Source organism: Megascapheus bottae, chromosome 2 (genome assembly GCF_031878675.1).
Source record: "Megascapheus bottae isolate mThoBot1 chromosome 2, mThoBot2.hap1, whole genome shotgun sequence".
NCBI lineage: Eukaryota > Metazoa > Chordata > Mammalia > Rodentia > Geomyidae > Megascapheus > Megascapheus bottae.
The window spans coordinates 91,531,860-91,792,982 of record NC_143510.1 but is presented as its reverse complement, the minus strand read 5'-3'; the positions used below and the strand labels follow the sequence as shown (position 1 = coordinate 91,792,982).

Here is a 261,123-nt window from a genome sequence, read left to right as displayed (position 1 = left end):
GTTTTTTGCCAGTCCTGGGTCTTGAACTCAGGACCTGAGCACTATCATTGGGCTTTCTCAAGGCCAGTGCTCTATCACTTGAGCTACAGAACCATTTCTGGCTTTTTTCTATGTATGTGGTACCGAGGAATCGAACCCCAATCTTTATTGCATGCTAGGCAAGCATTCTACCACTAGGCCAAACTCCTGGCCCCCTGAGTGATGAAATGCAGGCAGAGTTGTGAAAGTGGCTATAAGTTATTTAGCAGGACTTAGGAATTTATTTATTTATTTATTTATTTATTTATTGTTTTATTGTGGGTCATGGTGCTTGAACTCTGGGCCTGGGCACTGTCCCTGAGCTACTCAGCGCAAGACTACTGCCCTACCCCTTGAGCCACTTCTGGTTTTCTAGTGGTTAATTAGAGATAAAAGTCTCACGGTCTGGGCCGGGACTGGCAAAAAAAAAAAAAAAAAAAAAAAAAAGAGTCTCATGGTCTTTATTGATGGGGCTGACTTTGAACCATGATCCTCAGATCTCAGCTTCCAGAGTAGCTAGGATTACAGGGGTGAGCCACCAGGCCTACCTAGGACTTAACAGTTTCTATACTTTTACAAAATGGTGTCACTATCAACAAGAATGTGTTCTTATGCTCAGCTGAAATTGTTTTCCAATAAGGGGGAGTGAAATGGGCACCAATGGCTCACCAGTTACTCTTAGGCATCAGGGATTTGAATCCAGCCTGGAAACATCATGACACTCCTATTTCCACTTCATCTCCCAAAAGCCAAAAGTAGAGCTGTGGCCCAAGTGATACAACACTTGAGTCTTGAGCAAGAAAGATGCTGGGGGTCTGGGATGTGGCTTAGTGATAAAGTGCTTACCTAGACCTGAATTCAATTTCTCAGTACTACTTAAACAGGAAAAGGGGTGGGAAGAAATGTGATAAAGTACTAGCACTGAGCAAAAGAAGCTCAGGGACAGTGTTCAGGTCCTAGGTTCAAGCTCCAAAACTGGAATTAAGAAAGAAAGAAAGAAAGAAAGAAAGAAAGAAAGAAAGAAAGAAGAAAGGTTAGTTGTTTGGAGCTGATAGTGTGGCCTATCCATACAGTGTCTGCCTAACATGTCGTGCGTAGCATGCACGAAGGCCCGGGTTTGATTCCTTGGTACCACATACATAAAAAAAAGCCGGAAGTGGTGCTGAGGCTCAAGTGGTAGAGCTCTAACGTTGAGAAAGTCCAAGGACAGTGCTCAGGCCCTGAGCTCAAGCCCAGGACTGGCAAAAAAAAAAAAATGTTAAAGTGAGAACTTGAGGTATCGTTCAAGTGGGAGAGTGCCAGCTTTGAACATAAAATGCAAGCAAGAATGAGAGGCCTGCCGGGCACCAGTGCTCACACCTGTAACCCTAGCTACTCAGGTGGCTAAGATCTGAGGATTGAGGTTTAAAGCCAGCTCTGGCAGGAAAGTCCATGAGACTCTTATCTCCAACTAACCACTAAGAAACCAGAAGTGGTGCTGTGGCTCCTGGGGTAGAGGTCAGGAACAGTGCCCAGACCTAGAGTTCAACCCCATGACAAAATAAATGAATAAATGAATAAATAAATAAATAAATAAATAAATAAAATGGAATGAGAGGCCCAGAGTTCAAGCCCAATACTAGCACAAAAGAGAGGAAGGAAGGGACAGGAAAAAGAAAGAAAAATGGCCTAAAATTGCTCCATTTTATTCAAAAAAGATTGCTCAAAGGAATGGTAAAAGATTGATATGCAAATAAGAAGTTTAATCTTAGCCTATGGGCCTGGGCTGAGGCCACAGTCAGTAACTCTTGCTTCTCACTGTCTGGACCATAGAACTGGGAATTTACCTAAATTATCTCAAAATAGTACCTCTGCTCTCTGCAACCAGCAAGCATTTCTCTATTTGGCATTAATGCAGTCTATTATTGTTGCTATGTGACAAACTGCCTGAGATAAAGACTAGGCAGAGAGCTGTGAGTTTCTTTTCTTCTTCCTTCTTCTCCTTCTCCACCTCCTCCTCCTCTTCTTCTTCTTTTTGATGTTGTTGTTGGTTGTAGTGTTTGAACTCAAAACCTGGGCGCTTTCCCAGACTTCTTTTGCTCAAGACCTAGTCCTGGACCACTTAGAGCTACAGCTCCACTTCTGGTTTTTGCCTTGTTAATTGGAGACAAGATTCTCATGGGGATTTTATTTTTACTTGGTGGGCCATGTGGCTTGATCTCTGGGCCTAGATGCTGTCCCTGAGCTCTTCAGCTCAAGGCTAATGCTCTAGCCCTTTGAAGAGCCTGTGGCACTATGAGAACAAAAAGTACCATGATGGGCTATGTATTATCTGCCACATGTGATGACTGTGTCCTCGTGTGTGCACACACGCTCATGTCCTGGGGCTTGAACACAGCCTAGGCACCTGTCCCAGAGCATTTTTTTTGCCAGTCCTGGGGCTTGAACTCAGGGCCTGGACACTGTCCGTGGACACTTTTTTTGCTCAAGGCTAATGCTCTGCCATCTGAGCCAACTGTGCTACCAGTGGTAGAGCACAAGTCTTGAGTGAATAAGTTAAAGGATAGCACGTAGGCCCTGAGTTCAGAGCCAGCACCAAAAACAAACAAAACAAAACAAAAACAAAAACACCCTATGCACAATGTGCACGTGTGTGTGTATAAGATAGGTATTTATTGTTATAATAAAATACCTTGGGAAAACACTAAAGTCTGGGCTGGGAATGTGGCTCAGTGGTAGGATGCTTGCCTAGAATGCATGAAGCCCTAGGTGTGATTCCTCAGTATCACATACCCAGAAAAAGCCGAAGTGGAGCTATGACCCAAATGATAATGTGATACTCTTAAGCAAAAGAAGCTCAGGAACAGTCCCCAGGCCTTGAGTGCCACCCCCAGGACTGGCAAAACACACACACACACACACACACACACACACACACACACACGTGCGTGCACACGTGGAAGAAAGATTGATTTTGGCTCATTTTACAGGGTTTCAGTGTGTGGGTTCTTGGCTCCATGTTTCTGGGCCTGTCCTAAGGGAAGCATCCTGATGGAGAGGGCGTTGGAGTAGAGCTGCTTACCTCATGGCCGCCAGGAAGCAGCGGGAGAAGCAATTCAAATCCATTGCTTAAGCATGACTTGTTTTCAAGAACTTAGCTACACTGCAGCCTTATCTATCTCGTGCTTCTCTCCACAGGTACTCATTGCCCATGCTGGACCCATTCATATGCACTGAATGTTGTTTCTGCCTTTATTTATACAAAGCCCTTAGTGATCTCTCCATGTCCTATGCTTTACTCACCAGATCTTCCCACTTGTTCTCTGTCTACTAAGGACTCAGCACCTCTCATCGGATGAGATCTCTTCTCCCTTCTCTGGGCTTACATTGTACTTAGTGTTGAGGAATTTTTTTTTTTTTTTGCCAGTCCTGGGCTTGAGCTCAGGGCCTGAGCACTGTCCTTGGACTTTCTCAAGGTTAGAGCTCTACCACTTGAATTTCAGCACCACTTTCGGCTTTTTTCTATGTAGGTGGTTCCGAGGAATCGAACCCGGGTCTTTTTTTTTTTTTTTTTAAATATCTGTCCTGAGGTTTAAACTCAGGGCCTCTTGTTCTCAAATCTGGTGCTTTACCACTTAGAGACATAATTGTTTTTTTGGTCAAGGGGCTTGAACTTACTACCTGGGCACACTATCCCTGCGCTCTTTTGCTCAATGCTAGTGCTCTACCACCACTCTGAGCCACCGAGCCACTTCCTGTTTCTGCTGGTTAATTGGAGATAAGAGTTTCACGGACTTTCCTGTCTGGGCAGGTTTCCAACTGCGATCCTTAGAACCTTAGCCTCCTGAGTAGCTAGGATGACAGGTAGGAGCCACCAGTGCCTGGCTGCATCTAACAGTCTGGAGGCTGAGGGGCAGCCTCAGGCATATGTGGGGAGCAGAAACAGAGGAAGCTATGTCTTCCTGCTGTGTATGAAGCTTTTAGTTCAAATCTCAGTACTACCAGAGGAAAGGAAGGTGTGGGGAGGGGAGGGAAGGAGTGAGAGAGAGAAGAGGGCAGGGAAACAGTATAAGGAGTGGCTGAAGGAGCCCAGCACCCAAGAGGAAGCAACATAGGTGGAGGGGTACAAGAGCTTTGTCCCTTTGAGAAGCTGAAAGAAATTAAGCTCAGCCAGAATCTGACATGAGTCAAGCTGGTTTCCAGAAGGAGCCATGATAGAAGTGTGGATAAAAGACCAAAAGGACAAGATAGAATTCACAAAGATGAGACAGCAGACTGGGGGCGTGGCTCACCCCGTAGACAATAATCACGAAGGTAGAGTTCAGTCCCGATTAACATCGTCATCATCATTCACCAGGAATTGGTGGCTAATGCCTGTAATTCTAGCTAATCAACAGGCTGAGACCTGAGAATCATGACTCCAAGTCCACCTGAGTAGAGAAGTCTATGAGAATTTTATCTCCAATTCATTATCAAAGAAACAGAAGTGGCCAGGAGTTTGGCTCCGTGGTAGACTGCTTGCTTAGGATGCATTTCTCAGTACCACATACACAGAAAAGGCTGGAAGTGGTGCTGTGGCTCAAGTGGTAGAGCTCTAGCTTTGAGAGAACCCAAGGACAGTGCTCAGGCCCTGAGCTCAAGCCCCAGGACAGGCAAAAACAGAAACAAAAACAAAACAACAGAAAAACAGAAGAGTAGGTATGGTTAAAAGTTGTAGCACACCATATTTGAGCAGGAAAAAAAAAAACAATCAAAAGCTTAAAATCCAGGACTAGGGATTTTGTGGGAGAGTGCTTGCTTAGTATGCTTGAGGTCCTGGGTTCGATTCTTTGGTACCACATAATAAATAAATAAATAAAATTAAAAGAAACAACAACAAAAGACCTTGAGGCCCAGGACAGGCACTAAAAAAAAAAAAAAAAAAAAAGGCGAGGCCCTAGTGGCTCACTCCTATAATCCTAGCTACCCATGAGGCTGAGATCTGAGGATCAAGGTTCAAAGCCAGCCCAAGCAGGAAAGTCCATGAGACTCTTATCACCAATTAATCCCAGAAAACCAGAAGTAGTGCTGTGGCTCAAAGTGGTAGAGTGTTATCCTTGAGTTTAGGGACAGCATCAAGATGCTGAGTTCAAGCTCCATGACAGACAAAAAGAAAAAAAAAATGTAGGCTGGACATAGGTGGACAGACAGGAGATCTCATCCAATGGGGTGCAGATTTGTTAGTAGCTAGAGAACAGGCAGGAGCTAAGCACAGGACATTGAGGGAATCACACAGGATTCCAGTGAGATCCAGAGAATGAGGCACGCTTATATAACGAATTTGCATTTGCTCCTGAAAATAGTAGTAAGATTTTGGTTTTAACCAGCAAAGGCATAGGATCACATTTGCCCCTGGCAAAGATCCACATGCCTACTGTTCTGGAGGATGGGCTGGTAAGAGCCAGGGAGGAAGAAATGATAAGGACCTGAACTAAAATGTGTGGCTGACTCAGCTTCCTTTACCTCCTGTGGCAGAACAAACCCCTGACAGTTCCCCTGCCATAAGGCAAGGAAGACTGATGCTTTGTTCACTGTAAAGATCTGCTGACTCAGTACATACTATCTTTCTCATTCTGAAGCTGAATCTGAAGTGTAGCCACCGCCCAAGAGATGTCCACCAGGGGAGAAAGTTCTAGAGCCTGCGAGCCCTAGTAGAGTGGATTGAATCTCATCTGTTAAATATTTCTCTTCCCCTCTCCCTCTCCCTCCACCCCCTCTCCTTTTTCCTCTTCCTTCCCCTTCTTCCTCCTACACTCCCGGCCCCATGTATTTTTTTCTTTAAATTTCCACTATGAGGCTGCGAGTTTGGCCTAGTGGTACAGTGCTTGCCTAGCATGCACGAAAACCCAAGTTCGATTCCTCAGTACCACATACATAGAAAAAAGCCGGAAGTGGAGCTGAGGCTCCAGTGGTAGAGCTCTAGCCTTGAGAAAGTCCAAGGACAGGGCTCAGGCCCTGAGCTCTAGCCCAGGACTGGCAAAAAAAAAAAAATTCCACTATGAGAACACATCCAAGTTGGTGGCTGTCCTTATATATTTGCATATCTTATGTACATTATACATCTATTATGATATATGAAATATATATGCATAGACACAAATATATTGAGACAAGATCTTAATGTGTAGGACAGGCTGGAACTTACTGTATAGCTCAGATACACTGCAATCCCTTGGTTTGTTGCCTGCCTCTATTTATCTATCTCCTTAATGCTAGGATTATAGGCTTGTGCTACCAGTTTAGCCCACTTATGCTCCTTTGCTTTGTTTTGGTATTTGGGTTTGTTTTGTTTTCTTGTGGGTTTTGTTGTTGTTGTTGTTTGCCAGTTTTGAGCCTTGAACTCAAGGCCTGGGAGCTGTCCTTAAGCTTTTTGCTCAAAACTAGCACTTTAGCCAGGCATGGTGGCTCACCCTGTAATCCTAGTTACTCAAGACACTGAGATCTGATGATGGAGGTTCAAAGCCCCAGGGGGAGGGTGATAGTCTTGATCTGAAGAGCTAAGAGACAGCACCCAGGCCCAGAGTTCAAGCCCCAGGACCCACAAAAAAAGGGGGGGCCGCGAGTTTGGCCTAGTGGTGGAGTGCTTGCCTAGCGTGCACAAAGACCCGGGTTCGATTCTTTGATACCACATACTTAGAAAAAGCCAGAAGTGGTGCTGAGGCTCAAGTGGTAGAGTTCTAGCCTTGAGAAAAATCCAAGGACAGTGCTCAGGCCCTGAGCTCAAGCCCAGGACTGGCAAAAAAAAAACAAAACAAAAAAAACCAAAAAACCAAACTAGCACCTTGTCACTTGAGCCATAGCTCTACTTCTAGCTTTTAGTTGATTAATTGGAGGTAAGAGTGGGTTAGCTGAGATCCTCTCAGCCTCCAGAGTAGCTAGGATTACTGGCATGAGTCCATCACTCCGGGCTCACTCTATACTGTATTTAATTTTTTTGCCAGGCAAGCACTCTACCACTAGGCCAAACTCCCACCTCACTCTATACTCTGGATCACAGTGCTCATGACATATCTGGTCACTTTTACCATTGGGTCCAAATTCAGATTACTTATTTATTTATTTATACCAGTCCTGGGGCTTGAACTTAGGCCTTGGGCACTGTCCCTGAGCTTCTTTTGCTCAAGGCCAATACTCTACCTCTTGAGCTACATTCCCAGCCTCAGATATTTTAATTTTCTGACTTGAATGAGACATAGTGTGGATGTGGCAGGAGAAGAAGTAGGATTTAGGAGTGTGGGGAAGAAGTTAGCAGATGCCAGTGGGGAGAGTGCGGCCAGTTCTCATGACAGCTCCTGAACTGTGATCTAGCATTTGAGGGACCAATCCCAGGAAACAGAAATTCAGAGCACCAAGAAGGTTGAGAAAAAGTTTCAAGGTGAGAATAGTCCAAGCCAGAGATTGATGGTGAGAGTAAAATAATCAAGTAGCTCTAGAAATGGTTAGAAAGGCCAAAAGAGGGGGTGGAGATGTGGCTTAGTGGTAGAGTGCTTGAAGGTACAGCATGAAGCCCTGGATTCCATTCCTCAGTACCACATAAACAGAAAAGGCGGTAGCTTACAGTATAGAACGGATAGTGGGGATGGTAGTTTTGTCTAGTGGTAGAGTGTATGCCTAGCATTCATAGGGAACCCAGGTCTTAATGCATGCTAGGCAAGCACTCTACCACTAGGCCAAACTCTTGGCCCTGGGCCTCACACTCTTGTTCTTTTTTTTTTTTTTTTTGGTTGGTTCATGGGGCTTGAACTTGGCCTGGGCACTCTCCCTGAGCTCTTCAGCTTAAGGCCAGTGCCCTACCCTTGAGCAAAACCCCACTTCCCATTTTCTACAGGTTAATTGGAGATAAGATAGGATTACAGGAGTGAGCCACCGTGCAGGGCTGGTTCGTTCTTTTTTTTTGTACTCACAGCTGGTATTCTATTATTTGAGCCATACTCTACCACTTGACCCACACCTCTAGTTTAGCTTTGTGTTGGTTTCAATTTTCATTGATTTATGTATTTTTAATCTTTTTCCTGGGCTCTGTCCCTGAGCTTCTTTTTGCTCAAGGCTAACACTCTCTCACTTGAGCCATAGTGCCACTTTTCCTGCATGCATGCGAGGCAAACACTGACCACTAAGCCATTTTCCCTATCACAACAGGCTGAGAGTTGAGGATTGCAATTCAAAGTCAACCAGAGCTGGGGGCTGAAGCCTGTAATCCTACCTACTGGGGAGATCTGAGGATCAGGGTTCAATGCCAGCCAGGGGCTGGGAATGTGGCTTAGTGGTAGTGCTTGCTTAGAATGCATGAAGCCCTGGGTTTGATCCCTCAGTACACAGAAAAAGCTGGAAGGGGCTCTGTGGCTCAAGTGGTAAAGCTCTACCCTTGAGTGAAAAAAAAAAAAACAAACCTCAAGGACAGTGCCTAGGCCCTGATTTCAAGACACACACACACACACACACACACACACACACACACACACACACATGCACGCGCACGCGCGCGCCACCCAAGACAGAATTAGAACTCAGGCCCTGAATTCAAGCCCTAGGACTAGCACAAAACAAAAACTAAATGAAACCTCTTTTTTTTTTTTTTTTTTTTTGTGGGTCATGGGACTTGAATTCTGCCTGGGTGCTGTTCTTGAGCTCTTCAGCTCAAGGCTACAACCCTACCTTAGAGCTTAAGCCCCACTTCCCATTTTCTAGAAGTTAATTGGAGATAAGAGTCTCAGGTTCGGGCCGGGAGATTGGCCTAGTGGTTAAAGTGCTTGCCTAGCATGCACGAAGACCCGGGTTCGATTCCTTGGTACCACATACATAGAAAAAAGGCAGAACTGGTGCTGAGGCTCAAGTTGTAGAGTTCTAGCCTTGAGAAAGTCCAAGGACAGTGCTCAGGCCCTGAGTCCAGGCCAGGACTGGCCAAAAAAAAAAAAAAAAAAAAAAGAGTCTCAGGTTCTTTTGTGCCCGGGCTGGCTTTGAACCGTGGTTCTCAGATCTCAGCCTCCTGAGTAGCTAGGGTTACAGACGTGAGCCACTGCGCCTGGCCGCTTCTTTTTTTTTTTTTTTGCCAGTCCTAGGGCTTGAAGTCAGGGCCTGGACACTGTCCTTGGGTTTTCTCAAGGCTAGAGATCTACCACTTGAGCCACAGCACCACTTCCAACATGTTCCATGTAGGTGGTATGAAGGAATCAAACCCAGGGCTTTGTGTATGCTAGGCAAGCCCACACTCCCCGCCCCCAACTCCTTCTTCTTGAACTCCCAACCTCCAGAACAGTAATAACAATAAACTTCTTTTTTTTTTAATTTACCTGCATAATCTGTGGTGTTTTGTTATAACAACACAAGGAGGCTGGGAGTTTGGCCTAGTGGCAGAGTGCTTGCCTAGCATGCACGAAGACCTGGGTTCGATTCCTCGGTACCACATACATAGAAAAAAGCCGGAAGTGGTCCTGAGGCTCAAGTGGTAGAGTTCTAGCCTTGAGAAAGTCCAAGGACAGTGCTCAGGCCCTGAGCTCAAGCCCAGGACTGGCAAAAAAAAAAAACCAAAAAAACAAAGAAAACCCAAGGACAGCCACCCTTCCTAGGTAACCCAGAGAGAGCAATTGTTTTCATTTAATAGCTTTTACAAAGTAAAATAAAAACCAGTAGGAAAGTAAATGTCTTTTTGGTGGGCAAAAGTCCAGGTAAACTTTGTTATTTCTCTGAGAACAGGAAAACTTCCTATCAGTGAAAGGAATGTGTATATATATATATATATATATATATATATGACTATAGAGTTACAGGAAAATTCTTTGGTGATAAGGTGAGCTTGCCCTTTGGTAACTCAGAAGTGAAACAGCTACAACTTGTGCTGTTAGAAAGACCTGAACTATGTCTAGCAACAGAGCAGCTAGATTATTCCAGAATGCGTGATCCAAGAGAAAGTGGGAGGCTGCATCCAAGACCAAAGACCAAAACCATTATCATTCATAACCCACTCGTGTGTGTGTATGTGTGTATGTGTGTATGTGTGTGTGTGTGTGCTCGCATGAGCTTGCATGTGTGTGTGCTACTTACAGGGCTTGAACTCAGGCCCTGGGTGCTATCTATCCTGAGCTTTTCTCCTCGAGGCTAGAGTTCTACCATTTGAACCACACTCCATTTCCAGCTTTTGGTGAATAATTACACGTAAGAATCTCTCAGACTTTCCTACTCAGGCTAACTTTGAACCATGATCCTCAGATCTTAGCCTCCTGAATTGCTAGGATTACACGTGTGGTCAGTTGGCTAAAACATACTTGGAGGCACCATCCAATCATTATCCTGCTTTCTGTCCCTGGAAAGTGAATCGTAAATTGAGTAAGGCTTCAAGAGCTGGACAGAGATATTCATACAGAGAGGCAGAATCACTTGGTGCCATCCCAGAGTTGTTCAGGCCTAGTGCCACAGGCTCACTCCTGTAATCCTAGCTACTCAAGAGGCTGAGATTTGAGGATCAAGGTTGAAAGCCAGCCCAAGCAGGACACTCTATGAAACTCTTGTCTCCAAGTAACCAGCAAAAAGCTGGAATTGGAACTCAAGTAGTAGAGGAATAGAATTGAGGAAAAACTCAAGGGATGGTGTCCAGGCCCTAACTTAAGCCCCAAGAATAGGAAAGAAAGGAAAAGAGAGAAAGAAAGAAAGGAAGATGAGAGAGAGAGAGAGAGAGAGAGAGAGAGAGAGAGAGAGAGAGAGAGAGAAAGAGCACGGCGCTCCTGTGGCTCAAGTCGGTAATCCTAGCTACTCAGAGGTTGAGATCTGAGAATGGTGGTTCAAAGCCTCAAAGGCAACTCAAGGAAAGTCTGTGAGATTCCTTTTTTTTTCTTTATTTCTTTATATATATATATATATTTTTTTTTTATTATTATTTTTTTTTTTTTGCCAGTCTGGGGACTCAAACTCAGGGCCTGAGCCCTGTCCTTGAGCTTTCCTCAACACTAGAGCTCTAGGGCCAGGAGTTTGGCCTAGGGGTAGAATGCTTGCCTAGTATGCACCAGGACCAGGGTTCAATTCCTAGGTACCATATACATAGAAAAAAAAAAACAAACCAGAAATGGTGCTGAGGCTCAAGTGGTAGAGCTCTAGCCTTGAGAAAGTCTGCCAGCATTCAGGCCATGAGCTCAAGCCCAGAACTGGCAAAAAAAAAAAAAAAGAAAGAAAGAAAAAAGACTAGAGCTCTACCACTTGAGCCACAGCACCACTTCTGGCTTTTTTCTATGTATGTGTTACCGTGGAATCAAACTCGGGTCTTCCGTGCATGCTAGGCAAGCACTCTACCACTAGGCCAAACTCCCACCAAGTCTGTGAGATTCTTATCTCCAATTAACTTTGAAAAAACCAGAGTGCGACTGTTGCTGAAACTGGCAGAGCACTAGCCTTGAGCAAAAAGAGCTCAGGGACAACACCCAGGCCCTGAGATCAAGCCTCAAGGCTGAAGAAAAGAAAAATAAAAGTTGGGCTGGAGGCATAGTTATAAAGTGGTAGATCACCAGCTGAGCAAGCTTGAGACACTGAATTCAAAGGAAAGCAAAAGCGAAAGGAAGGAAGAAAAAAAGACAAAGGAAGAAAGACCATGCCTGGGGGCAAGCTCAAGTGGTCTAGCACTAGCCACCAGCCTGTCAAATATAACCCTAGATTCAATACCCAGACCCCCAAAACGAACAAGCAAAAAGGGTGGCTCACGCCTGTAATCCTAGCTACTCAAGAGGCTGAGATCTGAGGATCAAAGTTCAAAGCCAGTTCAGTAAAGACTCTGAGAATTTTATCTCTAATTAATCACCAGAAAACAAGGAGTGGCCCTGTGGCTCCAGGTGGTAGGGCGGCAGCCTTGACCTGAAGAACTCAGGGACAGCATCCAGGCCCAGAGTTCAAGCCCCCTGACCTACAAAAAAAAAAAAAAAAAAAAAAAAAAAAACCTTCCCACAATATCCAGCCCAACCCCACTGTCAAATGTAACCAGGTTCCATACCTCGGTACTGCATACATAGAAAAAGCTGGAATGGTGCTGGGGCTCAAGTGGTAGACCTCTAATCTTGAGAAAGCCCAAGAACACTACCCAGGCCCTGAGTTCAAGCCCCAAGACTGGCAAATAATAATAACAAAATAAGAATTATTTAAAAACCAAACCCAAAAAAACACAAACCAAAAAGAATCTATATATCCTAATCCACAGAGCTGATGAGTATTCATTTACTCTGGCAAAGGGATTTAGCAAATGTGATTAAGTTAAGAACATCAATATGGGAAGATTATCCTGGATGATGTGGGTGGGCTTCTTATAATTACCTGGTCCTTCTAAGTGGGCAGGAAGATGTGGCCTTAGGCTATAGGAAGAAAGAAACAGAAAACCAAAGAAAGGAAATCGCTGGCTTTGGAAATGGGGAAAGGAGCAGGGCACCAGAGTTTGTGCCTGTAATCCTAGCTACTCAGTGAGTGGGCTGAGATCTGAAGACTGATGTTGAAAGTCAGTCTAGGTAGGACAGTCCATGAGACTAATCTCCAATTAACCACCAAAATGCTGAAGTGGAGCTGTTGCTCAAGTGGTCGAGTGCCAGCCTTGAGCACAAAAAGCTCATGGGAAGTACCCATACCCTGAGTTCAAGCCCTAGTATTAACACAAAAAACAAAATGAGGGGGCTGGGATCATGTTCTAGTGGTAGAGTGCTCTCTAGCATGCATGAGGCCCTGGGTCCGATTCCTCAGTATCACATATACCCCCCCACCCCCGCAAAAAAAAAAAAAGCTGGAAGTGGTACTGTGGCTCAAATGGGGTAGAGCTCTGGCCTTGAGAAAGGACAGTGCCCAGGCCCTGAGTTCAAGCCCAGGACTGGCAAAACAATTATCTGTCTTTGGGGGACACAGAAATGGAGGGACAAGGGACAGGAGTTTGGCCTAGTGGTAGAGTGCTTGCCTAGCATGCACAAAGACCAGAGTTCGATTCCTCAGTACCACATACATAGAAAAAAGCTGGAAATGGTGCTGAGGCTCAAGTGGTAGAGTTCTAGCCTTGAGAAAGTCCAAAGACAGTGCTCAGGCCCTGAGTCCAAGCCCAGGACTGCCAAAAAAAAAAAAAGAAATGGAGGGACAAAGGGGAAACAAATGCAGCACTTCTACTCACCAGACACTATGTGGAAAATGCACTATACAACTTGTTGGTGAGGACAGGAGAGACGAACTAGGAGAGATCAAGAGAAGAAGGGGTAACACTGTCAAAAAAGAAATGTACTTATTCGGTGGTGCTGTATTCAAGTGGTAGTGCAGTAGCCTTGAACTGAAGAGCTCAGGGACAACACCCAGGCCCGGATTTCAAGCCCCATGACTGACAGAAAAGAAAATTATTACAGGACACCTGTCATACTAAAATAGGACTGGGAGTTTGGCCTAGTGGTAGAGTGCTTGCCTAGCATGCACTAAGGCCCAGGTTCGATTCTACCACATACATAGATAAAAAGCTGGAAGTGGTGCTGTGGCTCAAGTGGTAGACCTCTAGCCTTGAGAAAGTCCAAGGACAGTGCTCAGACCTTGAGTTCAGGCTCCACAACTGGCAAAAAATAGAAATTAAAATTAAAAATAAAAAAGAAATGTACTTATTATCCGACTTATATAACGGTGACCGCTCTGTGTAATACTGTTCTAACAACCCACAAAAAGAAGATGAAGCTGGGCGCAGTGGCTCATGCCTGTAATCCTAGCTACTCAGGAGGCTGAGATCTGAGGATCAAGGTTCAAAGCCAGCCTGGGCACAAAAGGATCTGAGACTCTAATTAACCAAATTAACCTCTAGAAAGGAGAAGTGGAGTGTAGCTCCAGGGTAGGGCAGTAGCCTTGATTTGAAGAGCTCAAGGATAGCACCCAGGTTGAGTTCAAAGCCCATGACCCACAGAAGAAGAAGGAGGAGGAGGAGGAGGAGGAGGAGGAGGAGGAGGAGAAGAGTGCAGGGGCTAAGAATGTGACTTAGTGGTAGAGTGTTTACTAGCATACATGAAGTCCTGAGATTGATTCCTCAGTACCACATAAACAGGAAAGGCTGTTGTTAAAGTGATAGAGTGCTAGCCTTGAGCAAAAGAAGCTCAGGGACAGAGCCCAGGCCCTGAGTTCAAACCCCAGGACTGGCGAAAATGAAAAAAGAAAAAAAAGTCTTATTGCCTTTCCTGTCCAGGTTGACTTTGATGTCAGCCTCTTGAGGAGCTGGGATTAGAGGCCTGCCTGAGCCACTATCATCTGGCTCTCTCTCTCTCTTTTTTTTTGTCTGTCTTGACCTCTAGGCCTGGGTGTTTCCCCTGATCTATTCAGCTCAGGGCTACCACCCTACTTGTGGATTCACTGAGCCACTTTTGTTTCTGGTGATTAATTGGAGATAAGAGTCTCAAGGACTTTTTAGTGCCTTGCCTGGCTTTGAACCAGGATCCTCAGATCTCAGCCTCCTGAGTAGCAAGGATTACAGGTGTGAGCCACCACGCCTGGCTGCTTTTTACATCTTTAAAAAGATATTTCTTTTTTTTTTTTTTTTTGCCAGTCCTGGGCTTGAGCTCAGGGCCTGAGCACTGTCCTTGGACTTTCTCAAGGATAGAGCTCTACCACTTGAGCCTCAGCACCACTTCCGACTTTTTTCTATGTATGTGGTACCGAGGAATCGAACCCGGGTCTTCATGCATGCTAGGCAAGCACTTTAACCACTAGGCCAAATTCCCGGCCCTAAAGAGATATTTCTTTATACTTTTTATAGCTCACTGGGCAACCAGCAGGCCCAGGGCTCTCAGTGTCTCCCACATTCACCTCATCCTCACTGGGGAAACAGAGGGAACAGGTTGGGACTAATCCAGGGCGCATGTTCCCAGCCCAGCCTACCCACTGGCCAGCCACATCCAGACATCTTTAGCCACTAGGCCAAAGCCAGGGAAATCTGAGCCAAGAGGAAAAGGAAATACTGCCAGAGGGGACATTCCCTACAGGACAGCAGAGAAAAACACTAGAATTTTCTCTTATCTGATGAGAGGACATTCCAGGCCGTTCATCCATGTGTTTACTTTGCTCCTATGTGATTCATCCAGAAAATGTCCATAAAACCATTTTAACCTGTAATACATGGTATATCAGAAACTAGAAGAGTATTAACTACTATTTTGCCAATAGAGTCATAAACAGCAAGTAAAAATCAGTAATTGGGCATGGGTCCCTCACACCTGTAATCCAAGCTACTCAGGAGACAGATATCTGAGGATTATGGTTCAAAACCAGCCTGGGAAGTAAAGTAAATGAGACGTTTCTTTTTTGGTCAGTCCTGGGTTTTGAATTCAGGGTCTGGGCACAGTCCTTGGGCTTTCTCTAGGCTAGCATTCTACCACTTAAGCCACAGTACCACTGCCAGCTTTTTCTGTGTAGGTGGTACTGAATAATCAACCCCAGGGCTTCGTGCATGCCAGGGAAGAACTCTCCCACTAGGCCACACTCCCTGCCCTGGAAATCATCTTGAGAAACAAGTCAGACTAATAAGGACAGGCACAGAGTGCTTTCTCTCATATACACAATCGAAATTTAAAGAGAAATAAAAAGATATGAAAGTAGAGGGAGGAAGAGAGAGAGGGGACCAGCAAGAATGGGCAGAGAGGATAAGAGAGGAGAAGGCATTGGCAGGGTGATATTATCAAATACACATATAAGCACCAAAGAAAACAACAAAACAAAACAACCTGGCACCCATGACTCATACCTGTAATCCTAACTATTCAGGAGACTGAGATCTGAGTTTCAAAGTTCAAAGCCAGCCCTGGTAAGAAAGTCTGTGAGATTCTTATCTTCAGTTAAGCACAAAACAAGCCTGAAGTGAGCTAGGCATGGGTAGCTCTTATCCTCACTGTATTCCTAATTACTCAGGAGGCTGAGAACTAACGATGGCAGTTTCAAAAAGTAGGAAAGTTCTTGAGACTCCTATCTCTAATGAACCACCAATTTTGGAAGTAGAGCTGTAACCCAAAGTGGTAGAATGTTAGCCTTGAGCACAAAAGTTCAGGGACAGTGCCCAGGCCCTGAGTTGGAGCCTGACAACTGACAATAAAATAAACAAATAAATAATAACAATAACAATAAAAAAACTATGTTGTAAATGTTTAATATTTAAAATATAATTTATAAAGTGTTCTGCATAACTAATTATAAATTATACACACCACTTATAGAATATTTCCTAAGGACCAAGCATTACACTAAATAATCACAGGGATTGTGAAACTTTTAGTTCTGCTTGTACACAGTGTCATAGTGGGGTTTCATGTTGGAATGCAGTCTGGATGATTCTGGTTCTCACTGGCTGCTCAACATTCTGTAAAGATACCATAAATACCATCAGGTAATTAGCTGTTTTCTAATGGTTAGCTTCCAGTTGTTTTGATTGCTTTGTAATTTCTTCCCTTTGCTATTGTTGTAGTTTTTTTTTGGGGGGGTGCTGAACTCAGGGTTTGAGGCTAGCTAGGCAGACGCTGTATCACTTGAACTATGCCTCCAGTCCTTTCTGCTGGAGTTATTTTTCCTATAGGGTCTGTATTTATTTATTTGTTTGTTTGTTTGTTTGTTTTATTTTATTTTTGTGGGTCCTGGGGCTTGAACTTGGCCTGGGAGCTGTCCCTGAGCTCTTCAGCTCAAGGATACCACCCTATGCAGGGTCTTCTTGTATTTAAGTCCTAGCTGGCTTTGAATCTCAGTCCTCCCACTTCTACTTAACAAAAACAGATTACAAGGTGGTGGGGTGACTCACACCTATAATCCTAGCTACTCAGGAAGCTGAGATCTGAGGATCACAGTTCAAAGCCAATGTGGACAGGAAAGTATGTAAGGTTCGTTTCTCCAAATTAACCACCAAAATTCTAGAAGTACAGGTATAGGTCAAGTGGTAGAGTGCTAGACATAAGTAGTTAAGGGACAACCCTAAGACCTTGAGTTTCTGCACCAGAATGGCACAAACAAAGTCTTTGTTTTATGATAGGACAATAAGAGGAAAAGTGCCCCACTGTGGCATAGGTGGCATAGGCCTATAATCCTAGCTACTCAGGAAGCCTAGATCTGAGGATCTCTGTTCAAAGCTAGCCTGAGCACTAAAAAGTCTGAGAGACTCTTATCTCCAATTCATCACCAGAAAACCGGAAATGGGTTGTGGCTCAAGGGGTAGAACAGTAGTCTTGAGCTGAAGTGGCTCACACCTGTAATTCCAACCACTCAGGAGGTTGAGATCGGAGGATCTCAGCTCAAAGCCAGGTAAGAAAATCTATGAGATTCTTCAATAAATCATCAAAATGCTAGAGGTGTTGCTGTGCCTCCAGTGGGAGAATGCCAGTCTTGAGCAAAAAAGCTAAGTAAGCAAATAGCACAAAGCCTTTGAGTTTAAGCCTCAGTATTTGTACACAGAAGAAAAAGACTAAAAGAAACTGGGATGTAGCTCAGTGGCAAAGTGCTTGCCTAGCAAGTGCAACATACTGGGGTGATCCCCAGTACCAGAAAAAATTAAAAAGGGGTAAAAGGAACCCAGGCTTGATAGCTAGCTACTCAGTAATCCTAGCTACTCAGAAGGCTGAGACTTGAGAATCATGGTTCAAAGCCAGCCCAGGCACTAAAGTCTGTGAGACACTTATCTCCAATTAACCACTAGAAAAGTGAAAGTGGTGCTTGGGTCCAGGGCTAGGGCAGTAGCCTTGAGCTGAAGTGCTATCCCAGAGCACTATCAAAGCCCCAGGACTGACATGGCAGGGTTGGTGGGGAGGGGAGAGCAGGGTTAAAAGGAGCCAGACATGGTGGGACACATCTGGAATCTCAGCATTTTGCTGGCTGAAATGAGACAAAGGTTAGAGCTAAGGGCTGGGAATGTGGCTTAATGAAAGAGTGCTTGCTTAGTATATATGAAGTCCTGGGTTCCACTCCTCAGTACCATCTGAACAGAAAAGGGAAGTGGTGCTGTTACCCAAATGGTAAGGTGCTAGCCTTGAGCAAAAAGTATCCAAGGACAGTGCCCAGGCCCTGATTTCAAACCTCGGGACTGGCAAAAATAAAAAATAAAAATAAAGCCCAAGCGGGGTACCAGTGGCTCATGTTTGTAATCCTAACTACTCCAGTGACTGAGAGCTAAGGATCATATTTTGAAACCAACCTGGGCAGGAATCATAGTTTCCAGGAAATACACTAGAAATCTAATGCATAGCATTCTGATTTGGGGCTGGAATGTTTTCAGAAGAATTTCAGGGATGTGATATCTACATCTACAGATACAGAAACACATTCACATATTCATCTAAACCACATCCGTTTGGGTAATTCTTAGCAGCTGATCAACATCACCCGGGAAGAGCCAACATCAGAAATCAATCCAGGGGCCGGGAGTTTGGCCTAGTGGTAGAGTGCTTGCCTAGCATGCACGAAGACCCCAGGTTCGATTCCTCGGTACCACATACATAGAAAAAAAGTTGGAAGTGGTGCTGATGCTCAAGTGGTAGAGCTCTAGCCTTGAGAAAGTCCAAGGACAGTGCTCAGGCCCTGAGCTGTCCTACCCCTTGAGCCACAGGGCCACTGCCCCTATCCTAGTGGCTAATTGGAGATAAGAGTCTCACCTTCTTTAATACCCAGGCTGGCTATGAACCATGACCCTCAGGTCTCAGCCTCCTGAGTAGCTAGAATTACAGGCGTGAGCCACCTTGACCAGCTCAGGAGAAAGACATCTGAGGACAAAACTAAGAAAAATACAAACAAACCACCAGACAAGGATGATTCTTCTTATCATTATGACATAGGGGGTCCCCAGGGTATGTTGGACTGGGTTTTAGTGAAGGAGGGTCTCAGCTTTTCTTTGCATGCTGGCATGAATCCAGCCAAGGACAGGCAAAACCCTGTAAGTCAGGCCATCATTGAGCTGAGCTGTGCCTCTGAGCAGGGGCCCACCAGTCACGAGGGTGATGCCTTTGCTGTCCCAGCAAAGCAATGCTCAATGCCCCCGGGATTAAAGGGAGTCACCTAGCTTCCTCCCAGAATCCTTTCTCAAACACTTAGGGCTTTGCTTAACTAGATAAATCCAAGCACAGACTGTTGGTTTCAGCTCTCTCTTCCTTTCTTTCTCCTGATATTTCTAAGGTTCTCTCTCCTCCATCCTTCTCTCTTTCTCTCTCTTTCAGTTCTGAAGTCTGATCATTAACAAATTTGGTTGCCATAGCAACCCTGTCACAGTCTCCTAACTTCCATTCAGTGGAGGAGTTTGGAGTTGTATTTGGTATTTTTGTAAATTCTGTGCCATTGAGTTCCCTTACCTTTAGGGAAAAAATTATCTATCTATCTATCTATATCATTTTATTTATTTATTTTTTGCCAGTCCTGGGCTTGAGCTCAGGGCCTGAGCACTGTCCTTGGACTTTCTCAAGGCTAGAGCTCTACCACTTTGAGCCTCAGCACCATTTCTGGCTTTTTTCTATGTATGTGGTACGGAGGAATCGAACCTGGGTTTTCATGCATTCTAGGCAAGCACTTTAACCACTAGGCCAAACTCCCGGGCCCTATCTATATATATCTACATAGCTCAGAATACATAGCAGAATGTTCGAGGTCCTAGGTTTGATCCCAGCATTAGGAACACACACACACACACACACACACACACACACACACACACACATACACAGCTTGGTACATGCAGGTAACCTGAACTACTCAGGAGGCTGAGATCACAAAGCCAACCCAGGCAGGAAAATCTTATCTCCAGTTAACCACCAAAAAGCTAGAATGGAGCCTTGGATTCAGTGGGGCTTAAGTAGTAGTGTTACCCTTGAGCAAAAAACCTAAGAGATGATGCTCAGGGCTTGAATTTAAACCCTAGAACCAGCAACAGCTAGTCAGACTCAGGGAGCACTGCCTGAAGGGCACAGACGGCATCCAGCACAACTTCAGCCAGCCTCTCACTTTCCCTTCAGATACCTGTAGGATAACAAGTTTATTCCCTTTCTCTGGGCCATAGACTCGTGTGTGTGTGTGTGTGTGTGTGTGTGTGTGTGTGTGTATGTGTCTATGCATGCTGGTCTTGGGTCTTAAACTCAAGGCTTGGAAACTGTTTCTGAGCTCTTTAGCTCAAGGTTAGTGCTCTATCATTTGAACCACAGCTCCACACTTTATGCTTTTCTGCAGTAGTTCATTGGAAACAAGATTCTCATAAGGCCAAGAACATGGCCTAGAGGTACAGTTCTTGCCTAGCATGTACAAAGCCCTGGGTTCAAGGACTCCCTATCACATACACAGAAAAAACTGGAAGTAATGCTGTGGCTCAAATAGCAGAGAACTAGCCTTGAGCAAAAACTGTCCAAGGGCAGTACCCAGGCCCTGAGTTAAAGCCCCAGGACTGGCAAGAAGAGGAAGAGGAGGAGGGGGAGGAGGAGGAAGAAGCTCTCTAGGCGTGGTGGCTCAATGCCTATAATCCTAGCTACTCAGGAGGCTGAGATCTGAGAATAGTGGTTGAAAGCCAGCTCTGGTATTAAAGCCCAAGACTTTTTTTAATCTCCAATTAACCACTAGAAGACCGGAAGTGGTGCTGTGGCTCAAGGGGTAGGGTGGTAGCCTTGGGCTGAAGAGTTCAGGAACAGCGCCCAGGCCCAGAGTTCACGCCCCAAGACTGACAAAAAAAAAAAAAAAGAATAAGAATTTCATAGACTTTACTTCTCAGGCTGTCTTTGAACCCTGATCTTCAGATCTCAGACTCCTGACTAGCTGGGATTACAAAAGTGAGCCAGTAATACCCATCATTATAAGCATTTGCTTTGCAGATCTGTGTTCTCCAGAGGCCTCACTGGGGATATTTACCCTCTATGGGTCAAACAGCAATGCACCAGACTTAGAGTTATCTACAGAGAAGATAAAACATCATTTCTGGTGCGTCTGTAAAGGGGTTTCAGATGTATCAGTTGGACAGAGTAGGCAAGAATCCCACTCCCCCACCCCATCAGCTGGGGAACAGAAATGGGAGAAGATAAACAGCCTCTTTCCAGGCAAACATGGTGGTGCACAGCTGAGATCCCAGCACTCAAGAGGCTGAGGCAGCAGGATCACAAGTTGGTGGACAGTATTTTCTTTAAAAATTTTTTATTTTCTTTTATTTATTTACTGATTGATTTTTGTAGGTCATGGGGCTTGAACTCAGCCTGGGCATTGTCTCTGAGCTCTTCAGCTCAAGGCTACCACCCTATGATTGAGCCAAGCTCCACTTCCCATTTTCTAGAGGTTAACTAAAGAGTCTCAGGTCCTTTTGTGCCGGGCTGACATTGAACCCTGGTCCTCAGATCTCAGCCTCCTGAGTAGCTAGGATTACTGGCGTGAGCCATGGGCCCAGCAAGGACAGCCTTTTCTACATAGTGAGACCTCTTCTTAAAAACATACAACAAAATCCCCTTTTAGTCCCTGGGACAGCAGTAGTATGCTGGCCTTCCCCTCTAGGACAGAGCATTAAAGGCTTTCTGCCCTTAGGACTCTGGGACTTGCTGCTACAGCCCCTGGGGATTTAGGCCTTCAGTTTCAGAAAGAGAATTACTCCATTAGCTTCTCAGGTTCTACAGAGGCCTTTGGACTTGGACTGAATCACCCAAGGTCTTTATTTATTTATTTGGTCCTGGTCCTGGGAGTTGAATTCAGGGCTTGGGTATTATCCTTGACCCCCCCCTTTCTTTTCCCTCTTTTTTCTTTTCTTTCTATCTTCCTTTCTTTTTCTTTTTTTCCCCTCAAGACTAGTATTCTACCACTTAAGTTGTTTCCTCCTGCCCCAGTTCTAAGATTTGAACCCAGGGCCTAGGCACTGTCCTTGAGCTTTTTGCTCAGGCTAGTGCTCTAACATTTTGAGCCACAGCTCCACATACAGTTTTTAGGTGGTTAATTGGAAATAAAATCTTCAAGAACTTTTCTGGCTTGGGCCACAAAGACCCAGGTTCAATTCCTCAGTACCACATACATAGAAAAAGCCCGGAGTGGTGCTGTGGCTCAAGTAATAGAGTGCTAGCCTTGAGGAAAGCCCAAGGACAGTGCTCAGCTCCTGAGTTCAAGCCCCAAGGCTGATAGAAAGAAAAAAAAAAAGAAAGAAAAGAAAACCTTTCCTGGCTAGATCCTCAAATCTTACCTTCCTAAGTAGCTAGGAATTACAAACCTGAGTCACCAGCTCCTAGCCACTTCCCAGTTTTGTTTTTTTTTTGTAAACTAGAGATAAGAGACTCAGTGGGCTGGGAATGTGGCCTGCTGGTAGATTGCTTTCCTAGATCAAAGCCCTGGGTTTTGTTCCTTACTACCATATAAACAGAAAAGGCCATGAGTGGCTGAAGTGGTAAAATGCTAGCCTTGAGCAAAAGAATCTCAGGGACTGTGCCTAGGCCCTGAGTTCAAGCCCCAATACTGGCAATAGGGAAGGGGAAAAGGAGTCTCACAGATTCCTGCCCTGCCTAGCTTTGCACTGTGGTCCTCAGGTCTCAGCGTCCGGAGTATCTAGGGTTATGGGTTTAAGCTGCTGTGTCCACCTGTTTTCTTTCTTTCTTTCTTTTTTGTGGCACCTGGCCAAAGTGTCCATCTTGCAGGGAGCATTTCATGGAACTTTGCAACTTCTGTAATTGTCAGTTTCTTTGAAGTCTTTTCTTAGATATCTTTGCATTTCCAATGAGTTCCATCTCTCAGGGGAAGCCTAAGAGTTTCTCCAAAATACTTAAAGACTAGAGAAGGGGTCAAGTAGCAGATACAGACATAGAGACTGAAATGAATGAGGGAAGCTCTGAGCCAAGGCAGGGGAGGAGATCTCCTCCACTGGCTGTGTGCCAGTATGGTATGGTTCTTGGAAGATATCCAAGAAAAAAGGACATTCTCTGTTATTTTTGCCCTTCCTGGGGGTTGAACTCAGGGTCTGAGCTTCTTTTTGCCCAAGGCTAGCACTCGACCATTTGAGCCATAGTATCACTTCAGACCTTTTCTGTTTATATGGTACTGAGGATTAATGAAACAGGTAGTTGGTGGCGATTGCCTATAATCCTCGCTACTTACGAGGCTGAGATATGAGGACTGCATTTGAAGCCAGCCTGACAGAAAAGTCATCTTCAATCAAACACCAAAACAAAACAAAACAAAATAAGCACAAAAAAGCTGGACATTGAGGGGCCGGGAGTTTGGCCTAGTGGTTAAAGTGCTTGCCTAGCATGCATGAAGACCCGGGTTCGATTCCTCGGTACCACATACATAGAAAAAAGCCAGAAATGGTGCTGAGGCTCAAGTGGTAGAGCTCTAGCCTTGAGAAAGTCCAAGGACAGTGCTCAGGCCCTGAGCTCAAGCCCAGGACTGACAAAAAACAAACAAACAAACAACAACAACAAAACCCTCAGGGACATTGCCTAGGTCCTGAGCTCAACTCCCACTACCAGGGTGTGTGCGTGCGCGTGCACACACAATATATATATAGTGGTACTAGACAAGACCAGAAGCAGAACACTTTAGCTTTGCAAGTAGTGCTATGGCTCAAGAAGGAGGGTGGTAGCCTTGAGCTGAAGAGCTTATGGACAGCGCCCAAGCCCAGAGTTCAAGCCCCACGACCAACCAAAAATAAATAAATTAAATTAAAAAATGAAAAAAATGAGAACACTTGAGCTTTGTAAGACTTTGTCAACATTGAAAAATCGGGATGTTCCCTGGTGGCACATGTCTGTAATCCTCACTTTTCAAAAGGCTGAAATCTGAGTTGGTTTCTAGCCAGTCCACGCCTCCAATTACCCAAAAACTGGAAGTGAATGAGGCTCAAGGCCACTAGCTGCACAAAAAATGCAAAAGCACAGCAAGAACGATGCCCAGGCCCTATGTTCAAGCCCTTTGGTACTGAAACAAAACAAAACCAAACAAACAAAAAACAACAACAAAAAAGGAATTTCACATTAAAGTCTACGTTTTCCCTGGACTATAAGATTTGCAGGAGCTGGGAATGTGGCTTCGTGGCGAAGTGTTTGCCTAGCATGTGTGAAGCTGTGGGTTCAATTCCTCGGTCCCATATAAACAGAAAAAAGCCAGAAATGGTGATGTGGCTCAAGTGGCAGAGTGCTAGCTTTGAGAAAATGAAGCTCAGGGACAGAGCCTTGACCCTGAGTTCTAATACTCAGTCTACAGCCTTTCCAGGGGATCTTTTTGTATGCATGTGCTGATTCACAGTAGATCCCTAAAAATATGAGCTAGGGGCCAGGAGCTAGGGGGCAGAGTGGCCTTAGTGCTAGAGTGCTTGCCTAGCATGCATGAAGACCTGGTTTTGATTCCTCAGTACCACATTCAGAGAAAAATCTGGAAGTGGTGCTGTGGCTTCAGTGGTAGCACTCTAGCATTGAGAAAGCCCAAGGACAGTGCTCAGGAAGCCCTGGGACTGGGGTGGGGGTGGGAAGAGCTATCTTCTCCTCCCACAGCATCTCTCATTTATATTTTGTTTCTTTTGCTCAAACATAGGGAATCATCATCTCAGGCCTTTTCACTTATGAAGGACATTTCACCACTTGAGCTTTAGCTCTACTTCTGGTTTTTGCTCTTTAATTGGAAAAAAAAAAGTGTCTCACCAAGTTTTTGGTCTAGGCTGGCTTTGAACAGTAATCCACAAATATAGCCTTCTGAGTAGCTAGGACAACAGGTGCTCAGCTCTAAGTAGACTCTGACCTTGAGCCTCCCTCTTCAGAATTCTCATTACTCTTTATTTAGAAAGCTTCTGTTAGGTGCCATGGCTCAGGCCTGTAATTCTAGCTACTCAGGAGCGTGAGATCTGAAGATCACAGTTTGAAACCAGCCTGAACAGAAAAGCCCACGAGATCAATAATTATTCCCAATTAGAAAGCTTCTACTTGTAGAATTGAAGGAAGGACATATGCTCCTAGAGATATTTCAAATCAGTTCTGTAAACTGGAAGGGTTCGAACACAGCAACTGCCTCGGGTCCTTCCTCCCCTGGGTCCCCCACACCCGCCCCCGCCCCCCGGCTGCATCCCTCATACCGAAGTGTGGGGTTTCAATCTTTCCCTCTCTCTCCCCCCTTCCTTCCTCTTCCTCCCTCTCTCCCCCCACTTCTCTCTCTCTCACTCTCTGTCAGTCATGGGGCTTGAACTCAGGGAACTGTCCCTGAGCTTCTTTGGCTCCACCACTTCAGCCACAGTGCCATTTGAAGTGTGGGATTTCAAACTACCAAGTTCCCCTAATCCACAATGAAGATGTGTAGACACTTTCCTCTCGCTCGCCACAGTCCTACCTCCTCCTCTGAAATCATCACTAGTTTGTAACCTAGCAACCCAGCACTCGTGGGGTAACAACCTCTCACCATCCATTAATCCTCCAACAGACATTGACTGAGCTTCTCCTACGCCCGAAATAGGCAGAATGCACTCAAAAGATTCATTGACTGACTAAATGAATGAATAAAGATACAGGGATGAATCAGGTCTCAAAAAAAAAAAGTCAAGGAAAGCCAGGTTCTGGTGCATAATTATGCCTGTGACCCGTGATCCTAGCTACTCAGGAGGCTGAGACCTGAGGATCAAGGTTAGAAGTCAACCCAGGCAAAAATGTCTGTGAGACTCTTATCTCCAGTTTATCTGCAAAAACCTTAGTGGAGTAATGGAGAAATGGCTCAAGTGGTAGAACCCCAGCCTTGAGAAGAGAAAAAAAAAAAATCAAAACAAGAGCAACAGGCTATGAAGTCCTGTCCCAGTACTGGCCCAAAGCAAGGGAAGGAGGGAGGGAGGGAGGGAGGAAAGGAAGGGGGGAGGGAGAGAGGGAGAAAAGAAAAAAGAAAGGGATAGCAAGTAAAAAACTAGGACTCCCTCCGAAAGAGCTGTAATAAAAAAGCATAATAGATGTTAGGATGCATGTATAAACTACAGAGAAGACACTTTGGAAAGCTTGTCAGGCAAAGGAGAATTGGTTCCGTTAAGTGATGAGAGAAGAGCAAGTGTTTGTAACCATAAGAAACAGGAACCGGGCCGGGAGTTTGGCCTAGGGGTTAAAGTGCTTGCCTAGCATGCATGAAGACCCAGGTTCGATTCCTCGGTACCACATATATAGAAAAAAGCCGGAAGTGGTGCTGAGGCTCAAGTGGTAGAGCTCTAGCCTTGAGAAAGTCCAAGGACAGTGCTCAGGCCCTGAGCTCAAGCCCAGGACCGGCAAAAAAAAAAAAAAAAAAAAAAAAAAAAAGAAACAGGAACCGCATGCCAGTAGTTTATGCCTGTAATTCTAGCTACTCGGGAGGATGAGATCTGAGGATTACTCTTCAAAGCCAACCACAGGCAGGAAAATCTATGGGACTTTCATCTCCAATGAGCCACCAGAAAACAGGAAGCAGTACTGTGGTTCAAAATGGTAGAACACTAGACAAGTACTCTACCAGTAGGCCACATTCCCTGCTCTATTTGAGATTCTTATCTACACTTAAGCATGAAAAATCCGGAAGCAGAATAGTGAATCAAGTGGTGGTAGTACCCTAGCCTTGTATAGTAAAGGCTAAGGGACAACATCCATGCCCAGAGTCCAAGCCCCAGTACCTGCATGAAAGAAAAAATTCCTTCAAACTCCAGGGTATGGATGGGATTGAAAAAGATGGGAAAGAACCATGGAAAGAGTGACCTTCACCAAGAGGCTTTATATTCATAATGTGATCTGAGTTAAAACTTATTTATAGGACAGGTGATTACTAGCTCATTCCTGTAATTGTTAGCAACTCAGAATGCTGACACCTGAGAAAAGTGGTTCAAAGCTACAAGCAGCAAAATCTGAGATTCTTGTCTCTAATTAACCACTGGAGATATAGTTCAAGTAGTAGAGCAAAGCCCGGAGTAAGAACAACTAAGGGACAGCATAAAGGTCCTGAGTTCAAGCCCCCAAAGTCCCCAAAAAACAAACATTCATTTGTACAACTAAAGATAATTTTGAAGGTTTTTTTTTTTTTTTTTTTGCCAGTCCTAGGCTTGAGCTCAGGGCCTGAGCACTGTCCTTGGACTTTCTCAAGGCTAGAGCTCTACCACTTGAGCCTCAGCACCACTTCCGGCTTTCTTCTATGTGTGTGGTACCAAGGAATCAAACCCAGGTCTTTGTGCATGCTAGGCAAGCACTCAACCACTAGGTCAAACTCTTGGCCCTTAAAAATAATTTTTAAAGTAAACTAGTATTTTCAAATTTTTCTTTCAAAAGTTGACTGCTCTCTCACCTCATTGCACTTTGGCTGTTAGCTGTAATTCCTTTGAAACTGTTCTACCCAAGGTCATCCCACGTGTCCGTAAATCCAGCGGTCACCTTTTTATCCTCTTCCTTGCCCTTGTGGAGGCATTTTCTCATGGTTGGTCCTACTTCTTTCTTGCAACATTTTCTTCCCTGGCTTTCTGAGAGACTACATTCTCCCAGGTTCCCTCTGGGCTCATTGGCTCCATGTCTAGTGCCATAAATTTGGATACACTAAGTGTTCTCCGGGCCTGCTATCTTTGCTAAGTTCTAAGTGAAAGCACAAAGAAGTAAAAGAAGTTCTTGTCTTATTCAAGATTGAATACCGCTGGGGAGTTACTAGCTGAGGTCTATGAGAACGCAGAGAAATTTGCCTTCAAATAACCAAGGAGAAGAACACACACACACACACACACACACACACACACGAAGACGAAGTAGAAGAAAGTGAACCACACAGGAAAAAGCAAGATGCGTAGAGATGGCTGCGGCTGGCGAAGGCTGGTGCGCTGGGTTCTTCTGCCCAGTGGCCCGGCCATCCTCCCCTCTCCTTTCTGGTGGAACACAGGGCCTCTCTAGGTTCTCCTCCCCGGGCCCAGGGCCTCAGCCCCTCTGGTCACCTCTGCCTCTGAGTGCCTTGGGCTCGCCCCCCCATTCCTGTCCTTCTGCGGGTCACCCCTCTCCACTCCTAATCTCCAGCTCTGCTGGGATGCAATCTTTATCTGTCTCCTCGTGGACATTTTTATCTTCCCGAGTGCACACACAAAGGGCCTTTCATCAGCACGCAGGGGCCCGAGCAGAGACCGCTTTCGCAATAACCGGGAGGGGCCGTGGCGGGGCCGGGCGCATCGGATCGCCGCGTCCCGGCGACGAGGCCGGGGGCTCGCCGGGCGCGGGGAGCGAGCCCCGAGTTCCAACCCCAGCCCCGCGGGCGGGACGAGCAGCCGCTCAGCCCCGGCTCGCCGGCCGGCCACGGGGACGATTCAGTGGGAACGCACGGTTCCTCCCGGCGACAGCGCAGGGACGCCGGAGCGCGGCCGGGCAGGGCCGGGGGAATCCCAGGCTCGCAGCTCCGCCGCCCGGCCGGGGCCCGCGGGAGGCCGCCTTTGTGGACGGCGGGGGCGGGGGCGCGGGCCGGGGCCCAGGCCGGGCCGGGCAGCCCAGGCCGGGCCTCCGCGCAGGCCCCGCCTCGCCCCGGCGCGGCACGTGCAGCCCGGGGCGCCGCCGAGCGCCCTCCCTGCGCCCCCCGCGCCGCGGGCAGTGGCCCCCCGCCCGGCCCCCGCCCCGCCGAGGGGCCCGGCCGCCTCGCGGGACGGGCTGGGGTGCGCGGGCTGGAGAGGAGGCGACCGCCACCATGGTTTAGCCCCTCTCCCGGCCAGCCCGGGGCCCTCCCGCCCGCGGGCTGCGAGCGCGGTCCCGGCCGGGCGCCGCTCCCCACCCCCTCTCCCGGAAGGAGCGGGGGCGCGCGCCCAGGTGTTGGGGTGTGGCCGGCCGCAGCCGGCCCCGGCCGCCCGGCTTCCCCGGCTCCGCGGAAGTGGCCCGGCACCGCCGCCGAGCCCCGCGCCCGCCGCCTTTGTGTCCGCCGCGCTCAGCGGATCGCCGCCGGGGCTCGGCCGGCCCCTCCCCGGCCTCCCTCCGCGGCCCCTCCGGGTTCCTCCTCGGCCTGGCGCTCCGAAGGGACCCGGGGCGCATCGGGCCCTCTCCGGAAATGGCGCCGGTGTCCCGTCTCCGGGCCGGGCTCGGTCTCGAGGCAGGTGTGACGGCCGGGGCGCCACCGACGAGCCCAGGGGCTGGGAGTGGGTGCGGGAGCCCCGGGGCCACGCCGCCCGCGGGGCCGAGGCCGGGCCGGGCGTGGGGCGCCTGGCGCGGAGGCCGCGGGTGGAGTAACTGCCCTCGCCTCCCCACGCGCCCACGCCCGCGGGCCGCTCCCCGGACGCCGCCCCCGGCGCTTCCCGGCCTCCGCGCCTGGCCCGAGCCCCGCTTCCCGGTGCGTCACGGCAGCGGCTGGCCGCGCGCCGCCGCCTTTCCTGGGCTGTTTGCGCCTCCGCCGGACCAGCGCGGTCACCGGGGGCCAGGGCCTCCGTTCGGAGCCGGGATTCCCAGGAGCTCCGCCGCCTCGGCCTCCCGTGCCTCCGCTGCTCGTCTCGTCACGTTTGTGGGTCGTGAGGGTTGAACTCCGGGCCTGGGCGCTGCTCCACGGAGGGCCCGGAGTCTGGCCTAGTGGTTAAAGTGCTTGCGTAGCATGCACAAGACCCGGGTTCGATCCCCCGGTACCACATACATAGAAAAAAGCCGGAAGCGGAGCTGTGGCTCAAGTGGTAGAGAACTAATCTTGATAAGAAAAAAAAAAATATACAAGGACACTGCTCAGGCCCTGCGTTCAAACTCCAACGACTGGCAAAAAAGAAAAAAAAAAAAGCCAGGAGCCAGGCACAGTAGCTCACATCTATAGTCCTAATCACTCAGGAGGCTGAGATCTGAGGATCCCAGTTCAAAGCCAAGCCCGTGCACCAAAGAGCTAGCTTGAGACTCTTTATCTGCAATTAATCACTAGTAAACAGAAAGTGGGGCTGTGGCTCAAGGGACAGGACAGGCCCCAGATTGACAGGCCCCAGATTCAGGTCAAGCCCCATGACCCACCAAGAAGGAAAAAAAAAAGCCAAAGATACCTGTGACCATAACAAGTGACCTCACAGGCTTGGGCCTGAGAGGCTGCAGCAACCTGAGGTGACCTCACCTGCTGCAATTCCATGGAGCTGAGTTGGGCTGAGTAGACAGGTCTTGTACAAGGGGGTTCTTTAGACTTATCTCTATCCAGTCAGCGTTTGAGGTGCAGATTCCATCAAAATACAAAGTTTGCAGAACTGTGCCCATCACAGATGTTCCTCTGCTTTCAGGACTCCAGATAATCTGCTCTGTAGAGTGAAACACATCTTACTATAATTTTTTTCCCATTAAAAATAAATGTTATGGGGTGGGAGGATGACCTAGTGGTAGAGTGCTTGCCTACCATGCATGAAGACCCAGATTCAATTCCTCAGTACTACATATTTAGAAAAAGCCGGAAGTGGTGCTAAGGCTCAAGTGGTAGAGCTCTAGCCTTGAGAAAAATCTAAGGACAGTGCTCAGGCCCTGAATTCAAGCTCTAGTACTGACAAAATAAATGTTATGCCAGGCGCTGGTGGTTTATGCCTGTATTCCTAGCTACTCGGGAGGCTGAGACCTGAGGGATCATGATTCAAAGCCAGCAGGAAAGATGTGAGACTCTTAATCTCCAATGAATCACCAGAAAACCAGAAGTGGTGCTGTGGCTCAAAGTGGCAGAGTGTTAGCCTTGAGCTGAAGAGCTCAGGGACAGCAATCAGGCTGAGTTCAAGCTTCATGACCAACAAAAAATAAACTTCATGTTTATAAACATACTCGGGAGGCAGAACTCTGAAAATTCAGTTTGAAGCTAGCTAGCACGAAAGTTCCTAAGAGACTGTTCTCCAATTAACCATCAAAAAGCTATTAGTGGAGTTGTGGCTCTAGTAGTAGAGCTCTACCCTTGAGTGCAAAAATGCACAGCAATTTTGACTAAGCCCTGAGTTCAAAGCCCCCCAAGCCTACACACAAAGAATAACATCTGAGAGCCAGCACTGGCGAATAATGCCTGTAATCCTAGTTGCTGGGAAGGCTGAGATCTGAGGATCCCAGTTCAAAGGCAGCCTGCATGAGAAAGTCCCTGGGAGACTCACCTCTAACACCATAAAACCAGAAGTGGCATTGTAACTCAATGTGGTAGAGTATTAGCATTGAGCAAAAGAGTTTAGGAGCAGAAAGAAAAGGAAGAGGAGGAGGAAAAGGAGGAGGAGGAGGCAATAGTTCTACTAGGAACTTGGCCATACAGGTGCTTCAGGTGTGCCTTCCAGGACACACAAAAGAGTCTTAACAAAACCCAACAGAAGAGTGTTAACAAAACCCAGCAAATGAGGTGGCTCCAGCTGGGCATTAAAGTCATTGAGACTCCTCGCCAATTAATCACTAGAAAAGGGAAGTGGGACTGCGTCCAGGGATAGGGTGGTAGCCTTGAGCTGAAGAGCTCAAGGACACAGCCCAGGCCCCCAGGCCTAGAGTTCTAGCCCCAGGACAATCAAAACAAAAACCAAAGACTGATAGTAAACTGGGAGCATTCTGATGACCCCAAAAGAAGGGGCTTGAGTGAGGGAACTGTGGAGACAGAGACAGAGGAGGGAGGGAAACAGCTTGATCCCTGGGTTGAGTCACATATTAGCTGGAAGTCAGGGAAGGGCCCCTCTGGGTTACATGTAGAAAAGTCTTCCACTTTCTATCCTGGTCACACTACCATAGGGGCAACTGTAAGAGCTCTCTAGCTTAAAACTCTCTTCTTTCATCTCTTTTTTTTTTTTTTTTTTGCCAGTCCTGGGCTTAAGCTTAGGGCCTGAGCACTGTCCTTGGACTTTCTCAAGGCTAGAGCTCTACCACTTGAGCCTCAGCACCACTTCTGGCTTTTATCTATGTATGTGGTACCGAGGAATCGAACCCGGGTCTTCATGCATGCTAGGCAAGCACTTTAACCACTAGGCCAAACTCCCGGCCCCCTTTCATCTCTTTTGTAAGCAAGTAAAGATTGAATGTTTTAAGCTTATGAGCAATTTTTCTTTTTCTTTTTTTTTTTTTTGTCTGTCATAGGACTTGAACTCTGGGCCTGGGTGCTGTCTCTGAGCTCTTCAGCTACAGGCTACCAGCCTACTCCTTGAACCATGGGGCCACTTCTGGTTTTCTGGTGTTTAATTGGAGATAAGAGACTCAGGGACTTTAGTGCTCAGGCTGGCTTTGAACTGTGATCTCAGATCACAATCTCCTGAGTAGCTAGGATTACAGATGTGAGCCACCTGCACCTGGCTTTCTTTTTTCTATTTTGACAGTCCTGGGGCTTAACTCAGGACCCTGGTGCTATCCTTGGACTTTCTCATGACATTTTCTCACAACACCACTTTCGGTTTTTTCTTGTGTATGTGGTGCCAAGGAATCAAACCCAAGATTTCCTACATACTAGGCAGGCATTCTACCACTAGGCCAAATTCCTGTCCCCACCCTTCCTTCTCTTGAGCTTAATTAGTAAGTAGAAAAGAATAATGGAAAATGTGAAAAAATGGCCAGTATGGGGCCAGGAGTTTGGCCTAGTGGTAGAGTTCTTGTCTAGCAGGCATGAAGACCCAGGTTCGATTCCTCGGTACCACAAACATAGAAAAGCCAGAAGTGGTGCTGTGGCTCAAGTGGTAGAGTTCTAGCCTTGAGGAAGCCCAAGGACAGTGCTCCTGAGCTAAAAGCCCAGGACTGGCAAAAAAAAAAAAAAAAAAAAAAAAGCCGGTGGTAGAGCATTTGCCTTGTGCCTCATGTGGATGAAGGGTTCCACCTCAACCCTGGAAGTAGGACAAAGCATTGAATAGAGCTTTTCATTGTTTTTTGCAAGTGGTCCTGGGCCTTGAAGTCAAGGTCTGAACATATACCTGAAATTCTTTTGCTCAAGGCTAGCATTCTACCACTTAAGCCACAGGGCTACTTTTTAGCTTTGTTTTGTAATTTATTGTAGATCGGAGTCTCATGGACTTTCCTGCCTGGGCTGGCTGCCTTTGGAGCCTGATCCTCAGATCTCAGCCTTCTGAGTAGCTGGCACCTAGCTTAGAATAGAGCTTTAAAACAACTGGGTAGCCAGGCACTGGTAACGAAGGCCTGCAATCCTGAGATCTGAAGTTCCTAGTCATGCCGGCAGGAAAGTTCACGAGAAACTTAGTTCCAGTTCGCCAGCCAAAAAATAGGAAAAGAGCTGGGCGTGGTGGCTCAGGCTTGTAGTCCTAGCTACTCTGGATGCTGAGATCTGAGGATCAAGGTTCAAAGCCAGCCCTGGAACAAAAGAACTTGAGCTAACCTCTAGAAAACAGGAAACGGGGCTTGGCTCAAGGGTAGGGCGGTAGCCTTGAGCTGAAGAGCTCAGGGACAGCGCCCAGGCAGAGTTCAAGCTCCTTGACTGCCCCCCACCCCCCGCCAAAAAAAAAAAATAAGAGAGAGGCAGGAGTGGTGCCTTATGCCTGTAAATCCTAGCTACTCAGGAGGCTGAGATCTGAGGATCCCAGTTCAAAGCCAACCCAGGTACTAAAGAACTTGAGACTCATTTCCAATTAACCACTAGAAAAGTGGAAGTGGGGCTGTGGCTCCAGGGGCTGGGTGATAGCCTGGAGCTGAAGAGCTCAGGTCAATGCCCAGGCCCAGAGGTTAAGTCCCATGACCAAAAAAGGAGTTGTGGTTCAGGTGGCAGAGAGCCAGCTTTGAGCAAGAAAGAGTGTGAGGGTAAGGCCTTCCATTAAGTCAATACACGTGTGGGCCAGTACACACACATACAAACACACACACACACACATACACACACACACAATTTTCCAAACTAGGAACACTCCTAAGAAGGTATAATGATAACTTATGACAAATGCAAAGAATAAAAATACAATGGTTTGGAAGGATGAGGGAGGAGGTCAATCTGGGAAGACTGGGGTTTGGGCAGAGTGGGGAGCCTCCAATTTAGCCAAGGTCATTGAGTAATCTAGGAGGAGAAGCAGTGATCACGCTGGAGGGCAAAAGGTTTTTGAAAGGATGGAGAATGTGCCTTTGCTGGCTCCAGCCCTTTAAGAAAGCTTGGTTGGTATGATCCTCTGAGTGCATATTCTATCTTTTCTTTGAACCTTAAAAACTGTCAACAAATCTTTCTTTCAAGGACTCCAGTCCTGTGTCCTGGGGCTAGAGACCAAATTCCATTGTCTCCTGCAAAATCTGTTCCTCACCCTACTTTTGGCCCTGTCTGCCTTCTCTCACCTCTGGCAGGCTGAGGGCTTGCACTGCTAGTGGGCCTGGAGCGCAAACCCCACCCATCCTGCACTCTACACTCACCTTAAGGCCTCGGGCACCAAGACACTGGCATTCAGTATAAGGCCAGCAGAGGAAACATTAAGACTACATCTGAAAAGTCGAAATTGTGAACAAGAGTCACCAAAGGCATGCCAAGCTTGATGAATAAAAAGTTAGAAAAGAGTTCTGTCCCTGAGCTTCTTTTGCTCAAGGATAGCACTTGAGCAACAGCAACTTCTGGCTTTTTCTGTGTATGTGGTACTGAGGACTGCAACCCAGGGCTTTGTGCATTCCAGGTAAGCACTCTACCAATAAGCCATATCCCCAACCTCCAAGGTAATTATTATTAAAGAAAGACATAGCCAGTCATAGCAGGCGGTGGCAAACTCAGGAGGCTGAGATCTGAGGATCAAGTTTCAAAGCCAGTCCAGGAACAAAAGGACTTGAGACTCTCTTATCTCCAATTAACCTCTAGGAAACCGGAAGTGGGGCTTGGCTCAAGGTTAGTGTGGTAGCCTTGAGCTGAGGAGCTCAATGCCCAGGCCCAGGGGTGGGGTGGTAGCCTGAGTTAAAGATTTCAGAGACAGAGCCCAGGTTTAGTTCAGGCCCCATAGCCCACCAAAAAATAAATAAATAAAATAATAAAAAAGCAACACACTAGTGAAATGGCCCAGTCTCAGGACGACCACCAAGGAGACCACTGAGAGCCAGACGTTCCGAAATGCAAAAGCAAGGCTTTATTCAGGCGGGCTAGCTCTGGGCTGGTGCATGATAGCATCTGGCATCTTGTCTTCTCAGTTGTGTGTGGGGAGGGAGGGAAGGTGAGGTCCCACCTCTCAGGTGAGGGGCATGCCTGAATCCCTGGAGAAAGAGCAAAGACTGGCTGATACGGTACTGAACTTGTCAGTCTAGTGCCTGGCTCTGGAAGTTCCTGAGACTGTCCCCTGGCCTGGCCCTGGTTAGGCCCAGAGCAGCTCAGGTGCCACTAAGCCAAGCTTTGTATGTTCCTGTCCTGTTTCTTGGATCTTTCCAGTCACCGTGGTGTCCCACTACTGCTTCCCCTTAGAGCTTCACTGATTTGCTTGTATAGTTTTTGCTCTTTCTTTCCTCTCAGGCTTTCATGGCTCAGTTTCCTAACTGTATTTGCTGGCTACTGGTCTTTGAGGCAGGAGTCCACCATGCATTCACCTTTTAATGAGGTCTCACTATCTGACCTCTCAAAACGTGGCTGCTCTCTTTTCTCTATCTTGCTACTGAATTCACCTTATATCAGCCTCACAACTGACCTCCCCCACAAACAAAGCCAAATTGGTGAAACTGGAAACATTATGTTGCTCTGGTAACAGTAGTCCATCAAAGGCAATTTCTTGGTTTGATACCTGTATTAGTGTCATGAAAGATACTATCCTTAGAAATTGGGTATGAGGGGGCCGGGAGTTTGGCCTAGTGGTAGAGTGCTTGCCTAGCATGCATGAAGACCCGGGTTCGATTCCTCGGTACCACATACATAGAAAAAAGCCGGAAATGGTGCTGAGGCTCAAGTGGTAGAGCTCTAGCCTTGAAGTCCAAGGACAGTGCTCAGGCCCTGAGCTCAAGCCCAGGAATGGCAAAAAAAAAATTGATTATGAGCATATACAGGAAATCATTATTATTATTATTTGTCATTTGTAGTGCTTAAACTCTGAGCCTGGGTCACATCCCTGAGTTCTTCAGCTCAAGGCTACTGCCCTACTCCTGGAGCCACAGCCCCACGTCTGGTTTTCTCGTGGTTAATTGGAGATAAAAGTCTTGGTCTTTAGTGCCCAGGCTGGCTTTGAGCTGCAATCCTCAGATGTCAGCCTCCTGAGTAGCTAGGATTACAGGGGTGACCACTGGCCCCCAGCTTCTCCGTCAGCTTTCTCAACACCAGTACTGTCTACCATTTGAGCCACAGCCCCCCTTCCAACTTTTTTCTATGTGGTACTGAAATAAGGGGGCTGCGCCTAAATAAGGAAACTGAGTCACAGCTATGCCAACACCTGCCTAGGTACTGGAGGCTGGGGGCTTCTCAGCCACCTGGGCGCCTCTGGCTAGGAGAGGGAATTCTCCATTCAGCGCTGGCTGGAAAGCCTAGTGGTGGAAAGAGGCTATCCATTCAATGCAGATGCCTAGGTCCAGGTTAGCTAGGAGGGCTCTGCTCGTGAGAAAACAAAGCCTTACAAATGGAGATTTGGGGTCTGGCGCTTGTCTAGCTGCTGTGTGTGTGTGTGTGTGTGTGTGTGTGTGTGTGTGTGTGTGTGTGTAAGGTAACACCCCCTTCCCCCAGGTGGTGGGTGGTGGGTGGTGCCTGCATCCCTGGGAACAGGGGTGGGCACTTGGTTGGTAGGTTTCTAGGCCTGTCAATCCAGTACCAGGGACTGGGAGGATCTGTGACCTGCTCCTGGCCCTGAGCCTTTCTTTTTGTGGGTCATGGAGCTAGAAGTAGGCATGGACAGATACTGTCCCTGAGCTCTTCCACTCAAGGCTACCCTTTACTTCCGGTTTTCTAGAGGTTAATTGGAGATGAGTCTCTGGTCCTTTTGTGCCTTTTAAGCCTGAACCAGCTTAGGTGCCTGGACTCCATTGCCATGTGTCTCTAAATTTTGGTCTTGTGTCCAGTCTCCAAGCTGTTTTCTCTTCACCGCGTGGTATGGTAATTCAGCTCTCCATTGGAGCTGAATTGGTTTATTGGTATTGTGTGTGTTGTTTCTGTCTTCTCTGGCCTGTTTCCTGACTGTATTGAGTGTGTTTTCTGGCTCCTGGCCTTGGAGAAATGAGTCTGCCATGCAGTCACTGGTCTTTTAATAAAGACTCTTGAACTGGCAAGGAGTAGCTTCTGTATATTCTTTTTTTTTTTTTTTTGTCAGTCCTGGGCCTTGAGCTCAGGGCCTGAGCACTGTCCTGGGGCTTTCTCAAGGCTAGAACGCTACCACTTGGGCTATAGCACCATTTCTGGCTTTTTTCTATGTATGTGGTACCGAGGAATCAAACCCAGGTCTTCCTGCATGCTAGGCAAGCACTCTACCACTAGGCCAAACTCCCAGCCCCTGTATATTCTGTAAGTTCTCTTTTTTATTTTTCCCACTCTGGGGCTTGAACTCAGGGCCTGAGCACTGTCCTTGGGCTTTTTCCTCAAGGCTAGAGTTCTGCCACTTGAGCCACAGCATCACTTCTGCTTTCTATGTATGTGGTACAGAGGAATCGAACCAGAGTCTTTGTGCAAGCTAGTCAAGCACTCCACCACTAGGCCACTATTCTTTAAATTCTTGTCTTACATCAGTACTTTACACAAAACTATCAATTTCCAGAAAATAAAAAGAACAGAGACGACCAGGTTCAATTCCTCAGTACCACATACTCAGAAAAAGTTGGATGTGGCACTGTGGCTCACGTGGTAGAGTGCTAGCCTTGAGGACGCTTAAGGACAGTGCCTAGGCCCTGAGTTCAAGCCCTAGGACTGGCCAAACAAACAGCTTGCCAGGTGTACTGGCGACTCATGCACGTAATTGTAGTTACTTAGAAGAGTGAGATCTGAGGATCACAGGATCTGAGGTAGGAAAGTCCAGGAGTCTCTTATCTTCAATTAAACACACACACACACACACACACACACACACACACACACACACACACACACACACACACACACACACACACACACACACACACACAGAGCCTGGTTAGCAGAGCTCAAGTAGTAGAGTACTACCCTTAAGTGAAAAAGCCTAGGGGCACAGGCCCTGAGTTCAATTCCTATGACTAGCATTTAAAAAAAAAAAAAGACTGGATTCAATCCTCAGCAGGGAAGAGAAGAAGAGAGAGGAAAGGGAGAGAGAGAGAAAAGACAGAAAGAAAGCGAGAAAAAGAGGGAGTGAGGGTAAGTTGGGCATGGTAATTAATGCTTCATATTTGAAGAGTTTCAAAGCAGCCCTAGCTATATCCTAAGTCAACACCAGGCTAGAGGGAGAGAGGAGGAGTGAAAGGGGGAAAAGCAAACCCTCTAGGAAGGACCTAGTGTGGGCTCCGAGCCCCAGCACTATCAGCTCCCACTGCTGGTGGACTTGAGCCTGTCTCTCTGGGACAGGGCCAGCTTTTCCAGGCTCCGGCCCTGGAAGCAGGTGAGCCCAGGGGAGTGAAGGGACTTATCCTCTGCTAGGTCAGTTGAGGGCAACTCCAGACTCCCAAACTCCAAACCAGGAAATCTGGTCTGACAAGGATGGGGGTTCCTGGCTGACATCAGCCCTGCCCAGGAAAACCTGTGTGTAGAGGGGTAGGAGGATGGGGGAGTGCCCTGAGAGAACTTGTACTCCAGGTCTGTTCCGGAAGGAAGAGCCTCAGATTCCACATTTAACCCTTCAGGGCCCAAGGCCTCCAGATTTGCAAGGGGCTTTTTGTTGTTACTTGAACTCAGGCCTCATCTGGCTTTTTCTGCTCAAGGCTGGTGCTCAACCACTTAAGCCACACCTCTACTTCTGACTTTTTGCTGGTTAGAGGTAAGAGTCTCAGGATTTTCTTGCCTGAGTTGACTTCAAAGCATAATCCTCAGATCTCAGCCTCCTGAGTAGATAGGATTATAGGCATGGTTTTTGTGACAGTCTAACTCTTCTTAGGGTGGGTTCAGCTCTCCAGCCTTAGCCTCTAGAATAGTGGGGATTAGAAGTGTGCCTACCAGGCCTCTAAAGTTATGTAGGATCTAACTGCTTTCTGATCCACCCCCTTCTTCTACCTCCCCAGTATCTGGCAACCTTTCCCCTCCAGTTTCTTCTCAAATACTAAGGCTCCCAACTCCAGCCCCTCCTCTACTCCCTCCCCTTGCCCTCTGGTTTCTTTTCTATTTTTCTTTTCTTTCTTTCTTTCTTTTTTTTTTGCCAGTCCTGGGCTTGGGCTCAGGGCCTGAACATTGTCCTTGGCTTTTCTCAAGGCTAGAGCTCTACCACTTGAGTCACAGCACCACTTCTGGCTTTTTTCTATTTATGTGTGTACTGAGGAATTGAGCCCAGGTCTTCTTACATGCTAGGCAAGCACTCTACTACTAGGCCAAACTCCTGCCCTGGTTTCTTTTCTTTTGCAGAAGTGTGTGTGTTGGAGGGGTGGGTGAGGGGGATACTGTAATTTGAACTTGGGGTCTTCAGTTCCCTAGCTGGAACTCTCCTGCTATTTTTATTCACATAAACCCACAGCACCTGACCCCCAAGTTTTCTTGCCCATTTTAGGATATACCTCTTTCCACTGGAGCAAGTTATCTGGAGGACCCCTACATGTCACCTTTCTGCAGCTTAGGTCCTACCCTTCAAACCACTCCTAGGGGCATTTGATGCATGTTAGTCTAAAAGATTTACTACAGAAGGCCGTTTCATATCAGCCTCTAGAGCTCACTCTGGAAAACCAAAGTTGAATGAAAACATTCCTGCTCCAGCAATCCTAACCCTCCCCAGGCAAGGAATCCTGCTATGAGGCTGGAGGCAGCAGCTGCAAGGAATAGCCAGCCCATGAGTGAGGTTTTTTTGTTTGCTGATAGCAGGTCTTGTTTCTTAGCTAATAACAGATGGATGTGGCAGGTCATCTTTCTGCTTCCCCTGTCTTGGCTTCTGTCGTCCCTGACCAGGGGAATGATGCAGGCTTGGACAGCCACCTGCCCCTTGCTATTTTATCATCTAGAGGCTGGGAGTTTTGTTTTGACAGTTTTGGGGCCTGGGCATTGTCCTTGGAAATTTTCAAAGCTAGTGTTCTGAAACTTGAGCTACATCACCACTTCCAGCTTTTTTTTTTTTTTTTTTGCTAGTCCTGTCCTTGGGTTTTCTCAAGGCTAGAGCTCTACCGCCTGAGCCACAGCAGCACTTCTGGCTTTTTTCTATGTATGTGGTACTGAGGAATCGAATCCAGGTCTTCATGCATGCTAGGCAAGCACTGTACCACTAGGCCAAACTCCCAGCCCCCTTTCTCCCTGGCCCCTCCCCCATGTACATGGTACCATGGAATTTAACCCGGGTCTCGGGTCTTTGTGCATGCTAGACAAGCACTCTACCACTAGGCCAAATTCCTGACCCCAAGAAAATATATCTTAAGGAAGTGAGCTTTCAAAGGAGCACTCACGCCAGGTTATGGTGGCTCACACCTGTAATCCTAGTTACTCAGGAGGCTGAGATCTCAGGATTACAGTTCAAAGCCAGCGTGGGCACCAAAGTCCCTGAGACCCATCTTCAATTAACCACCAGAAAACTGGAAGTGGTGCTGTAGCTCAAAGTGGCAAAGTACTAGCCTTGAGCTGAGGAGCTCAGGGACAGAGTTAAAGCCCTATGACCGACAAAGAAAGAAAGAAAAAAAAACGAAGAAGAAAGAAAGAGAAAAAGGCTATGAATGTTGTTCAATGGTAAAACTTATTCCAAGTTCAGGGACCTGAACTCAAGAGCTGGGCACTGTTCCTAAGCTTCTTTGCTCAAGGATTTTTTTTTTTTTTTTTTGCGAGTCCTGGGGCTTGAACTCAGGGCCTGGACACTGTCATTGGACACTTTATGTTCAAGGCTAGTGCTCTGCCACTTGAGCCACAGTGCCACTTCTGGCTTTTTCTGTGTATGTGGTACCAAGGAATTGAACCCAGGGCTTTGTGCATTCTAGGTGAGGACTCAACCACTAGGCCACACTCCCGGCCCTCAAGGTTAGTTCTCTACAACTTGGGCTTTTTGGTGGTTGATTGGATATAATAATCTCACAGTGCTGGGAATGTGATTTAGTGGTTGCCTCGCACGCATGAAGCCCTGGGTTTGATTCTTCAGTACCACGAAAACAACAACAAAAAAAACCAGAATGGAAGTGGTGCTATGGATCAAGTGGTAGAACGCTAGCTCTGAGAAAAAAAATCGACACGTGCCCAGATAATGCCACTTAGTTCTTGGATGCCTATATGAGAGGAGGAAAGTCAACACAGCTGGCTTGCCCAAGGCTGCTGAGTATGGTTGTGGAACCAGGGACGGATTATATGAGATAACCCAGTTCCAGGGTCTTCCTCATCCAGCTGTGCAATGCTCTCTTGATCAGGAGCACAAGGCTGACCAGTGTCCTGGATGCCTGTGATGAATATTTAGGATTCTCTATATTTTTTACTCAAGGTTGGTGTTCTACCACTTTAGCCACAGCTCCACACCTGGGTTTTTGCCAGTTAACTGGAGATAAGATTGTCAGGGAAGCTAGGCACCAGTGGCTCATGCCTATAATCCCAGCTATTCAGGAGGCTGAGGTCCAAGGATTGTGGTTCAAAGCCAGCCTGAACAGGAAAATTCCTGAGACTCTTTATCTCCACCTAAGACCAGAAAACCAGAAGTAGTACTGTGGCTCAAAGTGGTAGTGTTAGCTTGGAGCTAAAGAGTTTAGGACAGCACCCAGGCCCAAAGATCAAGCCCTAGGATTGACCAGAAAAAAAAAACAAAGACTTAGGCTGGGCACTGGTGGCTTATGCCTGACAGCATAGCCACTGAGGAGGCTGAGATCTGAGGATCCCAGTTCAAAGCCAGCCCAGGCATGACAATCCCTGAGACTCTTATCTCCAATTAACTACTAGAAAACCGGGAGTGGCACTCAAGGCCCAGAGTTCAAGCCCCACAACGAATTAAAAAAAAAAAAAAAAAAAAAAGTCAGGGACTTTCTGCCTTGGATGGCTTTGAACCACAATCTTCAGATTCCTCCTAGTAGCTAGGATTATAGGCATGGACTGCTGGTGCTTGGCCACCTACTTTCAAAACTAGCTTTCCAGCTTGGGAAGATGAACTGCTTCAGGGATGCTCCTTTTTCCCACACACAAGAGACGCATATCTACTCTAGAATTCAACTGGGCTTTATTTGACACAGAATACAATGCTGCTGCAGGAACAGCAAACTGAAAAGACAGAGGAGAAAAGACACCGTTCTAGCTAATGTATAATTAAGTAAAGAGGGGCTAGTCATTAAATGAATAACAAAACAGTTCAACTTGATGGAAGAATTCTTGTTCTAGTGGCCATACCTGAAAAACAATGTAAATGACTTCATTAATTTTATCATAATTTTCTACTTCAGACTATAAATACATGCTTAAGATTACAAATACATACAGACAACTTCAGTTAGAACTTCAGAAGTAAATCATCACAAGGGTTCACATGTGTGGCAAAGGGGGTGACTGTCCATCCCGCCCCCCCCCCCACCTCATACTTCACCTTTTCCTGAGCCTAACCAACCACCACTCTACCTGACCACTACGACAGATGCTGGCTGATGTCAGGCAGTGACTGGGAAAGTTGTTTCGTACCATTTGAGTCACAGCACCACTTCTGCCTTTTATTTTTTGGTGGGTCACGGGGCTTGAACTCTGGGCCTGGATAATGTCCCTACGCTCTTCAGCTCAATGCTACTGCCCTACGCCCTGAGCCTTAGCCCTACTTCCTATTTTCTAGAGGTTAACTGGAGATAGTCTCACATTCTTTTTTTTTTTTTTTTTTTTGCCAGTCCTGGGCTTGAGCTCAGGGCCTGAGCACTGTCCTTGGACTTTCTCAAGGCTAGAGCTCTACCACTTGAGCCACAGCACCACTTCTAGCTTTTTTTTCTATGTATGTGGTGCCGAGGAAGCGAACCCAGGTCTTCGTGCATGCTAGGCAAGCACACTACCACTAGGCCAAACTCCCGGCCCCTAGTCTCACATTCTTTAGTGCCCAGGCTGGCTTTGAACTGTGATCCTCAGATCTCAGCCTCCTGAGTAGCTAGGATTACAGGCGAGAGGTACTGTGCCTGACCATTTCTGGCTTTTTCTGTGTATGTGGTACTGAGGAATTGAACCCAGGGCTTCATGCATGCTACGCAATTTTTCTACCACCAGGCTGCACTCCACGCTTCTAAAAAAAGTTTCGTCTACTGGTTCCAATTAGTGATCCAGCTGCTGGGACCAGCCCTTGACCTATGATAGCCTCTTTCACCCCACCCCAGTTATTAGGTAGGTTTGGGGTAAGGAAAATGCTGAGGATAGCAAGCACACAGCTTTCAGTTTCAAAATCTATCAATCTGTCACCATATCCAAGTATAGCTCTGATTCCATTCAGCATTCCAGAGAGAGCTGTAGCAAAGTTAGGAATGCATTTCAGGTGGTTCTGATTGCCTCAGAGCTAAAAGTTGGTCCTGACAAGATTATAAAAGTTGCTAAGGCTGGGCGCTGGTGGCTCATGCCTGTAATCCCAGCGACTCAGGAGGCTGAGATTGAGGCTCTGAGGATTATGGTTGGAAGTCAACCGAAGTAGGAAAGCCTATGAGATTCATTTCCAATGAACCAGCAAAAAAGGAGCTGTGGCAGGGGCCAGGAGTTTGGCCTAGTGGTAGAGTGCTTGCCTAGCATGCACGATCACCCGGGTTCGATTCCTGGGTACCACATACATAGGAAAGCCGGAAATGGTGCTGTGGTCCAGGTGGTAGAGCACTAGCCTTGAGGAAGGCCCAAGGACGGTGCTCATGCCCTAAGTTCAGCCCCAGGACTGGCAAAAAAAAAAAAGAGGAGTACTAGTCTTGAGCAAAATAGCTTAGGAACTACATCCAGGTTGAGTCCAAGCCCAAAAAAGCAAAAAAACAAAACAAACAAAAAAAACCAAGAAGCTGGCTGCCAGTGGCTCAAGCCTGCAATAGTCAGGAGGCCCCGAGCTGTGGATCACGGTTGAAGGCAACCCAGGCAGGAAGTTTGTGCTCCTTCACCTTGAAGCAGGGACGGGAGGAGACAATGAAGGAAAATGATGGCACGGGGCTCTGCTCATAGCCTGGCTTAGGGAACTGTCCTTTTTGTACAAATATCAATACAAAAGAAGAAGGAAAGAAAGAAAAAGCAAAAGCTAGGCTCTAGTAGCCCAGCCTATAATCTTAGTAGCTGAGGTCTGAGGACTGCAATTTGGGCAGAAAAACCTGTGTCTGTGAGACACTAATCTCCAATTAATGACGGAAAAAAGTTGGAAGTACAGCCATGGCTACAAAAGTAGAGCCACATCCCTCCTGTCTTGCTAGCTTTGAGCAAAACTGTAGGGACAGCACCAAAGCTGTAAGTCCAGAGCCAGGACCAGCACACACACGAAAATGTAGTTCATTATGCATGAATATGGAATGTCTCCAAAACAAGCAAGGTGAACAGTTATACAGGATTCATATTAAGAGAAAAAATATGGGGCTGGGAATGCAGCTTAATGGTAGAGTGCTTGCCTAGCCTTCATGAAGACCTAGGTTCGACTCCTCAGTACCACATATACAGAACAAGTTGGAAGTGGTGCTAGGGCTTAAGTGGTAGAGCAGTAGCCTTGTGCCCAAAAAAAAAAAAGAACTTCAGGGATGGTGCCCAGGCCCTGAGTTCAAGCCCCAGGACTAGCCAAAACAAAACAAACACAAAGCACAAAACTCAAGATAACATAAAGGCTCAGTTACAACAAGAGATACACCCAGGGCTGGGAGTTTGGCCTAGTGGTAGAGTGCTTGCCTAGCATGCATGAAGACCTGGGTTCCTTTCCTCAATACCACATACACAGAAAAAGCCAGAAGTGGTGCTATGGCTCAAGTGGTAGAGTGCTATCGTTGAGGAAAGCCCAAGGATCAGTCTTCAGACCCTGAGTTCGTGCCCCAGGACAGGCAAAGAAAAAAAAAAATACACCCAAAAGCAAAGACAGCCTCAAGGAGCCCGTCCTTATTAGCATTGTGGTGTTAGAAATATTTAATGGTTTGTTGATCCCATATTTCCTATTTTCATAAATCCTAGAAGGAGGGAAATCTCCGTGTGTCAGCTTTGAACTGGCTGATCCCGTGTCCATCAGCAGAACTCATCTGAAGCATCAAGGCACAAATGCACCTTCTTTTCAGCTGGGGGCAGGTCAAAGGGTGGCGCTGACCTCAAAGCCTAGACTTACAACACAGAGACAGGTAGACACGTACTTTTGGAATTCCCACTCTCTGTTGTCCAAAGGGCACACCTGCCTCGTTTTGAGCCAGCGAGAGATGCAATGGAAATGAAAGGCATGCTGAAAGAAAAGACATATTTGTTAAGAGTAAGTCTGTGGGGACCTATCATCAAGACACCTCTTACAGCCAGCGCAGTGGACACAAGGTACTGGGGGAGGGGAAGGGCAGCAGATGAGAGGCAGGATCCCTCAGTTGACTTACCTGAGACCCACCCTCCCTAGAGGTAAGAATACTGCCAATGAAAATATGATAGAAATGTTTTTCTACAAAGGAAAGAGATGGTTTCAGAAGCACAGGAGAACATTCTAGTACAAGCGATTTTTTTCTCCTTAGAGAATAAGGGACTTGGCTTCTGTTCTCATTTACCTAAGTAATAGGATGCTTCTATTTATCCCGAGAAAGAGGTCCTGATCACATGCAGATTTCAGGGTTTGCCATCTCCATTAGCAGCCTCGTTTATACCTCGTCCTGTTTTTGAAGGAAGAGGACTCCCAGAATAGGGTCTCTCACTCATCCAGGGATAAAATGGACACCCCCAGCCTCTTTACACTCAGCTAAACTCTCATCAATGGACTTTACTTTCCACTTCATAGTTACATTTCTTTCTTTCTTTCTTTCTTTTTTTTTTTTTTTTGCCAGTTATGGGTCTTGAACTCAGGACTGAGAGTAGTCCTTGGGCTTTCTCAAAGCTAGAATGTTACCACTTGAGCCACAGCCCATTTCCAGCTTTTTCTATGTACGTGGTACCACAGAATCGAACCCAGGTTTTCGTGCATGCTAGGCAAGCACTCTACCACTAGGTCAAACTCCTGGCCCTCTAAGAGCACAGTACTTAATGACCCTTTAATGGTTGAGAGATTTTTGTAAAAAGTGTTTATTTTAAAAGAATAAAAGGAAGTATCCTGAGAGACATCAATATTTTTTATTTTTTCCAATTTTTCCTTTTTTTTGCCAGTCCTGGGCTTGGGCTCAGGGCCTGAGCACTGTCCTTGGACTTTCTCAAGTCTAGAGCTCTACCACTTGAGCCTCAGCACCACTTCTGGCTTTTTTTTTTTTTTGCCAGTCCTGGGCTTGGGCTCAGGGCCTGAGCACTGTCCTTGGACTTTCTCAAGGCTAGAGCTCTACCCCTTGAGCCTCAGCACCATTTCCGGCTTTTTTTTTCTATGTATGTGGTACCAAGGAATTGAACCCGTGCCTCCGTGCATGCTAGGCAAGCACTCTACCACTAGGCCAAACTCCCGGCCCCGAGACACATCAATATTTATAGGATCAATAAGGAATTAAAAAGACTAGGGGAGCAGGGCACAGTGGTTCATGCCTGTAATCCATCAGGAGGTTGAGATCTGAGGATCACGGTTCAAAGCCAGCCCAGGCACTAAAGTCCAATTAACCACCAGAAAACTGGAAAAGGGACTGTGACTCCAAGGGTAGGGTGGTAGCCTTAAGCTGAAGAGCTCAGGGACAAATGCCCAGGCCCAGAATTCAAGTCCTACATCCCCATTCCTCCCCTGCCACCCCCCACCAATACATAAAAAGACTAGGAGGCCAAGAACACTGACAGGAAGCTAAGGACTAGTTTAGAACTAGTTTAGGAAAAGGCATATGTCTTCAGTATTTTGGGGTGCACTGATCTCATGTGCACATTAATCCCAGCTGCAATGGACCCTTACTTTGCTTTACTTCCCCCCCCCCGCCACACACTTACTGGGGGACTAGAGAGAAGCAACAGGGTCCTGCTTCACTTAATCTGTGATTGTGGCTACAGCGGGGCAAGGGAGGGATGCTTGGTTTAGTAAGATTTGACATCTAGTTAGCACTCTCAAAATAGACACAGAACTTAGCAATCATACTATATAGATTTTTATGTGAACTATTTTTTTCATTAAAAAAAATTTGTTTGGGGGGGCAGGAGTGTGGCCTAGTGATAGAGTGCTTGCCTAGCATGCATGAAGACCCCATACATAGAAAAAAGTCAGAAGTGGTGCTATGGCCCATGTGGTAGAGCTCTAGCCTTGAGAAAACTCATGGACAGTGCTCAGGCCCTGAGCCCAAGCCCAGGACTGGCAGGATTGACCTACATGAACAATACAAGAGGGCTGCAGCAACCAATGCCTTGTAAGAATAACTCAGGAGTAAGAATGGATGGAGTCCACGGCTAGTACACAATGGATTCTCGTTGCGATGACTATTCCCCCAGAGTGACAGCTTTCTGCAACATCCCGTTCCTGCAGCAAGTGGTGCTCACTAGGCACTATATTAAAAATGAATTTCACAGGGAGAGTGTGAGTGGAGAGGTGACAATGATCAAAAAGCAATGTATTTTTTTTTTTTTTTGTCAGTCATGGTTGTGGAGCTTGAACTCAGGACCTGGGCGCTGTCTCTAAACTCTTTTGCTCAAGGCTGGCCTCTACAATTTAAGCCACAGCTCCACGTCCAGTTTTCTAATGACTAACTGTAGATAGGAGTCTTACGGTCTTTCCTGCCTGGACTGCCTTTGAACCATGACCTTCAGATCCAGAGTAGCTAGGATTACAGGCATGAGCCACTGTACCTGGCTAGGAAATGTACTCGGGCTGGGAGCGTAGCCTAGTAGTGGAGTGCTGGCCTTTCATACACAAAGCCCTGGGTTCGGTTCCTCAGTACCTAGAAGTAGTACTGTGGCTTAAGTGGCAGGCGCTAGCCTTGAGCAAAAAGGATAGGGCCTAGGCCTACACAACTGGCAAAAGAAAAAAAAAAGAAAAAAAGAAATGTACTATCTGACTTAGGTAACTATAACCACTCTGTATATTACTTTCATAATAACAAAAATTAAAAAAAAAAAAAGAACCAAATGTATTTGCAAGAAAAAAAAAAAGGACCGTACTTCTGCGGCTGCTGAGTCACAGGCACCCCCAAAGTTATGCAAGACACTCACCTTCACCTCCCACCTCTACTGTGCCCCCAGACCCACTTCTCAGAAGGTAGCAGTGCTCAAGGGCAAATGCAAGGGCAATGAAAGAGGTTTCAGGGCAGGGGACAGCATTTCTCACCCCAGCTTTCTCCCTGCTAGTCATCTAAGCTCTGACATTGTGTGTACAGCGAGCAACGTTCTGTGTACAGAAGATACATTTACAGTAGCCTGTGGTTTTCAGACCATGTTCACATGTTTGACTTCAACTGAGCCTCCCAGCAACACTGAAGAGCAGCCTAGATAGATACTATTATCTGCACTTTACAGACAGGAAACTGTAACCAGACAAGTGACTTGCCTAACTCAGAGAGGCAGAATTAGCACTCAGGTCTAGTTCAGGGCTGCTGACACACTCCGCCTACTTTCCTTCATGGCAGGCTCATCCTGTAAGGTGCTGCTTAGCCACATTTGGAAGCAGAGCCTATCCTTTTTTTCCTTCTCACACAGGGACGTGGGTCTTGGCATGTGCTCCCATATCAGGGATGGCAAAATACCCAGTGGTAAAGTGCTTGGCTACCATGCATGGAGTCCTGGGTTCAATTCCTTGGTACCACATACACAAAGACCTGGAAGTGGTGCTGTGGCTCAAGTGGCAGAGCACTAGCCTTGAGCAAAAAATGTCCAAGGACAGTGCCCTGGCCCTGAGTTCAAGCCCTTGACTGGCAAAAAAAAATAAAGAAAAAATAAAGTTTAAGATGGACAAAGAATTAGCAGCAATGTGTTTACAAACTATACTGATAATTGAAGACATGTCCTTACATTACAGACTCCCCACGCAACCGTACACTCTTCGGAAGTCGCAGACGCCTGGTTAGCCTGACATTCTATGCCTGTGGGAACAAGAACAGCGGCATCAATGATCGTAGCAGAACTTCACACTCTGCGGCAGCTTCAAGCACCCTCAATTACACACTATTTTTTGGTTTGTTTTTAGCCAGCCTGGGCAGACAAATCTGAGATTATTGTCTCCAACTAATCAGCAAAATGCCAGAACTGGATGAATGCCTGAAGTTGTCAAGCTTGTCATGAATGAAAAGCAAGGAAAAGAAGCCCTGAATTCAGGTTCCAGTGTTGGTATATTTCATATTTTCACATACCCGCCCCCCGCCATGGCACTGAGGTTTGAACTGAAGGTCTTAGGTAGATCAACTCCGCCCCCTCTCTCTTGTCAGTCCTGGGACCTGAATTGGAGCCTGGGCTCTCTCCCCTGAGCTCTTCAGCTCAAGGCTACCACCCTACCCCTTGGATAGGCCCTAACTCCTAACAGGGTTAAGTGTTTTTGCCAAAGTTGGATGGACTGGAATCGCTTTTTTTTTTTTTGTGGGTCATGGGGCTTGAACTCCGGGCCTGGGTGCCGTCCCTGAGCTCTTCAGCTCAAGGCTACCACCATACCCCCGAGCCTGGGCAGTGTCTCTGAGGTCTTAAGCTCAAGACTACCAACTCTACCCTTGAGCCCCAGCCCCAATTTTTCTAGAGATCTGAGGATCAAGGTTCAAAGCCAATCCCGGTACAAAAGGACCAGAGATTCTTACCTCCAATTAACTACTAGAAAAGGGGAAGTGGAGCTTGGCTCAAGGGTAGGGCTATAGCCTTGAGCTGAAGAGCTCGGGGACAGCACCAGGCCCAGAGTTCAAATCCCATGACCCAACCAAAAAAAAAAAGTCTCATGGCCTTTGGTGACCAAGCTGGCTTTAAACTGCAATCCTGAGATCTCAGCTTTCTGCCCAGCGAATCACCCTATTTTTGTTTTCTGCGTAGCTGAGAGGCATAAGCTGCCATGCCCAGCTGTTGGGGGAGATGAATTCTTGATAACTTTTTGTTTTGCCTGCACTGTCTCAAAAATGTGTTCTTCTAGATCTACTTTCTTAATAGCTGAGATTACATTGTGAGCCATTATATATAGCAAAAAGGCATGCTTGTTACGGGATTTGAACTCAAGGCCTCATGTGTGCCAGGCAGAAAAATTTTTGAGTATATTGCAAAAATAACCAGCAAAAAAAAAATGGGCTGGAAATCTCACTCAGGTGGCAAAGTACAAGGCTAACAAGTACAAAGCCTTGAGTTCAAACCCTAGTACTACTACTAAAAAAAAAGTGCCAGTGGCTCATGCCTATAATCCTAGCTAGTCAGGAGGCTAAGATCTGAGAACTGTGATTCAAAGGCAATTGGGTAATAAAATCTATGAGAACCTTATCTCCAGTTAATGTGCAAAAAGCTGTGTGTGTGAATAAGTGGTAGTATGCCAGCTGTGAACAGAAAAAGCCAGGGGCCAAAAGTTTATCCTAGTGGTAGAGTGCTCACCTAGCATCTATGAAGACCGGGGTTCAATTCCTCAGTACCACATACATAGAAAAAAGTCAGAAGTGGTGCTGAGGCTCAAATGGTTGAGCCTTGAGAAAGTCTATGGGCAGCGCTCAGGCTATGAGCTCAAGCCCAGGACTGGCAAAAAAAAAAGAGAAAAAGCCAAGTAAGAATGAAAGACCTTGAATTCAAGCTTCATATATGACAATACACACATCAAGATGAATTAAGAAGAAAATACTAAGCCAGTGCCAGTAGCTCATGCTTGTAATCATAACTAGTCAGGAGGCTTAGATCTGAGGTCTGTTTAAAGCCAGCCTGGGCAGGAAAGTCTGTGACTCTTATCTCTAAACTACCCCAGATGCCTGAAGTACAGTTGTGGTACAGGCACTACTCTTGAGGAAAAAGAAACTCAGGGACAGTGCCCAGGTCCGGAGTTCAAACCCTAGTATTGGCACATGCATGCACAAGCACACCAAAAGAAAAAAAAAGGAGAAAATATTAGTAATGTTAAAATATTTTAACATAGGGGTTCAATATTAAGACTTTAGTTAACCTTTATGGCATATTATGAAACCAAATAGTTATCTAAGTGAAATTCTACACAGATCTTTCAAGAATCCAAATGTAAGGCAACAAAGCTTATAGAAGATTTTTACTTTTTGTGGGACTTTCAAAAAGTGTTTCTTTTGGGCTGGGAATGTGGGTTAGTGGTAGAGTGCTTGCCTAGTATGCATGAAGCCCTGGGTTTGATTCCTCATAAATAACAGAGGATGGAAGTGGCACTGTGCCTCAAGTGGCAGAATGCAATCACTAAGCAAAAGAAGCTTGGGGACAGTGACCAAGCCCTAAGCTCAAGCCCCAGGACTGGCAAAAAAACCCAAAACTTTTGAATTCTTAAAAATACACAATGATATTTTATATATATATAAAATATGCATGCATGCTAGGCAAGCACTTTAACCACTAGGCCAAACTCCCAGCCCCACAATGATATATTTTTAAAAATCAGAATTATATAGGAGCTGGGAGTTTGGCCTAGTGGTAGAGTGCTTGCCTAGCATGCACGAAGACCCGGGTTCGATTCCTCGGTACCACATATATAGCAAAAAGCCAGAAGTGGTGCTGTGACTCAAGTGGTAGAGTGCTAGCCTTGAGAAAATCCAGGGACAGTGCTGAAGCCCTGAGCCCAAGCCCAGGACTGGAAAAAAAAAAAACAAAAAAAAATCAGAATTATATAAAATTATTAACTACTTTCAGATGAGAGAAAGAAATTTTATATAGCCACAACTTGTAAAAGTTCTAGGCATAGATAGAAAGGGATAAGCTCATAATCAAAGACTCCACCCAAACACATTTACAACTGTCCTCATGTTTTTCTTTGATGGGTCTCTTCTAGCCCTCTGAAACACTGTGGTGGCTGCTAATCTTTGAAACATAAAAAGGAAAACAGAGTTAAAGCTTAAAGACACAGACACAGAAAGATCAACTAGAGGCAAGTGCCATGATTGCCTTTTTTTTTTTTGCCAGTCCTGGGGCTTGAACTCAGGGCCTCTGCACTGTCCCTGAGCTTCTTTTGCTCAAGGCTAGCACTCTATCACTTACGCCACATCACCACTTCTGGCTGTTTATGTAGTAGGTAGGAATGGAATCCAAGGCTTCGTGCATGCTCAGCAAACACTCTACCACTAAGCCATATTCCCAGACCCCCATGATTGCTTTCCAACTTGCAATAATCACCCTCGATTCCTCTATTTGGGTTTGTTACTTATCTAGCAAATATTTAATGAAATTATTATATATTGAACATTATGCTAGACATATATTAGTAAATAGGAGAGTACCACTTAGTGAAATGAGTAGTACAAACGGAAATGACAGGAATTCGTAAGAGAACTGCTATAGCCTATGTGTGTGTGAGTATGGTCACTGAACAAGTTTAAGTGGAAAGGTGAGGATTAACTAAGGCTTAGTCTTACATTGTACAATGATGTAGCCATTAGCCACATGTAATTCTTTTTTTTGTGTATGTTGGTTGTGGGACTTGAACTTTGGGCTCGGGCGCTGTTCTGGAGTTTTTCGCCTCAAGGCTATTGCCCTATCTCGTGAGCCACAGTGACACTTCTGGTTTTCTGGTGGTTAATTGGAGATAAGAGTCTCATGACATTTTAGTGCTTGGTCTGGCTTTAAACCATGATCTTCAGATCTTAGCCTCCAGAGGATTACAGGTGTGAGCTATTAAGCCAGGCCACCTGTGATTCTTTTTATTTATTTTTTCAGTCCTGGGGCTTGAATTCAGGGTCTTGGCGCTGTTCCCAAGCTTCTTTTGCATTGTCCTTGAGCTTTCTCAAGGCTTGGATCTTCCACTTGAGCCACACCCACATCACCACTTCCAGGTTTTTCTGTATATGTGGTATCAAGGAATCAAACAGAGGCTTTGTGCATGCTAGGCAAGCACTCTACCACTATGTCACACTCCTGGCCCCTTACTTGTGGTTCTTGAACATTTACAATGTCACTAGTCTTGAGTTTAGATCCTGGATTGTAAGAACTAATACAAAAGGAATGTAAACACTGCATTTCTTTTGGCACTGAGAATCAAACCCAGATCTTGTACATGCAAGATGTACGGCAAGCGCTCCATCATTATACTTCCAGCCATGTTTACACTGATTTACATTGGTTATATGTTGAAAGTATTTTCGAGCTAAAAAGTTAAAGCCAGATCCCGAGCACTAGAATAACTATTGTAGGCTAAATATTAAAATCAACATCACTTGTTTTTTACTTTAATAATGTGATATTAGAAAATTTTAAATTCTGTATGTGCTCACATTTGTAGCACTTATCTGTCTATCTAGTGTATTTATGTGCTGTTCCTGAGGCTAGGACTTAGGTGCTACCCTAGAACTTTTGCTTATGGATAGTGTTTATTGTCGATAAGAGAATCTTACAAGTTTTCTTGCTAGAGCCGGCTTTGAACCCTGACTCTCAGATCTGAGCATCTTGAATAGTTAGGATTACAGATGTGGGATATCAGTGCCAGACCCAAAATATTGTACTTTAAACTGGCCAATGGTCTAGATGCATTAGAGCCCAACTGCTTATGATGAAAATTTACTGTATCAGGACAATAACAGTCTCTGTTACCTTCTCACTTTGCTCTCATCCTCCTCCAGTTACTTACAAAGATCCATAATATGGTTCCTGCAGATGGCACAGTTATCAACCACAATATCCCAGGCCCACAGAGCTACTGCATTCCACTGCAAAGAGAAAAAGGAGGAACAATACACTTAAAAAATATATTTATTTTCTTTTCTGTGGGTCATGGGGCTTGATCTCAGCCTGGGTGATGTCCCTGAGCTCTTCAACTCAAGGCTACAGCCCTACCCCTGGGTCTGGGTATTGTCTCTGAACTCTTCAGCTCAAGACTACTGCCCTACCCTTGAGGCAAGCCCCCCTTCCCATTTTCTAGAGGTTAATTGGAGATAAGTCTCAGGTCCTTTTGTGCCCAGGCTGGCTTTGAACCTTGATCCTCAGATCTCAGCCTCCTGAGTAGCTAGGATTACAGGCGTGAGCTACTGCGCCCAGCAACTATTTTTTAAAAAGTATACTCAGTGTAATATCTCCTGCTTGTTTGGCCACAGAGACCGCCAAACAAAAGTATTTCTTGAATGTAATATTATTTCAGAGGACAACAATAGGCTACATTTATGCTCTCTCATTTATCACTCAAAGGTTGCAGATATGAACACAGAAATTAATGAGTCATCTTTGAACTTTTTGCCTATACTAAGCAAACTTTGGCTTTCTAGGCAGTTTTAAAATAGATAAATATCCCAATAAATGAGTATCTGCTCTTCAAGGCAGCCCTGGAAGCTTGTTTGGAAAGGTGAAAGCTTGGAACAGAATGGATTACAGTGAAGATTAGACCATAAAGTGGGTAATCCTGGACTAAGCTGGATAACTAGTTACAGAGCTCAGTAAACTGAACAAGGTCATCTCTTAGATCATACAAGAGCACTTCATTACAAACAATTCACTAGAATAGTTCCTATCATAAAAGTGGATGCTCTCGACACAGATTTTTTAAACTTTGTTAAATCTATCGTCAAATTCCTAAGAATATATACAGTTTTAGCCCAGCGTGGTGGCTCACGTCTGTAATGGAGGCTGAGATGAGGACCCCGGTTCAAGTGGGGACTAAAGAAGTGAGACTCTTATCTCCAATTAATCACTAGAACACAGGGAGTAGGGCTATGGCTCAAGGGTAGGGCGGTAGCCCTGAGCTGAAGAGCTCAGGGACTGCGCCAAGGCCCAGAATTTAAGCCCCACAGACCTTTTTTTTAATTATTATTTTTTAATTTTTTAAAACAGGTGTGAGCTAACACCCCTGGATGAATATACACACTATTTTTTAGGTCCGAGCCCAGGACTTAGAACTCAGTATGTGCTTTCACTCAATGGCTTGTGTTCTACCAACTGAGTCACGCCTCCAATTCCCATGTTAAAAACAGTTTTTGGAGTGATGGGGTGGGGGTGTGAGTATTGGGGCTTGTGTTCTACCACATGAGCCAGCCCTCAACTCCGGGCTTTTTGCTGGGTATCTGGCTGTATGAATCTCATGGATCTTCCTGCCAGGGCTGGCTTTGAAGCTTCGTCATCAGATCTCAACCTGTTGAGTAGCTGGGATTGAGTGCGGATGCTTGGCACAGATATGCCAGTCCTGGGGCTTAGACTCAGGGCCTAGCCCCTGTCCTTGTGGTTTCTCAAAGCTAGCACTTGACCTACAGCTATATACTTTTCTTTTGCCATTCCTGGGTCTTGAACTCGGGGCCTGGGCACTGGTCCTGGACACTTTTTGCTCCAGGTAAGCGCTCTGCCACTTGAGCTTTTTCTGTGTCTGTGGTACCCAGGAACTGAACTCAGGGCTTCGTGTATGCTAGACGAGCATTCTACCACTAAGCCACACTCCGGGGCCCAACCGGCTCAATTCTTAGCGTCCAGGTAACTTCTTCAGCACGTTTCATGCTGCAGCTGCCACTTGGGATAGAAATCCCTCACTTCTGTTTTTCTTCAATATGGCTGCTTGGTTTTTACTGAGCAGCAGCAGTCACAAGACGACAAAATAAAACAAGACAAAAAAACCCCAAGTAAATAAGAGACAAGAGGCAAGCGCTCCGGGAGGTTCCAGGATTACCACCTTGCCTATCTCAGGGCCCTCATTTCGGGTAACGGATTGATTTCACCTTAGGTGGCAGCCCACGTTTTCCTCACGAATTTGGTAAACCACCGAGAGCCATGTCAGGAGAAAAGACCCCTTCCACACACTGCTGGCTCCCCATCCGTTAACCGGCTGACTCGTCCTCACACCCTCCCTAGATGCCAACCAGACTCGAGTTTCCAATACTCTTTTAACCAAGTCTGCCAAGCATTAAAAAAAAAAATGTCCGTGGTCGAGGGCCATCTAGATGTGACAGAGCCAGGGGACGGGGAAGGCCGTGGGGCCGTCACGAGACCCACGCTGTGCCCTGTCGACGAGGCCTCCGCCCGGCGGGGCCCAAGGCGGGGCCCGGCCCGGCCCGGCTCGGAGAGGGGCGGGGAGGGAGATGGCGGGCCGCCTCCGCCCAGGCCTCCACTGCGGCAGAACCTCGGGCCCCCGGCTGTCTCCGCACCGCCCCACCCTCCCCACGCCGCAGTCCCTGCGACCCCACCCCCCTACTCCGCCCCGTCCTCCTCAGCCCCGCAGTCTCTCCAGTGACAGATCAGCCGCTCGGCTCCGGCGGCCAAATCGCGACCGGGCGCCTCTCAATAAGCCCCGCCGTGATTGGCTACTCAGCCTCACGGGGAACCCAGCCAGGGCCTGGGAAGTGGGCCGTGGTCCCGCCGATCAAGCCTAAGGCCCGCCCCCCGACTTCCTGCCGTGATCGCAGGTCCCAGAAACGCCCTGGAATGAAGCCCTTTCCTAGGCGCCTCGGGTTTCCCTCGGGGCTGCCAGCCAGATATGAACCGCTCTAGCTTTCCCCTAGAAAGGCGCTGACAAGACCCAACCTTTTTCACTTCAAAGCGCTTCTTGCCCGCGCCGCTGTTGGTGCCGCTCGGGGTGTCCACATCCATCGCCGCCGCCATTTTGGAAACACACGGTCCGTCGTTCGGTCACCGCGCCTGCGCAGCAGCGCACGCCTCGCTTTTTTTTCTTCCCCGCCCCACGCCTGGGCCCCTCCTCCCGGTGCTGGAGCGTACGGGGGCGGAGACTGTAGCCACGCCCCTTAAAGGCGCTGGGGCAGGTTTTCCGCCCCCCCTGGGGCCGGCTGGGGAGGAGGCGGCCTGAGTGACTGGGGCGGGGCCGGGCGGGGCCGGGCGGGGCCGGGCGACGCTCCACCGTGCTCGAGCCCGGGGAAACGTTCGACGGGGCTCGCGCTCGTTCCCCTCCCCGGGAAGCCCCCGTGTTACTCCCGTTTCTCTTGGGGCGGTGGCTGCATCCTCCTTGTTCAGATCTTACCCAGGTCCGGTCCCCAGTTTGTCTGTCTGTCTGGTGGGCGCCCGTCTCCCTCTGCCGAGACCCGACTTGGGCCTTGCGCAGACCTGGCCTGGCGTAGAAGCCGGGCCGGGAACGGTCAGTCCGGGAGGCCGGAGGCCGCGGCCAGCCGGACCCAGCCACCATGCGGTTTCTAGGGGTCCGTTCGGGAGATGTTCTCCCCCCCCCCCCCCCCCCGGGAAGAGGCCCGGAACGTCCACCCCAAGGCCCCCGGAGGTCTCCAGCCCTGCCTTGGTCTTGCCACTAGACACAGATCCCGCAACCCCATTTGGTCTTAAACTGCTTGAGAAACTAAATATCTCTCCTCCACTGGCCACCCATAAAGCCCATGCTCTCTCATTTCTGTCCTATTTCCAAACTGCACCCCAATGTGAGCCTTTGTTACACTTCTTTCTCACTGGGGATCGAACACAGGGCCTTGCTAGCTAAGTACTGAATTGTGGTGGTACTAGCGCTGGCCCTTCGTTTTTTATCTGAGGCTAGTAGTGCTCTACCACCTGAGCCATAGCTCCAATTTTAGCTTTTTGCTACTGAAGTGGAAAGAAGTCTTAAGGAATTTCCTTCCCTGACTGGCTGTTCCTGTCAGGGTATCATATTTTAAATATTAGGTACAGGGGTCCTTTGACTTTGTCAATAGTAGATAGATAATGGCCAATCAGGGGCCAGGAGCCAGGCCTAGTAGTAAGAGTGCTTGCCTAGTATGCACGCAGACCCGGGTTCGATTTCTTGGTGTCACATACTCAGAAAAAACTGTAAGTGGTGCTGTGGTTCAAATAGTAGGGCTCTAGTCTTGAGAAAGCCCAAGGACAGTGCCCAGGCCCGGAGTTCAAGGCCCAGGGCTGGCAAATAAATAATGACCAATCATCATTCAAATGAATTTTAGGAGAGGGGAAGTACAGGGTTTCTGAAGCAGACGGAGCCTTGTCTAGGGGTGCAAAGGAAGTTCTTTGAGAGGAAATGGTTTCAGGATTGAAGGACAAGCCAGTGAGAAGTGGGTACAGTGGTATGCAGATAAACGCTGCAAAACTATAGAGTCCTGATTTACAGCCCTAACAGCCAGAATGTAAAATTACTGAAAATTTAACGATTGTTCTAAACTTTATTATCATTCATTACTTATAGGGATTATTTGGTAACATTCTCATATACACAATGTATTCCAATCTTTTTTTTTTTTTTTTTTTTTTGCTCCCCCTGCCATTCCTGGGGCTTGAACACAGGGCCTGGGTCCTGTCCTTGAGCTTTCTGAAGGCTAGTGTTCTAACACTTGAGCCATCGTGCATTTCCTGCTTTCCCTATGTATGTGGTACTGAGAATGGAACGCAGAGCTTCATGATAGCTAGGGAAGCACTCTACCACTAGGCCACATTCCTGGCCCCAGTTTTTCTGTTTTTGTTCCTTCCTGGAGCTTGAACTCTGGGCCTGAGCGCCGTCCCTGAGCTCTTCAGATAAGGGGCTCAAGTCTGTAAAGAGGCTGGTTGTAAAGCTGGATGCTGATGGCTCACTCCTGCATTCCTAGCTACTGAGGAGGCTGAGATGTGAGGATGGTAGTTCAAAGCCAGCTCGAGGGAAAGTCCATGAGACTCATCTCCAATTAATCACCAGAAAACATGAAGCGACACTGTGGCTCAAGCTGAAGAGCTTAGGGACAGTAGGACAGCGCCCAAGCCCCAGAGTTCAGGCCCCATGATAGAACAAAAAATAAAAAAATAAGTAAGGATCATAGTTGAAAGCCAGTCTGTGCAGAGACTCCAAATAACCACCAAAAACTCAGAAGTGAAGATATGCCTCAATCATACAATACCAGCTTTGGGTGGAAAAAAAAAACAAGAGGCAGTGTACAGGCCTTATTTATTCACAAGCATGATGCCACTGGCATCCAGTTCTATGATTCAATCCTGAGAAAAACCCATCTTTCAGTAGTATGGATCAAAGCCATTCTCAACTGGTAAGCTCACTTCTAGTTTACTATCATTATGTTGTGACACTAGTTAATGAATACTTTGTAAAATTTTTTTTGTAAAAATGTTCACATTTAGGGGCCGGGAGTTTGGCCTAGTGGTTAAAGTGCTTGCCTAGCATGCATGAAGACCCGGGTTCGATTCCTCGGTACCACATATAGAAAAAAAGCCAGAAGTGGCGCTGAGGCTCAAGTGGTAGAGTGCTAGCCTTGAGAAAGTCCAAGGACAGTGCTCAGGCCCTGAGCTCAAGCCCAGGACTGGCAAAAAAAAAAAAAAAAAAAAAAAAAGTTCACATTTAAAGCTTATAGATTTGAAAAGAACACACACACAAGTATTAACACCAATTTATAATATATTTAAAAAATAACAGTAACAAATGTTTTTCCCTTATTGGGGAATGGTATCTATTTTCAGTGACTAGGGCCCTAAAAAGTAACAGCATTTTGTCCAAATTGAACTTACATAATTGCACAGAAAGTATACAAAGCATCAAGAAATAATAATAAAAACTGCAACTTCCTAAGATTTTGGGGGATCATGCATAGAAGGGCCTTGAGTTCAGTGGAGACCCTTGACCCAAACAATACTGATGTTCATGTAACATTCCTCAGAGATACATAAGGAAAAGACAAGAACAAGCAGAAACCCTGTGTCTGTGGTGTTCTGTAGTGTGAGAGATGTAGTCCACTTCTCATTCCTCCAGGAACATTAAAGACCACTGCAGTTTGCAGCACATTTGCCCAGGCTTAAAACTTATCCTACCTGCAGAAGTTGTGGCTCTGGATCTTTAAGGAAACAAAAAAAAAAAGCATGGCTCAGGATGGTAGAGCACCAGCCAGTAAGTGAAAGTGTTAGATACTGAGTTCCAGTCCTAGTCTGGATAGAGGGGCGACCACACTGTAAAAACTTCTCACATACAGGGCTCTTTCTGGTGCCCCCACCATGGCTCTTACTTCATTTCTCACACAAAGTTACACTATCATCTATCATATGAACCTGGCATGGACTAGAGCACTGGGCTTTACTTGAGATCTGGTAACACAGGAGAGGGGAAACACCTGTCCCATTTCCTTGGGGGGGGGAAGACAAGAGAAAGCAGAAAGGGGAGAAGAAGGAAGGAGGAAGGACAGCAGCGAGGACGGGTCTACCTACAAATGATCTGTAAAGAGATTCTTTTTGTTTTGCTGAGACAGTCTTGCTGTGTAAGCTCTGGCTGGCTTACAAGATCCTCTTGCCTGTCTGTGAGTGCTGGGATTATAGATGTGCACCACTCACCATGCCCAGCTATCCACAGAGTATTTTATAGCACCATCCTAACTGGAAGAATAAAACTACAAGAAGGGGTAAATTCTTACTATTGTGTTCACTAAAAAACACATTCTCAGTTTCCTGAATGGAAGGGAAATAGCAATTTATGAAATAAATACATAAGGGTACATGACACAGGCAAGACAGATAAGCTTCCTTCATTCAATCCCAGATCTTAGAATCCTAAGGCAAGCCTGGACTACCTGTCGTAATAAAAACAACCAAATTCTGCATTTATCAGGCAGCTGTGAAATACTAATGTCATCTAGATGGTTCTAATAATCTGGCTCAAATGCTTAGCTAATCAGCTACTGAAAGGACAACAAACTGGCCCCTGGACTAAAATGACCAGAATTATATCACAGCCATTCTAATTTGACTGGAACTATCCAGAAACCTGTTTCATGTCTTGGTATACTGCTGTATGTAATGGCAATCTAGGTGTTTAGCTAGAAAGTTGATGACAACAGAAGATGACTTCTAGGAAGAAAAGGAGAGTCCTTATTCTAGGACTAAAATAGAACAAAGGAAACCAATGCTGTAGGATCACTGAGGCACACAGACCAGGAAGTGAGAGCAGGGTTGTGGATTATTTATCTATCCTTTTCTTTCTTTCCTTTTTTTTTTTTCCCAGTCCTGGGCTTGAGCTCAGGGCCTGAGCACTGTCCTTGGACTTTCTCAAGGCTAGCACTCTACCACTTGAGTCTCAGCACCACTTCCGTTTTTTTGCTATGTATGTGGGGTACTGAGGAATTGAACCTGGGTCTTCGTGCATGCTAGGCAAGCACTCTACCACTAGGCCAAACTCCTGGCCCTATCCTTTTCTTTTTAAATGGTACTAAGGATTGAATCTGGAGCATTGTACCTGCTAGGTAAGCACTGTGTCACTGGGCTATAACCCCCCAGTCCCCAATTTGTCTTCTTTTAGAAAGTAGCACATAGCCGGTTACAATGGCTCACGCCTGTAATTCTAACTACTCAGAAGGCTGAGATCTGAGGATCAAGGCTCTAAGCCAGCCCAGACAGTAAAGTCCCTGAGACTCTCAATCCCCAATTAACCATCAGGAAACCCGAAGTGATGCTGTGGCTCAAAGGTTAGCGCAGTAAGTAGCCTTAAGCTGAAGAGCTCAGGGACAACACCTAGGAGAAGAGTTCAAGCCCCATGACCACTGCCTCCCCCTGCATAAAAAAAAAAAAAGAAAAAAGAAAAAAAGAAAAACGAAAAGAAAGTACCACAGAACTGAGAATTGCAGAGACATGCAGGGTAGACAGAGGAGTAGAGCCAGGAAGGCTCTATTCCTGCAGCCCTTAAATAAAGTCAGTAAAGCCAGTCCCCTTAGTATGAGAAGACAGGTTGCTACATCCCTCGTTTTAACATTATCTTTGTTTCTTGCTTGCTTTCAGACCTGTACTGTAGGTTTTCTGAGACTCCTGTCCCTGTAGAGATTTCTTATCTTCTAGTTTGTGCTTCTCTAACACAAATATGGGGAAAACCCTACCAAAACCTTCTAACTTATTTACTGTTAAACAATCAGCATTTTTGTGCACCTTGGTTCCACATTCAATTTGAACGGAGGTAAAACACATTGATCTTATGGATTCTCCCCACATAAAAGCTTCTGAATAAACTACTGTAATCTAGCTGCCGGCCATGCAAATTAAGCTTTACATACTTCCCCCGATGCAGTGCTTACAGAAATATGACTACCTCTGCCCTTCCAGAGCTAACGTCAGAGAAAGGGTACGATGTTCATAGGTTGTTGGGAAGTCACAGAGTTGGGGCTGGTGGCTTAGGCCTCTAATCCTAACTACTTAAGAGGCTGAGATCTGAGGAGTATATTTTGAATCTAGCTGAACAGACAAATTCAAGAGAAATGGAGGTGTGGCTCAAGTGGTACATCACCAATGAGCGTGTGAGCTTTGAGCTGTGCCTCAGCACTGGCACACAATTAAAACAAGTAAATAAATCACAGAATAATGGCTTTTTTTTTCTCTGAAAATAGAGCGTTACTTCTCTGTTCTAGTGTCCCCCTCCCCTCCCCCCCCAGTCATAGGGCTTGAACTCTGGGCCTGGGCATTGTCCCTGAGCTCTTCAGCTCAAGGCTACCTCCCCACCCATGGAGCCATAGCCCCACTTACTACTGCTATGCTCTATAACAAGGTAAACAGAAGATCTGCCAACTTCAAGGATGATCTGCAAGTGTCAGCGCATTAAAGAACCTCTGGAGGAACCTGGCATGGAAATAAACACCTGTAGTTCCAGTTGGTCAGGTGGGAGGATCAATTTAACTCATGAGTTCAAGACTAGCCTGGGCAACATAGCAAGACTGTGTCTCAAACAACAGAAGAAAAGTAGGAAGAAGAAAGTCAAACATCAACATAGTAACCTCAGCATTTGGGAAGTAGAGGCAGGAGGAATGAGTTTGAAGCTAGCCTGGGAGACAGAGAGTTCAAAGCTAGCCTGAGCCACATAGCAAGACTCTCAAAAAAATTCAAGGGCTGTGAATCTAGCTCAATGGTGATGAAGGCCCAGAGTTCTACCACTGCAAAAACCAAAACCAAATGAAAACAGATAACACTCCTTGAATCTAGCTCAATGGTGATGAAGGCCCAGAGTTCTACCACTGCAAAAACCAAAACCAAATGAAAACAGATAACACTCCTTCCCCGCAAGCCAAACAATTAACAAAACCATGAAGGAAGCATGGGTATCTTGGACAGGCATTATCTTTAAACCAAAGAGAACATGACTAGAGGTCTAGACTTACAGTAGATAAAAATCTTTCATTTCTTCCTTATGAAGAATCTTAATATTTCTAGGTCCACCAATGGCAAGAAATGCTCAATTCTAGCTGGGCTCAGAGGCTCACGCATATAATCCTAGCTACTCAGGAGGCTGAGATCTGAGGGTCAAGGTTCAAAACCAGCTCTGGCACTAAAGTCTGTGAGATACATATCTCCAATTAATCATTAGAAAAGGGGAAGAGTGGGGCTGTGGCTCAGGGGAAGGGGGTAGCCTTGAGTGGAAGAGCTTAGTGAAAGCACTCAAGCCCAGAGTTCAAGCCCCATGACCCCCCTCCCCCCAAAAAATGCTCAGGTGGTGTGGTGCTTATGACTGTAATCCTAGCTACTCCGGAGGCTGAGATCTGAGGATCAAGGTTCAAAGCCAGCCTGGGCACAAAAGGACCTGAGACTCTTCTCTCCAATTAACCTCTAGAATACAGGAAGTGGGGCTTGGCTCAAGGGTAACGTGGTAGCCTTGAGCTGAAGAGCTCAGGGACAGCACTCAAGCCGAGATTAAGCTCCATGACCCACCAAAAAAAAAAAAAAAAGAAAGAAAAAGAAATGCTTAACTCTGCTGGCTAGCTAATGTTACTGTGATTTGGACTGTGGCTGAATAAAAAGACTGAGTGATTTCAGCTTTCTAGATGACTAAGTGGTTCTGCTAGATATGTAGAATCTTATAGAGGCAAGCAGAAGTTAAGGAAGGTATATAAAGGAAAATCCACTGACAGATAGCTTTCAGCATAGCAGAGACCCTGGTGATTAATTACAAAATAGGCATTAAACAAACATGGTACGAAGCAGATTTTAGAAAAGTGATATTAAATACAAAAAAAAAAAGAATCTAAAGAGAACTTTCCATGTTTAAAGTGTTAGTTGGAATGCACGGACAAATGAAACCAAGACCTTATTTTCTGCTTAAAAATTAAACTCAGATCATTAATTCTATAAAATTTGCTTTCTCAGATTTCTATCTGCTAATTTGCTGCTGCCTTCCAACAGGGGAGCACGTGTAGACACACACAGCAATTCAACGCACATGCAGGGGGGCAGGACACCTCTCTTGAACCTGAGATGTTTTCAGGCTGCTGTGGGAGTCAAGAGGATCTGCTGAAGAGCTGTTCAATGTCACTAATCTCTTTGGGACAATCTGCAGAAAGGATAAGAGGTGAGTCCTCTGTCACCACTACATCATCTTCAATTCGTACACCAAGCCCCCGAAACTTCTCTGGTGCATCTCTGTCATCCTCTGGAATATAAATACCTAAGCAGAGAAGAGAGGGTGGATTAGCAGTGACAGTACACATGATGTGGCTGGGGATCTGACGCATGTTAACCTCTCCACGTCATAATTCCTTTACCTGCGAATTGGGTCCTCAATATGTCTATCTGACAGAATTGCTAGGTTTAAACAATGTGCTTCTTCTTTCTCTTCTTATTTTTTTGGTCTGTTGTGGGGCTTGAACTCTGGGCCCGGGTGCTGTACCTATGCTTTTCAGCTCAATGCTAGTGCTCTACCATTTTGACCCATTCCGAACTACAGATAAGAGTCTCATGGACTTCCTTGCCTGAAACTGGCTTTGAAGTACAATCCTCAGATCTTATTCTCCTGAGTAACTAGGACTGCAGCTGTGAACCACTGGTACCTGGCCCAAATGACAGACTTCTAACAAAGCCTGATACATAATGGTCAATAAAGTTGGCTATGATTAATATAATTAATACTATTATAGTCATTTAATATATTAAACTACTGGCTCCATGCAACAACACATACCATTAATAATGATTAACATATTCTAGTGTTCAAGCTGCTACTAAAGTTACTGAATTTATAGCTATGTCTGTGCAGGGAAGCAAGTCACAATAAGCCTGACTTCTTGGTAGACTTATTATAGTCTTGACTGGTCAAAAATCAAATATGTAGAGTTGTTGGTGCAGCACCAGCCAAGGAGCAAAAGCATCAGGTATTGAGTTCAAGTTCTGCTCGCAAATGGGAAAAAAAAAACTGGCTACAGAACAATCTTTGCATAAAACATCGGTGTAAAAGTCCTCAATAAAATACCTGATGAGTGCTGGGTGAGGTGGTTCATGTATATAATCCTAGCTACTCAGGAGACTGAGACCTGAGGATCACAGTTCAAAGCCAGACGGGGCACTAAAGTCCTCGAGACTCTTACCTCCAATTAACCACTAGAAAACCAATAGTGGCTCCATGGGTAGGGCAGTAGTCTTGAGCTGAAGAGCTCAGGGACAGTAAGTACCCAGGCCCAGAGTTCAAGTCCAAAGATTGACAAAACAACATAACAAAAAACCTGATAAACTAATTCTTTTTTTTTTTTTTCCTCCTTAGTCCTGGGGCTTGAATTCAGGGCCTGAGTATTGCCCTTGGGCTTTCTCAAGGCTAGTACTCTACCAAGGGCTTTTCAAATCTAAAGCTGAGATATACTTTTGAAGATGAAAACATCAGTTTTTTTTTTTTTTTTTTTAAATCCCATCCTGGGGCTTGAACTCTGGGACTGGACATTGTCCCTGAGCTCTTTAGCTCAAGGCTACCACCCTACCCCTTGAGCCACAATGCCACTTCCAGTTTTCTCCTGGATAATTGGAGATAAGAGTCTCATGGAATTTAGTGCCTAGGCTGGCTTTGAACTGTGATCCTCAGATCTCAGCCTCCTGAGTAGCTAAGATTAGAGGCATGAGTGCCCAGCTCAACTTTAGGTTTTTATTCCACCCCCCACAACTGAATACCAACTCAGGGCCTTGCCAGGCAAGTGCTCTTCCACTGAGCTATAGCTCCAACCCCAACATTAGCTTCTTTTTTGTTGTTGGTTGTAGGGCTTGAACTCTGAGCCTGCCCATTGTGCCTAAGCTTCTTCGGCTCAAGGCTAGTGCTTGATCTTCAGATCTCAGTCTCCTGAGTAGTTAGGATTACAGGCTTAAGCCACCTGTGCCCCGTCCCAACATTAGTTTTTAAAAATTGGGGCCAGAGGACCAGGAATGTGGCCTAATGGTAGTGGGCTCACCTAGCATAAATGAAGTCCTGGGTTTGATTCCCTGGAACCACATACAGAGAAAAAGCCGGACATGGAGCTGTGGCTTGAGCAAAACGTGTCCAAGGACACTGTCCAGGCCCTGAGTTCAAGTTCCAGGGCTGGCAAGAAAGAAATCAGGACCAGGAGTGTGGCGTAGTGGCAGAGTGCTTGCCTAGCATGCACGAAGCCCTGGGTTCGATTCCTCAGTACCAAATACACAGAAAAAAAGCTATAAGTGGTCCTGTGGTTCAGGTGGCAGAGCAGTAACCTTGAGCAAAAAGTTTGCCTAGGCAGTGCTCAGGCTCTGAGTTCAAGCTCCAGGATTGTCAACAAAACAACAACAAAAAACCCCACCCCCCCAAAAAAAACAAACAAAAAACCCCAACTCCTATGGCATCTATCTTTGCAGCTCACTGTGGCTACCAAATGGGTTTGCCATTCTTTCCCAAAGCTAGTTTTTATTCAATGAGCCGTTGTTTCTGATGTTTCTGAGAAAGGACTTGGTAGCGATGGGTGTGGTGGTGTGTAGCTATAATCTCAGCACTCAGGAGGCTGAGCAGGAGGCTGGAAGTTTCATGGGCAGCCTGGCTACACAAGGAACTCCCTATCTCAAGAAAAAAAAAAAAAGGCACCATGATGGGTAATCTCCTTGAGGTTGGCAGTGGTGTTGCAACTGAACATGCAGTTTTTTTTTTTTTTTGTGTGCCAGTCCTGGGCTTGAGCTCAGGGCCTGAGCACTGTCCTTGGACTTTCGCAAGGCTAGAGCTCTACCACTTGAGCTTCAGCACCATTTCTGGCTTTTTTTTTTCTATGTATGTGGTGCCGAGGAATCAAACCTGGGTCTTCGTGCATACTAGGCAAGCACTCTACCACTAGGCCAAACTCCCGTCCCCTGAACATGCAGTTTTGATTGCCTCTTGTCTACATTTACTGGCCTCTGGAAGCTGCGGAAACCTGCTACTACTAATCGGGAAACTAACACAAATGGGTCTTGGCAAAGGCAGGATTTAAAAAGACTTACTGTTTAATAACTACTTAATAGAAAGTATTCATCCTCTGTTGTTTATTGGAGGAGTCAATAAAAACAAACGGTCTGATGTTAAATCCAAAACAAAGTTATCTTCTAACACTGAAGAGACTTTTCTTGTGCTTGTTTAATTGAATTACGTTGGTTCTGGCTAATAGTGGATGTCTGCTTTCCAGTATTCCCTGCACCAGGTCAGGTCTGCTTAGCCCTCTCCTTACCTGGCTCCACTGTGATCACCATCCCAGGTTTCAGGGGAAGTGAGCGGGGCATACTGGGAGTGTCATGTACATCCATCCCAAGGTAATGGCCAACATGGTGAGGGCAGTATTTTCGAGCAACCTGGAAGAAGTATACAGTATTATTAGAACAAGGAGGTATTAAGGGAAAGTTTCGCATTCAGTGAGAAATGTGTTAATCTCCCCCCACCCCCCTGCCACCATAGTCCTGCCACTTTTGTTCAACTAATGCTTGAGCTGGATAAACCCTTACCTCTTTTTTTTTTTTTGCCAGTCCTAGCTTGAACTCAGCACCTGAGCACAAACCTAGAGCTCTACCACTTGAGCCATAGCACTACTCCCAGCTTTTTCTTTTCTTTTCTTCTTTTTTTTTTTTTTTGCAGTCCTGGACTTGAGCTCAGGGCCTGAGCACTGTCCATGGACTTTTCTCAAGGCTAGAGATCTACCACTTGAGCCTCAGCACCACTTCCAGCACTTTTTTTTGTTTTTCCATGTATGTGGTACCAAGGAATTGAACCCGGGTCTTCGTGCATGCTAGGCAAGCACTCTACCACTAGGCCAAACTCCCGGCCCCTAATCCCAGCTTTTTCTATGTGTGTGGTACCGAAGAATTGAAGCTGGGTCTTCATACAGGCTAGACAAGCACTCTAACACTCAGCCAAACTTCTGGCCCATCTTACCTCTTATATATAATTCTGTAATTATTAATTCTGAAATTACTCCATCCTAAGCAATCTGCATTTCCATTCACTATTAAATGTACTAGACAAATGCTGACCTTGGAAACTAATCACAGCAATAACTATGACAAGTGAACATCTCTTCTTGGGAAAAGAAGAATGGTTATGTTCTCTTTTATTTCACACATCCCACTGGGCACTGTTGGCTCATGCTGTAATGCTGGCCACTTGAAAGGCAATCTGAGGATCCAGCCCCAGCAGGTAAGTCTAAGACTTTCTTTTCTTTTTTCTCTCCATTATGGGGCTTAAACACTGTCCCTGAACTCTAGTTCAAGACTACTGCTCTATCACTGAACCATAATTCCATTCCCAACTTTTTGGTTAATTAGAGATAAGAGTTTCATGGACTTCCTTGCATGGGGATGGCTTTGAAGTGCAATCCTCAGATCTCAGCTTCCTGAGTAGCTAGGAATTCAAGTGTGAGCCACTGGCGCCAGGCTAGTCAGAGACTCTTATCTCTAATTAACTGCCAAAAAAGTTGCAAGTAAAGCTGTGGTTCAAGTGATACAGTGCTAGCCTTGAGCAAAAAAGCTCAGAGCCAGCATACACAGATATACAAATTCATAGATATATTTCAGGACATCTACTCTAAAGACTTGCTAAGTATTCCACAGCAAATTATGAGGAAAATTATTGGTCAAATACTTGTCAGGGCTAGGAGTTTGACCTGGTGGTAAGAGTGCTTGCCTAGTAGGCATGAAGACCCAGGTTCGCTTCTTCGGTACCACATACATAAGAAAAGCCAGAAGTGGTGCTGGTGCTGTGGCTCAAGTGGTAGAGCAGTAGCCTTAAGGAAAGTCCAAGAACAGTACTCAGGCCCTGAGTTCAGTCCCCAGGACTGGCAGAAAAAAAGAAAGAAAGAAAGAAAGAAAATGCTTCTACCAGTTAGAGTATTTTTTTTTTTTTTTTGGTTTAAGCAACAGGGAATTTTTAGCCTTTTATTTATTTATTTTTGCCAGTCCTGGGGCTTGAATTCAGGACCTGAGCACTGTCCTTGGGCATTCTCAAGGCTGGTGCTGTACCACTTGAGCCACAGCACCACTTCTGGCTTTCTATGTGTGTGTGGTACCAAGGAATCAAACCCAGGGCTTTGTGCATGCTAGGCAAGCACTCTACCACATTCCTGGCCCTTAGCTTTTTTTCTATTGCTAGTAAGTCCTTGCAGACTGAGCTTGAATGTAGAAGGAATGGATTGTCTGGCTAGTGTTTGGCTTTTTTTTTTTGGTTGAGGAACTTGAATTCTGGGCCTGGGCATTGTCCCTGAGCAGCGCCACTTCCAATTTTTCTGGTGGTCAATTGGATAAGAGGCTCATAGACTTTAGTGCCCAGGCTGGCTTTGAACCATGATCCTTATGTCTCATCCTCCTAAGTAGCTAGGATTACAGGCATGAGCAACCCTGCCTGGCTAGTGCTTGGCATTTTATTGTGATTATTATTTTGGTGCCAGTTTAGGGGCTTGAGTGCAGAGCCTGGTTGCTTTTGTGCTCAAATAGTGCTCCACCACTTGAGCCACAGATCCACATCTAGCTTTCTGGTGTTAAACTGGATATGAGTCTTATGGAGCCAGGCGCCAGTAGCTCACTCTGTAGTCCTTAGCTACGCAGGAGGTTCAGATCTGAGTATCATGGCTCAAGGCCAGGCCAGGCATGTAAGTCTGTGAGCTTCTTATTTCCACTACAAAAAGCCAGAAGTGGAGCTCAGGGATAGCACTTAGACCCAGAGTTAAGCCCTAAGACTGGGGAAAAGTCTTATGGTCTGTCCTTTCCAAGATCTGAGAGATCCTCAGATCTTAGCTCCAAGTAGTATTACTGGTGTGAGCCAACAACCTCTGACCATTATACTTAGAATGCAGACAAAATTCACTGATCTTTGATCATACTGTTAAAGTCTAAGCACTGTTACTAAAACAATAACCACATCTTCGCGTTATCTCTGGAATCACATAAGGATTGTTAACCTTTCTTTTTTGTGTCCTTAGTACCCTATCCTGTTTGTACCAAACTTCACTTCATGTTTTCTGAATATGGAGCTGATTATGCTGTAGGTAAGAATCAGAATGTGCTGCCATCTTCTGGAAAAAATAAGTAACTGCTCCCTTCGTGATAAATCGCGTTAAACCAAATCTGTCATAAAGAACTGAAGACTATTTTAAATCTAAATAGGTTTGGGGGGGAGGGGAGGGAAATGGGTACCAAGACATGTGAAAGGGTATCAATGTATGTGAATTAATGCACCTTCTATCTGGCAAATATCATGTAACCCTTTTACTAATTACAATAAAAAAAAAGAAAAAAAAATCTAAGTAGGTTTGTTATACATTGTAAAAACAAAGTAGTATACTAAGGTGTTCTTGAGAACTGTGTTCAAGGAAAGTAAAGCACCTTGAAAGCATTTTCCTTACTGTTCTTCACAATGCCCAGCTCTCTTAGTTTCTGACCCATCAATGTCAGCATCACGCTGTTGATGTTCTCCAAGCTTGTCCCAGGCACGCAGAGACTAAGACAGCCTTGCTGGATCTCTAGAACAGCTTCATAGAGTTCTGCCTGAGGTGACGTAAATCTGAGGACAAGAAAACAAAACATTTGATTTCAGAATAATCCCATATTATAAGTTTGTGTGATTAAAACAATTACAAGCTGAGCCTGGTGAGGTGGCTCATAATCGTAATCCTGGCTACTCAGAGGGCTGAGATCTGAGGATCACAGTTCAAAGCCAGCCCAGGCACTAAAGACCGTGAGACTGTCATCTCCAAATAACCACTAGAAAAGTGGAAGTGGCGCTGTGGCTCAAGGGGTAGGGTGGTAGCCTTGAGCTGAAGAGCTCAAGCACAATGCCCAGGGCCAGAGTTCAAGTCCCACAACTGACCAAAAAAACAAAAAACAGGCTGATGACAATGGAGCACTGTTGCCATTTTAATATTCATTAAGTACTCATACATGGTAACCAACTGGACTCTTGATTCATGGCCTAGATGCCAAATTGGAAGGTCAGCACTCCTTTAAGCTAGAGCAGCAGCTATGGTCCCGCCTTCCAAGGCTCAGACAGTGCTTATGAGGTGATGCCAGCAGATGCCCCTCGGCTCACCCTGATTAAAGAACTCTGATCTTTTCTTGGACAAACTACCATGGAAAATGGAACATATGTTGATAGGTGAAACAGATGTCAAGGGAATAAACCAGTCAATAATTTGGCACTAGCAATGTACTAGTACTTTGTGGGTGAACTTACAAGGATATCGGTTTCTTTTGTAATTATGGGGGAAAATAAGGAAAGAGTTATTTATGACATGTGTTTTAAAATGATGTTGATGGGAATATAAATTAGTACAGCTGATTGAATCAAAGGTTTCAAGGATAATGACCAAATCTGATTTTGTTATCTTTTGAAATGGTGCTGTGGCTCTTAGATGGATTTTTTTTTTCCTTACAGTTTTTCTTGCCTGGACTGGCTTCAAACCATGATCCTCAAATTTCAGCCTCCTGAGTAGCTAGGATTATAAGTATTGGGCCTGTAGCACCCAGCTTAAAATTAAAAAAAATTTAATGTACAAAAATATTCACCATTGAGCTGGGTGAGACTCTTATCTCCAAATAGCCATGAGAAAACTGGAAAAAGTAATGTTTTTGAAAGAGATAGAGCGCTAGTCTTGAGTTAAAGAGCTTAGGGAGAGCGCTCAAGCGTTCAAACCCCATGACCATGACCACCACTACTACCACTAGCACCATGAGTCTCATATAGTTTCTTGCCCAGGCTAGCTTCAAACCATGAACTCAGATCTCAGTCTCTTGTCTCAGTAGACTTATAAGCATGCACCACCAATGCCTGGCCATGATTTATAAGTTGGAAAGGTTTTCTTTTAACTCAGAGCCTGGACACTGTCCCTGAGCTTCTTTGTGATCAAAGTTGGTGCTCTATCACTTGAGCCACAACACTACTACTAGCTTTTTCTTAGTTTACTGGAGGTGAGTTTCACAGTCTTTCTTGCCCAGGCTGGCTTTGAACTGATCCTCAGATCTCGGCTGCCTAAATAGCTGGGATTATAGGCTTGAGATGTACCTAACTTATAATTTGAAATTTTTAATTTTAATTTTTTTTTGCTAGTCCTGGGGCCTTGAACTCAGGGCCTGAGCACTGTCTTTGGGCTTTCTCAAGTCTAGAGCTCTACTACTTGAATCACAGTACCACTTCTGGTTATATCTATGTATGTGGTACTGAGGAATCAAACCTGGGTCTTCGTGTACGCTAGTAAAGTACTCTACCACTAGGCCAAACTTTTGGCTCCTAATTTGAAAATTTTAGACAGATGTTAAATGTCCTCTAACAAAATAATCATTATATAACAATATAAATAAAAAGCTGGCATGATAGAACATAGCTGTAATGTATATTTGCATATATATACAGATAGAATATATAATACATAATATATAATATTAATATAGATAGTTTTGTGTTTTTTTGTTTTATTTTTATTTTCTGCCAGTCCTGGGCTTGGGCTCAGGGCATGAGTACTGTCCCTGGACTTTTTCAAGGCTAGGGCTCTACCACTTGAGCCACAGCGCCACTTCTGGCTTTTTGCTCTGTAGGTGATACCAAGGAATCAAACATGGGTCTTCGTGTATGCCAGGTAAGCACTCTACCACTAGGCCAAACTCCCGGCCTGGGTTTTTTTTTTTTTTTTTTTTTGAGTCATAGGGCTTGAACTTGGCCTTGGCAGTATCCCTGAGCCCTTCACCTCAAGGCCACCACCCTACCCCTGGGCCTGGCCGTTGTCCTTGAGCTCTACAGCTCAAGGCTACTGCCCTACCCTAGAGTCAAGCTCTACTTCCCCATTTTTTTAGAGGTTAATTGAAGATAAGAGTCTGAGGTTCTTTTGTGCCTGGGCTGGCTTTGAACCTTGATCCTCAGATTTCAGCCTCCCAAGTAGCTAGGATTATAGTCGTGAGCCACTGTGCGTGTGCAGGAGATGCTTTGCATACTTTACCCGGAAAGTCAGTCTTCTCTGTAGCTAGGATGACAAGTTAGTGATAATTACTATTATAATTGCCAGTCCTGGGGCTTGAACTCAGGGACTGGACACTGTCCCTGAGCTTCTTTTACTCCAGGCTAGCATTCTACCACTTGAGCCACAGCTCCATTTCTGGCTTTTTTAGGGGTAGTTTAGTGGAGATGAAAGTCTCAGAGATTTTCCTGTCCAGTATTGGCTTCAAATTTTGCTCCTTAGATCTCAGCCTCCTGAGAAATTTGATAACAGGCATCAGTCACTGTGCCTGGCTCAACCAAGAAATTCTACCATTCTCTAAATATTACCTTGGTAATCCTAAGAAAAAACCAGAAACAACAAAAATTACTTCACAGTTGCTTAAAAAATGTGGTGGAGTGTCCACAGTATTTCTAGGTGCCTAACAGCTTTATGATAAACAGTTTCATATACCATCTTTGCAGAGAGGGTTAACCCTCTCTTGGCTCTTATAGGAACCCAAATGTTTTTAGCTATTTACTCCGTATGTGTCTATATTCTTAACACCAACCTAGAAACATGAGCATGAGTGTTAATCTGCAGTAGAAGTCCTACCTGCCATTCACAGGCCAGGTGCGTGTGATGTCACTTACATAGCAGGAAGACTCACAACCACCATCCAGAAGTACCATTTCACCATCCTGGAGAAAAGTAAGAAAGGGGAAGTTGGTGATCTCACCAGTCTAAGTTGTTTCTTCTGGTCTAATACATGATTTTGCTTGCAAAAGTTCTAGTTAATCCAGTATTAAGAATTTGAACTCAGGGCCTGGGAGTTTGGCCTAGCGGTTAAAGTGCTTGACTAGCATGCACAAAGACCCGGGTTCGATTCCTCGGTATCCCACATACACAACCAAGCCGGAAGTGGCAGAGACGAGACACAACCAAACCGGAAAAGTGGCAGAGACAAGACTGAGACGGCGACAGAGAGCGAAAGAAGCGGCGACAGAGAGCGAAAGAAGCGAGCTGAGCTGAAGTGAACAAAGCCCAACCGAGTGGTGGCCGGAGCGAGCGGGGCCGGAGCGTGCGGGAGCGAGCGGGGCCAGAGCGAGAAGGGGCCAGAGCGAGCAGAGTCACGAGCAAGCGAGAGCTGGCCGGGCCGGAGCGAGCGGGGCCAGAGCAAGCCAGGGCCGGAGCGAGCGGGGCCAGGAGCGTGCGGGAGCGACCCGGGCTGGAGCGAGCGGGGCCAGGAGCGAGCAGGGCCCGAGGCCTGAGCTAGAAAGGGGGCCTAGCCGGGCCGGAGCGAGCAGGGCCGGAGCGAGCGGGGCCAGAAAGAGAAAGGGGCCAAAAAAAAAAAAAAAAAAAAGAGTTTGAACTCAGAGCCCTGCATTTGCTACCACTTGAGCCATACCCCTAGACTTTTTTTTGTTTTTGAGGTAAGATCTTGCCTTTTCTTTGCATGAGCTACTGCCATCCGGCTATGGTCATGTCTCTTAAGAAAACTTGCCTCCTCAACTTGGTCTCCTGAGTAGCTAGACTAATCAAAGATGTACACCTGCTTACTGGTTGAGATAAAGATGTTTTTTTTTTTTTTGCATTTTTTCTGGGCTCGTCTCAAACTACAATCCCGATTTTTTCAAGTAGTTGCAACGATAGGTGCTGAGCCATCCCACACAGCCTAATTTAAAGAAGACCAGTCCCTGGTTCTTTCTCACAAAAACATATCATCTAAATATTTCAAGTGAATCCATACTGGCTTAATGAAAGGGGTGAAGTATGAGCATAGACTCTGGAACTAGAATGCTTGAACTTGAATTACTAGATGTAAAAATTAGCAAACTTTATGCATTACTATTACTTATTTATAAAATCCTATATAAGTTTGTATCATATGTATGTTTGTGTATATGTATTTAGTGTTGCTACTGGGGCTTGAACTCATGGCTTCATACATTTACTTGGTTTTCTTCCTCATGGATGGTACTCTACTACTTCAGTCATACCTGCAGTTTAGCATATTGCTGGCTAATTAGAGAGAGGGTCTCCAGACTTAACGGCCCAGACTGTCTTTGAACTGTAATCCTTCAGGTCTCTAAAGCAATAGTAATGTTTACTAAAAGAAATAGGATTAAGCCCTAGAGAGAAAGGTGTTGGAGAAAGGAAACCAATACCTTTAGTTTTTTTTTTTTTTTTTTTGCCATTCCTGGAGCTTGAACTCAGGGCACTGTCCTTGGGCTTACTCAAGGCTAGAGCTCTACCACTTGAGCCACAGCGCCACTTCTGGCTTTTCCTACGTATGTGGTATTGAGGAATCAAACCCATGGCTTTGTGCATGCTAGGCAAGCACTCTACCACTTGGTCAAACTCTAGCTCCTAACTTTAGGTTTATTTTTGTTGTTTGTTTTGTTTTTGTTAAAACCTCTGCAACTATTAGTTTATTGGTATCATCCAGGACTCAGATGTTCAATCTACCTTTAGGTTTTTAGATATTCTTCAGTATTATGAGTTTTGAGTGTATGTGTGTGTATGCATGTGCACACCAGTCCCAGGGCTTGAACTCAGGCCCTAGGTATTGTCCCTGAGCTTTTCTGCTTGAGGCTTACACAGCTATGGCAGGAAAGTTCAAGAGATTCTTATCTCCAATTAACCACTAAAGTCACTAACAATGTGAGCTCTTCAGCTCAAGGATACCACTCTACCCCTTGAGCCACAAGCCCCACTTCCTCTTTTCTAGTCATTAATTAGAGATAAGAGTCTCAGGGTCTTTAGCGCCATGGATGGCTTTGAACAGTGATCCTTAGATCTCAACCTCCTGAGTAGCTAGGATCACAAGTGTGAGCCACTGTGCCCGGCTTATCATCGTTATTATTTTTTTTCCAGTCCTGGGGCTTGAATTCAGAGCCTGTGTACTGTTGCTGAGCTTCTTTTGCTTAAGGCTATCACTTTTTTTTTGTTATTGTTTGTGTTTTTGCCAGTCCTGGGGACTGAACTCAGGGCCTGAGCACTGTTCTTGGGCATTCCTCAAGGCTAGAGCTCTACCACTTGAGCCACAACTTTACTTCCAGCCTTTTCTGTGTATGTGGTACTGAGGAATCAAACCTTGGGCTTCATGCATGGTAGGCAAGCACTCTGCTACTGAGCTATGTACCCAGCCCCTAAGCAGGGGATTTCGTATACCTTGATGAGTTGATTATTTTTCACGTAGTGCAAAGTGTTCGAGCGATTACCACCAGCAACCACAGGTGGGTAGGCTAGAATGTCTGCGCCTCGAGTCCGGCATTCAAATTCAAACTGAAAAACAACAAAAAGTCTGAGAAAATTTGGGATTTCTGTGGGGCTCCTTAGTCCAGACTGTCTTGCATGGCTTGTTCCCAACACTAGAGCATACTGTAAGTCATCAGTACAAAATTGGTTATCACATTTACCAAACTCTTCATGCTATTATAACTTCATCCCACTTTACTCAACATTCACCTATATACTATAATCTATTTTTTTTTTTTGGCCAGTCCTAGGCCTTGAACTCAGGTCCTGAGCACTGTTCTTGGGCTTTCTTAAGGCTGGAGCTCTACCACTTGAGCCACAGCACCATTTCTGGCTTTTTTCTATATATGTGGTACCAAGGAATTGAACCTGGGTCTTTGTGCATGCTAGGCAAGAACTCTACCACTAGGCCAAACTCCTGGCCCTCCTATAATCTATTCTATACATATTCTTCTAATGCCACCAATCTTGTCAGTTAGTCTTATCATTAAACTCTTTTTCTTCTGAGTTCTCTAAATTTATTGTTGAAGCTAAACATGGCTCACATGTTTTTTATTTTTGTGGGGAAGGGTGTGTGGAAATTGGGTTTGTACTCAGGGAGGGCCTCATACTTGCTAAGTAGGCACTCTACTACTTGAGCTACTCTGTTATTCCTTTTTTGTTGTTATTATTATCATTACTGTTACTTTCTATTGGTTGTGGGGCTTGATAGGCATTGTCCCTGAGCTTTTTCACTCAGGGCTGGCATTCTGTGCCACAGAGCCACTTTCAATTTTCAGGTCGTTAACTAGAGATAAAAGTCTCATTGACTTTTCTGCCTTGCTTGGAGCATTGATCCTCAGATCTCAGCTTTCTGAGCAGCTAAGATTACAGGTGTGAGCCACTGGCAGCCAGTTCACAATATGCTTTAAAAAAAAAGTACAAAGTAGAGGACCGGGAGTTTGGCCTAGTGGTTGAGTGAAGACCCAGGTTCGATTCCTCAGTACCACATATATAAAAAAACCAGAAGTGGTACTGTGGCTCAAGTGGTAGAGCTCTAGCCTTGAGGAAATCCCAAGAACAGCGCTCAGTCTCTGAGTTCAGTCCCCAGGGCTGGCAAAAACAAAAACAATAACAAAAAAAGTACAAACTAAAAGGAGCGATGACTCAATATTTGGGTACCCAAGGTCACTGACATGGTCTTGGAGATATAAATATGACTACGCAGACACAAAAAAATCTATGATGGGATATATACTCTATAGACATAATGTTATATTATATAGATTGATATGACATATAAACTCTCAGCTTAATTTTAATTATGTTCTAAAATTTATGTGCCAGTGACTGCATATAGAGATTCCCTTCTTGAATACTGTTTGTTAAACATGACACTTGATATATGATATAAAAAAATCAGTGTCAATAAAATCTTTTAAAATAAAAAAAAAAATAGGGGCTGGGAGTTTGGCATAGTGGTAGAGTGGTTGCCTAGCATGCACAAAGATCCAGGTTTGATTTCTCAGTACCACATTCATAGAAAAAGCTAGAAATGGTGCTATTGCTCAAGTGGTAGAGTTCTAGCCTTGAGAAAGCCCAAGGAGGCCCTGAGTTCAAGCCCCAGGACCGGCAAAAAATAAATAAATAGCAATACAAACTAGAGGAAATAAACCAAATAAGGCTGCATAGGGGATTATCATATAGAATAATATACTAATTATTCCAGAATTGTTGGTTACTTTTCAGATCAGGTCTCTCTTCATGCACAGATTAGCCACAACTGTTGTGCTTCCCTTTGTCACTGGAGTAATGGGTTTGTATCACCCTGAACAGCCAGTGGGCTTCCACATTAGCTTGGGATGATTGCCATTGGCTGAGATGTAGTCTTGTGAACTTTATGTCGGGTCTTGGTCTCACATTAAGATCTGTTGATGTCTACTTCCCAAGTTAGCTTTCCAAATAGCTACCAACCTACATGCTCTGGATAAGTGAAAAGGGATGCGAGGCAAACTAAGTTCACAGTACTCCAGTGACAGTTCCATGTACCACCTTTACAATGTGTGAAACAGTTGCAATTTCATTCATATTTTGCACATTGACTCTTTCTATATCAGCTGTACTTTGTGATTTTCTTCCTTGAACTTAAATTCTGCATGTTTTAGATTCTTCTAATAAATTGTCAATAGCATCTGAGAAGTGAATCCTCTACAAGGATGAGAACCTGATGTTGAAAGTATGCTGTGATTCTATGACGTTACCTTCTTTTCCAGCAAGACCTTTCCTATAATCCAAGGCTCACCTTAGCATAAAGAAAGGCTTCCTCCACAGGGGCTTTGCTGGCAAACATTGTCTCTATGAAAGCCTGAAAAGGGAGGACCAAATATTTATTTTAACCATGTTGTATACTCCAACATTTAAACAATACTAGAAATTCAAATAAAAATACTTCCATCCAGCTTTGTCAACCTGAACTTGTGACTAAATGAATATAATACAAATTATTCTGCTCAGAAGGAGGGATAAAATACTGTTTTCCACACTATTTGACTGATGACAGAATTAGCATTTTCATTTTCCCATTCAGAAGAAATGTTAGAATAAAGCACTGCGGAGTGCTATGCTACCGCTGGAACTACTTTGTGTTGCCTGCAAACCTCCTGTCCAAACTTCATCTCCAAGTTTGGCCTGTTGGGAACTGATTCGGGTGTGAGGTCTATGCCCTCATGGATGAGATAAGCAACCTTTTTCTTTCTTTCTTTCTTTTTTTTTTTTTTTTTTTTTGCCAGTCGTGGGCTTGAGCTCAGGACCTGAGCACTGTCCTTGGACTTTCTCAAGGCTAGAGCTCTACCACTTGAGCCTCAGCACCACTTCTGGCTTTTTTCTATGTATGTGGTACCGAGGAATTGAACCCGGGTCTTCATGCATGCTAGGCAAGCACTTTAACCACTAGGCCAAACTCCCGGCCCCGCAACCTTTTTCTTTCTTTTTTCTTTTTTTTTTTTTTGCCAGTCCTGGGCTTGAACTCAAGGACTAAGCACTATCCTTGGACTTTCTCAAGGCTAGAGCTTTGCCACTTAAGCCTCAGCACGTGCGGCTTTTTTCTATGTATGTGGTACCAAGGAATCGAAGCCAGGTCTTTGTGCATACCAGGCAAGCACTCTACCACTGGGCCAAACTCCTGGCCAATAAGCAACCTTTTAAAAGGACTGGAAGGCCAGGAGTTTGGCCTACTGGTAAAAGTGCTTGCCTAGCATGCACAAAGACCTGGCTTCGATTCCTTGATACCACATACATAGAAAAAAGCTAGAAGTGGTGCTATGGCTCAAGTGGTAGGGCTCTAGCCTTGAGAAAGCCCAAGGAGAGTGTTCAGACCCTGAGTTCAAGCCCAGGACTGGCAAAAAAAAAAAAAAAATAATAATAATAACAGTGCTCGCTTCGGCAGCTCATATACTAAAACTGGAATGATACAGAGAAGATTAGCATGGCCTCTGCACAAGGATGACACACAAATTCATGAAGCATTCCATATTTTTATAATATGACGCTAAATGTAAGGACCTCCAGGATATAGAAACAAAAGCCATACAATGAGTGATTGTTGTCCTTAATGTACTAACCTATCTCCCATCTCTTTTGCTGTCCCTTGGTTATCTCATATTATTACAATATTTCACCTTGTTGTCTGATATATTTATATATGCTTAATTGGTTATTTGAAATAGGACAGGGAAAGGGGAAATCAAGATGAGCGGGGGGAGGGAAATGGGGACCATGACATGAGAAAGGGTATCAATATTTGTGAAGTAATGTACCTTCTATCTGGTGAAGATAATGTAACCCTTCTATTACTTACAATAAAAAATATATGAAAAAAAATAATAAAAGGACTGGAGGTAGCTAGGTGCTTATGGCTCATACCTGTACTTCTAGCTATCCAGGAGACTGAGTTCTGAGGATTATGGTTTGAGTCCCTGAGACTCTGATCTCTAGTTACACACAAAAAAGCCAGAAGCTGTCTTGTGGATCAAAGTGGCAGAGGGCTAGCCTAGAGCAAAATAAAGCTGATTTCAAGCCTCAAGGTGTGCAAGCATGAACAAATGAACACACAAACACACACACTCACACACAGACTGGAGAAAGTGCAACCCTCCTTTCTGCCATCAGGGAACAGTATCATGTCTTTCTGCCATGTGAGATACCTGGATAACACCATCCATCAAGAATAGGTCCAGATATAACCTGCTGGCACCTTTATTATATATTTATATTTTTTCTATCCCTAGCAGAACTGTTTGGAAATAAACCTCTCTCAGGCTAAGACAGAAATACACTTTTATTTATTAAAGGAGATGCCTTTATAGCTTGGGTATATGAAATTACAGACTAAGTGGTCTGGTCTATGTAATAGGGGTTCCCAAACTCAGTATTTCTGACATTTGGGGACAGACAATCCTTTCTTGTGGGCTATGGTTCTGTTTAATTTGAAATGTGTCAGTAGCATGCTGCAACTGTGACCACCACACATTGCCAAAATGTCCCCTAGGGGGAAAAGTTTTTTTCTCACTGAGCACCATTAGTTTCTATTAGTACTTTTACTAGTTCTTCATGACAATCACACCAGTATTTCTTATTTTTGGTACTGGAACTACAACTCAGATCCTCATTTTTGCTAGGCAAGCCACTTGAGCCACACTGCCAGCCCTTTTTGGATTCAAATATAGAATAGGGTTCTTGCTCTTTTTGCCCAGACTAGTCTTGGGCCCTAGTTCGCCTACCAATACTACTACCCTTGTAGATGAAATTGTAGAATAGGTAGGATGATATATATCTTCATATTAAAAAGTTTTTTTGGGGGGTGCTCATCCCTTGGCTTGGGTACTATCCTGAAGCCCCTTTTGCTTAAAGCTAGTGCTCTACTCCTTTGAGCCACAGCTTTACTTCTGGCTCTTTTGGAATAGTTCAGTGAAAATAAAGAGTTTCCTACCTGGGTGCTGGTGGCTCACGCTCATAATCCTAGTTATTCTGGAAGCTGAGATCTGAGGATCACTATTTATTCAAAGCCAACCCCAGCTGGAAATAATCATGAAACTATTATAATCAATTAATCACAGAAAAAGCTGGAGGTGGCACTTTGGCTCAAGAGCCACCCTAGCACTGAGCAAAAGGAACTTAGGGACAGCACGTTGGCCATTTTCAAGCCCCAGGATCAGAAAAAAAAAAAAGGCCTCACAGACCGTACTGTCTGGGCTCAGCAGTACTTGGATATCATCCTCCTGAGTAGCTAGGAATACAGAGGTGAGCTATCAGTGCCTGGATGATTACTATAACTTTTTAAAAACCCTACCTACTCAGGAAGCTGAGATCTAAGTATTCTAGTTTGAAACTATACCAGGCAGACAAATTCAGGAAATACTTATCCTTATCTTCATTTAACCATGAAAACTCCAGAAGTAGAAATGTGCCTCAACTCAAGCCCCATCACACACACACACACACACACACACACACACACACACACACACACACACACACGAAAGAAATGTGCCTCAAGTAGTAAATTCTAGCCTTGACCCAAAGAGTATGAGGCCCTGAATTCAAGTCCCAGTTCCTGTATAAAAACAAAAACAAGGGGCCTGGTGGTAAGAGTGCCTGCCTGGCATGCATGAAGACCTGGGTTTGATTCCTTGGTACTACATATACTGAAAAAAGCAAGAAATGGAGTTGTGGCTCAAGTAGTAGAGCTCTAGCCTTGAGAAAAAAGCCCAAGGGCAGTGTTCAGGCCATGAGATCAAGCCCCAGGACTGGCAAAAAAACAAAAACAAAAACAAATTAAGCAGATAGATTTCTTTTGGTTAGAACTCAGTCTGTTGACCACAGATAGAAGCTCTATCTGAAGGCATCCTGAGTTTCTTTTTTTGTTTGTTTTGTAGCAGTATATACCCAGAATCAGCTTGCAGCCTTCCTTCCTTGTTTTTTTTTTGGTTGGTCCTGGGGCTTGAACTCCGGTCCTGGGTGTTGTTCTTGAGCTTTCAGCTCAAGGCTACCACCCTATCCCTGGGCCTGGGCATTGTCCCTGAGCTCTTCAGCTCAAGACTACTGCCCTACTTCTTCAGCTACAGTGCCACTTCCGATTTTCTAGTGGTTAATTGGAGATAAGAGTCTTATGGTCCTTAGTGCCCAGGCTGGCTTTGAACTGTGAACTCAGCATTCTGAGTTGCTAGGATTAGAGGGATGAGCCACAAGTGCCCAGCTTATACCTCTTTTTCTGTTGTTGTTTTTTGTTTTTTGCCAGACCTTGACTTGAACTCAGGGCCTGCGCACTGTCCTTGGACTTTCTCAAGGCTAGAGCTCTACCACTTGAGCCTCAGCACCACTTCCGGCTTTTTTCTATGTGTGCGGTACTGAAGAATTGAACCTGGGCCTTCATGCATGCTAGGCAAGCACTCTACCGCTAGGCCAAACTCCTACTTCCACCCCTGCTTTTTTCTTTTGTGCCAGTCTTGGGCTTGAACACAAGACTGGGTGCTGCCCTTTATCTTTGTCAAGGCTACTGTTCTATCACTTGAGCCGTAAGACCACTTCTGGTCTTTTCTGTGTATGTGGCACTCAGCAATGGAGCCCATGGCTTCTTGCATGGAGGCAGGCACTCTACTCTGATACTCTGAGCCCCTTAAATGCATCCTTTTTTTTTTTTTTTTTTTTGGTCAGTCATGGGGCTTGAATGCAGGGCCTGGGCACTATGCCTAAGCACTTGAACCACAGTGCCATTTCCATCTTTCTCTGATTATGTAGTACTGAGGATTGAACCCAGGACTTCATGCATGCTAGGAAAGCACTCTACCACTAAGTCACATTCCCAGCCTTATATGCATTTTTTTGGGGGGGGGGCAGTTGGTCATGGAATTTGAACTCTGGGCCTGGGCATTGCTCCTGAGATCTTTAGCTCAAGGTTACCACCCTACCCCTTGAGCCATGGCTCCACTTCTGGTTTTCTGGTAGTTAATTGGAGATAAGGGTCTCACGGACTTTTTAGTGCCTGGGCTGGCTTTGAACCGTGAAGGTGCTTACTGAACCTTAGGAGTGTTATTTGTTTGTTTGCCAGTCCTGGACTTGAATTCAGGGCCTGAGTAATGTCCTTGGGCTTTCTCAAGGCTTAAAGCTCTATCACTTGAGCCACAGGTTCTACCAGTTTCAGGTTTTGTTATGCATGTGGTACCAAGGAATAGAACCTGGGTCTTTATGCATGGTAGCAAGCACTTTACCATTAGGCCAGACCCGCAGTACATGACTTTTTTAATTTGGAAAACCTTTTTCACCTACAGCCATACCTGTGAAGTCAACTTCCCAGCAATCTGCATTCTCCTAATTTCTGCAGAAGATTTGATCAGCCGGAGGCGCTGTATCAGCTGCTGGACACCCCGAATCTTATTCTTACTCTTGGCTTTGGCCTCAGTTAGATGCTGCATGTAGTCAGCATGGAGTTGTGCATGAGAAGGCTTCATCCAGTCATACCAAACAGTGTTGCTTTCAGCTAGAATAAGAAGTCAAAATATAATTTATTCCTTCCTTCCTTCCTTCCTTTCTTCTTGCTAGTCCTGGGGCTTAAATTCAGGGTCTTGGCACTGTCTGTGAGCTTCCTTTTTTTTTTTTTTGGTCGGTAGTGGGGCTTGAACTCTGGGTCTGGGCACTGTCCCTGACCTCTTCAGCTCAAGGCTACTGCCATACTTCTTGGCCTGGGCATTGCCCTGAGCTTTTCAGCTCAAGGCTATTGCCTACCACTTGAGCCACAGTGCCACTTCTGTTTTTCTAGTGGGTAATTGGACTTAGTGCTGGGGCTGGCTTTGAACCGTGATCCTCAGATCTTAGCCACCTGAGTAGCTAGAATAGTAGGCGTGAGCTACTGTGCTCAGGTACATCAGCTTCTTTTTACTCAAGACTAGTACCCTATCACTTGAGCCAAAGTGCCATTTCCAGCTCCTTCTGTTTATCTGGTACTAAGGAATAAACCCAGGGTTCATGCATGCTAGGCAAGCACTTAACCACTAAGCCACATTCCCAGCCCTTCCCCCCTGAGATTTTAAGGCTGGAATCATGGCTCCAGTAACAGAGTACTTGCACAGTGAGTGTGAGAACCTGAGTTCAAATTCCAGTACCACCACACACACACAAAAGAAACAGGGGGCCAGGATCATGGCCTAGTGATAGATTGCTTGCCTAGCATGCACAAAGCACTGGATTCAATTCCTTGGTACCACAAGAAAGGAAGGAAGGAAGGAAGAAAGGAAGGAAGGAAGGAAGGAAGGAAGGAAGGAAGGAAGGAAGGGAGGGAGGAAGGAAGGAAGGAAGGAAGGGAGGAAGGGACTCCTCAGTACCACATAATTAGAAAATGCCGGAAGTGGCTCTAGGGGCAGAGCGCTAGCCTTGAGCAAAAATTGATCAAGGACAGTGCCCAGGCCCTGAGTTAAAGCCCCAGGAATGACAAAAACAAACAAAAAAGAACAAAACAAGGGCCAGGAGTTTGGCCTAATGGTTAAAGTGCTTGCCTAGCATGCATGAAGACCCAGGTTCGATTCCTTGGTACCACATACATAGAAAAAAGCCGGAAGTGGTGCTGAGCTCAAGTGGTAGAGCTCTAGCCTTGAGAAAGTCCAAGGACAGTGCTCAGGCCCTGAGCTCAAGCCCAGGACTGGCAAAAAAAAAAAAAAAAAAAAAAAAGAACAAAACAAAAAACCCCCAACAACCCATGAGGTCCAAAAAAAAAAAAGACTGAAACAACTGGTGGGTCTGACCAGAAATTCTGATAGTCAAAGTTGCAAGACAGTAATCCCAAAACACTGGAGTTATCAAAATTCACCAGAGTAAATACTGAGAAACTATCTTGAGGGACAACATCTTAACTGTGCCTATGAATCACTTGAAAAACTTTATTTTTGTATTTTCTAACATGTATTATGTGTTTCTAGTGCTAAATATATATCAACACATAATTCTGAGGCAGATGATACAATGCCTTCATTTGAAATGTTGGAAAACTACCATTTGGGGGGGGCAGTTATAAAAGAGTCTTGACTTTTCTGCTGGGACTGGTTTCGAATGTGGATCCTCAGATTGCCTCTGAGTAGCTACCAGCATCTGGCCTAAGTAAGATTCTTTTTGATCACTCTTCTTTCAGTTTTTCCCCAGTTTCTCTAACATTTCAATCGAGAATGGTTAATATGGTTTGTGAATGTAAAACTTAGTGACAATTTAGCAACTGGATAGGTAAAATGTTTAAAGTAGCTCAGTTTTCTAGGAGAAGAGTTAGATCCTGGTCACTGCTTAATATGGACATATAAGATCCATCAGTTTATGCTAAATCTCACTGCACACAGGAAACAAAAGTTCCCAGGTTTATTTCTCCACAAATAGAGAACTGTTGCTATGATTATTTTAGGAAGTTAAAAAAACTACCCAGGCAATTAAGGTCTAAATCCCAACTTGGCCTAAGATTTGATTGACTTGTTTCCCTTGTGTTACCTTTCAGTTTTGGCAGTAGGTGTTGAAATTCCTCTCGTGTATAGGCTTCATCAACTCCAGTTAGGGCTATTGTTCCATCTGTGCCAGATCTCGGGCCATCCCAAAGTTCTCGACTGGGGTCTCTCTGAGGCACAAAAAGCATGGCCTTATGGGATGGTAACTGCTTGCCAGGGAGGCTCTGAAGGACCAGAATGCTGTCAGGCTCTTGGAATCCGCACAAGTACAGAAAGTTGTTGTCTTGGTGGAAAGTGTAGGGTATATCATTGCTCATGTAGTATGTAGGGTTGGAAAACACAATCACTGTCTGGTCTGTTCCACTCTGTCCTTGTGTTTCCTTGTGGATTAGAGACATTAGTTTGTGTCTTCGAAGTGCGTATTCCACCTGAGATAGTCCTGGTGTTACTTCCCCTAGGAGGAAAAAAAAAGTGATGCTTTACATAACTAGAATACCCAAGTGTTTAAGGCAGCTTATAGTACATGGAAACATCCAAGGTCATTTCATCAGCATATGCTAAATCTCCTCGCTGCACATAGAGAATTAAGAAGCTAACTCAGTTTTTTGTTTTTGTTTTTTTAAATTACACAATAAACATTTGGAAGAAATAATTTAAAAATGTGGTCATTGGGGCCAGGAGTTTGGCCTAGTGGTAGAGTGCTTGCCTAGCATGCACAAAGACCTGGGTTCGATGCCTTGGTACACATACACAGAAAAAAGCTGGAAGTGGTGCTGAGGCTCAAGTGGTAGAGTGCTAGCCTTAAGAAAGTCCAAGGACAGTGATCAGGCCCTGAGTTCAAGCCCAATACTGGCAAAAAAAAAAAAAAATGTGGTCACCTTGAAACAGGGCTCATAGTCTCTTTCTGATCCTTGGTTAATTCTTCTACTTATCCAACCAAACATTTATTGAACATTATTGTGTAGAAGAAGGAATTGTTAGGTATTCAGTCAATATTGTCCAGAAGTTACAACAAATAAGACGGGTAAGAGGTCAGGAGTATGGCCAAGTGTGTAGAGTGCATGTGTAGCACACACAAAACCCTGGGTTCAACTCCACATACACTGAAGAAGCCGGAAGTAGCACTGTGGCTCAAGTGGTAGAGTGTTAACCTTGAGCAAAAAGTATCCAAGGACAGTGCCTAGGCCCTGAGCTCAAGCCCGATTGGAGAAAAAAAAAAAAAAGCTTAAATAATGTATTAGGGAGGCTGGCTAGGAGTGTAGCCTAGTGGCAGAGTGCTTGCTTAGCATGCACGAAGACCTGGGTTCGATTTCTCAGTACTACATACACAGAAAAAGCCAAAAGTGGCACTGTGGCTCAAGTGGCAGAGCTCTAGCCTTGAGCAAAACGTGTTCAAGCACAGGCCTAGAGTTCACGCCCTAGGACAGTCAAAAGAAAAAAAAGTACTAGCTATATATGTTCTTTTCTGGTCCTGGACTTGAACTCTGGGCATAGGTGTTCACCCTGAACATTTTAGTTCAAGGCTACTGCCCTACCCTTTGAGTCACAGGGCCACTTCCGGTTTTATGATTATTAATTGAAGAGTCTGCAGAGTCAATCACTGGTGGCTCATGCCTATAATCCCAGCTACTCAGGAGGCTGAGATCTGAGGATCATGGTTCAAAGCCAGCCTGGGCACAAAAGGACCTGAGACTCATTTCCAATTAGCTTCTAGAAAACAGATAACAGGAAGTGGGGCTTGGCTCAAGGGCAGGGCAGTAGCCTTGAGCTGAAGAGCTCAGGGACAATTTCCAAGCCTAAGGGTAGCCTTGAGCTAAAGAGTTCTGGGACAGAGCCCAGGTGAGTTCAAGCCCCATGACCAACAACAACAACAACAACAAAAATTATTTTCTAGGTTGGGAGTGTGGCCTAACATACACAAAGCCCTGGGTTCGATTCCCTGGCATCACACACACAGAAAATGCTGTGTGGTGCTGTGGCTCAAGTGATTGAATGTTCCCAGGACAGGGGAAAAAAATTCTATCTAAGCTCACAGGCCCTGAGTTCAAGCCCCAGGATTGACAAAAAAAAAAATTCTATCCCACAATTTTTTTTTTTTTTTTGGGTGGAAGTCTAACACTCTTGATACTTGAGCCACAGTTCTACTTCTGAGTCATTAATTGAGATAGGAGTCCTTTGAACTTTCTAGCCCCGGCTGGCTTCAAACCTTGATCCTCAAATCATACTCTCCTGAATAGCAAGGACTACAGGCAATGTCTTGGGTGCCTGGCTAAGTTTAAACTATTTAGACGCTTAATACTTTGGGTACTTTTTTTTCTTGCAATGTCCATATACTAATACTAATTATAATCTACTGTATAACTAATTGATGTTAGCACATTCCCCCCTCCCCCCGCCCCCTGGTTTTTAAGGACTAAAAAGTAGGAGTTGAAGATGTGGCTCACTAAAGTGCTAGCCAATGAGCAAAATTATCAGTTATTGAGGTTTTGGTTTTTTTTTTTTCCCAGTCCTGGGGTTTGAACTCATGGCCTGGGCACTGTCCCTGAGCTTTTTTTTTTTTTTGCTCAATGCTAGCACTCTACCACATGCGCCATTCCGGCTTTTTTTGTGAATGTGGCATGGATGGATTGAACCCAGAGCTTTGTGTACGCTAGGCAAGCACTTTACCATGGCTCCTGTTTTTTTATTTTTTATTTTTAACAAATCCTGGGGCTTAAACTCAGGGTCTGGGCACTGACCTTGAGCTTCTTTTGCTCAAGGATAGCACTCTATCACTTGAGCCACAGAGCCATTTTTAGCTTTTCTATTTATATGGTGCTGAGGAATCAAACCCAGGGCAAGCACTCTACCACTAAACCACATTCCCAGCCCTCAGGTACTAAGTTAGAGTTTTATTCAAGTCCTGGTCTCAGACCAGAAAAAAAGAAAAAGCTGAAAAGTACACATTTGTAATTGTATAAAAATCTAGAATGATGTATATAAATAAAATAAAATCCTATCCAATCATAATTCCCTTCACCTTTCCCAATGCATAAAATTCCACATCTAGAATAATAAAATCACAATAGGCACTCCTTTTTTACTCATACCCCAAATTACACACACACACATGCTTTTTAACAGTTATAGCTAACGGGCACATAATATATAGACAAAAGTCAAAATATAGAAGCCATTATGTTAATATTATCACTGAGTTCAAGGCCTGGAAAAATGCAGCTCACCACATAAAAGTATTTTCACAACAAGAAATCCTTATTTCTCAAAGCTGGTAAAAATATCAAAATTTTCTTTAAATAAATAGAGGCTATAGGTAAGTTGATAAGAGTAGAGAAATTCTTAATTAATACCAATTGGACTGCTATTAAGCTTACCTTACAGCTTTGATAAACTGATTTCTTGTGTGTTTCAGTGGTGAGCTGCACTTCTGAGTTTCAGCCGCATCCCAGCAGGAATTCCAGTCTGATGAAGAATCAGCAAAAGGAAGACCTCACTGAGAGACATACTGGCATCACTCACTGCCTGGAGACAGTGAGAGAGTAACGTATTTCTAAAGGCAATTTACATGAATATACAGGTTTACAAAGTTAATACAGATTTAACTTCCCATGGTAGAAGTTAGGATACAATTTTGCTTGAAAACCTGTTTGTTTTCTTCTACCAAATACTTGATTTTATGCTGCCTGCCTCTTTGGGAAGATATTCATTCACTACTTTATCCTTAAATTCCTTCATAAAAAATATCTTTAAACCTGATGAGAGTAATAGTGACAACATCTCTTTTAGCAGCAACTCTGGGATCATATAGGGAAAAAATTAGTGAAATAAAACTTCTTTGATTTCTTACATCACCTTTATCAATTGGGACTGACATCTTTCACTGTGGTGACAGATCTGGATACCACACTTAATCTAAATTTTGAAATGAATATTTAATACTGGAGAAGTTATAACATATTCCTAGAAACTTTCACTTAGAACCAGAACTTTTCTTATATCACATCTTGAAATATATACTTTTGGTGCTAGAAGTTTGGCCTAGCGCAAAAATGCTTGCCAAGCATGCACAAAGCACAGGGTTCGATTCCTCGGTACCACATATACAGAAAAAGCCAGAAGTGGTGCTGTGGCTCAAGTGGTAGAGTTCTAGCCTTGAGAAAGCCCAAGGACAGGCCCTGAGTTCAAGCCCCAGGACTGGCAAAAAAAATTAAAAGAAAAAAAAAAAAGGAAAGCAAAGAAATACATACTTTCATTATTTTGAGTTGTAAGATTTATTATAGTAGACAAAAACCCAATAGCCACATGTAGCTATTTAAGTTTAAATTTAAGTTAATTAAAATATATGAATTTGAGCTCCTCAGTCACACAATCAATATTTTCAGTGCACAATAGCCATGTGTTGTTAGTTGCTACTTTTATACAGATGTAAGATATTTCTATTACTTCCAAAAATGTTAACAGACAGTATTTTTCTAGACAAGGTACTTGGATGGATGGACAGTTGTTAATAGTAAAAATGCCTTACCGGGTCTGAGAAGGTGTGGGTGTGTAACTGGACTGGGCTGGCCTAAGTATCGGTTAGGAATTTTCCTCTCTGGCATGAGCTGGAGGGAATATCTGCGCTGTATACATAACCTGCATCCTGAAGAAGGAATAAAGAAGATGAAATGAAACAATAGGTCTAGAAAGCCTTCATGTTCATCCACTTCATATGATTTGGTTACTTAGAAAAGCTGGGTGCTGGTGTTTCATGCCTATAATCCTAGCTACAGAGGAGGTTGAGATCTGAAGATCATAGTTCAAAGCAGCCAGGGCAGGAAAATCCATGAGACTCTTATCTCCAACTAACTACCAGAAAACCAGAAATAGAGCTGTGGCTCAAAGTGGTAGGGCACTAGCCTTGAGCACAAAAGCTCAGGGATAGTGCCCTGGACTGGGACTCAAGCCTGATGATCAACCCCAACCTCTCCCCACCCCCATAAAGAAACCTCAAAGCCAAACCCACTGCAAATTAGCATTTCCTGTCTTCTCTACTAGCATTTAGATGGATTGTCTATGTCAAGAGCCTATGTTGGGGAACTCGGAAAACAGAAATGAGATCATCTTTACTCTGAGACATTAGTCTGCTAGAATGTCATGGAATTGTTCTCTTTCTGCTAAAGGTATAAAGTTACAAGAAGAGAAGGAAGCAAACAAATAAAAGCAAATCAAGAAGGAGATCATGCCGGGTGTTGGTGGCTCAAACTTGTAATCCTAGCTACTCAGAAGGCTGAATTATGGTTACTCAGGTAAAGAGCACATTTCTTTTTGGACAATGTCACCCTTCCCTTGCTCTCTCCCAGTTTTTCCTTCCCTGTCTACAACTTGTATAATTCATTTTGCAGTGTTTAGTAAGTACCACAGCTATATTCATTCACCCTTTGTCCCTCCATTTCTGTTGCCTCCCTTACCCTTCTAAAGACAGATGAATAAGACAAAACAAAACAAAAAAGACAGTAAGAAAAAAAAACCTTATCTCCATTTCCTACAGTTCCCTCTCCCTGCGCACCACCCCCCAGTACTCTGCCACTTTGAGCCACAGCCCCACTTTGGTTTTTTGAGTGGTTAATTGGAGGTAAAGAATTTCATGAGAAGGCTAGATTGGTGGTTCATGCCTGTAATCCTAACTACTCAGGAGACTGAGATCAGAGGATTGTAGTTCAAAGCCAACCCGGGCACTTAAGAACAGGCACTAAAGAACTGAGATTCTTATCTCCAAATTTAACCAGTAGAAAACAGGAAGTGGGGTTGAGGCTCAAGAGGTAGGGCAGTAGCCTTGAGCTGAAGAGATCAGAGACAATGCCCAGGCCCAGGGGTAGGGTGGTAGCTTGCTTGAGTTGAAGAGCTCAGGGACAGTGCCCAGGACCAGAGTTCAAATCGCACAACTGACAAAAAGAAAAAAAAAAAAAGGAAAAGTAATGAGTGACTAGGGCAGGACAGGAGACATGCAAGGCAGTATACATACTGTGTACTCATGCTTCTTTCCCATTTCATGGAAACTTCAGTTAGCCCCCAGAAAAAGTGGTAGTGGCACACTGACTTAAAGTGACAGAATGCTAGCCTTGAGTGATAAAGCTCAGTGACAGTGCCCAGGCCCTAAGTTCAAGCCCCACAATCAACAATGATGACAAAAATTAAAAAAAAAAATAACATGTTTTATTACCTGGTCTCTTATATAAAGAATATTTTGTTTAATACTCTTATCACCAGTGGCTAAAATGATGCCTGGCTTTAAGTAGGCATTCAATAATATATGGGGGAAGGGGAAGAGGAGAGAGAAGGGAAGGAAGGGAGAAACAGTGGGAATGGGGGAGGGAGAAAGAACAAAAATATGCAACTTCCAAAATCTTTACTAGTATTTTTATGGGAGTAAACTTTATTATTTATTTGTCCATAGTGGGGCTTGAACTCTGGGCCTGAGCGCTGTCCTGAGCTCTTCAGTTCAAGGCTACCGCCCTACCCCTCATTTCCGGTTTTCTGGTGGTTAATTGGAGATAAGAATCTCACAGACTTTTTAGTGCCAGGGCTGGCTTTGAACCTTGATCCTCAGATCTCAGCCCTCTGGGTAGTTAGGATTACAGGCGTGAGCCACCGAGTTCAACCATATTGTGTTAGTTCTGGAGCTTGTATTAGTTCAGGACTTTTTGTTCTTTTTCTAATGTAATGGTACTGGGGCTTGAATTTAGGGCACTATCACTTCGGCTGGCCCTCTACCACTTGAGCTACATTTTCACTCCCAAGGAGTCAACTCTAGATGGGCACTGGAACTAAGAGTTTAACTCACCACTTTCACTCAGAAAGATTGCATTATTAGGCTACGCTCTCCCGGAAGTCTTCCCTGACACCCTAGTTTTCCCTGACTACCCCTAGACCTCTAGGAGTACCTTTTATAAGCACTGCTTGGCATTCAGTGTTCCTTCCACTAAAAGTCCTTATTAGTTTTGAATTACTTGTTTGTAACTCCTACTGAGCTATACGTCTCCTGCCTGGAGTAAATGTCACCTGCTTGAATAGTTTTTACAGTTTCCTAAGTCTTCATTTTTCTAAAGCAAAACATGGAAGAACTGGTTATCAGTAAAGACTCATTAATCTGGAGGTCAAATTTATGCAATGTTGTGATCATTAGCAACAGATCCCACTGGTTTATGAGGCATTGTGTGAGGCTTCCAAGGAAATACAGGGGAAAAGTACAGAAGGTTCTGGATAGTATGACTGGACCACTCCATTTGGAAGGCCCAGTCCCTGTCACTAACCCAGAATGACACAATAATGCAGCCCTCTCTGACATAAGCTTTACCTCTGCCTGACACATAATCAAAGTCCTAACAGTGGCCCATGGTAGCATTACCATCAATGTAAAAATGTGCCTATCTACATGCAGTCACTGCCTCTACCACCAAACCACCCCAGCAGAGCCTGAGCTGCAAGGAAACTACAGTGCTCGCTATCTAGTGCACTCGTTTCCAATCATCTGTTAAAATATGGTGGATTACTATGAACTTCTAGGAGTGCAGAGATACGCCTCATCCGAGGACATTAAAAAAGCTTACCATAAAGTAGCACTTAAATGGCACCCTGATAAAAATCCAGAAAATAAAGAAGAAGCAGAGAAAAAATTCAAAGAAGTAGCTGAGGCATATGAGGTACTGTCAAATGATGAAAAACGGGTCATTTATGATAAGTATGGCAAAAAAGGATTAGACGGCGGAGGCAGAAGTCATTTTGATAATGAATGTGAGGATAGCTTCACATTCCATAAGACAGATGATGTCTTTAAAGAATTTTTTGGTGAAAGGGACCCATTTTCATTTCACTTCTTTGAAGACTCACTTCAGGACCTTTTAAATAGTCCAAGACACACCTGTGGAAGAAGCAGAGGTACAGGATCCTTTTTCCCTACTTCCAGTGAACAACCAGTTTATCAGAGATTTTCTTCCTATGATACAGGATACACATCCTATGGTTCACTGGGGCATGAAGGCTTTACTGCGTCCTCTTCCCGGACATTTGATGACAGTGAGATGGGCAGATACATACCTGTTACAACTTCAGGCAAAATTGTAAATGGCAGAAGTATTAGTACAAATAAGATTATTGACTATGGTCAGGAAACAGAAGTTGAAGATGATGGTGAGTTGAAATCCTTCCTTATGAACAGTGTGGCAGACGAAGAAGGCTTTGTACAACGCAACTGGAGAAGGCAGCCATTCAACCATTATCCATCAAATTCCTACAGTCCCAAACACGTATCTCCATTTACTTTTGTGGACAATCACCAACAAGGTATACCTTGGGTCACTAGCAACTGGGATCCTTCTATTCTTTCAGCAGGATTCAAAGAAGGTAGTAAGAGGAAAAAAAAGAAGCACAAAGAGGGACAGAAGAAGAAGTCAACCAGAAGGAACCGCTAAACTGGCTTCAGATACATTTGACCATGTAACATTTGAACGTGATTCTGTGTGTGTGTTGGTTGATCAAGGCTTTCTAGATAACACTTGCTTAACAGTATATAAAGGAACTTAGGATGGGCCTCATATGGCTGGGTGGCTCATGTCTATCCTAGCACTCAGGAGGCTGAGATCTGAGGATCATAGTTCAAAGTCAACATAGGCAGGAGACTCTTGAATCACCAGTTAACCACAAAAAAAAGCCACAGGTAGAGTTGTGACTCAATTAGTAGAATGCTAGCCTTCAGTACAAAAGCTCATGGGCAGTGCCTAGACCTAGAGTTAAAGGTCTAGTATTGGAATAGATTTCATTATTTACAGGTATTTTAACACTTAAATTAGGGCTGTGGATACTTGTCAGTAGTTGTTTGAAATAGGTATATCAGAAAAAGAGCCTGGGATAAGATTGGTAACTTTGGAAAAAAATTTTTTTGCTACCTACATCCTCATTTCTATTTGTGTGTGTGTGTGTGTGTGTGTGTGTGTGTGTGTGTGTTTGAGCTGATTGCATATATAAATTTTCTTTGGTAGAATTTATGATCTATTTCATTCACTTTATCCACTAGTAGCCATTATGTACACATTTGAAGTAAGTGTTAAGGAAGATATGTTGTCAATACAATTATTCATGAAGTGGCTTTTTTTTTTTTTCTTTTTTTTGCCACCAGTCCTAGGGCTTGAAATTAAGGCCTGACCACTGTCCTTGGGCTTTCTCAAGAACTCTACCACATGAGGCACAGCACTACCTTTAGATTTTTTTTTCTTCTGTGTTTGTAGTACCAAGCAATCAAACCTCGGTCTTCATGCATGCTAGGCAAGCACTTTACTACTAGGCCAAATTCCTGGCCCATGAAGTAGCTTTTCTTTTTTTTTATTTTTGCCAGTCTTGGGGCTTGGACTCAGGACCTGAGCACTATCCTTGGGCTTTTCTCAAGACTAGCACTCTACCACTTGGGCCACAGCACCATCTTTTTTTCTATGTATGTGATACCAAGCAATCAAACCTGGGTCTTTGTGTGTGCCAGGCAATCACTTTACCACTAGGCCAAACTCCTGGCCCATGAAGTGGCTTTTTCTTTTTTTGCCAGTCCTGGGACTTGGACTCAGGGTCCGAGCTCTGTCCTTGGGTTTTCTTCAAGGCTAGCACTCTACCACCTGAGCCACACCACCACTTCTGGCTTTTCTATGTATATGGTACTAAGGAATTGAACCAGAGTGCATGCTAGGCAAGCACTCTACCAGCCAAAGTGACTTTTTTAAAAAATGGAGACAGAGTATGTATCACTTAGGCATAAAATAAAAATTAATGTATATATTTTCCTTTAACTCTAAAATGTTTTTTATTTATTTTTGTGTCTGTCCAGGTTCTTGGGGCACTGTCTCTGAGCTTTATGCTCAAGTCTAGTGTTCTACCACTTGAGGCACATTTCTGACTCATTTGTAGTTACAGTCTCATCAGCTTTCCTGCTTAGCCTGACTTTGAATCATGTTCCTCAGATCTCAGTCACCTGAATAGCTAGGATAACAGGAGGAAGTCACCATGGCCTAGCTAATTTTTAAATTTTTAACTTGAATAGACTTTGCACAAACAAGTTCAAAGCAGAACAAAATATGGAATATTATTCAGCCTTAGAAAATATTGTCATATGCTACAACATAGGTGAGTCTTCAGAATATTGTACTAAGCAAAATATACAAGTTGCTCAGACTATATGATTTATGTAAATAGGGTATCTAAAGTAGTTAAATTTATAGACAAAGTACAATAGTGGTTACATGAATTAGAAAGGGGAATAGTGGGTATATAGTATATTAAGAGTTTTGGCTGCCTCACAAACAATGAATACACCAACACTCTTCTGAACCTATACAACTGAAAATAACATTACAGGGCTGGGAGTGTATCCTTGTGGTAGAGTGCTTGCCTAGCATGTACAAAACCCTGGGTTTGATTCCATGGCACCACATACATAGAAAAAGCCAGAAGTGGTGCTGTGGCTCAAGTGGTAGAGCTCTAGCCTTGAGCAAAAAGTGTCCAAGGACAGTGCCCAGGCCCTGAGTTCAAGCCCCAGGGATGGCAAAGAAAAAAGAAAAAGAAAAAAAAATAAGGTCATATACAGCTGGGAACATGGCTTGGTGATAGTGTGCTTTGCACGCACGAAACCCTGCGTTTGATTCCTCAGTACTACATAAACAGAAAAAGTTGGAAGTGGTACTGTGGCTCAAGTGGTAGAGTACAAAAAGAAACTGAAGGCCAGTGCCCAGGAAGTGAGTTTAGGCCCCAATACTGGCGGTAGGAGGGAGAATATATGGGGTACCCGTGGCTCATGCTTGTAATCCTAGCTATTCAGGAGACTGGGATCTGAAGATCAAAGTATGAAGCCAGCCAGGGCAAGAAAAGTCCAAGAGACTGATCTCTAATAAACTATGGAAAAGCCAGAAGTGGACCTGTGGCTCAGGTGATAGAGCACTAGCCTGGAACCAAAGTTCTCAGTGACAGTGCCTCAGCATAGAGTTCAAGCACCAGTACTGGCGCCAGGACATGCATGCATGAACACGCACATGTGTGGATTGTAATGTTTATGTAATGTACATTTTACTGCATTATTTGGGGGTGGGTCTAGGTCCATCCATTTCTCTGCAAGTTACATACTATGATGAGTAAAATTTCCATTGTGTATATGTATCAAATATGTTGAACCACTCATTTATTGTAGGAATAACATTCTAAATGGTGACAAACTAAAACCATTTTCCTCTACAATCAGAGACAAGGCAAGGATATCTACTCTCTCCAGTCCTCTTCAATATTATTCTGGAACTATTACTCACAGTTCAAGCCCCAGGACTGCACACACACACATACACACACACACACACACAGCAAACAAGGAAGCAAGCAGCCTTAACTCAATAAAAAAAGGTTCCGGGGCCGGGAGTTTGGCCTAGTGGTAGAGTGCTTGCCTAGCATGCACGAAGACCCGGGTTTGATTCCGTGGTACCACATACTTAGAAAAAGCTGGAAGTGGTGCTGAGGCTCAAGTGGTAGAGCTCTAGCCTTGAGAAAAAGCCAAGACAGTGCTCAGGCCCTGAGCTTAAGCCCAGGACTGGCAAAAAAAAAAAAAAAAAAAAAAAAGGTTCCAAAAAAGGACTCTATAAAACCAGTGTAAGTAGGACAAGGTGGTTTGTGCCTGTAATCCTAGCTACTCAGGAGGATGACATCTGAGGATCTTGGTTCAAAGCCAGGCAAGGCACCAAAGTCCATGAGACAATTATCTTCAATTAACCACTAGAAAGCAAAGTGGAACTGTGGCTCAAAGGGTAGGTCGGTAGCCCTGACCTGAAGAGCTCAGGGATGTGGCCCAGGACCAGAGTTCAAGCCTCATATCTTACAAACATAACAAAACAGTGTAAAGTCAGTAGTGGTAAAATAGGGAAAAAGTACTAGACACAATCACAACTAAATTTCCTGAATGGTCCTTGTGATACTATGTTTCATTTCCACCTTAGTGAAAGGAGGTTGATTCAAGAACTCTCATTCATTGGGCAAAAAGCCCAAATAAACAAATGCTAGTAAGGTTAAGATTTTTTTTTTGTCAGTTGTGGAGGTTAAACTCTGGACCTGGATATTGTCCCTGAGTTTTCGGCTCAAGGCTACCGCATACCCTTTGAGCCACAGTTCCACTTCTGGTTTTCTAGTTGTTAGTTCGGTCCCACAGGGATGTCAGATCTCAGCCTCTTGAGTCACCGAGCCCAGCTAAACTTGCTTTTTTCCCCTTATCGAAACAAAACACAATCTTTATCTATCTCAAAGATTTTTTTTTTCCCAGTCCCGGGGTTTGAATTCAGGGCCTGGGTACTGTCACTGTCTCTGAGCTTCTTTATGCTCAAAAGATAAATTGTTGGTCATACAAGACAGCGTTGTCCTGGGCGCCTTCACTAGGAGGGACATACAAGACTTTTAGACACAAAGCTCAGCGAATCCTATATTAGCTCTTTTGAGAGGGGCAGCACAAAAAATGTGTTGTTACTAAGCGTGCTTCGTGTAGATCCAGGAGTCAGCTGTGCAACCAACTCTTAAAAACATCCAAGTAGGATTTTATGTTGTTCCAACAGACACGAGTCACCTAGGTAAGTGTAGTAACTGACAACTTCCGTGAGTCCCAGTAACTTGGCTGAGGTCGCTCTGCGAGATGGCACCGACTTTTCCCTCTGCAGTGACGTCTGCTTTCCATTAAAAAAATAATAAATCAACGGCGGGAAATACAGGGCCCACCCTTTTCCAGAAGCAACAGGTAAAAGGGAAATCCGCGGAGCCCCCAGCACAAGAGAGAGCAGAGATCCCGTGGGAAACGCCTCAGGCTTCTCCAAGACCCAGCCCTGGAGGGGACGCCGCGCGAGGAGAGGCTAACCTGAAAGGCCGCGGGCTCTAGCTGAGGCGAGAACCTGCTTGGAAGCCGAGAGAAACCCAGGCATGGCTGCTGCTAGCTCACGCGTTGGGAAGAGAGAAACCGCACGGGAAAGAGCCGCTGGCACAGCCGCGTCGCCAGGAAACCAGGCCAACCGTCCCTCCCCTCGCTCCCTGCGCCGCTCGGGGGCTTTCCAAACACCGCGGCGCCTGGTGATGACGCCACGCCCGGGCTGGCACTCCGAGGGTCCTAGTTTTCGTTATGGAGCCTCGCGCCCACTTTATGCCCCTATTCATAGAGGATCTAATTCCTAGGAGATGGCTCCTACATGTTTGAAAGCTCCCACGTCGGGGTCTTGACTCATCCTGGGAACTGGTTCAGATGAGAGACTACATAGAATTCTCGCGTGACCAGGCAGGCACTACCATGAACAGCTATACTTCTAGAAGGTTCGAGTCCGTGCGCAGGCGCAGTGGGAGAGGGAGTGGGCGAAAACGAGCGAAGGACCCCGGGTCACGAGGCCGTTGGGGGCGGAGCCAGCGGCCGGGGAGGTTCTAGTCTGTTCGGCCTTGCGGCAGCCGCCCCCTTCTCCGCGCTCGCTCACGCCGAGGCCGCGCCAGGCCCCGCGACCCGGCCGCTGCGTCCGCCTTCGCCGCCGCCCTTCGCCTCCCGACCATGGATCCCCGCAAAGTCAGCGAGCTTCGCGCCTTCGTGAAGATGTGTAAGCAGGACCCGAGCGTCCTGCACACCGAGGAGATGCGTTTCCTGCGGGAGTGGGTGGAGAGGTGAGACCCTGGACCCGGAGACCGTTGGGGGAGAGCGGAAGGGAGCCGGGCCGGAGCCGGGGTGGGGTCGAGGAGCGCGGGGCTCGAGGCCTCTCGGGGCCTCGCGTCCTGGCCCGGGAAGGGACACGAGTTGGCGGGGTTGGTTAATGGAGGATCTGGAGGCTCGCAGAGTACAGGGGCAGGGAAGCGGGATGCGGAGCGGCGTTCCCTGCACGCCGCGGCTCCTCGGGAACGTGACCATTGGAGATCGGTGTGTGGGGATGTCATACGAGCCGTGACTTTTTACTTAAATCCCGGGTGACCTGCTCAGGTCGCCTGTATGTACGTACGCACTCTCCTTTTACATAGTGTGATTAGATAACTTACCTGATAAATGGTAATAAGGCTAGGTGGAAGATTGTCTCTGGCTTACCGCGATGCTGACTGCATGGAACTGATTACCTGGGGAGTTATCTCCGTTAGCAACCGAGCTATCAGCTACCCAGACTTGAAGCAAAACGATTTGATTCTAGGACTCGCATGTTGACAGGATCTATCCTGATGATCGTGAACGCGAGTATTTCGCTTTGTTCGAGCAACTAATGGAACAGGCATGGTGCCAGCTTGGAATAAAAATCAGCAGACGAGTTACTAAGGATTTTTCTTTTCATATTAATTGGTGTAACAGAGTAGCGAACTACGTATTTGAGGGGCACGGGGGTGGAGCGGGAAATCTTCCCCAGGAGGCGATTTTTAAATAAACGACGCACGCGAGGCCTAGTCTTAGCCTTAGCCCTACTCTGGTTGCCGCTCCTACGCAACCCCCTCCCACTAGGGGGAGTTTAAAGGTGATAACCGCCGAGTCCAGAGTCCTGTGAGCACCACGGTAATCCAGTGGTGAGAGGCAGGAGTTGAACCTATAACGTCTAGACCCTGGGCAACAAAGACAGATCTTGTCTCAGGATACACAAACATGTAAGTGGCATATGAATAACAGCTCTGGGAAGCTTTCTGATTCCTAATATAAACGCTTGATTTAAATTTTTGCTATAAAACTTTTTTTTTTTTAAATCCTTGATTTAGTGGTGATCTTATGGGGAAAAATGAACAGGTGTCTGCCAAAAAACCTGAAAGTGTATTTCTTTCAACACCCCGAGGGAGGAAACGAGTTCAAATCCTTTAGTGTTCTGTCTGGTAGTAACTTTTTTTTTTTTCCTGCAAAGTTTTTCAGTCCTTTTCTGTCTACATACACAATAGAATTCTTGAGCACATTTATAGTTACTGTAGTAACTGTGTGACTATTGTTAGCAATAACAATTCTATTTTGCAGGCTCCTGCTGAACAACAACCAACCCACAAGTTGCTGTTAGATAAATGTCAGGACTAGAATGGAGGACTAAATTTTAGTAGTTTGGTACACTGTTCATGTTTTGAACCTCAGTCCTTAGATCTCAGCCTCTTGAGTAGGATTATAGGCATGAGCCACTGTACCTGGTTTTAAAATGTTTCTGCACTGACTTTTTTGTTTGTTTGTTTGTTTTTGGTTGGTCATAAGGCTTAAACTCTGGGCCTGGGCAAGGATATTGCTCTATTACTTTGAGCCACAGCACCACTCCAGTTTTTCTGGTGGTTAATAGGAGATAAAGAGTCACACGGGGTCTGGAGTGTGGCCTGCACAGCATGCATGAAACCCTGGGTTCCATTTTTTAGAACCACATTGTTGGGAGCCAGAGTGGAATCAAACTGTACCTTGATTTGCATCAGACAATGGCTTTATTGTCTTATTGTTTTCTGGCCTTATTCTGTTTAAATGACCTGAGATTTACCATATGAATGTAACACCTGGAAGTTCCCTGGGTCTCAAGGAGGGAAGAAGCTGGAGTGGAAAATAAACGAGGCAGTCTTTACCTGGACTGCAGACATCCCGGACCCGGTGTGTCTGTCTCTCTTCTATTTCTTCCTAGTCCTTGCCCCTATTTCAGGAACCCCAATCTGCGAACCCTGGTTTGCTGCCGGCTGGCCCCGGCACCACATAAACAAAATAGGCCAGAAGTGGTGAAGTGGTGGTACAGAGCTCTAGCCTTGAGAAACCTCAAGGATAGTGCTCAGGCCCTGACTTCAAGCCTTAGAACTAGCAAAAAAAAAAAAAAAAATTCCCAAACCTTCCCAGCCCTGCCTGGCTTCAAACCAGGATCAGATCTTTGTCTCCTGAGTAAGATTACAATGTGAACTACCAGCCCCCCGGTAGGCACTGATTGATTGATTTATTGCCTGTCCTGGGCTTGAGCTCAGGGTCTGAGCACTGTTCTTGGACTTTCTCAAGGCTAGAGCTCTACCACTTGAGCCTTAGCACCACTTCTGGCTTTTTTCTATGTATGTGGTACTGAGGAATCGAACCCAGGTCTTTGTGCATGCTAGGCTAAACTCTCAGCCCTGATTTATTTATTTATTTATTTTTTTGCCAGTCCTGGGCTTGAGCTCAGGGCCTGAGCACTGTCCTTGGACTTTCTCAAGGCTAGAGCTCTACCACTTGAGCCTCAGCACCACTTCTGGCTTTTTTCTATGTATGTGGTACCAAGGAATCGAACCCGGGTCTTCATGCATGCTAGGCAAGCACTTTAACCACTATGCCAAACTCCTGGCCCCCCTGATTTATTTTTATTTATTTATTTATTTATATTTTTTTGTGGATCATGAGACTTGAACTCAGACCTGGGTGCTGTCCTTGAGCTCTTCAGCTCAAGGCTGTCTCCCTACCCTTGAGCCAAGCCCCACTTCCCATTTCTAGAGGTTGATTGGTCATAAGGGTTTCAGGTCTTTTTGTGCCCTGGCTGGCTTTGAACCTTGATCCTCAGATTTCAGCCTCCTGAGTAGCTAGGATTACAGGTGTTAGCCACCATGCCCGGCTACTTTACTTATGTATGCATCTTGCCTGAATTATTCTCATCAGATGCAAGGACTGAGGTCAACTTAGTTGCCCTAAACTTTTTTTGGGTGGCAGGGGTCATAGGGCTTGAACTTAGTCTGGGCACTGTCCCTGAACTCTTCAGCTCAAGGCCAGAGCCCTATCCTTGAGCCAAGCCCCACTTCCCATTTTCTAGAGGTTAATTGGAGGTAAGAGTCTCAGGTCTTTTGTGTCTGAGCTGGCTTTGAACCTTGATCCTCAGGTCTCAGCCTCCTGAGTAGCTAGGATTATAGGCGTGAGCTACCACTCATGGTATTTAAACTTGTGCTTTATTTTTGGTTCATCAAAAGATACTAAAAGAAAAAAGACAAAACAATTTGTTGAACACAACAACAACCAACAAAGGGGGACCCTGGTGTAGGGTCTAGTAGTAGAGTGCTTGCCTAGCATGCACGAAGCCCTGTACCACATACACAGAAAAGCCTGAAGTGGTGCTGTGGCTCAAGGACATTGCCCATACCCTGAGTTTAAGCCCAGGACTGAACAAAAAAACAAAAAACAAAAAAAAAAACAAACCCCGAAGAGCTCAAATATAGAGTATAAACGTAAGCCAAAAGTCTCACAAACTATATGCTTGTGAATTTTGCTGACTAAAGTGAACCTAAATTTGAGTATTACAACTATATAGTTAGAAAACAGTCAGCATTCTTTTTTTTGCGAGTCCTGGGGCTTGAACTCAGGGCCTGAGCACCACCCTTGGGCTTTCCTCAAGACCAGCACTCTACCACTTAAGCCACGGCTTTTTTCAGTGTATGCAGTACGGAGAAATTGAACCCAGAGTGTCATGTATTCTAGGCCAAACCACTAGGCCAAACTTCCAGCCCCAACAATCAGCATTTTAAGGGTATTTAAAATTGGTTTCTTTCTGCTTTCTTTTTCTTTTCTTTTTTTTGGATGGGTCGTGGAGCTTGAACTCTGGACTTGGACACTGTCCCTGAGCTCTTCAGTTCAAGGCTACTGCCCTATCCCTTGAGGCACAGAGCCATTTCCAGTTTTCTAGTGGCTAATCATGAACTTTCTTGCCTGGGCTTGCTTTGAACTGGGATCTTCAGATCTCAGCCTCGTGAGTAGTTAGCATTACGGGCGTCATCTGTTTTTTAAATTAACGGATTCTTTTCATTTCCTGAAAGTTTGTATGTGGTGCCTAGGAATCAAACCCAAGGCTTCATGCATGCTAAGTAAGCACTCTATTACTAGGCCATGCTCCCAGCCCTCTCCTCCCCTTTTTTTCTTTTTTTGCTGTGATTTTCTTTCCTTGGGATTTCTCAAGGTTAGCACTTTGCCACTTGAGCCATAGTACCATTTCTGGCTTTTTCTGTGTATATGATACAGAAGATTAAAACCTAGAGCTTTGTGTGTGCTAGGCAAGCACTTTTACCACTAAGCCATGCTCTTGGCCCTGGTTTTCATTTGTTTACACATAATTTATGTTATATTGGACTGTCTGGAAAAGAAGGTTTACAAGGGACTCACAGTCCATTCATGCCAGTGCAGTGTCACTGAGCTACGTGTTCCCTCTCTAGCCCTCTGCTTCAAGAACTCTTGCTAAGTGTCAAATCTCACAGGCTTTGGATTTAAATATACATGTAAATTTTAGTAAGTTTTTAAGTTTTGAATTTAATTTTTATTTTTTATTTTTTTGCTGGTCCTGGGCTTGAGCTCAGGGCCTGAGCACTGTCCTTGGACTTTCTCAAGGCTAGAACTCTACCACTTGAGCCTCAGCACCAATTCCAGCTTTTTCTATGTATGTGGTACCGAGGAACCAAACCCGGGTCTTCGTGCATGCTAGGCAAACACTCTACCACTAGGCCAAACTCCTGGCCAGTTTTGAATATTTTTGTTAGTACATATTTATGGCCCTTTTTTTCTGTAGGAGTGGGGGAAGAAAAGTCATGTAATTCTTACTAAGCTCAAGGAGGCAGCAGAAGAATGGTTTCATTAACTAGTAAATATATGGTGATGCTATGGTATTAAATAGTAATACCAAAAATGTTCAAATTTTCGAGAGCCATCTTAAACATTTAACTTGTGTTTTTAGTCCTGAATTTGTTGAATGAATTTTTATTTTCTAAAAAAATCTTTTTTTTTTCTTTTCTTCAAGCATGGGGGGTAAAGTACCACCAGCTACTCATAAAGCTAAATCAGAAGACAATATCAGGGTAAGTTTCTAAATTTCTTTTGTTAGTGTCTAAATAAAAATAAATTTTTAAGAGAGGGGCAAAAGGGCTAAAATTCTTGATTTTCTGTTTAATTTTGAATTTTTTTTTCTTTTGTCAGTCCTGGGAATTAAACTCAGGGTCCAGCACTGTCCTTGGGTTTTAAAGGCTAATGTTCAACCATCTGAGCTATAGCACCAGTTCTGGTTTATCTGTGTATACAGTACTGAGAAATCGAATCCAGGACTTTGTGCATCCTAGGCAAGTGCTGTATAATTGAGCTATATCTCAAGTCCAAATAATACTCCCCCCTGACACACACCCCTATACTGGTTTGGGGGCTTGAACTCAGGGCCCTGAGCTTCTTTGTCTTAAGGCTAGTACTCTACCACTTGAGCCATAGCTCCACTTTTTCTGAATACTTAATTGCAGATAACAGGCCCATGGACTTTACTGCCCAGGCTGGCAGCAATCGTCAGATCTCAGCCTCTTGCATAGCTAGGATTATAGGCATGAGCCACCAGTGCCCGGCTTCCAATATTTTTCGGGTTTTCCTACATTTTGCCTTTATTCCAATTAGCTGTTTATTTCGTTTGAACTTTCAGTGTGTTTTAAAGTATTTGGATAATAAAGAAGTTATTACCCTGTTTGTGTATTATATAACTTACTTTAGTGGGTCCCCCCTTCTATATAGTCCTAGGGATTAATCCAAGGCTTTGTACATATTAGGCGAGCCTTTTACCACTAAACTACTCCCCCCACGGCATTGTTAAATGGGAATGGCAACTTGCAGAGCTATTTCCTTATGTATCATCATATATCAATACTTTATATAAGTTAGCATGTGCATTTCCATATGTTATAAATACTGATAGCACTGTTTGTCTTCTGTTAGGAAGAAAAAGCAGAGAGTAAGAAGACAGAGGAAAACATACAGACAGAAGAGCCATCCAGTGAGGAAAGCGACCTAGGTGAGCAACAATAGTTTGTATTTAATAACCTTGGGATGCAGTCCTATTTCACAATGACACCTTCATGTATTTTCCTGTTTTTGTGTGTGTGTGTTGGTTGTGGGGCTTGATCTCTGGGCTGGACCCTGTGCCTGACCTCTTCAGCTCAAGGCTAGCACTCTGTCACTTGAGCAACAGCATCACTTATAGTTTTCTGGTGGTTAACTGGACATGAAAGTCTCAGGGGCTAGATGTGGTGGCGTACATGAAATCGTAGCTACTTAGGAGGCTGAAATCTGAGGAACAGGTTTTCAAGCCAGGCTGGGCATGACAGTCTCTGAGACTCTTATTTCTGGTTAACCACCAGAAATCTGGAAGTGGCGCTGTAGCTCAAGTGGTAGAGAACTAATTTTGAGCTGAAGAGCTCAGGGGTAGCACCCAGGCCCAGAGTTCAGGCCCCATCACCAAACAAATATAAAAGTTAGGGACTTTTGTGCCCTAGCTGGCTTAGAACTGTGATCCTCATGAGTAGGTAGGATAACAAGTGTGAGCCACCAGCGCTCTGCTTCCTCTTTTTTTCCTCTTTAGTTGTGGGTTTGAACTCAGGGACTGGGCAATGTCCCTATGTTCAAGCCTAACACTGCAATTTTGAGCCACATATTTCTAGTTTTCTGAATGGTTAATTGAAGATAAGAGTCTCATGGGCTTCTTCCCCAGAGTGGTTTTGAATTACAATCCTCAGATCTCAGCCTACTGAGTAGCTAGGATTGTAGATGTGAGTCACTGGAGTCCAGATTACCCTCCCCCCCTTTCTTTTTTAAAACCATACTAAATCTAGGCACTGATGTTACATTACTGATTTACTGTTTTCAACTTTGGTAGAAATTGATAATGAAGGTGTAATTGAACCAGACACTGATGCCCCCCAAGAAATGGGAGATGAAAATGTAGAGGTAAGTTTCATGACTTATTTTCCGTTGTGAATGCTTATTGGTATCATTTTGTAACATTTCTAGGAAAGTACCTATGAAATCTTTCTCTGATTTAAGCATATAGAACATTTTATTGTACTATCTAAAGCACCTATGAAAATCTTACATAATTACTATAATTTTTTTTTCTCTTTGTGGTTCATGGGGCTTGGATTCTTGGGCCTGGGCTCTGACTCTGAGCTCTTCAGCTCAAGGCTACCACCCTATCCCTTGAGCCAAAGTGCCACTTCTGGTTTTCTAGTAGTTAATTGGAGAAAAGAGTCTCATGGACTTTAGTGCCCAGGCTGACTTTGAACTGTGATCCTCAGATCTCAGCCTCCTGAGTACCTCACTTTCCTGTTTTCTAAAGGTTAATTAGAGATAAGACTCAGTTCCTTTTGTGCTGGGCTGGCTTTTAACCTTGATTCTCAGATCTTAGCCTTCTGAGTACCAAGGATTAGAGGTGTGAGCCAACAGCATGCCCAGCTCTAGCATTATTTTTTACTGTATTCTTTTTTTTTTCTTTTGCCAGTCCTGGGACTTTAACTCAGGGCCTGAGCACTGACCTTGGGCTTTCTCAAGGCTAACACTACTACTTGAGCCACAGCACCTCTTCCAGCTTTTTCTATGTATGTGGTATGAAGGAATTGAACCTGGGTCTCAGTGCATGCTAGGCCCATATTCTACCACTTTGTTTTTTATACCTTTTAAAACCTGGCTCTTTAAATTTTTGTATGGGTCATGGGGCTTCAATTCTGGGTCTGGGTGTTGTCCCTGTGCTCTGCCCATCAAGGCTTACTGCCCTACCCCTGAGTCACAGCTCCAATTCCCATTTTCTTTTTTTCTTGCCTGTCCTGAGCCTTGAGCTCAGGGCCTGAGCCCTGTCCTCGTGCTTTCTCAAGGCTAGAACTCTACCACTTGAGCCACAGCACTGGCTTTTTTCTATGTATGTGGTACTGAGGAATCAAACCCTGGTCTTTGTGAATGCTAGGCAAGCACTCTACCACTAGGCCAGACTCTCAGCCAACAATTCTCATTTTCTAATGATTAATTTAAGATAAAGAGTCTCACAGTCTTTAGTGCCTGAGCTAGCTTTGACTTGATCCTCAGATCTCAGCATCCTGAGTAGTTAGGATTACAGGCGTGAGCCACCATGCCCAGCTTGGCTCTTGTATTAGTAGTGGAGTTCACCTGAGGTATATACCTAAGAGGTTTCCCTCTTACTGAGCTATGTAGTGACATGACCATTTTGGTCCTGGTTCTTGGGAGGAAACTTGAAAGAACTTTGGTGCAATGACCAGTGGCCCTCCAGAGGACTATAACGAAAATAATCTAATGATAAAATAATGTTGAACATGAGAGAGAAAAAAGGGTATGAAAGATTTATTGGTGGTCAGTAAGGAAACAAACTAATAGCTGTGAGGTGGTGGCTGATGCCTTTAATCCTAGCTACTCAGGAAGCTAAGATCTAGAGACTCATGATTCAGCTAAGGCAGGAAGTTCACAAGACTCCATCTTGAAGTTGTTTATGCCTATCATCGCAGCTGTGAGGGAGGCTGAGATTTGGAGGATTGTGGTTCCAGCCTAGTCTAGGCCAAATGGAAAAAGGTAAGCTTTTGCAAGACTAACTCAAGAGTAAAGCTTGGGTGTTATGACCTGTGCATAAAGAAGAGGATTATGATTCAGGGTGGCCTGTGCAAGAAGTGAGATGCTTATTTTAAAAATAGCCAGACTAAAGTAAATGAATATGCTCAAAGTAGACTGTATGAAGATACAGCAGTGGAAAATCTGTTGAAAATGTTGTAGGTAAAAGGAAGAATGATAGAAGAAAGCAAAAAGGGCTGGAAAGTCTTCAGTTCAAACTGCAATACGGTTGAAAAAAAGAAACAAGACCCTTAAAATAATAGCAGCAAGCAAGTATTGACCCATAACCTGGGTCAAAACTCATATCTGGGTTTCTAGCTATTCAGGAGGCTGAGACCTGAGGTAATTTTTAAAGCCAGACTCAGCAGAAAAGTTTGAGACTGTCTCTAATCAGCTAGTATAAATGCTAGGCTTAGCAGGACACAGTGGCTTGCACTGTGTAATCCTAGCTACTCTGAGGCTGAGATCTGACAGCAAGGTTTTTTTTTTAGCCTCAAAACAATTATTTTTTATTACCTTTTTGTCTACCATGTTTGACAATATAAATATATTCATTGAAGAAGCCACAGTATTTAAATAATTAAATTCATAGAAATTCACAAAACATAGCGAATGTACTCTTACTTATAATCTTTAAAAATGTCAATAGTACCATTTTAGTATGGTCAGACATTTAAAAATATTTTCACGCAATTTTAATCTTAGCATAGAAAAATGTCAATTTCTAGGTTTTCTATTATAAAAAGTAATATAATTCTCAAAATACTGAAATTTTAAAAAATGAAAGCCAGACCCACATCACAGCGACTCATCTCCTTTTAGAATAGATCGTCAAAAGGCACATTTTAATGACTAATATTTACCTAAGGATAGTAGCTTGAGTTCTGATTCTCCATTATCTCAAAACAGACCTAGTGAAAGGTGATTGGCTCCCTACAGGACAGCAATGTCCTGGTCACCATACCCAGCTCATTACACCTAAGTTACCACCCTGCCTATACTTTTCATACAAAAGTAAATCACTAAAATAATGAACCATCTGACACTAAGCTTAAAACACAAGACTACCCATGGCCCAGTTAGGTGGTTCTAAGTCTGAAGAAGAGGTCAAAGCTTTTGTAGTTCTAAGTTCCTATCCACTTCAATCACTTGGTATTAAACATTTAGTCTCAATTCCCAGAATATGAGGCAAACTCATCGTCAAATTCTAGTACAAAGTTTCAAGGTCAAAAACAAATGATTAGGTGACTACTGCCTGACAGCAAGGTTTAAAGCCTTAAAGCCATCCGGGCACAAAAAACCCGAGATTCTTATCTCCAATTAGCCTCTAGAAAAAGGAGAAGTGGGGCCATGGCTCACTTGTAGGTCATGGGGCTTGACCTGCCCTTGAGCAGAACAGATCTGGGACAATGCCTAGGCCCAGGAGTAGGGTGGTAGCCTGGAGCTGAAGAGCTCAGGGACAGGCCCCATGCCAAGTTCAAGCCCCATAACGCCCCCCCCCACACACAAAAAAGCTAGGCTAGAGGTCTGACTCAAATGATAGAACAAGGCAGTCGGCCAACTTTGAGACCATTGAGTTGAAGCTCTAGTATAAGAAAAAGCATTGATTCATAGCCATAGAGCCATGAGATATTATTTGCCAGTCTTGTGCAAAGTTGTAGGATCTCATTACTTTTAATTTATGTTGCCCTGATTTCTAACAAAGTTGAACATGTGAACATGTTCTGTGTCTTTTTTTTTTTTTTTTCCCGCTAGTCCTGGCTCTTGAACTCAGGGCCTGGGCACTGTTCTTGGACTTTCCCCAAGGCTAGTGTGTACCATTTGAGGCACAGCTTCACTTGTGGATTTTTCTGTGTGTGTGGACCAAGGAATCCAACTTCAGGCTTTGTGCATGCTTGGCAAGCATTCTACCACTAGTCCACACTCCTGACCTGTCTTTTGTCTTTGAGTCTGGGTTTATGAAATTTCATTTAGGTTTTTTCCCAGGATCTCATTGTGTAACTCTGCCTGTCTGGGTAAACTCTGGAAGAAGAGCCCGGATCGCCTTCCTCACTTCCTCGGGTGATAAACACTATGTCAAGCAGGTTTTTTTGTTGTTGTTATTTTTTTGTTTTTAATAATTCCTAGGTAGTTTTCAGGGCCTGAGAGCTATCCCTAAGCTCTTTTTGCTCAAGGCCGTGGTGTGGGCCTACTTTTCCCTTTTGATAAAAGTCTTACGTGTATAAAGTCCTCTGTTTCATAGTGTTTTATGCTATTTTTGATAATATATTTTCTATTTTATGTGATTTTTGCTCATGGAACTATAACAAACAGGTTTTGTTCTTAGTTTTTTGTTTGTTTGTTTGTTTTTTGTTTTTTGGTGCTGGTCCTGCACTTTGAACTCAGAGCCTGAGTGTTCTTCCTGAGCTCTTTTTGATCTACTATTTGAATCACAACTCTACTTCTAGCTTTTGGGTGGTGGTTACGTGGTGATCAAAATCTCTGGCGATAGAAATCTCTAGCCTGGCTCACATCTATAATCCTAGCTGCTCTGGAGGCTGAGATCTGAGGATCAAGTTTCAAAGCCAGCTGGGGCACAAAAGGGCCTGAGATTCTTATCTCCAATTAACCTCTAGAAAATGGGAAGTGGGGCTTGGCTCAAGGGTATGTATGGCGGTAGCCTTGAGCTGAAGAGCTCAGGGACAAGTTCAAGCCCCCTGACCCACTAAATAAATTACTAAATTAATCTCTTGAACTTTCCTGCTTGGGTGAGCTTTGAATTGTGATCCTTACATCTGAGTCTCCTGAATAACTAGGTTGCATGAGTCACCTCAGCCTGGTCTGTGAGTGTTTAGATGTAAGGAGAGTTTGTTACCTTCATGTTTTAGCTGTATAATGTAAATGCTATTTTTGTGTAAAAGAATGAGACCTTTGGGCTGGGAATGTGGCTTAATGATAGAGTGCTTGTCTAGCATGCATGAAACACTGGGTTTGATTCCTCAGTACCATATAAACAGAAGAATCTGGCCAGGAGTTTTACTGAGTGGTAAGAGTGTTTGCCTAGGGGCCGGGAGTTTGGCCTGGTGGTAGAGTGCTTGCTTAGCATCCATGAAGACCCGGGTTCAATTCCTCGGTACCACATACGTAGCAAAAAGCCAGAAGTGGTGCTGTCGCTCAAGTGGTGCTGTCTTTCAAGCCCTAGCCTTGAGAAAAAATCCAGGGACAGTGCTCAGGCCCTGAGCCCAAGCCCAGGACTGGCAAAAAAAAAAAAGTGTTTGCCTACCATGCCCTGGGTTCATTTCCTCTGTACCACATACACAGAAAAAACCAGAAGTGGTGCAGTGTCTCAGGTGGTAGAGCTCTAGTCTTGAGAAAGCCCAAGAACAGTGCTCAGGTCCTGAGTTCAACCCCCAGGACTAGCAAAAAAATACCCCAAGAAACCAGAAAAGGCACTGTGGTTCAAGTGGTAGAGAGCTAGCCTTGAGCACAGAGAAGCTCAGGGGCAGAACCCAGGCCCTGAGTTCAAGGCCCAGGACTGGCAAAACAAAAACCCAGGGCTGGGAGTTTGGCATAGTGGTAGAGTGCTTGCCTAGCATGCACGTAGACCCAAGTTCGATTCCTGTGTACCACATACATAGAGAAATTCTGGAAGTGGTGCTGTGGCTCAAGTGATAGAGCTCTAGCCTTGAGAAAAGTCCAAGGACAGTGCTCAAGCCCCACAAGTGGCAAAAACAACAACAAAAAAACCCAGCTTAATCTGTAATTCCCTCCCTACCCCCCAGTCCTGGGCCTTGAACTCAGGGCCTAAGCACTGTCATTGGGATTTTCCGAGGCTTGAGCCTTCCAGCTTATTTCTATGTGTGTGGTACCAAGGAATTGAACCCCTGTCTTCCTGCATGCTAGGGAAGCACTCTATCACTAGACCAATCTCCTGGCCTTCATCTGTAATTTTTAACAGATCAATTATTGTGACTATTGTCTTTCTGAAGACCGGGGAAGCATAAATGAGTATTGGGGTGTGACTGCTTCATTTCTAAGGAAATACAGATTGCTGCTTTGTTTCCTAAGATAATCTTCTAAGATAAATTTCTATATCCTGTTAGATAACTGAGGAGATGATGGATCAAGCAAATGAAAAGAAAGGTGCTGCCATTGAAGCACTAAATGATGGTAAATATCTTCATTTTTTACTCCTTGCAACATTTCTGTAGTAGTGTGTATATTCTCTTCATGCTGCAATGAGTAGGAAAGAAATTGAAGGGACCTTAGACTTATTATTGTTTTGGCTACAATAGTGTCCTACCATCCAGACAGATTGGGAAAGAGGGTGAAATTGTGGTTTTTATTTTGCTCAGTTTTTGAGTGATTAATTGGGGATAAGAGTCTCATAGACTTTCCTGCTTGGACTGGCTTTGAATCTCAATCCTCAGATCTCAGTCTCCTGAGTAGCTAGGATTACAGGCATGAACCAGCAGTCCAAGAACTGTATTTTATTACACGTTTGTTAGCAGATTATTTTATTACATGAGCTGAGTCATTCCTTTTTTTTTTTTTTTTTGTCATGTGGCTTGGATTCTGGGCCATAGCACTGTCTCTGAGCTCTTCAGCTCAAGGCCACTGTCCTACCACTGGAACTACAGCCCCACTTCCCTTTTTCTAGTGGTTAATTATAAATAAGAGTCTCATAGTCTTTAGTGCCCTGGTTGGCTTTGAACCGGGATCCTCAGATCTCAGCCTCCTCAGTAGCTAGGATTACAGGTGTGAGCCACTGTGCCCAGCTCTATCCTATACATTTAAAAAGATATGTAAGTTTGTGCTTTTCTATTTTTAGTAATAGACTGGTGGTTTTTAATATATATCTGTATACATATATTTATTTATTTTCCCCCTCCAATCTTGTGCTTGAGCTCAGGGCCTGAACAATATCCTTGGGCCTTCTCAAGGCTAGAACCCTACTACTTGAGACACTTTTCTATGTATGTGGTACTTTAGAATTTTACCCCGGGCTTCATGCATGCTAGGCAAGCACTCTGCCACTATGGCAAACTCCTGGCCCACCTTCAGCCCTTTTTGTTACATTTCTTTCAGATAAAGGGTCTCTTGTTCAGCTCAGACCTATTCACGTACCTGTATTGCATTACTGGGATTATAGGCATAGGCATATGTCTTCTCACTTGGATTGTTCTTTGAAATAGCATCTTTTGTTGGTTGTGAGGCTTAAATTCTGGAACTGGGCACTGTCTCTGAACTCTTCAGCCGAAAGCCAGCCTTCTACCACTTTGAGTCACCGTACCACTTTGATTTTCTGGTGGTTAACTGAGATAAGTGTCTATGGTTTTTCATGCGTGGGCTGCCTTTAAATTATGGTCCTCAGATCTCAGCCTCCTGAGCTACGATTATACAGCCATCGTTTCCTGCGGAGATAGGATCTTTTGTTGGCTGAGCTGCCCTCTTACCAAGATTATGCTATTTTTATCTCCCAAGTAGTTAGCTTTCAAGTAGGAGGAGTTGTCATTTAAAAATTGTGGGTGTTTTGTTTTTTTAATGGTGCTGGAGACTGAATGCAGGATATCATGTCGCTAGGTAAGTGTTGTACTGTTGGGCTATATTTCCCACTACTGGGTTATTTCTCACCCCAAAAACTAGTCCTAGAAAGAATAAACAAAATAAAAAGACTTTATTGGATGCGTGAGTGATGAAAATATTAATACTTTTGTATTATTTCACTTTAGGTCAGCTACAGAGAGCCATTGACTTGTTCACAGATGCCATCAAGCTGAACCCTCGCTTGGCTATACTGTATGCCAAAAGGGCCAGGTAAGTGCGCGTGTTCTCTCCTCTCTCTCTCTCTCTCTCTCTCTCTCTCTCTCTCTCTCTCTCTCTCTCTCTCTCTCTCTCTCTCTCTCTTCCCCCCCCTCTCTTTTTGATTGGTGCTGGTCCCTGGGGCCTTGGTACTGTCTTTGAGCTTCTTTAGTACTGTATCACTTAAGCCTCAAAGCCACTTAGATTTTTGGTGGCTAATTGACCATAGAAATTTTATGGACTTTCCTGCCCAGGCTGATGTGAGACATTGGTGCTGGACTAGATAAGTACTCCCCCCCCACCCCCTTTTTTTTTAACCACTCTTAGGGCTTGAACTCAGGGTCTGGGGACTATTCCTGAGCTCTTCAGCTCAAGGCTACCGCCCTACCACAGCTACAGCTCCACTTCCCATTTTCTAGAGATTAATTGGCGATAAGAGTCTCAGGTGCTTTTGTGCCTGTGATGGCTTTGAACCTTACTGGGAAAGCCACTGGGCCCAGCCCCTCTTAAATACTCTTGAGCAGAAAAGTTTAACTTTATTCCTTGGGAGTAATTTCTACTTAGTTTAAAAACATACGCTTTTCCTGGGTGTCAGAGGTTCCTCCCTGTAATGCTACTTATGTAGGTGGCTGAGATCTAAGGATTGTAGTTCAAACTGATCTCAGGCGATAAAAGTCCCTTAGACTTTTACCTCCAATTAATCACCAAAAAGAAGTAGATTAAGTGGCAAAGCATTGGCTGTAAGCCAAAAAAATCAGGGGCAATACAGAGACCCCAGCACTCCTTCCAACACACAATGTTTGCTTTGGGCTGGATGTCAGTGACTTAACCCTGTATTCCTAGGTACTGGGGAGCCAGGATCTGAGGATCATAGTTTGAAACCACCCTGGGCATTAAAAGCCTATGAGACTACTTTCTGTAACTAATCTTAGAAAAGATACAGGCGGGGCCCGGAGTTTGGCCTAGTGGTAGAATGCTTGCCTAGCATGCACGAAGACCTGGGTTCAATTCCTCGGTACCACATACATAGCAAAAAGCCAGAAGTGGTGCTGTGGCTCAAGTGGTAGAGCCCTAGCCTTGAGAAAATCCAGGGACAGTGCTTAGGCCCTGAGCCCAAGCCCAGGACTGGCAAAAAAAAAGAAAAAAGAAAAGATACAAGTGGTACTGTGGGTTATCTGGTAGAGTGCACACCTTGAGCAAAAGGAGCTCAGGGACAGTGCCCAGACCCAGAGTTCAAGCCCCAGGGCCAGAAAATAAAATAAAATTGCTTCCATAGTGTTTTCAAAGCGATTTTATTATTTGAAATCAATTTTCTTGAATACTACATTTATTTTTTAGTGTCTTCATCAAATTACAGAAGCCAAATGCTGCCATTCGAGACTGTGACAGAGCCATTGAAATAAATCCTGATTCAGCACAGCCATATAAGTGGCGAGGAAAAGCACACAGGTAAATATTTAAATTTAATGGTTATAATGTTCTCTGAAGAAGGAAAAATGGCAAAGAATAAAGAAGTAGAATTTCAGGGCCGTGAGTGTGGACTCCTGGTAGACTGCTTGCCTAGCATGCCCAAAGACCTGGGTGTGGTTCCTCGGTACCTCATACATAGAAAAAACTGAAAGTGGTGCTGTGGCTCAAGTGGTAGAGTGCTAGCCTTGAGAAAGCCCAAGGATAGTGCTCAGGCCCTGAGTTCAAGCTCAGGCCTGCTCCCCCCCCTCCAAAAAAAAGGAAGTGGAATTTCTTTTCATTTCTTTACAAGATCACTATTTTTAATCACATAATTCAAGAAAATAGTCTTGGTGCCCTTCAAAAATAGTCAAAGGAAATAGTCAAGGAAATAGTCTTGGTGCCCTTCAAAAATTTTCTTTTAGACTTTAATGCTGAGCAACTAATATATAACAATAACCTCAGACTGTTTTAATCAATACTATAACCCCTTAAAGGTCTGGAAAATAGCTGGACACGGTGGCTCACAACTGTAATCCTAGCTACTCAGGAAGCTAAGATCTGAGAATTGCGGTTCAAAGCCAGCCCCAATACTAAAATCCATGAGACCCTGATGTCCGGTTAACAACTAGAAATACAGAAGTGGTTCTATAGCTCAAGGGACAGGGCAGTATCCTTGAGCTGAAGAAGTCAGAACTTCGCCAAGGCCCAGAGTTCAAGTCTCACATCTGACCAAAAAAAATCTGAAAAATTTTACCCAGATTATTTCTGGTCGCAATTTTTTAAATTGTATTTTATTGTTGGGGTCATGTATAGAGGGGTTACAATTACATTCATAAGGTAGTGGGTACATTACTTCTTGGACATTGATACCCCTTCCCATGTTTTCTTCCCAGTTTCTCTCCCCCCTCCCCAGTGATCCCAAAATTTTGTTTTGCGAATGAATGTGACTTGGGGATTAAGTCAGTGACATTTATGTACTGACATGGATTTCCAGAGGTGTCATGATTGGGGTGAAGATGGTTGTCTTTGAGATTCCTGTATTACATTACTGAAAATGTCTCTGATGGTTTTTACAAGCATGCATCAAAGAGCACGATGAGAAGCTGAACTAATACTTGCTGATGCTATGTGGTGTAGGGAAGCTCACACATTGCTGTTGAAGTCCTAATCGTCTTTAAGTAAATGCGTAGGCTTTTCTTGTACTTTTGCTTGTTGCAAATTTAGAATGAATCACATCTACTAACTAGGATTTGGACTACAGGGTATTTCAATTTCATTGTCAGTTGAAGAAAGCTAGTGGACAATATTTTGGCTTATTTAATTATAAGAAGTATGTGTTTATGCTGATATTTTCAGTAAAAATTTAAAATTTAATGTCTTTGTCATTCGTGTTTTTGATACTTCTATGCTCAAAATTTTTGTCTTATTTATTTGTATAAACCTAGAAGATGAGTTATTTTCTAGTTGCACCTTTAAGTTTGTCCTTTGTAAGTTTTCTTGGCATTCCTTACTCAGTATATTACTCAAATGTATTTTCAAATTAATGTTTGAAAAGCTATTATTTCATTTATTTTTCTGTATATTTGTGTTATTGATGTTATACCATTAGCCTCTTAGTATTCAAGTTTGACAGCTTTATTTCCATTTCTGATTTAATTTTTTTGTTTTAGTATATAAGACATTTACATGTCTGAAATGTCAAAATATGACCAGAGAACTCCCATTGTTATTCTCTAAAACACTTTCTTGCACCTCTTTTAATTTTTTAGTCATTTTTTTCACTCATTGCTGGCCAGTCTGTTACCTGAGCTTACCTCCAGTCCCCTCACTTAATCTTTTTCTAGTAAAGCAGTTACACATGGTAGCTTTCTCTTAGTCTTTTCTTGGAAAATAGTTTTAGTATGTGGTATGTGAATCCTCTTTTTGACAAGTTGAAAGCACTCTCTTCTTTTTTTTTTCTCCACCAACCCTGGGACTTGAACTCCAGGCCTGGGCACTGTCCTAAAGCTTTCTCAAGGCTAAAGTTCTACCGCTTGAGCCACAGCATCACTTTCAGCGTCTTCTGTGTGTGTGGTACTCAGGAATTGACCCCAGGGCTTCATGTATGTTAGACAAGCACACTACCACTTGGCCACACTCCTGGCCCACAGGCACTGTTATGTTTATATCTTTTTTTTTTTTTTTTTTTTTTTGCAGAAACATCTATTTATTTATTTATTTATTTTTTCTTTCTTTTTTTTTTTGCCAGTCCTGGGCTTGAGCTCAGGGCCTAAGCACAGTCCTTGGACTTTCTCAAGGCTAGAGCTCTACCACTTGAGCCTCAGCACCACTTCTGGCTTTTTTTCTATATGTGGTACCGAGGAATGGAACCCGGGTCTTCATGCATGCTAGGCAAGCACTTTGACCACTAGGCCAAACTCCTGGCCCCTGTTATGTTTATATCTTGATATTCTGATTTAAAATAATAGAACAGATTTATAATTACCGTAGGCAGATTTCAATATCATGCTTTTATAGACTTAATCATCTGGGCAACATGGATTAATTTGTTTTTAAGCAGGGCATTGTAGTTGCTGGTGTACACTTGTGGTCACAGATACTTGAGAGGTGTAGATCATCGCAGAGAATCTCTGTGTTTGAATCTCTTTTTGGCCAACTTGGCCGAAAAGTTAGCAGTACCCCATCTTAACTATCAAGTTGGGCATGTTAGTGCATGTCTGTAATCTGAGGTATTGGAGAATTATGATCTGAGGCCAGTCACAAGTGAAAGTAAGACTCCATTTGAAAAATAGAAAAGGGCTAGGGGTGTGGCTCAGGTGTTAGAATGCTTATGTAGAAAAAGGACAAGGCCCCGACTTTAGTCCTAGTACCTCCCCCATCAAATTATAGTTCATAATTAACTCAGCCTTTTCCATCACAATGCCTTTTTTAATATGGAAAGAAAGACACCATGCTACAAGGTGATGTGCATAAAAGACTCTTATAATAAGTTTGAATCTATTTCAGACTTCTGGGCCATTGGGAAGAAGCAGCCCATGATCTTGCCCTTGCCTGTAAACTGGATTATGATGATGATGCTAGTGCAATGCTGAAAGAAGTTCAACCGAGGGTATGTGAACTAGAGAAGGAAGGGGTTTACCAAGACTCCGTCGCTGTAGCCCTGAGGGCTGTCAGCTTTAACTAGTATGGAAAGACACATCTGGAAGTTGGATTCTAATGATTCTAGAAATCACATTCATGTTGTATTAAAACTAGCGCTGACATTTTGTTTGCAAAACTGCAGTGGAATTATACCCAGAAAATCAGAAATGGAAAAATGACAGGTTTACAAGGGAAGAAATAGAAAACTTGTGATGTGTGGTCCAGGAACACATTTGGTCAGTTCTTACTACCTCTTCAGTAAAGCATGAGGATCTCTTGAAAGGAAATTAAAGCTTAAACCTTTTTGTCTCCACTGTTGCCTTCTGAAGAGTGAGAATATAGAGTCGAGAAGCAAGAACATTGTTTTGATTCTATTTAAAATGAAAATTATACTTCTAAGAGTTTCCTTGCAAAGATACTAAGATAGTTATGTCAAGTTTAACCTAATCTGCTTTAAGATTTTCTTCTTTTTTAAATAACAGGGCTAACTCAACAAATGCATTGTGCTTCAAGTACATGTAGAACTAAGGGTCTTAAAGTACTTGTCACAGGATAAACGAGCCGTTGAAAATGAATCTCCTACTACATTTAATGTTTAAATAATAGATCCAGAGCACTTGGTGCTGTGCATTAATTGCTGGTACACTTAGATTTCTCTTCAATGTTCAAAGCAATTATACAAGACTTGGTTTGGTATCTTCTCCCTCTTTTTTTTTTCTCCTTTTCCTGGTCCTAATATTAAAGTTAGTACCTTATTCATGCAGAAAGCATGTGCCTTATTCTCATCCAAATACTGAGTATTGGTTATCTTCCCCCATTTTATAAATGAAAAAACTTATATAGAGGGTGGCAGATACTTTATATGTGGTCTGAATTTGTTTTCCCGTGGCACACTTTTATTAGCAGTAAGTTTACTGTTGAACTTCAGCTGTGACAGAACCCTAAAAGTTACACAACTGTAGAAACTACCAGGTAAGAATTCTGTACTCAAAACTTCTTTCTTTGTTATTGAACTTAGTCAGTTTGAAATAATAGTTGTATATCCCTGACTCTTCTTCTCTTTTTAGTGCCTTAGGTAGTAATGTAAATCTGTCATTTTTCAGAATTATATTGAACAACTCTTTTCAAGGAAAAGTAACTTGGAACGAAACTTTTTATTTTGACTCTCATCTAACATTTGGAACAGATTTACTTCCCCTTGGCTCTTTTTCCCTAGGCCCAGAAAATTGCTGAGCATCGGAGAAAGTATGAGCGAAAACGTGAAGAGCGAGAGATCAAAGAGAGAATAGAGAGGGTTAAGAAGGCTAGAGAAGAACACGAGCGAGCCCAGAGGGTAAAGGTTCTATCTCTATTTATGAGAGGAAAATATAATATAGTTTAGAACACTGTTGCAATTAATAACTCATACTAGTTTCTTCATTTAATTATGGCTATAAGAGTGACACACTCTAGTACGTAAGGAGTTCTTCTAAAATAAAAATTGGGGGCTGGGAGTGTGTCTTGGTGGTAGAATATTTTTCCCCTCACCCAATCAAAATTCCTGATCAGGTAAAGTTTGCCAGCATAGTTATTATTTTTTTCTGAAGATTCTTGCTCTACTGTTTTGTTTTTTTGTTTGTTTGTTTTGGGGGGAGTTTGGTCATGGGGCTTGGACTCAGGGCCTGAATAATGTCTCTGAGCTTCTATTGCTCAAGGCTAGTGCCCTACCATTTTGAGCAGCAGCACCACTTCAGTTTTCTGGTAGTTAATCGGGGATAAGAATCTCATAGACTTTCAAAAAAAAAAAAAAAAGATTTTGCACTGGTTTCTCATGCCTTGTAGTTCTCTGTACTCAGGAGAATGAGATATGCGGATCACAGGTTAAGCCACTCCATGCAGGAAAGGCAGTAATACTCTTACCTTCAAGAAACGACTTAGAAAAACCTAGAAATGATACTGTGGCTCAACTGGTAGAATGTCTCCCTTGATCAAAAGAAGTTCAGGGACAGTGCTCAGATCCTGAGTTCAAGTTCTAGGACTAACACAAAATAAATGAAACCAGAAACCAAGAATTCTTATTTTAATTATTAAATCATATTATAGAAAGTTAGGAAAAATCGCCATAACCAATCCCCAGTACTATTTCTGCAGATCTTAAGGGTTTCTCTTAGTAGTTTTCCTTCTTCCAAGCTTCCTTTCTTTCCTTCCTTCTCTTCTCTCCTTCACTCTGTTTTCATTGCTCTGTATGATTTTATCAGTTATCACCAATTGATTTTCTACATTGTTTATTGAAGGGAAAGAAAGCTTTATGTCGGGGCCGGGAGTTTGGTCTAGTGGTGGAGTGTACGAAGGCCTGGGTTTGATTCCTTGGTACCACATACATAGAAAAAAGCTGGAAGTGGTGCTAAAGCTCAAGTGGTAGAGCTCTAGCCTTGAGAAAGTCCAAGGACAGTGTTCAGGCCCTGAGCTCAAGCCCAGGCCTGGGGTGGGGCGGGGGGGGGGGGGGGAAGCTTTATGTAATACCTCTTAGTGATAGAGTAGTAGCCTCGATCATGGGTCTTGAACTCAGGCCCTGGGCTCTTTGATCAAGGTTAGCATTCTATTATTTGAGCCACTGCTCCACTTCTCCTTTTCTGGTGGTTAATTGGAGATAAGAATCAGGTGGATTTTTTGCCCCAGCTGGCTTTGAACAGTGATCCTCACATCTGTGCTTCCTGAGTAGTAGCTAGATTACAGGCATGAGCTACTAGCGCAGGACTTATTTGATAATGTTATAACTGGGTTATAAAAAGTAAAACATTTAAATACAGCAAAAACAGGCAGGAACTAGTGACTCGTGCCTACAATCCTTACTATTCAGAAACCTGAGATTTGAAGCCAGTCTGGGCAAGAAAGTCCATGAAACTTTTTTCTAATTAACTGCCAAAAAGCCAGGAGTACAGCTGCAATTCAGGTTGTATACAGTGCCTATTTCCTGAGTTTAAGCCAAAGGACTGGCACCAAAAAAAAAAAAACAAACAAAAAAGCCCCCAACAACAAGGGCTGGGATGTAGCTCAGTGGCAAAGTGCATGTCCTGGGTTCGATCCCCAGTACTAAAAAAGAAAAAAAAAAATTACAGTTTAAACAACAACAAACCAAAACAGAGTGTTTTTGGTTCCCTCTACCCCCATCACTAGAGCTTGAATTCAGGGCCTGGGCACTGTCCTTGGACACTTTTTGCTAGAGGGCTAGTCTTTGGCACTTGAGCCACAGCTCCTCTTCTGGCTTTTTCTGTGTACGTGATATTTGGGAATTGACCCCAGGGCTTCCTGTATGCTAGGTGAGCACTCTGTCACTAGGCCATACTCCACTGGCCCTAAAACAGAGCAGTTCTAACTCTCTAATAAGTTTTGTGGGGAGAATATGGACAAAATGAGCCTGGAACACGTGGCATGGCAGACTTGGTGAGCTGGCCATGTCTTTGTATCCTCTCACTACAGAGTTTTAAAATCAATTCAGGACTTAGTTTTGATAAGCATGGGCATATGGTACTGTAAGTTGCTTCTCTGGGTTAATTCCTTTCCAGAGAAGCAGAATACTTGAATTTAATCAGGAAAAATAATTCTCTGTGAGAATGAAGTTGGAAAAATGTTTTTTTCCTGAAATAGATGGATGTTTTGGTGCAATATGAAACTTGTTCTTTTAAGTGATCTACTTTCCTACATTGTTGTTTTTCTTTTTTTTTTCCATGACTTTGCATGATTGGTAGGGGCAGATAGCAGACTGTTTCTCCTGTTATATATTTTCTTTTTGTACTTACAGGAAGAAGAAGCCAGACGACAAGCAGGATCTCAGTATGGCTCTTTCCCAGGTATGTATGGGAAAAAAATTAAGATGTATTCTTTTTTTTTTTTTTTTTTTGGCCAGTCCTGGGCTTGAGCTCAGGGCCTGAGCACTGTCCTTGGATTTTCTCAAGGTTAGAGCTCTACCACTTGAGCCTCAGCACCATTTCTGGCTTTTTTTTTTTCTATGTATGTGGTACTGAGGAATCAAACCCAGGTCTTCGTGCATGCTAGGCAAGCACTCTACCACTAAGCCAAACTCCCGGCCCTTAAGATGTATTTTTGTTTGAAGCTTTGGTATTATGTGTATTTTTATGTTTTCATACAGGTAAACACACAGACATTGATTTAAAAGCTAAATATACTTGAACACCAAAGAACCTCAGTCTCAAGTTTTATTCTCCAGCTGGGCTATAGCTTAGTGGTAGAGCACTTTTTAGGATATACAAGATCCTTGGTTCAATTTCCAGCATCACAAAATTAACAGGTTTATTGTAGAAGGTTCATACTTTAACATTTTTTTATGTCGGTGTTTTACTAATTTTTGTTTTTGTTTTTTGTTTTTGTCAGTCAGTCATGGGGCTTAAACTCTGGGCCAGGGCATTGTCCTTGAACTCTTTACCTCAAGACTAGTGGGCTATCACTTCAGCCACAGTGCCACTTCTGATTTTCTGATGGTTAATTGGAGATAAGAGTCTCATGGACTTTCGTGCCTGTGCTGGCTTTGAATCACCATCCTCAGATCTCAGCCACTTAAGTAGCTAGAATTACAGGGGGAGCCATGGGCTCCTGGCTGGTTTTGCTAATTTTAATCGGTGCCTGACCATTGTGCCTTCAAAAGTTCTAAATTGCTATAGAATGATTTTGTTCTATTGCATATAGAAGTATTCATAAAGGTACTCCATGTGGAATTATTAGGTATGACTTTTTTGTCAGTCATGGGGCTTGAACTCTGGGCCTGGGCGCTGTCCCTGAGCTCTTCAGCTTCAGGCTATTTCCCTACTCCTTAAGCCACAGCCCCACTTCCCACTTTCTAGTGATTAATTGGAGATGAGTCTCAAGTTCTTTCCTGCCTGTGCTGGCTTTGAACCACGATCCTCAGATCAAAACAACATATATGCCACATATTGGTGGCTCATGTCTGTAATCCTAGCTGCTCTGGAGGCTGACATGTGAGGGTCACTGTTCAAAGCCAGCTGAAGCAGAAAAGTCTGTGAACTCTTGCCTCTAATTACTACCAGGAAACTATAAGTGGAGCTTGTGGCTCAAAGTTGTAGGAAGCTAGTCTTGAGGAAAAGAGCCCAGAAACAGTGCTCAGCCCTAATACTGACCAAAAGAAAGCATTGTTCTCTTATCAATGTGATGTGATCAGAAATTGTTTGCAAAACTTTGATATTCAGATAGAAGAGGTGGGGAATGATGCTCTAAGTGTTAGGAAAATGGTGAGACCACAGGTGAGAACTATTTATTGAGATAGAGCAATGAAAGACAGCCTTCTTCTGGGCTTGGAGACTGTGTGTCTGTGCTGGGACAGGAGCTGGGTTTTATGAGGTCTGAGCAAGGAGGCAGAGGTGAATGCAAAAGCCATTAGGTCAAAGGAGATAGGGGGCTTTTGGCTGGGCCCAGCACAGAATGTTTACATCCAGGCTGAGATATATTGCCCTGCTGGAGTCAGGTAGTCTGCACTTTGGTGGCTTGCCTGGAATCTGTATGCACCTGGAAAAACATAGTGGGAGTTAGTCCTTTACTAAGTAATTACCTAAAACTTCCATTAACTAAAACTTCTTTTAAACTGCTTCCTTCAATAATTTAATGGTAAGTTTTGTTGTTGTTTATTTGTTTTTTGTCAGATGTGAGGCTTGAGCTCAGGGCATGAGCACTATTCTTGGGTTTTTGTTTTTTTTTAAATTGTGGGATAATGTATAGAAGGGTTACAGTTAGATTTGTCAGGTAGTAGGTGCATTACTTCTTGCACACTGATACCCCTTCTCATATTTTAGTCCCATTTCCCTCCCCCTGAAACCTAGAGCTTTTTGTGTGTATGGCAAGCACTCTACCAAACTCCCAGCCTAGAGAACTTTTTTATTAAGAGCCACCAGGAATCAGGGTTCTGGTCCTAGCTACTTGAGCCCAGGCAGTTAAAACCCATGAGATTCCTAATTTCATTTAAACAAAAAAAGTTGAAAGTAGAGTCGTGCCTCAAGTAGTAGAGTGCCAGCCTTAGAAAAAGGGAGGGGCCATGAGTTTGGCCTAGTGGTAGAGTGCTTGCCTAGCATGCACGAAGACCCGGGTTCGATTCCTCGGTACCACATACATAGAAAAAAGCCAGAAGTGGTGCTGAGGCTCAAGTGGTAGAGCTCTAGCCTTGAGAAAGTTCCAAGGACAGTTCTTAAGCCCTGAGCTCAAGCCCAGGACTGGCAAAAAAAAAAAAAAAGGAAAAGAAAGAAAGAAAGAAAGAAAGAAAGAAAGAAAGAAAGAAAGAAAGAAAGAAAAAGGTAAGAGACAATGCCCAGACCTTGAGTTCAAGCCCCTGGTACCAGCACATGAGCACACATCTGAATGCATGCATACACACACATACACACTTAGTCATTAGCAGTACTTATACGTTCAGACTTCTAGTATTTACTTTTTAGAAATTTTATTCTATCTAGAATGGAAAGAAGGGCAGGGAGCGTGGCCTAGTGGTGGAGTGCTTGCCTAGCATGCAAGAAGCCCCGGGTTCAATTCCTTGGTGCCACATACATAGAAAAAGCTGGAAGTGGTGCTATGGCTCAGGTGGTAGAGCACTAGCCTTGAGAAAGCCCAAGGATAGTACCAGTTCAAGCCCTAGTCAAAAAAAAAAAAGTGGAAATCAAAAATCCATAGAATTTTGTAATTCCTGTCTTAGATAATCCTTGAATGGCTACTTTAAATGAGTCCAGAAGATAGTTAACTGATTTAGTAAACAACTGTATTTTTTAGAGAGTATTAGAAACTATATTTAGACTAGAGAGAGGACTCTGTGCTTAGTGTTGCCTTTGTTCATGTGTGAATGAGTGTGTAAGAAGTGGAGGGAAGGAAGGCAAGAAAAGTTTTTACTTGGATTCCGATCACCTGGGAGTTTTAGTGGTGTCTGTCTACATTTTAAATTTTGATGTGTTTATGCTGGGATTTGAATTCAGCACTTCAGATTTGTTAGATGGATGAGCCATTCTTTTCATTTATTCTTGCAGGTGGCTTTCCAGGGGGAATGCCTGGTAATTTTCCTGGAGGAATGCCTGGAATGGGAGGAGGCATGCCTGGAATGGCAGGAATGCCTGGGCTCAATGAGATTCTTAGTGATCCTGAGGTTCTTGCAGCTATGCAGGTAAGCGCAAAATTAGAAGTCAAAACACTGAAGCATTTCATTCAGAATTTTGTGGAAAAGATCACTCAGTCATTTTTACTTATTTTAGCTACCAAAGGGGTATTTTTTTGTGTGTAAGTTATACTTTCTTTTTAGATTAAATAGATCCCAGTTTTTAAAAAATTACCTTAAGCACCAGGCACTTGTGGCTCATGACTGTAATCCTAGCTACTCAGGAGGCTGAGATCCAAAGTTAACCTTTCAAAGCCAGCCAGCCCAACCTGGAGAAAGTCCATAAGACTCTTCTCCAATTAACCAGCAAAAAGCTGGAAGTAAGCTGGGCTCAGTGTAGTCCTCCCTACTCAGGAGGCTGAGATCTGAGGATCACAGTTCAAAGCCAGCCTGGGCACTAAGAAGTCCATGAGACTTTCATCTTCAGTTAATCACCAGAAAACCAAAAGTGGCACTGTGACTTAAGCGACAGGGTGGTAGCCTTGAGCTGAAGAGCTCAGGGACAACACCCTTCCTTGCCCAGAGTCCAAGTCTCAAATGACTTAACGATGAAGTACATGTGAATGATATTTTTACATTTCAGGGACTTGTCTAAAACTAGAGTTAATTAGATCATGACAGAATTTTGGGTCTAGGCCAGGTACGGTAGCTGTAATCGTAGCTACTCAGGAGGTTGAGATCTGAGAGTGCCAGCTCAGGCACTAAAGACTGTGAGACCCTTATCTCCATCACTAGAAAATTGGAAGTGGGGCTGTGTCTCAGGTACAGCGGTAGCCTTGAGCTGAAGAGCTCAGGGACAGTGCCCAGGCCCAGAGTTCAAGCTCAGTGACCTACCCCCCCCCCAAAAAAAAAAAAGCAAAACATGTTTTTGGGGTGGGTGGGGTCTAAAATACAGAGATGAAGAGTTGGGGTTTAAGATGCTAAACTGTGGGTGCAGTGGGACACCTTGTTTACATACTGAAAACTTTCTTTTCAGGATCCAGAGGTTATGGTGGCCTTCCAGGATGTGGCCCAGAACCCTGCAAATATGTCAAAATACCAGAGCAATCCAAAGGTTATGAACCTCATCAGTAAATTGTCCGCCAAATTTGGAGGTCAAGCATAATTTCACACTGAGAAAGCCCGTGGTGAAGGAAAAGCAACCTTAGACCGCTTATGTGGATGTCGCAATAATTCAAACCAGTGTACCTCTGTCCTCATCTGGAGAGCTGGGGTGCTTTGAAGATTATTCTTACCCCTCTGCACCAAATGCAGCTGAAGCATTGTACAGTGGTTTCCCATTAGGGTATTCCTTCAGATAATGTTCTCCTAGGAATTAGAAACTTTAACACTTTCTAAACTTTCCATATATTTAAAACAAATTAAAGGAGTGTTAATTCCTCCATTTTCTTTACTAATCATTTTGGGTTTTCTTTGAATTATTGGGTAAGGAAAATATGGAAAAATTATTCCTCTAATGTGAGTGAAATAAAGATTTATCGATGGGAAGGAAATAAAATACATTTCAGTAGGTTGAGTTTGAGTTGGATATGTTATTACTATAAAAGTGTCTATTTTTCTCCTTCCAGATAACTCTTTCAAATGATTTATTTCAGTTAAACTTAGGACCACCAGTATTTCAATATGATCTGGGTAGGCACTGGAAACACTTGCTGGGACAGCAGCAGTCTTAACTATATTTTGTAACATGAGCCCTCTGTAAGTTGCATTTAGATCTTACACTGTTGAACGAGTAATTTTTGCTTTGCATTGCAGTGGAATTGGATTACTTAGCTCCATTCTTACAAAATATTTAATATCATTACTACACAAATAAGGGAGTACTTTTCTTTTTATATTTCTGTGTTAAAAATTACCTTATCAGAAAATGACTGGTTTTTGCTTGTCGTATTTTTCTTTGTTAATCTTCATGAGCTTAAGATAGTTTTCAAACTGTCATCACTGCTATCATTCATGGGATCATTGTCCAGACATATTTATGTCAGCCTTTAATGAATACTGTACGCTGACTGTAGAGTAATACTTATACAGCTGTAGTTTCTTATTTGGCCATGAGATTGTTTTTTAAATATTAAAGTTCCACTGATGAAGTTTTGGCATATTCAAAGAGATTGCAAGGACAGACTCCCTTTGGTATTAGGTCCCCTGATTAGGAGATACTTAGCTGCAAGTTGTCCTGGTAGTACTCATCTTTATAATTTGAAAAGTATGCTACTTTAATTCATTGATATTCATACAGGGAATTAACTACTTGATAGTGCCATGGTTATTAACAGTTTTGGAGTTGTCGGTACTGTGAAAGATTCACTGTTACCCTTTTGAGTTCTTCCCTAAATGCTGTAGCCATACCCCAATATCTGATTTTCTTTCCTTTCCTTGAGGAGAAAGAAAATGACAAATCTCATTGAGCACATTTCTCAGACCAGGACATTTTTTAAATAATGTTTATTCTGATTCAGACAAAAATGTATCTGTTACATGAATAAGAAAAAGTTATATGCTAATGAAGCATGCTTTTAAAATTCTTTGAAAACACTCACCATATATGCTTGTATGTAAACTTGCTAGTCTTTTTGCTCATGTGTGTTCTCCTTTGTCACATTCTCCATTGTATGCCTATTAACTCAAGAAGACTGCTTTCTTTTGGCCTTTGTTGAATTTAATTATACACGGCCTGACTATATTCTGATACTGCAGATATATGGATAAAATTGCTCTTGTAAAAATGTGTCCTGTGCATTTAGACTAACACAAATACAAAATGTCTTCATTTTCATGAAGACTCAATATAAAGAAGATGGCTTTCTGCTAATAAAATGGTTATTGTTTCTAACTGTTAAAAAATGTAACAGTTTTAGCAGCTGGGAGTTTGGCCTGGTGGTAGAGTGCTTGTCCAGCATGCACGAAGACCGAGGTTCGATTCCTTGGTGCCACATACATAGAAAAAGCCGGAAGTGGTGCTGTGGCTCAAGTGGTGGAGCTCTAGCCTTGAGGAAAGGCAGGTAGCTCACCCCAGTCAGTGTTTCTGCCACACTCAAGAAGTAGCTTGTTCATGTTGTGAGCATCTAGTTACCGCAGACAATGCGGAGATGCTGATGTTATTAATACACAGAGTTAACATGCACCTTCCATTGGTCGGCTTTTAGGAAAGAAACGTTTGGCGGTGCTGGGGCCTGCATTTGGCGGCCTTTGTCAGGTAGTAAAATAAAGAGCGGGGGGTGGGCTGCTCACGAGGCGGAGGGAGGTCAGAGCAGCGCCAGCCCCTTCGGTCTTGCCCCAGGACCGGCCCCGTGGGGTGTCTGGGGCGCCCAGGCGGTGATTGGGAGCCCCAGCCTGTCTCGTTGGGAGAAGGGGTGAAGGTGCGGTTCTGCGGCCCCTCCCCCTCCGCGGCCCCGCCCCGCCCGGGGGCCGCTCGCCCTTCCCGGCGTTCCCAGGCCCTCGACTTCCTCCCGGCCGCGCCTCTGGAGGCGGGGCGCCTTGTGCCCCGGAAGTGGTTACGCTGGTGGTGGGCAGGCCCGCGAGGGTGGGGCGGGCCTGTGACACTCCGGCCGACTCGTCTGCAGTCTCAGCTCCGCGGAGGAAGAAGGCGAGGTCTACGAGAGGTCGCCCCAATGTCCTCCGTGCTGTCCTACGAGAGCCTGGTCCACGCCGTGGCCGGCGCCGTGGTGAGGCGGGGGCTGAGGGGCTCTCCGGGGGGCCGGGACCTGGGCGGGGACGCGCGCCGCCCTCCTCTCCCTCCCCCGACTCGTCCCCGCCACCTGGGCCTCCTGGGGAATCCGGGGAGAACTTTCCCACGACGCCCCCACTGCACATCCTTGGTGTCAGGTGCGCCCGGGAGCCACCATGCCAGCTGTCTTGAAAGTGGCTGGTTCTTTGTTGTTTTTTAATTTTGCCGGTCTTGGGCCGTGAACTCAGGGCCCGGGCACGGTCCTTGGACACTTTTTGCTCAAGGCTAGCGCTCTGCCGCTTGAGCCAAAGCGCCATTTATGCCTTTTTCTGTATGTGCTACAGAGGAATCCGAACCCAGGGCTTTGTGCATGCTAGGCGAGCGCTCTACCGCAAGGCTAGGTCCAGGCCTTTTTTTTTTTTTTGCATGTTTTTATTACCATCAGTTGTACAAAAGGATTTCAGGTGTGTGTTTTGTTGTTGTTGTTACTTTTTTTTTTTTTTTTTTGCCAGTCCTGAAGCTTGAACTCTGGGCCTGAACAGTTCTTGGGCTTTTCCTCTCTACCATTTGAGCCATAGCATCACTTCCAGCTTTTTCTCTTTCTTCCCTCTCCCTCTTTCTGTTTGTCTGTCTGTCTGTCTGTCTGTCTGTCTGTCTGTCAGTCTGTCATAGGGCTTGAACTCTGTGCCTGGGCATTGTCCCAGAGCGCTTCAGCTCAAGGCTATGGTGCCTAGAATGAACTGCAGTCCTCACCTCTAAGCCTTCCAAGGTAACTAGGATTACAGGTGTGAGCCACCAGTGCCTGGTCACTTCCCAGCCTTTCCAGCCTTTTCTGTGTATGTGATACAGAACATATACAGAATCAAACCCAGGGCTTCATGCATGCTAAGCAAGCACTCTACCACTAGGTAATGCTCCTAGCCCAAGGATTACAGTTTCCGATGTCTATATATGCCTACTATACCTTGAACAGATCAAGATCACTGTTCTCCATCACAGGTGTTATTGAGAAGTGTGTGCTTGGTTCTTGAACTTGTGGATGTCTAAGTTTCATTTAACATCCCTCTTTTTTCCTGTGATAGTGATTAGTAGAAAAGCAGTGGGCATGCAGATGGCAGGAGAAGCTAATCAATTCAGACTTGCCTGACAATGAAATAGCAGCCAGTGGGCTACATACACTTGACAAGTATGGATAAAAGAATAAAACACAGGAAACTAAATTTTCAGCAGTGTCATAAGCTTATAGGAAACAGAAGATCTGCCAATCAGAAAACCATCCTCAAGGACCCTATTCTCCCTGTTTAATCTAAGTCCAACCTCTGAAAGAAGAAAGATAACACAAAATGATGACACATGCTCCAGTATTGTCTTTGTGTGGCATATCTGTCACACTACTCTCTTTTTGCCATATTTCTTTTCTAATAAACTTTCAGATTGCCTTTACTTATGTATGCATCTTGCCTGAATTATTCTCATCAGATGCAAGGACTGAGGTCAGCTTAGTTGCTCTAAACTTTTTTGGGGTTGTGGGGGGGGAGACATGGGGCTTGAACTTGGTCTGGGCACTGTCCCTGAGCTTTCAGCTGAAGGCTACTGTCCTATCCTTGAGCCAAGCTCCACTTCCCATTTTCTAGAGGTTAATTGGAGATAAGATTCTCACAGGTTTTTTGTGCCTGGGCTGGCTTTGAACCTTGATCCTCAGATCTCAGCCTCCTGAGTAGCTAGGATTACAGGCGTGAGCCACCATACCCGGCTTGCCCTAGATTTTTGGAATCTCCCTATTGGCTTGTGTAACTTGCCTCTTTTGGTTTTTCTTTTTTTCCTCCGGTTGTGCTCATCCTTCACTAGCTGTCACCACATACATTAAGCCATTTTCAGTCACTGACATCCCAGATACTTCACTATGAGCTCTTATTCTTTTTGCTTATTTTGGGGATTGAGTCTCACGGACTTTTTGGTCATGACTGACTTGGAACCTTCATCCTGTGGCTCAGTCTTTGAAGTAGCTAGGATTACAGGTATGAGCCACTGGCACCCAACTGAGCTGGTTACTTTCAGGTAGTGTTTGTTTCCTTCTTGGTTGAGTGCATGGACCATGATCCCCCATCTCAGGTTTCCTGTGGTGTCTGATGTGGCATATGTATGTTACATGCCTAGTTGAGATGAATTGTCACAGTCTTTTGCCTAGGCTAACTTGGAACTGGGATCCTCCTATCACAATCTCCTGCAAAGCCAAGATGATAGGCACATACCACTGCACTGAGCTGTGGGATGAAGAAGGGGCTTGTGAACCTTTCTGTCCTGAAAGTCCTGGACCTGTGACCCTTGAGTCACTATGCCCAGTAGCTAGGATTACAGATATGAGTCACCAGTGCCTGACTCCATACTTTGTTTTGATTGCTACAAAAGGAGAGGTTTAAGCACAAAAATATAATTACACTTAGTGATTTAAATAATGTTTTTTAGTAGTATTAATGTAGTCTTATATGGTTAAGTGTCCTAAACATAATGTTCAAACAATGCTTAGAGTAAATAGTGGAGAGGCAAGTGGTACAGTTGAGTAAGAGTACTTGAGTGCCTCCCTTGAGCCAGGCAGCCTAGGTTAGGATCCAACTGTGCTTCTCACTAGTGGTGAGAAGCTTTGTTGCGGCTACCAGGAGTAATTGCTTCTGCCAAAAGGGTTGTTGGATTCTTTAAGATGTTGACTTACAATCTTTGAATTGGCCTAGCAACCTTTTTTTTTTCTTCTCCAGTCCTAGGCTTGAACTCAGGGCCTGAGCACTGTCCTTGGGCTTTCTTAAAGCTACAACTCTACCACTTGAGCCACAGCACCATTTCCGGCTTTTTCTATGTATTTGGTACTGAGGAATCGAACCCAGGTCTTCATGACTGAGAGGCAAGCACTCTACCACTAGGCCAAACTCCCGGCCCTTTTTTTTTTCTTTTTTTCTACTCAGTTGTTTCCAAGTCCGACATTCTCAAATATTAAGTGCGATGCTATACGGGTATACATGAATTTTTTTCAGTACTGGTGGATTGAAGTATGATTGTGGGAGCCAGGCATGGTGGCATGCCTGGATGGAGACTGTGGGCCAGAGGCTTGAACTTGGTTGGCCTGGGCACTGTCCCTGAGCTCTTCAGGTCAAGGCTTTAATTGTAAATTTTTTTTTTTTTTTTTTTTTTTTTTTTTTTTTTGCCAGTCCTGGGCTTGGGCTCAGAGCCTGAGCACTGTTCTTGGACTTTCTCAAGGCTAGAGCTCTACCACTTGAGCCTCAGCACCACTTCCGGCTTTTTTCTATGTATGTGGTACCGAGGAATCGAACCCGGGTCTTCATGCATGCTAGGCAAGCACTTTAACCACTAGGCCAAACTCCCGGCCCTAATTGTAACTATTATTTTTTTTTTCCCTAGTCCTGAGGCCTGAACTCAGGGCCTGAGCTCCATCCTTGGGCTTTCCTCAAGGCCAGTACTCTGCCACTTGAGCCACAGCACCATTTCTGGCTTTTTTTAGTGTATGTGGTACCGAGGAATTGAACCCAGAGCGTTGTGCATGCTAGGCCAGCACTCTACCACTAGGCCAAACTCCTGGCCCCTAATTGTAAATATTCTTCTCCTCCTTTTCCTCTTCTTCTTTGTCATCATCTTTCTCTTCTTTTTTGTTGGTCATGGGGCTGGTGGTTAATTGGGATAAGAGTCTCCAGGACTTTGGTGCTTGGTAGGCTTTGAACCATGATCCTCAGATCTCTCTCCTTTTTTTTTTTTTTTTGGTGGGTCATAGGTCTTGAACTCTGGGCCTGGACATTGTCCCTGAGCTCTCCAGCTCAAGGCTAGCACTATACCCCTTGAGCAACAGTGCCACTTACACTTTTCTGGTGGTTAATTGGAGATCAGAGTCGCATGGACTTTAGTCCCTGGGCTGGCTTTGAACCTCAATCCTCAGATCTCAGCCTCCTGAGTAGCTAGGATTACAGGCATGAGCCTCTGGTGCCTCACTAATTGTAAATATTCTTACACAGTTACTAGAGTTATTTTTCTGCACTTATTTTGCTTTTTATCCTTGAGTCAAAATAACAATTATATCGCAATACATATGGTGTTGTATAACTTTTTTATAAAGAAATTAACATGATATAATAACTAAAAAGACATTTTGGTATTAAGCTTAACTGCGTGTCACTTTAGATAAATTCTATTTTTCATAAGAACCCGAGTTTACCAAGCCTACTGGGCTCTCCTGAGAGATTCACATGACAGACATCTGTAGAGCAACTAGCATAATGCCTGAAATATTGTTGTATGACTATAATTATTTATTTCTGATTTCAGTGTATTCTGAAAACATAGTATTTATACCCACTTTGGAAATTCAGTGAATGTGTACAAGGCACAGGGATTGGTCCAGTACCAAAAAAAATGACAAAAGATATTCAATGCAGTTGAAATGTTTTCTTTTCTCATTTGGCAGGTCCAACCATTCCCTTCACTCAGCAAATCTCCCATTTTACTGTAGATCAAGTAGAGGCTTCTTGGGTTGAGCTTTCTCACTTTTCTATTTTTTCTAGTAACAGAGCCAACTTAGTTTTCCTGTGTTTCCTATTTTGTGGTCACATAGGAAAACAGACTGGTCCAATCTGTTACTTTTCTTTGAGGCTCACAGGGCTTGAACTTGGCCTGCGGGCTGTCCCTCAGCTCTTCAGCTCAAGGCTACTGCCCTACCCCTTGGGCGCTGTTTCTCTAGAATTCCCTTTCCCTCAGTCTTCAACTATGCCCAGTCCTACCCTTACAGAAGACTATCATTTGATGTTGAGACTGCCTCCTCCTCCTCCAGCCAGTCCTCATTCCCTTTCTTCTATGCCAAGGTTATTTCAAGAATACTTATTCACATCCACTGCCTTTCCTGTTAATTCAATTTGACCAGTGGAATTATTCTTCCAAAGTCATGCCTGAGTTTTTCAGGCATGAGAAAGTGACTGCTTTTGTATTCTAATTTGATTTTTTACTCAATAACAATTTCACTTTTGAAATGAACTTTAAAACCCACCAAATAAAAAGAAAGAGGTTTAAGCCAGACACAGTGGCTTATGCCAGTAATCCTAGCTACTCAGAAGGCTGAGGATCAGGGTTCAAAGCTAGCCTTTGCACAAAAGGACATGAGACTCTTTATCTCCAATTAATGTCTAGAAAGTGGGAAATGGGACTTGGCTCAAGGGGAGGACGGTGCCTTGATCCCCCCCAAAAAAGAAAGAAAGGGATTTAAGTGTTTAAGCTTTGTAGCACTGTGTGTGTCTCTGGTCCCTAATTCAGTTATAACCTGTTAACTTTGAAACAAATTGGTCCCAGATTTGCAAATAAGGAAATTGAATATGGGGTTTTGAAGTTACTTATTACAGAATTATATGGAGCTGGGCTTAGGTTTACTTAGACTTGTTTTATATTTTGTTTTATCTAAGGTTAATTTTCAAACATTCAGATATGTTGTTCATTAGACTCGCCTTCTTCTTTGATGCTAGAATTGAACCCAAGGCTTGCTAAGCTCACACTGTATGATTGACCTACATCCAGACCCTCCATTTGGTTCCTTGTTTCACTTAATATATCTGTCTCTGTATGAGAATTTAACTTGATTTATAGGTAATAGAAAAGACTTACATTAACTGATTATATGGTAGCTTTTTTTTTTTTTTTTTGTCAGTCCTGGGCTTGAGCTCATGGCCTAAGCACTGTCCTTGGACTTTCTCAAGGCTAGAGCTCTACCACTTGAGCCTCAGCACCACTTCTGCCTTTTTCTATGTATGTGGTACCAAGGAATCGAACCCGGGTCTTCATCCATGCTAGGCAATTAATCTACCACTAGGCCAAACTCCCGGCCCAGTGGTAGCATTTTTTTAATAGGAAAGTCATAGTAAATAGCTTTTGATCTTTGCAATTTCATAATCTCACAATCACAGAAATATATCTTGGGATTTTTGTTTGTTTGTTTTTAAACCTGCTCTGGCAAGTTTTATTAAAGGAAAACATGCACAGTTTACTTTTCTCCAGTTTGTACTGGCATGCTCCTAATGGCATCAGAATCACCTGGCTCAATGACAGCCAGCATGCACACTCTGTAGTGTTTCCTGCACACTGTGCCCAGTTCAATATTATTATTACTATTATTATTTTTTGTCTGTGTGGGTCATGGGGCTTAAACTCTGCTTGGGCAGCATCCCTGAGCTCCTTAGCTCAAGGCTACTGCCCTACCCTTGAGCCAAGCCCCACTTCCCTGTTTTCTAGAGGTTAATTGGAGATAAGAGTCTCAGGTCCTTTTGTGCTCTGAGCTGGCTTTGAACCTTGATCCTCAGGTCTTAGCCTCCTAAGTAGCTAGAATTACAGGTGTGAGCCATCATGCCCATCTCAGTTCAATATCTTTGCCCCTGTGGTGATGGACACCAGTTTGGGCCAACATAGCATAGTATTGTATTTCAGATTTCCTCAAGGCCGGGCAGTTGTTGGCAACAATGACCATGTTCCCTTTCCCCTGTCTGATTGTCCTAGAGTCTGTTTGTACCCCAGCACATACTTTCTACTTTTCATAGCAAGTTGGAGTCTAGAGTTGCTCAACTCCAGAGACCGTTTCATCTTTTTGGCTGGTTCCCAACCTAAAACAGAGAGAACAGGAGAGAAGTTTTTAGGACAGGAGATGGAAGACCTAAACCTCCATATGCTAGAGCCCACTGACCAAAAGCTATCTTGGGATTTTTTTTAATTTTTAAATTTTTTTTGTCAATCATGGGCTTGAGCTCAGGGCCTGTGCACTTTTCTTGGATTTTCTCAAGGCTTGAGCTCTACCACTTGAGCCTCAGCACCACTTCCGGCTTTTTTCTATGTATGTGGTACCAAGAAATTGAACCCAGGTTTTCGTGCATACTAGGCAAGCACTCTACCACTAGGCCAAACTCCTAGCCCCTATTTTGAGATTTTTTTAAAACTATTATCCTTTAATTTTTGTTTATTTATTTAGCTGGTCCTGAGGCTTGAAGTCAGGACCTGAGCACTGTCCTCGGGCTTTCTCAAGGCTAGAGCTCTACCACTTGAGTCACAGTACCACTTCGGCTTTTCCTTTCTTTTTCTTTTTGCCAGTCCTGAGGCTTGAACTCAGGGCCTGAGCACTGTCCTTGGGCGTTCTCTAGGCTAGCGCTCTACCACTTGAGCCACATTACCATTTCCGGCTTTTTCTATATATGTGGTACTGAGGAATCAAACCTGGGTCTTCGTGCATGCTAGGCAAACACTCTACAACTAGGCCAAACTCCTGGCCCTATTTTTTTTTTTTTTAAACTAGTGATTCAACCCAGAACATCAGTTCTTGGTAGGCAAGTGTTCTGCCTCTGAACTACATCCCAGCTCTTAGGGTTTTTGTTGTTTTTGTCTCATACCTGATAGTCAAGCTTGCTACCATTTGAGCCATACTTCAGCTCCTTTTGGTTTTAGTTATTTTTTTAGGCAGGGCATTGTATACGTTCTACACAGTAGGATGTCAGGCACATACCTGTTGAGATGAGGTCTCCCGGACTTTTTGCCTTCGCTGACCTTGAACCACAATCTTCCCAATCTTTGTCTCCAGAATATCTGAGATTACAGGTATGAGCCACTGATCTTCCCCTTTCTTTCTTTTTAAAAGAATCTACTGTTTACCGAGGGAATCAGCTCTCCTGTCTTTGTCACTGAGCCGAGGTAGGAAAATCACCCTAAATGTGATCCTTTTGAGTTACAACCCAAATTGTTAGTACATGAATGATTTGAAAACCAAATAAATTTATTAAAAAAAATAATGTGGGTGAGTCAGGTGTTTGGACTCCAAAGTGCCTAGCAGGAAACAACAGTCCTTCCAGAAACAGTATCCAAAACAATGCAGGCTGATGGCTCTCATCTGCAGTTCTAGCCACACAGGAAGCTGAGATCTAAGGATTGAGGTTCAAAGCCAGCCTGAGACTCTTATCTCCAATTAACCCCACAAAGCTCAAAGTGGAATAAAAGGTCAGGTACGGCTCCCAGACCCTGAGTTCAAGCCCCAATACCAGCAAATAAAATAAAATTCTAAGGTAAATGAACAGCTTAGTCCAAACTAAGACAAGTAAAGCAGGAAAATCAGAACAGTAGGCAGAGTGTACAGTAGCAACGGTCATGCACAGAATAAGAAAATGGAGGAAGTTATTTAATGTGGTAAGAAAAGAAAACGCTGGAATGGCTTAGTCCAGAGTATCTGTCTGGCATGGATGAGGTGTGAGGTCCAGATTAGGACCCTAGCACCACCAAAATAAAAAGCTAGGAGATAACTCTAAGAAAATTAACAAAACAGATTGTGTAGAAGTGAAAAATAATGTATGATGATTGGGGAATACTAAATATTGATTTAAGGAAAATTTGTAACTATATTAGAAAGATGAGAGAAAATGGTACAAGGTGTAAGAGCTGAATTCTTTTTCCATGTGATAGAGTATAAGTAATACCTAAAATTATTATTTAAAAAGATGTCAGTATATTATTCAACTACATGAAGAAGGGTAGGGCTAAAACTACTATAATTTGTCATTTATACTGTGTGACTTGTTTTTTTCTCTATTTATTTATTTTGGGGTCATGGGACTTGAACTCTGGGCATGGGCATTGTCCCTGAGTTCTTCAGCTCAAGGCTACCGCCCTACCCCTGATTCACAGCCTCACTTCCCGTTTTCTAGTGATTAATTGGAGATAAGAGTCTCAGTTCTTTAGTGCCTAGGCTGGCTTTGACCTGAGGTCCTCAGATCTTAGCCTTCTGAGTAGCTAGGATTACAGGTGTGAGCTGTGTGAGCCACCGCACCAGGCTGTTTTTGGGTGTGTGTGTGGTGGGGGTTGGGGGATTGAACCTCTGGGCCTGGGCCCTGTCCCTGAGTTGTTCAGCTCAAGGCTTCAAACCATGATCCTTAGATCTCCACTTCCTAAATAGCTAGGATTATACTGGCATGTGCCACCTAAACCTGGCGCTCACTTAGCTTCATACTACATGACTTCATGAGCAAGTTTTAAATACACATTTAAAATTAGATATTTAGCCAGATACCAGTGGTTCATGCCTATAATCTTAGCTATTGGTGGGGCTGAAATCTTAAGAATCACCGTTCTAAGCCAGTTTGGGCAAGAAACTTTTTTTTTTTAAATAGTAGGGTAACAGTATTTAACAAAGCAAAAGTAAAGGTCACCCAGAAGAATACACAGAGAGCTGGACTAGGAAAAGATGCCTGCCCTGTTGTCAAGGCTAGTTGCATTGCCCCTCCCCTCTTTCTCCTGCTCCTTTGAGAGGTGTTTGTAAGAGGGCTGGCCTGAGTCCTTACAAGACCCAAGTCTAACCCCTGTGTGGGAGAGCAGGGGAGCTGAGTTGGGCTGTGCCAGAGGACTTCTGTTTTTCCCCTCTGAGCTGCAGGAAAGTGAGAGGAGGGAACAGAATCAGTGGAAAACTGGTGTAAAAGTGCAGCAGTAGGGACCATCAGCTGCACTAGCCATTGATGACAGTGAACTAAGCAACTCAAGGGTAGGCTTGGGAGAGAGGGAAAGAGAGAAGGAACAGCTGAGACTAAGCAAAAGGAAAGGAATGTCTATATCACTTGATCTGGAAGAAATAGTTTTATTGTTAATGTTTGAAGAGTTAAACTTTTTTCTTATGAAAAATAAAGAAATAAGCCAGGCATGGTGGCTCACTCCTATAATCCTAACTACTTAGCAGATTGAGGATCACAGTTCAAAACCAGCCCAGACACTAAAGCCCATGAGACTCTATCTCCAATTAACCACTAGAAAAAAAAAAAAAGAAACTTATCTCCAGTTTGCCAGCAAAGAGTCTAAAAATGGAAAGTGGCCCAAATGGAAGGGTGCCAGCCTTGAGCAGGAAAATAAAAGAAAGACCCTAAATATTTGCTGCATAATGATAAATTCGAAATGATTGTAAAGTTGGTGATAGGGTCAAAGCCAAGTTTAGATTTATCAACATAGTATACATAGCTGAGGGCAGAATTAATGAACTAGGAGTTAGAGTGGGGCTCAAATGAGCATTTGCTGGGCAAGCAACAAGCCCAGATTTCAAACCCCAGCACCTCTCCACCTTTATGAAAATTTAATAAACTGAAAGATACTAGCATCCATTTCACAAATATCATCACCGTGTAGTCAGAAAATCAGGGAATGGTCTTTTTGTTTAACTAAGAGAACATGATAGGAGCCAAGTGGTAGAGTGCTTACCTAGCATGCACAAAATCCTGGGTTCAATTTCTTGGTACCATATGCAAGAGAACATGACAATCAGCTAATATCCTTAAAACATTAGTGAAATTAAAAAAAATTCAGCCCATTGAAACCAGTTTAGTACTTGCAAGAAATTCTAGAGGAAGTACAGTCAATTTGGGACTTCATGCATGCGAGGCAAGCACTCTAGCACTAAGCCACATTCTCAGCCCCAAAATGACTAGACAGCTATACTCTTTTTTTTTTTTTTTTTTTTTTGCCAGTTGTGGGGCTTGAACTCAGGGCCTGAGCACTGTCCTTGGACTTTTCTCAAGGCTAGAGCTCTACCACTTGAGCCATAGCACCACTTCCAGCTTTTTTTTTTCCCTATGTATGTGGTACTGAGGAATCGAACCCAGATCTTTGTGCATGCTTGGCAAGCACTCTACCACTAGGCCAAATTCCCCCTTGACTATACTCTTAATATTTACTAACTTTTTTTTCCTTTGATTGTTGGATTTGAATTCTGGCCCTGAGAGTCATCCCTGAGCTCTTCAGCCCAAAGCTACCGCCCTACCCCTTGGGCCACAGTGCCACTTCCAGTTTTCTGATTGATTGGAGATAAAAGTCTCATGTACATTACAGTGCCTGCGTTGGCTTTGAATCATGGTCCTCAGTGCTTGCCTAGCATGAATGAAGACCCCGGTTTGATTCCTTAGTACCTCATACACAGAAAAAGCTGACGTGGTGCTGTGGCTCATAAGGTAGAGTGTTAACCTTGAGGAAAGCCCAAGGACAGTTCTCAGGCCCTGAGTTTAAGCTCCAGGACTGGCCAAAAAAATCTCCAGAGCTCCAGGGTAGTATCTGGCTATCTACTGGATCTCTTTAAGAAGAGGGTTTTTTTTTGTTGTTGTTTGTTTGTTTTTCATGGGACTTGAACTCTGGGCCTGGGTGTTGTCCCTGAGCTCTTCAGCTCAAGGCTACTCCCCTACCCCTTGAGCCACAGCACCACTTCTGGTTATTAATTGTGAGATAAAAGTCTCATGGACTTTTAGTGCCTGGGCTGGCTTTGAATCGTGATCCTCAGTGTTCAGCTTCCTGAGTAGGGAGCCACATCACCTGGCTTAAGAAGTCTTTGAGATACTTCACCTTGAACTAATTCAAAGTCAAATTCATTATTCATGTAAATATGTTCCTCTTGCAGTGTTTTATCATTTTAAAATTAAGGACAGTCCTGCCATAATGGTTTCTTAAGCAGAGTTCTGCTTGAAGTTTCTTTTTTCCTCTCCTCATCTCTCACCATAATGGCCCTTAATATACTTAGTAACCATCTTTGACCTCTCCTTTGCTTGCCCAGTTCCAGTTGAAGGGGTTAAAGGCCTCCAAGTGCCAGAACAGTGTAGGAATTTTCTTGTCTCAATGTGGATTGGTTCATTGTGGGGCTAGGTGGGGAGCAGAATGTTGTAACCAAAAATGTTTTTGCTGAGATACAAAGGAATCTCTAGAATACTTTTCAAACTTTTTTTTTGGCAGTCCTGGGCTGGACCACTGGAGCCACACCCCATTTTTTTTTTTTTTTTTGTGGGTCATGGGGCTTGAACATGGCCTGGACACTGTCCTTGAACTCTTCAACTCAAGGCTACTGCCCTACCCTTAAGCCAAGCCCTACTTCCTGTTTTCTAGAGGTTAATTGGAGATAAGAGTCTCAGGTCCTTTTGTGGCTAGGCTGGCTTTGAACCTTGATCCTCAGATGTCAGCCTCCTGAGTAGCTAGGATTACAGGTGTGAGCCACAGCCCGGCTCTGGAATAATTTTCTATGGAAATAGATTCTCTTAAATTGTTATTATCAGCAACAAAACTCCTACTCAGATGATTATAATTCTGTGAGACTCAAATAATAGATTTTGTTCCTTATCTGGCACAACAGTACCATACATCATGGTTATTTTCTGGCTATTTTGTGCCTTCTAATTTTGTGTAAGTGAACAATTAATCCTGAAGAAGAAAACATTAAGTATGTTAAATGGAACTTAATTCATACTCTTCAAAATCATATTCTTGGCATAAGGCTCACATCCACAATAAATATTTTCCATCAGGTAACAGCTGTTTATAAAAATATTCATCATTGTGTTTGCTTGGCTATGAGACAAATGTAGCGAGTTCCTGGTGTGTAACACGTCTGTGTTCCATATTTGCCTTTGGCATTTGGAATAGATAATTAATTTTATTTATAGGGCATGTATGCATACATTCATTGACAAGTTCACTATTCAGCTACACTGGGCAAATAGATGCTGAGTTTCACGTTAGTCCACAAAAAATGATACCTTAAGTTTATATTAACACTCTAAACTATCTTATTAACAAAGGCAGGCTTGTACTGTGTGTATGTGAGAGTGTGTGTGTGTGTGTGTGTGTGTTGGTCGTGGGGCTTGAACTCTGGGCCTGGCTCTATCTCTAAGCTCTTCAGTTCAAGGCAAGTGCTCTACCATTTGAGCCACAGTGCAACTTCTGGTGTTTTGTTTTGGTTTTTTTTGTAAGCTTCCTGAGTAGGCAGGATTGCAGGTTTGAGCCACTGATTCCCAGCTGCTTGTACTCTTTTATACAAATGAATGTTTTTTGATAGTCCTGGGGCTTGAACTCAGGGCCTAGGCGCTGTCTGCAGCTTTCTCAAGGCTAGTTCTCTACCACTTGAGTCACAGCACCACTTCTGACTTTTTCTGTATATGTGGTACCAAGGAATCAAACCCAGGGCTTTGTACATGCAGGTCAAGCACTCTAACACTAGGCCACACTACCAGCCCACAAGAATTTTTTTGTTATTGTTAGTTGTAGAGCTTGAACTCTGGATCTAGGCAGTGTCCCTGAGCTCTTCTGCTTAAGGCTAGCACTCTACCCTCTTGAGCCACAGTGCCACTTCCAGCCTTTTCTGTTTATATGGTACTGAGGAATCAATCTCAGAGTACCTTACATGCTTGGCAAGCACTCTACCACTAAGCCATATTCACAGCTCCTAAAGCAGGCTGCCTGGGTCCAAATCCTAGTTTTCTCACTTAACTATTATTGAATTTCACGTTTCCTCAGACTTGTTCTTACCTGTGAAGTGAAGAGAATAGTTCTTAAGCAGGCTATGGTAATGGCTACAGTTTTCTTGAGATTGAAGAGCATCTTATAGACCATAAAGCTAGTCATTCTAAAGTGTACAGTTCAGTGTGTTTAGTACATTCGCAGAGTTGTACAGTTGCCATCTTTATCTCATTCCAAAAATGTTTTGAATTGCTAAACAAAATTTACTGAAGCTACAGCCTGGATGGATTACCACCCCATGCAAAGGAATGAAGAATTGGTTGAACTCTTCAAGTTCATCTACAAAAGGTTGTAGGTTATGTGATTCTTTTTATAGGAAACACCCAGAGAAGACATGTTTTTAGAGACAAAGCTGATGAACACTTGGCCAGGGGAAATGGGGATTTTACTTTTTAGGAAATAATTTGGAACTCCACTGGGTGGCACACTTTACAATCATTGACTTTATACTGAGAGCATCTCAGTTAAAAAACAAAATAAAAGCCCCTCAATGACTTAGATGGCAAAAAAAACAAAAAGCTAAATCTTAGAAGAGACTGCTTAACCCCATGACTTTGTTGTAGTCTTTCTCTGGCCTATGAACTTCCTTAGCTTCTTGTGATTCAGCCAAACACTTGAAGGATATTAGTTCTATTTTATTTGGCATTTCTAGGTACATACTGCACTACTATATTACTGGAAGTAGAACCTACATTTCAACTTTATAATTCTGAACCTCACTTGTAAGCATACATTGCTAACAAAGCGTAGAGCAGATACACAAAGCTGGCAAAGTTTTTGCTTATTCCCTATTCCAGAGCTTTCCCCCTACCAGCCTCCAGGGGATTATGGAAGACAAGTAGGTGGGTGGACTTCTGGCAGAATATGACAGTGGTTAGCTTACTGTGCCAAATGAATGTTCTAGGTCACCTTAGGCAGGTCCTGGCATCTCTGCTCTACCCAAAGTGGGTACTACCTGGCAACGAATATCATGATACCTATCTAGTAAACATGAAAGTTTCCCCATGGCTCCCTTCTGCTTCCCAGGATTTGTCCCCAACATTTGATGTAGTCCTGTAACTTAATATATTTATCTCTCCGTCAGATTGATGTATATGTATCACCATATTCATCTTCAAGGCTAGCAGAGATGGATTGAGGCCTTTCACATTGCATCTCTCCCACCTGTGTCCATGTTTATTTTTATTTTTATTTTTGCCAGTCCCAGGGCTTGAACTCAGGGCCTGAGTGCTGTCCTTGGGCTTTCTCAAGGCTAGAGCTCTACCATTTGAGCCACAGCACCATTTCTGTCTTTTTTCTATGTATGTGGTACCAAGGAATCGAACACAGGTTTTCAGGCATGCTAGGCAAGCACTCTACCACTAGGCCAAACTCCTGGCCCCTCCTTTCTCAAGGCTAGCACTCTACCACTTGAGCCATCGCACCACTTCTGGCTTTTGCTTTTCATTTTTTTTTCTTTTTCTTTTTTTTGTGTGTCAGTTATAGGACTTGAATTCTGGGCCTGGGCATTGTCCCTGAGTTCTTTAGCTGAAGGCTATGGCCCTAACCCTTGGGCCACAGCATGTCTTCCAGTTTTCTGGTGGTTAATTGGAGATAAGAGTCTCAAGGACTTTAGTGCCCAGACTGGCTTTGAACCATGATCCTCAGATCTGAGCCTCCTAAGAAGCTAGAATGAATTACTGGTGTGAGCCACCGTGCCCAGTTTACTTATGGCTTTTTCTGTGTATATGGTGCCGAGGAATTGAACCTAGGGCTTCATGCATGCTAGGCAAGCATTCTACCACTAGGCTATGTTCCTGCTCCCTTCTTTTCTTTTTGTACTGGAGCTAGGGCTTGAACTTGTCTGGATACTGTCCCTTAGTTTTACTGTCTTGAAGGCTGGTGCTCTACTGCTTAACTCATAGCTCCACTTCTGGATTTTTGATGGTCTCGTGGATATCTTTCCTGGACAGGCTTTGAACCATGATCCTCAGATCTTAACTTCCTAATTTGCTAGAATAACAGTCCTGAGCCACTTGTGCCTGGCTAGTAAAGAGTATGCACTAGTTCTTGAGGTAATAGGCCAGTAAGCCCTTTGAACTGACTTTAGCATAATGTTTTATTGCGCCCAAAGTTCCCAATCCCCCTGAAAGACCACCAGAGTCCATGACCAATGCAAGCAACCAAGAGCCGTTTATTAGCAAGCTCGTGCTTGATCCTCCGTGCCTTAGAAACCAGTAACGCTTGGAGGCCCTGAGTACAGAATTAGCACAGCTTTTATAGTACAGAATAAACAAGTTTTAGTTTTCATTCTCACAGCCTCATATTTTAGTTAACTTTTACATAGAGACATTTCATAATTTCTTATGGTTTCCCACAGAAGTTTAGTCTTAGGTATCCTTGCTAGCTGTGGGACACAGCTGCAATCCTGGAGATTACCTTTGAATGCCCTTGCTAGCTGTCTGAATAAACAACTGATGGAGCATCTTACAGTTCTCTGAGAAGAGGCAGTTAGGGGATTTCTCAGAACTTTACAAAATGGAGACTGCTTAGAAATAACTTTTTACTGAAGTTCATTAAACTGCAAAATTAATTTAGGCCTCACAGTTTCACTCTTAAGATTTCAAGATGGCTAGGATTTTTTTTTTCTTTTTTCTTTGTCTCTTTTGTCAGTCCTGGGGCTTGAACTCAGGGCCTTGGTACTGTCCTTAAGCTTTCTCAAGGCTAGTATTCTGCCACTTGAGCCACAGCACCACTTCTGGCTTTTTCTGTGTATTTGGTACCAAGTAATCAAACCCAGGACTTTGGCATGCGAGGCAAGCACTCTGTCACTAGGCCACTCTCCTGGCCCCAATGGATACGATTTCTAAATTAGGAGCCTTCAGATACCTGTTTAAAATTGACAGAGAAGGGCTGGGAGTTCAGCCTGGTAGTAGAGTGCCTGCCTAGCAGTCACAAAGACCTGGATTCAATTCCTTGGTACCACATACATAGAAAAAAGCCAGAAGTGGTGCTGAGGCTCAAGTGGTAGAGCTCTAGCCTTGAGAAAGTCCAAGGACAGTGCTCAGGCCCTGAGCTCAAGCCCAGGACTGGCAAAGAAAAAAAAAGATTGACAGAGAAGCAGGATTGAGAGTGTCCACTTTTCTGAAAAAGAAGTTTGTACAGGAGGCTGAAATAGGAGGATCACAATTTGAAGTCAGCCTGGGCAGAAAAGCCCATTAGGCTCTTATCTCCAATGAATCACGCAAAAGCCAGAAATGGAGTTGTGACTCAAGTGGAAGAGCACTAGCCTTGAGCAAAGAAGCTCAGGGACATATTCAGGCCCTGATGAGTTCAAGTACCAAAAGTGGCACTGGCAAAAAAAAATGTTTTTCTAGGCCAGTCTAGAGATGCTTACATTCCATGTGAGTATGCTACTCAGGAGTGCTGCATGATGTGAAATGAATCCTATAGCCTTAATAAATGTGATCAGCCCCATTTTTCTACAAATTACCTGTACAATGAGCAAGGTGTTGGGTTTGTAATGCTTTGAAGTCTGGTGTTTGTGAGTCACTGTTTCATGAGACCTTAACTATCATCCCATCTTTACTAGAACATTTATGATGGATTTATTTTTTTTAAGGCAGAAATAGAGCTGGATATGATGTGTACTCCTGTATGCCAGCATTCAGGAAGCTAAGGTAGAATTGGATTTGAGGCCACCTAGGCCACCTAGCCAGAGCTTGTCTCAAAAGACACAGGGGGGAAGAGCATAAGTAACTGAAAGTAAATATTTAAATGTTCCAAGATACAGTGTTTTCAATATAGCAGAGTTAGATTTTACTATAATGATACAGTGCTGTAAGAAACCTGGGGAAGGGGGTGTGGGGGGGGGAGGGAAATGGGTACCAAGACATGTGAAAGGGTATCAATGTATGTGAATTAATGCACCTTCTATCTGGCAAATACCATGTAACCCTTTTACTAATTACAATAAAAAAAATGCAAAAAAAAAAAAAAACTGGGGAACTGAATAGCCTTCCTTGTAACTTGGTAAGAAAGGAAAGTACCAGCTGAGTTATGAAGACTAATCTTGTAAAACAAAACAAAACCAAAAAGTTCATTAGTACAATGGGCAAGAACAGATTTTTTTTCCCCCCAGTCCTTAGGCTTGTATTCAGGGCCTGAGCACTATCCTTGGACTTTCTCACGGCTAAATCTCTACCAGTTGCACCACAGCACCATTTCTGGCTTTTTCTATGTGTGTGGTACCAAGGAATTGAACCTGGGTCTTCGTGCATGCTAGGTAAGCACTCTACCACTAGGCCAAACTCCTGGCCCCTACTAATGAGCATTTGTTCATTTAAAACTTGAACTTGCTGGGTGCCAGTGGCTCACGCCTGTAATCCTAGCTACTCAGGAGACTGAAATCTGAGGATCAAGGTTCAAAGCCAGCCTGGGCACTAAAGTCTCCTATCTCCAATTAACCACCACCTGAAAACTGGAAGTGGCACTATGGCTCAAGGGGTAGGGCAGTAGCCTTGATCTGAAGAGCTCAGGGACAGCGCCCAGGGCCATAGTTCAAGGCCCATGACTGACAAAAGAAGAAAAACTTGTAGCTTGGGGATAGGAGCATGGTCCAGTGATAAGAGTGCCCACCTAGCACGCACAAGGTCCTGCGTTCTTTTCCTCGGTACCACATACACAGAAAAAGCTGGAGGTAGCACTGTGTCTCAAGTGGCTGAGCACTAGCCTTGAGTAGAAAGTGTCTAAGGACAGTCCCCAGGCTCTGAGATCAAGCTCCAGGATTGGCAAGAAACAAAAAACAGAAAGCAAGCAAACAACAACAACAACAACAACAAAAACTGGCCAGTGGCTTATGCCTGTATTCCTAGCTACTCAGGAGACTGAGATCTGACGATTGTAGTTCCTAACGAATGTGAGACTCTTACCTCTTAATCACTAGAAAAATGGGAAGTGGCCTTGTGGCTCCAGTACCCTTGAGCTGAAGAGCTCAGGGACAGCGCTCAGGCCCTGAGTTCAAGTCCCATCACCCACAAAAAAACAAACACAAAAAAAACTTGTAGCTCATCCAAGCACAGGTGGCTCACACCCGTAATCCTTGCTACTCAAGAGGCTGAGATCTGAAGATGGCAATTCAGAACTAGCCTAGGAAGAAAAGTCCATGAGATTCATCTCCAGTTAACCACCAGAAAGCTGGAAACGGTGCTGTGGCTCCTGGTAGTAGAGTGCCAGCTTTGAACTAAAAAGCTTAGGGACAGTGCCCAGGCCCTGAGTTCAGTCTCCCGACCAACAACAAAACCAAAGAATTGTGATTCATGTTTATGATGCTATAATAGCTAAAGTCTTTTTTAAACGTTTCAGGGAAGTATGACTGCCATGACCGTGTTTTTCCCCTTGGATACAGCTAGACTTCGACTCCAGGGTGAGTGTTAATCATACTTCTGTTCCTTTGGTGTTGGGAGCAAATGTATTTCCCTAATAAATTTTACCTTAGGATATGTATGTTATGATTCTTCAAAGATCTCTTGTTGTCTCTTTTCACTAAATTTTAACTAGGTTAATTGGAGATAAAAGTCTCCCAGCCTTTAGCGCGTGGGCTGGCTTTGAACCTTGATCCTCAGATCTCAGCCTCCTGAGTAGCTAGAATCACAGGTGTGAGCCACCGGTGCCTGGAAATTCTAAGTTTTCGAATTGATAATTTTATATGATTCACAAAGTAAATACATATGCATATACACACATTATATCTATACATATATATTATATACATACCTATACAATCATATACACACTCATATTGTGTGTGTATATATATATTAAGTATAGGGAAAACTCACTGTAGTCGGCCTCTGTCTTCCATTGACTGAACATTGACTTGGCATTGTTTCTATGGTATTATCAATGCTGGGGAAGATTTCTTAATTTGGATAGCTTTCAGAATGTGCAGCAGTGCTTACCTGTAGTCCTAGCTACATGGGAGGCTGAGCTAGGAGGATAGTTTGAGCCCTAGAGATTTGAGGTAGATTAATTAATATGATGAGAAGATATTGAGACCATGTCTCTTGGGAAGGTCTGAGAGATGATGGGAGGGAGAGACATAGAAAAAGTCAGAGGGGGAAGGAGGGCTAGAGGAAACAGGGAGAGAAAACAGAACAAAAGAAAAAAGAACACAAGGTGTTAGCTTAAAGTCCATTGTAGTGTAGGAATAAACTGAGACTGTGTGGGGTCAGCTTTTCCTAGTTTCCTGAGAATTGAGCATATAATGTTCTTAAGTTCTCCCTTATTTATACAAAAAAAGTATATTATATGGGAATTTGAACAGAGAGATACAGAGAAACCATATTTTGAGAAGTTGAATTGGGAGTCTTTATTAGAAAGCCAGCTACTAAAGTGGACTCGTGTCCCAAAGAATCCAAAGAATGGCTAATACAAAGCTTATAAAGGCAAAAACACAAGTCAAATGTCACGTGATGTAGGGACTAGCAAAGAATGTTTTACAGAAGCAAAGAAGCTATGTGGAGATAACTGGAGTCAAGGGCCCATTATCTAGGGGGAACAGTCAAGGACATCCAAGGGCAAGTATTTTGGAGCAAGACTTTCCTGGAGCCTTGCGATTCAAAGACTGTCCTATATCACCCCAATAGTTCTGGGGAAGTCCTTTTTATCTATTAAGATACCAAGATGGTGGTAAGGACAAAATGGCCTTACTTAGGTCCAGTCTCTATATTTCATTCCCCACTGGTTTTATGTACATGAAATCAAATAATTGATTCTTCAATGAGAGGACCATGAGTTTAAGATTAAGATTATTTTGAAACAACTGAGATTATTTACAAACAACTGAGATTATTTACAAAACAACTGAGAAAACATGGACCTGGTTAACCTGGTTAGACCCCAGAGAAGTAGAATAAAGGGCCCTATTACTGTAGATAGCAGAGTTGCTACCCATGGGGACCAGTAAGACAATTTTTGGAGCCAATTCTGGGAATTTGCCAAACTTTGTGCCTGGTACTACTTTTGCCCAGAAGTGGCAAAAAAAAAAAAAAAAAAATGAGATGCTGAGATGGGTGCAGTGGATCACATCTGTAATCCTAGCTACTCAGGAGGCTGAGATCTAAGGATCATGGTTCAAAGCCAGCAGGGCCACTAAAGACCATGAGACTCTTTATCTCCAATTAATCACCAGAAAACCAGAAGTGGAGTTGTGGCTCAAGGGGTAGGGACACAGCCCTGAGCTGAAGAACTCAGGGACAGTCCAGGCCCAGAGTTCAAGCTTCACGACTGACCAAAAGAAAAAAAAATAAAAGAATGAGATGTTGATTGTACCAATCTTGACCCATTTAAACCATAGCTAACTTCCCTACCTTTACTAATAAGTTCTCTTATTTACTTATTTAGCTAATAGTGGGGCTTAAGCACTGTCCTTGGGTTTTTTCAAGGGTAGAGCCCTACCACTTGAGCTATAGCACCACTTCCAACTTTTCTATGTATGTGGTACCAAGGAATTGAACCCAGGTCTTGGTGCATGCTAAGCAAGCACTCTTATCACTAGGCCAAGCTCCCAGCCCAGAGGAGGTGGTATTTTTGTACAAGGGAGAGGTTTCGGCTGCCTCCCCTGGGGGACAATTACATGCCAGGGTTGAAAGCATCATTAGCAATTCATTTTGAAATAGATTATTGATGTATATTTAGAGGCATAGGTTTATGTTTTAAACAAGAAACAGGAAGAAAGAAACCTTATCTTGGCATGACAGTGAGGTTGAATCAAGAGTCTTTATTAAGTGGCGGGGGGGGAAATGGGTACCAAGACATGTGAAAGGGTATCAATGTATGTGAATTAATGCACCTTCTATCTGGCAAATATCATGTAACCCTTTTACTAATTACAATAAAAAAAGAGTCTTTATTAAAAAGCTGGCAACTGCAAGTGGACTCATATCCCAAAGAATTTACAGTATGGAATGCAGTTATTACAGAGTTTCCAAAGGCAAAAACTACATCCAGGCAGATGTCATATGGGATGGAGACTAATGAAGCTCTTTAGGGAGAGCAGTGGGGTGAGTCTAGGGCCAATAATCTAGAGGAAACAAACTAGGACAACCAAGGGCAGTATTCTCCTGAGCCAGACTTCCCTAGAGTTTAACAACTCATGACACATCTTCATTTCAAACACTGTCCTATATCACCTCCCGAGGTCTTGGAAAGTCCACATCTATTAAGCATTTGGGATGGAGGTGAGGACAATATGGCATTACTTAGATCCAGTATCCCTATTTTGTATGCTGCTCTATACCTTATTGTAAAGTCACTGTGTAGATTTGATACTTTTCAAGTCAGTATGTTAGTATCTTCTTTTTTTTTTTTGCCAGTCCTGGGGACTGAACTCAGGGCCTGAACACTGTCTTTGGGCCTTTTTTCCCCTCAGGGCTAGTGCTCTACTACTTGAGCCACACCACTACTTCCAGTTTTTTCTATGTATGTGTTACCGAGGAACTGAACCCGGGTCTCCATGCATGCTACTCTACCACTAGGCCAAACTCCTGGCCCCTTACTCATGTCTTATAGCTGTGGTGGGATCCATGGTGTGGACTCTTATCAGTTGTTTCTCTTTCCCCTATTACCTTTCCTCTGTTTTTACTTTTTTATTTTTAGAAATTTGATTTAAGAATAGGTTTGTTTAGGGGGCCAGGAGTTTGGCCTAGTGGTTAAAGTGCCTGCCTAGCATGCACAAAGACCAGGGTTTGATTCCTCGGTACCACATACATAGAAAAAAAGCTAGACATGGTGCTGTGTCTCAAGTGGTAGAGCTCTAGCCTTGAGAAAGACCAAGGACCGTGCTCAGGCCCTGAGCTCAAGCCCCAGGACTGGCAAAAAAAAAAAAAAAGTGGAGAACTCTACTGTTATATAGGAATGTAATCAATGAGATATAGAGAGCTACATTTTGAGAAGTCGAATGGGGAGTCTTTATTAGAAAGCCAACAACTGCAAGCAGACTCATGTCCCCCCAAAACTTATAATATCAAATGTGTTTATTACAAAGCTTATAAAGGCAAAAATCCCATCAAGGCAGAGGTCACATGGTATGGGGCCTAGCAAAGTATGTGTTAAAGTGGCAAAGCAAGCTATCTAAAGGGAGTCAATCCGGAGTCATCAAGAGCCAGTTACCTAAGCAGACAATCAAGGGCAAGTATTCTGGAGCAAAACTTTGGTTTTGCAATCCAAAACACATCTGCAATCCAAAGAATATCACCTTCGTAGTGTTTAACAGTACATAACACAGCTGTAGTGCAAAGAAAGTCCTATATCACCTCTAGAGTTCTTGGAACTGGGTAAAACAAATCCCTATCATCTATTAAGATGACAGGATGGCAGTGAGACAAGATGGTATTATTTAGGTCAAGTATCCATATTTCACTACAGAATATTAGAAATAACTATCAGTTTCTGCTTTACTATGGGAACTAGCATGTGAATAAAAATGTTTTTCTTTTTTTCTTTCTTTTACCAGTTCTGGGGCTTGAACTCAGGGCCAGGGCACTGTCCTTGGACACTTTTAGCTCAAGGCTAGTGCTCTGCCACTTGAGCCATAGCACACTTCTAGTTTTTTTTCTGTGTACGTGGTACTGAGGAATGGAATCCAGGGCTTCATGCATGTTAGGTGAGCACTCTATTACTATGCCGCACTTCCAGCCAATAAAAATGTTTTTGTTGTTGTTTTTTTGTTTTGTTTTGTTTTGTGCATCATGGAGCTTGAACTCTGGACCTGGGCACTATCCCTGAGCTCAAGGCTACCACCCTATCTCTGGGCCTAGGCCATGTCCCCGAGCTTTTCAGCTCAAGGCTACTACCCTAGCCCTACTCCTGGAGTCACAGCCCCTCTTCCTGTTTCCTAGTGGTTAAGTGGAAATAAGAGTCAACTTCTTTGGTATCGGGGCTGGCTTTGAACCTCCATCCTCAGATCTCAGCCTCCTGAGTATCTAGGATTACAGGCATGAACCACCACACTCCGCTATAAAAAAAGTTTTTGTTTTTGTTTTTGTTTGTGTGTGTGTGTGTGTGTGTGTGTGTGTGTGTGTGTGTGTGTGTTTGGCCAGTTCTGGGGTTTGGGCTCAGGGTCTTATCATTGTCCTTGGGTTTTCTCAAGGCTAGAGCTCTACCACTTGAGCCACAGCACCACTTCTGGCTTTTTCTATGTATATGGCACCTAGGAATTGAACCCACGTCTTTGTGCATGCTAGGCAAGCACTGTACCATTAGGCCAAACTCCCAGCCCTATAAAAATGTTTTCTAAGTAATGGATGAAATCCGAGGAATCTCCATTTGGGAATTTAGCAAATTATTACACAGAAGCATCTCGGGTGATCTAGGGAATCTCAAAGAATACAGTAAAAGACTACTCAGGTGAGGGACGTGGCATTTCAGTGAAACTTGCTGATGCTGGAGATGATAAGAATGCTTAAAAGTGAAAACATGCTCTTTATTGTTTTAGTTGATGAGAAAAGAAAGTCCAAAACTACACACATGGTTCTCCTGGAGATCATTAAAGAAGAAGGCCTGTAAGTGCATCTCATTATCTCATTCTTTTTTTTTTTTGGGGGGGGGGGTGGGTCGTGAGACTTGAACCCTGGTAGTGGGGACTGGGCACTGTCCCTGAGCTCTTCAGGTCAGCACTACAGCCCTACCCTTTAAGCCACAGTGCCACATCCGGTTTTCTGGTGATTAATTGGAGATAAGAGTCTTATGGATTTTTTTTTTTAGTGCCTGGACTGGCTTTGAATCTCCATCCTCAGATTTCAGCCTCCTGAGTAGCTAGAATTATAGGCCTGAGCCACCACCGCTCCTGGCTTATGTCTCATTCTTTTTTTTTTTTTTTTGCCAGTCCTGGGCTTGTGCTCAGGGCCTGAGCACTGTCCCTGGATTTTCTCAAGGCTAGGGCTTGTCTCATTCTTTTTTTTTTTTGCCAGTCCTGGGCTTGAGCTCAGGGCCTGAGCACTGTCCTTGGACTTTCTCAAGGCTAGAGCTCTACCACTTGAGACTCAGCACCACTTCCGGCTTTTTTCTATGTATGTGGTACCGAGGAATCGAACCCGGGTTTTCATGCATGCTAGGCAAGCACTTTAACCACTAGGCCAAACTCCCGGCCTCGTTCTTAAAACTATGTTAGAGCAGGGCTGAGAGTTTGGCCTAGTGGTAGAGTGCTTGCCTAGCATGCACGAAGGCCTGGGTTTGATTCCTTGGTACCATGTATATTGAAAACCTGGAAGTGGTGCTATAGCTCAAGTGGTAGAGTACTAGCCTTGAAGAAAGCCCAGAGAAGTGCTCAGGCCCTGAGTTTAGTCCCCAGGACTGGCCAAAAACAACCACAACCACAACAAAAAGCTATGTTAGAGAAACTTGTTAGATTCCTGCACCCCTGACCTCTAAATCCTCTCTCAGTTCTCATAGCCTTACAATGTTGTGTTGGTCATTTCATTCTCTGTGTTTGTGTGTGTGTGTGTGTGTGTGTGTGTGTATGTACATGGACACATGGGCACTGGTACTGGGGCTTATATCAGGGCCTCAACCTCTCAGGTTTTTTTTTTTTTTTTTTGTCAGTACTAGTACTAGGGTTTGAACTTAGGGTATGGCATGCTCATTGTCTTTTTTTACTCAAAACTGATACTCTTCTCCTTAAACCACATCTCCTCTTCTGACTTTTGGCTGGTTAATTAAAGATAAGAATGTTACAGACTTTTCCTTCCTTCCTTCTTTTTTTGTCAGTTATGGGGCTTGAACTCAGGGCCTGGGTGTTGCCCCTGAACTCTTTCCCTCAAGACTAGTGCTCTACCACTTTGAGCCACAGTGCCCACTTCTGAGGTTTTTATTTTTGCTTGTTTGTTTTGAGTCATAGGGCTTGAACTAGACCTTAGTGCTGTCTTTGAGCTCTTCAGCTCAAGGCTACCACCTTACCCCTAGGCCTGGATGTTGTCTCTGAGCTCTTCAGCTCAAGGCTGGATGTTGTCTCCGAGGGTAGGCTATCTCCCTACCCTTGAGCCAAGCCCCACTTCCCATTTTCTAGAGGTTAATTGGAGATAAGGGTCTCTGGTCCTTTTGTGCCCACTCTGGCTTTGACCCTTGATCCTTAAATCTCAGCCTCCTGAGTAGCCCTGCTTTTTTTTTTTTTCCTGCCAATTCTGAGATTTTGCTTAGGGTCTGAGCACTGTCCTTGGGCTTTCTCCAGACTAGAGCTCTACCACTTGAGCCGCAGTACCACTTCCAGCTTTTTTACTGAGGAATTGAACCAGGTCTTCATGCATGCTGGGCAAGCACTCTACCACTAGGCCAAACTCCTGGCCTGCCCCTTCTGGTTTTTGAGTGGTTTATCGGCATTAAGGGTCTCATGGACTTTCTTGCCTGGGTTGGCTTCCAACCACGATCCTCAGATCTCAGCCTTCAAGTAGCCAGGATTACAGGCATCAGCCACCAGCACTCTCAAATTTGCTTCATGTTTCTTCATATTAGATTAAGGTCATACATTCTTGGACAGAATAATGAAAGAACTGGTACAGTGGTATACATCTATAGTCCTAGCTACTCTAGACAGTAAGGCAGAAAGTCTTAGGCAAGTTCTGGGCCAGCCTGGAACATTTAATGAGATCTCATCTCTTAAAAAAAAAAAAAAAAAAAAAAAACGGGGCCGGGAGTTTGGCCTAGTGGTTAAAGTGCTTGCCTAGCATGTACGAAGACCCGGGTTCGATTCCATGGTACCACATACATAGAAAAAGAAGCCGGAAGTGGTGCTGAGGCTCAAGTGGTAGAGCTCTAGCCTCCTTGAGAAAGTCCAAGGACAGTGCTCAGGCCCTGAGCTCAAGCCCAAGACTGGCAAAAAAAAAAAAAAAAAAAAAAAAAAAAAATCCTGGTATCCTGGTAGCTCATGCCTGTAATTCTGGCTAGTTGGGAGAATCAGAGTGCAAGACCAGCCTGAGCAAAAAGTTACTAAGTCATCATCTCAACCAATTAGCTCTGTGTGACAGCCTTTGGCTTTGATCCCAGGTATTCTGGAAGACATAGGTAGGAGGCTCTCTGACAGAGACTGGCCACAGGCTAAAATGCCAAGACCCTTCCTGAAAACTAATATAAAACATGAAGGGCTAGAGGCTTAGCTCAAGTGGTAGAGCACCTGCTAGCAAGCCCAAATCCCTTCTTAGCTCAAGCCCTAGTGCCACCCCAAAATAATACTAATGCATAGACAGTGTCTTCTTCTCAAGGTGTCCTGTCCGTCATCATATAAAGTCCGTTTGGTTTCCATTGGTTACTTAGGATTTCCTCCATGTGCTTCAATCACATAGTTACAAAAAAAAATCTCTACGTTTTTCTCTAAATCTATCATGGAGACATAAATGGAGATTGTTCATCTACTAGTACAGACTCAGATACTCCTCTTTTTTAGTGGTTTGCAATCAAATGGTTACCTACTTTACTCACATTGTCTCAAATTTGACTGGAAGGAGGCCCTTCTCTTCAGTTTTGTGTCTTTCTGACATGCCCCATCATTTTTTGGGGGGAGGGCACTTATTTTCTGTAATTAGTTCATTTTAAATCTTTGACCTGGCTGGCCAGGCACTGTGCCACATATCTACAGTCTCAGCTATTCATGAGGCTGAGGCAGGAGGATTGCTCAAGTGCAAGAGTTTGAGACCATCCTGTACAACATAGCCAGATCCTGTCTCAAAAAGAAAGGAATGGAAAAAAGAGAAAGAAAAGAAGGAATGAAGAAATGCTAATGAAGGATGATCATTAAATCAATTTAGGAAAAAAATTATCTTTTTTTCCCCCCCAGTCCTGGTGACTGAACTCAGAGCCTGAACACTGTCCTTGGCTTTTCCCAAGGCTAATACTCTACCACTAGAGCCATAGCACCAGGTCCAACTTTTCTCTCTATGTATGTGATACCTAGGAAATGAACCTGGGTCTTCGTGCATGCTAGGCAAGCACTACCACTAGGCCAAACTCCTGGCCTCACAACCTCACAAACTATATTGTGTGTGTGTGTGTGTGTGTGTGTGTGTGTGTGTAGTAGGTTAGAAATATCTCAGGCAGTAGAACTTCTACTGGTGCTTTAATTCCTTAAAAATATGGAACACTTCATGAATTTGTGTATCATCCTTGTGCAGGATCCATGCTAATCTTCTCTGTATCGTTCCAATTTTAGTATGTGTGCTGCTGAAGTGAGCACAGAAACTTTTGTTTTAAGACCTCTCTGGCAAAAATAATGTGAAGGATACCATACAATAATGAGATTGTCTTTAGTTTTACATACTAATGTTACTAAGGTCAGTTAGTGGAGGAAATCCATGAATAATTGTTATCTTTGTCTTCTTTCCCTCTATCCTGAATGCAAGGAAGGATTTCTTGATTTGGACATCTTCTCAACGTGGTGTGTGTATGACCCGGAGTCCCTTACATTGTAGGAGTGAGCCTGAGCCTGTGCTGAGTGCAGGTCAGCCTTTCCTAGGATGTCTCTGGCAGTTCTAAATGACTTTTGTCCGTGACCTTTACTTTGCCTCTTGTGTTTTTTCTCCAGCCTGGCACCATATCGAGGGTGGTTTCCAGTTATTTCCAGTCTCTGCTGCTCCAATTTTGTCTATTTCTACACTTTTAATAGCCTCAAAGCAGTCTGGTCCAAAGACCAACGTTCTACTACTGGAAAAGATCTGGTAGTTGGATTCGTTGCAGGTAACAAGGTTTTCTGGCCATAAAATGTTTTTGTATTTTAATATTGATCTGGTGATTCATTTATCCTCCAGAAGATTATTTTGGCACAGAGTAATGATATAGAGACAATAGTCAGCTAGCATAACAGCATATGCCTGTGTTCTTGCCTTTGTGTAAGTGAGTTCCAAGAGAGCTAGAAGGAAGATCCTGTCTCTAAAGAGCAACAAAGAAGCAAAACAAAAAACACCTTAGTTTTCTGATTTGGGTAGGGGTGATTTGAACTCAGGGCTCACACTTGCTATATACATACTCTACCACTTAAGCTACACCATTATTCTCCTCCCTCCTTCCCCCCCCCCGCAGTACTAGGGCTCGAACTCAGGGCCTGGGCACCGTGTCTTAGCTTTTTCTGCTCAAGGCTGGTACTCTACTACTTAAGCCACAGCTCCACTTTGAGGTTTTTGTTGGTTTGTCTGTTTTTTCATTGTGATTAATTGGAGAGGCTGGGCTGGCTCTGAACCATAATCTTCAGCTCTCAGCCTTCTGAGTAGTTAGGATTACAGCTATAAGCCCTGGGTACTGGCTGCATTGATTGTTTTCCAGATAGGATCTTCCTTTAGGCCAAGGCCTGCCTGGACTGTGACTCTCCTAGTGGTGCTGCCCTAAATTGCATGGATGACTACCACTGCACTTTGGCCACTGTGCTTCCCACTGTGCTTGGGATAACAGGTGCCAGCCCCTGTGTTCATCCATTGGTCAAGATGGACTCTTGTACCTGGGCTGTCTCTGAACTGTAGTTCCCCCAGTCTCTGCCTTCCACATAGCTAGAATTGCAGGCTTGAGCCCATTGTGCCTTGCTGTGGCTTCTTCTTTTTCTTCTTTTTTTATTTTTTAAGTGTGGGAGAAACACACAAAATTATCATCTTAACCATTTTAAGTATAAGTTAGTGTGTTAGGCATATTCACACTGTTATGAAACATGTCTTCAGAACTTTTCATCGTGCAAGCTGTACTCTGTACCCCTTAAATAAAGTTCTCTTCTCTTCTCTCTGCTCCTTACTAACCACCATTCTACTGCAACAGGTACTTGAAGTGCTTTTTTTGAAAAGCATTGACTCCTTTTTTTTTTTTTTGATTGTGAGACTTGAACTCTGGCCTGGGCCTGGGCACTGTCCCTACGCTCCTTAGCTCAAGGCTACCACCTTACCCCTTGAGCCACAGCCCTACTTCTAGTTTTCTGGTGGTTAATTGGAGGTATGAGTTTCATGGACTTTAGTGCCTGGGCTGGTTTTGAACCATAATCCTTAAGATCTCTGGCTCCTGAGTAGCTAGGATTACATGCATGAGCCACCATGCCTGGCTGTATTGACTCTTTCCTTGGGCCTAGGAATTAACTAAAAGCAGAGTAAAGAATTAGCATCCCAGCCTCCACTGTACTTGTGTCCTTGGCGTTGCACTGTACACACCTGCAGTCACTCTGCAATGGTCCTGAAATCCAGGACAGAGCTCCTCCTGCCAGGCAGCAGTGACTCACTGTGACAAGTCCCTTCTGAAGGACAAGAGGGATGGATAAAAACTTCTATCTCTGCAGACACAGCTCCCTCTGCTGGGTAGTAGTGACTCATTGTACCACACACACGGTTGCCAACTGGCCTGCCTGCTGGTGACCACTGCTGTGACTGGAACTATTTAACATCAGGAATTCCACTCTCCCTCTGTCCCTCAATTCATCCTCTCATTTTAACCTAAAGCAACTGTCTTTGTGGGGGTAGAGGAGGGCTTCAAATATACTGTATACTGTATACTTTCACTTTTCCTACAGCATGCCAGTTCAGTGTTAATTACATCTTTCTCTATTAATTAAATCTCCTTTCTCAACCTTTGCCATTACTGATCTCTTCATGTGGCATATTGGTGCAAGTGCCCTGACATTACATATGAAACTAGGAGTTTTGGCTTGGGGCCTAACTTTCTGTCTTAAATAATTTGACTATTTTAAACCTGGGTGTCAGTGATTATGTCTTTATCCTAGCTACTCAGGAAGCTAAGGATCTGAGGCTCATGGTTTAAAGCAGCTCTGGCAGGAAAGCCCATAAAACTCTAATCTCTAACAACCAAGGCTGTTAGAACACCAATCTTGGGCACAAACACTAAGGAACAGCTTTCAGGCTGCAGTACCAGAGGGTGGGGCTTGAACTCAGGGCCTGAATGCTGCCCCTAAGCTCTTTAGCTCAAGGCTAGCGCTCTACCGCTTGAGCCATAGTGCCACTTCTGGTTTTCTGATGAGTAATTGGAGATAAGAATCTCATAGACTTCGGTGCCTGAGCTGTCTTTAACCATGATCCTCATATGTCAGCCTCCTGAGTAGCTAGGATTACAGGTATGAGCCACCGGCACTCAGCTAATATTTGTTTTTTGAATAATTTTTTTCATTTTATTTTTTTACCGGCACTCAGCTAATATTTGTTTTTTGAATAATTTTTTTCATTTTATTTTTTTAATTAGTACATAAAAAATTGCATGTATTAATGAAGTAATGTAGCCATTCTATTTGGGACAAGATGATTTTTCATTGTGGTTTCTATTTGCATTTCCCTGGTGATTAGACACAAATGTTTGATAAAGAGACTGTTACAATAAAACAACAAATAGTCTTCACAGTTATTAGGAGAAAATAGACTGTTAAATTAAAAGTGAATGCCTAGGGCTTAGTGCTAAGAGTTCTTACCTAGCATACATAAAGCCCTTGGTTTGATTCCTCAGTACCATCTAAACAGAAAAAGTTAGATATAGTGCTGTGGCTCAAATGGTAGAATGTTAGCCTTGAACAAAAGAAGCTCTGGCTTGGGGAAGAAGAAGTCTAGTAGAGGTGAAAATGAGGGAAGGGTTAACACTGTCCCCAAAGAAATGTGCTCATAACCTTACCTATGTAACTGTAACCGTGCTGTGTATCACCTTTACAATAAGACTTTTTAAAATAAAAATAAATTGTAAATATATATGTGAAAAAAAAAAAGCTCAGGAACAGTGCCCAGCTCTGAGTTCAAGCCCCAGGACTGGCAAACAATAACAACAACAACAACAACAATTATTCTGGTGGTTAATTAGAGATGAGTCTTACTAGAGCCGGGTGAGGTGGATCACACCTATAATCCTAGCTACTCAGGAGGCTGGGATCTGAAGATTGAGGTTCAAAACCAGCCAGAGCACTAAAAGACCCATGAGACTCTCAGTTAACCACTAGAAAACCAGAAGTGGCACTGTGGCTCAAGGGGTAGGATGGTAGCTGAAGAGCTCAGGGACAACACCCAGGCCAAGGGATAGGGCAATCCATCCATTCCCAGATGGCAATATCATCACAGCAGAGACCCTATATTAAATAATTTTATAAAGCCCAGCTTAGTGGCTTACATCTATATTCCTAGTTACTCAGGAGCTTGAGATCTGAGGATTGCAGTTTGGAGAAAGCCTACCCAAATATCCAGCAAAAAGCTAGAAATAGAGTTATAGCCCTAGTGATAAAGTCCTAGCCTTAGGATAACAACCAAGGACAGAGCCCAGTCCCTAAGTTCAAGTCCCAGGGGGGAAAAAAAGAACTTTACAAGATTTTTTTTTAAAGATTTTGTTTTGTTTAGTTGGTAATGGGTCTTGAACTCAGGGCCTGGGTGCTGTCCCAGAGCTTTTTTGTTCAAGGCTAATACTGTACCACTTTGACTACAGCTCCACTTCTATTTTTTCGGTTGTTAATTGGAGATATGAGTCTCACAGACCTTTCCTGCCTAGGCTGGCTTTGAACTGCAATCCTTAGATCTCAGCCTCCTGGATAGATAGGATTACAGGCATGAGCCACCATAGCCCAGCTAAGATTTTACGATTTTGAGATTTTTCTGATTAGAAGTTCTCTTTCTAGTGGCAGAGAATTCCATGGAAATTACTTTTATGAGTTTTTAAATCTCTTTCCATACTAGTTGTTTTGTTTTGCCAGTCCTGGGGCTTGAACTCAGGGCCTGGGCACTGTCCCTTAGCTTCTTTTGCTCAAGGCTAGCATTCTACCACTTGAGCCACAGTACAACTTCCAGCTTTCCCAGTTTATGTGGTACTGAGGAATAAAACCCAGGGTTTCATGATGCTAGGTAAGCACTGTACTATATTAAGCTACATTGCCAGCCCTCCATAACTTTTTATATCTTAGTACGCACACATTCTTATAATAGAACAATGTTTTCCTCATCCTTCTATGAGCATTTGTTGCGTTACCAATGACTTGTGTTATCTCCAAGGAAAACTAGGAACAGCCTTATTGTTACTCAAATTCTGCTTGATATTTGGAAATTTATTATTTATTGTATTTTCACAGAAGAAACAAAAGCCTATAGTACCCTGGGGAATAATTTGAGAATAGAATCTTAAATATAACTTAAATGAAGATATTTGCAAATTTTACCAATAACTGTTTGACAATTATCACTGCTGTGATTATTCAGTCCCAGGACCAATCAAAAAATTAAAATTAAAATTAAAAAAAAAAAAAAAAGCTGGGGCGGTGGTTCACGCCTGTAATCCTAGCTACTCAGGAAGATGAGACCTGAGGATCAATGTTCAAAGCTGGCCTGGGCACAAAAGGATCTGAGACTCTTATCTCCAGTTAACCTCTAGAAAACAGGAAGTGGGGCTTGGCTCAAGGGTAGGTAGCCTAGAGCTAAAGAGCTCAGGGACAGCGCCCAGGCTGAGTTCAAGCCCTATGACCAAAAAAAAAAATCTTTCCTGCCTGGGATAGCTGTAAGCCACTGTTCTCAGGTCTCATCCTCCTGAGGAGTTACCTTCCTTTTGCAACTATGTACACAAATGAAGACATTGAATTTGAGTCTTTTTGCTATTTCCTCTGGTTTGTTTTTGCCTGAACTGTTTTCTCAATCCAGTGTTTTGTGGATCCTTTGTCTGTTTGGGTTTAAAGGCTTTTTGGTGGATGATTTTTCTCCCTTAGGACTGTTCCCCTTTTTTTGTCCAGAACAGGGTTAGAACCAGATAGTTCCATATGTTTGTTTGCTGAGTTTGTTCTTTGGTTAACACATATTTTTTTCTGTTTTTCTTTTTTTGGCAGTCATGGGACTTAAACTCTGGGCCTGGGTGTTGTCCCTAAGCTCTTCAGCTCAAGGTCACTGCCCTACTCCTTGAGCCATAGCACCACTTCCAATTTTCTAGTGATTAATTGGAGATAAGAGTCTTAGGTCCTTTTGTGCACAGGCTGGCTTTGAACCATGATCCTCAGATCTCAGTCTCCTAAGTAGCTAGGATTATAGGCGAGAGCCACCACGCTTGCCAACGCGTATTTTGAAGTATATACCATTTGTCAGGCACATTGTTATAGTGGTGTATGGTATTTTTGTTAATTGTTTCAGGATGGATGGGGAACATTTTACTCTCTCCAGATGGTGTGAAATTGGGACTGAGCATTTTCCCTGAAGACCCTGGCCCATTGTGTTTTTCTTACCTGAGGCCGCCTCAGGGGCCCAAATCCATCTTTGTAAGGGTCACCATGAGCATGCAGCTGCTTCCAGTTGCTTTTTTGTGTGTCACTTCATAACTACTGCATGCTGCCTGCCTGTCCTGATTCTCTCAGTGATGAGCAACTCTTTTGTGAACTTTTATTCCCTGTTGAAGCACTTTGAAATGTCACATGTCCTCCCACCTTTCACTTAATGTGCCAGATCCGTATTCACTCAAAACCACACAAATTGACAGTTGACAGTTCCGTACTCTCAGATGTATATATATATATATTTTTTTTCTTTTCTTTTTTTTTGGCCTGTCCTAGAACTTGAGCTCAGGGCCTAAGCACTGTCCTTGGGCTTTCTCCAGGCTAGAGCTCCAACACTTGAGCCACAGCACCATTTCCAGCTTTTTTCTATGTATGTGGTACAGAGGAATTGAACCGGGTCTTCGTGCATGCTAGGCAAGCACTCTACCACTAGGCCAAACTCCCGGCCCATCAGATATTGTAATGGACATAACATGTTATCAATGAGCCATGTCCCCCTCTTCAAAACTGTTTTTTAAACAGTCTTTAAAACTACATAAAAAAAACTGCTACTTTGCTTTTGGGGACAGTTTTTGGTTTTTTGATGTTTGCAGTAGTGGAGATTGAACCCTGATCCTTGTGCATGCTAGGTAAATGCTCTGCCGCTGCTCTTTATCTCCAACCTAAAATTGCTACTAGGAATGCTATAGAAATGGGCACATGATTACCTCCTGTTTTACAATGAAGGAAACTCACTTGTTTCTCAGGGCTGCCGCCGGCCATTTTGTTTCCAGGTTGCTTCTAATAGTAATGGCATGTGTACACTTGCACAGCTTACCTGAGGCCAGTGGTAGAAGAGGAAGTGGAGCCTAAGACAGCATATCAGAAAAGGTTATTTAACATTCCCTTTTCTTGTTCTCTTTCTTTTTAAGGGGTAGTGAATGTGTTGCTCACAACTCCCCTCTGGGTGGTAAACACCAGACTGAAGCTGCAAGGGGCCAAGTTTCGAAATGAAGACATTGTGCCAACCAACTACAAAGGCATCATTGGTGAGTGTTGCTGGGCCATGGTTCTCCTCAGGGATTTGTTCCCCTTTACATATAGAATCTGTTGCCACAATCAAGCTAGGAAACAGCGAGCCGCCAGTCCCCATAAGCTTCAGTAAGCTTCTGTTAGCTAATGTGTCCTTGGGTTGACAGGGAGCTGTCCACCTAAGCACACTTCAGCTGAGAGTCTCAGCCCTCTGTGTCTCTCCCTTCCTCTTTCTGGGACCAGTCTTGAATATGTTCTTCTCATGGCAATGGAAGACTGAGGACACAGCGCTGTACCTAGTGATAAAGGATTTTCAAGCCTTGTCACAAATGCCTGCAAAATCCCTCCTGGCTCCCATGCATCATTATTACCCAGCCCAAGACAAGAGAGTGCAGTGCAGTGTTTGGAACTTATATATTATATACAATGTGTAAATGTTGCTAGGCTCAGGACAGCACCCAGCCTCGGGGTTCAGACCCCATGACTAACAAAGAAACAAACAAAACCCAAAGCTTGAATTTTCAAGCACAAACAGCTCAGGGACAGAGCCTAGGCTCCAAGTTCAAACTCCATGATTGACAATTTTTTTTTTGGGGGGGGGGGTCATGGGGCTTAAACTCAGCCTGTGTGCTGTCCTGGAGCTCTTCAACTCAAGGCTACCAGCTTGAGCCAAGCCACACTTCCTGCTTTCTAGAGGCTAATTGAAGTCTTAAGTCCTTTTGTGCCCAGGCTGACTTTGAACCTTGATCCTCAGATCTCAGCCTCCTGAGTAGCTAGAATTATAGGCATGAGACACCAGCACCCAGCACAAACAAAATTTTAAAAGGAAGAATTTATAGAATGTAGTTTAGGCTGGGCACAGTGGCTCATGGCTATAGTCCTAGCTACTCAGGAGGCTGAGATCTGAGGATCACAGTTCAAAGCTAGCCAGGGCACTAAAAAGTCTGCTTAGGGCTGGGAATGTGGCTTAGTGGTAGAGTTCTTGCCTAACATGCATGAAGCCTTGGGTTCAATTCCTCAGTACCACATCAACAGAAAAAGTCAGAAGTGCTGCTGTGTCTCAAATTGTAGAGTGCTAATCTTGAGCAAAAGAAGCTCAGGGACAGTCCCAGGCCTTGAGGTCAAGCCTCAGAACTAGAAATAAAAATATTGTTTGTATACGATTAATAATATAATAATAGGTATAATTTTTAAGGCCAGGAGTGTGGTCTAGTGGTAGAGTGCTTGCCTAGTATTCATGAAGACCTGGGTTCAATTCCTCAGTACCACAGACACAGAAAAGGCCAGAAGTGGTGCTGAGGCTCAAGTGGTAGAGTGCTTGCCTTGAGGAAAGCCTAAGGAGAATGCTCAGGCCGAGTTCAAGCCCCAGGCAGGACTAGCAAAATAGTAATAATAATAATATATATAATTTTTAGTTAGGTTTCTCTTATGTTTTGTGGTGTTGTGGGTTGAATTTAGGGCTCATTAGGTAAGGCTTTACCACTGAGCTATATTCCTAAACTAACTAAATATTTCAGGGATAAAACAAACAATTTTCCTAGTGTTGTCTTTGGATAAAGATACACAGTTAGTATCTGATGGTTTTTGATCTTCTGTCTGCTTACTTGCTTGGTCTTTTTTTTTTTTTTTTTTTTGATGGTGGAGCTTGAACTCTGGACAAGGGTGCTGTCCCTGAGCTCCTCAGATCTCAGCCTCCTTAGTAGCTAGGATTATGGGCATGAGCCACTGTGTCTGGCATTTGCTTGTTTTTTTTTAATGGGGCGGGGTGGAGTGCAGTTACAGGGCTTGAACTTGAGGCCTCTGCATTGTCCCTAAGCTCGTCTTGCTCAAGGCTAAGGTCCTACCAATTTGAGCCATAGCTTCCAGTTTTCTGATAGTTAATTGGAGATAAGAGTCTCATGGACTTTCACCTGGGCTTTGAACCTCAATGACCCCTAGCGCCCAACTTTCTTTTTCTTTTTTCCTTCTTTCTTTCTTTTCTTTTCTTTCTTCCTCTCTCTGTCTTTTTCTCTCCCTCCCTCCCTCCCTCCCTCCCTCCCTCCCTCCCTCCCTCCCTCCCTCTCTCTCTCTCTCTCTCTCTCTCTCTCTCTCTCTCTCTCTCTCTCTCTCTCCCTCTCCCTCTCCCTCTCCCTCTCCCTCTCCCTCTCCCTCCCCCCACCCCTTTCCTTCCTTCCTTCTGGTACTGGTATGAACTCAGGACTTTTCACTTGCTAGGTGGGTGTTGTACTTCTTGAGCATGCCTCCTCCCTCTTTTTTCTGAGTATTTTTAGTGTCTTCCTTTGCCTAGACAAGCCTGGACTACAATCTTCTTACTTAAGCCTCCTACCATAGCTGCAGTGATATACACAGAGCACAACACACATTTTCTCTTGAGATAGAAATCATACGAACTGGGGCTGGGAGTTTGGCCTAGTGGTAGAGTGCTTGCCTAGCATGCACGAATACCCAGGTTCAACTCCTCGGTACCACATACATAGAAAAAAGCCGGAAGTGGTGCTGAGGCTCAAGTGGTAGAGCTCTAGCCTTGAGAAAGTCCAAGGACAGTGCTCAGGCCCTGAGCTCAAGCCCAGGACTGGCAAAAAAAAAAAAAAAAAGAAATCATACGAACTTTTTTGCCTGGCCTGGAACTGCTTTCCAGCTACCTAGGATTACAAAAAATAGGCACCAGGGCTGGGAGTTTGGCCTAGTGGTAGAGTGCTTGCCTAGCATGCACGAAGACCCAGGTTCGATTCCTTGGTACCACATACGTAGCAAAAAGCCAGAAGTGGTTCTGAGGCTCAAGTGGTAGAGCTCTAGCCTTGAGAAAATCCAAGGACAGTGCTCAAGCCCTGAGTCCAAGCCCAGGACTGGCAAAAAAAAAAAAAAAAATAGGCACCAGCATCTGGCCAAGCTTCTGTGGTTTAATAATAAGTCCTATGCAGTGCATTCCAGTAGGAGACAATCTTAGATTATACTAGACCTTTTTAGGAGAATTATCAGTTCATAGCTCTCATGGTGGAAATTCATTCTTCTTCCTTTTTTTTTTGGTGGGTCACTGGGCTGGAACATGGCCTGGGTGTTGTCCCTGTGCTCTTCAGCTCAAGGCTACCACCCTACCCTTGAGCCAAGCCCCACTTCCCATTTTTTAGAAGTTAATTGGTGATAAGAGTCTCAGGTCCTTTTGTGCCTGGGCTGGCTTTGAACCTTGATCCTCAGATCTCAGCCTCCTGAGTAGCTGGGATTACGGATGTGAGCCATGGTGCCTAGATAGGAAATTCATTATTCTAATACCAGATTGTCAGGAAGAATTTCCTAAGATTGAGGGCAGTGTCAGTAACAAATTGGTTAATTAGTCATAACTAAATGACTGTTAATTATTAGTTAATAATTAACAAGCTATCATCTAAAGTTATTAATTTCTCTGTAAGGTGGTGCATACTTGTAATCTTAGCACATGGAAGACTGAGGTAGGAGGATTTTGAGTTCAAATCTAGCTTGGGCTACATAGTGCAACTGTTTCCAAAATAAACAGTGTGCGGGTGTGGCTCATGTAATGGAGCCCCTTCCTAGCAAAAACAGTGCTGAGTTCCTACTAAAACAACAACAGTAGGCTAGTGGTAGAGTGCTTGCCTAGCATGCATGAAGAGCCCGGTTCAATTTCTCAGTACCACATACATAGGAAAAAGGCTGGAAGTGGTGCTGTGGCTCAAGTGGTAGAGTTCTAGTCTTGAGAAAGTCCAAGGATAGTGCTCAGGCCCAGGACTAGCAAAAAAAAAAAAGCAGCAATTGGTGATTAACTCATGAATGTCTCCCTAAAATGCCCTTGCAAGAAGGAATTAGTCAGGTTTGTGTTCTGGGTACATTTGAACAGTTCTTCTTCTTCTTCTTCCTCTTCCTCCTCCTCTTCTTTCTACCACTTGAGCCATAGCACCACTTCCGGCTTTTTCTATGTATGTGGTATGGAGGAATTGAACCGGGGTCTTTGTGCATGCTAGGCAAGCACTCTATCACTAGGCCAAACTCCTAGCCTAAACAGGCTTCTTATTTCTTATCTTTTCTTCTTTCTTGTTTTTGTTGGTTGTGGTGCTTGAACTCTGGGCCTGGGTGTTGTCCCTGAGTTCTTCAGCTCAAGGATATTGCCCTACCCCTTTAGCCACAGCACCACTTCTGGTTTTCTGGTGGTTAGTTGGAGATGAGTCTCATGGGCTTTAGTGCCGGGCTGGCTTTGAACTATGATCCTCAGATCTCAGCCTCCTGAGTAGCTAGAATTACAGGCGTGAACCATCACGCCAGGCTGCTTCTTTTCTAGTAAAGGTATTATCATCCTTTTCAAACTCCTGATGTTTTACTTAGATGCTTTTCACCAAATCATTCGAGACGAAGGGGTCTTGGCATTGTGGAATGGTACTTTTCCCTCTTTGCTGCTGGTCTTCAATCCTGCCATCCAGTTCATGTTCTATGAAGGTTTAAAACGACAGCTTTTAAAGAAAAAGATGAAGGTAATCCCTGATTTTGAAAACAACCAAATAATAATCCCCTGCTACCTTCTTGTTGTTTGGGTTGATATGGTTCATTCTTTGCCTTCCAGCTTTCTTCTTTGGATGTGTTCATTATTGGTGCAATAGCCAAAGCAATTGCCACCACAGTCACCTATCCCATGCAGACAGTACAGTCAATCCTGAGGGTAAGTGCTGGGTCAAATGATACCTATATACATGGTTTCTTCATTTGAAGCAATGTTAATAAGGAAATGAGGAATTGTTAGTCCCAAGTAGTCCCCTCCATTTGATATTGTATTACCAAACTAATATTGATTAGCTTCCTGTTTGGTGTAGAATGAAGTTTATATCTGTTATTTATTTATTTATTTATTTTTGGTGGATCATGGGGCTTGAACTTTGGGCCTGGACGTTCTCCTTGAGCTCTTCAGCTCAAGGCTACTGCCCGATCCCTTGAGCCACAGTGCCACTTCCAGTTTTTTGGTGATTAATTGGAGATAAGAATCTCATGGACTTTTTAGTGTCCGGGCTGGTTTTGAATCATGATCCTCAGATCTCAACTTCCTGAGTAGCTAGGATTACAGGTGTGAGCCACCACATGGGCAAGGAACCATTTTAGTAATCATTTGAGTTGATGATGGCCTAGACAGGGATAGTAGCAGTGGAGAGGAGAGATCAGATGTGGTCAGCTTCAGCATCTGTTGTGGGGCTGAGAATGTAGCTCAGTTACCGAATAATTGTCTAGCCTATGAGAAGCGCTATCTATGTTCAAGCCTCAGCACTGTCAAAAAATAATTGTTCTGGAAAGAAAATTTGAAAAACTTATTGTTAGATAAAATGAAAGTGGTGAGAGTATTGATTTTTTGTTGAAAGTAATTTTACTAGCAAGGTACCAGTGACTCAAGCTGTAATCTTAGCTGTTCAGGAGGCTGATCCAAAGGCTTAAGATTTGAAGCCAGCCCAGGCCAAAAACTCCTATGGACTAAAATAACCATCAGAAATCCAAGCAGGAGGGATGGCTTAAGGATAGAATGTTAGCCAAGCAAGCAAGAAAGGCAGCTTAGAGAGCATGAGGCCCTGAGCCCAAACTCCATACTGTTCCTCCCCTCAAAAATAATATATACGCTTATATAGTATTTAAGTTTCTACTTAGCTTGTATAGCATGGAGGGTGTTTGTCTATAGAAGTTCTAACTGGCTGGGCTAGGTGACTCACACCTGTAACCCTAGCTTCTCAGGAGGCTGAGATCTGTGGATCACAGTTCAAAGTCAGCCTGGGTAAAGAATGTCAGACTCTTTATCTCTAATTAATCACTAGAAAATGGGAAATGGGGCTGTGGCCAAAGGGGTAGGGTGGTAGCCTTAAGGTGAAGAGCTCAGGGACAGCACCCAGGCCTAGAGTTCAAGTCCCACGACTAGCAAAAAAAAAGAAGTTCTAACTGATTTGAATTGATCAGAACTTCTTAAAGAACTTGTAAAAGCATACTTCCATGCCTAAATCAATAATGTAACTTCTTGAAGCTGGAGATTAACTCAGTGGTGCAGTGCAAGCTTACATGGGTTCATCAACAACAGTAAAAATTCTCATGCTTGCCAGGCACCAGTAGCTTATGCCTGTAATCCTAGCTTCTCAGGAGGCTGAGATCTGAGGATCACAGTTCAAAACTGGCCCAGGTAGGAAAGTCCATGAGATTCTTACCTCCAGTTAACCACCAGAAATGGAGCTGTGGTTCAAAGTGGTAGAGCGCCAGCCTTGAGCTAGAGTTCAGAGATAGTGCCCAAGCACTGAGTTAAAGCCCCGCAATAGACCCCCCCTCAAAAAATATCTGATGCTTCCTTTATTAAAAAGGAAATATTTCACTGGCTCATGCCTATATATCTACTCAGGAGGCAGAGATTTGAGAATCAAATCTCAAACATTGATTTATCTGCCCTAGGAAATAAATCCTGTACTATTATCTCCAGTTAACCAGCAAAAAGGCTGTGGCTCAAATGGCAGAGCATGAGCCCTGATCAAAAAAAACTGAGCAAGAGCTCATGTAGAGTTCAAGTTCTAGTACCAGCACACATACACACACACACACACACACACACACACAATTACAATTTTTATTGTTATTTTAAAGGTGATATACAGAAAAAAAAAAAGCCTTTTTTTTTTTGGTTGGTCGTTACACTTGAACTCTGGGCCTAGGCATTGTCCCTGATCTCTTGAGCCAAGCACCACTTCCGATTTTCTGGTGGTTAATTGGAGATAAGAGTCCCACATACTTTTAGTGCCCGGGCTGGCTTTGAACTGCAATCCTCAGATCTCAGCCTCCTGAGTAGCTAGGATTACAGGTGTGAGGCACCGTGCCTGGCAAGAAAAAGATTCTTTTTTTTTTTAAATAATTTTTTATTGTAATTAATAAAAGGGTTACATGATATTTGCCAGATAGAAGGTGCATTAATTCACATACATTGATACCCTTTCACATGTCTTGGTACCCATCACCCTCCCCTCCCACCCACCACCCACCCACCCCCCAAGAAAAAGATTCTTATTTCAACTTATTTCATCAAAATTTCACTTAATAAAAAATAGAGGATTAATGAAATCTGTGATAGTATGTGAATATTTTTTGGTTTATTTTTTGGGTTTTTTTGCCAGTCTTAGGGACTAAACTCAGGGCCTGAGCACTGTCCTTGGGCTTTCTCAGGGCTAGAGCTCTACCACTTGAGCCACAGCACCACTTATGGCTTTTCTTATGTGGTACCGAGGAGTTGAACCTGGATCTTTGTGCATGCTAGGCAAGCATACTTACTCTTAGGCCAAACTTCTGGCCCTATGGGAATATTTTTTATTATGAGCTATATAAGACATTAATGTCATTTTCTCTCCATGTGGAAATCAGAGTGTGTGTGTGTGTGTGTGTGTGTGTGTGTGTGTGTGTGTGTGTGTGTGTGTGTGTGTGTGTGTGTTTTCCAGTCCTGGGGCTTGAGCTCTGTCCTTAGACTTTTTCAAGGCTAGAGCTCTTCCACTTGAGCCACAGCACCAGCTTTTTTCTTTCTGTGTATGTGGTACTCAGGAATTGAACCAGGTCTTCATGCCACTAGGCCAAACTCCCAGCCCAGGTTTTGTGTTTTTAAAGCAGCAATAAATATAAATTTTTATTTCTCTTTTCACAGTTTGGACGTCACAGACTAAATCCAGAGAACAGAACATTGGGGAGTCTTCGGAATGTTCTCTATCTTCTTCACCAACGAGTCAAGTGAGCCTTGTCTCATGTCCCCTCTGCCTTCTCCTCAGCAGCCACCCCTTCCAGGAATGGTTTATTTGCTTCTTTTATACTAAGGCAATGGCACCAGAGCCCTTTCCCTGTGTGTACCTTTCCCAGTCTAAAAGCTTAGTATAATTTGACAGCATTTAGGAAATTATGGGAAACTTCTAGCCCATATTTCTTGTTAGTTACTGTTATCTACAACTCCAGAGAGGAAACCATCTAGGGCTAGAGGTGTATCCAGAGATAGAGCCATACTTAGTGAGAACAAAGCCCAAGGTTCGATTATAACTACAACATCCCCCACCTCCCCCAAAAAACAAGGAAGGAGAAAGAGATTCCCCCTTGAGTGCTCTTCCCGTTTACAGCATATAGCACCTCTGTTAGGACTATGACATCTGCTTGTAGAGTGACAGAGATCCTGGGAGAGAGTGGAGAATGGGAAGCTTGACAGTTGTGATAATGGTAGTGAGGGTGGGAATGACATTGGCTAGGTGCTATAACATGAGTCATCCTCATTTAATCCTAACAATAGTTCTAGAGGTAGAAGCTAGTCATTTCTCTGTCTCCTTTGAAAAAAATTGGCAGAGAAGTCAAATTAAGTCAGGGAGTCCTTTTAAAGTAAAAGCAGCTATAACTTCGGTGGTTTATTTTTATTTTGTTTGGGTTTTTTTGTGCCAGTCCTAGGGCTTCTGCCATACCTGTATCTGGTTTCTTAGTGATTAAAAATGGTTAAATGAGTAAGAGCTATCATTCTGTCCAGCCATATGTCTTACAATAGTGGCAGAAACAGAGATTGAAATTTTTTTTTAACTGTAGACTAGAGTCTTTTTGTTTGTTTATGTGATACTGAGGAATCACACCCAAGGCCTCACACATAGTAGGTGAGCACTCGACCACTAAGCAACATTTCCAGCCCCTAGACTAGAGACTTACAGACTTTTCTGCCTGGGTTGGCTTCAAACCTCGATCCTTTGATCTCAGCCTCCTGAGTAGTTAGATTACAGGTATAAACCAGATTCAGTTATAGCTTCTGAGTGGAGCCCATGATTGATTTTTTTATTAAAAGATTTTATTCACACTGATTTTTTACATCATATTTCAAATGCCATGTTTAACAAACAAGTATTCAAGAAGGGAGTCTCTATATACAATCACTGGCTCATAAATTTTAGAACATGATTAAAATTAAGCTGAAACTTTATATGTTATAGATACATATTGATAGACATTATGTCTATAGAGTATATATCCCATCGTAGATTTTTTTTTTTTGCCAGTCCTGGGCTTGAGCTCAGGGCCTGAGCACTGTCCCTGGACTTTCTCAAGGCTAGAGCTCTACCACTTGAGCCTCAGCACCACTTCTGGCTTTTTTCTATGTATGTGGTACTGAGGAATCGAACCCCGGTCATTGTGCATGCTAGGCAAGCACTCTACCACTAGGCCAAACTCCTGGCCCCCCCACATCATAGATTTTTATGTCTATGTAGTTGTATCTCGAAGACCGTGTCAATAACACTTCCCACAAATAGCTTTAGAGAGATTATTGTTTCTGGATTTCAGCTTTTAGCCAAAACATTGTTCTCTGAATTTTTCCTAAGGTCTCGTCTCCAGAGTTACTAGAAATAGAAATTATAGAGCCTTATCTCCGGCTTAATGACTCAGAAACTCCAGGAGTATGCTCAGAAGTCTATTTTAGAAATCCCTTGAGGTGTCTGAGATACTTGGTAAAGTTTACCTAGGCTAGAAGATCAAATGTATGGGAAGTGTGAGACTTCATGTCTTTTCATTTCTGACTCCCTCCTCCTTTTCAGGCCAAAATGTTCTAATCTGATTGGTAGCTTTTCTAGACTGAGGGGCTATTAAGTTGAATTAACTGAGTTGGGAGACTATTAAAAGTTCTTAGTTAAATTAGATTTTAGCATTTAAAATGGTTTTAGGAGATTTCAGGATCTGCATCCTATTGGTAGAATATTGCCAGCATTCCACTAATTAATGATGGCTATAAAAAGTGTGGATGGAACCTGGAATATAAGATTTTATTAGTCCCCACATGCCTTTAAAACTAACAAGTACTTTGACAACACAGACGGAAGTCTGTGTTGAAGTCTAAAACCTTTTCAAAGAAGCCATCAAGGTAGTGTATTTCTCTGATGTAAAAGTTGACTTTTACAAAGGAAGCCTGTTATTTCCAACCTCTTTTCTTTTAGACGTTTTGGGATAATTGGACTCTACAAAGGCCTTGAAGCCAAACTGCTGCAGACAGTCCTCACAGCTGCTCTCATGTTCCTTGTCTATGAGAAACTGACAGCTGCTACCTTCACCGTAATGGGGCTGAAGCATGTGCACAAGCACTGAGATGCCACCCACAGGAAGTGTGGAGGTTCTGTATCTGGGTGTGTTTGTCCGGTAATGAGAAGCAAGTCTCCACGTCAGCTCCTCCCACTGCAGATGGTACCCTTGTTGAAATGGTTAACAGGGACTATAGCTGGACCTATTGCCAACTTCATTTTTATGATGGCTGGATTTGGGGATGGCGGATGAACTAACATGAAAATATTGAAAACCTAAAAGTGAAAGTTTGTGGAGTTTACTGGTTATTTTAAGGGAGGAGTAAACATTCCTCTCCTGTATAATGTTTCCTCTCTGAAGTTTTTCTTAAATTTTCTAGCTGTTTTTATCCTATTAATAACTGCCTCCCATGTTCCAGACAAATTGAATAACATGTAATTTTTTCAGATACTTTTAAATGTCTTTAATCTTGGTATTTTCCTTACTATAAAAATAATATTATGATTATGCCACAGATGTGACTTTATTTTTGTTTGGTTGTTTTTTTTCCTCCTGCCTACAGAGAGTTAAGTGAACTATTTATTTTGCAGAAGAAATGCAAACGACTAATCCTTAAATGATTCTCTTACAAACTAATTGTAAATGTCACTTATTCATTAGTGTTTGACATAGTTTTCAAAAATATTTATTTTGAAAAAAGCTCCAATCAGAAATCCCAATAAATAATCTAATGTTCTTGGAAGTTTCTCTTTATTCAGCATTACATTAGATATACAACCAGATGGCAGAGAAAACAAGCACACACACACATATGTGCATGCATACACACACATATGTGCATGCATGCACATGCGCGCGCGCGCGCGTGCACACACACACACACACACACACACACAGATGGAGGAGCACAACATACCTTATATAGGCCCTGAAATATTATCTCCCGTATAGACTCAGGATGGAGGCTATAAATTTGGAGGAACATTTGTTTTTGTTTTTTGGTTTTTTTGCATTTTTTTTATTGTAATTAGTAAAAGGGTTACATGATATTTGCCAGATAGAAGGTGCATTAATTCACGTACATTGATACCCTTTCACATGTCTTGGTACACATTTCCCTCCCCCCCATACCCCCCTTGGAGGAACATTTGGTGGAGGTTATTTCTATTTGGAAACATTCCTTGGAGTCCTACTACTCAGTCTGGTCCATCAAACAGTAGTATTGACACCAGTTAGAGCTTGCTGGGCTTGCAACACACACCTTCTAAATCACATTTCTGCCGTTTAACAAGATCCCTAGGTGACTCCTATTTAAGTTCAAGAGATCTGAAAGCCCCTTGCCCAACAGAAGATTGGATTGGTTTCCATTATAGAAACCGACATAGAGTTTTTTTCTCAAAGGAAAGCTAGACTAATACATGAAGACAATCTCTGAAACATCTCTGCCTCTCATGTCATCGCTCACTTCCCCTTCAGAGTATATAGCTAAGAGGATATTTACACATCTTCAGCACCCAAGAAGCAGATTTTTCTGGACAATAGTAAAAACGACTCCTGTGACTTGTCTTTTGTCCCTCTAACAAAATTACAGTCTTTTCATTTATAAATCTGTGATTTAGTCAGAGTCGTAATGACTCATCTATGGATACCATACTGATCTAAATCAGTTCTGAGAGTGAAAATTTCTTCCTCTTGTTTTATTGTCCATTGGTAATGTCAAAAGATGTGATTATTAAACTAGCAGTAATTGAAAGATCATTGTGTTGTTCTAGAAAATGAAAATGAGGACAAACTAGACTGAACATTTATTCCTTATTTAAGCCACAGAACTGAGGACAGAATTGTTCCTAGTACTACTTTTGCTTTAATGTTTATATGTGTCTATCTCCGCTTTGAGTGGGAAGAAAGAAACCATTGTTTGGGTTTCTATTTAGGAGGAGAATGCTTCTGATGATGATAGTGACGCTTTAAAAAAATCGTTTTAATTATGCTGTTCTCTTTGAAACATGAATTTTTAGCTCAGAGTATTATGGACTGGGATGTTAGAAAAACTTCCAAACCAAATTACATAGTTTCACAGGTACTCATGATGTGAGAATATATTTGAGGTTTTTTTTTTTTTTTTTTTTTTGCCAGTTCTTGGGCTTATCAGGGCACTGTCCTAGAGCTTTCTCAAGGCTAGCACTCTATCACTTAAGCCATAGCACCACTGGCTTTTTCTGTGTATATGGTACTGAGGAATTGAGCCCAGGGCTTTATGCATACTGGGCAAGCACTCTACCACTAGGCCACACTACTATACTATTAGCCCTGGTGCTTTTTTTCCCCATGGTTTTTTTTTTGAGAGGGGGGTTTGGGGGGGGTCCTGGGGCTTGAACTTGGCCTGGGCACTGACCCTGACCTCTTAAGCTCAAGGCAACCACCCTACCCTTGAACCAAGCCCCACTTCCCATTTTCTAGAGGTTAACTGGAAATAAGAGTCTCAGGTGCTTTTGTGCCCAAGCTGGGTTTGAACCTTGATCCTCAGATCTGAGCCTCCTGAGCAGCTAGGATTATAGGCATGAGCTACCGTGCCCAGTTTCCCCATGGTTTTATTGGTTGAAATAGGTAATAATTCACCTAGTTTTGTAACCTTTGGTTAGTATATTCATTTTGAGAACACTGAAATCCATTCTAAGGAGATAGATTTTTCCCCCTCCTGTCCTGGATTAAGCTCAGGGCCTGAGCACTGTCCTTGGGCTTCCTTGAGGCTAGATCCCTACCACTTGAACCACAGCATTACTTCCAGCTATTTTCTATGTATGTGATACCAAGGAATCAAACCTGTTTGCATGTTAGGCAAGTACTTTACCACTAGGCCAAACTCCCGGCCCAGGAGATGGATTTTTTAAAATTTATTTAATTAATTTATTTTTTTTGTTTCTGGCTTTTTGTGCAGTTTCACTAGAATGTGAGGATTCAGAATCGTACAGACATTAGTGTACCAGTGGGCTTAATTTCTGTACATTCGTAATCTCTGTTTTGGAGTGGACACCAATATCTACTCCTGTCTATTGTACTGTTAACTTTGAAGTGCAAAAATAGATTTACCATGAAACCGTAGCAGTGGGAATCAGAAACAGGTTTTATTTCCAGCTTTGCAACTGAATAACAAATAACATCTCCTTGAGTTTCAGTCCTTTTGATAAGTGAAGATAATCATGCTTACTGCTCACTTCAGAGGCTGTGTGAGAGCTGCTGGTGTCAGCCAGCAGCTCCCTTTGTGACTGTGGGGCAGAGGAGAGCCGAGATGAACTTGTGATGGTATTGAGATGGTACCTATTTCTGTGAATGAGGTACGTACAAGCAACAATATCCCCATTTCATTAGCAAAGAATTGAGACAGCACTATTTAATGATTTATCTGGTTAGAGCCAGGACTAAAATTTAGTTTCTTCACATCTGGTATAAGATTATGAGAATGGGGCTTATGAGAGATTATGAAAATGAGTGTTTGCTTGGTATACGTGAAGCTCTGGGTTCAATTCTTCAGTACCACATAAACAGAAAAAGCCAGAAGTGATACTGTGGCTCAAGGGATAGAGTGCTGCCTTGAGCAAAAGAAGCTCAGGGAGCCGGGAGTTTGGCCTAGCATGCACGAAGACCCAGGTTCGATTTCTCAGTACCACATACATAGAAAAAAGCCAGAAGTGGTGCTGAGGCTCAAGTGGTAGAGCTCTAGCCTTGAGAAAGTCCAAGGACAGTGCTCAGGCCCTGAGCTCAAGCCCAGGACTGACAAAAAAAACAAAAAAGATAATATATAGATTTTTGGAAGTAGACCTCTATTCAGACTCTGATCCTGTTCCCTACCAACTTGAGAAAAAAAGCCATTAATGAACATGTAGGAAACGGTTTTCTCAGCTGTGGACTATCTTTACAAACTCAGCGAGAGGGGTGACTGCAAAGATTAAATGAAGTCTTGTAAATTGCTTAGCACACCATTGACCCATGAGAAAGTGATGCTGGTGCTGACTTTTTTTTTGGGGGGGGGGAGGGTCATGGGGCTTGAACTTGGTCTGGGCCTGGGCATTGTCCCTGAGCTCTTCAGCTTAAGGCTACCACTCTATCCTTGAGCAAAGCCCCACTTCTCATTTTCTAGAGGTTAATTAGAGATAAGAGTCACAGGTCTTTTTGTGCCCGGGCTGGCTTCGAACCTTGATCCTCAGATCTCAGCCTCCTGAGTAGCTAGGATTACAGGTGTGATCTACCGCACCTGGCTGTGTCTTATTCTTACATCATTACCATTGATAGGGGTATGAAACTGTGGTCCAGGAAGTATAACTGTGTCTGGATTTGGAGCTAAATTTGGGCTCCAGTGGTTTTTTTTTTTTGTGGGTCATGGGGCTTGAACTCCGCCTGGGCACTGTCCCTGAGCTCTTCAGCTCAAGGCTACCGCCCTACCTTTGAGCCAAGCCCCACTTCCCATTTTCTAGAGGTTAATTGAGGATAAGAGTCTCAGGTTCTTTTGTGCCCAGTTCTGGCTTTGAACCTTGATCCTCAGATCTCAGCCTCCTGAATAGCTAGGATTATAGGCGTGAACCACTGCTGCAGGCCTGGCTTCTTCGTTTTAAATCTAAGTATTTCTTTCTTTTCTGGATGACTTTCAGTTTGTCTTCTTTTCCAAAAGAGAACCAAGTGCTGGCTTCACAAATGCAAAGTTGGTGCAATGCAGAGAAAATTGCTGTGCAAGGGTGACACATCAGTGACCGGAATCTTTCATGCTTTTCATTTTGGACTGAATATAATAATTACTAATTTATTTGTGACAAATATTCTACTGGTAAGGAATATCCTCACATGCCCCTCCCCCCCAAAGGAAGCAAAATGTAGCAAGTCTCCCCAAGCTTTGTTATTCAGTAAAACATGGCATTCAGTAGCAGAAAATCCCAGGCAACTTACCATGGCTCTTTTTTGAAGCCAAAAGCTACACATCTGAGAAAGCACTCTCACTGGCCCTCACCTTGCCAGTGCATTTCCAACTTGCCAGCTATTTAGGAATGCTAATGTGCAGGCTTTTTTTTTTATACTGTGGAGCATAATACACTTTATTCTGTTCAAAAGAAAAGTTTTTTCCCCCTTTGCAAATGAGACAATATAATGGGAAATTTAAATTAAATGGTGCTAATGTTCAGGCTTTCTATGGATACAATAAATGTGGTTAGGTGAGACCATGTAAGCTTTTTGCCACCATATAAATGAAGGGCCTATGGGTTTGTACTAGAATTTGTTGGCCCACTGGTTGGTCCCTCAAAAGTAGTTCAGAGGGACATAGTGGGCAAGAAAAACTTTATTTGTTTTTTTGCCAGTCCTGGGCCTGAGCACTTTTCTTTGACTTTCTCAAGGCTAGAGCTCTACCACTTGAGACACAGCACCACTTCTGGCTTTTTTTCTATGTATGTGGTACCGAGAATTGAACCCAGGTCTTCATGCATGCTAGGCAAGCACTGTACCACTAGGCCAAACTCCCAGCCCAACCTTGAGACTCTTATCTCCAATGAATCACTAGAAAAAATGGAAAGTGGGGCTGTGGCTCCAGGTGTAGGGTGGTAGCCTTGAGCTGAAGAGCTCAGGGATAGCGCCCAGGCCTAGACTTCAAGCCCCAAGACCACAAAAACAAACAAAAGACTGTATTTAAACCCCAGTATCTCCCCTTCTCACCCCAGTAAAAATAAGAGAGGGGAGACGCCATTGAAGTTAGAAGCCAACCTGGCCAAACAGTTTTCAAGACCCCAAACTACAGAAAAAGCTGGCGTGGTGGTTCACCTTGTCCTTCCAGCTACATTAGGCGCAGCTACATGTTGGACAAAGGTGAGAGCCTCTCAGAAATAATCAGAGGAGGGCCTGGAGTTTGGCCTAGTGGTTAAAGTGCTTGCCTAGCATGCATGAAGACCCAGGTTCGATTCCTTGGTACCACATATAGAAAAAATCCGGAAGTGGTGCTGAGGCTCAAGTGGTAGAGCTCTAGCCTTGAGAAAGTCCAAGGACAGTGCTCAGGCCCTGAGCTCAAGCCCAGGACTGGCAAAAAAAAAAAAAAAAAAAAAAAAAAAAAAAAAAGAAATAATCAGAGGAAAATGGGTTAGAGGTGTGGCTTAAGCAGTAGAGCCCTAGGTTCAAACCTCAGTATCTCCAAAAGAGAAAGAAAAATTTACAAACTAACAGGTAACTTGAAGCAAACTAGTGTTTTTCTCTTTGTTGGTTGGGACTCTCAACCCTGTTCCTGACTTCTGCATTTATGGCTAGTGTTCTGCCACCTTGAGCCAAGGTGTTTTTCTTGTAGTTAACTGGACTGTGTCCACATGGACTTTCCTGTCCAGGCTGGCTTTGAACTGTGGTCATTTGATCTCAGGCTCCTAAGTAGCTACAATTACAGACATGAGCCACCAGTGCCCAGCTCTGGTGGTTTTCTTTCTTCCTTCTTTTCTTTCTTCCTTTTTTTTTGCCAGTCATGGGGCTTGAACTCAGGGCCTGGGCACTGTCCTGGAGCTTTCTAATGGCGAGGCATTCTATCACAGCTCCACTTCTGAGTTTTTGCTAGTTTATTAGATATAAAAGTCTCATGGACTTTCCTGCCTCGGCTGACTTTGAACCATGATCCTCAGATCTCAGCCTGCCGAATAGCTAGAATTCCTTCCTTCCTTCCTTCCTTCCTTCCTTCCTTCCTTCTTTCCTTCTTTCCTTTCTTCTTCTTCTTCCTCTTCCTCTCTCTCTCTCTCTCTCTCTCTCTCTCTCCCTCTCCCTCTCCCTCTCCCTCTCCCTCTCTCTTTCTTTCTTTCTTTCTTTCTTTGTTGGTTGTGTGGCTTGAACTCTGGGCCTGGGCACTGTCCCTGAACTCTTCAGCCCAAGGCTACAGTCCTACCTCTGGAGCCTCAGCGCCACTTCCTATTTTCTAGTGGTTAACTGGAGGTAAGAGTCTTATGGACTTTAGTGTGCAGGCTGGCTTTGAATGGCAATCCTCAGATCTCAGCCTCCTGAGAAGCTAGGATTACAGACATGAGCTACTAAGCCTGGCAGGATTACAGTCTTGACCCACCAGCACTCAGCTCCAATCTAACATTTTTGTTTTGTTTTTTAGTCAGTTGTGAGGCTTGAACCCAGCTGGGCATTGTCCCTGAGCTTTTTCAAGAAACTCAGGCTAATACTCTACTACTTTGATCCACAGTGCCATTTCTAGTTTTCTGGTGGTTAATTGGAGATAAGAGTCTCATGGACTTCCCTTGCTGGCTTTGAACCACAGTCCTAAGATCTCAGCCTCCTGTGTAGCTAGGATGACAGGTGTGAGCCACTGGGACCTAGTGGATCCAACAACACTGTGCTAGAGATAGTCTCTGTCTTCTCTGCTCAGATTCCTCAGAGCTTAGCCTACTGAATAGTTAGGACTACAGATGGGAGCATTAGTGCCCAGCTTAGACAAGCCATTTCTGAATGCCACCGCATTCCTTTTCATCCTTTTATTAATCACTGGGGTGACTGGCAGTGCAAGTCTGTCATCCACATCACTCAGGAGATTGAGATATAGAGAATGGAAGTTCAGTGCTGGCTGGGAAGGTAGCTTAGTGGTAGATTGCTTATCTACCATGCATAAAGCCCTGGGTTTGATTCTGCAGTACCACATAAACTGGAAAAACTGGAAGTGGTACTGTGGCTCAAGTGGTAGAGTGCTAGCCTTGAGCAAAAGAAGCTCAAGGACAGTGCCAAGGCCCTGAGTTCAAACCCAAGACTGGCAAAAAAAAAAAGTTCAAAGCCAGCCCAATCAGAACAGTCTGAAGGACTCTTCAATTAACTAATAAAATTCTGGATGTGCTCAAATGATAGACTTAATTGTTTGGGCTAGAAAGCTGAGTGAGAATTAGATAGAGACACCAAATTCAAGCCACACACACACACACACACACACGCAGTGCCCTTGTAGAAATCCTTTATGCTAACAATGGTTATGGAAAGTATGGAAGACTTACAGCTTTTGATTTTATAAATAAGCACCTATTTGATAGAAAATGGCTGCATTTCTTCCTTTAAGAAAAAATTTTACTGTTGTAGCCATGAAGAAAACGTTAAACCAGCAGAGGGCGTTGCATTCAGCTGCCCACCTCATCTTCATAAATCTCCACTATCAGAGCTGGCTGTGAAAGCTGCCCTGATTAAACAGAGAAAGCAGCATTTTTAGATGCCAGTGAACAATCTAAAGAGGGCTGCTGTTGAGCCAGTGCACTGCTTTGAAGCATCTATCTATAAAAGCGAAGAACGGAATAGAAAGTATTTTGCTGAAATGGGATCCTTTTTCCTACTAGCACCTACAGTACCTAAACTTTTCATTTATCTTTTTGGCCAGAGAGTAAACTTAGTACCTTCAGTATCAGTTGGAATTGAAGCTGGAGACATAAAAGTCACAGTTTGGTTCCAGTGGTAGCAGTAGCATCCACCTCTTTAAGGTTTCTGCACTCATGAAACCTTAAAAACTAACGGATCCACAGTTTTAACTTCCTCCTTCTGAAAGGTAGAAAATGATTAAAGAGTAGCAAAGGGATAGGAATATGGCTTAGTGGTAGAGTGCTTGCCTAGCATGCATGAAGCATGGGCTCGATTTTTTGGTACCACATACACAGAAAAAACCAGAAGTGGTGCTGTAGCTCAAGTGGTAGAGTGCTATCCTTGAGAAAGCCTAGGGACAGTGCCCAAGCCCTGAGGTTAAGCCCAGGACTGGCAAATAAATAAATAATAAAATAACAGGCGGAAGAATAGACAGAAGGCACTTGGACAGTCCATGAATTGACAGATCCAATCCTTACAGACAAGTGATATTGATTAAACAGATACAGTTTTCCATATTATCTGAAGCAATAACTATTGAAGCTTCTATCTAAGTTGTGGCCAACTATAACTCCTTTTTTGCCAGTCCTGGGGCTTGAACTCAGGGCCTGAACACTGTCCTTGGGCTTTCTTAAGGCTAGTGCTCTACCACTAGAGCCACAGTACCATTTCCAACTTTTCTCTACGTATGTGATACCTAGGAATTGAACCCGGGTCTTTGTGTATGCTAGATAAGCACTCTCCCACTAGGTCAAACTCCCGGCCTGCCAACTATAACTCTTAATCTTTACCCCAATATTTCTTTTTTACTTTTTTAGGTCTGAGACTAGGACTTGAACTCAGTACCTGATGTTTTCACTCACTGGCTAATGCTTTATCGATCTCTATCCAACCCCCATAACCCAGTATTTGAAATACTAAGTATGTGCCTACCAGATACTTGCTAGCACTGTAATGCAAATATGACTAATAATAAGCCATCTGCGTGCTTTATAGTTTATAAAGCAGTCTGGCATCTACCATCTTATTTGAACTATAAGATTGGACAGATGGAGCCTCCATTTTGTAAGTGTGGTGATCAAGTCAGATAATGAAATCAGCTGCTTAGTCATACAGCAGTAAATAACAGTAGGAACAGGAGTCTTCGATCTGAGGCCAATCTTTTTCCTCGCCTCCTGCTCTTTCCCAAGAGTGGGCTTAATCCTATATCCTGTAGCCACTTTGATTTTGATTATTTAATTTAGTAAATAATTTTGCAAATAAGCTTCTTGTGTGTGCGCGCATGCACGTGCTGATCCTGGGACTTGAACTCAGGCTCTGGGCACTGTCCTAAGCTGCTTTTGTTCAAGGCTCTATTGTTAGGACAGTACCTCCACCTCCAGCTTTTTGGGGGTTAATTGGAGATAAAATTCACGTGGACTTCGCTGCCCAGGGTGGCTTTGAACTTCAATCCTCAGATCTCAGGCTTCTGAACAGCTAAGATTATAAGTGTGAGCTGCCAACACTTACCTAGTTCTTTCCTTTTTTTTTTTTTTTTTGCCAGTCCTGGATTTGAGCTCAGGGCCTGAGCACTGTCCTTGGACTTTCTCAAGGCTAGAGCTCTACCACTTGAGCCTCAGCACCACTTCCGGCCTTTTCTCTATGTCTGTGGTACTGAGGAATCGAACCTGGGTCTTTGTGCATGCTAGGCAAGCACTCAACCACTAGACCAAACTCCTGGCCCTCTTTGTTTTCTTTTTGATAAAAAGAGAAATAGCACCTGGCCCTGGTGGCCCAACAAAAAGCTAGAAGTGGAGGCATGGTTCAAGTGATTGAGTGCCAGCCTTGAGCAAAAAAGCTAAAGCACAGCATCCAGAGCTTGAGTTCAAGTCCCAATGCCAACACAAATTTAATATGCAGGCAATGACAAAAAAAAAAAAAAGGAAAAAAGAAAAAATACTTGGTGTATTAGAATATAACTGAGAGTTCTGAGTCCCTGCATTGTTCAAGGGATGATAAGGAGTGAGATGCATTTAGGAAGTATGGGTATTAGAGGCATGGCTCCGATGGTAGAGTGCCAGCCATGAGCAAGTCTCAGCTTTGGAAGAAAAACACTGAAAGCTCATCATTCGAGCGTCAAACTTGGATCTGAATGCCTTTTACTTAGGCACTGATCTCTGGTGTGTTTCTTGAGTTTTGGAACAAATATACTGGGTAGAGCTCTAGGAAGTACCTTCTGCATTAAGTTGTATTTTTTTGTTTCCTTGCTAGATTAAGAACTCTGAACCCTCATTACCTTGTCCTGATAATTATTATGAGTACGTAGTAAATGTTCATCCTTTAAGTATATGTGGAGGAAGGTGGGAAATAATATTGACCTGAATTTAAACCAGAATACCTAGAGATAGTAGTCCCTAGTATCATGTGTGTGTGTTTGTGTGTGTCTGTGCTGGTACTGAGGCTTGTACTCAGGACCTGGGTTTAGCTTTTTTACTTAAGATGTGCATTCTGTCACTTGAGTGACAGCTTCATTTTCATGGTCTTGTGTGTGTGTGTGCACGCCATTTGAGTTACAGCTTCATTTTCATGGTCTTGTGTGTGTGTGTGTGCACATGCATCAGGCGAGGGGCTTAAACTCAGGGATTGAGCTTTTTTTTTTTTCTTTCATCAGTCGTGGGACTTGAACTCTGGGCATGGAGATTGTCCCTGAGCTCTTCAGCTCAAGACTACCGCCCTACCCCTTGAGCCACTGCACCACTTCTGGTTTTCTAGTGGTTAAGTGGAGATAAGAGTCTCACGGACCTTACTTTAGTGCCCTTTCTGCCTTTCTGCCTGGCTTTGAACTGTGATCCTCAGATCTCAGCTTCATGAGTAGCTAGTAGCTAGGATTACAGATGTGAGCCACCACCCACCATGCCTGCCTTCTCTCTCTCTCTCTCTCTCTCTCTCTCTCTCTCTCTCTCTCTCTCTCTCTCTCTCTCTCTCTCTCTCTCGCTCTCTCTCTCGCTCTCTCTCTCTCTCTCGCTCTCGCTCTCGCTCTCGCTCTCGCTCTCTCGCTCTCTCGCTCTCTCTCTCTTTTTCTTTCACCAGATCATCCTACCCTGAAGATGGCAGCCAAGGAGCCCCAGCAGTCCTCCTGTCCTCACCCTGGTAGACAGAGATCTTCATTGTGGGCCCTTCACAGGGCCCTGGGCACCCTTAAGGGCTGCAGGTTGGGTCTGAGCTGGAGTGGCAGCTGGAGCCTGGGCCTTGGCTTGCACTTTAGCCTTGGCCTTTGAGCCGGGTGAGCCTGAACCCTTGGCATTGTAGGCACAGATGCGCTTGCCCAGCTTGAGGTGGCGATGTAGGCGAGTCGCTGGAGCTTGCAAGTGGCCTGCTCAGGGAGTTGTGTTGGTTGCTCACTACTTTGGGCTTCACCAGGGTCTCGGCTGCCTCAGCCGGTGCGCTCATGGCCTTGGTATTTCTGGCCTGCATCTTCTTAAAGCCCTTCTTGTGCTTCTTAGCAAAATGCATGTTCCTCAGGATCTCAGGGTCCACGCCCTTCAGAGACTCCTGTCTTTATGATCTGGGTTTCTTGATGCCATTTCTGGTACTGTTATGCATCGTGTGATTCTTCAACTTGGCCATGCCTAAACCATCAACCGCAGGAGCTCAGGGCCTGAGCGTATTTTGCTCAAGGCTAGCATTCCACCATTTGAGCCACAGCTTCACTTCCGCCTTTTTTGGAGGTAAGAGTGTCATGGATTTTCCTGCCCAGGCTCGTTTCAAACCATGATCCTCAGATCTAGCTTCCTGAGTAGCTAGGATTACAAGTAAGAGATACTAGCACCTGGATTAGAATTGCTTTTTCAACTTGATTTTCAACTGTTTATTACAAAAATGTTGAAATGCAGCGGCTTTGTGGGCTATGGTATAGCTCAAGTGGTAGATCCTGAGTTCAGTTCCCAGGATCACACAAAAGAAAAATATGGTTGATTTTGGATATTGATCTTGTGTCCTGCGACCTGCTAAACTCATGTGATTAGATCTCATAGATACTTGGTTTTTAATGTACACTTAGGATTTTCCATATCTAAGACCATGTCATTAAAGAATGCAATAGCTCTGGCTGAGCACTGGAAGCTCATGCCTAGAATCTTAGATACCCAGGAGGCTGAGATCTGACAATTGCAGTTCAAAGTCAGGCAGGCAGAAAAGTCATGTGATTCTTATCTCCAAATAACCTCCAAAAAGCCAGAAGTTCAATGGCTCAAGTGGTAGAGTGCTAGGCTTGAGCAAAACAGCCTCAGGAACAGTACCCATGTGTTCAAGCCCCAAGACTGGCACTCTGTGTGTGTGTGTGTGTGTGTGTGTGTGTGTGTGTGTGTGTGTGTGTGTGTGTGTGTATTTTTTTGCTACTTTTTTTTTTTTTTTTTTGCCAGTCCTGGTACTTGAACTAAGGGCCTAAACACTGTCCTTGGGCTTTCTCAAGGCTAGAGTTCTACAACTTGAGCCACAGCACCACTTCCAGCTTTTTGTATGTATGTGGTACCAAGGAATGGAACCTAGGTCTTCATGCTAGGCAAGCACTCTACCACTAGGCCAAACTCCCAGTCCCTTTGCTGCTACTTTTTAATATGAATGACTGCTTGTTTGCCTAATTGATCTGACTAGAACTTCCAATATTCAGGTACAATGTTGAATGGATGAGTTAAAAGAGAACATTTCTGTCTTGTTTTGATCCTAGATAGAAAGATGCAGTGTCCACCACTGAGTGTGATATTAGCTGCAAGTTTTTTTTCAGATTCCCTCCACTGTTTGTATTAAACCAGGCTCCAGCCCCATTTGAGCACGATCAGCCCTTCTCATTTTGCTGTACTGTGTGCACCAAAAAGTTTAGACTTCACATCTTTTTTTCCTTTTAATCACTTAGTTAAATCTTTCTAAAATGCTGACCATCCCTGACAACATCAAACATAATGAAATACATAGAACTTTATTGTTGTGTTAGAACATAAACATTGTTACCATGTGTTACTCTGCTGCCTTTGAGAGGTGAGGACCATAGTTTATCCCTTCAAATAAATCCCTACAGATTCTGCTTTGCATTTCTGTATCTGCTTATTTGCAAATACACATTGTCCTGTCCCTAGTTGTTTTTTTTTTTTTTTTTTTTTTTTTTTTTTTTTTTTTTTATCCAGTCCTGGGCTTGAGCTCAGGGCCTGAGCACTGTCCTTGGACTTTCTCAAGGCTAGAGCTCTACCACTTGAGCCTCAGTACCACTTCTGGCTTTTTTCTATGTATGTGGTACCAAGGAATCGAACCCGGGTCTTTGTGCATGCTAGGCAAGCACTTTAACCACTAGGCCAAACTCCCGGCCCCTTGTTTTTTTTTTTTTTGGCCAGTCCTAGGCTTAAACTCAGGGCCTGAGCACTGTCCTTGGGCTTTCTCAAGGCTAGAGCCCTACCACTTGAGCCTTAGCACCACTTCCGACTTTTTTCTTTGTATGTGGTACCGAGGAATTGAACCTGGGCCTTCGTGCATGGTAGGCAAGTACTCTACCACTAGGCCAAACTCCCGGCCCCCTGTCCCTAATTATTAATGAGCATTTTTTTCTGGTGTTCATAGGCAGCTTCGAATTTTCTGCAAACCAACTGCAAAAGAATCAAAGTTTTGTTTTTTAGAAGTTTTTGTGAATAAGGACAGATAAGCTGAAGAAGAAATTCCCCTGCAATTAAAATGCAGGAACTTCCCAATAGCTTGTCTGGTTATTCGAATGCCTTCTATGCCCCAGGTTTCTGGCTCTGTCCGGGAAGAATCATTGTCAGGTGTCACTATGTTTCAAAACTTGCTGGAGCAAGCACCTCACCTCACTCCCAGTCCTTTGTCTTTAGTTGAACTCCATTTTTCTTCTCCAATACATGAATGTTTATACCAGCATTTTGCGTCATAGTCAGGATTTCCATTGTTGACCAAATAGCAGTTGTCATATTCATTATTGCAGCAGAATCTCTTGCAGCAATGAGAGATAACAAATTATAGATCTGTGCACAGGATGGACGTATCATAATGCTGAGAGAAATCAGACCGAAAACCTTAACATAAGATTTCATTTTCACAAACATCCCAACCTATATCAGAAGTCAAAACAGTGTCTGCCTGTGAGGAGGACACTGCAGTTACAATTTAAACAAGACTAAGCTGGAAAGATGACAATGGCGACCAAGCCAGTGCTAAAGCAAAGGAAAGCTGATGGATGGTAAAGGAAAAAGCCTGCGTGCGCGCTCACGCGCACACACACACACACACACACACACACACACACACACACACACACACACACACACACACACACATATTCAGTGACGGGCCAGTTGCAAAGGATTTGCTCTTCTCAAGGAAAAGCTCCAACCCTCTACCATGCATGCATTCCCTGCTTTCCTCTCTTAGCATGACTTTATGTGACCTGGCCCTCCAGCCTCACTCTGTTTTCTGCCCCTTTCTCTGCATGTGTCGTTGCCTCCAGGCTTAGCTGCTTGCTAATACCATTTCCTCCCCCTTCATTAGCAACAGAACCCTTGTGTTGCTGAGTCGTGACTGTGTATGTACCTACTTATGTAATGCATTTTCACTTACACATGATGGTGGCTTCCCCTCCTCCTTCTCCTCCTCCTTTTTGTCTTCCGTTATTGGCAAAAATTGGACATGAATACATTCTTATTGTACAGGCTTCAAATAATACTTTTTGTCTGCTTTCCACTGAGAAATGACTACCATCAACAGTTTGGTTTAGAATCTTTCATTTGGAATCCTTTTCTTTTGCTTTTTTTTTTTTTTTCAGTCCTGAGGCTTGAACTCAGGGCACTGTCCCTGAGCCTCTTTATAAGCCAGGCTAGTGCTCTACCACTTAAGCCACAGCACCACTACTGTCTTTTTGAGTAGTTTATTGGTAATAAGAATCTCATAGCCACTCAGGATGCTGAGTAGCTAGGATTACAGGCGTGAGCCACCCCGCCCAGCCAAATTTTCTTAAATTTTAAGCCAGGCAGGTGACTCATGGCTGTAATCCTAGCTACTCCGGAGGCTGAGATCTGAGGAATTCGGTTCAAAGACAGCCTAGGTAGAAAAGGCCCTGTAAGATTCTTATCTTCAGTGAACCACTCAAAAACTCAAAGAAATAAGGCTGTGACTCAAGTGGTAGAGCACTGACAAAAATAAGGTTCTTGGGCCATGAGTTTGGCCTAGTGGTTGAGTGTTTGCTTAGCATGCACAAAGACCCAGGTTCAATTCCTTTGTACCACATAGAAAAAGCCAGAAGTGGTGCTATGGCTCAAATGGAAGAGCTCTAGACTTGAAAAGGCCCTAAGATCAAGTACCGGGAGTGGCAAAAATAAATAAATAAATAAATCTTATATTTTTATTTCTCCAGGTTTGTGTATGATAATAATGTCTATATCCTTTGTTTCTTGCATAGACAGCTGTGGATATTGATGATGATTCCAGAACTATAAAATAATCCTGGAGAAGGAGGGAGGGAAATGGGGACACAAACATGAGAAGGGGTATCAATGTGTGAGAAGTAATACACCCACTACCTGACGAATGTAACTGTAATCCCTCTATATATTACTCCAGCAATAAAAAAATAATAATAATAATCCTGGAGAAGCTCAGTGGTAAGTGCCTGTCAACCATGCATGAGTCACGAGCACCTCCAAAAATAAAGATTATGGTGATTTTGAGCAGGGTTACTCTGTAGAGAACCAAAAGCTGATTTGGGAAAGAAATCACCTCAGCTGTCAGAGGTTGAATGTAGGATGTTTGTGTACTGTTGGGAAGTGTTGACAGAATTAGATCAGCTGCACAGCAGAGACCATGTCTTATGTTTTTCTTCCCTTTCCCCCAAGGCTCCAACCAAATGGCAGACCCAAATGAGACAAGAAGGTGAAAAAGAAGCTGGTTTGATACTCATGTCTTCAATCCTAACTATGTCTAACTACAATGAAGGCCAAGATCAAAAGAACCAAGAAATATCATGGTTTAAGCCCTACTTGGGAAAAAGTTCACAAGACTGCATCTCAACCAATAAAAGGAAAATGTTGGATTACAAGCTTGAGCCATGTTTGCATTTATAGCGACTGAGGAGACTGAAATCTGAGGATCACAGTTCAAAGCCAGTCCAGGCAGAAAGGTCTTTGAGATTTTTTTTTTTTGCCAGTCCTGGGCTTGAACTCAGGGCCTGAGCACTGTCCTTGGACTTTCTCAAGGCTAGAGCTCTGCCACTTGAGCCTCAGCACCACTTCTGGCTTTTTTTCTATGTATGTGGTACCGAGGAATCGAACCTGGGTCTTTGTGCACGCTAGGCAAGTACTCTACCACTAGGCCAAACTCCCGGCCCATCTTTGAGATTCTTATTTTGATTTAACTACCAGAAAACCAGAAGTAGAGCTGTGGCTGAAAGTGGTAGGGAACTAGCCCTGAGCAAAAATGTCCAGAGATAGGGTTGAGAGTTTGGCCTAGTGGTAGAATGCTTACGTAGCATGCACAAAAATGAAGGTTCAATTCCTCGGTACTACATATGCAGAAAAAAAAAAAAGTGAGAAATGGTGCTGTGGTAGAGTGCTAGCCTTGAAAAGTCCAAGACAGTGCTCAGGCCCTGAGTTCAAGCCCCTGGCAAAAAAAAAAAATGTCTGGAGATAGCATTCAGGCTCTGAGTTCAAGCCCAGGAATGACGCAAAAAGAAAGGAAGAGAAAAGAAAAAAATAATAAGGTAAAAGACCAACTGTCTAGTAAGCATGAAGCCCTGGGTTCAATTTCCCTGAACCACATACACAGAAAAAGCTGGAAATGGTGCTGTGGCTCAAGTAACAGAGTACTAGCCTTGAGTAAAAAATTGGCCAAGGACAGTGCCCAGGCCATGAGTTCAAGCCCCAGGACTGGCGAAAAAATAAAACATAAAAAGAGCATTTAGATTCTGCTGTGAGAATCAGAGAGAGGCTCAGCAGTGATGAATGTAACTCCCGTCTCTGAGCACAGAAGCCGGGCTTTCTTATGCTCACATGTAACTGCCCGTGTCAGGCCATCTGGCCACACCACTGTGTTAATTGTATCATCCACTGGACACTTAAACCACTTTGAATACTATCAGAATTAAAGGGAGACAGGGTGTGGAACCTGACAATCAGAGCCATATACAACCACACAACCTCCTATCCAATTATTGCACTTTTTGTTTTTTACACTGTGGTCACAGTGCCAGCTCTGGCTTTTTCTCTGTGTGTGGTACTGAGGAATGGAACCCAGGGCTTCACTCATGCCAGGCAAGCACTCTACCACTGAGCCACATTCCCAGCCATTATTACCCTCCTTTCAAGCTAGACTACCTGTCTCATGCCAAGGCCTAGAATGGCCCCTTGTGGCATTGACATTTTTTTCTAGCTTATTATTCTAGTTTATTCTTCGCCTCCTAGGCAAATTTCACTTAAATCACTCCCACCTGTCAGTAGGAGTTAAGCTTATCGGCCCTCAAATTTCCTAGTTGAAGAAAATTTGAGGCAATTAAATAAATGGATTAAGAAAAGAAAACATCCAGAGCTTTTCCACTGCCTAGCAGACTAGGTTAATATTTGGGATAGTTTTCATTTGTGTCTGTATGTGCATACAACTAGGATTGAGATATGTATAGTGTAAGATCAATGAAACAACCCTGTCTTTTGTCTCTGTATTTAATTCCCCAAGTCAGGACATAATTTTGTAATCTTTTTTTTTTTTCTTTGTGCCAGTACTAGCACTTGAATTCAGGGTCTTGTGCTCTTGCTTTACTTTTTCCTCATGGCTGGTGCATTGCCACTTAAAAAAAAAATCTCTAAGTGGAATGTTTTATATGTAGATGTCTATGTAGATATAAATACATGGAATAAACATTGCATAGTTGTCTCCTTAAAAAAAAACTCTCTGCTTTTTGGTGGTTAATTGGTGGTACTTTCTTGCCTGGGCTGGCTTTGAACCTCAGCCTTCGGATCTTAGCCTCCTGAGTATCTAGGATTAGGGGTGTGAACCACCAGCATCTGGCTGTAAGCATAATTTCCAAGACCCATCCCATCATTAATAGCCCAGTGGATACTGGGAATCTTAATTACTCGTAAATTAGGAGCCGTTGAGGATGAAGGTAGGAGATAAAATATATCCAGAAATCTTTCGTGTAAAGCTCCCCTTCAGAAGAGGGAGTCAAGGTCATCTCAGACTTGTCTAGCAGTTAATAGCTGCCAGGCTTCAATCTCATCTCTACCACCTTCTGGCTGTGGGAAAGAAATTCCCTTTTCTTAGCCATAAATTCAAAATGATAACATATTCTTCCTCACAGGGTTTTGGGGAATATTTAATGAAATATGTTATTTGTCTTAGCTAAGGGCACAGGTGCAGTGAAATTGGATGAATTCTAATATTTGTTTTGTATATTTCCACTTTGTTTTTAAGGAATGTTGATAGGGTTCTTTATTCTGCTGAGGAATGAGTATGTTGCTTCAGTATAAATATTGGAATTTACATGAATTCTGAAGGGAAAGAGCATAAATTCAAGAAAGGAAAACAAAAAAAAAAATAAAAAGCTGGGCACTAGTGGCTCATGGATATAATCCTGACTTCTTAGGAAGCTGAGATCTGAGGATTCAGGTTCAAAGCCAGCATGGGCAGGGAAGCCAATAAAACTCCTCTCTAGTTAACCAGCACAAAGGAAAAGTGGAGGTAAAATTCAAGTGGTAGAGCAGCCTTGCGTGTAAAAGCTAAGACAGCACCCGGGTCCTGAAGTTAAGCCCCAGTACCAGCATACACACAACAACAAAAGCCTGATTCCTTTCCATAAACATTCTATGCAGCTTTCCTCCATCTCGAGGTAAGAAGCCTGTAATGTGCTCCTCTGTATGAGGCCTTGATTACTTCCACAGATTTCATCAGAGCTGCTCTCCCAAAGGTTTGGTGAGGAAAATGAGCTACGTTTTAAGCCATAGCTGAGTGCCATAACAAGCTCAGCACTTGTGGGTTAAGGGAACCTGGCCCAAGTCCTAGTTGACTCTTCAAGTCTATGCTGATTGAGTGGCTTTGGGCAAATCACATTATCTTTGAAGCTTGCTTTTTTTCTTCTAAAGAGTGGGTGTCTTACATAACAATCTCTGAGAAAGGGGGGGGGGAGGAGAGAGGGAGAGGGAGAGGACCAGGGAGAGGAGAGGGAGGGGGAGATGTTAGAAGATTAAACTCATTAATATGGGCCTGGGAATGTAAACCCAGTATACATGTGTAAGTAAGGTGCTGGGTTTGAGTCCTGGCACTAAAAAAGAAATTCAAAACTGGGCACCAGTAGCTCATACCTGTAATCCTAGGTACTCAGGAATCTGAGATTTGAGGATTAAGGTTCAAGGCCAGCCTGGGCAGGAAAGTTTGTGAGACTCTTATTTCTAATTAGTCACCAGGAAACCAGAAGTGGCACGGTGGTTTAAAGTGGTAGAGTGCTAACCTTGAGTGAAAAAGCTCAGGGACAGCACTCAGGCCCTGAGTTCAAGCTCCACAACCAACTGACCAGTTTTGAGGGTTGAACTCAGGACCTGAGCACTGTCCTTGGACTTTCTCAAGGCTAGAGCCCTACCGCTTGAGTCTCAGCACCACTTCCGGCTTTTTTCTATGTATGTGGTACCGAGGAATCGAACTTGGGTCTTTGTGTATGCTAGGCAAGCACTCTACCACTAAGCCAAATACCCGGCCCATCATTCTTATTATTAGATAGTGTAATATACTCTGATTCATACTGATATTCATCTGAAAAGGGTTTTACTTTGTGTGTGTATGTGTGTGTGTGTGTCCTGGAGGCTTGATCTCAGGGTCTGGCCACTGTCCCTGGGCTTTTTTTGTGACCGCCACTTTAGCATGTGGCTCCATTTCTAGCTTTTTAGTAGTTAATTGAAGATAAGAGTCTTATGAACTTTTCTGTCCAGACTGGCTTTGAACTATAATTTTCTGACCCCAGCCTGATTACAGGTGTGAGCCACCGGCGTGTGGCAGGTTTTACTTTCTTGTCCTCTCACTGGTGGCTTCCACACAAGGAGACCTTCTAGAAGTGTGCCAAGCCCAGTAACTGGTGATGTATCACAATGGATTGATAATTGCAGGGTCAAGCTTTCTACTTCTTTTTGGCTTCCCATAGTGAACTGGCTTGTTTGTTTGTCTGAGGGAAGAAGAGCTATCATTTCTGTTGTCATGTTCACCTATCAAGTGTCACTTCAGTAATTCTAAGTTCCAAAAGAAAACATCTCCACTTCAGAGAGAGCTGTATCTCCCGTGATAGACGTGGCCTTTTCAGAAGTCTGCCAGTGCTGTGCTCCCTAAGACACAGACATACTGGTAGCTATAGAAACGGCCAGGCCAGTGGTGTGGTTGTGTGGGGGTGTGCCAGCTCTGTTGATTTTTCTCTTCTTTGCAGTGGTTTCAAGATGCCTGAGGAAGACATTGGTGGATCACTGCGAGCTGGTCCCTTGCCCAAAATGCGTCATTGCCACTGACAGCATTAGATGGAAAACTTAAGAATGTATTCCATGCAGAACTGCATGCTGGAACCCCTTTGCTTAACATGACAATGACTAATACGTGGTGGGAACTAAGATATTTGCTTAAAAAGTATTTACTCAACGAAAAGCTTTTAGATGGGAGTCAGTGGGAGGCGTGGCCAATGGTAGAATGTCTGCCTAAGCAAGCACAAGACCTGGAGTTCAAACCTCAGTACTGCTGGGCCTGTAATCCTAGCTTCTCAGAGAAGATAACCGAGAGAGGGGTTATAGCTGCATAAGTCAGGTAAAGAAAACCTTTCTCTTTCTTTCTTTCTCCCCCCCTTTTTTTTTTTTTTGGTGGGTCATGAGGCTTGAACTCTGGGCCTGGGCATTGTCCCTGAGCTCTTCAGCTCAAGACTACTACCCTATCCCTTGATCCACAGTGCCACTTCTGGTTTTCTAGTGGTTAATTGGAGATAAGAGTCTCACAGGGCCTGGAGTTTAGCCTAATGGTAGAGTGCTTGCCTAGCATGCACGAGGACCCGGGTTCAATTCCTTGGTACCACATACATAGAAAAAAGCCAGAAGTGGTGCTGTGGCTCAAGTGGTAGAGCTCTAGCTTTGAGAAAGTCCAAGGACAGTGCTCAGGCCCTGAGTTCATGGCCCAGGACTGGCAAAAAAAAAAAGTCTCACAGACTTTAGTGCCTGGGCTGGCTTTGAACCACGATCCTCAGATCTCAGCCTCCAGAGTAGCTAAGATGACAGGCGTGAGCCTCTGTCCCTGGCTCTGTGAGCTCTTTTGTTCAAGGCCAGCACTCTACCACTTTGAGCTACAGTGGCACTTTTGGTTTCTAGTGGTTAATTGACTTTCCTGCCCAGGCTCCTCAGATCTCAGCTTCCTGAGGAGCTAGGATTACAAGGTTGAGCCCCCAGTGCCAGCAAGAGTATGTTTCTTTCTGGACACTTCACCCCTTCCCTCACTCTCTCCCAGTTTTTCTTCCTGTCCCTACCTACAAGTTTTCTAGTTTGTTTTCAACATAGTGTCTAGCGAGTATACTACTGCAGTTGTTCACTTTTGTCTCTCCAGTTCTGTGCCTCTACTTAACCCCCCAAAGATGAATAAGAAAACAAGACAAAAAGAAAAGAAAGCAAAAACAGCAACAAAGGAAAAAAACTTCTTGTTTCTATTTCCTGGAGTTCACTTCCATAAAGATTATTTCACATGGTTAAAGGCACAGCGTCATTGTGCCTTTGTTTTCCTCTCCTAAGAGAATTCCTCCTTTGGACTCACTTGTGTGAATGCCTAGAGACCTGTATAATTTATTATGTTCTGGTATATTTTAGATCTGACTTTTGCATTCTCAGAGACTCTTATGTCCAATTAATCACCAAAAAGCCAAAAGTAGGCCTAGCATGCACAAAGACCCAGGTTCGATTCCTCGCTACCACATACATAGAAAAAGCCAGAAATGGTGCTGTGGCTCCAGTGGTAGTCTTCCAAAAGCTCAAAGACAGTGCCCAGGCCCTGAGTTTAAGCCCCAGGAACTGGGAGGGGCAGGGAGCCAAAAGTAGAGCTATGACTCAAGTGACAGAGTGCCAGCCTTGAGTGAAAAAGCTAAAAGAGTACTCAGCTCCAGTATTGGCATGCGCACACATGCGCGTGCACACACACACAACCAACAACAAAAACCTTAGAGTTCTTAGCTACTCAAGAAGCTGAGATCTGAGAATCATGACTCAAAGCCAGCCTAGGCAGGAAAGTCCATGAGACTCTTATCTCCAATTCACCACCAGAAAACCAGAAGTGAGCTATGGGAGGAGGCATTAGCCAGGAAAGGCCTAGGGGATGGCAGGAGAGGATGGCACTGCAAAGAGCCGTTCAGGGTTGTCTGGGTAACTGCAGGGCAACACAAGACGTGATGCTCATTGTGGAAGCTGAGAGTGGAGGGATTAAAGGATTTGAGACCGAATAGAAGGGACCCAGTAGGCAGGGGTCTGGGGGAGCAGGGGAGGGTAAGCTTCGACACGGTCAGCAGGATTTTGTGATTAGCTGATGTAGGCACTTGCCATCAGGCATGCTTGATTACATTCAAGCAAATTTTAGACTAAATATTATTGCATGTGTAAATACTTCAGGATCTATATCCAAAAGATAAGGATTCTCTTTAAAAGATAGCAATATTATTTTAATGCCCCTACATTAGCCATTAGCATCTCTTAATAGCTTTGAGTTATTAGTTTGCATTCATATATCCATCTTTTTTTGTGTGTGTGGGTCATGGGGCTTGAACTCTGGGCCTGGGTGCTGTCCCTGAGCTCTTTAGCTCAAGGCTGCAGCCCTACTTCCCATTTTCTCTAGGTTAATTGGAGATCAGAGTCTTAGGTCATTTTGTTGCCAGGCTGGCTTTGAACTTTGATCCTCAGATCTCAGCCTTCTGAGTAGCTAGGATTATAGGCATGAACCACTGTACTTGGCTTATATCCATTATTTTTGTCTCATATATTTTTATCTATTTTTTGCTGGTTATTGGGACTGAATTCTGGTCTTGGGCTCTATACCTGAGCTTCTTTTGTTCAAAGCTAATACTCTACCACTTGAGCCACAGTGCTACTTCTAGATTTTCTGAGTAGTTTATTTGAGATAAGAGTCTCACAGACTCTCCTGCCTGGGCTGGCTTTGAACCATGATCCTCAGATCTCAGTCTCCTGAGTAGCTAAGATTGCAGGCATGAGCCACCAGCATCCAACTGTCACTTGGATTTTGTGAACCAGGCTAGTGCTCTGCCTATTTGAGCCACAGTTCCACTGAAAGTTCCAGTTTCAGCTTTTTGCTGATGAGCATCTCTGAGATTTGTCTGCCTGGCTCTGAAAAGCTGTGATCTCTGAAAGGCTAGAATTATAGGTGTGAGACATTGGTGCCCCGCTCAGTTTTACCCTTTTGGTAACAGTCACTTTTGTGGGACCTTATCCAGTTCTATGGGACCTTTGTTAATCCCTTCCCCCACATAATGACTTTCTCCTCGATTCCACCTCTTAAATGTTCCACTGCCTCCACAGTGGCACACAGGAACCAACTTACAACTCGGGTCCCATTGATTCTCTGAAGCCATATCTGAACTGTAAACAGCGATGGCTAGATGTACGTATGGTGAGATACTATTTTCCTTTTTTTGTGGTGTGGTCATCGTCTATGTCTTAACCTTCACTGGGTCTTTCAACTACATGGTCATTATAATTTCTCTTCACCTGGGTTATTTCATTTAGCCTGACCCGTACTACTCCCTCCATGGTAGCGTCCCTACAATGTAGAAAGGAGGACAGGTTGTTGTGCCAGACTAGGGACTGGTGCCTGGAACTGACTGCTGGCAGGGCAAAAGCTTTGAAAAAGGATTTGAAAACAAGGCTTGGACCATGTTAGTCCAATCTGGTTGTCTCCCGACAGAAGTTTGATTTTAAGTTAGGGGTCCTCCCATGTTTGGCCTACATGTGGGGTATGCTGGTGTGATCTTGACCTCTAGACATGATTCTTGATTGTCTCAGGCCAGCCAACGTATGTCCCCTGTTTTGTCTACTGATTCATCCACTGACAGTCGAGCCCGAGGGGAGGCTGAGAAATGTGCTGAGTGTTACTGGGAAAGAAAAGCTTCTGTCAGCCTAGTGATTCAAACAAAAAGCCGTGAGGCCCAGGGATACTGACAGCCCCTTGAGACTGGAAGAGAAGCGCTGGTCTGAGAACAAAGCCAGGACTGAGGAAGTCTTGGTCATCTTTCAGAGATTTGGATCAAGCCTGACTGAAGTAAGTGCTGTCTCGGGACTGCTTGGTTACGTGAGTTTACTTTTATCGTTTTGGTCCGTTTGAAATGAGTTTTCTGTGTATTTGTTTTGTGCTGATATTAGGGTTTGAACTCAGGACCTGGGCAATATCCTTAGCTTCTTCACTCAAGGCTGGCATTCTACCTCTTGAGCCATGTAAATCTGGAGACTGAGACTAGAAGGGCTCCACGCAGCCACGCCCACATGAACACACCCACAGCTCAAGAAGGCGAGGAAGGGTTCCCCGCTTTGAGCCATCAAAGCCAGCCTAGCCCTGCTGACTTAGACTTTGGGAGAGAATGAATTGTTTTTAAATCAATAATGTTACGATTATTTGTCACAGAAATGCTAGGTCACTAATGCACTAGTTAATGTTCATTTGGAAATTAATACCTTGCCATGTGTTTGTCTCTTAAGACAGTGTCACTTTGTAGCCCAGACTGGCCTTCGACTCAGGATCATCCTGCCTCAGCCTCCTGAAAGCTGGGGTTGCAGTTGAATGTCACCATGCATGGCTGTCCATAGCATGGCATGGTGTAGTTTAGATCTACCGTGGCTCCCACAGCCTGGGTTCCCCGATGTGGATGTTGTGGGGAAGTGGTGGAAACTCCAAGTAGAATTTCAGATCATGGAAGGTGTCCACTTGAGGGGAACCTGGCTTCTCCCTCTTTCTCTTCCTCTGCTTCCCAGCCATGACTGGAACAGCTTTGCTCTGTCACAGGCTCCCCGCCTCAACAAACACCTCAAAGCAATGGTGCCAATAGCCTATGGATGGAAACCTCCTAAAGCAGAAACCTTGTCTCTGAGTTGATTGTTTCAGGTGTTGGTTCCCCTGTCTTCTGCTCTCCTCGGTTATAAAATTCTTTAATGAGTCTTAAGTGACTAAATACAGGCAAATATCCGTATGGTGAGTGATACCCAGGAGAATTAGTTAGGAACTATTCTCACCAGTTCTTCAGTGATTTTTCTTTTCTCATCAGAATGCTTCTGCTTCACAATAATGAGTCCACTTTTGTTCCTGACTAGATTTCATCATTATTATGATTCATTCAGCTCATTATGACTGTAGGCCATTAGAACAGGGAGAATGTCACTCAGAAGAGCATGAACCAACCACGTCCAGTGGAATCTCACCCCATAGTCAAAGTTAATCATCAGAGAAGTCAAAAGTCAGCCATTAGCAGAAAGACAGAGAACCTGATGCAGCTAATAAGCAGTTCTGTGTCCGTGACTTCTCACTGTGTTCTCTAGACTTTCCTTTGAATGCCTATTTCAAAGGATATAAATAATTTCATTGATTTTCCAAATAATAGACTTGCTTTTCACAGGCACTGGCAGGTTTGGTTTGTGGGACAGATGTGCTAGGAGAAGGAAAGAGGAAATTTAAGGAAACCTCTGACTGTCTTCCCAAATTTCGAACGCAGTGTGTGTGTGTGTGTGTGTGTGTGTGTGTGTGTGTGTGTGTGTGTGCCTGCCTGGGCTTTGCCCCTGACCTGCTTTTGCTCAAGACTAATTGAGCCATAGCTCTCCTCATGCCTGGGCTGCCTTTGAACTACAACTGTCAGATCTCAGCCTCTTGAGTAGTTAGGATAATGGACGTGAGCCACTAGTGCTAGGCTTATTTACTCATATTTTTATGCCTGTACTGGGACTTGACCTCTGGGCATGGGTGCTGCCCTAAGGTTTTCACTCAAGGCTGGCACTCTACCACACAGCTCCACATTCACGGTGATGGTTAATTGGAGATTAAAGTCTTACAGTCTTTCCTTCCTGGACAGGCTTTGAACTGTGATCCTCAGATCTCAGCCTCTTGAGCAGCTAGGATTAGAGGTGTGAGTCACCAGCACCCAGCTACAGCATTTTTTAATTAATTAATTAATTGATTGATTATTTTGCAATCCTGGGGTTTAAATTTAGGGCCTGGGCAATGTCTTTGAGTTTCCCCAAAGCTAATTCTCTACCACTTGAGCTACAGCTCCACTTCCGGCCTTTTCTGTTTATATGGAACCAAGGAATGGAACCCTGGGCTTTGCCCATGCACTCTACCATTAGGCCACACTCTTGGCCCCTACAGCATTTTCTTGCCAGTCCTGGGGCTTAAACTCAGGGCCTAAGCACTGTCTTTGGGCTTTCTCAAGCCTAGAGCCATAGCACCACTTCTGGCTTTTTTCTATGTATGTGGTACTGAGGAATTGAACTTGGGTCTTCATGCATGCTAGGTAAGCACTCTACCACTAAGCCACACGCCCAGCCCTCTGCAGCAATTTTTAAGACACTGTCTGACTCCCATTCTTCAAGGGAATTTAGACCTTACCTAAAAAACAATTACCTTTACAGTATTTTCAAAATAGAGTCTCATGGCTGGCTAGAAGCTTCGGTTTATATAATATGAGGGAGACTTACTTAAGAGCTTCATGGGAAATTATTGAAGCAAATATGAATTAAGAAAAAAAGAGACAGTGACCATCTGTACCAAAGTAATTGGCACTATCATATCGATCACAAGTTTTAAAGCCCAGATTAAGTAATGACAGGTGAATAACCCATTTTGAAAGAGGCTTTTGATGTGTCTCTGACTTTGAGAAACGCTGCTTTCTCTTTTTGAGCGGGCAGTGCAGGTGTTCAAGATCCAACAGTCGCTGAGCACTCAGGAGGCAGAGATCTGGGGATTGTCCTTCAAAGTTAGACTGACACTCATCTCCAATTACTCACCAAAAAAGCTGGGTGTGGGGCTGTGGCTCAAGTGGCAGAGCACCAACCTTAGGCAAAAAAGCTCAGGGACATTGCCTAGGCTCTGAGTTCAAGTCCCAGGATTGGCAAGCATGCACATGCACACATGTGCGTACACACACACACACACACACACACACACACACACACACACACACACACAGAAGATCCAACAGAGAAGGGCTTTGGGGAGACACTGTACTGGGCCAGTTGCTGCTGCTGGCAATGTCACATCCGGAGAAGGTAGAAAGGAAGGACATGGCTGGGTTCGGAGGGGAGGGCTGCCTGTGACAATGGCTGTGTAGCAGTCAGAATCCCTAAGTGGCTCAGGGCACCATGAGGTAAGAGAATGGGAGCCTTCAGCTGTATGCCTTGTTTCGGGCTGGCATTTTGCTTTTTGGGTCTGCTACTTGTTCTTCTCTTTCTCTCTCTCTCTCTCTCTCTCTCTCTCTCTCTCGCTCTCGCTCGCTCTCGCTCTCGCTCTCATTATCATTTTATTTTATTTTTTTTGCCAGTCCTGGGCTTGAGCTCAGGGCCTGAGCACTGTCCTTGGACTTTCTCAAGGCTAGAGCTCTACCACTTGAGCCTCAGCACCACTTCTGGCTTTTTTCTATGTATGTGGTGCCGAGGAATCGAACCCGGGTCTTCATGCATGCTAGGCAAGCACTTTAACCACTAGGCCAAACTCCCCGCCCCTCTCATTATCATTTTAACGTAGTTGTCTAAAGGAGTTACCATTCAACACATCAGCTTATGAAACAACGCTCTTGATCTACGTTACCCATTTCATTCTTCCTCCTTAGCCCTACCCTTCTACTCAATTTCCTTACTTTTGTAAGCTGTATATTAAATTTTATGACACACTCTCTCGCTCTCTCCCTCCCTCCCTTTCTCCCCCTCTCTCCCTCCATAGCTACCAGCATTCCATCCTGGGGGCTCCATTCTGATGACCACATCTAAAAAGCTCACCTCCCACAGCCCCCCTCAGATATCACTGGCTACATTTCTACCTTGTCTGTGCTTCCCAGCTGGGACTAAACCCCAGTGAGTTTCAGAGGAAACAAATTACATTCAAAGTAGCTTCACAGAAGCCTCAGGGCCAGAGGCCAGCCACACCTGGACTGAGAACTGTCCATCACCCAGATGGCTGAAGTAAAGGATGGGGGGAAGAAGGAAGATGAGGGCTGGAGAAGGAAGGGGGCCAAATGACACTCGTGCTAAGCAGAAAGAAGTAGAGGCTTTTCATTTAAAGTCCTAGCAGAGAGATTTGAGTTTGGACTTTATTGTTTGTAGCATTGTTAGAAAAAAAGAACAATGCAGGGTTGTAAAATAACATTTTCCTAGGACATATATATATATATACATATACATATGTATATATGTGCTAAATATACACATACAACACGCATATATACATATATTTATGTTTATATACATGTATGCACATACATACATACATATGTGATGGCATTATAAAGTAGGAATAAAGATTCTATTTAAAGTTTTTCATTATTCTGGCTTTTTCCTTGGTTTAAAAGTGGCGCCAAGCTGGGCATGGTGGCTCACGCCTGTAATCCTAGCTACTCAGGAGGTTGAGATCTGAGGATCGAGGTTCAAAGCCAGCCCAGGCACAACAAAGCCCATGAGACTCCTCAATTAATCACCAGAAAACCAGAAGTGACACTGTGGCTCAAAGGGTAGAGTGATATCCTTAAGTTGAAGAGCTCAAGGACAGCGCCCAGGCTCAGAGTTCAAGTTCCACAACTGACACACACACACACAAAAAACATGTGGCATCATAGACAGGAGGTAATTAAATACTTCTGTTCTTTTCTGCTCTTCCTGGCCTGTAGACTGTCTGGTGGTGTGGGCATGTGAAAGCAGAACATAGAAGGAACCCAATCACGGGGCCTTTCCAATAAGGAGTTTATTGAAGAGTTTCTTTCCTTCCTCCCATCTATCCTTTTTGCCTTTCTTCTCTCTTTTACTTTTGTTTTTTTTTTGTGCCAGTCCTGTGCTTGAGCTCAGGGCCTGAGCACTGTCCTTGGATTCTCTCTAGGACAGAGCTCTACCACTTGAGCCTCAGCACCACTTCTGGCTTTTTTCTGTGTATGTGGTACCAAGGAATCAAACCCAGGTCTTTGTGCATGCTAGGCAAGCACTCTACCACTAGGCCAAACTCCCGGCCCCTCTTTTGTTTCTCTCTTCCTTTTGAGAACAGGTATCTCACCAGGTAAACCAAATTGGTCTGGATCTCACAATCCTCCTGTCTGCCCACTAAGTGCTGAGAATACAGGGAGATTTTTTTTTTTTGCCAGTCCTGGGGTTTGAACTCAGGATCTTAGCATGGTCCTTGGACTTTGCTCAAAGCTAATGCTCTATCACTTGAGTCACAGCTCCTCTTCTGGCTTTTTCTGTGCATTTGGTACCAAGGAATCAAACCCAGGGCTTTGGTGAATGCTAGATAAGCACTCTACCACTAGGCCATGCTCCAGGCCTCAGATTATTTTTCTATACTGTAGCTCATACCTATAATCTAGATATTCAGGAGGCTGAGATCTGAGAATCAGAGTTCAAAACCAACCCTGACAGGAAGTCCATGAGCCTCTTTTCCAATTAACCACTAGAAAACTGGCCTTGAGTAAAAGAGCTCAGAGACAGCATAGGCCCTGAGTTCAAGCCCCACAGCCAACAATGACAACAACAACAACAAAATATCTGGAAACATTCAAATATGGTATTGGGCTTCCTGTGTTTTGCCTGACCATGGCCTAAGCCACTGTGCCTAGCTTGCTTCATTGTTTTTAAAAGTATTTTGTTAATTTTTATTTATTTATGTTTGTTATGAGGTCATGAGGCTTGAACTTGGCCTGGGTGCTGTCCCTGAGCTCTTCAGCTTGAGCCACCGTACCCAGAGTAACATGATTACTTTCTATGTCAGATCTAATTATTTCAGGATCCGATGGCTTGGATATGAACTTCCCCCCACAAGGTTATAACATGACTTCTGAGTTTCCAAGCATTGCTTCCAAGTACCAGGAGAGATGGGTAAGAGCAAAAGGTAAAACAATAACATGTCGAATGAGTTTCTCTATTTCCCTGAAAGCTTTCAATCTCATCAACAATGAGTCACATGACCTTCCCATGGTCTAAAGAAGCTAATGTCCCAAAGACAGTTGGATAGTAAAAGGAAAGAGAATGCAATGTGTATTGGTAGTTAACCTAGGCTCTATGAGCCTCCAGAGAGAGATTGGGACTCTGCATGGAAAGTTCTGCACAAATGCTTTCCTGTGATTTTTTTTTCCTGTAAATTCTCTGCCACTGTTTCTTCAAATGTTGCCACTCTCAATTCTTGTCACTTTCCTCTGAGATCCAAGTAGACATGCATTAGTCCTTCTTGCTTTTCAAAGTTATGCTCTTTGATATTTTCCTTCTCATTGTCTCTTTATGGTATAATAGCTTCATATCTACCTCCAATTCACTAACTTTCCCTTCAGACTTTCTAATTTGCTTAATATGCCCATAATAATGATGTTGGGGGAATAGGGATGGGTGCCAGTCTTGAGGCTTGAACTCAGGACCTGAGGGTGTTTTTTGCTCAAGACTAGCACTCTATGATGCAGATAGGCTTTTGGGTGGTTAATTAAGAGTTTCATGAACATTTCTGTCCAGGATGACTTTGAACCAAGGTCCTCAGATCTCAAGCTCCTGAGTAACAAGCACCTGGTCATAGTAATTTATATTATTAGAATTTCTAGTTAGTTATTTTTTAAACTGATATGTGTTTGTGGGTGTGTGAGCACGCATGCGCGTGTGCATGTATGTGATATCAGTACAAGGACTTGAATTTGGGGCCTAAACACTATGCCTTAGCTGCTGCTGTTGCTGTCTTCTTGCTTATTTAGCCACCAATGCTCAGGATGTTTTGTTTTTGTTGGTTTTTTCTTTTTGTCAGTCGTGGGCTTGAACTCTGGGCCTGTGCATTGTCCCTGAGCTCTTCAGCTCAAGGCTAGCACTCTACCACTTGAGCTACAGTGTGACTTCCAGGTTTCTGGTGATTAACTGGGGAAAAGAGTCTCATGGACTGGCTTTGAACTATGATGGTCAGCTCACAGCCTCCTGAGTAGCTAGGATTACAGGCGTGAACACGGGAGCCCAGCGCTCAGTATATTTCAGCTTGATTATTGCAAGGGTCTTCTCTTATCCTCTCTGCCTTTAATCTCCACACAGTCAGGCCGATCCAGAGCAATCTTTCTAGAAGCTCAAATCATACAATCCCCATTGTTCTCTCTCCTTCCTGCTTTTCTAGCACCCAGAACCAACCTTGTTTTTGTTTTTGTTTTTGTTTTTGGCTAGTCCTGGGGTTTGAACTCAGCACCTGGGCACTGTCCCTAAGCTTTTTTTTTTTGTTCAAGGCTAGCACTCTACCACTTGAGCCACAGCACCAGTTCTGGCTTTTTCTGTTTTGTGGTACTGAGGAAAGGAACCCAGGGCTTCATGCATGCTAGACAAGCATCCTACCACTAAGCCACATTCCCAGCCCCAGAGCCAACTTTGGTTTCCCACCTGTCAGGTCCTTGGTATTTATCAGCCCTGAGGAGAGGGCATGCAGGGATTGCTATTCAAAGCGTGCCTGGGTTCCAACAGCCCCCCATGCACAAGAGCTTGAAGAAATGCTGACTCTCAGGCCTGGACTAGACTGTCAGGATCTCATTTACATTTACCAAGAACCTAAGTGAGAAAGTGGAGGTGCGGCTTACGAGGTAGAGCTCCAGCCTTGGGGACAGATAGGTAGGGAAGCTCCTTATTCTCACAGCCCAGGGAGAATGTGAGGCCCTCAGTCCAAGCCCTTGTACCATAAAAAGGAAATGCAGGGGACAAAAGTGGCCTCTGCCCTTACTATTTGGTGGAGATAGTCTCTTAGAATGACCTTCACCCATCTTGAGTGAGCAACATCAGTGCCAGCTTTGGAGACCCAGGTCAGGTAGAAAACCGAATTCTTCTGGAAGCAGCTGACAATTGCAGATTGATACCGTGCTGCCTTGAATGAGGCAGACAGATCCTCTGTCTGTGAAAGGCGCTGTCACAGCACCAGTTAAGACCAAAGCTGAGCCCTGGTCCCTTGGTGGGAGCCAGCTGAGAGGCCGGAAGAGAAGGGAGCAGCTCCGTTCTGGCAACAGGAAATTGCCCTGAGCTGATGGATCTGCACGTAATGCTAAGTCATTGTGGGAGCCAAGAACTGAGTGGAGTCTTTTATGCCCGTTCATTCACCCCGCCTGTCCGCCCCAGCAGACGCCTTGTCCTCCTGCTGCTCAGACAGCAGTCACAGGCAGGTGAATTACAGACCCTTCCGCCCAACGCGCTGAAAGGCTCCCATAGTCTTTTATTCATACAAAAGAGATCTCAGCCAGGCAGGACAGGCAGCTCGTGCCTGTAACCCTAGCTACTCACAAAGCTGAGATCTGAGGATCACGGTTCAAAGCCAGCCTCAGCAGGAATGCTAAGCATCAGTATGAAGCAGACCACTACTTTAAGCCACAGCTCCACTTTCCATTGTCTGGTGGTTCATTGGAGATAAGACTTGTTCTATCCCAGCAGGCTTTGAACTTTGATCTTCTGGTCTCAGCCTCTTGAGTAGCTGGGATTACAGGCGTGAGCCACCGTGCCCGGCTCTTAAAATATCCATGACTCCCAGCAGGCTGCTCTGAAAAACAAATCTTTGTCCCAGGAGTTTTGGGGGAACGTCCAAGTCCAGCCTGGAGCAGTAGGGGTGCGGCAGGATAGTGAGAGAGGAGAGGTGGCTCTGCCCACCACATAGTGCCATCTCTGGGGGAGACTGGCTTTGGGGGCTGTGCAGAGCCCGTGTTCCAGGACAGGGGTATCACTCACCTATCCACTGCCTCCAGCCTCTGGGGAGCTGGCCAGGTCTTTCCATGCTTTCGCTCGAGCCTGGGTGGGGTCCTCCCCACTTCTCCCTTCTCTGCAGAGCCAAGCTCAGCTGCCACCCGAGGAGACCACAGGGGCCAGGGGGAGGGGACAGCCACTTCCCTGCAGCCCAGGAGCCGGTCATGAAGTGGTGGTGTGGGCCAGAATCTGCAAATGTTCTTTGTGCCTCAGACACTTGAGTCCCGATTCCACAGGCATGTCAGGCTTGTGTGATGTGTGTGCAGTGTGTGCAGTGTATGTGGTGTGTGCATGGGGTGTGCAAGTATGTGTATATGGTGTAGGTGTGTGGTAAGTGTGCAGTGGGAAGCCCTGTGTGTGGTGTGTATGTGGGTGTATGAGGTGTGTGTGGGGTGCGGTTGTATTTGATGTGTGTGTGGTGTGTGTATGTGGGGTGTGTGAGTCCATGTGTTGTACTGGTGGCACGTGGGAGCATGCATGTGTGTGGAGTGTATGAAGGAGAATCCCCTGCATGCTGGAGGTGCAAGCCTGCACTGGGCGCTGAGTGCAGCGCCGTCTTCCTGGGCCGCAGCTGGAGGCTGGCCGATCAATCTCTCCGCATCTGTTGATGCATCTGCAATCGACGGCTGCTGATGCTGCCACGGCCTCAACTGGAATGCACACCGTACACAAAGAAAGAAGAGTCCTTTTTTTTTTTTTTTCTGGTAAAACAGACATACATGACATGAAACCTTTCCATCTCAGCCAATTTAATTGTAACATTAAGATTCATTTTAATAAGGTTGTACTGCAATCCTTGCTGCCATCTGCCTGGAGATTGGTGTGCGTGTTGTTTACTTGAATGGAAGGCCTAGGAACTGTCCCTGAACTTTTGTGCTCAAAGCTAATGCTCTGCCATGTTGAGCCACAGCTCCACGTCCAGTCTATTTGGTAGTTGACTGGAGAAAAGTCTCATGGACTCTTATTGTGCTGGCTTTGAACCATCATTCTCAGATTTCTGCCTCCTGAGTGGCTAAGGGTACAGGTGTGAGCCACTGCCACCTGGCTTTATTTTATTTTTGTTGGTTGTGGGGCTGCCCCAGAGCTCTTCTCTCAGGGCTAGCACTCTACCACTCAGAGCCACAGCTCCACTTCTAGTTTTTCTGGTGGTTAATTGGAGAGAAGAGTCTCATGGACTTTTCTACTCAGTTGGCTTCAAACAGTGATCCTTAGATCTCAGCCTCCTGAGTAGATAGGATTACAGGTGTGACCCACCATTGCCTGGATTTTTTTTTTTATTTTTTTGCCAGTTCTGGGGCTTGAACTCAGGGCCTGGACACTGTCTTTGGACACATTTTTGCTCAAGGCTAGAGCTCTACCACCTGAGCCACAGTACCGTTTCCAGCTTTTTCTGTGTATGTGGTACCCAGGAATCAAACCCAGGGCTTCACGCATGCTAGGCAAGTACTCTACCACTAGGCCACACTCCAGGCCCCTGGATTGTTTTGTTTTGTTTTGAAGGCTGAATAAACTCACACGTATAATAACACATCATGTTAGCTTTCTTTCTTTTTTTTACTTTTCTTTTAATATCTGTATTTTTATTGTAATGTATAGAGGGGTTACAGTTGCATTCGCCAGATAGTAGGTGCATTACTTCTCATACATTGATACCCCTTCTCATGTTTTACCCCCATTTCCCTTCCCCCATCCCTCCCAATCATGTCAGCATTCTGTCACTATAACAAAACACCCAAGGCAATCAACTCAAAAACAAGAGATGTATTTTGGCCAATGGTTTTGGAAGATTCCAGCACAGATCAACTTGCTCCATGGGCAAAAGGTTTTGCTTGAGCCAAACTTTACCCCTGAGGGAAGAATGAAGAAAAAGAGACTGGGTCCTCCAATCCTCCAGTTGGCCCTCAATGACTTAAGAATCTCCTAAAGAGTCCTTCCCAGCTGATAGCACCTGGGGTCTTGATCCTTGAACGCCATCAATACCTGAGCTATCTCCTCCCTGTGTCTACACATTGTCACTGACTGACGGACACTCAGATGCACTCGTCTTGATTACTGGAAATGACAAAGCCATGGCACAAGCACACACACATCTGTTCCAAGCCTGGCTTGCAGAAACTGAATTGCTGGATCCTATGGAAATTCTATTTTTAATTTTTGAGGAACCACCATCCAGTTTCCACAGCAGCTGTGCCATTTCACATTGCCACCAACCCATTTCTCCACGGTCTTCCCACACTTGCTCTTTTCTTTTTGATCACTGTAGTTCTGGTGGGTGTGAGATGGCATCTCCTTGTGGTTTTGATTTGATTAGTGACAGTGAACTTTTTTTTCCCCATAGTTGGTTGGCCATTTCTATGCGCTTTGGAGAGATGTCTAGTCAAGTCTTTTCCCCACTTTAAAATTGGATCATTTTGTTGTTCTTGAATTTTAGCTCTTTATATATTCCAGATATTAATTCCTTATCACACATAGATTTTGCAAATTTTCTCTCTCATTCTGTGAATTGCCTTTTCTTTCTGTTGATGGCATTCTTTGATGCCCAAAAGTTTTTAATTTTGGGGTAGCCTAATTTCTCATTTTTTTTTGTTGCCTACACTTGTAATGTTCTTTAAAAAAAAATCATCAAAAAATCCAATGTCATGAATCTTTTCTCTATGATTTCTTCTAAGAGTTCTATAGTTTTAGTTCTGTGTTTAGGTTTTTGATATTGGATATACTATAAGGTAAGAATCTTTCCTTCATTTTTTTTATATGGCTATTTTGTTTTTTCAATGCCACTTGTTGAAAAGATTGTCCTTTAAATCATCGGAGAATCTTGGTCTTCTTGTCAAAAAATCATTTGACCAGGGCCAGGAGTTTGGTGGTAGAGTGCTTGCCTAGCATATATGAAGACCTGGGTTCGATTCCTTGGTACCACATTCATAGAAAAAGCTGGAAATGGTGCTGTGGCTCAAGTGGTAGAGCTCTAGCCTTGAGAAAGCCCAAGAACAGTGCTTATCATGCCCTAAATTCAAGCCCCAGGACTGGCAAAAACAAACAAAAAAAATCATTTGACCATCTCTATGAGGGTTCAGCATGAGACCTACTAACTTGGGTCTTTAGATTGCTTTGAGTAGTATGAATATCTGTTAGTTAGATGTTAGTCACTGTGACAGAATACCCGAGGAAAATCAATTTATATGTAGTGAAGGTTCACTGTGACTCACAGTTTCAGAGATTCCAGACCATGGCCAGTTGGCTCCATTGCTTTTGGGCCTATGAAGAGTCAGAACGTCATGGATGGAAGTATGGGGGGGGGGGGGAGGTGCAGCTGCTCATCTCCTGGGGCCAGGAAGCAGAGGAAGTCAGAAAGGGGCCATGATTCCAATAGTTCCTTCAGGGGCACACCTGCCCCTAGTGGCCTAATTTCCTTCCATTAGGCTCCACCGATAAAAAGTTTCATCATTTCCAGTGGTGCCAAGCCAATGGGGCCTTTGGAGAACACTGAAGATCCAAACAGCGATGTTGCAGCAACAGCAAATCTCCTAATCCACCTGGGGGATGGTGGCTCCTGCCTGTGAAAAGTGACACCGACTGCCTGAGCTGGCTTCAAACCATGATCCTCAGAGCTCAGTCTGAGAAGTAGCTACAAGGACAAGTGTGAGACACTAGCTCCCAGCTTGCATTTTAAAAATATTTTTATTTTTATTTATTTTTTGCCAGTCCTGGCTTGAGCTCAGGGCCTGAGCACTGTTCTTGGGCTTCTTCAAGGCTGGAACTCTACCACTTGAGCCACAGCACCACTTCTGGCTTTTTCTAGGTATGTGTTACCGAAAAATGCAACCCAGGTCTTCGTGCATTCTAGGAAAACACTCTACCACTAGGCCACACTCCCGGCCCCTTAAAATCTTTTTGGTTGTGAGGCTTGAACTTTGGGCCTGGGCACTGTTCCTGAGCTCTTCAGCTCAAGGCTACCACCCTATCCCTTGAGCCACAGCACCACTTCCAGTTTTCTTGTGGTTAATTGGAGATAAGAGTCTCATGAACTGAAGTATAGTGCCTGGCTGGCTTTGAACCATGATCCTCAGATCTCAGCCTTCCGAGTAGCTAGGATTACAGGTATGAGCCACCGCACCCGGCTTTAAAATCTTTTTTTTTTTTTTTGAAACTGAGGATCTAACTTAGGACGTTGCACTTGCTAGGTTAGCGCTTTGTCACTGAGCTACATCCTACCCAGCATTTGTTAATTCAAAGAGATGTTTTTTTCAGGTTTTTGTGGAAAGAAGGGAGGTGTTTGGGATTTTCATCTGATGAAGGAAGGGTATGAGTCAGCAATGGAGACTTTTCTTCCTACCAGCAGAATCTCATCAAAGAATATCCTGGCAGACCCTGAAGGACCCCTGAGGGCCTTCTCCTCTCTGGAATAGTCTAGAAATTGTTCTTAAGCTTGATCATAGAGGACTACCCAGTTAGAGACCTTTGTGTTATAATACTTTTGCTTTCAGATTCAAATACATGATTTGTTTTAAATATATAATACACTCCCATGGTCTAGAGTTCAGTGGGTCTAAACAATGAATAGGGAGAAGTCTGTCTCTTACCTTTCTACTTTCTGCCCCAACCCTAGGTACCCTTTCCAGAAGGCGACTGGCATCCATCCTGCAGTTTCCGCATGATTTTGCCTAGGAATGATCTAGATAAACTGAGGACTTGAATTAGAATATATAGGTACATATAAGTATTTGTAAATATTTCCATATTTACAAATAGTAACATTCTAGAGATTCCCTTCTTTTGGTTTCTAATATATTTTGGAAATGGCTTCTTGTGAATACCATAATTGTTCTTCTTTCTTAACAGTGTAATACTCTATTGGGTGTTGTACAATAATGTGTTTGGCTGACATTTAGGCTATTTCTAATTTCTGGTATCATATGATATAAGAAGAATAGTAGGATGGTTCGTGTGTGTGTGTGTGTGTGTGTGTGTGTGTGTGTGTGTGTGTGTGTGGTTATGGGACTTGAACTCTGGCCTGGGCACTGTCCCTAAGCTGTTTAGCTCAAGGCTACTGCCTTACCCTTGAGCCTTAGCTCCTCTTCCCGTTTTCTAGTGATTAATTGGAGATAAGAGTGTCATGGATTTGTACGCTTTGTTTTGCCTCGGCTGGAGCCGTAATACTCAGATCTCAGCCTCTTGAGTAGCTAGGATTACAGGCGTGAGCTGTAATCCTAGCGCCCAGCTGGACTTTGTATTTTATGGACTCTGTGTTCCTGCTGTTTAATTGTTTGTTCTTTGCCTACTGAGGTTCTTAAAGTTTACGGACTGTGTTAGCAATTGGAGAGAACAATTTATCATACATTTATGCATGCTAATTATACTCTGAGTTTTATTTATTCTCTTCCCTATTCTCTTTTCATTTCAGTTTCCTAGGCTATTTGTTTTACTCCTTTACATTGCATATGTTTTTGCCAGCCAGCTTGAGTTCTTTGTGTACTGAAGGGGTTATAAATAAACACATACATGAATATGTTCCATCCCTGCAGAAATAAAATAGGAAAGTGTACTGATTTGTACCAAAAACAAACTTGACAAACTTGACCTGCCTTCTTCCTATCCAGTCCGGAGAAGGCAGGTTCCTGTCTCTCCCTCCCCTGAACCTTTCCTATGATCATTTGGTACCCAGCCTCCCTCACTTCTCAAGTTACTCCTAGAGATGTCAGGGGCTACGCGAATGAATGCGCCTAGACCCTCCCACCCTGACAGAGTGCAGAGAAAGAACAGCCGTGGCCCAGACTCCCAGACTCTAGAAAATGTTTGTCCTTGTCACTGGTAACTCGCATCTGTAATCCTAGCAACTCAGGAGGCTGAAGTCTGAGGATCTCAGATTGAAACCAGCCTGGGCAGAAAAGTCTGTGTGATTTAAGCTGGAAGAGGAGCTATGGCTCAAGTGGTAGACAGCCAGTCTTGAGTGAAAAAGCTAAGGGATAATGCCCAGGTCCTGAATTCAAGCCTCAGGACCAGCACCAAAATAAAATAAGTAAAATTAAGTTTTGAAAAAAAAATCTTTGCCCAGAGTAGGGAGTGGAGGGAAAGCAAGGAAGAGCTGGCCAGCAGAAAGGGGTAGCGAGGGTTTCCTTCTGCCTCCCTCCCTGCCTCAGGCAGGGTGGGTGGGCTAATAAAACTGGTCCTTCCAACTAGTTCACCTCCAGTTTTATTAGCCCACCCACCCGCATTCTTTTTCCTGAGTAGAAGAAAGCAATTTGTATCCAACCAGCAGGATTGAGATAGAGGAGGGCGCTGGCTTTGTCCTCTCACAAAGCCCCTTTCATCTTCCAGAGAATGCTGTGCAGCAGAGTGACCTATCTGATAAGTGTTTAATATTCTTAGTATAGTTGGAGTTAAGAAACTCCAACAAGGGCCAGGAGTTTGGCCTAGTGGTAGAGTGCTTGCCTAGCATGCACGACGACCCAGGTTCGATTCCTCGGTACCCCACATACATAGAAAAGAAGTCCGAAGTGGTGCTGAGGCTCAAGTGGTTGAGCTCTAGCCTTGAGAAAGTCCAAGGACAGTGCTCAGACCCTGAGCTCAAGGCTAGGACTGGCAAAAAAAAAACAAAAAAAAAAACTCCAACAACTAAGTAGCAAGAAAGTAAGTAACCTGATTATCAGATGAACAAAAGATCTAAATGGATATGGCTAAAATGAAGACCTACAAACAGCTGGAAAAAAGAATACTCAGTATCCTAATCATCAGGAAAATGCAAATAAACTCCTAATGAGCTATTAACCTCATTTATATTATCCTCCACTTATAAGGGTATGTGTGTGTGTGTGTGTGTGTGTGTGTGTATATATATATATATATATATATATATATATATATATGTTATAATACTTATAATCTAAAAGCCAAAAGTTCAAGTGTCAGTTGAGGTTGTGGAGAAAAGGGAGCCCAGTGTACATGCTGTTGGCACAGACATTATGGAAAACTGTATGGAGATTCATTAAATGCTTAAAAATAGAACAAATGATTCCTCAGTGTAATTATCTCCAAAGGAAGTGAAACCAACCCCCGTCTCCAGGAAATTTCTGAACTCCTACTCATTCACCAAAGCGGTATTCCACACAGATATCAGATGAGATCGACCTAATTGTTGGGAAGTGATTAGCCAAAGAAACTGTGACACGCTTTGTGCTGATGGCTAGTGCGTGTAATCCTAGCTTCTCAGGAGGCTGCGGGCGGAGGGTCTTGTTTTGAAGCCAGCCCAGGCAGGAAAGTCGTGGGACTATTATCTCCAGTTAATTACAGAAAAAGCTGAAAGTGGCACTGTGGCTCAAATGGTAGAGCACTAGCCGTGAGCAAAAGAAGCTCAGGGACATGGGCTGGGAGTTTGGCCTAGTGGTTAAAGTGCTTGCCTAGCATGCATGAAGACCCGGGTTCGATTCCTCGGTACCACATACATAGAAAAAAGCCAGAAGTGGTGCTGAGGCTCAAGTGGTAGAGCTCTAGCCTTGAGAAAGTCCAAGGACAGTGCTCAGGCCCTGAGCTCAGGCCCAGGACTGGCAAAAAAAAAAAAAAGAAAGAAATTGTAACATATCCAATGGCATATAATTAATTCTGTGTGTGTGTGTGTGTGTGTGTGTGTGTGTGTGTGTGTGTGTGTGTGTGTTGATACTGGGACCTGAACTCAGGGCCTTATGCTCTATCTGCTTTTTTGCTCATGACTGGTTCTCTACCACTTGAACCATACCTCTACTTCTGGCTTTTTGCTGAGATGGGAGTCTCAGAGATTTGTTTTCTAGGCTGCTTCAAACTTCAGATCTCAGCTTCCTAGGATGATAGGCCAGAGCCACCAATATTAGCTCTACTTCTTTTTTCCCTCCTCTTTCTTCTTTTTTTGGTAGTAGTGGTGGTACTGGGTTTGAACTTGGGCCTGATACTTGCTTCTGCGTGGGCTGGCCTGGAGTCCTCACCACTAAACCCAGCTATTGATGGAGGAAGAGTGAGCCTCGGGAACTGTTTGCCCAGGTGACTTTGGCCTGCGGTTCTCCTAGTCTCAGCCTCCCAGCCTCCCAGCTAACTAGGATAACAGACTTGGGCTCCCCGGCTCCAGCGCCTGGTGTTTTTTGTTTTGTTTTTTTGTACACTTTTCTAATCTCAGTAATTATAAGCAATTTTCTAACCTCATCTAAAGACCAAATCCTCACTTGTGTCGTGCAGCAGGAAGCTAAATAGCCATGTTATTCTCCTGGCTCTTCTACCCTTGCCTTCCAGGCCTGGTCTGCAGCCCATGTCCTATCACCCTGGAAACACAACAGCCTCCCCACCCCCATCCATTGTCCTCTTCCTGCACCCCTCCCTCCCGCCACACTGACCCTCTCTTCTCCCACCTCTGGGTCTCTGCTCCTCGGGCCTGGGCACCCTGCCTTCTTTCCCTGGGTGATTCCATTTTTATCCTTTAGGGCAGCGCCCCAGCCTCCCCCTCCTGAGGTGGCAGCCCCTCCCCCACTCCAGATCCTGTGTCTGCCCCTTCAGGACTTCCAGCAATGGCGACAGCCACCCTTCCCCGCCTGGTCACCTGCCCACAGGAATCTGTGCCCCACGAGGACAAGGCCCATCCTGTCACCCTCTTCTTTCTCCACCAGCACCCGACCTGGACACAAGTAGGTTAATGCCCCATAGATACCGAGTCAGAGAATGCGCATTAGATAAGGCAAATTACTTTCACTCTGTTCACATTGGTTTGTTAAAATTATAAAGATAATAGATGCTTATTATATGAGAAACAAATAACTTCTCCAGAATGGGAATAAAAGAAGAAGCTTCATCTTCTCCCCTTTAATTTGTTCCATATAACTACAAATAACTACTGATAACCTGTTCTATCTCCTGGTATAGTTTTTTTTTAATTATTATTATTTTTTTATTTTTGGCCCCTTTCTCTTTCTGGCCCTGCTCGCTCCGGCCCGGCTAGGCCCCCTTTCTAGCTCAGGCCCCGCTCGCTCCGGCCCCGCTCGCTCTGGCCCCGCTTGCTTCCGCCCGGCTCGGCTTGCTTCCGCCCGGCTCGCTCCGGCCCCCTCTCGCTCCGGCCTCGCTGGCTCTGGCTCGGCTCGCTCCCGCACGCTCCGGTCCTGCTCGCTCCGGCCACCACTCGGTTGGGCTCTGTTCACTTCAGCTCAGCTCGCTTCTTTCGCTCTCTGTCGCCGTCGCAGTCTCGTCTCTGCCACTTCCGGCTTGGTTGTGTATGTGGGATACCGAGGAATCGAACCCGGGTCTTTGTGCATGCTAGGCAAGCACTTTAACCGCTAGGCCAAACTCCCGGGCCCCTCCTGGTATAGTTTTAAAGATTGCTGCATGCTGGTGGCTTCTGTCTATCATCCTAGCTACTCTGGAAGCTGAGAGCTGAGGATCACAGTTCAAAGCCAGCCCAGGCAGAAAAGTCCATGAGACTCTTACTCCAATTAAATACTAAGAAGCTGGAGGTAGAGCTGTGGCTTTGAGTGGTAGAGCACTAACCTTGACAGCACTGAGCTCCAGTTCAAGGCCCAGGAGGAACACACACCTTTTCTTTCTTTCTTTTTTTTTTTTAAACACCTAGGTTTCTTTTTTTGTTTTGAGTTTTTTGGTGTTGTTGTTGTTTGTTTTTTCCTTAGTGGTACCAAGGATTGAAATAAAGGCATGAGCTATACCCCAGCTCATTAAAATATTTTTTTGGGGGGGAGGGTAGGTACAGGCCTGTGAACAGTTGCCTAAGCTGGCCTTAAACTCACTGTGTAACCTAGGCAGGGCTCTCATTTGTGATCTTCCTTCCTTAACCTCCTGAGTAGCTGGGAATACAGGCGTGTGACACCACATGTGATGGAGTTCAGTCGGGTTCTGGTCACTTTGCTATATAGTCAATCTCCATCTCCAGGCCGCTTTCACCTCATCAAGCTAAAATTCTACTCGTTAAATAGCTTCAATCACAGTTCAAAGCTGGCCTGGGCAGAAAAGCCCCTCTGAGACTCATCTCCAATGAACCACTCAAAAACTGGAATTGCTCAGTACCTCATACGCTGAAAAGGCCAGAAGTGTCACTGTGGCTCAAGTGGTAGAATGCTAGCCTTGAGCACAGAGGCTCAGGGACAGAGCCCAGGCTCTGAGTTCAAGCTCTACATCAAACAACAACAACAAAAACACCCCTCCTTGCTCTCGTCTGTCTCTAGGGGTTTGAACAACTTGCTTTTTTCTTTTTAAACTTAACAATACTCTTTTCCACATGTGTACTAGATCAGGATAATTCTTCCTTCCCTTATGCAGTGTTCCACACGTCAGTCATGGGACTTGAACTTGGGGCGTAGGTGATGTCCCCAAGTTCTTTTGCTCAAGGCTAACACTCTATTACTTTGAGCCACAGCTCCACTTCTGGTTTCCTGGCAGTTAATTGGAGGTAAGAGTCTCACAGATGTTTCTGCCCAGTGTGGCTTTGAACTGTGATCCTCAGAACTCAGCCTCCTGAACAGTTAGCATGATAGGCACGGGCCACTACACAACCGTCTAGCTTTTTGTAGTTCAGAACAGCGCTGCGAAGCTGAGGTTTAACTCCTAGAAGGTTCAATTCACAGGACCTGTACTTCCATCCCCCCACTGCACCCACCCCACTGCCTGTCAGGATTCCTTACACCACACATTCCTGGAGTGCTTCCCAGTGGAACCCAACAAGTAAATATCGTGCCATCCCAGGAACCCTGCCTGGCAAGGGTCAGCAACGCCCCTCCCCGGTGGAAGGCTGGTGCTCAAGTGGAGGGACCGAGCCGGCCACTGTGTACACAGAGGAGGCGAATTCAAAAGCCAGATAATGAGTGGACTGGGGAAGAAGCGCGTTGCCGTGGCAACCTGATTCCCTCGGTGCCAAGTGCGGCTTTGCTTCTTTCTTCTGCACCTGGCAGGAGCTCCTCTCCTCCTTCCCTCCCCTGTTTCCTTGAGGAAGAAAGACAGTTGGGCATTCTGTACCTGAGGTCAGAGCACTGTTTCTGTCCCTGGCCAGATGTCAGTTGGAATGAATGTGGGAGCTCACAGGGTCGGTCCTCACAGGGGACAGAAAGCACCAGGTGCCAGGCTCAAATCCTGGGGGTCAAGGACCCCACAGCCCCGGGCTGTCTGTGCTAACCGCTCCCAGGTGGAGTCCAGCCGTCAGAGACCATTCTGTTCTGTTCCCTTCCCAGGAAACGCTTTTTAGATTTGGATTTAAGAACACAAGGTCAAGAGCTTGCTTGAAAAGGCCTCTTCAACCAATTCCTGGTACTAAGTCACTGCGCTCCACCTCCCTCCAGGGTGTTCCACCCCAAAAATGCTGGCTGGAAGAAAAGCCGGGGTGTGACAGGACACATGGGTGAGGCAGATTAAATTACCTTTTTTTTTCTCCCCACTTCAGTGTGTCAGGTTCTAAGCTGGACCCACAGCTCCCACACTTTAATCCTCTTAACAGTGGGGGGGGGTGGCATTCTGGAGCCCTAGTTACTATTCTTGCAATGAAAACTGAGGCTGTGGCTTTGCAAATTTAACTGATTGGCCCGGGGTTCTCACACACAGGTCCACTTCAGTCAGCCTGGACCACAAAACCATTGCCTCTGTCCCCCCCACTCTGCCCCACCTCTGTGAGATGCCAGCAGGGGGTCTGTGTCTTCTCAGACTTCTCCCTGTAAACATGGGGCTGGGGAGAGCTTGTCCCCTCGCTGGCTGTGTCTGGTCTCTTTCTTCCTTCTTGGAAATTCCACCTGCTTCCTTTCAAGGTGAGGGAAAGTGTGGGTACAGATGCTGAGATCCACACAGTTGGGAATTCTTGGACCTTGTTTGAACCCCCTGTCTTGGGGCAGGAAAATCGAAGACTCCCTAAGGCTTTTGTTGTTGTTGGCTTTGTTTTGGTGCCAGTGCAAGGGCTTGAACTTGGGCCGCAGCTCCACTTTCAGATCAGGGTGTCGCGGTCTTTGCCGCATGATCCTCAAGATTGCAGGCATTTCAGGATTGCAGGCGGGAATCAGCAGTGCCCAGCTTCCATGAGGTTTTGTTTTGTTTCCAGAACACTGTGGGAGGATTAGGGAGCGGAGGGGAAGGATGTCACCACACGACTCCTGCGGACCTCAAATAGCCCACGTCTCCACGAAAGGCTTCAGAGCTCGTCGCAATCTGGACTGGACTGCTGTGAGCTCTGGGGGAGAACCTCCTTCCATCGCCTGGGGAGTGAATGACAGCACCCACCTGTCCTCCACCCTGGGTGGCACAGCCTGGGCAACTGAAGCAAACATGCCAGGGGGAAGTGCCACCTACCCATTGCCTGTCACTCATCTGATGCTCTGTGCTCTGGAGGGAAGGAAGAAAGAGCCTAGAACATTCTAGACCAAAGAACACCCCCTCCCCATCCTTCCCATAATACTCTATGTGCAGGAAGTGCTGTGTTTTACACTTCTTTGTCCTCTGCCTGAGGGTGGTGACTAGGCCTCCAGGGACGGACTTTTAGTGGGATCCTGACACCCACACCTTCGCCCAGTCATGAGGTCCCCACAGATTCAGAGGCTCTGTTGGCCCCGGGCCCTCGGCGTCTTCCAGGCCTTGTATGGAGCCAAATCCCAGGGGAGTTCGGGGATGCGCCCGTGTGCCCAGCCCTTTCCACCCCCTGCATTAGTGCTCGGCTCCCTTCGTGTATGTGTGCTGGGGTGGGGGGTCCTGGGGTTGAACTCAGGGCCTAGGCATTGTCCCTGAGCTGTGGGGTTCCAGGCTGGAGGCTCTGATACTTGAGCCACGGATCCATCCACTTTTTTTTTTTTTTAAGTGGAGATTTCTTACTCAGGTTGGCATCAAACTTCATTCCTCAGATCTCAGCCTCCTGAGTAGCCAGGATTACAGGGGTGAACCACCAACACCCAGCTTCTGCTCCTCTTCCCAAGTGCAGCCTTGGCCCTAACGTGGCTTCCAGCTAGGGTTGTATGTACAAACCAGGACCAAGGGCCCTATTTTTTGTTTTTTTTTAAGCTATCCCTTGTTCCTGGCATTGGTCCTAAAGTTGGCCCAGGCAGGACCCTTGCCTCTGCCTGTTCGCACGTTCTGGGAACACCACACTGGGGTATCCCTGCATTTCCTTATACTCAAGACACATATACAGAAATCTGGGGCTGAGTGATGCTGGCTCATGCCTAGCATTCAAGCTATTTAAGAAACTGAGATCTGAGGATCTTAGTTCAAAGCCAGCTCAGGCAGAAAAGTCCAAGGGAGTCCATCTTTAAGTCATCAGCAAAATGCCGAGCTGGAATGTGGCTCAGATGACAGAGTGCCAGCCTTGAGTGGAAAAACTGAGTGAGAGCGTGAGGCCCTGAGTCAAGCATGCAAGCAAGAAATTCAGTGATCGGATCCAGCAGCCAGGTTTGGCTGCAGATCTGTTAACAGGTGTTTAAATTAGTTAGAACATCCTTTCCCGTCTTGGCAAAAGCTAGTCTCTGCCAAGATTTTACACTGAGGATTTTTTTGGAGGGAGCTTCACAGCTAAGGCTGACATCTTCCTTCTCTTAGCACCCCTAATCCTCTGCGAGCAAACAAATGCCTCTGGCAGAACAGCAGGTAGGAGACCGGGGAGCACAGATGTCTCCAGGCTGTCCTCCGCCCAAGCTCATGGCAGGCTATATGGACAGTCCCTGAAGTCCTGAGTTTCTTCGAATCGTCTCTGCTGGACACAGGAGGTCTTTTTTTCCTTTGTAGTGTTTTTTGATTTCTTGTTTGTTGTTGTAGAAGAGTCGTCCTGGATACAGAAAGCTAATTATTAATGATTTTAGGGCTAGAATTGATTTTATCTAATGGCAGTACCAAAGGGCTAGTATGGGGTCAGAAAAACAAGCAAAATTAAAAGCAACAGTTGAAGATTTCTTTGGGTTGGATGTTTAGGTTGAACTGGACTGAAGGAGACTAAAAGCTGGGAAAATCATAGTGATCCAGGTACATAATGAGAAAGTCTTGTGTGTGTGTGTGTGTGTGTGTGTGTGTGTGTGTGTGTGTGTGTGTGTTTTGCTTTGTTTTTTGTTTGCCAGATCTAGGACTTGAACTCAGGGCCTGGCCACTGTCCTTGAGCCTCTTTGTGCTCAAGCTAGCACTCTTATCACTTGAGCCACAGCGCCACTTCTGATTTTTGAGTGCTTAATTGTAGATAAGGGTCTCACTAGAACTTTTCTGCTTAGGCTGGCTTCGAACCTCAGTCTTCAGATCTCAGCCTCCTAAGTAGCTAGGATTATAGGTGTGAGCCACCATCACCAGGCAACTTCTTTCTCACTGCTTTTCAGAAGTCTTGCCCTCTACCCTTCAAAACCCTGTTCCAGTCCCCAGATTCCCCTGTTCCAGCTGATGGTGCTTGGCTGAGTGACTTCCTAGCTGCCTTTGATAGGTAGTGCCAGCTGCCTGGGCCCTCGGTGTCCTCACTGCAGAGAAGTAGCATGAGGGTCTGCAGATGGGACGATGGTTGAGAAACATCCAGCCTCAAAAGATGCAGCATAGGACTCTTCTTCCTGCCCATCCTTCTGACCCCTCCCCACAGCCTGTCTTCTTCAGCTTTGGATGCCTGCCACTTCTTTGGCAGTGGAGTGGGCAGGGCGTGGGGGGAGGTGGCTGGTGGTTCATGCTGTAATCCTAGCTATTCAGGAGATTAAGATCTGAAGATCATAGTTTGAAGCCAGCTCGGGTAGAAAAGCCCCCCCATCAGACTCTTACCTTCATTTAGCCACCAGAAAACTACAAGTGGCATTGTGGCTCAAAGTGGTGAAATGTCTGCTTGAGTGAAAAGGCTTAGGGGCAGCACCAGTCTCTGGGTTCAAGCCCCATGACCAACAACAACAACAACAAGTTGAAATGAGAAACAAGTCAGGCCCTGTAATCCTAGCGACTGAGACTTGTTGGGGACCGAGTGTGGGGTCAGAGTGACCTTGGACATGCACAACTAAGTACACAAGGAAGTAAGCTGTTATCATGACGACTTTGGGCTATGTCAATCGCTTCTCATTCAACTCATCTGAGACTTGATTGGTGTTTTGCACGAATGTAACCCCTGGCAGTTTCCTGGTTTTGAGAAAAGTATTTAAGATTGGAAGAAAGAAATAAAAGGGGCTACATGACTTGGGCTGTAGTCCTCCCGACCCCATCTTTTTCTTGTCTTCTTCTTCTTTTCCAAGTCCCTACCCCCTAAGTCAGTAATTCCAGTTCACTGCCGGCTGGCTCTGGCAGAGACCAAAATCTAAGGGTCATGGTTTGAAGCCAGCCTAGAAAGGAAAGTTTATAAAATTCTTATCTCCAGGGACCGGGAGTTTGGCCTAGTGGTAGAGTGCTTGCCTAGCATGCACGAAGACCCGGGTTCGATTCCTCAGTACCACATACATAGAAAAAAAAAAAAGCCAGAAATGGTGCTGAGGCTCAAGTGGTAGAGCTCTCTAACCTTGAGAAAGTCCAAGGACAGTGCTCAGGCCCTGAGCTCAAGCCCGTGACTGGCAAAAAAAAAAAAAGAAAAAAAAAATTCTTATCTCCAATACAAGCACCAAAAAAAAGTCAGAAATGGAGCTACGGCTCAAGTGATTGAGTGCTAGCCTGAGCAAAAATAAAAATCTTATGGACAACATCCAGGCCCTGAGTCCAATCCCCAATACCAGCACAAAAAAGTCTTTAAAAAATGATACAGGAGCGTAGCCTAGTGGCAGTGTGCGGACCTAATCTGCAAGAAGCCCTGGGTTTGATTCCTTGTTACCACATACCCAGAAAAAGCTGGAAATGGTGCTATGGCTCAAGTGGTAGAATGCTAGCTTTGAGCAAAAAAATGCCCAAGGACAGTGCCCAGGCCCTGAGTTCAAGCCCCAGGACTGGAAAAAGAAATTTTTTTAAAGTGATACAATTTACACACCATAAAAGCTCCTCTTCCTCCTCCTCCTCCTCCTTATTCTTCAGCAGTACTGGGTTTTAAACTTAGAACCTCATGCTTACTTGCCAGGTGCTCTACCACTTGAGTCATGACCCCAGCCCTTTTTTGTTTTAGGCTTTTTGGTTTTTGGTTTTTTTTTAATAGACTCTCGTGCTTTTTGCTGGAGGTCTCCTTGAACTGTTATCCCTACCCGTGTCTCCCTGTAGCTTGGATTACAGGTGGGCCACTACACCCAGTTTATTTGTTGAAAAGAGGTCCTGACGATCTTTTTCCTCAGTTTCTCCCTTGCGGTACCTTCCACAGGGATCCAGTGACACCCAAGGCCCTCACCAGATGCCTGGACCCTGCACTTTCCCAGCCAAACAAACCTCTGTGCTTTGTACATGATCCGGGCTCTGGTACTCATTCCTAGCAACAGAAGATAGACTAAGACAGGTAGCTTCCTGGAAGAGGCTCAGCCAGGCCTGTCTTCAAGATTAAGTGGGAGTTACTCAGGCAAAACAGAGAGAGGAGGGGAACCGTGTTCTGAGCCAGGGAACAGCACGGGGAAAGGCAGTGTGGGCCGGGCTGTGGGGAGGGCAGGAGGGATGTAGAGTGAAGGAGGTTCAGTGAGCTTTGCACAAATGTTCACACAGAGTGTTGAACGCATGATCAAGATGTGTTTTGATGATCACTGCTGCTGCCTTCCAAGAAGCTGGAGAGACACCGGTGGTGTGTTCTTTTCTGGAACTCCCAAGTGAGGGGGCTGAGGTGGGGAAGGCTCCGGAGGGAAGCAATGCTTCCATTGTCTCTGAGGATGGAGGTTCAAAAAGGATGAGGGAGATGAGCGCATGCTCGATGGGAAAGGTTGATCAAGTTCTGCATGGACCATTGTGTGTAGAGTGCCGATTCTGCTCAGGGCAATGTGTGTCTATGCAGAGGGTTGGGAAGAAATCGACATTCCCTCACCACAGGTTTACCAGAGACTCAGGCAAGAGGGCAAGCATCTAGGTCACGTGACTGAGCATGATTAATCATCTAATGGCAGAGTGAGGGGGTTTCCCACAGGGGTCCAGAGACGGATTCATCGTCCATGGAGGCCTCCATGCTGGGGAAGACTTCCTGGGAAAGCAGGGGCTGAGCCGGAAGCCAAGATGGGAGGATTAGAGGTGCTAAGGGAGGTCAAATCAAGTGTCCGGGCAGGGCTCAGAGGTGATAGGCAATCAGCCAGAGAGGGAAAGGATTCTCCAGCACCCCATGAGCTTCATGGGAGGTGGGAAAGGGAAAAGAAATATAATGAACATTGATTAAGCTCTAGCTATAGTGTTGTGTGCTTTCTGTGTTTTCAGCCCTTGAACAGTCATGTTGCAGGCCGGGTGCGGTGGCTCACGCCTGTGATCTTAGCTACTCGGGAGGCTGAGGATCGCAGTTCAAAGCCAGCTCGGGCACAAAGTCCGTAAGACGCTAATTTACAATTAATCATCAGAAAACCGGAAATGGCGCTGTGGCTCAAAGTGGTAGAGTGCTAACCTTGAGCTGAAGAGCTCAGGGACAGTGCTCAGGCCCTGAGTTCAAGTCCCACGGAGTTTCCATTTCCCCTCTCACTGGACCATCTCTACATTTCTACTTCCAACCTGGCTCTTATGAAAGTGACAGAATACCCAAGCAGAGGCCCGCAGCCCACCTGGAAAATTCCACCCTCTCCTAGACATCTGTTTCCCCTTAAACTTCCTCATGTCAACTCCTGGGGCGCTCACCTCTGTTCCCCATGTGATCCACTCCTTCTCTACATCTAAACTATGAACCAAGGAACTGTGGCTTCTACCTCACAAATGGATCTCGTGTGTGTCTGCCTCGCTCCCTTCCCCTGCCCCTTAATCCAAGCTATTACTATTGTAATAACAACAACTTCTATTGCTGGCCACCTGCCTACATGGTTTTCTGTTTTTCTGCCCCCTTCCTCTAGACAGATTCCATGGTGATTATTTAAGATTGTAAATCCAAGCATCTCACTCATAGTTCTAAAACCTTCAGCAGTTTCCTCTAGATTTTGGTATAAAATCCAGAATGAGGCAGGTAGTTCTCAAAGCTCAGGTTGAGGGGATATCCAATTAACTGGCTGTAGGATGCAGGTGAGAGATTTAAATAAATCAAGTCGGCTGAGTCAGGGATGATAGGGAGGCGTGGGGCTGTGACAAGCAGAAGAGTGCGTTCTCCGGTAAGGCTATGTTCTCATCCAGCAAAGGATCGGCGGGCTGGTGGCCAGATCTTCTGGTATTTCGAGAAAAGTCTGCCATCCAGATTTGTGTGTGTGTGTGAGAGAGAGAGAGAGAGAGAGAGAGAGAGAGAGAGAGAGAGAGAGAGAGAGAGAGAGAGAGAGAGAGAGAGGGAGGGAGTGAGTCCTGGGCGTGAACTCAGGACCAGGGTGCTGCCCCTGACTAGTGCTATTCCAAGACTAGTGCTCTACCACTGCAGTCACAGCTCCACTTTTGGCTTTTCGCGGTTAAATGAACATAAGAGTCTCACAGACCTTCCCGCCCAGGCTGCCTTCAAATCTCTGTCCTCAGATCTCAGCCTCCTGAGCAGCTAGGATCACAGGTGTGAGCCCTTGCACTGGGCTAAGTCATCCAGATTTTTAAGTGGTATGGTTTACATTTTAGCTGTGTGCTGGTGGCTCATGCCTATAATCCTAGCTACTCAGGAGGCTGAGAGGATTTTGAGGATTTTGAGTTCAAAGCCAGCCTGGGCAGGAAAGTCTGTGAGACTTTTTTTTCCCCCCAGGCCTGGGCCTTGAACTCAGGGCCTGGTTTTTCTTAAGGCTAGAGCTCTACCACTTGAGCCACAGCAACACTCCCAGCTTTTTCTATGTCTGTGGCACCAAGGAATGGAACCCAGGTCTTCGTGTATGCTAGGCAAGCACTCTACCATTAGGCCAAACTCCTGTTCCCTCTGTGAGACTCTTATCTCCAATTATGCACTCAAAAATTAGATGTGACAGGGTGGCTCAAAGTGATATAGAATGCTAGCCTTGAGTTAAATGACTCAGAGACAGTGTCCAGGCTCTGAGTTCAAACCTCACAATGGAAGACAGACAGAGAGAGACAGAGGGAGAAGAGAAGAGAATAAAAGTGGGCCTTCCCCTGGGCAGGCTCTGTGGCTCACTCCTGTAATGGTAACTCCTTAACAGACTGAGAGAAGGCAGATTGAGGGTACAGGCCAGCCTGATGGCTAGGCCAGGCACAGCCTGGAAGAAAGTGAGCCCCCCCATTTCAAAATAACCAGAGCAAAAGAGGACTGGAGGTGTGGCTTCATGGTAGATCACCTTTTTAGTAAATGTGAAGCCCTGAGTTCAAACCTCAGCACCTCATAGAAGAAAATGAGTATTTTCCCCAATTTTGCCTCTTACAGTGAATTATAGCATTTCTCCAAATTGGCCAGAAGAGATATTAGGAGGCTGTGGAGCTGGGGGAAAGAAGAAATGGGAAATGGCTCAGAAGCAGGGCCATGGGCCAGGCCGGGGAGGAGAGGGCAGGAAAGGTTCCCAGGGCTGGGAGCACAGATGGACAGCAGGGATCTGGAGGACAGCCATGTAGCTCCCAGTCTTCCGGATTCTGGCCTCTCCCCTTCTCTCCTCTACTGTGACAATCCCAGGCCTCAGTGGTTCTGACAGCCTTGGGCTGAAGCCAGTGGCTTGGGGAAGCAGAGACAGAGACAGACGGCCCTTGGAGCATGCGCAGAGGTATTTACAAAGGCAAGGAATTACTTGTGGCCAGCCTCCCTGGGGACAGAGGCTTATGTTGGTCTAGACAAGCTAAAGAACAATGGGGTGAGGGGAGAGGAGGGAGAGAGAGGGAGAGATTTTTTGAAAGACAAAGTTTATTTTGGAGCAAGAGTGAATAGGACTCTGCACAAAGGCTGAGGCAGGTAAATTTGCTTTTTTTTTTTTGTCAGTCCTGGGGCTTGAATTCAGGCCTGAGCACTGTCCCTGGGCTTTCTCAAGGCTAGTGCTCTACCACTTGAGCCATGGCACCACCTCCAGCTTTTTCTATGTATGTGGTTCTGAGGAGTCAAACCCTAGAGGGTGGAAGCAAGCACTCTACCACCAGGCCAACCTCCTGGCTTTTTTTTTTTTTTTGTGGGTCTTGGGGCTTGAGCTTAGCCTGGGTGCTGTCCCTGAGCGCTTCAGCTCAAGGCTGCCACCCTACCCTTGAGCCAAGCCCCACTTGTTGCTTTCTAGAGGTTCATAGGAGATAAGAGTCTCAGGTCCTTTCGTGCCTGGGCTGGCTTTGAACCTTGACCCTCAGATCTCAGCCTCCTCAGTAGCTAGGATTACAGGCGTGAGCCACCGCGCCTGGCCGCTCCTGGCCTTTTTGATGCTCAGGATTGAAGCCAGGGTCTCATGCATGCCAGTGTTCTGGCACTGGGCCACACCACCAGCCAGGGGACGTTTGTAAAAGGCAAAAATATCCAGGGGCTGGTGGTTCACGCTTATAATCCTAATTACTTGGGGGGCTGAAATCTGAGGATTGTGATTCAAAGCCAGCCCAGGTAGGAAAGCCTGAAAACTCATATCTAATTTACTATCAAAAAGCAGAAATAGAGTTGTGATTCAAACAGGAGAATGTTAACCTTGAGTAAAATAGCTTAGAGACAGCAGCACATAGGCCCTGAGTTCAAGCCCCAGGATGAGGAAGAAGAGGAAGAAAAAGAAAGTCCACAACCCATCTGGGGTCCAATGAGTATTTAACATCACAAGTATTTACGGTGATTGTGTAAGTTACGGTTTGGCTCAAATTCCCGTGTGGACAAGTGTGGCCATTTGATCTGACACCTGGCACAATTTGTCATCTCCCTGCTTACACTGGTTATAAACTGGGCCGGAGGTATCAAGGCATCAAGACATCAGTGCATCTGCCCAAGTGAATCCAGACGTTCCCTCACACCAGCTGTGAATCCCTGCAAGGCAGCTGCCTGTCCTTGAGGTAAGGACAAGTCATTTCCCCCAGTGTTTGATGTTTCTCTAAGATCTCTTTGTTCAGTTCCCAGAGTACACTAATCATGTGGGGCGAGCTTGCAGGGTTAGAGTGAGGGAGCTACTCTTTTCCTTTTCCTTCTTCATCTCCGCCCCCCCCCCCCCCACACTTCCATTTCCTTTTTCACTAATACTGCAGCTTACCAAGGTGTATAAAGCTTAAATCAAAGATAGTGCAAAGCCAAGGCCAGTTCAAAGGTGAGGGTGTAATCCGAGGTCAGGTGATTCAGCACTGTGGTTGCTTTTTATTTTTTTGGATAATCAATCATGGGTCTTGAACTCAGAGCCTGGTCACTGTCCCTGAGTTTTACCACTTTGAGTCACAACTCTACTTCCAGTTTTCTGGCGATTAATTGGAGATTAAAAGTGTTATGGACTTTCTACCCAGGCTGGCTTTGAATCTCAATCCTCAGATCTCATCCTCCTGAGTAGCTAGGATTACAGGCGTGAGCCACCGCGCCTGGCTGTGGTTGCAGGCTGACGTTGCCCAGGCGGATGACTTTGAAGGAGTCAGTTAACCTCTCTAAGGCATAGTTGGCCCATATGTAAAATGGACATAAAGAGCCGCCTATGACAAAATGCTATTGGGGGATTAAGTGTGCTGCTACATAAATAGAATGCTCAGTGCAGTGTTTGGCATGAGAGCGCTGGGTGCACAGGTGGACAGCCCAGCCCTACAGCACCTGCTCAGCATGTCTGAGGTCCTCAGTTCAGCCCTCAGCACCAACAGCCTACAGCATGAACGTGACTTCTTGGGGCCAGGAGTTTGGCCTAGTGGTACAGTGCTTGCCTCGCATGCATGAAGACCAGGATTGATTTCTCAGTACTACACGTAGAAAAAGCTGGAAGTGGTGCTGTGGCTCAAGTGGTAGAGCTCTAGCCTTGAGGAAGCCCAAGGACAGAGCTCAGGCCCTGAGTTCAAGGCCCAGGACTGCCCCCCAAAAAAGGACTGAGTGGCTTAACCAGTTTACCTTCTGCTGACCTCTGCCCACTAGCTACCGTCACCGTTTCTGACCTTCTTAATTCAAGCTGCTGGACCAATTGGATTTGTTGGTGATCACAGGCCCAGGAAGAGGAAGCCAGGCAAAGCAATGTGTGACTCTCCATCCAAAGGCTTAGGCTTTCAAGAAATAAGTAATTACTTAATTTTAGGGCAGGGGAAAAGATCTATCTATATGCATGCATGCATGTATATATATATATATATATATGTGTGTGTGTGTGTGTGTATGTATATATATATATATATATATATTTTTTTTTTTTTTTCCCCTTCTGGTGGTACTGTGGGTTGAATTCAGATCCTTTGTTTGGCTTGCTTGTGTGGCTGGTACTCCACCATTTGAGTCAAACATCCAGCCCAGCTTTTTACTGACTTTTCTGGGAATGGACTCTCACAGGTATGTGGTACTGAGGAATCGAACCCAGGTCTTCGTGAATGCTAGGCAAGTACTGTTACCACTAGGCCAAACTCCCGGCCCTCACAGGTACTTTTGCCCAGGTTCGGTTTGAATCTCAGATCTCAACCTTCTCCTCTTCCTAGGGTTATAGGTGTGACCCACTTCAAACACAGCATAAAAGTGTAAAATCCAGAGTTCAAATCCCATGACCTATTAAAAAGAAATGTGTAAAAATAATTTTTTAATATTTTGGGGGGGAGGTGAGGGGAGTCATAGGGCTTGAACTCTGGGCTTAGGCGTTGCCTGAGCTCTTCAGCTCAAGGCTACCGCCCTGCCCCTGGAAGCCATGGTGCTTGCCTATTTTTATTTTTATTTTATTTATTTTTTTGTCCATCCTGGGGCTTGAACTCTGGGCTTGGGCACTGTCCCTGAGCAACTTTTTGCTAAAGGCTAGTGCTCTACCACTTGAGTCATGGCACTATTTACATGATTAACTGGAGATAAGAGTCTCAGAGACCTAAACAGGACACTGAGGCTCAGGCCTGTAATCCTAGCTACTGAGGAAGCAGAGATCTGAGGATTAAAGTTTAAAGCCAGACCGGGCACAAAAGGACCTGAGACTCTTATCTCCAATTAACCTCTAGAAAATGAGAAGTGGGGCTTAGTTCAAGGGTAGGCCACAACCTTGAGCTGAAGCGCTCAGGGACAGTGCCCAGGCTGAGTTCAAGGCCCAAGGCCCACAAAAAAAAAAAAAAGAAAGAAAGAAAAGAAAAAGAAAGAAAGAAAGAAAAAGAAAAGTCTCACAGACTTTTCTGCTTATGCTGTCTTTGATCCACAATTCTCATATCTCAGCCTCTTAAGTAGCTAGGATTACAGGCATGAGCCTTTCCCTTGTTAACAAGGCATGCAGAACCAGTTCTTAGGAAATCAGGACAAAGTAACAATTGTTAACAATAACAAAAGAACCACCCAATTAAACATAGCCAAAGAGTCTGAAGATGCATTGCTCTGAAGGGTCTATGCAAATGAGGAAGAAGCAGGGACTGGAAGAAGCTTATGGCGAAGCCTCAGTGAGACTGCATTGCACCTTTTCCAACAGCTTTTGTATAAAAGAAGATGAAGACAGAAAAGAAAAAGGAAGTATGTGTGGGCAGGGATGTGGAGAAATTGGAACCCTGAACGCTACTGGTGAGAATGTAAAATGGCGCAGCTGCTGAGGAAAATAGCCTGGCAGTCCCTCAAAATGTTAAACATAGAATTACCATATGATCCAGCTTTTTCATTTCTGGGTTTATACCCAAAGGAATTGAAGCGGAAGGTGAACAGTTATTTATACATCCGCGTTCACAGTAGTGTTATTCAAAATAGCCAGAGATGGAAGCAACTCAACTGCCCATCAGTCGCTCTAGATAAACACGGTGTGGTATAGGCACTCAATAGAATATTATTCAGTCCTTAAAAGGGATGAAATTCTGCTAGAGGCAGATAGTGATAGAGCACCTACTCGGTGAGACTGAGGCCCTGAATTCAAAACCCCAGTGACCACTGGAGGCAAACATTAGTTAGAACCCAGGGCTCTGAACAGTATCTGGTTTGATTGGACAAATAAAAGCCAGATGTAAAAGACACAACAGTGTTTCGGAAGCGATTCCAGCAGGGAACAACCCTTCCTGCCTCTGCTCTGCTCACCTTGGGAGCAGATCTGCACAACAGAGCCTGACTAGAAGTGGATGAACACCAGAGTGTCCTAAAACCCAACACGTTTTGATTTTTAAAAGTCACCTTCCTACCTGGCCTGGTGGCTCAGGCCTGTAATCCTAGCTACTCAGGAGACAGAGGATCTGAGGTTTGGGGTTTAAAGCTAGCCCATACAGGAAAGTCTGTGATACTTCTAGGCTTGGGCTCAGGGTCTGAGCACTGTCCTTGGATTTTCACAAGGCTAGAGCTCTACCACTTGAGCCTCGACACCGCTTCCAGATTTTTTTCTATGTATTTGGTACTGAGGAATCGAACCCGGGTCTTCATGTATGCTAGGCAAGCACTCTACCACTAGGCCAACCTCCCAGCCAAGACCGTGATACTTCTATCTTCAAGTAACCACCAAATCCTGGAAGTGGAGCTGTATCTCAAGTAGTAGAGTGCTTGAGAAAATAAAAAGCTTATGGAGCTCATGGACGGCAACCAGGCTGGCCAAAACACAAAAACAAAAACACTTCCTAAACATTTATAGTAGGGGCAGCCAATCAAAGCACAGACCATGTACAAAAATCCGTAGACTCAAGCCAGTTGGAGACAGAGCAGCTGCACCTTAGGCTGAATGCTTTTCTTCTGAACAAAGTACTTTGAACTCACCTTGCCTTGGTCTTCGACTTCATTTGTTGAGTTACTAACACAAGAATATGGGGAGGCAGCAGGAGCAGTTGGCAGCTGCAACACTGGCAAACATTGCCTGCTGCTGAGTTCAATGCTATTCTGCTTACTGAAAGCAGCAGAATAAACCCCTATAATTATCACCATTAAAAAAAGGGAGAGGGACTGGGAATGTGGCTTAACAGTAGAGTGAGTGCTTGCCTAGCATGCATGAAGTCCTGAGTTTGAGTCCTCAGTACCACATACATAGAAAAAGCCTGAAGTGTCATTGTGGTTCAAGTGATAGAGCTCTAGCCTTAAGAAAGCCAAAGGGCAGTGCCCAGGCCCTGGGTTCTAGCCCCAGGACTGGCAAAAAAAAAAAAGTAGCCAGTATTTCTGACCCAAGGATTGGACTAGAAAGACTAAGTAAGACTCTGACACATACAACATTGATATAGTAAAATAAGCCGGTTACGAAAGGACAAATTCCATATGATTCAATTTATGGGAATTTTTTTTTGTCAGTTGTAGGGCTTGAATTCAGGGCCTGGGCTAGCACTCTACCACTTTGAGCCACAATGCCCATTCCTGTTTTCCGGTCCTTAATTGGAACTAAGAGTCTCATGGACTTTTCTGCCCCAGCTGGCTTTCAATGGTGATCCTCAGATCTCAGCCGCCTGAGTCGCTATGATTGTAGGCACGAGCCATTGACACCTGACGCAGAAAACAAAAACAAAACAATTAGATTCAGCATATGAAGTACTCTGTTTTTCCTTCCTTCCTTAATCAATCTTTCTTTCTTTCTTTCTTTCTTTCTTTCTTTCTTTCTTTCTTTCTTTCTTTCTTTCTTTCTCATGGGGCTTGAACTCAGAGCCTGGGCGCTGTCTGAGGTTTTTGGCTCAAGATAAGCTCTCTAGGACTTTAAGCTCCCCTTGGAAATAAGAGTCTCACAGATTTCTCTGCCCAGGCTTCCTTTGAACCTCAAACTTCAGAGTTAGCCTCATGAGTAGCTACAAGTACAGTCATGAGCCATGAATGGCTGGCTCAGTGTGGGTCATGAGAAGTCAAACAAAGAAGCCAAGACATTGATTGCATCGTCTTTACTCACCCCATCTTGGACTCTGTCTGCACTCAATGTGGGCCTCGGTTCTGACTAGCCACTGCCTGGATTGGATGAGGACCGGAAATTTCTACTCATTTCTCAGACCTGCCGCTCTCCCTCCACTCAGTCTCCTATTCCATTCCTACCAGCAATGCCAAGACAACGTCCTGCCAGCAGTCCCTGACCCCTGCACATTCCCTCTCCCTCTCCCTCTCTCCTTCCTCCCTTTCATCTTTGTTTTCTTTTTTGAGACAGCTCCCCCCTATATTGTCCATGCTGTCCTGAAAATCCCCATCCTCCGGCCTCAGCCTTCCCAGGGCTGCGATTACAGACCTGCTCCCCAAAATTGGTTCTAATCCAGTGCGTCTCAGGAGAGCTCAGCGTACTGCTCGGGCTGAAGAGAGGTTCGCCTGTGACAGCTCCTTGCCACCCCTACCCTGACCCCCAGTGTCCCCTCCCGACCATGTTCAGCCGCCCCCACCTCCCTTCTCTCCTCCGCCCCCTAATCTTGCCAGTCACTCCTTGCTCCTCACTTGCACAGCTCAGCCCACATTGCTCCCATCTCCGTCCTTTCCTTGTGGGCTGGGAGCCGAGGGTGGAGGCTCCCCTGCCTGGAGCTGCTAGGGAGCTTCACCCACGCGAACGGGAGGCTTGCTTGTGAGTATTTCTGGGGAGAAGCCATCCCACCTCTTTCCTCCTCCTCTGGGATGGGAGGGTGAAGATGGTGGGCAGGGAAGCAGACTCCAAGGAAATCTTCCCATAGACAAAGCAGATGTCCAAACTAGAGCTGAGCAGTTGGCTCTTCTTGGATTGGCCTCAAGATTGGAGAGCCACGTTGGCTTGTTTGAGATGGGATCTGGTTATGTAGCCCGGGCTGGCCTCAACTCCAGATCCTCCTGCTTCAGCTTCCCTAGAGCTTGAACTACAGGAAGCAGCACAGACAGCTTCTTCTAACAATAGGAATGTCATCTTAGCATTGTCCTTTAGCTCCTGGTGTGTAAATTAGAGTTAGAGCTCATGTCTGGCCCTACTGTCAGTAAGGGACAAAAATACTACTCTGTGTGTATATATGTGTGTGTGTGAGTGTGTGTGCATGCATGTGTGCAAACATAGACTAATACTGGGGCTTGAACTCAGGGCCTGGGTGCTACCCCTTTGCTTTTTGGCTCTACGCTGGTGTTTTACCTTTTGAGCAACAGATCTACTTCTAGCTTCTTTACCAATTAAGCCACAGTGCCACTTCTGCCTTTTTCTTTGTATGTGGTACTGAGGAATCAAACCCAGGGCTTTGTTCATGCTAGGCAATCACTCTACCACTAGGCAACACTCCCAACCCATTCTAGCTTTTTTTTTTTTTTTTGCTGGTTAATTAGAGATAAGAGTCTCACAGATTTTCTGCCTAAGTAGGCGTCAAAGTTTGGTCCTCGGATCTCAGCCTTCTGAGTAACTAGAATTAAAGGCATGAGCCATGGCTTCCTCTTCCCCTCAAGAAATACTACTTCTAATGAGAATAATGAAAAGAGCTCCCAGGACCCTAGGAGGTAGCCCAGAAATTCCTGAAGTAGCTCCCACTGCAGCTCTGCAGTGGAAAACGACCTGCAAGGAGAGGGCCAGGCTGTGCTTACATGCGGCCTTAAGGATGCTTCTGGACAATTTGCTCCTACTCGCTCATTAACATCTGTCAAGCAGTGCGGCGAGGACTCCCGGCCGCCCTGCTCCTGGAGCCCCTCTCCTTGACCAAGCGGAGCCGCAGCTGCTGTGTCTGCCTCCCCTTGGCCTGGGCTGCCATCTGCTCAGGGTTCCCAGCACATCTTAGCTGCAGTAAGCCGAGCCAGGTTCCGGCTGCCCCAAGAATCTTTGCTATGGTTGGTGTCTCAGCCAGAGGAGGTGGGGGTGGCACTTAAAGCCTTAGGGTACAGCAATGGCAACAGCACAGAAAAGCCAGGAAGCCAGAGGAGTGGGGAGGGGCCGGCAGAAGAAGCTAGCAGCAGAACTGCAATCTAATGAATTCACAGGAATTCTATTAGTGTCACCAACTCCTCTAAACCCGGGGAGATCACAACAGATCCTTCACTGTGAGCTCCTGAAATATAACCCAAACCAAAGTGTAAATGTCACAGCCAAGTGACCCTCCCCCCGCCCTGCACCAATCTCAAGTCATTAACCAGGAGCATCAGAGTCCTGTGGGTGGAGATTTTCCTTTATTTGCTTTGATTTTGGAGATGATGCCAACAAGGCAGACACTAGAATGACTCCCTCCCCCACTCCACCTCACACAGGCAGACCACGTAGTGTTCACGTGGTGACAGCCACTGAACCAGTGATGCTCCTCATGAAGATGGGGTCCCTTCCCCTATTTTTGTTTGTTTCAAGGCCCCCACCCTAACCCACCCCAGATCCTTTTCTTCATCACAGGATCTTTGACAAACGCGGCTTTGGTTCCTGTGGCCTCGGAGCCCCGCCCCCCAAGTGAACATGCATCCCCTAGGGATAAAAAGGAACTGGCCACAGGATGTGGAAGTAGAGAGAAAGCATGCTCTGACTTGTCCTCACCATTCCCTCAGCCTGGGAGAAAGGCTGCCTTCTCAAATATGTCTGCCCTGCCGGTCACCCCAGAACCCAGGATGACAGGGCCCCAGGGGCCCATTCCCTGGACCCTGACTGATTTTAAACAAACCCACCTTTCCCTTGGGTGGGAGGAGGTGGCTGGGGAGCTACCCGATGTCATTGACTTCTTGCTCAGCTTCTGTTCAGCAAAATGCCTCATCCTGATTTCTGATGTCCGAAGCGTGCCCTCCCTCCCCTGCCACCTGCTTCAAGTTTCCCAAGCAATCTGTGGGCTCCATGAAATGTGTTTACTGGCAGCCTCCCTGCATTCTCCCAGGGCAGCTTTGGGGTTCCCCCGGCTGGGCTAGCCTTGTCTCTTTCTCCCCGATGGCTTGATGTGGTAAGCTGACTTGGCGGTGTCCGGACGACAGGGGAAGTGTTGTCAGGCGCCTTTGCTTTCTGTCCTGTCCCTGTGTCAGGTGCCTTTGCTTTCTGTCCTGTCCTCGTCAGCCGTCTGAGCGTTGCTGACCGTGCGGAGCTGCCCCTGGGCCGCAGGCTTCACCGACAGGACCAGGCGTTTGCGGAAAGTCTCGCAGAGCACGATGTACACGAAAGGGTTAAGGCAGCTGTTGGCGTAGCCCAGGCTGATGGCCGCGTTGTACAGGTAGACGAAGGTGAGGGTCGGGCGGCTGATGGACAGCTGGGTAAGCTGCAGCACGTAGTAGGGAGCCCAGCACACGAAGAAGACCAGGCAGATGGCGATGGCCGTACGGGTCACCCGCTTGGTCCGCAGCCGGATGCTGCGCTGGGAGGCCGGGGCCACGGAGGAGGTCATGCGCTGCAGGATCCTCACGTAGGCGGCCGTGATGACCACGAAGGGCAGGGCGAAGGCCAGGAAGAACTGGTACAGCGTGAACCAGTACAGGTCGGTGTCCGGGTTGGGCAGACGGATGCCACAGCCCACCGCGCCCCCGGGGAAGGGGATGAGCCTGGCGTAGAGCCACACGGGGGTGATGCTGACGAAGGAGAGGGCCCACAGGAGGCAGATGACGAAGGTGGCCACGGAAGGCTTGCGGAACTTGGTGGAGGAGATGGGGTGGACGGTGGCCAGGTACCGGTCGATGGCCATGGCGGTCAGGATGTAGGTGCTGGTGAACTGGCTGTTGGCGTCCATGGCGGTGATGAGGGTACACATGGTCTCCCCGAAGTGCCACACGCCGTTGCCCATGAGCTGGTGGATCAGGAAGGGCATTCCCAGGAGGAAGAGCAGGTCCACCACGGAGAGGTTGATGATGAAGATGTCGGGGACATTGCTGCACCAGTGGAGCTTGGACTTCTTCACCACTGCGAAGATGACCGTGGAGTTGCCCACAATGCCCAGCAGGCAGATGGTTCCAAACACGGAGGGCATGATGATGTTGATGTACGAGACATTTCCGCTGCGAGAAGGCAAGCCTGTGGAGAGACCCAGGGAGCACCGTGGGCTTGCCTCTCCCGGCGACACCCTACCAGCCGGCCTGCTCAGTGGCCCTCTGGCCTCCCTACTACTTCGACTCCAGGTCACTGTTCATCTGGAACCTTCCCTCCCACCATCCTTCCCCTCTCCCCACCACTGCGGCTCATCCTGTCCCTCTCCTCTCCTCTGCTGCTCCTGGCTGAATCCTGGGCCTCCTGTCCACGGAAGGACTCGACCCTCCGGCTGCTGCATTTACGCTGAGGGGACACAGAGGGCTGCAGTTGTCTGCTGAGGATTACTCTGTGGGGCTTGTCCCAAAAAATTAATTTAATTTAAATTAAAATTTTTTTAAAAGGCAGAGGGCCATGGAAGTGTGTGATGGGGCGTGTTTTCCTGACCACGGGCAGACCAATGGCTGGGGGCTCCTTCCTGGACCTCCTGGGGGCTGGGGCGGGGCGGGGCTCACAGCACCCCGGTTCCCCGCGTCCTGGGGGTTTTCCTCGGTCGGGGACTCCCGGCGGAGCGCAGTGCTCCCGCTGGGCAGCCTGGGCCGTCTCTCCACCAGCTCCCCTTTCCTTCCCCCACGCCTCGCATCCCAGGCCCGGGCGGTGCTGGGGACGTCAGGAAGCCTAATTCTGCAGAAAAGTTCATCTCCCAGACGGCCCCCGCCCTCCGGCCGCTCCTCCGCTGCTCCCGCTCCCCCCCACCCCCCACCCCCCGCTCCCCCGCTCCTCCAGCCTGCGTCGCCGTCCGTTCTGCAGAGCGTATCCGGAGCTCGGCCGCCAGCCCTCCCCGCCGGCGCGCCCGGGCCGGCCAGGCACGCAGACCCGCTCTCCAGAACTAGAAAATAAACTTTCCCCGGCAGCTCGGCTGGGGTGCGATCTTCCCCTCCCGGGCGCCCCTCCCGGGACTCACCGGCCGAGGTCAGGTTCTCCGCGCCACCGTCAGACGCGTTGCTGGCGTTGAGGCCACCGGGCACCAGCCAGACGGGCAGGTCCATGGAGCCGGTGCGGGGCCCCGCGCCCCGACCCTCGGTCCCCGCCCCCCACGCCCCGGTCCCCCCACCCCGCGCCCCGCGTCCCGGTCCTCACGCCCCGGGTCCCCCCCACCCCGCACCCGGGTCCCCGCGCCTCCGCGCCCCCACGCCTCGGTCCGCCCGCCCCGCGTCCCGGTCCCCACGCCCCGCGTCCCGGTCCTCACGCCCCGGTCCCCCCACCCCGCGCCCCGCGTCCCGGTCCTCACGCCCCGGGTCCCCCCCACCCCGCACCCCGCGCCCTGGTCCCCGCGCCTCCGCGCCCCCACGCCTCGGTCCGCCCGCCCCGCGTCCCGGTCCCCACGCCCCGCGTCCCGGTCCCCACGCCTCGGTCCCCACGCCCAGCGCCCCGGTCCCCGCGCCCGGGTCCCCGCGCCCCGCGCCACCCACGCAGGCTGCGGCAGCCGGTCCTCCCGGAGCCGGAGCCCTGCAGTCCAGAAGGGGGTCTTCCCCGGCAGCCCGGCAGCGTCTGCGCCTCCACAGCCCCGCGGCGCCCCCTCCTTCCCGCTCCCACTGACATCACCGAGGCACATTCACATTCGGAGGCAGATGCGCCTTAACCTCTTCCATCCCGGCTCCGCCGCGGCCGCCGCCCTCCCGCTGCGGGCCGGGGCTGGGCTGGGGGGGGGGGAGGGGGGAGGATGGGGGAGGAGGGGGGAGGAGGGACGCCCCCACCCCCGCCCCGCCCCTGCGGGCGGCTCCCCTGCCCGCCCATCCCGAGCAGGCGAAGCCGGGAGCTGGCGGACTGCATCCCAGTGGGAGGTTGGGACGTGTGGGGGGCGGGGGGGGGGACTAGGACCTGATGGGGGGTGGGGTCAGAGGAGTGGGTGACGAGGCCAAGGGAGAGTGGGGGCTGGGGCCAGGGAGGGTGTGGGGGGCTGGGGCCTGGGCTTGGAATCCGAGGTCTGAACTGCAGGTATTTGTCCCCAGGAGCCCTGGACGTCACCTGCCTGGCACTCAGAGGTGACTGGGGTCCCCTCACAGGAGCAGGGCTTATGGGTGTGTGTTGGGGGGTGTACAACACGTACAAACTCTCATCTGCACAGAATCAGCCCGGACCCCGCTCACTGGGCGTGGATTCTTCTCCCCTCGGTGCTCGGAGGGTGTTGGGGCTTTGCTGGAACTGGCGGGGACAATGTAAGGTCAGGCGCAGGCAGGCAAGGCACACAGGCTCTCTGCAGGGCATCTCTGCCTGCTCGGCACGGCGACAGTCAGGACAGCCAGACGCAGGTCTGGACCCTCAGTCGCCTGCCTGTCAGTCCTCAGTGGGTCCCCTGCGGTGGCTGCCTGCGTCCTCCAGCTGAGCCCAGGATCCTACAGAGCCTCCATTCCCCACCTTCTGGCCTACCAGCATAAAGAACCCAAACACCATCAGATGATAATTTAGTGCCATCCTAGTGTGTCTCTAGTGGAGGCACACCCCCACCCCACTAATGCTCTCTGACTCCTCCCAGCCCTGTTAGTGGAGGGGTGGCCTCCAGGCTTCCTGGAGAAACTTGGTTCTCTGACTTTACCTGATCACTCTTATCCTAGATTCCACATCCTGAGTCTTCTGAATTCTTTCTGAAAACTCCTCCAAGCACCAATGAGTAGGGGAAATGGGAGTTGTTGTTTAATAAGACACGGGATTTCTGTTTGAAATGACAGATGAGTTTTAGCAGTGGATGGTGACCATGACTGTACAACATTGTGAATGTACTTAATATTCCTGGATGCTTTAGAAAGGTGGTTAAGGGGTTGGAGATATAGCTCAGTGCTTGAATGCTTGCCTGGCATGTCAGGTCCTAGGTTCGATCATTTAATTCACAGCACCAATAAAACCAGGACATGGTAGTACACTCCCGTAATCTCAGCACTCAGGAAACTAAGGAAACAAGGTTGAGAGCTGAAGGCTAACCTAAGCTAAATAGGGAAGTCTTGCTTCAGAAAAAAATTAATGCCAAATTTTATGTTTATATTCCATTATAATATAAAAAAATGTAAGCTGGGCGTGGTGGCTCACACCTGTAATCCTAGCTACACAGGGGGCTGAGATCTGAGGATTGCTGTTCAAAACCAGCCCAGGCACAAAGGGCACAAAAGACCATGAGACTCTTATCTTCAATTAATCACTAGAAAACAGGAAGTAGGGCTGATGCTCCAGGGGTAGGGCCCTAGCCTTGAGCTGAAGAGCTCAGGGACAACACCCACGCCCAGAGTTCAAGCCTCACAACCAATGACAAAAATAATAATAAATAAGGGGGTGGGGGGAACAAAAACATGAGAAGGGGTATCAATGTGTGAGAAGTAATGCATCTACCTGATGAATGAAACTGTAACCCCTCCATATATTATCCCTACAATAAAAAATAATACATAAATTAATAAATTTACTCTGCCAGGCAGTCCTGGCACCCTCATATTATTACTGCAAGCCATTGCCTGGAGTGATCCCAGAACCACATGTGAACTAGCTCCAGGAGTCTTTCCAGGACTATGTCCGTGTTACAGGAGTTTCCTGTCAAACTTACATTTGCTGTGGTCCAGCAAATGTACAGAGCTGTGGTCCAACTCTCTCTCGGGATCCACTCCCACACACATTTCCATTATATTTTTCCTGCCCACACTAGCTAGACTCTGGTAAGGAAATATTTTCTCTGAAAGTAGAGACTGGGCTGGGAGGGGAGCATGGCTTAGTGGTAGAGTGCTTGCCTAGCATGCATGAAGCCCTGGATTTGATTCCACAGTACCACATACACAGAAAAAGCCAATAGTGGTGCAGTGGCACAAGTACTAGAGCGCTAGCCCTGAGAAAGCATGAGGACAGTGCCTCGGCCCTGAGTTCAAGCCCCAGGACTGCCAAAAAATAAAATAAAATAAAAAGAGATAAAAGTAGATACTGGTTTTTCCTTGTCAGGCTAAAAGGAAATCAAACCTCAATCACTGAACCAAAAGCAATGATTGGAGATGGAGGCCATTTCTGAAAAGGAAATTTATATCTTGTAAGATACAAATTTCAGAAGAATCCCAGCAAGCTTTCCATACAGGAAATCTTCTTCAGCAAGGGGATAGTTGCTTCTGTGGCTGGCCTGAGTGGGAATTTCATGTTCTCAAGTTCAGTTAAATATCCCCTCTTATATCCCACGGCTCCACTGCTGTTCTACCAGGGCCTTGACTTTAGCTTAGAGATCTGTTCAAGCTGTAGAGAGTCTGTCAGCTACCCTTTTTTTTTCTTTTGCCAGTCCTGGGCTTGAGCTCAGGGCCTGAGCACTGTCCTTGGACTTTCTCAAGGCTAGAGCTCTACCACTTGAGCCTCAGCACCACTTCCAGCTTTTTTCTATGTATGTGGTACTGAGGAATCGAACCCGGGTCTTCATGCATGCTAGGCAAGCACTTTAACCACTAGGCCAAACTCCGGGCCCTCAGCTACCCTTACAATCAGATTCTGGGCCTTATTTTCCCTATCATTGCAGAAAAAGAGGTCTCTTTTCATTGCAGCTTAGTGGGTCTTTTAGTGTGTGTGGGGGGGTGCAGGGTCTTGGGTTTGAACTCAGAGTCTGGATGCTGTCTTTGACCATTTTTTTTTTTCTTTGCTCCAAGCTAACTATCATTTGAGCTATATAGCTCCACTTCCAGGGTTTTTTTTGGTGCTTAATTGGAGACAAGAGTCTCATGGACATAACTGAGTGGGCTGGTTTCAAACCACGATCCTCAGATCTCAGCTTCCTGAGTAGCTGGGGTTATAAGCGTGAACCACCAGCACCCAGCTCTTCTAGCTTTTTATTGCATTCTGAAATGACAGTTGGAAATCTGACTCTGTCCCTACTTTCTTTTTCTTCCAGGCTTCCAAAGCCAGTCTAGAGACGCTGTCTAGTCCAGTGCTTCCTTTCTCCACATGTTCTCATCCCTGGCAATGGCGGGTGAGACTCGATCACTGTGGTATACTGTATGCCAGGCCCGGGTTGCTCGCACCCTCCTTACCACAGGAGCGTGGACCTAGTTGACTTCTGACTGGTAATTGATAACATGGCAGAAGCTCATGTTGGGGATCTGCTTTCTCCTGTGACGCCTAGTACCCAGTTTCTCAATGTAGTTTCCTCTAGAAGTCGAGCCGCAGTACTTTATTATGGATATGATTGTAGAGCAGGAGGAAGGGGAAGGGACAAGGAGCCCCGGGGAAGAGGGAACTGCAGCACACAAAGGTTTATTACTGTGTATGTTGAACTGAACTGTCCAAACCTTCTTGGGAAATTTAAGGCTCTTTCAGAAGGCTGACAAACCAAAGGTGTCCAATGCTGGAATGTCAATTCTTTGGAAGGAAAAAAAAAAGTTAGTGACAGCTCCATCTCAATCAATAGGCCAGGAGTGGTAGTGCATGTAAACTCAGTTACAAGGTACACTATAGGTAGGACGATTTCAGTCTGGGAAAAGATCTGGGCAAAAAATTCAGATTCTACCCCCAAAAATAATGATCATAAAAGGACTTAGGAAGGTATGCTTCAAGTACCCTAGCAAGCATGAGGCTGAGTTCAAACTAGCACTATCAAGATAAGGAAGAAGAGGAAGAGAAGAGGAGGGGGAGGAGGAGGGGAGATGAGGAGGAAGAGGAGGGGGAGGAGGAGGAGGAGGAGGAGGAGGAGGAGGAGGAGGAGGAAGAAACAATACCACAGAGGATGGGAGAGATAAGTCTAGTAGTCTAGTGGTAGAGTGTCACCTTAGCATACATTTCCACCCCCCCAGGCTTCCAAAGCAGTTCCATCCCTAGCAACACACACACACACACACACACACACACACACACACACACACACACACACACACACACACACAGTCTGTCAGAGTTATTCCCCCAAAGGCAGGAAGTTGGGATTTTGTTCTATTGATTCCTTCTCCCAGTGGCTGAGGCTTTCACACCTAGGACATTTCTCAGTTGTGCTTAGATTAGACCTGTGAGATCCTCCAGTAGCCTCCGAAGACTCCAAGACAGAGAACAAACAGACACAAATTACACACTTGAGGCAAGACACTGTTGACACAAATGAGCCGAGCTTATTTACAGCTATCTATTGCAGCTGGACCGGAAGCCAGAGGTGAGAGAGGAGGATGTACCCTGCATTCTAGAAGCTTCTGATACCGAGGCTATTGCAATAATTGTAATGGAAGATAACTGGGAAGGGGGAATGGGGAAATGGTGGGGTTCTGTGCATTATGCAGAGCCCGGGGGGTTCCTGTGGAATTGGATGGAGAACGTGAGCAAGACAGAGGGGTTTAGCCAGGTGTCTGCAAGAATGGAGTTGTCATTGACTTACTTAGGGAAGTCTATGGAAGCAGATGAGAAGTTGGAAATCTGTTTTGACATGTTACATTTCAGACACCGTTCACATGTGACAGCAAGGGGTGAGGAGATGAGTAAAAGAGCCAGAAGTTGAAGCAATTGGTCATACCTGGAGAAGTAAATTGAAACTGACAAGACTGGATGAGTTCACCTAAGGAATGCAAATAAAGAGACTCTGGAGTCCGCAGCACTGGGCATTCCAAAGCTGACAGATGCTGCAAGTCTTTCTGCTTGCCATCAACTGCCTCTCTCTAGCCAGCCAGCCAGCAAAGCATTACTGAGCACTTATTTGGCACGGGACACTGTATTATGTTGACTGGGTACAGTGAAGAAAAACAAATGAGGGTCTGGTATCAAAGAGTTTAAATCAGAGAGGGACAGAGAATAACAAACAAGGTATTCTGTTCAGACTTAGAATCCAAACCAGTGATCACAAAGAGATTCTGGAGGTTCCACAGGAGGTTGAGATCTGAGGATCAAAGCCAGTCCAGGTTGAAAAGACCTTGAGACTCTTTATCTCCAATAAATCAGCAAAAACCCAGAAAGGGAAGCGGGACTCAAATGGTAGAACACAAGCCTTGAACAAAAAAGCATGAAGCTCTGAGTTCAAATCCCAGTACCAGCACTAAATGAAATAATGAATTCATTAATCCTGGCTCTGGAGTTGAGCCAACCCTACCATCATCTGTACCAATAAAATGGCTGAGCCTAACGGGAGGTATTTAAGCCAGGACGGAGCTGCAGAGGAAGCTGGGAAGGGTGGGGTTGTGCCTTTGGCTTCCTGGGTGAGGAAAACAGAGGCATGAGTGCTAAACCAGTCCTCAGCATGGCAGCCCCAGAGGCTGATTACTGACTGTCGCGAAGCATCACACAGGAAGTGAGTGGGATGACAAGTGAGGGGGGAGGAAGCAGTCCTGCCCAGGACCTGAAGGGTTGTTTTTGTGAGGAGGTGTTCAAGTACCATTCTATTCCACTGGATACGCTGTACTTCGTGAAATCAGTCTGGACACACGCGCACCTCTTCAGAGCCTCCTGGCTATGCCTAGTGCATATCGCAGGCACTGCAGCAACACTGCCGAGCACAGACCCCAGTCAAATGCAGGCATAGATGCAGGGGCACACAGGACCTCTGAGTGGCTCACATCTGTAATCCTAGCTACTCAGGAGGCTGAGATCTGTGGATGGAGGTTCAAAGCCAGCCCAGAAAAGGGACGTCCATGAGAGTCTTATCTCCAGTGAACCACCAGAAAATCAGAAGTGGCACTGTGGCTCAAAGTACTAGAGCACTAGCCTCAAGTACAAAAGCTCAGGGACAGTGCTAAGGCTCTGAGTTCAAGTCCCAGTACTGGCACAAAAATACATACACATGTACACAGGCACACACATACACATACCAGATATGATCCCTGGTGCTAAGCCTCAGGCCTGCACTGTGTCCCTTTTATCCTGCATGCTGAGTCTTTCTGTTGCTGCCATAGCTTAAAATACAGAAATCCTGAAACACCTGCACATGAGCAATGCAGAAAGCAGGGAGTTACTGCTCCTATGCTGGTGGAGAGGTGCTCTCCCCGTGGTCTCTGAGGCCTAAGGTGTGAGATATACTTCCTGTGGTCCCTTAATGGCGCCCCAGCGTAACTGGTCATGTGTTTTGGTGCTAATTGGAAAGCCTTATGTTGTTGGTGCCCTGCCCTGGGCACTGGTCTCTCCCATTCCTCATTCTTAGGATCACACTTTCTAGTTAAATACCCACACAGAGCCTTTGTCTACGGCTTGATGTTTCTAGAAGCCCAAGGCAGCCTGAGACTCATTCTTAGCAAGGGCAGGGAAGGGGAGTGAGATTGGGGTGAAAGGCATTTGGCAAAGATTTCTTGTTCTTATAAAGAAGATTCAGGAAGGAATTGGCTTATTTGCCACCTCCTGGCATTGTTGTGCCTGGAATACTTCTGAGTGTGTGAAGTGATCCTCATTGACCGGCTCAATCAGGGTGTCTCGAAGAAAAGGAACAACAGTCACAGTGCTGGAGGAGAATTTATGAAAAGCCTGTTCACCAAGGTCGAGGCCTAGCAAGGGAAGCGGCCATAAGAAAGGCTGCATCTTTCATTTAGCGTCATACTATGTGGCCTTATGTATCTAGATTTTGTTCTATTGCAAATCTCTGCTAGGAGAGGCCCAAGGTTTCTACTGATTATGACAAGTGATGGAAAGCATTGAGCCTATGTTCCTTTGAGTCTGGCTTACTTCACTTAATATGATTTTTCTAAGTCTTTCCATTTCCTAACAAATGGGGCGATGTCATTCTTTCTACAGCCGCATGAAAGGACCTCCAGGATATAGAAACAAAAGCCATATAATGAGTGATTGTTGTCCTTAATGTACTATGTTATCTCTCATCTCTTTTGCTGTCCCTTGGTTATCTCATATTGTTACAATATCTCACTTTGTTATCTGATGTATTGGATATATTTGTATTTGGTTATTTGAAATTGGATAGGGAAGGGGGGAAACAAGATGAGGAGTGGGGGTGGGGGGGAGGGAAATGGGGACCAAGACATGAGAAAGGGTATCAATGTATGTGAATTAATGCACCTTCTATCTGGTGAATATAATGTAACCCTTCTATTAATTACAATTAATATATATATATATATACATAAAAGAAAGGCTGCATCTGTACCCAGTGCTGGCACACTCCCACTGCCAGGCCCGAGGGCTCAGGGCAGAGAGCAACCAGAAGAACCTAGAAAGAACAGCTGGGGGTTAAAAGTAGCAGCCTGGTATGGAGAAGACCAAAGCGGGTGGGGAAGCTCTCCTAGCTGGACACTGGAGGTTCACGCCTGGAATCCTAGCTACTCAGGAGGCTGAGATTTGAGGACTGCAGTTCAAAATCAGCCCAGGCAGAAAAGACTTTCTATAAACCACCAAAAAGCTGGAGGTCAAGGGGTGGCTCAAGTGGTAGAGCACCAGCCTTGTGCAAAGAAGCTAAGCAAGAGTGTGAGACCTTGAGTTCAAGGCCAATACCAACACACACACACACACACACACACACACACACACACACACACACACGCTATTATCACTCCCCCTTTACCCTTTGGCTTTGCCTGTTGCTGTTGTCCTTAAAGGTCAGCCTTCTGTGGTCCAGGGCAGGTGTTTGGGGGTGGAATACGGCCTTGCAGGGGCAAATGGAAAATCAGCCCATCTATATTACAAGACGCATTTGAGTTGACATCAATTTGTTATTAAGCCTTACAACAAGTAGAAATTATACCGTTGAGTGACAGAGGAAGACGGTCCCACAGGCTATGCTTCCAGGAGTAGAAGTTGAGCAGGCGAATAGAATCTTGGATGGACTTAGAAATAGCAGCTGGGGTGACCCCTGGGAATGGAGGATGAGGAGTTCAAGAGGCCCAAGACAGGGATCCAGGCCTGACAACCTAGTAGGAAGTTCTAGAACAAGGTGCGAGGCCAGGTGGAGAAGGCTGGGCCCTGGAGCACAGTCTTTCCCTGTCTATGGCTGGAAATTTCCCCAAGATGAGGAAGAGCCCAGTTCAATAGCTGTCTCTCAATAAACAGAGGAGGGAATCTGGAATGATCCACAATCACACTTCTGGTATCTACCACAGGAAATGGCCTCAGCATCTCCATATCTGCTCCTGCATGTTTATTGAAGTGCTGTTCACAGCACAGACAAGATGTGGAGTCAACTTCGGTGCTTGTCCACAGAATAAATAAACTTATATATCTAACATAATGCCAGTCAGCCTTCAGACTGTAGTCTGAATGGTGGTTACTAGAGGCTGGGGGACAGAGGATGGAAAAGGTATTGGCCAACAGATAGGATGGTCCAATTAGAAAAAGGAATAAAATGATAAGTCCTTGCAGTGATAGATGAGTTAATGAGCTTAATTCAGTCACTTACCTTGTATATAGTAACACAACATTACTCTGTGCCCATCAGTGCATACAGTGACAAGTTTGTCAATAAAGCTAAGGACACTGCTCTCACCTAATTCTAGCTGAGATCTTAGGATCAAGGTTTGAAGCCAGCCTGGGAAGGCAAATCTGAGAGATCTTTAGCTCCAGTTAACCACCAAAAAACCAGAAGTGGGATGGCGGCTCAAGTAGTAGAATGCCAGCGTTGAACAAAGAAAGCTAGTGTCGGGCCCAGTGGCTCGGGCCTGTAAATCTAGCTACTCAAGAGGCAGAGATCTGAGGATCACGGTTCATAGCCAGCCCAGGCACAAAAGTCTGTGCGACTCTAATCTCCAGTTAACCACCAGAAAACAGAAAGTGGCGCTGTGGCTCAAGGGGTAGGGTGGCAGCCTTGAGCTGAAGAGCTCAGGGACAGCATGCCCAGGCCCAGAGTTCAAGTCCCACAACCACCACCACCACCACCAACAACAACAAAAAAGCTAAGCCAAGGTCCTGAGTTCAAGCCCTTTGACTGGGGGACATACATGCATGTGCACACACATAAAAATAAAGCACACACTAAAGAGACAAGAGACAGTCTTCCTAAACCACTCCTTGAAACCAGGTACAGAGTTCTTTTTCACAGAGGAATCTGAAGTACACTGTTGCCATGTTAGCTGCCAAGAGGCACAGAGGAATGATTTGAGATAGAATCAAACTCCACTAGGTCATGTCATTCAGCTCGAAGGCTTGGGTAGGAGACTAGGAGGCAGTGGGAAGAGGCTGGGAGCTAGGATGGGAGGGAAGGAGAGGCCGCTGGAGATGGGGTAGTCAGAGTTCTCAATGTGGCCTTGCAGAGCTCTGCCATGATGTTTTGCCTTCTGGTCTTGTCCCTGCCTTCGTGTGGTTCGACTGGGGCTGGCAGCTTGGGTTCCATTTTCTCTCTCTCCACAGAGGTTTGGGTAGCTGTGCAAAGCCTTCAGATAACAGGGTGTTTCTGGCTTTGCAAAGAGCCATTTGAGGGCCAACAAGGAGCATTCTCCCCCTGCAGATGTCCTGAGATTTGAATTCTCCTCACTCCCCGCTCACTGAACTTGTTGCCAGCTGCAGAGTCAGAGCCACTTCTCCAGGCAGGGTGCTTTCATTCAAAGTTGCTCTCCACAAAATCCCTGCACAAGACCACCATTGCCTGAAAACTCCTGAGAACAGAACTTCTGCCCTACTCTCCTGAAAGCCACCTGAGTCCTGACCTGTCCCCGGACCTTCTCAGCAATGTCATTAACAAGAGCACACCTGTAAGGTACTGGTGGCACATACCTGTAGTCCTAGCTACTCAGGAGGCTGAGATCTGAGGGTCATGGTTCAAAGTCAGCCAAGGCAAGAAAGTCCTCAAGACTGTGATCTCCAATGACTCACAAAAAAATCTGGAGGTGGAGCTGTGACTCAAAGTAGAGCGCCAGCCTTGGGCAAAACACCAAGCAAAAGCGAGAGGTCCACAATTCAAGCCCCAGTGCTGGTACACAAATAAAGATCCAACCTATTTACAAAACAAACAAAAATCCTGTTTATAACAGTAAACGCGTTTCTTCCTACAACCTCTGAACCAGCTACTTCCCAGTGTCCTAAGATTCAATGCAGTTCTGCTTCTACCACCAGCACTAGTGTCTGTCTGTCTGTCTGTCCCACCCAAAACTTGGCTGCTGTTTCCATGGTTTTGTGTGTGTGTGTGTGTGTGTGTGTGTGTGTGTGTGTGACAGAAAGACACACAGATACAGAGACAGAGAGAGAAACAGAGAGAGACAGAGACAGAGAGAGACACAGAGAGAGACAGAAAGAGACACACACAGAGAGAGACACAGAGAGAGAGAGAGAGAGAGAGAGAGAGAGAGAGAGAGAGAGAGAGAGAGAGAGAGAGAAATAGAGAGAGAAATAGAGAGAGAAATAGAGAGAGAAATAGAGAGAGGGGGGAAGTCTTGGGGCTTGAACTCAGAGCCTGGGTACTATCTTCCTAGTTTGTTTTTTTCCTCCAAGCTATTGCTCTACTACTGCTAGTTGGAGTTGAATTCGGCTTCCTTACTTCACTGGGATGTGTAGAGTCTGTGGTACACACCAAGAACACCCGTTTAGTTTCTGGAGGTGAATGTGGTTACTAGAACAGGCAGGATTGGTGGGCAACCAGTGTGACCCGACCTGCAGGTAGCCATATAGCTATCTGATCATGGAGTTCCTGAAACCAAACTAAATGAGCAACCTGCCCATTAAGTTCCTATTTGATTTGTGTATGTGAACACCTTCAGGGCTGGGAGATAGGCTCAGTGGTAGACCATTTGCTTAGCAGGTATAAAGTCCTGGGTTTGATTCTTAGCAACTCAAAACAAACAAAAATACTTTAGGTCTGATCAACAGAGGTCTGAACTTAACCACCAGGATTAGAAGCATACACAGTCTCTTCCTCAGTTTCCAAGCCTGAGTCAGTCACTATTCCGAAGGCCCTGGAAGAAGTGGAGGCTAGAGACCCTCGAGAAAAGATGCTGTGCTAACTCAACCATGTGCCCTGCGCTCCTGCAGAAGGCTCTAAGGCACCCGTGAGGGTAATTATACAAAAGAGATGTCTATCAGGTCTTCAGGTGCTGATTAGCCGTTGACTGTTGGCTCATGTGAATTCTTGGAGATCCAGAAGCACACTCAGATCTACAGGACACGATAGACCAGGTAATACACCAAGTTTAACTGCGATGACAGTCTAGTAGATCTTCAGATCTCCAAATCTATTTATTCCCCGCCCCCCAAATACTTGGAATCAATGACTCCAGCCACAGGCAGAACTACTGCCTCGGCTTTCCCATCAGCTCTGAAAAGAGATATGATCTTGTCAAAAGCCCAACGGAAATCAGGAAATCGCTCCTGGTCAAACTGGCAAACCCAAAGAAACGTTCAATCCCCTAGGGAATTGAAACTCTGCATGCAATCCCACTGTGGCCTCTGAGGCAAAGGATTCCTGAGCAAGTGGTGATTTTTTTAAATCTCATTCCCCCTTTATTCTTTAGTTTGGCCCAATGAGAAATGGCAGATGGGCCTTGGAGAATTGACAGTGGATTTCCATAAACGTAATTATGCAGTGACTCCAATGGCAGCTGCTGGTTTAGATGCGGTGCCATTGATGGAGAAAATCAATTCAGTGCCGACACGTGATAGGCAGTGTTTGAGCTGATGAATTCTTCTCTGCTCTATTCCAACAGGCAGGAAAGATCAGAAATTGTTGTTGCTAATCAAGGTCATAGGCTTACCCTCTCCTTCTGGCTATAGGATGCCATTAGTGCTTTTGACAGGTCTGGTTCTCCATCCCTGAGCATTTCATTGTTGCTCAGGATATGATACCATTTCACTTTACACTGATATCAACATAGAGCACAAAAAGGAACAGGTGCCAGAAACATGATGGACAAAGCTATCTCAATTAAGAGTGAGGGGGCTGGGAATGTGGCCTGCTGGGAGAGTGTGCACCTAGCATGCACAAAACACTGGGTTCGATTCCTCAGTACCACATAAACAGAAAAAGGTGGAAGTGGTGCTATGGCTCAAGTGGTAGAATACTAGCCTTGAGCAAAAAAAAGCTCAGGGACGATGCCCAGGCCTTGAGTTCAAACCCCAGGACTGAACAAAAAAATTGGTGACGTGATGGGCAGAAATGTGGTGAACACTGCTACAGCAGTAAAAATTGTGATTTCTAGGGCTCTGAACTTGTCTGTGGTTTTTATGTTTTCCTTTTGCTGGGCCTGAGCTTTGACTGCCAGGACTAGGTACTATTCCTAAGCTACTTTTGCTTTAGGCTAGTATTCTGCTGCTTGAGTTACAGGACCACTTCCAGCTTTTTCTGTGATTCATTGGAGCTAAGCGTCTCATTGCCTCCTGATGAAATGTGGAGGCTGGGTCTAGCCGGTGATGTCTTGGCCATGGGGTGAACAGGGAATTGGGTTTAACTGGTGCCATCTTATCTTCATGATGGAGGAAGGGGAGTCCCACCTCCTAGGTGAAGGGAGCACCTGGATTCTGTGAGGCAGGGATGAGGATTTAGACCATAGGTTACTGCATCTGCCAGTCCTGTGCCTTGAACTTGAGAGACTTGAGTTTTCTGTGACCATGCCCTCTGACCCTGACACTATTTGGGCACAGACCAGCTCAGGTGCCCTTATACCATGCCTCATGTCCTGTGTTTCCTGTCTTCTGGTTCTCTTCTGGTCACCATGGAGTCCCACCTCAGCTCTCCATTGGAGTTAGTCTGGTTTGCTGGTGGTGTTTTTTTGCCCTCTCTTTGTTTTACTCCTGTCGTGGCTCAGTTTTATAACAGTGTTAAGTATATTCCAGGGGCTGCAGGCTTTTATGACAAGAGTCCCCCTGAAGTTGCCAGCTTTCCAATAAAGACTCCTGCTTCAATCTCCCAACATGTGGCTTCTCTGTATCTGGCAACTGAATTCCCAGATGACTATAGACAAGGACACCGGCCAGGATTGGATGTTGGTGGCGCCATTGATTTAGAAGTCTCACCTTCCACCTGCAGAGAGGCTGAACAGGGAAAGAGTTGGTCCTGAGTCTGAACCAGAGGGGAGTCACTTGATCATTCCAAGTGGCAGTGGGAGGAAGAGAAGGATCCCAGGGGATCTGAGGAGAAATGACCCTGATCCCAACCATTGTATTAGCACCCTCCAAACCTTAACCCCAAACACTGAACGTCTGAGCATTTTTCCAGGTAAAGAACTATGCCCACAAAGCCAGGTACGGGGGCTCACACCTGTAATCCTAGCTACTTAGGAGGCTAAGATCTGAGGATTGCAGTTCAAAGCCAGCCAGGGCACTACAGAACTTGAGACTCTTATCTCTAATTAACCACTAGAAAAGGAGAAGTGGTGCTGTGGCTCAGGGGGTAGGGTGGTAGCCTTGAGCAGAGGAGCTCAGGCACAGTTCCCAGGCCCAGAGTTCAAGCCCCAAGACCAACAAGAAAAAAAAAAAGAAAGAAAAGAAAAGAAAGAATTATGCCCGGCCAGGTGTGGCGGTCATTGTCTGTAATTCTAGTACTCAGGAGGCTGAAGCAGTAGGATTGTGAATTGGAGGCCAGCCTAAGCTACATAATAAGAACCTGTCTCAAGAGAAACAAAACAAAACAAAAGATAAAAGGCTAGGAGCAGGGCCGGGAGTTTGGCCTAGTGATAGAGTGCTTGCCTGGCATGCACGAAGACCTGGGTTCGATTCCTCGGTACCACATATACATAGAAAAAGCCAGAAATGGTGCTGAGGCTCAAGTGGTAGAGCTCTAGCCTTGAGAAAGCCCAAGGACAGTGGTCAAGCCCTGAGTTCAAGGCCCAGGACTGGCAAAAAAAAAAAAAAGGGTAGGAGCAATGGCTCACCCCTATAATCCTAGCTTTCGGAAGTCACACAAATGCCCAATCAGTGAACAGGACTGGGAGGAGACCAATGAGAGCACAACCGAGCAAACCAGGGTAGAAACAGGATATCCTATTCCAAAAATAGCTTAGGGGACGAGGAGCATGGCCCAGTGATAGAGTGCTTGCCTAGAATGCAGAAAGACTGGGTTCGATTCCTCAGTACCACATACGTAGAAAAAGCTGGAAGTGGTGCTGTGGCTCAAGAGAGAATGCCCAAGGACAGTGCACAAGCCCTGAGTTCAAGCCCCAGGACTGGCAAAAAAAATAGCTTAAGAAAAAAAGAATAGAGGTGAGAGGCATGGCTCAAGTGGTAGAGCTTTCTAGAAAACTTGAAGCCCTGGATTCAAAACTCAGTTCCACACGCAAACATAAAAAGGACCTACCCTGCTAAGGTGTCCCCGAGAGAACATGAAGAGGGAAATGAGAAATGGGGAATGAAAGCAAGAAGACCAATGAGAATGGTCTTGAACACTTGGGGCTGGAGAGCTTCCTGTGTTCACCCCAGCTTCTCAACTGCAGCATGAGGTTAAGCTCTGCGGGGCTCTGCTGACAGCACTGGGGCCAGCGGTGGATGGCTTTATCCCTGGCTCTGGTTCCCACTTGCTGTGTCATCTAAGAGAGCAGTCTGCCCGAAGCCAGCCAGTAACTGCAGTGCAGTGAGCCTTAGTATTCTCCATGCTAGGCTCTGTGGGGTGGGGGTGGGGGGGGGGCAGGGAGCTTATAGTTTCTAAAGTCTGTGCGGCCTGTAAGTGTGTGTGAATGTTCTCATATGCACTTCTGGGGGTGCATGTGATCCATGACAGATAGGGGGACAGAGGAATGTAGATCTGGGTGGCTTTCACACAGCCAGCTGGCAGGGTGAAGGGTGCTGCTTGCTTTTCTGGTTGAGATTTCCTTCCTTCTTTCTGTGGTATGTGTGTGCAGGTATTGGAACTTAAATCCAGGGCCTTACACTCTCTGGCTTTTCTCCTCAAGCCTGGCACTTTATCATTTGAATCACAGCTCCACTTCTGGTTCTTTGTTAAGTTACTGGAAATAAGAGCCTCTCATGTTTGTCTGCCTGGGCTGGCTTTGAACTGTGACACTCAGATTTCAGCCATCCATCTATTTAGGATTGTGGACATAAGCTACCAGCACCAGGCCCCTTCCTGTTTTCAAAATGATGACACTGAAGAAATGAACTACACTTCAACTTGGCTTCAAACCCCCTGTATTTCAGCCATTGGAGACAGGCCTGTTCTGGTTGTTCCCTCCTTCTACCATTTGTTTGCTGTTGGTTGGAAGCTGGGTCCTGGTTTTACAAGATAGAACCGGGCTGAGCAGATTGGCTCTGTGATATTGGATGTATTTGTAGAAAACACTGAAGTGGGGGCTGGGAGTTTGGCCTAGTGGTAGAGTGCTTGCCTAGCATGCATGAAGACCCGGGTTCGATTCCTCGGTACCACATACATAGAAAAAAGCCAGAAGTGGTGCTGAGGCTCAAGTGGAAGAGCTCTAGCCTTGAGAAAGTCCAAGGACAGTGCTCAAGCCCTGAGCTCAAGCCCAGGACTGGTAAAAAAAAAAAAAAGAAAAAAGAAATTAAAATGAAAAGAAAACACTGAAGTGGCTGGGTGTGGTGGCATGTATTGTAGCAAGAGTTACATGATCTGGCTTCTGCCTACGTCAGGATTGTCTACTCATCCCTCAGCCATGCAAAATGCAGCACACTGACCTTGCCCTCCACGGAAGTCTGATGCCCTGTCCCTTCTCCCTATCTGGTCCTCCACGCCTGCTCATGGCAGGGGATGCCATGCACCACACTGAGGGCTCACAGCTGCCCTGGGTTGTTCCTTTGTGTGGAGAATGGATCTTCCTGACAGACATCTCCTCTCCTCGTCTCCTCTCCAGGGAGGCCACTGCACCGTCAGCCGCCACCCATAGTCTGGAAGGAGATAGAAAAAGTCTTGGCCAGGCATGGTGGCTCACGCCTGTCATCCTGGCTTCTCAGGAGGCTGAGATCTGAAGATTGCGGTTCAAAGCCAGCCCAAGCAGGAAAGTCTATGAGACTCCTATCTCCAGTTAACCACCGGGAAGATGGAAGTGAAGCTGAGCTTTGGCCACGTGGTAAGAGTGCTGCTTGTCTTGAGTAGAAGAGGGTGAGGAACTGGGTCACCAGAGTAGAGCCCAGGCCCTGAGTTCAGTCCCATTAATGGCAAAAAAAAAAAAGGAAGAAAGCAAGAAAGGAAAAGAAAAGGGAAGAGAAGGAAAGAGGGGAGGGAGGGAAGGAAGGAAAGAAGGAAGGAAGAAAAGCCAGTCTCCTGCCTTACAGCTGGCCATGCCCAATCCCCTGGCTTACTCATTTCTCCAGGGAGCTGCTCACTCCTTTGCAGATTTATGTGTGTGTGTGTGTGTGTGTGTGTGTGTGTGTGTGTGTGTTTGCCTGGGGTTGAACTTGAACTTGGGGCCTGGGTGCTGTCCCTGAGCTTTTGTGCTCCAGGCTAGTGCTCCATCACTTGCATCGCAGCTCTACCTCCAGCAGATATTTTCCTTCCCCAAACCTCAGCACTCTTCCATCATCTCCCTTCTTCCTTCCTTTCTTCTTCCCTCCCTCCTTTCTTCCTTCCTTCCTTTCTTCTCCCACCCCCCCCTTTCTTTCTTTGTTGTGGGGCTTGAACTCAGGGCCTGGGGTGCTATCCCTAAGCTCATTTTGCTCAAGGCCTGTTATATTGAACCACAGTTCTCTTTCCAGTTTTCTGGTAGTTAATTGCAGTCTCATGGACTTTCTGGCCTAGGCTGGCTTTGAACCACCATCCTCAGCTCCCTGCCTCCTGAGTAGCTAAGATTACAGGCCTGAGCCCCCAGTGGCCACCTACCATTTCTTTTATTGCCTCCTAGAGTAGATGCTCAGCCCCTGAGGACAGGGGTCCATGTCCTGTTTACTTTGGTGCCCACACCTCCTAGTTGGAGGCTCCTGGCTGAAACTCCATGTGGAATCAGTGCAGCCCGCTCTTCTCACCTTCCTGCTTCTATCTTCATCTCCTCACCTTCCTTGAGGACCCCTCCTGGGTCCTTCTCCTCTGTCCCTCCACCTTATGCCTGGGGTGTGGGGTGGAGTGGGGGGAGGTCTGCGGGGCGGGGGAGCGGTTGGGCTTGGTGGAGGCCACTGGAGGGAGGTTGCAGGGTGGAGGCCCCTGGTCCGGCTGCCAGGCTGCAGTCCATCTTGCTTCTTGACCGCTCTGGGAACGCTCCCACCGTCCATTCATCCCCCCCACGCCTGCACCCGCGTCACAGGAGCTGATTAACTTTCCAGGCAGCCAGGCTCCTGCAGGCCCTGACTCAGGGCTGGCTCAGCTCCCGGGAGGGAGCCCAGGGAGGGGGGATGAGGAGGGAGGCCGCCTGACTCATACTAGCTGGGGCCCTGCTGGGGTGTTCTCTGGAGGCAGGGAGAGCTTCACCCCAGAAAGGCTCCCCTAGGGCCAGGCCCACAGATCCTGCTCTGATCTCATCTAACTCCCCACAGCCTCCCTGTAGGGCACTGATATTATTTTTGCACGCTATCTTCCTCCTCCTCCTTTTCCCCCTCTTCCCCCCCCTCCTCCTCCTGCTTCCCCTCCTTCCCTTCTCCTTCTCCTTCTTCCTTCTGAGAGACTCAGTAGTTCCTGGGCTTCAGAAAGACATCTAGGAGGAAAATTAGACACAGGAGGATGGAGTATCCTGAGTCTAACCTCCTTGATGGGGAACGTAGCCCATGTTTTGTTTCTATAACAAAACTATGGAAGCCAGGGTGTGTATGTATGCATGTATGAATGTGTGTATGCATGTGTGTATGTATATATGTATGTATGTATATATATGTGTATATATATATATATATATATATATATATTTGCCTGTACTGGGACTAGAACTCTTTCCCTAAGCTCCTTTGTTCATAGTTCACCCTCAACCACTTTGAACCACAGCACCACTTCCAGTTTTCTGTTGGTTAACTGGAGGAAAGAATCTCATCCACTTTTGTGCCCTGGCTGGCTTTGAACTGTGATCCTCAGATCTCAGCCTCCTGAGTACACAGGATTACAGGCATGAGTCACCAGTGTCTGACATTTCCACCACCACCTCCCCCCCCGCCCCGCCCCCGCGTCAGGTAGTTTATAAGAGTAGAAGTCGATTTGACTGGTGATTCTGAAAGCTGGGAGTTGCAGAGCTTGTCATGGGCTCCTAGCACGGGTCCTTCCGTCCTATCCTAAGTGCTGTAGAGTAGGCAGAGCCTCACCAAGAGAGACCACTTGGTCTCTTGTGTTATAGCCACTCATGGCATCATAAGGAAGTCAGCCTCACAACATCAGCTCCTCCAAGTTACCCACCAAGACACTACCTCAAATCACCATTACGTTTGGGATTAAGTCTCTGCCACATGGGCTTTGGGTGACGCATTTAAATCTTGGCACTGGATATGACCTATCAGGCTAAAAATGACAGAACAAAAATATCCCTTCCTTTCTGTGTGATTTCAACAACTCCTTGAGAGATTACGCCATGTCATCTGCCCAAATTTAAACCAAGCATGAGAAAACTAATAGAAAAGGAGTTCCCATTATATCTTGGAGTTCTACATCGAGCCATACCTGAAGCTGGAATAATACAGGGACTTTTCGACTCGTTGCCTTGAGGTATTCATGTTGCTTAAATCAGTCTAGGTTAAGTATTCTGTCACTTGCAGTAAAACGAATATTAACTACTCCTAAGGCAGTGCATGTGTGTGTGTGTCTGTGTGTGTGTTTCTGTGTGTGTGTCTGTGTGTGTGTCTGTGTGTCTGTGTGTGTTTCTGTGTGTCTGTGTGTGTATCTGTTTGTGTGTGAGCATGTGCATCAGTCCTGGGGCCTAAACTCAGGACCTAGGCCCTGTCCCCAAGCTGCTTTTGCTCAAGGCTAGTACTCTACCACTTGAGCCATAGTACCACTTCCACCTTTTTCTACTTATATGATACTGAGGAATTGAACCCAGGTGCATGCTAAGCAAGCACCCTGCCATTAAGCCAGATTTCTGGCCCAGGACTTTATTTCTACTACAGTTACCACCATGCCTAGCACAGTAATCGTGTGTGTGTGTGTGTGTGTGTGTGTGTGTGTGTGTGTGTGTGTGTGTGTGTGTGTGTGTTGGGGCTTGATCTTGGCTTTGTTCCTGAGTTCTTCAGCTCAAGGCTACCACCCTACCCCTGGGCCTGGGCATTTTTTCTGAGCTCTTTAGCTCAAGACTACCACCCTACCCTTGAGCCAAGCCCCATTTTCCTTTTCTAGAGGTTAACTGGAGATAAGAGTCTCAGGTCCAGGGCTGGGAGTTTGGCCTAGTGGTTAAAGTGCTTGCCTAGCAAGCACGAAGACCGGGGTTCAATTCCTTGGTACCACATACATAGAAAAAAGCCAGAAGTGGTGCTGAGGCTCAAGTGGTAGAGCTCTAGCTTTGAGAAAGTCCAAGGACAGTGCTCAGGCCCTGAGCTCAAGGCCAGGACTGGCAAAAAAAAAAAAAAGAGTCTCAGGTCCTTTTGTGCCCGGGGTTGGCTTTGAACCTTGATCCTTAGATCTCAGCCTCCTCAGTAGCTAGGATTACAGGCATGAGCCACCACCTGGCTTTTTGTTTTGTTTGTTTGTTTTTTTAAAGAAATGATGATGGAGGGCCTGGGAGCATAGCCTAGTGGTAGAGTGCTCGCCTGGCATGCATGAAGCCCTAGGTTCAATTCCTCAGTACCCTATACACAGAAAAAAAAAAAAAGCCAGAATTGGTGCTGTGGCTCTGTGGCAGAGCCCTGGCCTTGAGCAAAATGTGTTTAAGGGCAAGGGCAGTTCAAGACCCAGTAAGGGCAAAATTAATAATAATAATAATAATAAAGAAATGATGATGGACACAAATAGCTCACAGTAAGAAGACTGAGATCTGAGGATCAAGGTTCAAACCCAACCCAGGTAGGAAAACCCATGAGACTCTAATCTCCATTCAACTACAGTAAAAGGCCAAAAGTGGAGCTGTGGCTCAAGTGGCAGAGTGCAAGCATTAAGCTGGTAGGGGCTCAGAGAAGCCTTAGTACCAGCAAAACAAACAAAAGAACCAATAGTGTAACCCTCGAAAACTCATTCTGGTAAATACCATTCAGGAGAGGACCCAGGAGAGAATCATCAGTTTCTGACTGTACCTCAAAGAAAGCTGGGCCCTAAGCTACCCAATAGGGCCTGCTGGGCTCTGAAACTACCTATATTTCCAGGCAGCGTCCCTCCCCTCCCCAGCTGTGACATTCTTGTGAGCATCTGTTTTCTTTCGTTACTCACTAGGCACCTTCTGCTTACCTACAGGGACTGGAAGCCATTAGTAGAACCAGATCATTTAGAGTAGATCTAACAAGGTTGTTGCTGCTGCTTTTTCTTAAAACTCAAAGAAATCCTGCTCAGTGGAATCTTACTCATCCATTAAGAAGAATGATATTCCATCATGTCCAAAGAAATGGATGGGCCTGGGGAAAAAATTATATTAAGGAAGCCAGGCCCAGAGAGACAAAGGATACCTATTCTCTCTCATAGGTGGAGGTTAGAACTAATTGATCCATGTATACATAAATACATATGGAATCCGGTGCACGTGTACACAGTGTATTAACAGAAGTACAGTATCTGCTGGGGGAGGATTCAAATGGTGTAATTCCTTAGAAAAACCTAACCCACAGTCCAACAAAACGAACACCAGAAAACAAGTACTTGAAAGATGGTGTGGGGGGAGGAGTGGGGAGAGAAATGGGGAAGAAGGGCCGTGATAATATTCAAAGCATATCGTATGAAACTAGGAAAATGAAGAGGAGAGGCTGGGCTGGGAGGGATGGGTTGTGAAGGTTCGACTCCTGTCTTTTTCCTCCAGGTCAAGCAAAATGCCAGGTACATGGTCATGTGTCTGGCCTCGCTGAAAGCCCCCAACCCAGCTGGAGCGTTCTATTCTGGGCCTGGCCAACAAATCCACCCATGGCCACCAACAGACCATAGCCTATTTTTTATTCTATGTTTCCTTGTTAAAGCCCCATAAAAGGGCCGGGAGTTTGGCCTAGTGGTTAAAGTGCTTGCCTAGCATACATGAAGACCCGGGTTCGATTCCTTGGTACCACATATATAGAAAAAGCCGGAAGTGATCCTGAGGCTCAAGTGGTGGAGCTCTAGCCTTGAGAAAGTCCAAGGACAGTGCTCAGGCCCTGAGCTCAAGCCCAGGACTGGCAAAAAACAAACAAACAAAACCATATAAGCCCAACCCCAAATCCAGCCCCTCACACAACCTTCCATACCCACAGGAAGGTCCATGCCCCTCACCGGCAAGAAACAGTCCTGGCCTGTTGAAGATCGAGTCCAGTCTGTTCCTTTTCCATTCTCCTTCATTTTCCTGACAGGGAAAAAAGTGAAAGAGGTGGCATCCATCAAGGTGAATCGCCCTTATGAACTGATTGGTTGAATAGTGATCCCTTTGCACAACTACTTAAAGATACTAATAGTATAATTAAAAAAAAATGACTTAAGAAGCCCCAAGTAGCAAGGCTACTACCCTACCCCTGGCCTGGGCATTATCCCTGAGATCTTCAGCTCAAGGATACCCCTTGAGCCTCAGCCTTACTCCAGTTTTCTTATGATTAATTGGAGACAAGAGTCTCATGGACTTTGGTGCCCCAGCTGGATGGTTGGCTTTGAACCGTGATCCTGATATCTCAGCCTCCAGAATAGCTAGGATTACAGGCATGAGCCACCATGCCGGGCTAGGCAGGGTTTTCTTTTTAATTTATTTTTTTTAGCCACAGAAGTCATGCTACTAGACTAAACAAAAGTTCTTACGCTTTACAAACATAAAAAAAAATTCAGGGCCAGGAGTGTGGCCTAGTGGTAGAATGCTTGCCTAGCATGCATAAAGCCCTGGATTTGATTCCTCAGTAACGCATATATAGAAAAAAACATGGAAGTGGTGCTGTGGCTAAAATGGTAGAGTGCTGGCCTTGAGAAAGCACAAGGACAGTGCCCAGGCCTGAGTTCAAGCCTTAGGACTGGCCAAAAAACAAATCAGTTGTATGGTTTCATAGTATTGCTTCCTCTCTGGAAAAGTTAGCATCTAGACCAGTAGAGGGCGCAAAAGAACAAGGTCTGAAACATCATGAGCAAGGCTGTCCTCAAAGATGTTTCTCAGCCTAGATTCCCATTCTGTCTTTATGAAAATGGGGTCATTTTATAATTCTCTACCTCTCTAGATGTCCCCATCTTGAACAGACCCCAGTTATACAAGTAAGTTGGGCTCACATTGGTAATTCTAGCTACTCAGAAGGCTGAGTAGCTAGGATGAAGCCAACCAGGACAAGAAAGTCCATGAGACCTTTATATCTAACTACCAAAAAGAAGATAGAGTTCTAGTCTTGAGCAAGAACTGCTCAGGGATAGCATCTTTATCCTAAGTGTGTGTGTGTGTGTGTGTGTGTGGCCTGAAGGAATGGCTCAAGTGGTTGAACACCTGCTAATCAAGCAGGAAGACCTAAGTTAAAACACCAGTATCTGCCAAAGTTGAGTGGTGGCGGATTTGTCTAGTGTGTACAAGGATGTAGGTTTGATCCCTG

General features: G+C 45.0%; 6 protein-coding genes, 2 non-coding genes and 2 pseudogenes across 12 annotated transcripts; 4 read left to right on the top strand and 6 right to left on the bottom strand.

Moving 5' to 3' along the window:
* Positions 1–41,978: 41,978 nt before the first annotated feature.
* Rbx1 (ring-box 1) lies at positions 41,979–56,548 on the bottom strand. The gene is made up of 5 exons (XM_090328793.1): positions 56,419–56,548; positions 53,552–53,630; positions 48,823–48,893; positions 45,087–45,172; positions 41,979–42,162 (listed from the first exon to the last, which is right to left on the bottom strand). Exons 1-5 carry the CDS (start codon positions 56,494–56,496, stop codon positions 42,150–42,152), a joined length of 327 nt encoding a protein of 108 aa, XP_090184919.1. The 5' UTR covers positions 56,497–56,548; the 3' UTR covers positions 41,979–42,149.
* Positions 56,549–63,264: 6,716 nt separating this feature from the next.
* On the bottom strand, positions 63,265–98,988 carry Xpnpep3 (X-prolyl aminopeptidase 3). 5 transcript variants are annotated; one of them, XM_090328785.1, is made up of 10 exons: positions 98,568–98,988; positions 90,195–90,311; positions 85,716–86,123; positions 83,528–83,730; positions 78,499–78,561; positions 76,131–76,244; positions 73,572–73,657; positions 70,378–70,555; positions 67,239–67,359; positions 63,265–64,222 (listed from the first exon to the last, which is right to left on the bottom strand). In XM_090328785.1, the coding sequence occupies exons 1-10, from the start codon at positions 98,629–98,631 to the stop codon at positions 64,056–64,058; spliced, it is 1,521 nt and encodes a 506-aa protein (XP_090184911.1). In that variant the 5' UTR covers positions 98,632–98,988; the 3' UTR covers positions 63,265–64,055. The 5 variants fall into 5 exon arrangements, with proteins under 5 accessions (XP_090184911.1, XP_090184912.1, XP_090184915.1 ...); XM_090328786.1 differs by lacking the exon at positions 98,568–98,988 and adding an exon at positions 92,593–92,842; XM_090328789.1 differs by lacking the exon at positions 98,568–98,988 and adding an exon at positions 89,044–89,131 and having other exon boundaries at positions 90,195–90,284.
* On the top strand, positions 79,626–79,732 carry LOC150067599 (U6 spliceosomal RNA). Its single transcript, XR_016534683.1, has one exon. It is a non-coding gene; the product is annotated as a U6 spliceosomal RNA (small nuclear RNA).
* Dnajb7 (DnaJ heat shock protein family (Hsp40) member B7) lies at positions 93,031–94,166 on the top strand. Its single transcript, XM_090328791.1, has one exon. The coding sequence runs from the start codon at positions 93,190–93,192 to the stop codon at positions 94,117–94,119; it is 930 nt and encodes a 309-aa protein (XP_090184917.1). The 5' UTR covers positions 93,031–93,189; the 3' UTR covers positions 94,120–94,166.
* A 126-nt stretch (positions 98,989–99,114) lies between the features above and the next one.
* On the top strand, positions 99,115–127,042 carry St13 (ST13 Hsp70 interacting protein). Its single transcript, XM_090328790.1, has 12 exons — positions 99,115–99,349; positions 104,395–104,452; positions 105,345–105,420; positions 106,282–106,352; positions 112,097–112,163; positions 113,726–113,810; positions 115,134–115,244; positions 118,251–118,353; positions 119,602–119,718; positions 122,167–122,215; positions 125,402–125,535; positions 126,503–127,042. The coding sequence occupies exons 1-12, from the start codon at positions 99,240–99,242 to the stop codon at positions 126,629–126,631; spliced, it is 1,110 nt and encodes a 369-aa protein (XP_090184916.1). The 5' UTR covers positions 99,115–99,239; the 3' UTR covers positions 126,632–127,042.
* A 1,996-nt stretch (positions 127,043–129,038) lies between these two features.
* Slc25a17 (solute carrier family 25 member 17) lies at positions 129,039–174,516 on the top strand. The gene is made up of 9 exons (XM_090328784.1): positions 129,039–129,191; positions 147,860–147,920; positions 152,991–153,057; positions 157,065–157,216; positions 163,646–163,762; positions 168,078–168,223; positions 168,313–168,408; positions 171,391–171,473; positions 173,693–174,516. Exons 1-9 carry the CDS (start codon positions 129,138–129,140, stop codon positions 173,838–173,840), a joined length of 924 nt encoding a protein of 307 aa, XP_090184910.1. The 5' UTR covers positions 129,039–129,137; the 3' UTR covers positions 173,841–174,516.
* LOC150067595 (large ribosomal subunit protein eL30-like) lies at positions 135,219–135,871 on the bottom strand (annotated as a pseudogene).
* LOC150067594 (U6 spliceosomal RNA) lies at positions 156,610–156,716 on the bottom strand. The gene has a single exon (XR_016534684.1). It is a non-coding gene; the product is annotated as a U6 spliceosomal RNA (small nuclear RNA).
* A 10,747-nt stretch (positions 174,517–185,263) lies between the features above and the next one.
* Positions 185,264–185,726, bottom strand: LOC150067592 (large ribosomal subunit protein eL29 pseudogene; annotated as a pseudogene).
* A 49,487-nt stretch (positions 185,727–235,213) lies between these two features.
* Mchr1 (melanin concentrating hormone receptor 1) lies at positions 235,214–237,844 on the bottom strand. Its single transcript, XM_090358078.1, has 2 exons — positions 237,740–237,844; positions 235,214–236,823 (listed from the first exon to the last, which is right to left on the bottom strand). The coding sequence occupies exons 1-2, from the start codon at positions 237,822–237,824 to the stop codon at positions 235,844–235,846; spliced, it is 1,065 nt and encodes a 354-aa protein (XP_090214204.1). The 5' UTR covers positions 237,825–237,844; the 3' UTR covers positions 235,214–235,843.
* Positions 237,845–261,123: the final 23,279 nt, after the last annotated feature.

Excerpts from the sequence above, each read along its gene's own strand:
- Rbx1 (XM_090328793.1), bottom strand. The coding sequence starts at position 56,496 with ATGGCGGCGGCGATGGATGTGGACACCCCGAGCGGCACCAACAGCGGC. Across the intron at positions 48,894-53,551 it reads GAACCATATTATGGATCTTT|GCATAGAATGTCAGGCTAAC; the intron begins GTAAGTAACTGG and ends TTGTTCCCACAG. Across the intron at positions 45,173-48,822 it reads TTGCGTGGGGAGTCTGTAAT|CATGCCTTTCATTTCCATTG; the intron begins GTAAGGACATGT and ends CTTTTCTTTCAG.
- Dnajb7 (XM_090328791.1), top strand. The coding sequence starts at position 93,190 with ATGGTGGATTACTATGAACTTCTAGGAGTGCAGAGATACGCCTCATCC.
- Xpnpep3 (XM_090328785.1), bottom strand. The coding sequence starts at position 98,631 with ATGCCTGGGTTTCTCTCGGCTTCCAAGCAGGTTCTCGCCTCAGCTAGA. Across the intron at positions 83,731-85,715 it reads CCTACTGCCAAAACTGAAAG|CTGAAAGCAACACTGTTTGG; the intron begins GTAACACAAGGG and ends TTCTTATTCTAG. Across the intron at positions 70,556-73,571 it reads ACCTGGCCTGTGAATGGCAG|ATTTACGTCACCTCAGGCAG; the intron begins GTAGGACTTCTA and ends TCTTGTCCTCAG.
- St13 (XM_090328790.1), top strand. The coding sequence starts at position 99,240 with ATGGATCCCCGCAAAGTCAGCGAGCTTCGCGCCTTCGTGAAGATGTGT. Across the intron at positions 105,421-106,281 it reads CAGTGAGGAAAGCGACCTAG|AAATTGATAATGAAGGTGTA; the intron begins GTGAGCAACAAT and ends CAACTTTGGTAG. Across the intron at positions 125,536-126,502 it reads AGGTTCTTGCAGCTATGCAG|GATCCAGAGGTTATGGTGGC; the intron begins GTAAGCGCAAAA and ends CTTTCTTTTCAG.
- Slc25a17 (XM_090328784.1), top strand. The coding sequence starts at position 129,138 with ATGTCCTCCGTGCTGTCCTACGAGAGCCTGGTCCACGCCGTGGCCGGC. Across the intron at positions 129,192-147,859 it reads ACGCCGTGGCCGGCGCCGTG|GGAAGTATGACTGCCATGAC; the intron begins GTGAGGCGGGGG and ends TAAACGTTTCAG. Across the intron at positions 157,217-163,645 it reads GGTAGTTGGATTCGTTGCAG|GGGTAGTGAATGTGTTGCTC; the intron begins GTAACAAGGTTT and ends TTTCTTTTTAAG.
- Mchr1 (XM_090358078.1), bottom strand. The coding sequence starts at position 237,824 with ATGGACCTGCCCGTCTGGCTGGTGCCCGGTGGCCTCAACGCCAGCAAC. Across the intron at positions 236,824-237,739 it reads GGAGAACCTGACCTCGGCCG|GCTTGCCTTCTCGCAGCGGA; the intron begins GTGAGTCCCGGG and ends GTCTCTCCACAG.